The 239691-nt window shown below is 37.9% G+C and overlaps 1 protein-coding gene across 1 annotated transcript; it reads left to right on the top strand.

Moving 5' to 3' along the window:
* The first annotated feature begins 3170 nt into the window (after window positions 1–3170).
* On the top strand, window positions 3171–226986 carry clstn2a (calsyntenin 2a). Its single transcript, XM_084119337.1, has 17 exons — window positions 3171–3423; window positions 92110–92232; window positions 147805–148000; window positions 161525–161733; window positions 168752–168901; window positions 176982–177167; window positions 179956–180213; window positions 183338–183459; window positions 208235–208397; window positions 212428–212594; window positions 212850–212998; window positions 220192–220400; window positions 220844–221011; window positions 222784–222929; window positions 223526–223649; window positions 224741–224928; window positions 225920–226986. The coding sequence occupies exons 1-17, from the start codon at window positions 3351–3353 to the stop codon at window positions 226121–226123; spliced, it is 2835 nt and encodes a 944-aa protein (XP_083975463.1). The 5' UTR covers window positions 3171–3350; the 3' UTR covers window positions 226124–226986.
* Window positions 226987–239691: the final 12705 nt, after the last annotated feature.

The raw sequence follows: 239691 nt of genomic DNA, 5'->3' as shown, positions 1-239691 counted from the left end.
TATTACAGCTATATTATGAGACTGGAGAGAGATGTGGGAATAAGACACAAAGACTGAATATCAATAATAAAAACAGGTAGGCCTATTTAACCTTAGAGTCACGTGACTGTTGATATAAGTGTATGTACAACAACTAGTTCCTGTCTTTGCATCTGATTAGTCTAGCGCTAGCGGCACTAGAACTTTCACTGTATCATTTTGCTTGTCTGTGTTTGTGCATTCCAGACAAGTGTTGTTATTAGCTAAAACGAAAACTATTAAAATTATATATATTTTTTTAATTGAAATAAAGTAAAATAAATATAAATATTAGAAATAAATGGGTTTAAGCTGAATTAGCCAACTAAAATTACTAAAAGTAAAACGGATATAAAATTAAATTTGTATAGAATTAAAAAAAACTAAGAGAAATGAAAAAAGCACATAACAAAAATACTAAAACTTAAAATAAATTAAAATGTAAACTGTAAATGTAAAAATAAAAGCTGATTTAATATATTAATAAATAGCTTACTATAAAAGTAGGCTATATAAATAGTACTAAAATAACAGATGGTGTTCTCGAATTTTTAGTGACTCTGCAGGTTACATAGTAACGCCAGAAGGTGCCAGCAAGCGACTGTCTTTATAAGTGAATCATTGACTCATTCAGACAACCGATTCATGAAAAAACACATTTTTCAAAAGATTTGTTCATTCGTTTGCGCATTCAGAATAGAAACATCCCTACTGGGTGTTGCTTCGCGTTTCTTCTGCTGTGGCTTTGTTTGGATCAATTCACATTGACGTCGCAAGAAGGGACAAAATAACTGGCAATACTGTGTCTTCTATAAGTTACTCAGTATCAACTTTTTGTTTATTGCTGAGAATATTATGTAGGCCTACATAACGATCAACATTATACATTTAGAAAGACAGTTGAGTTCGAGTTGGGATTATTGGTAGTCTGAACACACAAGTGTATCCCTCACAGCCTCGCTTTCATAGTAGGCCTACATGTCATGGCGCTGCTCTGAATAAGGTCTATTGTCTCCAATTTTGTCATATAGCACAATCACCATGGCTCACCATTGGTGCGAACTTCTCGCTCTAAAGCTTTGAATGGAGAACAAGTGACCATACAATGTTGTTGCTTCTGTTGATGTATTAATATCCTGCTGGTGGAGTAATTAAAGATCGCAATCCGAAACCGAGGATATCGCTGCAAAACTTAAGCGAAACTGTGTACATCATCCATAATACACTGGCAGCTAACCTGCTTCAGGGATTCTTCCCGTATAGAGAACTCTCTTTCCTCTCATGTCTGCTCTGTGCGGGATGTTTAGACTTGCAGATGCGTTGATAAAAGAGTGAAGAAGCTTTCACCTAGAGCAAATTTACTCAACAGAATGCATCCCCTGAAATGCAACAAGCCAAACGATTGGAATGAATGAGCGCAAATGTTTTTTCCAATCTATCAGCTGTGCAGGTAAATTAGGTTTCAGGAAGACTGGGGAAATAATATGGCATTTTAAACCAGCTCATTTTTTTTTCAAGCAACTAAAACGATTATCAGAAATTCCCGCAGGCTTTGGCGAAATTGACATTTAACTAAGAAAATATTGGGAATGAAATGAGCGGAAGAATGCGTTGTGGGTTAGAATTTTAAATGGATTTCTGAAAGTTTTCTTTCTCAATTGTGAAGAAACCCTTTTTTTTAAAGCACTACAAGCATTTATAGTACCTCCTATTAAATGATTTCACTGTCTTGACCTGTCATATTTACATAACGCAGATCTTAATCTATTCATAATTGAGTGATTTTTTATAGCTCAGTATCTAAAGTCACATTATTTTCTATCACGTTTGTGTAGTATTTTGAATGTTTTAATTGCCTACAGGAAGGTGTTGTTTACTGTTTTTTTATATCTTTCATTGAACCAATAGCGCTCTCAAGAGAGTAGGTGGAAATGAGAAGACCTTCAGTTCATGGCTGAACACTCATTAAAAGCTTTTCCATTCAACCTGTGCACATGGGAAGTCCACATTACACTTGCTCTTTTTCACAGCAGCTGACAAACCTCACTTCACCTGAGGGGAAAACTTAGGTAGGCCATGAGTCACCGTGAGAATGAGAGTACAGAAAACTTGAGAATACACTCCGCATGTAAAGTGGTAGTTTTCACAGAAAAGAGGTTATGATTTAGTACACATATGGTTAATGCATGGGAGGACACGGAAATGTAATTTTCAAGGACAACCATGAAAAAATTGCATTTCAAATCAGTGTGACTTTTCAAAATGTAACATAATCATAAGAAATTCTGTTAAATTCCAAGTGTGAACAAACAGCGTGAAAATTGTACAACTTTGATTTCCAGCATTTGATGTACACTACGCTGTTAAACACCATATACAGGTGGTAAAATGCAAGGCTTTAAAAATTGAACATTAAACATAAAATATAACATAACATAAAACACTATAATGTACATAACTAATAAAAAAGTGAAGGACAACACACACAGTATACATATAATTAATACTTTTGACTTTTACTACAGTATTTTTGACAATATACATTATATTTGACAAGGTAACTTACAGTTAACCAAATCAATTGTTTAATAAAATGGCATCAAATAAATTGCATCTCAAGGACTTATAATATGCACACTCATGTGTGTTCGCCGCCTACTGAAAGTGTTTAATGTTGTATGATGATTTACAACCATGTTTTAGATACTTTTTACCATAGCCAATGAAATGCAAACACGATGATATAAGCCATCAAGAAAAATTCCCAGCACTGTTGTTTTTGTTATTGTTAGTCATTTTTAATGTGCCTGGGAGGCACAGGACAACAGCTACCCACCTTGGGAGAAGTCTTGTCATTGGATTAAGATAATGATCATATCAATAATAAATGAGAAGGATGTTTTGATGAAACATGCTGTGTGTTTACACTGTGCTGCCTCACATAAAATACAATATTGAAAACTCATTTTAAAACGACCAATAAGCACAAATGTAAGCCAGTTTCTAATATCACATTTAAAGCATCAACATATAAAATTCACCAGCATAGTATTCAAACAGGGCTTGAATAAATGCCTTATCATAGGTCAAGATTAATTGCTCGAGGAGTGACGTAGCAGCCTGATCCTTGGGGTTTAACTCGCGCAACGCGCAGACACACAGACCGCGTTACCTCGTGCGCTCGGACCGCGTCTCGCGCTGCTGGGAGTTCACTAGCGAGACTTCAGTTCACCGTCGCTCAAGGACAGATCAGGCGAGAGAGTTGTGTTTTTTTTTAGATTAACAGAGGAAGAATTAGGTCATCGCATTCTGTTCGAAGTGTTGGGCTCATCATGAAGATGTGCGTGATAACGGCGATGCTTTTCCTGGTGCTTTCCGGGCAGTGCGGCATCCTGGCTGGGAAAGGTAAGGCAGATCGGACAACTTGGAATGTCACCGCATAAAAAGAAACGCCTGGAGCAGTGTCTTAGATCATATGTGATCAATTACTATCAGTTTGTAGAATTCACAGCGTCAATAACAGACTGAGAGTGTTTTACATTAGGTTGGCAACGCATTATGTCCTTAGGTAGTACAAGTTTGTCTTTCTACTCCCCGCTTCTTAATGATGAACCTTCATTTATGGCACGGGATAATCATGTTTTCATTACTATAGGAAGATTTCTTACCACAATACAGACTGGGACTTATATATTTACGTTTTCTCAGCATGATCGATGTTACAGCTATTTTCCTTCATCAATATTTCATTGACCTTTAAGGCACATTTCTACAGATCTTATCTGTTCTGTTCAATGACTGCGTAGTGCTTAAGACTTCAAGAGCATAAAACATAAGCTTTTGCATTGCTCCCATGGAAAAAAAAAACTGTTAATGTGTTTTGGGAGCACAAACATTGAGATAAGAGATCTAATTGTGTCTCTGGGGCAGTGCTGAATATGGAGCAGCTCAGTTATTTGTTAGTGCACAAGTGCTTTAGATGATATGATAAATTACAGTTAGATTGGATCATGTGGACTGACAATGAAAGGCTGAGCGTTTCGTTTTAGGTTGGCAATGAATCTTTCCCTTTCGAGTAAACCTTATTCAAGAGTTGATAACTTGTTTTTCTATTTCCTGTTTTCTTTTCTTTTTCCATCAGCATGAGTTTAAAATGCACGATGACCCTTCTTGTAGGACACCTAAAAAAAATAATAAAAAAAATCAAGCGTCTGTTGAGCAAGGTGGTGTGTGATGCATCCATTTAAGTAGTGGTTATGAAATACATCTGAATGTTAGAATTATTTATACAACTAGATTTTCTTAATGTGCCTCTGTAAGGTGACATGAATCAATGAAACATCCCCATGTTTTTATGATATTTTGGTGTTGTGATATGGCAGGTGTCCCAAGTAGAGATTTTGTTAGGGAATATTGCTATTTGGTTGCTAAAATGTAAACTGACTGGTTTGTATGAAGTTGCTTGGGTGATTCTCTGGTCTGAGTCCCCTAAGTGTCTATGACATTTTGATATGGACATATAAACCCTCTGCCCTTATGTCTAAGGGAATTTTTCTGGCTGTTTTGTCACCAGCCAGGCATACATCGTACATCCAATCCTTGATAAAAGTCATAGATCACCTCTACTCAATAAGCTATCATTCATGTTCGTTGCACAAACAGTAGCACAATGAGTTATGCGCTTAGGTTTTGGGTGAAGGAATAATAAGTTTGACGAATAATAATAATAATAAAAGTGATGCTTTGCTGAAGCACTAACCAATAATAGAGCCTGCAAATTTTCCCAGCATGAGCCTTAATATAGCTATTTCCTATCATCAATATTTCATTGACCTTTATAGCACATTTCTAGTAATCTATCTGCGTGATCAGTTTAATTTACTGCGCTTGTTGTAGCTGCATTTCTTCTTAATCTTCTCCATTAGGTTCAATGAGGCGTTCAATAGCTGCATAGTCCTTAAGACTTCAAGAGTGTAAAGAGTGGATTTTTTTTATTTTTTTGTCGCTCCCATGGAAAAAAGGTGCTAATGTGTTTGTAGGAACACAAACATTGAGATAAGAGATCTAATTGTGTCTCTGGGGCAGTGATGAATATGGAACACCTCAATTATTCGTCAGCGCACACAAGTGGAATGTCTGTCAGTAGGCCTACCTGCATGCCCTGATTTACTTTCCTTAGAAGTATCTCCTTGCTTGAGATTGAGCTCTTTCAGTGAAACAGATTGGCAAATCAGGGAATCGGAACCTTGAATATTTGCATATCAATTTTCTGGATTCTAGCACTCCATAAAATTTTGAATGCAATGAATATGAGTTGAAAATTAATCTCCTTTATGCATGAAAAACTGCACAAGGTGAGCATGCCATTGGAAGAGAAGGAATAAAATAGAAATATTGCAAATATAAACCAATCATTAAATCCAAGCCATTCACATTATGACTCAATGCACTTTCATAGGTATGATATGCATTCCAAACCTTCTGATATGTCTGGCAGGTTGCCTTCAAAACTCTGCCTCACCAAAAAAAGGAGGATTTCATCAACATTACATCAGAGTGCTATTGTAATACTAAGTTCACTAGCAGCCTGTCTTATCTCTGAGTTAAAAAAGTTAACTGAATTTGAATCAGTACAGTTGAATTTATTGAATGTCTTGTTTTGTGAATCTTATTCTGCACACAAGGTTGTTTTGCCTTTACTTTTATGATTGTGCATTCAGAGTATACATTTTGTCATTATGCGTGTTTAAGAACCAAAGCAATGACCTTGGCGTAGTTGGTGCCATGTGCTACCAGATGATTTCGCAACATGCAGAGCTTGACCGCCTTATTTAACAATCGGCTCGTGTGTTATTGTGTCTGAGAATTGGAGAGCATTTCTAAAACACTGAGTCTCACAGAGAGAATCTGAGATTGGCTTCAGCACACTGGAGAACACAAGAAAGGGATAAAACAGAAAAGCAGTGACAAATAAGGGTAGGACTGTAAAAGCAGGCTGAGATTTATGCTGGCCTTTTCAGAGAAAGCACAGCGTTCTCCCAGAGCTAAATAAATTGGGTTGCTGATCTGGAATAGATGCATAACTTAGGATTTCGTGCTGCGACCTAAGTACATCAAACTTGTGGGAAAGCAAAGGCATTCTCCTTTCATTTTTGCCTCGCTGCCGTTGTTCGGGAAGTATTGAAAACACTCCGCTAAGTGGACCACAGCTGTTAGATCTGTCTTCGTCTTTTGTTTCGAGAGATCTTGCTTTCTTTTTTCTTTTTTCGGCACGATGTGGCTTCTCAAGGAGCGTGCCAATCTTCAAGCCAGAATGCCATGCAAATGCTCAACTTAATTTAAACTTTAATTACCCAGCATGTATCATTAGCGTCGATGTGATGAGCGGCAGGGAGGGATGAGGGAAAATGAAAGGGAGGGAACGGCAGGAAAGAGCATTTGATGGGAAGATGGGCCCTGTTAGTGGTGTTCTCTCGCCAGCTGGTCAGATGGCACCAGTCTGTCCCAGGGGTCAGCTCTGGCCAATCTGCACAGGAATAACACTGGATGTTCTTCCCCACACACATACACACACAACTGTTGTTCCACTCGGATGCATTTCCAAATCATGAAGATCAAAGCAAGTGTGCACACTATAAGGCAAGGGTTCTCAACTCTGGTCCTTAAGGTCCAAACTGCTGCAGAGTTTTGCTCAAACCATTGATCAAACTCACCTTGTAACTGTCTAGTATTTAGAGTAAAAGCGAATAATGGGAGATGGAAACGCATTTGCCGAATAAATTCTGATGTAGCGAACATTAAACCCACGTGACTAATCATCTGTTTCCGCTGCTAGGTTACCAATACCACTGTCATTCGATGATGTCATCTTGATGGAAACACACCTAATTTTTTTTTTTGCGAACTTTGAAAAGATTTGCTTTACATTTTGATGGAAACCCAGCTACTGATTAGTTTGTTTAGGCAGGAAAGAACCCCAGATATAAAGGGATAGTTCACCCAAAAATGTAAGAATTTTTCATTCACTCACCCTCATGTCATGTACGATTGTCTTTTTTCTCTGGGGCACAAGATTTTCTGAAAAATGTCAGTTTTTTGTCCATATTTAGGATAAAAACAGTCTTCAATATATTTTGTGATTCACAGGAGACAGAAATTCAAACAGGTTTGGAACAGCAGAGAAGGTGATTACAGTATTGTGAACTAGCACTTTAACTTATACTTGCAAAGTCATAGTTGCACAAACACACTCCCGCCCACAAATAGAATGTATTTTCTCTCCTCGCCGCGGCTGATTGCCTGGTGCTGGTGTTGGAGCGCTGGGACCCTGCTCGTATTTGCTGACCGTCTCTGAGAAGTGGGCTAGTCCCTGAGATTCAGTCTCAATTAAATTCCTCTAGCTCTAGCTCTAGAGGGATTCTGGGACGTTGTCCTCCAGCTTTCCTTCTAATTGCCTGCACTGGGTGCTGGTGAGCTAACAACTTGCTATTGGGTGAACAGGGAGCTCATAGTGATTGGGTACAAGCGTGTATAGGTGTTTGCATGGGCGTATGTTACCGAGCGATGGATCATGACCGTTTCCCTGTATGATGCATGTCTTTCCTTCGAAGTGAATGCGAATTAATGGATGTAATCACGGTGTCTACAATGGCGTGCTTCAAGATGGATTACTTCCAGTAGACCGCGAGATAGAACCCGCCTCTCTGTGTGAGAGATTGAATGTAGCGTAGTAGTCAGTGTTCGGATCTTGTCCTCCATTATATCGAACATTCTCAGCCAGAGTTTTGAAAACCCAGAGAGTTCTCTGAAACATCTATGCCATGTTTTTATTAAACAAGACTTATTGTCTAAGCCTTGCAGCACTGTCACTCACTGACCTCGGGTTTTGTGCTGGACTGAACGCGCTGTGCTGAAAAGAAGCTAACCGCATGGAAGCAGCAAACATAACTCATTCCTGTCCTCCTTTAGATACACCTTACCATAGCACCTTTTTAAGGACAACATCTCCCCAGTATATGTTGCTCTGACCTTTTGCCGTTGTAGGGAAGTGCTATACTCCATGTTTCATTAAAGTGGACTCTAAACCTTATCTCAGTCAGCTTGCCATTTGTACAACCTGGAGTAAAAGTATTGTCTGATGACCTGCAATGATTGGATCAAGCCTCAAGCTGCTGGCAGCTTCCTCTGCATCTTGGAAAAAACGGTATACATCTCATCTATCCAGCTCGATCTGTGGAAATACCCTCTCTGACCTTCCATGGTGACAGGACGGCAGAATGAGAGCGCAAATCATTGGTTTTAATAGAACTCTGAGCTGGGTACAGGGCACTCCACTTCGAAGGTCTAGATCATAGACCATGCTTAGATTAGCCTTGGAGAATCTGGCCTGGAGGACTGGAGTTGAAGAGCCCTGATCTGTTAGTTTTGTTATTATTTTTCTAGGTGGTAGTCTATGGCAAGCCTATTAACCGTACATGGGGAAAATGATAATTGGGGTTGGTCCCTTGACCAACTTTGGGGTCTTCAGAACAAATCCAATAGCACCACTACCAATTTAATAGTTTAATACTTAAAAATGTTCTAGTGTACAAAACCTTTTTGTCTAGAAACAAAGTGATTTTTCTTTCTTCTGATTATTGGCTGCCATTTTGGAACATGCTGTTATTATTATTATTTTTTTTTCTTCTTCACTGCTACACTACTTTTGTCCAATTCTCACTGAAAATTGGCTCAGATGATTGTTGGACTAGGCTGCACAAAAATGACTGAACAGATTTTTGATTTTTGCTACCATTACAGAGAAACACCCTACCAAATTAAATGTAACTTTTAGCATGCTAACCAATACTTTTCTCCTTGACATTCTCAGTTGGAAGTCAGTGGTGTAGCATGGAGATTTGGTCTTCCATAGGGATGGTCAAGCCCCACAAAACAACTTCTAAACCATTTTCTTTTTCCTTTTCAATTTGAAGTATGCATGCAACGTGTTCCTTCTGTAATTCCTTGTCTGAACCATTACACAATGCCTATATAATATGAACATGTGCCCTCATATGGCCACCTTGCAGTTGTATTATTTAATTGCCGCTAAACCTGCAACAATTTTGAGAGGTTTCCATGAAATCCTCTGAAGTTATGTTATGTTCGCGTGGTTAGGCTGCAGTTGAGGATATGGCTGAATATGATGCTTTTACAAATAGTGCATTTTCAATTTTTTTTTCCCAGCTGTCAGTAACTGTGGAAGAAAAACAGCCATTTCTACCCTGCAAACCTTACCTTACTCTCCTTACCTTACTCATTACTATGGTAATCCTTACCTTGCTTTCGGGCATTTGATCTACTTCGTCCATCTGGCTAGGATCGGACACTGTGCCGATCTGATACCAACAGAGCCTATTTTTAATTGAGCGGTTGGAGGATATTCTTGTAACACGCTGAGGGATTGCAAGACGCAGGTGCTGCTCTTTGTGTTGTTTGGATGCTTCGAAAAGGCTTGGAGTTTTATCTTCAACTCATAAATGAGTTAGGAGGATGTTAATGTTCTGCGGGTGCAGGAGACACCCGGGCTGTCAAACTGCAGGTGTTTGTTTTAGATAGGAGCAGCTGCGGTGCCGCCCACTCCTTCCTCCCAGGTGGAAAAGCGCAGCATCGGGGCGTGTGGCTCCTGATCTTTTCTCTCTCTTGCACAAACACACACGTGGTGACTGTTGGGACTCAAACAGAGATAATGTGAATTCACTTTGCTGGGTAGTTTTAATTACAGCCAGGATCTGCACACATCAGCGTAAAATATTAATGCAGGTGCGACGTCTCTCTGTGTTTCAGTGGATCGTTGTGAGTGAGTTGTTGGCTCTCGGAGAGGGAGAAAGAGAGAGTGCGCTGGCACAAAGAGAGATGAAAAAGAGACAGCCATGAGTGTTTTCATATATGTGGCGACTGTGCTGACTGAAGCTGAAATCAATAGTGCATGCCATGGCACTCTCGCCACCGCTGCAGGAATGAAAATGCTATGTCGTGCAACAAACGCACAAGCAGAGATCAAATGGTTTTGGTGTGTATTTGTAGGTTGTATATGATATGTCTCTCTCCTCAGTGCTTGATTTCCTGTGGAGTCGGAGGCTGTCCGCGAGCAGTCCCACATCAGTGGCAAGCGGTGCCGCCCTGCGAGAACAGAGGAAGTGGAAGCTTGTCCTCATGAAAGCAGTTATTAATTTTCACGGTGCGTCCTGGAGTCAAAGGCATTATCTTTCCTTCTCGCCTGCAGTGATGCACTTGATTCACTTTAAGTATGTCCGTTAAAATATGGTCTCCTCCGTTGGATTGAAGAAAATAAGAGGAAGATATTGGGATGGAGAAGATAAAAGGAAAAAATGGTGAAGGTTCTTAGCACCTGAGATGAAAATGGTGCTTTCAGTCACCTAAACTCATTCCCTCTCACCATCATGCTCTTTGTTCTTTTCTTTTTTTTGTGTGTGTGTGTTTTGATCTTGTGTGTTTACTGTGTGGCAGTTTTTGTAGGAGTTATAAAAGTGCTTTTTAGAAAGATCTCAGCCAGGGTTCAAAATAAACAAGCATCAAGTGCCAAATGCAAGTAAAATTGACTTGTAAAAGTCTTATTTGAGAAGTAAATAAGGTATTTTTTAGTTGAATCATGTTTTTAGTAATTGGATAGCTTTTGATTTAAATAGCAATGTGAGAATGCTTTACTCAATATGAGTGAATCAGAGACTCTACTTTCTGCTAAAAATGTGTTCTAATCAGTTTTACCTTGTTGTAACTCCAGAATTACATTATGAGGATTCAAATTGATAATTTTCGAAGTGGGTTGATGTTTTTGTGAGACGTGGGATTTCAAGACAAAGAGAGACTGGCTATATGATGCTGTGAGTGATAAATGACTTGGGTAACACTTTACTTGAAGGGGTGTGCATAAGACTGACATGACACCTTAATCATGACATGGCAGATGTCATAAATATGAAGGAGGTCTTATGCATGTTTATGACAACTGTCATTAAGTGTCATTTGCTCAATTATGACATTTTTAATGCAAATATGACATTGTTTGAGATGACAACTTGACATAAACCAATACATCATAACCTGTCAGTGTCTTTGTCATGACAACTTGACATTACCAAGACAACATAAATTGTCATAAATATGTCATAAACATGACATATCAGATTAATTATCAAACTTAAGAAACCACTTCGCTTTATGGGTTAACATTTCATTAAACTGTCAGGTGGTTGGTTTTGACATTGGCTGTCATGAGGCCATTATAACTGTGTCATGAATGTTTTTCTTGACCTCAACAAATAAACAAATTTAATTTGTCATTAAAATGTTATAATGGCTTCATGACAGCCAATATCAAAACCAACCCAAATGTTAACCCATAAAGCTAAGTGGTTTCTTAAGTTTGATAATTAATCTGCTATGTCATGTTTATGACATATTTATGACAGGTTGTGTTGTTTTAGTAATGTCAAGTTGCCATAACAAAGACATCTCACACAATGTCATATTTGCATTAAAAATGTCATAATTGAGCGAATGACACTTAATGACAGTTGTCATAAACATGCATAAAACCTCCTTCATATTCATGACATGTGTCATGTCATGATTATGACGGTGTCATGTCAGTCTTATGCACACCCCTTCAAGTAAAGTGTTACCATGACTTGTGCTGTTTGATGCACATAGGCAAGGGAGAAATGGCTACAATGAACGATTCCTTTGTCATTGCGATAAAAATATATAGGCTTCACAGTCTTTCCTGCACTGCTTTTTATACGTTACTGAATCACCAGCGCTAAAGTTTTGAATGTGATGACAGCATAAATGCAGTTTGCTGCAAAATAACGGTAGGGAAGCACGTCTCACAGGTTGCATGTTAAAAGGATCATTATGTGACTAGTGTAGGCCGATTTACAAACTAATAACTCTTATGAACTGATTGTTTTAATAAATCATTCCAAAAGACACTCAAGCTCATGTGTTAATGACAAATCCTGTGTTGTATTTGCAGCATCCACCTTTTACTAGCCAAAGACATGATTATTACAATAAAAGAAAACCATTGATGTCCATTGTACGAAGACAGTCAGCATTGCAACCAATCATGAATGCCATTGGTCATGAAATGCTGTACAAAAGTCAGCATTTTGAACCTGGTCTCAGAGTAGCTACTCTTTTCTGACCACTCCAACACATTATCAGTGTCCTTATGGAACACAGAAAGAAAGAAAAAGATATAAAGCATCGGAGTGAAGCCCAGGACTTGGCTGAAGGGTCGTAAGTCACTCATAATGACATCCCAACTGAAGCCAATGATCTGAAATATGGAGGAGCTATATGAATCCTCTGGACCCCTCACAGATGTCAGGCTAGAGTTATTGCTGAACTTACCGGAGGGGTTTTCACACCATGTCGAAGCGATACGCTGACCATTTATTTAGACTTATTACCAAATTGCACAAAAGGGACAGGTAGACATAAATTTTAATGTTGGGACATTAAATTTTTTTAATGAGCAACACTATTCTATTTACGACTCAACAACCCATGAGCGAATAACTTTGTAGTGTGAGATGCTCTTGTAAACAAATAAGACCAAATAAATAATATTTTTTTTAACAATATAGTGGAGAGAAAATAGAAGATGAGATGAGAAAATTCAAGGCCGATCGAACAATATGTGGCATTTTTAATTACTGGCATTGGCCGATAAGTGTCAGAATCAGGGCTTTTATTTTGACAGCACCTAAGTACATACACACTGAGAGAAAATGCGAACCCCATTGATTCATTTTGAAATTAGTTATTTACAATTTAGTAAATACGTTATTTACTATCTTTAAATATTGTGATCTCATATTGCCATTACAATTGGCCAATTAAAAAAAACATATAGGTTGATCACTAATTTAACTCCTGTTGTCTAATTGGGAAGCTCAATGTGATCTGCAAAAAAAACGATCTATCTCTGGACCTTCTGGATCCAAACATGCACTACCTTAGCTATGGCCTTTTAAAGGGCTTTGATAGGTGCCTGACTCGCTCTTTGCTCCTTCTCGCTCTCACTTTGTCTGTGTAAAAGCCAGAGTGATCCCAGCTTTTGTGCTGACCGAACTTAAAGCCAGCTGCTCCTCTTGGAGGCGTTGAAGAGGGTTTTCAGGGCTGCTAGACTTGAAGGTTGTCGGTGCTGACACAGAGCCTCTCTAACTCTCCTGTCTTTCTCCAGTCTGAGTCATTATCTCTCCAAAACCCCCTTTTCCTCCGCCTCCTCTCTACCCTCTCAGCGAGAGTGCGGCGCGCTAGACTCACGGGGAAAAGGAGCACAGGCCTAATTGGATTTGGGAGCAATCTGTCGCCTCGCCTTTTTCTTTCGGATCACACAGACAATCGCAGGTGCCCTTTATTTTCTCGCTGCTGTCCACAGGAGGGACCACAATGTTTTCATGTCGACTGGCTCATATGAATTTTTTTTTTGGGGGGGTTGACATTTACACTAAAAAAGAGCTGTGTAGGACAACCTTGCAAAAAGATGTGATTTACTATCATTTTCATGAATTTTTAAAAAATGATTTTCCTTGGTAATCTGACTGATTCCAGCTCAGTCTTGCTGTTTTGGTAAATATACACGGGCTGCTTTGTACCTGCAGGGATCTGCAGTGACTCTCGGCAGCACCGCACTGAGAGAAGAGAAGTATGAAAACAACACGTGTGTGTGTGTGTTGTGTACCTGCACACACTCCCCCTGAGTGCTCATTACTCATGTTTGGAGCTGAATTGTCCCTGTCTGAACACCTGTGCCAGTGCGCTCGAGGCTCCCAGATGAATGCAAGTGAGGCAGTCTCTCCTCTCCTCTCCTCTCCTCTCCTCTCCTCTCCTCTCCTCTCCTCTCCTCTCCTCTCCTCTCCTCTCCTCTCCTCTCCTCTCCTCTCCTCTCCTCTCCTCTCCTCTCCTCTCCTCTCCTCTCCTCTCCTCTCCTCTCCTCTCCTCTCCTCTCTTTCCTGTTCATCACTCACTCACTCACTCACTCACTCACTCACTCACTCACTCACTCACTCACTCACTCACTCAGGCAGGCCCTGTTTACACCTGGTATTAAGATGCATTTTGGTCGATCGGATCATAAGTGGACGATGCTAAATACAGGTGAAAACGGGGTCTAAAATGGAGGTAGTCGAAAACACCATTGCTTTTGTTGTGTAAACACTCATGTGTTCGAAGAGCCACAAAAGACCACCTGATTCCGTCGTCTCCGGGCGCATTCATTTGTAAATTGCATGAGCTTATTTCGTCCATTAGATCAAAAGACCCATACATTTACCCGCCCATAGACCCTCCCCATCGAAGAAATCTGGACAGAAGTGGTTGAAAGTGAACAAAAGAGATCGATTAAAATACCAGGTGTAAAAAGAAATGAGTCTCCCTCTTCTACTTGTGATCTGATTGACCAAAACGGATCTTAATACCAGGTGTAAAGAGGGCCGCACTCACTCTTTTTACTCACTCACTTACTTACTCACTTACTTATTTTCTCACTCTCTTTCTCCTTTGCTCTACCCACTCTCTTTCTCTCTCCGTCCATCTCTCCCCCCTCTTTCCCTCCTTTTCCTAATGCGACCTGGTTCCGGAGAGCAGGAACTATCTGACCTATTTTCGGCACAGTCCTTCTCTGGTGTATTCGTTTAAGACATAATTTGTTGCGGTTCTGTTACTCGTGTCTGCGTGTTTGTTTGAGAGTGGCTGACAGATAGGGTGAGAAATGGACAGTGAGATAATATGGTAGAAAATAGTGTTTAAATTAGAAGGAAACACGGTTTAATATCTCAGTTGTTTCTTTTTGAAACCAGTGAGATTTACCAAAGAGAAATTGGTTTAACTTTTACTTGTGTTTTGCTTTTTTGCTTTTTTTTGCCCCCTGAGAATTAAGCCCTATTCGCACGGGATAAGTACTGTATTACCTGGTGACCTCTAGTCATTTGTAATAATTGCGGAGGTTGTCTGTGATCTTAATCCCGTGCGAATCGGCCATGTCTGTAATTTTGTAAAGTAAGAATTCCCCCGCAAATGACCTACCATATTTCGCTGAACACCGAGTTCCTGTGATAATATTAGTAAAATACATGTAATTTCTAAATCACACGTGGTCCCCAGATCATACTAATCCAGTGCGAATAGGGCTTTAGACTACATGATCTCATGTCTCCTCTAGAGTTTCAAAGGTGATCTAATGTCTCAAACTGTGCTCATATTTATCAAGATGCCAGAGTCTGCCGTCTTAGTATTTAAATCTGGCCCTTAAAAACCCTCTGGGGTCGACAAACGTGGCGGCATGTTTTGCGTGTTTTTTCTTCTTTCACATAGCAGCAAAACCCAGCAAACAGAACGTTGGCACAGCGTACCCGACCTTCTAACAATGTTTTAACAACATGGCCAAAAGGTTGCAATAACTACGTTGTGTGGTGAAGGTTGTTACAGCGTTGTCACAGTGTTGACATTGAACCACCGTTCAGGGCCATTGCTTAAGGTTGTGCCTTATCAGCCTTTTAAATTTCAACTGACCGTTGGGCCGTCTCATTCTTCTTCATCAAGCAAGGATACGTTGTTACAATGTTGCGTGCGCGTAGACAGCGACGTTGCCATAGTAGAAATGCAACGTGCCATAGACGTTGCCACAACGTAAATGTGTTTGCTGGGAATAGACTTGAAATACTCCGTCATTTATGGTCATACAGACTGAAGAAATATGAAAAAAATAAACTGTTAAATGTCTACTTTTTCATGTGTCCACTTACAATCGAAACAAAACATTGTGCTTTTGTAAAATAAAGAAAATAAACAGGGTGTGCTTTTTGCCTCTCCGTCTCCGTGAACGTTTTTTCTGGAGCACGTTTTTAAACTTAAACAAAACTCAGCGAATACTAGTCACACAGGCAAGAGCAATATATATTTATAATCATTTAAGTTTCTACTTTTAAATGATCTAATTCAAAACGAAAATAAATATTCTCTGTTTATGTAATCTGTATGAAAAGAGAGAGATGTCAGTCGTTCTCATGGCAACTCATTATCTGCTAATGTGAACACGCCTACGGAGAGTGCGCTTTATTGAAAAGCAAATTATCTGAGGCAGTCCATGCAAACCTGTCAACGCCCACATCAGGTCGATAAAACACATCAAGTTTATTCAGATTCATGTACTTTACGTTGTCTTGCGACGCTGCGACGAATAATAATAGCCTTATAGTAATATAATCCTGGAAAAATGTACAGTGCTGGTTTCGGTTTCATTTCGAGGAGCAACGGATCCAGCTGAGGATTGTGAATGGTAGCCTAAGTTCTTGATTCTTAAGTGCTTTGTTTTAATCGTGATATAGTGTATGTAAACCGCAAAAAGACTGTTTAAATATGAATCTCGTGTCTATGTGTGAATGAACGGCACATATGCGCCTGTTGTTTACTACAGGCACTTACAACATGCTATTTTTACATGAACATGAACACATCTACTAGTTTAGCTTTTCCCAAACTATATTGCTATACTGAGATGAGTAAAAATCGATTGAAATATGTTGAAACAAAATGTCTTTGTATAAGCAACATATTAAACTGCAAATTAACATTTATATGCCCTATATTAATATATCATAAAACGATATGCTAGATGAAATATGTATGTTTAGACAAGATTTCGTTGACTAGTTTTGGATAGATACACAGATAGATGTACATTTTTTACAGTAAAATAGACTACTGCCACATCAAATAAGTTTTTGTTCGCCAATTTCTGCTAAATGTTAAATATATAGTATGGGATGTTTTGTCAAAAATAAAGTAGGTAGGCTATTGAATTATCAACTAAGGTGTTATTATAGTGTTTGTTCCAATTCAAAATAATGAATCTTTAACTTTGAAATGTGTATGATAAAATGTATGATTTTTACAAAGAAAGATCAGTTTTATGACACCTTTGCCATTAATATGTTTGTAAGCAACTGAAAAAAACACAAATGTCAGGGCATGTCAAAACATCTCAAGGACCCCAAAAACACTTTAGACCCCTACGGGTTAAGCTCCATACTCTTGCTTTTTCAACAACTGACAGAGTATGTAGTATCATTTGTTTCTATTAGTATTTATCCTAAGGAATTTAATGAGAAACATCAGAAACGGCGAATGACAATGAACTGGGTAAAAAAAAAAAAAACTTTTCCTTTGGGTTTATAAGTTGCAACTTGCGGTAGAAATCTCTCAGTATGTCTGACTCTGAAGTGACTGATGTGTGTTTGTTTTGTCTGAAAGAGAGCGACTCTATTGTAATGTGTATGCATATGTCCGTGTTATCTCTCTGCGGCAGTGGCGTTTGGACGTCCTCTCTAGCATATTTCAGTCTGTTTTGATGTCTTGCTGGGCTCTCCAGTGAGCGCTCCCTGCTGTGGGCCGCGCTCAAGCGTAACCACATTGCCACTGCAACCCAGCGTGTGGTTGAGGTGGCGTGGTGTTTCGAAGTTGACTTCCTCCCTCCTCCTCAGTCGTCCTGTTTCCATATCTCGCCGTCTTACCCCCTGCCTTTCCCACCGTATGCCTCTCTTCCTCGCCTCGCCACGGCAGTATATCTTTCCAACACAGAGAGTGTGTCCCCCCCCCACCATGGAAGAGCAACTTCATTTTTAATAAATTGTGTTTGCGGTTGTTTTACATGCGATGAGTAATTGATTGCATCAGATCTTTTGCATTCGGGTTCATTTTTGCCAACCTCCCCTACCAACTTACAAACAAATAAAACTGAGGCAGAAGGGAATCAGGAAAAAAAAATCAGTAGTCTCATAGACATTTAGTTTTTGCTAGCATTATTTTTACCCCCTATCAGCATAAAAGAGAATTCTGTGTGGTCAGCTCAATTTGTGTGTGTGTTTATTTTTGCTGTTTGTCTGGCTGCCCTGCTCACATCACTTTTAAAAACCGCTACTCTGGATTTGAGAACAGTGGATAAATGGCAGTTTGAGACATGCTTCACTGACAGCTGCTCTGCTGAGCTGAGTTTTGTTTGAGGACTGTGTGTGCTTGTGCAGTGCGGCTCTTTGCAAAGCATTACAGTGGTTTCCTCTAGACAGCAAGAGATAAAATGGAGACCAAACCGAGACTTTCGCTCAAGTCTCTAGCTTTGCCTGAGGAAAAAAATCCCTCCTTTTCTCTTGAGTTTTTCCTCTAGATTTCAGTATATTAGGCCACTTTCACACTGTTTTTGATTGAAAAGGCTCTGATTTTGCTATATGTTTATGCCTTTAAGTTTTCCACTACCAAGAATAAACACTGTAAAACGATCTCTAGTAAAAATGATGTTAGCAATGTAATTGCTTCTTGTTGATCACATGATACTGATTTATCATCATGACATAGACATCAGCACAGCAAGCAATTGACCGATTGATCCTAAATGACGGATTGTCCTGTTCTTAGTATGTGAAATTTAGATAGTCATTGCTGGTAACAAATGATGTAAAAGTTTCTGGAGAGTTTTAGGTGTTTTGACCAAGATTTTAGCACCTCCGGTAAACAGTCAACAGTCAAAGAACACAAGGTTCCTGAGTTTTGTAGCAGTTCACAAGGCATTTTCTCAGCCTGCTATCAGGTAGCTACATGGGCAGACTTTCAAAGCGGGCACTCCGTGCTTAAGGACTTTTTTCAGGATGGAGAATGATAAGGACTTCCTTTGGCAGAATAAGACCCAGTGAAATACAAATCTGAGGAAAAACCCAAAACAAGTGCTGACAGCCAGACCACATCCTATGTCCCAATCCTATTTTATTCTTTCTCCCCCTTCTCTCTCTGTCTTCTGTTTTTCTTAAATTCTATTTCTACAGACAAGTACTATAGTGCTACCAAGGTAGATTTATGGTATTGGATGATAATACCATGTTACTTTGAGATATACCATAAATAATAATGATTATCATATTCATATACCCTATTTTTATTATAGGACTGATGGTGGTCATTTGATAAATTCATCTACTGAATTCATCTAATGAATATGAATGAGAAACAATTTAAGGATAAGAATATAATCATATAGGTGTTTATAAAGGTTTGAGTCAAAATTCATTCTTTCTTTCTTTCTTTCTTTCTTTCTTTCTTTCTTTCTTTCTTTTTCTTTCTTTCTTTCTTTCTTTCTTTCTTTCTTTCTTTCTTTCTTTCTTTCTTTCTTTCTTTCTTTCTTTCTTTCTTTCTTTCTTTCTTTCTTTCTTTCTTTCTTTCTCTCTCTCTCTCTCTCTCTCTCTCTCTCTCTCTCTCTCTCTCTCTCTCTCTCTCTCTCTCTCTCTCTCTCTCTCTCTCTCTCTCTCTCTCTCTCTCTCTCTCTCTCTCTCTCTCCCCCTGCCCATTCAGACTTTGAAGTGATCTCTCCACTGTTAGTTCTGGCTCTTAGCACCCTGCATCTTTTGTGCTGTGCCCTCACTGTTGTTAGAGATAACTCGTAATGCAAGGCCACTGACAACACGGAAGAGAATTTGAAATATCAATATCCATCCTCTTCATGGGGAATCTCAAGACTGATAGCTCGCAGCAGTGGCCTCAGATGAGCCCGTCTGCTGGTAAGCGAGATGCATGGCTCATGGCACATAGCTTTGAATCTCTAGTCATTTAGCATGCCAGCTTTATCCCAAGCCGAGTCCTGTCTGCAGCCCAGTCTTTCAGATGCGCTCAATGACCTTGAGCCGATGCCAGTCGGAGCCAGCAGCACTGCGGTGGCATACAAGCAGAGAAGTGGGCAGGATAAAGAGAGAAAGAGAGAGAGCGAGAGAGAGAATGGTACTGTACAAGTACTGGATCCCTGCCTGTTGTAACATTTATTGTTTTTATTGTTGTTTTTTTTAAATCAAATAATTTGGCTTGGTGTGCATAAGACTTCAAAAGCATTAAATTAGAGACCCTACATTTTTTAACTGTTGTGTATATTATGAATATATAAAAATACATTAAATATATATTAATATTAAATTATACAATGATTTATTTAAAAAGCCACCACTGGATTTATTAAATCAATTTATAATTGCATCATATTTTTTATATATTTTTTGGATTGCAGTTTCAAACAGATGACATGGTTTAAAAAATAATCTTTCTGATTTTTAAATTAATTTCCATTACTTTTTTCCCAGATTTACAGTAATCATGAATGACTGTAAAAGTCAGGGAAATGGATCCAAAAGGTGTGTGAATCACTGGTTGCTGTCACTTGTGTGCATCCGACTTTGCAATTACTTTGCTGCTTTTGTGGCAACACAGTTACAATAAACTATAAACAAGCCCCTATTTTATGAAAAAATACCAGCAAAATTGGATTCAGTAAAAGTTTCAGATCTAGGAGTCAATAAACAATAGTACTGGCTTTAATAATGGAGTGAGTCAGAAACTCAGGCGGAGTAACCCAATGCGATGTTCCTGTTCAACCAACGCTCAGACGCCTTTCAGAAGCGCATTCATTTTTTGTTATCACCCAGCCTGAGGAGGATGATTCATATTCTTTGAAATGCCACCGCTGCCAATTCCTTCACAACCTCAGGCGTTCACTGGCCTGCTTCATTGTTTTTTTTCTCAATATTAGATGCTCACATTGTCAATAATAAACCCTGACAATTACTAACAAATAATTTTTTCTAACAAATTTCTTGCACGTCTTAAAATCTTCAAACATGTCCGATTTATTCATGTCACTGCCTGTTAGCTGGTCATGTAGGTTAAATACAAACAGAACAGGTCTAATATTCAAAATCGGACCTGGTAACTTGTAGGGATGAATCGTTAAAATATCACGATCTCGTTTCAAACATCCTAAATGGCAACGTTTCGGGTATGTCTATTAAACCTTTGACAAGTTCGATCACAGCGAACATTCATTTCATTTCTACAGTTTATAGTTCAGATATAAACACTGATAGCGAGCAAAATAGAATAAATCACCTTTTGAAAGTAAATAGAAGCTTCAAAAAAAGATTGTGTCGATTACATCATTATGCAAAATGTATTTGTCATTGAATCATTCATTCAAGAGATTTGTTCAAAAACTTTGATTCATCCAGTAATGAAACAAGTGCAGTCTTAATGACCCTGTCCCAAAGGGCACACTTCATGTGCACTTGTGGACTTAACATTGGCCGCCCCATACATCTAGTGTGTCCCATTTATCATTTTAGGATTCAGAAGGGTGCTTGTGAAGGTCCCCTTTGCGGCCAATTCAATTCAAGTCAAAGCGGCATTACGTCAAGAAAGTGTGGACTCGGAGGAAAACTTTGAGAGCTTAGGTCTCCATTTGGGATAGGGCCTACAAGTGAGTCATTGAATCGTCCATTCATTTGCTATTCACTATTCAAACTGCTAAAAAAAATATTCAAATTTATTAGATATTTTTTAAATAAACTGCAGCAATTAACATTGCATCAGATTCCTAGTAGATTACATGTTATTTTGTTTAGTTGTTAAGTTGTCTGTTCAGAATCATGATTCTCAATTTCTCCACAATTGTGCAGCTCTAGTGACTCAACCAACCAACCAATCAATAATGAATGATGTATGATATGTACCGGCTTGGTGTAAAATTAGCAGGGTAAACTGTTTTACAACTGTGTTTACAAGGTACTAAGGTAGGAAATAACCTCATTCTACCGCATAACATAGCATAATGCAATATAAATGTTTTGCACATTGTTGTTTACGAGCTTAGCGGCCGCAGTATGTTTGTAAAGATCCGAACCAATTTGTCCCTGCGTTCCTCACTTAAGCATGGAAATAAATGCGTGTATGAAAACAGCCTCCTTATTCTTTACACTTATTAAGTTATAAATTCTCATATGCTGCATTGATAGGATGGGGTCTGATGATGTGTCGGCAGAGCTCATCACTCACAGGTAGTGCATAAAACGGTGAGCGATGTACCTCGCCGAGCCTGCGCGGACACAATTATGTCATGCACAAGAATATACTGCTTTGATTTGGAGTGTAATGTTTGAATAATAGTCAATGGAAATTTCATAACTTCCTTCAAGGCCTTTTTCCTAGTGCTTTTAATGCGTCCCACTGCTTTTTCTCATAAGCTGGTAGATCTTCAGGTTCCTCTCTCTCTTATGCAGTGGTGAAGAGAGAGGTGATCAGATGCCTTGCACTTCACAGACATCCCAGGTGCTTTTAAACTGTTAGCCACTGTCACTTATTACTCCAATTATCGGTCCACAAAGGAAACGCATGCATCATAATAGCCGTGCAGCGCTCTGCGGCGGGCTTCAGTTGTGGTCCCCCGTTAAGGCGTAATTGGACATGATCTGGTCTCTGTCTTATGCCATAATCTATTGCGGCCCCACTGCCCTTGTTAGTGCACCATGGCTTTTTTTTCTTAAACGGATATGCTTTCTAAAATGTCATTACCTTTGTGTGTGTGTGTGGTTTTGTGTGTATTTTATTTCATTAACTGTTTTGAAGAATTGCCAAAAGGGCTTCCTGGAAAATGAGACCTGATGGTTCCTAAATCTCCATCTGTTTATATTGTGCTCTCCCTCTGGGCATCTAGAGGCTGATGGGACCCGGAGCACCGCAAATGGTAATGGCCCACGGCTGTAGCCCAGCAGCCGACCCCGAGACTATAAGAAAAGATGGGCCTAACAGGGGGGCCAATATAAGCAACACGTATTGATTTGTGTCTCTCTTTGCATTGATCCCAGAGCTCAGCTTTTCGTTGGGAAGCCCACTGCTTCTTTTAGTGAACTTTTAAGTGGTAGTTTATCCAAACATTCATACTGCCCCAAATTTGTTTTATATTCTTTATTTGTGCAATGCAAAATTAGATATTTTGCAGATTCTCCGGGCGTATCTTTTCCATACAATACAAATGGATGCGATTCAGGTCTGTTCCTCACACAACACTATTGCATGACTTCAGAAGAAATATGTTGCTTTTGAAAGTCAAATGGGCTCTGAATGGCTGAGGGTGACTACGTGTTGGCAAAACTCTAAGTTTAAAGGGATAGTTCACCCTTAAATTAAAGCATTGCATTAGCAGCTGCTAGTCTCATCATCATCAATCGGCTGCGAACAGGGTAGGTTGACAGTCGGTCACTAATTTTGTCCATTCCTTGCGATTGCTGGCAACTTCTCGTAGTTCGCTCGCTGTTGCTGGTACGTCCTTATTGATGAGTTCGCCGATATATTGATGGTATAGCTTTCGCACTCTGCCTCGACTTCTTTTGCCATGCCGCTGTTGTGGTGCGTACAAAACATACTTGTTGATCAGGTCACTCTCATGTCTTCTTAGGCAGTGTCCTACAAATCTTAGCTGCCTCTGTTGTACTTGAAGAACGAGTTGGTTGCGGCCGACTCTTTCATAAAGCTCTTTATTGCTTTTCTTGTCCAGACACTTTATGCCAAGCATAATTCTGTAGCAGTTGGTGGCAAAACTGTTGAGTTGGTCTCTGAGTTTGCTGCTAAGGATCCAGCTCTCGCAACCATAGAGCAGGATTGAGACACACGCAGATTCGAATATGTTGATCTTGAGTGTAATTGGAAGACTTCTTGACTGAAATACGTTCTTCTTCTGAAGGCCCCCCATGCTTGGCCTTTTCGTATTTTGACGTCGGATTCGCTAGAGGTGATGTGGGAGCCAAGATATTTGAAGTTCTTGGTCCATTCGATGGTCTGTCCATCTAGCTCTATGTGCTGATGATTGTGTGTTGCCATGTCCAGACCGGCATATTCTTGGTTACTCAGTGCTTCTGTTTTACCTATATTGACTTGAAGGCCTACTCTCCTGGCCCACTTTGCTGTTGTTGTGAGTTGTTCCTGTGCTCTGTCCAGGGTGTTTTCAAATAGGGCGACATCGTCAGCGAAATCCAGGTCAAATAGTGATACTTCTGGATTTCTGCTGGATTCTTTTAAATGTGTTACGATTCCGTGCGATGATGTGTTCTTTGCATGCTCTTCTTCGGCTCGAGTTAAAGACTAGTCTATGACGATTATGAATAGGAAGGGAGCTAGGGTATCGCCTTGTAGGACGCCTGTTGTAATGTCGAAGTGGTCTGACAGCTTCCCTTCTACTAGTACGTGACTCTTTGACTTGTTGTAGATTGTGCGGATCGCTCTTACTGTTTTGTCTGGGATTCCATAATGTCTTAGTATGTCGAACATGGTTGATCTCTTGATGGAATCAAATGCCTTCTTGATCTACAAAGGTGATATAATAATCGAGTTTCTTGTCTTGGAAGCCTTCGATTATTCTACGCAGGATGTGGACTTGTTCTGTACATCCTCTCCCTCTTCTAAAGCCAGCTTGATTGGCGCGTACATCAAGCTGATCCCTCTGTAGGTACTATCAGATTCGTGATGAACTGTTCTGGTGCTTTTTCTTGACCGTATACATCGTTGCAGATGTTGCAGATGAGATCGGAAACATAGTCTCCTCCGTATTTCAGTGCCTCTGGTGTGATTGCATAATCGCAGCCAGGTGATTTGCCATTCTTCAGTTCTTCAATTGCGCACTTTATCTCTATGATAGTGAATGGACTTGTGTTGATGTCAAGATCCTGGGCAGCTGGTTCGATTGGCAAATCGTCAGTGATTATGTTGTTGTTTAACAAGGTTTTAAAGTATTGTTGCCACTCCTTTAGCAGTTCTTCTGACGCTGCTAGTCTAACTAAGATCAGAAACTAGAACTAACTAACATTTACTCTTGATGGAGTCTCTTATCAGTCATTCAGAAATGTTACAAAAGCATGTTTTTGAGAACTTCATGCAAAATAGTAAACCAAATTTGACCTTTCTGAATAAGTTGGCCTTTTAGACAAACATAATTGACAACCAGTATTCCTCCTATATAGTGTCTGGATCTTTCCCCAAAAGGTGTCAACAGTAAGTGTACTTGTGTAAGATTTTAGGTCAAGTACTTTTCCCTGAGAGGCACAACTGCACTTATGCCACACTGCATCAGAATTTACTACTTTCCACTGCCTCTTGATAAAAGGGGGTCACCCGCTTCATAAAATACGACCAAATCTCTCTGTAAAACAGCATTCTGTAGTCAGGCAGTCTGCCACAATACCAGTGAGATTGGTTAATTGAGTCTGTGACTGTCGTGTCTTGCTTCAGGATAAACACAATGCCATAATCACAAAATGACAAGGTAGTTGTCTTGTGAAAACACTGTGATTTTGATTTACAGGGTTGCACAATTACGATAAGAATCATAACTTTTGTAGTTTTCACTTGGGTTCTAAATGTGTGTGTGTGTGTGTGTGTGTGTGTGTATAGCTGACCTAAATTAAATGTTGTCAACATTTTCATTATTAGATGCTTGCAGCAACTGTAATAATAATCTCTTTTTAAAAAATATGCAGTCCTATTGTATCATTGTCTCTGTTCTCCGGTTAGATGGGAGTTTAAAGCTCTTTGCTGTTTTTACATGATTATCCTTTCAGTTATTTTTCTACAGTATATTTTGATTCCAGTGTATTGATTGTCCGTTTAATTGGAGGCTGTGGCCACTTCATTGGTAAGGAGTCAGAAACTGTTTATTGAAGGAAGCATTTATTGATTAGAAACATTCACTGATGTAAATTATGCCCACAAGCGACGCTTTAAATGGCCCATTTAAATAGAGCGTTGGTGAATTCTCTGAGGCAGGCCATGAGCTGTGGATGTGATTGTGTTTTTGCCTGTTTGGCCTGGGATGCAGGCAGAAATGAGTTTACCGCAGTGTTATCAGTCAGAGCCCACATCCATCAGCGCCTGCCAACATCCTGCCAACTCCTCTGAGTCTAGACCGACCCGATCCCCTACAAGACCCCGTGATGACACATCCGTGACCCTTTCACTTTGTACATTTCTCTCCTGCAACTCACAGTACCTTCCTTTTTTAAGCTCCGATCAGCCATCTTGCTGTCTCTTGCCTACTGTTTATATTTAGGCCGCAGCGCTATTTTAATATTATTTACATACTATTGTAGTATTTATTTTTATTTTATTTGAGTTTAAGTCTTAGTTGTTCTATGTATTTTTTTTTTTATTTTATTTTTTTTACATATTACCATACTTTTTCATTTATTTTTTTATTTCAGCTTTAGATTATTACTTTAACTTCAATTTATTTTTCATTTAGTTATATATATATATATATATATATATATATATATATATATATATATATATATATATATATATATATATATATATATATATATATATATATATATATTCGCTCTATACATGTATTCTATATACACTGAACAAAATTATAAACGCAACACTTTTGTTTTTGCCCCATTTTTCATGAGCTGAACTCAAAGATCTAAGGCTTTTTTTATGTACACAAAAGGCCTATTTCTCTCAAATATTGTTCACAAATCTGTCTAAATCTGTGTTAGTGAGCACTTCTCCTTTGCCGAGATAATCCATCCACCTCACAGGTGTGGCATATCAAGATGCTGATTAGACAGCATGAATATTGCACAGGTGTGCCTTAGGCTGGCCACAATAAAAGGCCACTCGAAAATGTGCAGTTTTATTGTACTGGGGGAGTCCGAGGGGGTCCGAAAACCAGCCAGTATCTGGTGTGACCACCATTTGTTATTGTTAGTTATTTATTTTGTCACTGTTATCAAAGTAATTATTGTTATAGTATTTATTAAAAATACTGTTAGATAATAATATGGTATCTGTGCTGTTTTAATATGAATTATTTGAAATTGTTATACAAAATAAATATTTTTATATCCAATTAAATTAATTAAAAATACATTTATTTTACATTTAATTAAAGTAATTAAAATAATTAAGTGCAAATCAAAATAAGATAACTTTTTTTTATCAATATTTTCAGTTTGAAAGAAATATGTGTATTTATCCAGATTTTTCTTGTCTTATCCACCATATTAGTATTATGTTTTTATAGAACTCTTCACAATGCATTCTCTGTGAAATGCAATGTTGCCTTAGACTAAAACGAGGCAGCATAATTAAGTACCCACCTTTTGGAAGAGCTTTTGCGTCAAAGCCTGCCTACAATGTCTTAAAACTCTGTTCCAAAACCTAAAAAGATGCCTAAGGAGGCAGAGCATTTGTCTCTCTTAGTCACAGTTTTTCGTCTTTTCTCTTGATGTAACGACAGAAGAAGAAAATGGGGGGGGGAGCTAAGGATGAAAGAGAAGTACAATTGGGTTGTGTTGTTGCTGCTCTTTGTTCCTTGGTGTGCATTTGCTCCAGAGCGATTCATCATGATTATCTTGTCGTAGGCAGGTAATGTCACAGGCTGGACCGGGGCTATTTATGGAGCCGCTACTGCAGCCGGTGCCCTGTGCTTGGCAGCAGCCATCCCTCTCCAGGCCAGGCACATATTCTGCATGGTGACAGCTTCAGGACAAAGGGATCAAGGGATGGATCAAAGAGAGGGAGAGACAAATAGATAGATGGAGAGAGATGGATGCAGAACGAGAGAACGAGATGGTTCTACCTGCAGGTGACGGTTACAGTTAAATGACCACATGATGCAAACAATGTCCCTGAAAATGAGCCCTGCCAGTGGAACAAGCTGCCCAGCGGAAACATCAGCCCGCTAGGGACAAAGTGAACTGGAGGAAGACAACTCATTCAATCACTGCTATCAGAAAGCTCTTGGGTTTCGGTATATTTCGGTATAGGGTTTTGTTTGTAAATGAGTTATGGTTGTACATGGGGTGGTTGTAGTTGTAGAAAATTCTAGTTGGTCAGAACTAAAGACCGATAGACAGATGGATTTATATATTTATTTATTGTTTCAGTATTTTATCTTCAAAGTTCAAGCTCAAGCTTCATTTAATAGCTTCAAACAATACTGCAAGACTGGCTAACAGTAACGTGCTTTGAAGCACAATATTCCATATCAGTTATCATAATTAAACTCATCAGTCAGCATAATTTATTTTTTAATTTGGATATTTAATTGTTCATACTCCATGCTCGTAGTTTTACATTTAAATTACTTTTGACATAATTTAACGCTCACTCTAATTTCACAGTTTAATCATCAAAAACACTAATTTAATATAACCATTAAAAATGTCAAACCTCATTATACTATAGTCTCAAAATGAAAATCATTTTTTAATTCTATTTTTTAATATAATTTGATATAAAACAGTATTTTTTATAGATGCGAAAATAACTTGTAGCGTTTAAATGATTGATCTTTAGTTTAATTTTTAATTTTATATATAGTGATTTGTTTTTCTAATATAGACCATTTATCGTTATTAAGCTATAAATCTATTTTCATATTATGGCTAATAAAATTTTTAACATTGCTACATCCCTATATTAAATGTATCTTTGCTGCTGTTTAACAAAACTAGCACTTACGTGGACTATTTTTTTTTTTTTTTTTAATGTCCATTCGTTGATGATTGCTTTAATGGAAGCAGGTTTGTGGAGTGCTGTCTTGGAATGTGTATTTTTACACATGTCGTTATTTGGACTTTTTTTTGTGTGTGCTTTCCATTACTCTTTGTAAGATGTGCAGAAGAATGTGGAATGTCTTTGAAAGTTTGATGAAGGTCTGGGTGCCCAAGTGTGCCCTGGATAAAACCTGCCCAGCATGCTAAATATTGCATACAAGATCCTATTCAAATCACAAATCTAGCTAGTCATTAACCAGAAAGGCAAAACAGGGCAGAGCCGGGCCAAGGATGATTGGGCCTTTAGTGCGCATGTACGTGTGCGTCTGCATATCATCGAGACGGAGATTGTGTTTCCACATGAATTTGTGAGAGTGTGGTGTGATTGTGCATTAATATACTATCTTTGTCTCTCCATATTTCCCATGTTTGTTCTGCATGGTTCATCATCCTCTGTGATTTTTGTGCCTTTTTGATGATGTGCTTTTACATTTGTAGACTTTCTACATGTCTGGCTCTCCAAGGGACGGCCAAGGGAAGGAACCTTGCCTTATAAATATGGATTGTGTCGGCTCGCGTGTTTTTCCTCCCCTCAGATTCCTGCTCTGATATTGTAACATATGACCACTTGAAAACCCTACACCTGCTATAAATCTGTCCTAGCCTTTGGCCCTGACAGGAACGGGGAATTAATTAATATTAATGTTTATGGCAGAGTGACAGTTACTTCCTCCTGGCGAGGATTCAGATCCGTTCCTCGGTGGCTCGTGAACGAAGCCCTGGCGATAAAGTCTGCTGTTCATTTGTCCCTGCCCGGGATTCTTTGCTCCGTCAGGGAAAGTCCTTTGCAAGCAGAGCAGGACATCATTATGGTGTGGTCCGTGTAACCACCCTCCTCCTCCCAATCTGTTTTGGCAGCTCCCCGCAACTGGACTGGAGCTGATCTGTGAATGTGTTTATCTCCGCTTGACCCTGCCTCTCCAGAAGATATTTGTCCTACGCTGGTCACACCTTCCCTTGACCTTGGCTGTTAGGCCCATTAATTACGTGGCCCATGCCGCAATCAACTTTCGCATCAGCACTTAGACAAAGGACACACACATGCTGAGATAAACAGAGACATTCGGTTCGCTCTCCTCGCTGGGTCAAATGCCCATTTAAATCATCTGAAGCAGCTCATTACCTACAAAGTGCTGTGCTTTGGGTAGGCATAGATACTTGCCACTTAACCCATAATTAATTGTTTTCAAATTATCTAAATTTATTGCTAAGCAGCATGTGGAGACAACTACATCATATTAAACTGTTTCTGGTGTTTAATAATTTGCTTGGATTATTATGTGCAGGTAGCAGAGGTTTTGTATCCAAAATTGTACTACTGACACGGTTCACATGACACCACGGCTGACAATTTCTGACATTTTGGATGCGTGAGATTCTCTAGTTTTGTTGTTGCCGGATTATCTGAAGCAGGAGCTGTAAAGGTTCCACCGTCTTCTGAAAAGGGGGCCTGGAGCAGCAGCTCATTTGCATTTAAAGGGACACACACACACAAACCGGAGTGTTTTTGCTCACACCCAAATAGGGGCAAATTTGACAAGCTATAATAAATTATTTGTGGGGTATTTTGAGTTGAAACTTCATGCATATTCTGGGGACACCAGAGACTTATATTACATATTGTGAAAAGGGGCATGTGATGAAGCAAGTGCCACTGCTCGCTTCGGAAGTGGAAAAACAAAACAGTAACTGGGGTCCGTGAGGATGTAAAAAAAATGATGGCTTACGTGCAGAGCACTCTCGTGCAAGGTGTAATTTATTTACAGTACCAAAAAGAAAGACCGTCCACAGTGAAGTGTATATACACAGGTGCACACAAAAACTTAAAAAAGTACCAAATAAATTAAAAAAATAAAGATGAAAAACTCTCTAAAACATATCCACAGTAGGCTACACAAAGGTTCGCTTGAGGCACCGCAGTTGCACTCTTGCTCCGACTTGGTTAACAAGTCCTTATTGTGAGTCTGGCCTCCCTTTTTATAGGCCAGACTCCGCCTTCTTTGTCAAACACCCATTGACAGGTAAATATATATTTAAGTTCTTACCCGTTACATTATACACACAAAAACGTTCATCAATCAACATTAAACAATAGTTCTCACTCACTGGTAATTATCAAATAAATATTTTCATCACTATTAACAACACAGAAATGTGTAAACACCAAACACATTATTCACATATAATCCCCCCTAATCACAAAACAATGGTTTCACCGGCTTTGGCGGCACCTCGCCGGCTCGACCCAACTATTACGTCATAAACACGCGCTCTTCGTCTGCTCTGTTTGGCTGATGCAGCTTTTATACATTTTGTACTAACTTAATTTGATTGTTCAATCTGCTTAAATGTATGTAAAATTTAAGTTTACTTAATCCGTTTGTGTTGGATTACATGAATGATTTGTGTTGCATTAACTGAAACTGGGTGGTGCTTGTTAGTTCCCAGCATGCTTTGCATATGGTTTAATTAAGAGAGAATAAATGTTAAAATTAAGTGTTATGCTATGTTTTTTTGAGAAAATGAGAAAAGGGGAAGACTTGATAGTGCGTAATTGTGTTTAATTTTCAATTACATTGGAATTATTCGATCCATTTAAATTACAGTGCGGGTTACCATTGTGGAGTGGAGCATTTAGACTGTGGACTGAGTCAGGTATTTTCAACTGCTTTGGCTCAAGAAGCATGTCAATCTTAGCATTTGAGATGCTAAGTGCTACTGCTTGCAAATAGCTAGCTATAGTCTATCAATTCAGTTGTGTGTCACTAAAATAAATGTAATCTTAATGGATGAATGAAGATATGAATACCTGAATCATGTCAGGGAGCCTTTAAAAGTTCACTTTGAGACTACTTAAATGGGTCGCTTAAAATGGCTTCATTCCATGATGTTGAAGTTACATGAACAAATTACGTTTGTAACCCAGTTATGTGGAACCTGTTGACATAAAAAAGTTAATTAAAGCCAACATTTCATTTTTTTTTAGTGTAGGGTAAGTGCCTTGCTCAAGGGCAACGCAGTGCACCGTTGATCCATGGATCAGCCGTCTGGCCTTTGAACCTACAACCTTTAGATTACCAGTGCAGATGTTTTACATTACCCTTATTAGTATCATAACTTTTAGCTTTTTGGCAAGGGTTAAATTGAACTGGAGTGATAATGGCATTGAGACGCATTTATTTCAAAATGTAAAATGAGTGGCAGTCTAACATGGTTTAATTGGCACGATGTGGGAAAAACACCGCAAATGAATAGTTTGTCCCTTTGAAGCATCATGGATCCTGCAATGCCAGAATGTCATTCGTATTCCTTATTTCTTTTCATATAATTGCAAACGCATTGACGCACGCGTTAAATGATATTTTTGTGTGACACTGGGACAGTTGCTTTATCGTAATGCACAATTCCTCAAACGCGCAACCTTTTTATCCTTCAAGCTTCAAAAGTGCGCTTGATCAAAATCTGCAGTTAACTGAAGCATCAAATAGAAATATAAACAGTGGCCTGTCATTCAATTTCCATTGGAAATGCAGCGTGAGAGGGGAAAAAAAAAATCAGGCGGGTGCTTAATGTTCTGGTGATGGAATGCAAAGTAAATAGCTAGAATGGTTTTTCATCACAGATTTTATCTCTTTTCTCTTCGTACTTACCTCCAGGCTTCAAAAAGGATGTACAAACTACATGCTAACATCAGAACTCTTAAAACAAGCCATAAAGTACAAATGAAGCATGATGCACTTTGCCAGCTTGCATTTCCATCCATCCATTTTTTTTTTCTTTTTTTTTTTTGTAATAATGTGAGAAAGCATAACCCGTAGATATAATAAACGTTATAGAGACAATCATTTCTCTCACATCATGTACCACATCATGCATTTTCTCCATGCATCCAGTGGATCATTTCACAGAAATTTACTAATAGTCAATATGCTGTGTGAGTTTTTGAACGCTAAAAGCCTGTGTGGATTGGATGGTGATTATTATGATAGCCATCATTTTCCCAACAATGTTTGTGTGGCAGAGCCATTAATGGAAACCTGTTTACTTTAAACTGAGGTGAAGGCAGGAGACAGCTTTCAGATAAATAGCTTGTTATCGCTTTCTCACTCACTCTATCGCTCTCTACCGTTTCCTCTCTCTCCCTTCGTTTTCCTCCTGTTCTACCTGCATCTGTATGGATAAGGAGCCTTGAAGAAAGATTGGTGATACTATAGATAGGCACTTAGCAGGAGGTTGGTGGTTGTTAATTTAAGAATGAGGGCCATTTGCTAATGTTGAGTCCCCCTCTGCGCTTCTATTCGCATCACAGGGTTCAAGCTCTTAGATGGATAGATGCTGAGAGCAATCTAGAGACGAGAAATTGTGCAATCAGTACATCAATATAACCGCATTCTTCCCTCCTCAGCGACTGTGGCAGATGGGACAAGAATGAGTCTTACACTGAAAAAGGTGAAGGAATAACTATCAAAAAGGCAACAAGCTACATTTTATAGGTGCTGTAATTGAAGTTGATGTAACGGAGTTTACCGACTGACAAATCTCTCCCTGTATTTATTAATTTATGGATTTGAAATGTTTTTTTGAGGAGAGATTGTTGCCAGGCTTTTTGAGGAAAAAAAAGAGAGAGAAGACCAAGGCTGGGGCTGCTGGATGCAGTGGAAGAAAGGATGTTATAGTTTAATTTTATTTTTCCATTTACTTTAGTCCCCAGAGCTCTACGGCCATCTTCAAAGCCATTGTTCCCCCTGTTTTTCTAGCGAGTGCCATATTCCTCTTGCTGACCCCAGGGAGAGCGCTTCCCACATTAACTTTGCAAACACAGTCGGGGATAGCCACCAGGGCCACGCGCAAATTGAATTCTTTTTTATCTCTTTAAAGGTGGGACGGGAGGGAAATAACTAAATAGCCCTCTGTTACAAGCCAGTGTCTGTGGCAGCATTAGTCCTTATAGCTGGAGCAAATTGAATTAAAACAGATCAAGGCCAATTTGGCGAAGGTCACACAGTGGTTCAGGAGCTACACCTGAAGGCATGGATCCACCTGGAATCATCTCTGCCAGTTTTATTATGTTTGAACGCTAAATTGCATGGTTTTTTTTGGTGGCCTCTCTTAATGCTTGCATAGAAAGATACTGAAAGTGTCGCTGAAGGCATGTTTCAGATGCTGTTTTAGTGCTGATAACTGAGCACGCTTTAAACATGAAGTGTGATTTTTGTCATATTTCATTGCCTCCAAAAGCTTCAGGGTTCATCTCAGAGCAGAGGGGATCTGGTGAGGTTGATTTGAGCATTGTAGCCTGAAGGCAGCGGTGTCAGAATCCATCTCACCCATCATTTCAGTTCCACGCACAACTATAAAATGCACCTGGGTTAGAATACAAGATCAGAAATGGCTGTCATCTTTCTGAGATGACACCGCTCAAGCACGAATCAATATATTTATTGCCACGTGTCGGTTTATTTTAAAGATCTTGGCAAGAGTTGGTGCATCTTCTCAAGAACTGCTTTTATTTGTGCTGTGATGTTTGTGGGAGCTTTTAGGAGACGCTGAAGGTATCAAGGTCATGTGCAAGACCAAAGGAGGGTGAGATGCGAGTGGCTTGACAGGTGACATGAAGGCCCTGTCCATGAAGGCTGTCATTTTGTCACAGATACAGAGAGGCTTCCCAAAACGCTGCTCTCGGCGTCCACCACGGACTTGTCAGCCTGTCTTTCTCCTTGACGTGGGCCAAACCAGCCGCACAGACGACAGGTGATTAAAGTGTCAACATTCCTGACAGGCAGACAGTACAGAGTGGGGGTCCTCAAACACTAACCGCATTAGCAATTGTGGACACACATACACATGTGCATACCTGTTGCATGTCACTTCTACCTCTCTAGTGCCACATGTACACAGCAAAAGTGTCAAAGAAGCTCTTCTGAAATGGCATTTAGGTGTCTTTTCACAGTTTAATTTTGCTCAGAGGTGGCATAAATTTACACAGACATTATAACTATATACTTTGATACTAGAGGCTGAAGTGGTTCAGAGAAGGCATAATTTAGTCAGCTTTTTATGCGGCATTACATTTTAAGATATAATTTTGAGCAGGCACAGAGCAGCCTTAAATCAGCAGTGTAAAGATGCTAGGACCATAGACCATTGTCTAAAGAAACATGTTCTATTAGCGTGTTAATACTAGGATTTATAACCAGTTGCTTTGTTATTTATAAATGGTTATTTTTTTTAAGTGAACCAATACAGTGCAAGTCAGATTCCAGAGCAAATTACTCTTATGAGCTGGTTCTTTTTAGTCAATCGCTTTTTAATCATTTGAAGTAGAAGAGCCACAAGTCATTCATTTCATAATGCCTGAATCTTGTGTAGTTACTGACTGATTATGACATTATACACATTGTGATGGTGGGCTCTTTGTAAAAACAAAATAAATAAATAAATTGCTACCACAAGATTTTTTTTGGTTTTGTTTTCCAAATAATTCTTTACATTCTAAAGACTTATTAAAACTTTACATTTGTTAATTACAGTAGTTGTTAACATGAACTAACAAGAAATCATAAAAAAAAATGTAATGTTTTTTTTTTATGTCTCTCATGCTCAGTAAGGCAAATTTATTTGATCAAAAGATACAACTCCCCCCCCCCCCCTGTAATTGTGAAATATTATTTACAATAACTGTTTTCTGTAACTGTAATCAACAGCAATTTAATATGCTGATTTGGTGCTTGAGTAACATTCTTTTTTCTCTTCTTCTCCTCCTCCTCCTCCTCCTCCTCATCCTTCTCCTCCACATCATTGTTGGGAATTATTGTGCTGCTTAACATTTATGTGGAAACAATCCTCCCCAACAGTATTCTTTAGTGAATATAAAGTTAGAAAGAACAACTTTTATTTGAAATGGATATATTTTGTAACCTTGTACATGTCACTTCTGATCAATTGAATGCATCCTTGCTGAATAATATTATTTTCTTTAAATAAATGACTTCACAACTTACAGTTGTGTATTAACGAACATTAACAAACATTAATAAATGCTTCAAAAATGCTCATTGTTAGTTCATGATAGCTAATGTATTGACAAATGTTAACAAATGGGACCAGAATTATTAAGAGGATTTTGAACCGGGTTCATTAAATTCCTTACGATTCCCACCCCATGCGTTAAGATGGGTGGCAAGGCCACTTGCAAATTGAGAAAGCTGACAAACAGCTGAACTCCATTTGGGAAATCGACTGCACCCGCCAGCCTTATTAAAGAGTCCATATAGCCCTCAGGGCCACAACCCTATATGTCACCGCGAGAAATTTGGGTTGTGCGCTGTAGATTCAACTCATCGATGTTCAGCCATAAATTACACAAAGTTGCCTTTGGAAATTGCAAAGGTTGGGAAGTGGCCCGGGGAGTATGTGAGGCTATCACAGGCACAATGTCCTGCGCCTTGAGACATCTTTTCACCAAAGTCATTACAAGCCTATGCTTGTTCTCAGAACCCAGAACACATTTTTTTAAATTGTATTATTTTTATATTATTTTGAAGCTGATTACCCCACACAAGTGTTTGTTGTCATTCTTTTCTTCTTTTCAGACTCATCACGTAACAAGCACATTGCAATGAGCCAAAATGATAATGTTATTACCAAAGCCGAATAATTTATATGCGTCCTATTACGCGCTGCTCGAGTGCCCATCGGCGCTCATCCATTCAGATGTTGACTGGCTTTGTTTTCAGACGAGATGCTGCACAACCTTCTTATCAGACCTCCATCTAAAAATCATCTTGCACAATAAAGGAAATGGAACAACACTATCTTTCACTTTGAAATGTTCTCTAGCTTTTCTTTGTTTAGCATTTGTATGCATAAGAAACGAAGACAGATGTAAGTGCATCTTTGTTTCTTAATGCACTTTGTTTGTTTTCCCTCTGTTTCACGCTTGTTTTTCATGGTCAAGTTGGAATATAAATCAAATATGAGAGAATTTGATTTTGAGCCACCTTTTTTAGGGTAATTCATTTCGTTTGTGGGGCAAGAGTGAGGACACAAATGTCTGCCATAACACACTATTGTGTAATTTTTACAATAAGGTTCATTATTTAAAATTAGTTACCTAGTTAACATGAATGAACAATACTTCTTCAGCATTTATTAATCTTAGTTAATATTAATTTCAACATTTAGTAATACGTTATTAAAATCAAAGGTTGTATTTGTTAACATTAGTTAATGCACTGTGAACTACCATGAACAAACAATGAACAGCTGTATTTTTATTAATTAACATTTAACAATGATTAATAAATACAGTAAGAACTGTATTGCTCATGGTTAGTTCATGTTAGTTAGCACATTAACTAATGTTAACTAATGAACCTTAGTGTAAAGTGTTACCAATTTTTATATATTTTGTACTTTTTTTTTTACTTTTACAAGTCTAAAATATTATCTAGTATGTACTAGATAATATTTTAGACTTGTAAAAGACTGTAAAAAAAAAATCAATACATAATGTTAAACAACTTTTTTTACACAGTGTGTATTTAAATACTCTGCTGTTCAAATATTACTGTTCAGAACTATTTTATATATAAAATATAATCAATTTAGATCCTGGTTTCCTCAAATGTTAAGCAGCATGACCGTTTTCAAGTCAAGTCAAGTCAAGTTTATTTATATAGCGCTTTTCACAATACAGATTGTATCAAAGCAGCTTCACAGTATTAAATTAAAATAATACATCAATGCTTGTTTCTAGTGGAAAACATCCACGTTTGGTAATGCTGATCAATAGTATTGTTGATTTGATTAATTAAATTAAATATCCCCAACTGAGCAAGCCAAAGGCAACAGTGGCAAGGAACCGAAAAACTCCATCAGGTGACCTAATGGAGAAAAAAAAAACCTTGGGAGAACCCAGGCTCAGTCGGGGGCCAGTTCTCCTCTGGCGTTTTTATGAACTAGAGGTCGGATTTAACTATAAGATTAAAAGTATTATATGAATGCCTGGCTGAAGAGATGCGTTTTTAATCTAGTTTTAAACTGGGAGAGCGAGTCTGAGCAACGAACAGTATCAGGAAGACTATTCCAGAGTTTTGGAGCTAAATGTGAAAATGCTCTCCCTCCTTTGGTGGATCTGGATATCCTAGGTATGACCAAAAGCCTTGAATTTATTGATCTTAAAGAGCGCGATGGATTATAGGGCGATAGAAGATCCGTTAAATAGACTGGAGCTAAGCCATTTAGGGCTTTATAAGTCAGTAGCAATACCTTGTAATTAATACGGAACTTTATAGGTAACCAATGTAGTGATGATAAAATTGGTGTTATATGATCATATTTTCTTGATCTAGTAAGAACTCTAGCGGCGGCATTTTGGACTAACTGTAGCTTGTTTATTGAGGATGCAGGACAACCGGTTAATAAAGCATTACAGTAATCTAGTCTCGAGGTCATGAATGCATGAACTAATTTTTCTGCATCAGAAACTTATAGCATGTTACGTAGCTTAGCAATGTTTCTAAGGTGGAAAAAGGCAATGTTTTCAACATTGATAATAGTAAGAAATGTTTCTTAACCATTAAACCAGCAGATTAAAATGATTTCTGAAAGATCACGTGACACTGAAGACTGGAGTAATGGCTGCTAAACATTCACAGGAATAATTAACATTTTAATATATATAAAAATTGAAAACTTCTTTAATAACTTTTTATAATATAACAGTGTTTACTGAATTTTTGTTTAAATCAATGCAGCTTTGGTGAGCATAAGAGACCTAAAACATTTCAAAAGTTTGATATTTTTCAGGGTATACAATTGTAGGTGTGTATATATTTATTTATATATATATGTATATATGTGTGTGTGTATATATATATATATATATATATATATATATATATATATATATATATATATTTCCCTAACAGTGGTTGCACTCTCTCTTCATAACATGCTGATCATGCAGGTAAGACCCAATTGGCTCCAGATTTGCCCTCTGGCCATATCTGCCATGGTTCTCGAGGAATGAGAAGTGAATTGATGAGCTGTTCTAATCCCATGCTGCATTAAAATAGGATTTTATGATGTGAGTGAAATTAAGTCCCACAGATGTCTTGTAGTTTGCTTCTGCAGCGCAGCAGGAAAATAAGGTAATAATCCCCGAACGGTGTAGATGGATAATGCTTCCCACAATTACCTGCCCTCCAAACCACCAGCATGTCTGAATCATCCATCAGAACATTTATTTTATTTTGTTATTTTGCACTCCGCGAGAAACCGAGAGCCAAAATCCATCTTTTGACAGGCTGAATGGCTTTTAATTTGATTTCCTCATTGCGAATCGAGTTAAGAAATAAGAACAGCGCAGGAGGGAAAGAAACATGGTAGGCGAGGCTTGTAAAAAGAAAGACATCAGATTAACATGTCATTTTCCAGTTTGACTAGAAGCATCTGCTTTTTAATACTCAAACATGTTCTCTATTACCTTTTCCATCACTTTGGAAATTGTTTTGGCATTATGCTGTCGGGAGGGGAAATGATCATTGATGAAATCCCATTAAAGAGCAGTCATTTGTCGGTCTGTTCGCGGTTTGTTTTCTTTTGCTTTGCTGTCAGGTTTGCAGGAACTATAAACCTCTTCACGATCCATGAGAGAATGACACTGTCATCCGGTTTAAATGGGCATCCAGTATTAAGAACCCCAATTAGTGATGGTTAGTGAAAAGTCTTCCAGCAATGGCCTGACAGTCATTTTCACAGCTGCATGTTTTATAATGGATTACATTCAGACAGGTGAGCCATGTGGTTTCTAACCTGTAGATTGATTCTTTTTGTGTTGAACCACACATGGATTTTGTTTTGACAATGCTGTAGCATTATAAAACTCCTAATTAATCCTCCCTAGGCAGAGGATTTGGGAGGAAGGAAGAGAGCAAATAATAATGAATCTAAAAAAAAGTGCAGTGAGCAAAAAATATGTATGGAAGAAAGATTTGGTTCTTGCCCATATTTCTAAGGAACCGCAGTGGCTGAATAATTGGACACAATGAGCTCTGTATGAACAGATGTGTTCATTTGGCCTCCTTTTTTTTCTTTTTTCTTCCTCTCAGTGCCCCGCTTTGGTCTAGACAATGTTCATCTTTCTGAAACTCGGCCATTCATTCACACTGATGGTAAACAAGTCCCTGCTGCAGATGATTGATGTCTGAAATGTCAGTGGAATTTAATGGAGATGGTTTCTCGAACTTGGAAAAAAGGCAGAGAAAAGGAAACATTAAGAAGATTACACCGAAGAAAGCCCATGTATCATTTTAGCCTTTTTTTCTAGAAGAGGAGAAAAAAAAACTGCATAAATAAATTATTTTTGGTGCCAAAAAAAAAAAAAAAAAAAAATTTGCAACATTTACAAAGATAATGTAATTGCTTGTCTTGAGATATGGGCCTCTCTACAAACTTGAATCAAACCCAAATGTTCTCTCTCTGTCTATTCTTCTTTCTTTCTCCATATGTTTTCTTTTAAACTACAAAAAAGTATTTTTTCCAAGTTGTTTTCTGAAAGAATTTCAGGCTTAATTACTGGCATTTAAAGACCCCATGAAATCAGCATCTGAGGTTTATGGATATTAGTCAATTTCTGTTAGTTTTGAAGCCATCTATGAGCTGGTCTTGCGTAGTCAGACCTTTGTCTAATGACATAATTGGCCAAGGACCGCCTCACTTAGTCAGGAAGAGGCCAACTGACTGACATGTTTTTTGTTGTCATTCAATGTCAAGTTCATATTGCAAGTATATGTTGCTACAATAATCAATAATTTTGCCTACATATGCCACAGATATTTCCTTCTCAGTAAAAGTATATATTTTAAAAAATATTATCAAATACAATTTATTTAACAGTACAATTTACAACAGTATGGAGCCCCTAAATGAACATGGTAATGGATAAAAATAAGAAATGCAATACTTGTGTTTTTCATGATAACGCAAATGCATTTAAATCATTTTTTCCTCCGATTTTATTGCTTTTTTTATTTGCTGCTTTTTTCCCCACATCTGTACAATTTATTACTGTGCAACAGTAATACATTTGAGTCTTCTTTTTATAATAAGAGTTAAATGTTTTATTTATGAGTGGTTCTGCTGACAAAAAAGTTTGGAAACCCCTGTTTTAGTGGAAATATATATACATGTAAAATGTGCAGTCTTACTTTTGCAGGAAAACAGATGAAAAACATTGTCTCATTCTGCACTAGATTTATTCTAGTTAAGCATTTGATTGGACACAAATCAGAGTTCCTCCACCTGCATCAGTTTAGCAAGTATAGGCCTAGTAAATGATAGTTCATGGCTGTGATAGAACTTTTGGAAAGTCTTTTGGCTATTTAAAAAAGAAAGAAACGAGCCCTTCAGTATGAAATATGTCAATTCACAAAAGAAAACGGATCTCGTCAATTGATTTCAAGTGGGATTTAAAGATGCTCAACATTCTGACCCCTAAATTTCAAGATTCGGCCTGGAATTACCAACTGTTTGACAAATATGCGATACACTTGTCTGGAAAGCCTCTACTTCTGCAATTATGTGTCCCTGCCCAGCCTTTTAGTGTGAGTGGAGGTATGTTTCTCTCAGTAATTTGAGGAAGCCAAATGGCATGTGAGGGGTATAATTTTCCCTCGTTGAGTGGATCATTTTGATTCCTGCACAGATGCATATCCTTCAAGAGGACTTGAATGTCCATGAATATCAAAAAGCTCTCTCTCCTCTAACTCTCTCTCTCTCTCCAGCCTAAGGAAGAATTGCATATTTATAGCAGCAAGGCTTTCTGTTCGTCCTTGAGAAGAAACAATCAAACATGCACAGTCAACAGCAGTTGGTGCCTGTGAGCTCTTGCTATTTTCTTCATTGTTTCCTATGAAGAGAAATGATAAAACGTTTCATCATCTCAGACTGATGAAAGAGCAGTTTTGTGTGCTGCAGATCTTGCATACAATTTACCACATGCAAAAATACAGTAATGAAGAGCATGTGATACGTTTTTTAGGGGTGGTTTTGTTAAAAGGGATATTCACCCCAAAAAATTTAAGTTCTGTCATTCTGTCTATCATTAACTCACTCTCATGTCATTCACAACCTCGTGTAGAACACAAAGGGAGAATTTGGGAATCTTCATGGAGTGGTTTTCTGTACAACAACAGTTCATTGTTTGTCAAGGTCCAAAAAGGACAAAAACAACACTTAAAAACAAAATCAAATTGGGACATGCTGACTCATTTAAAGCTTTTCAATTCATTGAAATTTTAATCTGTCACACAAAGCTATTGTAGAACATAAAATGACTTTAGTGCTGTGCCATAAAAAAAATATTAATGGCATTTTCCCATTGTTTCTGGAGCTGTAAAAGAGTAGGGGTGTAACCCCAGTGTCCTGGTCACATTCTCTTCATTGGCCCTTATCAATCATGGCCTCCTAATAATCCCCATCAACTGAATTCAGTTGATCACTCTTTCCTCTCCACCTAGCTAGTTATGTATTCACCCTCATGTTATTTTAAAGTCATATGCTGTTATTTATTACATATACATGCATGCATGCATACATGCTAGTAGCCTATACGCTGAGTTTCTATACATTTTTGTGATGCTCCACAAACTTCACGTATGGAAACTGGGATGGCAGAAAGCAGCATCCTGTTTGTTTTTCTTTATTTTACAGAAGCACAATGTTTTGTTTTTGTTGTGAGAAATAAAAATGGACCCTAACAGTTTCGAATGATGTCTTACTCTTATATGACCATAAATTTAAAGTTGGATCCCCTGTTATAATGAGACAAAATATTTTGGCATCATGCTGATTTGTTTCGTGGAAGTCTCACTACAGTCCAGTGATGAATCCGTGTCTTGGAAATGGGAAGACTCAGGTGTCGATTCACCCGCTGTCTCCTTGGGGAAAGGTGAATAGGCTCTTTTACTCATTCTCGCTCATCTTTCCGTGATTTCTTGAAAAAGCGTAATATTGATCTTTGTGCATGTGCCATTGTCACCGCATGTTAACTCTCATGTACGAAGAAAATGACATTGTAGGCCACGTTAATCAAACGACATCATCCAGATGTGCCAATCACCTGAGCTAGGCAGGAAAAAGACTACAGGAGTGCCAAAACTAATCTCTGCATAAGTTTTATTTTACATTCTTAGGGGTTCAAGCATGAAATGCTGAAACCCTATTGTAATTGTAAGGATTCGTAAAACGCATCGTGCAGGCCAAACCGTAAGGCCTAGAGACGTGAAACCTGGCCAGATGGTAGGCCTCAATTTGGGGACAACCTATCAGAGTATGACCCCGAATGGCCCATAGGTGGCGCTACAGCAACCAAAAGTTCAAAATTGCTCATAACTCTTAGACCGTTTGTCCCAGGATCAAGTGCCCCATATCGTTGGAATCCTTGGCTCAAGGCGGACAAAATGGCTATCTCCGATTTGGATGTAGGCTGGGAAAATTTTCTGCTATGTCGAATTTTGTCCAAAACCTACTTTTGCAAACTAGTCCCTGGTTTTTCACCCGATCGGAACCAAACCAGTCTAGGACAATTCTCTGGACTCTCTAGATCAATAATTATCGAAAAAAAGTTGAACTTTTGCATTTTTGCATGGGTATATTGGGTCATAAAGAAAATGGGCGTGGCAAAATGCACTCAAAAGCCTATAAATCCTAAACAAAAACTCAGAACTTTACAAAAATTGGTGAGCATATGTGCCATAACATTCTAAACAAGTATGCAAAATTTCATGTAGATCGGATGATAGGTGGCGCTATAACTGTTAAAAAGCTTTGAAAACCATTTATTTCCTATGGTAAATTACCTGTATTGGCTGTAAATGGACTTTTCCATCTATTATTTCAGTGGATAAAAGCTTTCTAAATAAATCTTAATGTCTTAAATGCTTATGTGCTTAAAGGCCTTAAATGCTTGAACCCCGCTAAATGCTGCTTGCAGCTTTAATTCTATTTATTTTTATTTTTTTGTACTTTTATAACACAAGAGATGCTTTTCAGATTTGTAGCTGATTTTGATCAGCCCTACAAAAAAAAGACCTCTGCAAGAGTGCATTCTGTTTACTGCTTAGTGCGTAATAGACTAAAAGAGGCTGTACTGTACCAACTACCTCAGGAGGACTAAATGCTGCTATTGGGAACAAACTGTGCAAAATAGGTGAAAAGAAACCTAGCTTTGGGGATTTGTTGCATTTGCTGTTGAACCAAACTCGTATCGAACCGTGCATATACTATATATTAGATTTGCAGGCAGGTTTCTTCAAGCATCTTGGAGGCGTTGCCACAGTTCTTCTGGATTTAGTTTGTCACAGTTTTTCTGTTTCTTCATGTAATCACGGATGCACTCGATGATGGTGAGATCTGATATTCGTGTGGAGCATACCATCATCTGGAATGCAGAATCCGTGACAACATTCAAAAGACAACTGAAAACTCATCTCTTCCGTGAGCACTTAACCTCATAAAAAAATTTATATCCTTTCCTTTAATCCTCCCTTATCTGGCTTATGCTACTCTGAGCAATGCCTGAACTTTGCATTTTGAGCACTTCTTGTGTTGTTTTTGCCTCTTCACGATGGCTTGCTTAATTTAGTCCTAATTTATAAGTCGCTTTGGACAAAAGCGTCTTCTAAATGACTAAATGTAAATGTAATGTAATCTTTAGCTTTTTTTGGTTCAAATACTAACTTGCCTTAGACTTTTCACAGTACTGTATATAAATAGTAAATGAAAAAATCTGATTATCTGCTGTATTGAGTATCCGGTTTGTAGAGCTAGCTTGTGATGGTGTTCAAAAGTACCCTACAGCAAGCCATTCCTGAATATTAATATACATATTCAAAATGAATAGACGTGGATACATTATCTTAGAGGGCTTTTATTTGGTTTTGTCCTCATATAATGGTGCTCAAGCAAATGAAACGGTGAATAGGCGATGGGCCCAATCGAACATCACAGCTCACAAACCATGAAGCTCCTTAGAGAAATTACTGGGAATCTGAGCATAGCCAAGAACAATGTGATTTCAGGAATACATTAACATACTGAATAAGAATAAAGTCTTTTTTTAGTTTTACAAGAATACATTTTGCTTTTCCTTGCATGTTTTTTAGGCTTGTGAAAAGCTATATTAGGCATTTGTTTGCCCTTCAATCCAGATTGTTCCTTGCTTTGCTTTTTCCCCTCAGCGTTTGTTTGTTTGTAGAGATTCTGGCAGGGTGCATCTGCATAGAGCCATTTTCAGATAAGATCACAACAGGAAGGCGCGCACAAACACAGGGCAGAATAACTTGATGGGGTCGGCTCAACAGTGGATGGACTTAGCTCCATGATTAACCTTGGAAGGCAAGAGCATACATGAAAATTATTTAACATCCGAGAGGGCCTCGTCCTTTCCAGAGAAAAAATAAAACATCCGTGTCCTTGGTAAACACTTGGCTTTTCTTTGAGATGAATGGCAGCCCATTCAGTCATATAGAGCATTCATTTGTCTGGCAAAGGGGTAGGCTTTGGCAGTTTCTCAAAGGGCTGATAGTTAAAGTAGTCATAGTGTATAATTAACTCTGCCTTATTTCTCAGGGTTTCAAAAAAAATGAATAGATAAAATAAAATAAAAAACTAGGCGGTGCTGCATGGATGTTCTGTCATTCTATAAAATAGGGTGGACTTTGAAAACGAGCTTGCAGCTTCAGGTTTGTTGTGCAGCTATCAGTAGCAAATTGCTTTATAGAATGTAGAGCTAGCTTTGAAATAATGTCAGATATCAGTCCCAATCATATGGTTATGTTGTCAGTATTTCAGGAAAATTAAAACGGGTGATTAGGAATGTGACAAAATTGCAAATGTTGCTATCTGTGTTAGTATACTTTGTTGTTTGCTAATAACATTAGATTTTTAATCTTGTACATTGTTAACTACACAAGAAAATATTACAGTAATGATGTATTACACAGCTGGAACTTTATTCACTTTAAAGCATTAGCAAGCCTCATCTACGCTAATTTCCGGTTTGGTGCCTACTTTAACAGTCATCAGCTGTTTCATACACTTGAGCAAGAAAATGTTCAGATAACCATCTGCACATAATGTGATTTAGATTTTATATTTACGCATTTGTCAGACACTTTCATCCAAATTTGGCAAACATATAACATGCTAGAAACATAATAATCGCTGCAATAATGACCCAATCATAGACTCTTAAGCATTTGCCTATTTATATCCAAATAGTGACTTTTCTTTGGCCGGGCAGTGTACTTTGTTGTTGAAAATGAAAGTAAAAGAGTGACGCATGTTTGTTGCGTTTCCCCGTGAAATAAGATTTCAGTGTCTTTATTAAAATCAACACATTAAGGATTTATCTGTCATCCATCCGCGACCAACCCGTTATTTTTTATTACTTGACCCACCCGACCTGGATTATCCGCAGCGTCTGTGGATATAAATGTAAAATTATTCAAAGAGGCCATCTTACCCCACTACTGGGGTAAAAAAAAACTTTTTTACTGAATTCTGTTAAACTTCTACAGAATGTATAAATGACTTTTGATTTAATTCTTATTAGTATTTATATATTTTTTAAAGTGTCATTAATATATCTACTAAATCAACTATTCTGTTTAAAATTTAATTTTGATAAATACTTGAATAATTGAATAACCAATGACAGACAAAGCAGAATCCCAGTAAAAGAGATTCATCTGAAAGATGACTTTGTACAGGCAAATTAATATTTACATATTTGATTGCCCATATTTTAATTGAAGATGTGTCTAAAATAGCAAAAGTATGAATGCAAATTGAATGATTTCACTCAACTAACCAATAGGTTTTAATGAAAGTGTGAAGATGTCTGAAATGTACATTTAATTCTTGGAAATACTGAAAAATAACCCCATTAATTATAATAATTATTACATTTAAAAATAATACCACAACAACATGGCACTTGGGGCCTTCTGTGCCAATTCTGGGGGGTCATCTTACCCCAAGGGTCTAATTTAATATTTTTACTTCAAAAAAAAAAAAAAAAAAGCCTTTTTGCTCCACAAATCTTAAAACATTAATGTGTCAACAAATCCCTCATTAACAGATGGACACAAACAACTCAACATAATACAGTGTCATAGATCATTATTTTTCAGAGACACAAAGTTAGATAAATTAACTTCAAAACTTGTTTCGGCTGAATAAATCTCGCAAATGTTGATATTCAGATGAAACGACAAAATTAAAAATAGCGTAGCCATTCATCAAAAGTGCTGAGATAAGATTTTGTGTCATCTATGGTCAGGATAAAAAATTATAAAAAATGATATATGTGTGTGTCTGTGTTTATAGAATTGTATTGTCAAGATGTCTTTATTAGTACCCAAGGGTAAATTTGTTGTGCAAATAGGAGATCCAGACAATCCAAAAAACAAACAATAAACATAGAACATTACAAAATATCCAAAGCATAAAAAACTTCTAAGATAAAGATCATGACAATGTGCCTCAACACACCACCCCCAAACCCCAAACAGGTTGTGGTTCACCTATAATCTTACTAGCCCACCTAACAATTTGGTTCAAAGAATTTTTGTTCTTCAAAGACAAATTACCAAACCAATGTGACAAACTCCTTAATAATAGGACCATGACCGGACTCATTGTCACTTAGCAGACTCACAGCCTATTGTGTAGCCTATAACGTACATCATGTATAGCAATGTATAATTCTGATCCCAAACATAAGACAAAGAAAGGAAAACTGAACTAACTGTGTTCACACCTTTGCGATACGGGTGGTACTTGTTTTAAAAGTTCAATGTCATTGTAATATTCAAATATATTTACTTCTAAGGACTTTTAAGCTGTCCTATAGGTTTAGGAGCTACTTTTAGCATTAAATGCTTTGTGAATTAACTAGTCCTAAAATTAAGAGCGACATGCTCCTAAATTTTAAGACTTGCTCCTAAATTTCCGCATTAGGATCAACTTTTAGCCTCAAGAAATATAATTTTTTATGTGTGTGAATATGGCCCCTGGTTTGTTTGCAGGCCTCCTACACTGGTTAGGTTGGTCTGGTATGCTGGTTTTAGAGGGGTTTTGCTTCTCCACTGGTCATTCTGGGAGATCAGATTAAACCAGCTAAGACCAGCAAACCATCTTAGGCTGGTTGAAGATGTCAGCACTGGCAGATTACAAATCCATCTAGGTTTCAGGAAGAAATGGTTATTGGTACATGGCTATTCCAAAGTCATCTGGTGTTTTTAGCTCTGGTCGCTTACATGGGCAATATGTTGATGAAATAGATTATATCGCAAAAGGAAGCAATTAAATAGCTGCTTCTTGTAATTTGCTTTATTCTTAGTAACTGTCTCTGCTGTCTTTGCCTATTAAGGCTTTAATTCAATACAGTGAGACAATTAGCCAGACCTTCAACATTAATCCACAACATCTGAAGTCTTGAAATGGGGTTATAATAATAAGCAAAACAAACAACACATTTTGCAGCAGAAATTGTGCAAATCTTGTATTTTGTAAGCAAGGATGAGCTCATGATTTTAGTTCCTTCTGTAACAGTAACAAATTCCACTGAATTGTGAACCACAATGCTCATTGTATTCTGTTTGCTGTCTTAATTTTTGTGCTAATTCTCTGATTCAAAGTGATGATCCTCTTGTTATGACCTGGATCTTTAACCACCCCAGTTTAGAAAATCCCACCCTGTAAACCACAGAAATATGACCCGGATTTTACTATTTAAAAAATCTGTGCAAATCCATACAAAATCTGTGTACCCTTCAGGCTTTAGTTAACCTCTTCAAGAAATATTATTATTATATAAAATATTTATTTTTATGACATAATACATTTATTTGTTTGTTTAATGGCAAGACTTCCTTTTTGGTTGATTAGTCTCACCAACTTTTTTCTTAGAACCACTAGGAAATTGATGCTGGTGTAAGCTGGTCTTTGCAGTAGGGCACCTAACTAGCAAACTGACCTAAAAAAGTCAGCAAGATAGAGGGAAGTGCAATGTGCATTAAGTGCTTGGAGCTCCCACTAATTCTGTGATAGTGTTTGTTGCAGTGTATATCTCATTGGCTGCCTTTCAATAGAATTACAACATGTTAGCTTCACAGAGAGAGCTACTGGCAGGCTAGCTTGTTTAATGCAGAGCATATGTTTTTATTTTCTTCGTTTGAAACTGAGTACTAGTTCGTTAGATGTCTGCTTGGCGTTACACCCCTTTTAAGCACATGCCTTTGGGCCCAAAAAAAATCAAACCAAAACTTATGAGTCAGACATTATAAATATCTCTCACTTGTGGAGATTATTTTATGGAGATTTTGTCTCCATGGGGAACATACTGTGGTATGACTAATCAAATGTAGGAGATGAGAGAATTTATCATGCCGATCGCTAATCAGAGCGATGTAACTGGAAATTTTTGTGACATGTCATTTTTTCGTTCTACATGCACTATGTTTTTGGATATCCTGCGTGTACACAATCTAGAAACCCATTCTCTGACCAGACTGAAACGGTACCAGATTAGATTGTGTTTCCTCCGTCTGTCTGGCTCCTCTTCCAGGAATAGCTCTGTTAGCATAAAGCACAGCAGATTTGTCCTCCTCCTCAGGTTCACTCCCCAAGGATGGCATTAACCTCCAGTTTCTCTTGTTCGTTAGCCTACAGCCGCAGTTCGGCTCATGACAGAGTATTACTGGTGGTTAGCTATGTCTATGGCCATGCCATGGCCTTAGGAGGTCTGTAACACCTGGAGAAACCCATCCATTAGCATTCCCATTCATCTCAATGGCAGCTGCTCGAATGGCGCAAGATCCCCCGGAAATATGCAATTTGAAATCTGCCATGTTTGCTTCACTCCTGAGCACAAGAGACTAAATCATGCTGTAATGACAGATATAGGATGTTGGATAGGATAGGATATTCGGTGTTGGGAAGTAAAAAGGTAAAAGCAGCTACACTATTAATTTTTCTACAGTTATCAGTAATCTTTGGGATTATTGCAGAAAATAATCTTTGTGACCAACAAAATGTATGATTCCTACACGTTTTGTTCATCAAGATAATCTTCCCAAATGAACACAACATTTATGCAATTTTTAGTCTTAACACAATCAGCAAAAGTAAAAAGCTAACATTAGGCTACGAACGTACTACACGACGGTAGCATGACTTCAACATCACCGCCAGTAAGCTTCCTAGACACTTTCAGGAGTTAAGCTCAAGTATAAACACAACAAAGCTATAAAAACGGACTATAGTGAGTAGATGGGTTTTCCTCTAAGGTTTCCTCTAAAGTTTAATGTCCCTCTATTTAGTCAAATTACATCATTAAACCAGTAGGTGGCGACAAGTGACTATTAAGAAAATGTATACCATTGAATTATTCATTCTAGAGATTCATTAAAAACACTGATTCATCCAGTAATGAAGCGAGTAAAGTCATTAAATTATTAATTCAAACCGATAAAAAACCCCAGCAGCAATTAATGTTTTGTGAGAACCTCTAATAAATTACATGTTACTTTGCTTAGTTGTCTATTCAGAATCGTGGGAGAATCGTGATAAAAAAAAAAAATGGATTCTTAAGTTATCCAGAATCGTGCAGCTCTAACCTGTAAGCAGCTTCATGGTTATCCTCTTTTTGTTAAAAGCTTGTAGGGTAACTATAACTATTTTTTCAAAAGGGTAGCTTGACTGTAGTTTAAATCTTTACATTGCAAAAACATTATTGTCTTCCTCAGTATTTGTCTTGTTTTACAAAACAGTCTTAAATCAAGATAAATCTACTTGGGTAGCAAAATGACAATTGATTTTAGGTCTTGTTTACTTCTGACCCCAGTGGGAACTTGCTTAATTTTGACACATTTACAAAAATAAAGTGAGTAACAAAAACAAAAATACTGAGTAAGAAAATAATTTTTGCAGTGTACATTATGAGTGAAACTGTATCAGGCTACAATAGCTTTCCCAACAGTGATAGACACAAAACCAAAGGGAATGAGCTTTAGAAGCTTTGTTTATGAAGAGCACAGCATTTAAAGGTGCTCTTGATCTCATTCAGTATTCCCCTTGAGATGTCATGATTTCAGCTTATCCTCATCACAATCTCATTGCTCTCCGACTTGTCATTGCTATGCATGAGTCCCCCTTTCACTGGGGTCCTTCAGGCCACTTTCAGATAAATGCTGTCCCCATATCAGCAAAGCCATTGTCAGGACCTCTACTTACCACAGCCGATGTTGTTAAATTAATGGAGAAGGGGGTGCTTCCTTCACACATGTTGGCGTACTGTATATTAAGTCTGTCATGTCTTGAAGCAAATATTTATCTGTGACCTCATCGTTTGTTCAATATTGTCCTGACATTAGGTGCCGAGTTGCTTGACAGCTCCGAATATGCTTTGGCCATAGTGTTGTGCTGATAAGGTAATGTTTAATGCAGAATAGAGAGCCTCGGAGAGATCAGACCTGTCAAGTGTCTTTATCTCTTTTTGTAAGCGTTTTTCGTGTCCAACGTGTATGGAATATTAAAGCAGGATATTAGAATAAACCACATGCAGGCCTAGTTGATAGCGTTCCATGACAATGAACATATGCAGGGTGTTAAATAAATATGTCTGAGCTGTGGATCGAAAGGGGAATTATTCATTGGATGATGGTGTTTAGCTACAAGATATAGCTGTTGGTGCACTTTGTGGATGCTACTACGTGTGTTGTCCTGCCACATTATGTACAAATACCACGTTTAGTTCCTTTTAAGGAAAGACAACAAAATCAAGTAAACAAATAAACTAGGCTATATATCTCTATGTAATGATACTGGACTGTTGACTTATCTTCATGTATATTTTACCATGTCTTTTTCTGCCATCTAGATTTGATTTCCATTTACACATTTGGCAGATGCTTTTATCCAAAGTGACTTATGTTGCATTCAATCGTATCCATTTTATCAGTTCATGCAATCACTGGGAATCGAACCCATGACATTGCCAACTCCATTCTCTACTGTTTTAGCTACAGGAATGCATTATCCATAAATTGATTAATGCATTATCCATGATAAACGAATTGTTCAATTGCTTGAGAAACATGCACTGCTACAGATTTTTTTGTTTGTATGAACATGTTGTGGATGTGATTAATTCTTACAAATCACAGAACCAAAAGAAAGAGTTTAAAATGCCAATTAAATATAAATGCTTAAAGGGACACTCCACCCATTTGCATTAAGCTTTGCATTGTTAGAAACCCAGTCATACTATTGAATGGTCGTGCAACACTCTCTCATTTTCCCCTGAGATGGGAGAAATCTGTTATTTACCTCTTACACTTCCTCCTACAATGACGCAAAAATCGTCATTTTGCGTCATTGTAGGAGGAAGAGTAAGAGGGGGGGATTTCTGTTGAGACTACAGACACTCGTTCCTCATCTTTCCCGGGGGCGGGACCCGCTCACGCTACAGACCTATCACAGATCAGTCGGTGGGACTTTACTCTCTGAAACTGAAAGCAATATCCTCCATCTTGTTTGAAGCAAAGCTAACAGGCGCTGTGGAGACAGATGTAAAGTTATGACAATAGCGGAGGAGAGTGCTCAATATGATATAGAAGAAGAGGATTTCGGAAGCTTGAATCAAGCTTGATGCTTGAATCAGGTGTTTGTGGCTACCTTTACACGCCGCATTATAGCGAAGAGCAGCCGAGGCAGAAGACCTGCCTGCCACGGACGAGGAGCCCGGACTGGCTTGAGTTAGGGCGGACTAGTGGTGGCGCCGGTGATCTCACTATGCAACTACGAACCGCTACGAACACAGAGATAGAGTCCGTCTGCGGCAAAGAATTTCAACGATGACCATTTCTCCTGGACGAAATCTCTGAATCAGACGAGGACACGGACGTTTGTGTTGTGAACTATCCTAGTTTCGCACCGCATATGTTCTGACTGAACATCCAGGTACCATGCAATAATTCACCTTTTCGAAAGAAATACAAACGAGGAGTAATGCACTAATGAGTTCGCCAACTAACTAGACATTTTGTGTGAAATGAATTTCAAGCTCTGGTGGTAGCTAGCCTTGTAGACGGAAGAGTGATTTCTCTTATAGGCAGATATGCGCTTTCTGGATTAGTGGGAGTGGCTTGCGGAGCTGTGCAATGTGGTGCATTGTGGGAGTTGTTGTCTTTCATACAAATGCGTCCTGAAGTTATTTTTTGTCTTTCCTCGGTCACGAAGGCATCAAATTCAAAATTAATTTTACATTTCGACTACATATATGACCCACTTTAAATAAAAAACAATGTTCAAATGGGTGGAATGCCCCTTTAATGCTGTTAATCTGTGTTAACTTTGACCTCCTAAAATACTGACAAATGCTGGGGAGACTGTATAAATCCATCCATTTTAACTTTTTATTACTAGCGCTGTAAAAAGATCATTTAAAGATATTACATTAATTTGGAAGAGAAAAACATTGAAGCGAAGTTGAATATGAATGAAAATAAGCCTATGACTGGCGCACTGCAAACCACTTTGCAAAATGAATGTCATTCTGTCCAAAAGGGCTTTTCACGCACAACACAGTCTCACATTCCAGATGTTCTGTTTTTTGTTGTTTTTTAACAATTACATGGAAAAATGTCCTGCTAACAATTACGGAGGTCTTTGTTGCAATATGAACTTTGCCGTTTTTAAGATGGTGTATCAAATTAAAATGTTAAAATGTAATAAAAATGTGAGACTGTCACTTTCCATGCTGTTGCTCTTCTTTAAATGCAAGAATATGTGATTTGGTGAGGCAAGTTGTGTGTGGCAGCATATAGGTCGGGACATTTTGTTCAAAATTGGTCAGTACATCATCAATCCTTCTTCCAAAACATGTTTTGTCTTACCCTGATTCCCTAAGGTAAGCCTATTATAAGTCTTTATATTTTAGACCTTTCAGGATGTTTTTAGTGTGAAATCGCATACATACGTCATTGCCCGTGCGTGTCTCGTCATATCCGTAAATGGAGAAACGTTTCTTCAGCTACTTTGACGTGTGTATGCTGTGGGATTGGCATATATTTGTCATGAGTGAGAAAGTTTGACATGAAGCACACTAAATCTCAAACCTCCGGGGAATCACCCATTTTAAATAAACAGCGAACAGAGGAGTCTCTTCTGGCAAAAAGAGAACGTGACAGAGCCGGTAATAAATGAGAATCAACATTGACTTGACTTTTCTGAGAACTGAGGGATTTGAAGTGTTATAAAAGCGATGCAGAGATGCCGTTTTTACTGCTCAACAGGTGAGTAAGGTATTTTATTGAACAGATAAATTGCCATGTAGCTCTCTAACAGAGTTCATTCTGAAGCATTATCTATTGGGAAGGGTCATTTTTATTATGGTTGTTGTAGAGCTATGCTGGAATTTATTTTCAAGGAAGTACCTTGCCTATTAATGGGAGCTAGTCAGCTTGAGATTTCCATGTAAACTGGTTATATCTCTTAAGCCTAGTAGTGAATATTTTATGGTCAGTAGGATAACCATATTAATCCGCACAGTCACATAGAGCCGAAGCACAACCATATCAATGTTCTTCCGCAAAATGCATGGTTTCATTTTTTTTTTTTTTTTACCTTTAAAACACATATTTTAATTTTTTATTTTAAGCAATCCACTAAATCAATGCATTGCATTTTGGTAACCCTAATATTTAAGTGTATGATTGTGATATATTTGTGTCTGTTTTTATATGGATGCTTACAGATGTGTAAGCTAATTTAAAATGCTGGAGTGCATGGCACTAATAAGGTAAGGCATACAGTAAATTCCTCTTTAAATGTTAACCTCTGCACATTTAGTAGAATATGTCCTACAGGACTCAACAAACACCAGCCGCTTCATTGAAATAATAAATGATCAAAGGAGAGCAGATGCACAGGGGCTGAGATGCCCTGCAGGATCTGACACGCGTGAAAGAGAAATTGCTTTTTTAAAATGAGTCGCACAACATTTGCCTTTATTAGATATTATAGCCATCCATCCATGCACACTCTGCACTCACTGAGACCTCAGCCATGGCTATAGATGAGGTAAGGAGTGAGATTTAGTTATTCCATCAGCTCTGCAGGCCTGCCATGCCACATGTGGTTGGCACTTAGCGCCCATGCTGCAATCTCCCAGTGGTCTGCTTTGCTTTATTGAGAGGGGGCGGCAGAGATCAGTGCAGACACCACTGCCGTGAGTGCAGCAAGGGGCTCAGAGCTCTGGGCACAGCTTGGGGTAGGATGTCACCAGCCTGGTCCAATTCATCATGCCCTCCAATAATGGAGGCAGAACGGGTACTGTGGTGAAATGGAGGCTCTAACTTATGTCAGTGCCAATGATAGAGCTAACTTATGTGCCATTGATTGGATCTTGTTTAAGAGGAATTACACTTGTTCCTGATGATGCTGTAAATCTCCCTGCTGCCACACATGATAAAGCAGCAACTGATAGTAGAAGAGGAGTTGTATTGTGTAGATTTTTGTGATATTTATCAGATCTCTATACACTATTTATTATTTTATTATTATTCTGTGAGAAGAAACTATTCACTGAAAAATATTAATGGTAATAAGTTTCTGGAGCACCAAATCAGCATATTAGAATTTTTTTTTTGAAGGATCATGTGACACTGAAAACTGCATTAAGAGCTGCTGATTTTTGATTTTTCTGATTTTTGATCAAATGAATACCGCCTTGGTGAGTATAGGAGACTTTTTTTTTTTTTTTTTACTTAAAAAAAAAATTATCTTACTGGCCTCAAATTTTTGAGTGGTAGTGTACATTTCTCTTTAACTTTTACTGTTTGTGTAATCTAAGATGGATACTTCTTGATCCTTCTGTTGAAGGACTTGTTCATATCTCACTGGATTATTACAATATGTACAAAAATGAATGTTTGGAAATCTAAATTGATATTTCTTCCTTGCACACTAAAGTAAAAGAATAAACATCCATTTTGAAAAATGTTTTGTGAAGTGTCTTGTGAAGACTTTTGCACAGTACTTTGTGTGTACAGGATATGAAGACCTACGATGCAAAAGCCTCTACACCTATGTCAAAAATGAGAGAATAATATTGAGTGAATGCTCTCCGCATATAGTATATGTTCATCAAATACTTTCACTTCAAACTCACTAGATCCCAGCCTCAGCCCATTCAGAAATGTCAGTACTTAGGTAGAAATACATAGGAGCCTGATAAAAATGTTAAAATTAAAGAGAAACGTTTGGCGGACTTAGAGGCTTTTGCATCTGAAGTCTTCATATGTTAAGTCCAATCTTTCAACTACTGTAAGACACTGTAAAGACTGTAGAGCCTGTATTTTTTGCTTTATGTGTACAAGGATACATCCAGAAACTGCAAATATACCCCCAGGAATTATATCGGTAATGCATAAAAATTAATCTGCCTAGTGGTTCCCCTGCTATTGGAACAATTCACTTTAGAGCTAAAATAACACTTTTTTTTTTTTTTTTTTTTTTTGCTTTAACAAAAATACAAACTGCACTTTTTGCTTTTTAATTGCTCTTTAATGCTTTTCAGATTAGACTTCTAATGTAAGCATTACGGTAAATGCGGTTTGTTCTTTTTTTGTCTCAAACTGATGAGGGAGGTGGTAAAACTGTCTGTGGCAATCGAACAGCATGCCACAGATACTGTCAACGGAGCTTAACTTGTTTTGAACCCAGCACATTAAGGATGTCAGTTGGAGGCTGTGCTGTTTTTTATACACATTCACATTCACACCATTAGCATGGGAAACCCTAAAGCGATTCAAAGAAGGTTGCCCATGATTGCTTCACCCATCTCGTTAGCAACCCAAATTGTGTTTCTGGCAATGTCAAAGTGTGTCTGGTATGATTTCAGTGGACTTAATGTATTAAACCACTGTATCGCCTTTTAGATAAAGTAGTAAGATCAGGCGTTTATAAAATGTCTAAATTAGATTACCTCAAAGGGATTATTATCTTAAATGTGGTTTGGAAATGCATGTATTAAAATTGAGCTGCCATTATCTTTTATGATGAAAAGTGGTGGGAACCTCAGAACTACAGTCAACTATAATCTGTTATTTTCACCCTGAAAGTGGTAAGTCTAGTTTCATGTAATACACAAAGGCAACCAAAGGGTTGTGCAATTAACATGATTTAAGGGTGCTACCATTTCCTTGCTAACAACTGAAGCTAGCTGCCAATGTGACCTGAAACTCGTAAAGCTCTGTAAAACTGTACCAAGCACATTGTCCAGCTGCTATTGAGAGCTATTCGTTTGTATGAAAGGATACAAAGAAGTGAAGTGCATTGCTAACTGTTACCATGGCTTTGGTATATACTAAAGAGAATCGTGGCTCCAGTGCCTTCAACAAAGAGCGTTCCAGCAGTGTCTGTTTTAAAGGAACACAATAGCCAATGGAGGCCAAACCAGAGGGAGGTTGTTGATTTGTGTTGACAGCCAATAGCGTGAACTGTCCAAGTAAAAAAAAACAATATAAAATATTAGGAAGGTTTTGGACCAAAGCGTTGAAAGAGAACCTTGCGGAAATATGGTAATGGCTGTGTCAAAACTGGTCATAGAATGAATTTGCATTTGTTAGCTCTTAGTTTAATGTGATTTCTTTTCTGAAGAGACACATTCGTTCGATGTGCAGGTTTTTTTATGTTGCAGGAGCAGTAGGCTCTTTCATATATGCTCCTTCAACTTTACTTTTTTTCAAACCACTCTAATGGTAAACGTCAAAATGTTAGCTATTTGATGCTGTTTAAATGTTAATTCTCATACTGCATTGGAAATTCTTCATAGAAATATGCATGTTTTGTTACTTGAAGAACGATAGTGAGCTGTCAGTTAATATGGTAACTCTTTTTATGGTAAAATCATTTTATTTCCATGCATTTGTTTGCTAAGCCACAAATATCTTATTCACTCACTAGATCTTGCAGATGGAATCAAGATTGAAGTTATGTGACTTTTAGTTCATTTCTGTTAGTGCTGAGACTAATTTGTATACTTGTGTACTCCTGAACATTGACACAATTCACTTTTAGTAAAAACGCAAATAAAGTGTACAGTGTTGCTCCATAAAAAGGGAGCAAAAATAGTGATGACTCATCCTGAACTACACAGAATGAATTGAATAGTGATTGAATAGTGTCAACACGAGAAAGGAAACTGCACAGTGATTTCATAGTTTAAAAGGGGCATTCAACTCTCTGAGAATTGCAGCAACATTTTAATCGCCGTTAGTGCAAACACACTTTTTGAGTTTTGTATTACCGATACCCTTTTCTCTCACCTTTTACATCTTGTGCTGATCTTTTGATTAATAGTGTAGCCACTAGGTTTTGCAAAAATCGCTTGCACTCATTCATCACCCCAAAAAACTGCTCAGACTGCATTCTGAAGGCAAGGATCATAAGGCCATATTTGTAGAAGAACGACCTGTCCTCCGGCATTTGGGCCAGTCAGTCGTGACCATTATTGTTTTTAATGAAATCTTCCCTCCACCAGTGCCTGACTTTTTTATTGCATTATTGCCTCTCTCAATTCTTTTTCCTGCCTTCCCCAGGCTGAGCTGGCATTTTCCTCTCTCTTTAATATCCACAATTATTTCAACATTAGACGAGACGTTACTTTGTGCTGTCTCAACAGACCATCCATCTTCGCATCTGCTTCCTTTGTTCTTGGAAGAGCAACAGAACCTTCCAAAGAAAGAGGAAGATTAAAATGAGAGGAAAATATTTTTTCCCCTCTCCAAGCTGAAGTGTAGAGGCCATGACGACATAGAAGAGGCATTTTCGTAACGTATCCTCCACTAGGAGGGACTCTGAATGATCTGAATGTTTGCAGCTCAGTTGTTGCTGGTCTTGCTTTTCACTCTTTTAAGAGCAAGTTTGGGCAAAATTAAGATTTTTTTTTTTTTAAATTGGATTCCTTTTGTTTCATAAGTTTTGATTTGGCCATGACCTACAGAAAATGTAATAAAGGAGGAGGAATTTAATCAATTACAATTCAGAGAAGTTCAACAGGATGCTGGGAGTGTTCATCCACCCAGGTCCATACATTCATTTAATATAAAGAACTATATGTAAATTGGCATAAATCGCATATGAACAAAAATAGAATTTGGGCCACTTTTGCTTACAGCCAAAAGAGCTATCTTCACAGGTAAGAAAACCAGTTTGATACTATTAATTAAATAGTGAATGCTAAAGACCTATATTTTTGTGAATTGGTGAATATTCAGGCGAATATTGTTTCGTGGCCACGAATTAATAATACCTCAGCACGTTATACTAATTTGTTCCCTCGTTTTACTATATTGTGACCACGTTGTAATTCGTTAAATCAAAATGAGGGAGGGAATTAGTTCAACGTGTCCACGATTTATTAAAACGAGGGAACAAATAAGTCGTCGTAACAACAAATTATTAGATCAGTGTACAGGGCGCATAAGAACAAGCAGAGAGAGAGAGAGAGAGAGCGCGAGAGAGAGAGAGAGAGAGAGCGAGAGAGAGAGAGAGAGAGAGAGAGAGAGAGAGAGCCCCAGTCGCGCGCGCGCACTCTCACCGCCTTCAAACAACACGAGCACTATTGCTCTCTCTCTCCCTCGCGCATATCAACATCAATTGACACAGTAGTAAAAGGTCGGAAGACCTTGTGTTTTATAGATTAGTTTGTTCATATAAAGTGTTTGATTAGCAAGTACATGTTCAGGAAATGCATAATACAAATTGTATACGGACTCTGCACGAAGCTCTTTTGAAGCTGTCAAATGGTGTCGCTATTGGACACTTAATTGTGATTATTGCTGCTCTTAGGTGTCTTATAGGGCAGGCTACTGTTGACTGTTTTATCGTTGTTTTTTGAAGAAGCAGCAGCATTACTCTTGCAACAACACGGGCATAGCGACAATTTTGCATATAAATTACTACTTATAGGGCTTGAATTACAACCTGTGGGCAGTTTTTCTACATCCTTTTGTGAACGTCGTTTTACACTTGTATGCTGCACAGCGGGTCATCTTAAAAGTGCCGTCGGAGCTACCAATCTCTGTATAACGGGCGTCGGAGCCCTCTGCTGGTAGGGAATCGTAAGATGGCCGCTCGAACACTTCCGGTGGCTTCACTGCCTGATGGCAGTTTAGAACGTGATGAGCTATCCAGTCATTATATTGATCAGTGATCACTACACATCACCCCTAGCAACCACTCTTAGCAACTCATTGATATTGTTCATTGAAGTATTGTGAGAGATCGAGTAAGTGAGTGTACCTGCATTTACAGTAGATATAGCATTTTCCTTCAGGCAGTCCTATATTCGTAATAAAAAATCTGTTTGAATGTCCGCAGCGATATATTGTCATTTTAACAGTTAAGGGGTTTTCCCGTGCCCTGACACACTAGTCATTTGTCAGTTGTGTCGGCCATCTTGTCAAATTCAGACTAGGGAACTGGACTCAGGAACAGGACAACCAACATTCAACATCAAGAACTCACAAAGACTGAACTAGACACAGGGCTTAAATACACAGGCAAACAAGCTTAACAAGATAACAAGGGAGCGTGGCTAATCAGAAACACCTGGGAAGTCTAATTAACAAGAAAAACTACAAAGGACTACACAACATGGCACAGGACAGGAAATTACAAAAGTCCATACAAGACAAGGGGAACACAAGTCAGGAATTATGACACATACTCACTTTTCTGCGTTTATCATTCTCTGAGCACACTCAACTAACTCTCTGCTCTTTTTCTATGCTTTACGTGGCCTCAAAGCCTGTCATACCTCAGCGTTGCCAGTCCAGGAAGTGGCATAGATCTTGTTCCAACGTCTTCAAGCTCTGAGATGTGTCATTCCATGTCCACATGCCTCTCTGTATTAGCCTCATTAACCACATTAGCATTCCTTCAGCTGCAAAGGAGAGAGCGTTCTGTGGCAAACATGTTTATAAAACACCAGCTCCGCTGTGAATGCACTTAATGACACGGTTTCTTCTAGAAGAAGTGTGGGTGCTTCCTTGATGCCCGCGGCCTTGTCATATCGCTCTCTCTCCACACATTGTTTTTGGCACCCATTTCACCACTCAGCGCTCATCATCTGTTTGCCACTCAGATTGGCATTGGGGCTTATAAAAAGGCAGGACTGCAGATGGCCGGGACACATGGTAAACGAGGCTACAGAGACACGGCGTTAGCTGCAGCGAACGATTAATGAGAAAGCATACCCATACTCTCTAGCCAGACTCTTTCATCTCTCTTCCTTTTTGTCTGTCTCACTTCTCTCCTTTTGGCTGTGCACTTTCAATGCAAAAAAAATCGGGTCTGTTGACAAGAGAAGGGCAGATTTCCTCTTGCGTTTGCAATCCTGGCCTGACTCTCTGCATTTCTCACCAACGTCTCCTTGATCAGCACTTCTCATCTTTATTCACTTCATTAGAGTCGTCTTTTCCCCCAGGACACTGTCTCTCTCTTTTAGAGAAGCTTTTCCGATAGCTCTAAGTTCCTTAATTAACCAGGCAATTAATACAGAGGAGAGAGGCCTTGATGGGAGAAAAACAGTGACAGCGATCGGGAAACGGGCCAGGAAAACGGGTCCGTTTGTTATGCGGTCTGTGGAGGATGCTAATCGCGTGCACAATTCACATGTACACACTGAACATATGTGTTGTCTGTGTATATAGAAAATTGGTTGTAATGTGCAGATGTTTTTCATTTAATCAGTGCACCTGATAAATGACTTGTTATATATAAATTAACTGGTTATTATTTTTATTTTTTTAAATACTCAAAAATAAACTATACAAATATTATATTGTATGATGAAGTTCATAATATTATCCACTGATTATATGCAATTACGTAATCAGATTCCTAAAATTGGCAGTAACATATTCATAATTCAATGATTCTCCCCAATTCTCCTAATTTTATCTTTTACATTCTCCATTCTAAAAAAGCTTATTGCTTATTTGTTCCAAAAATCTTCCAGTTTTGTGGAATTGCACACATAAGAACGCCCACCAGTTTAGTCAGCTATAATTACATGGAAAAGTATAATTATATACTTTTCTCTTTTAATGTAACATTTTTAAGATTTAACTAATCATTAGCTTAGTTGTACTTTATTTTACAGTATGTGCACTTACAATGCATATACAGTATATATATATATATATATATATAATATGTATGTGTGTGTGTGTGTGTGTGTGTGTATAGAAATAGAGATAGAAATATACTTACACCTATATTATATAAACAGAAACTTTGAATTGATTAATCGTGATTAATCAATTTGACAGCACTAGTCTATATATAATTATTTAAAAAACGAGTGCCTTGAGTGTATTTTAATTTCTTAAAATTATGAGCAGCTTAACAGGCTACAGTTTGAAACTGGCTTCCTCAACACTGCCACAAATACATTGTGTTGCATCGCTCCAGTAATTACAGAATGTGTCTATATATCACCTGAGCCAGTATATAAATGATCATGAGTATAAAATACATTTTATAAATAGATAAGTCATTAGATGAGTTGATCTGAATAATACGCCCATGGCAACAGAATTGCATGCCGTGCTCATTGGTTTTATTCATAATGGGAACATTAAGGCTCAAATGTCTTCTCTAGTAAAAAACTCGTTAGCCCCCCGTCGACGTGAGCATCTTTCCGTGGCAAATACGAAAAGCGGTGACTGCAAATGCTCCGAAGCTGGACTGGAAAAAGAGCTGTTATTAAAGCCTGTTGTTGTCAAAGCCGGTTGTGGTTAAAGATTTAAAAGGTCTTTCAATGTGAAAATCTCTCCTCCAAAACCCGTAAAATGGGTCATTGCAATGCAGCTCTCACTTGTCATGTTGACGCATTCCTGCGTACCGACAACAACCCGAGATTGATATCTCTCGACCTTGCCGTGTTAACGCTGTTCCAGGAGCTGGTTGCTGTTTTTAGTTTTTTCTTTTTTAAATGAATGAGAGTGGGAGGGAGGGGTATGGCAAGGCTTGCCTCCCAGTTCCCCGGCCTCCTAATTAGGGAGTAGAGTTCTGATAACCCTGATGGATTAGTGTGGATTGAGGGGAAAGAGAGAGCAGTTGGAAAGAGCCAGTCGCCCAGATTCACATTCAGCACAAGGTCACCTCATAACCCTACACATGAATGGACAGAGCTGGAGTGAGGGAGACTGGCACAAAACATGGAAAAACACACAGGATTTATGCTGGTACGCTGATCAGAAATGTGTGTGCTTGTTTTGAAGATGTCAAAAGTCAACTTGTGAACGCAGCAGCAGAATAGTTGTTAATATTAGTCAAACAGTATTGACAAAAAAAAAAAAACACTCACTGCTAATAATGAAATGTAATAATGTAATATGTAAATGTAATTTATTTTGTTCTTTTGTTACTAAATGTTCATTTAAATAATTACTTGGAGGGAAAAGTTAATTGAGGGGACATGTCAGTGTTTTAATTTGATTTGTTAATATTTAATTTCATAGAGGCATAATAGCTTTTGCTGATATTGACATTTTAGTATGGAGCATCACACAATTTCACTGGTGTCTGTTTCTGAACAAAGGATTTTTTTGTTTTCTCTATATATACTTTTTTTTCTTTATCTTGCTTTTTCCCTTGTGTTTGAGAATGACAGTATTATCTATAAGGATCTGCAACTTGATGCATCCGTGTGGTCCCTCTGGGCTGAGTGACTTTATTGTAAACCATTCTTGCTTGGGTTTAGGCAGGAATAGGCTCCATTATCTCAATCTGTCCTTACTGAAATGCCCTGAGAGCAGAAAAGCTCAAGAGCACAAGTGGTCAATCAGCGTTTGATAAGGGAGAAGATATTCTGTCAGGCGCTTATCAGAATTCCCAACGGATTCTGTTTAACAACTCACATAAGAATTACAGTATAAAAACTGTTGTTGATGTGCTTCATGGCAGGGTTAATATAGATTAGAACTTTGAATGTATTTTTAAATTTCTGTTTAACTTCTATCTAGCTTCACTTTTAGTTTTTATTTCTGGGATAGTTTTATTATTTTAGGGCTGCCAAAGTTAATGCACCCATTTGTTTGATGTCACAAAATTTCTCATCAAAGTCTTGCATCATTTGTTCCTAAAAGTATTTTATGTTTTATGCAGGTGGCTTGTCACAAATCAGAACTATAAATAATTTGTGGCCAATAATTTTAGTTTCAGTTGACTGTTGCAAGCAGGTTATTAGCATGGTTGACTAGCTTCCATATTTAAAAAACCTCCAGCTTGAATCCAGCTGCCATGCCATATTTGTGAGCACCTGCATGGGTGGGTGGGGGAAACTCAGCACTGTGGGATGAACAGGTAGGAGAGGTTGTCATGGTTCTCGGCGAATGCAGGGAAGAGACGAGGAAGGTCATTACCATCCAGCTTATCGACCCACCAACTTGCTTGTGCTTCACATATACTGTAGGCCTGTTTCTTGCACTCACATAAATCAGTGCTTATGAAATAGCCCTGTCATAAAGACACGTTTGTTGGGGGAGTTCTCATTAATCAGAGGAAGAGTCCACTGCAAAATCGGCATGGTGGATCAAAGGAAATTAGCAGTTATGCCGAAATTTACGAGCTGAAGGTAGCACACGCATGCTCATCTAAATTAAAAAGAAATTTAATAGAAAAAACGAACTGAAAGGCTGCAAACTGAGTTTTTAATTAAACGTAGTCATCCTGTCATGCTTCCATGCTGAGCCATCGCTTAAGCATTGCATCATTTAAAAGAAGAGAGCATGAAGGCCGTTCGTGACGATGCCGAACTTCTGTGCTGCTGTTTGTGACATCGCTCTCCCACAGAGGTGAATGACCCATGTCTAATTTCCACTGCCACCGGGACTCTGCAGTAGCGCTCCGAGGGGAGGAGAAACAAGCAGTCAGAGGAGTGCAAGAACAATTAAACGTGTGCCCTAGGGGTTCATGCATTTCTCTTTTGAAGTAATTTCTCATTTTCCCTCAATTACAGGGCTTGAAGTGGAGAATTTGAGCATGAACATTTGCGTGTTTACATGTAACAGTGATGGAGGCCAAATCGGATGAAAAGTTTTTGGAGAAACCACTTCCAAATAGGCCGCACCTGACAACTTGTTCTGTTTCACTGAGTGCTGAGAGAATAGAAAGCTGAAATTAACTGAAAAAAGGATTTGAGACTGAAGAGAGGCAAATCCAATTTGATGGCAATCAAAAAAACACAATTTTTGCTTAATTAGATTTTGATTTATCTTTGAGGTGTCCGTGTAGACACCAGATGACAAAAAGCATTTGTTTCTAATTAGCGAATCATTCTGGTGGGATCGTTTTTTTTGGCTTCTTACTAACAAGAGCTTAAAATATCAAATGAAAATATGTGGCATTTTTGCTCCTTGCTATTCTTATCTTTTTTTTGTTGCGCAGTACGAATTTGTTCTTGTAACTGCATCTTATAATTAATCTTCATGCGGACAGACCGTATTCAAAGTAAACTGCTCATCTCATTAACTCAAAATCCCATCTGAAGGAAAACGAGCCTTGTTTGCTAAACTGTGGCGCATACCAGCTCAACGCGTGTTTACTGTTTAGCTGTCCGTCCCTTTTCAGTTAGACATTCAGCGTTTAGATGTTGTGAGGGAAAGCTTTTTATTTGCTCTTATTCTGCCTTTAATGCTGTCAGTAGCGAACGGTACAGGGGCCTGTGAGCGAGATTATGCATTCAACGAGAAGACAGACATGTCTGAACCTTTTCTACTTCGCCTGTCAATGCTGCAGCCTGAGCAGTTCATCCTCGAACACACAAACCGCTCCATGCTGGCTTACTCCAGCTTGCTTCTCATTAACTAGGAATCATTTTTGGGACCCGAAGATGACTTCTTTTTTGCATGCTCCCTGTTTTCTCCATACATCTCTCGGTGCTGTATGAATGTGTGGAAATCTGGGTTTAGATATTTTATTATACATTGGAACTTTTTTAAATTACATCCCTTACCGAGCTCCCCACACCTGGTTCAGGGGGTAACATATTCATCGTTTCCAGTTCACTAGTCCACTTTTGCACAACTTTTCATTACAGTCTTGTAGTTGTGGTTCATAACATTATTATGACTGCTAGGCATGGATCTGAGCGTGATTTCTCTCCCCCTTGGATCCAAGGTAGTGGGACAAATCACCTGCTGAAAGTGCTTTTCCCTGAAAGTCCAAGTCTGTACCTCCCTACGGCCTGAGATGCTGGGATAGGCTCCAGCATCCACCTAGGGTAAGCGGTTTGGAAAATGGATGGATGAACCAAAATCTGTATTACTACAGTACTCCCTTCTACGGTGCTTTACTGCGAAACAAAAGAAAAGGTGGAAAAAGTTACTAAAACATCTATTAGGCTTTTCACTTTTCTTCTTTCTTTTCTTTTTTTTAACAATGAGTGAACATAATCCTGGATTTTTTTTTTTTTGGTTCCACACAGTTAGTATTTAATCTAGGGTATTCAGTTTTCATAACTTCTACATTTGGATTTATCCCTAAATTTGCATATTTATGAGGTCAGTGTATTGATTGGATGAATCAAATTTGCAACATGGCACTTGTTTTAACAAAACTGCAGTGGCAGTGAAATGTACATAAGCAAAATCAAGTAATGTTAATTGAACACCATAATTCTTTCATTTTAATTTGTCATACGGTGTCTTGATCAGTGGAGCCACTGAGTGGACTTGCTTTAATAAGGAATTTGATAGGATTACTAGAATTTGCTCAAATCCTTTCCATTTATTGTTTTAATTGCATATATAGCCGCTGCTTTAATCACAATTAACTGGGTAGTTAAGTCTCAGCCCCTCAATGGGTTGATCAATCGATGTAGGCATTGATCGACAGGCAGACTAATCGAATCACAGTGCATAAGACACGTTTGCTTGCCAGCACTTCTTAGTGCCTGGTTCTCTGCAGTATTATTAGTATTCTTCAGTCCTGCTGTTATGAAACTGCAAAACCCATGAAGCTGGGCAGACTCATGCCTTGCAGGACCTCAGTTGTGACCCTGTGAATGCTGAAAGTTTGTCCTGCAGCTTTGTCTGAGAGCAAGGCTGCAGAGCTCTGCGGGACTCCTGCTTCCCAATAACCCAATAACAGCCACATCAACACAGGGAACAAAAGTGGCAATGGCAAGTACACATTTTGCACTGTTGACTAGAGTCAGGGATTTTAGTTTAAAGGGATAAAGGCAGACAGACTTAGATGGGATGCACACACATATACAATGTACTGTTGTGTACCTAGGACAAAAGCTGTTTTAAACTCAAAGGGAAATGGAAGCTGATATTTCCTACTGACACACTACAGCAAAATATATAAATTACTGGCTTGTTGTTGGTGAAAATACTGAAAATACTTTTGCACAGTTCTTCAGTCAGAGGAAAAATCATTTTGACCCAGTAGCCACTATAGATCCCCCCCCCCCCCACAATTAAACTAATTATTTTGATCATTGATCTTTTTTATTTTTATTTATCGCATTTGCCCATTGAATTCAGCTGTCTTAAATTTTCACAAAACTTTTTAATTTAATAATTTAACAATTTTTTTTGTGTTTTTCACAATTTTCATTCCAGTAATATTTCACAAATTCCATCTTTCCTTCATCCCAGCTGCAAAAAGTCTATTAACACTGTCTAACACATTGCTGAATTCTTGCTGACATGCTGTTTCATAATGGCCTTATAGCATGTTGTGCGCAGAATATCAGAGAATGCTGACAGTCCGACTTACAAAAAAATAAAAATAAAGCTTTGCTCCAGGCAAAACCCTGTAACTCCATTTCCACTCACATATTCTGGTGTCACTGTATTCTCTGACTCTGTGTCACAATATTCCTCTGACAAGTTGATGAACTATGGCCTCAGCTGTACCAGTGTCACATTCTCCCATCAATGATCTAAACATAGCATGCTGGAACAGACAGATAGATATGCTTATTTTGGCACGTCTCTTTATATCAGATGGTGCTGATGCCTTCTAAACCTCTGGCAGCAGGTCTAAGTATGGTATTGAGTACAGATTTATTGACCTCCAGGTCATTGTGTTGGCAAAGTGTATGAGTGTTTGATCAGATGGATGGAGGGGACTGGTGTTCTGTTGGGAATCAGGATGTCTCTTTATCCCTCAGGACCTGTGCTTAATATCATCATCATCATCATCATCATCATCATCATCATCACAATTCACACTGTTTCTCTCTTTTTTTGCCACACTGCCTGGGGCTGCAGCTTTGGTCTAATCCCTGGTCCAATACCATTCTTTCAGTTCTTGTTTTGGATATCTCATCTGGTTTCTAAAAATATCTTGTCCAGCACAATCTAAAACTACAATCTGCCTTTTCGTCATCCTCTCCTCTCCATCAGTTCAAAAAAAAAAGTTGATTAAATTAATTTTAATTAATATAATTGAAATAATTAAATAATTAATACCTAAATTAAATAAATAATTTGTATTGGGGTTAATTCAGGTAAATTGAGACACTTTTTGCCATTGAGATGACTGGGACAATGTCCCAATTATCCTAAATTAACCCCATTTATATTTAATGTCTTTTTTTAACTAATATAATTATTTTTTAATATATATTTTTATAAATTTCATTCCATACATCATTCCCTGGGAATTGAATCCATGACATTGTCATGTTAAGTCAAGTCACCTTTATTTATATAGGGCTGAAAACAATACAGATTGTTTCAAAGCAGCTTTACAGTGATAAACAGGAAAATAATGATTCAGTGATGCAAACAGAATTCAATTCTGCTTTAAAGCAGCTATTAAAAGACAATAGTAAGAAGTCATTATTCAGTTGAAGTCAGTTCAGTGTTGATTCGGTTTGGTTCAACAATGTTGTCATTGCTAGCCTCTGTTTGAGCTACAGAAATGCTAACAGGTTGCATTCATCCACAAACCATGAACAAAATTCAAAGTAAAAAGTGCACTTCAGACCCATTAAATATCTACATTTTACGTATAATTTATATTATCAATAGGCCTATACGGTCCATTTTCATGAAAGAGAAATACTCGATAGGAGTTGTTGTTGTTGGGACTATGTTAGCATGTATAGCTTCAAAGCTAATGTTTAAAGTTAATCTCATGCAAAGCTAAGATCTAATTTAGATTTCAGGAGGTCTTTAAATTTCAGTACTTTTTTAGGAACTCAGTATGGTTCTTCGTGAAATGCAAACCAAGCAGAACAATTTTGAGATGGCATCAGTAGCAATGAAAATATGGGATGAACTCGACAAGGGCCATGTAATGGAGTATTTGTTCCTGTGACACTCTCTGTGTCTGAACGTGAACTACAGTCATTATTCAGGATACGTCAATAGTGTTTGATTTCTTTCATATTTAATAGGGAATCATGAAGAGTGACTTGAATGAGAACATTAGCCTGTTCAGGTTCTCTTGTTCTTATTTGCCCAAAGCACAGTCTATAACTAGTGGGTCAATAGTGAGACAATACCTCTCTCTTTGATGTATCCTGCCAGGTTTGAAGCATGTAGATAGCTGGAGTGCCTGAATATAATGACTAGCATAATGTGCTTGCATAAAAGAACATTTCAGTATTTGTTCTCTCTCGAACTCGTTCTCTTTGTACCCGCGCACATGCATACGGATATAAATGTGTGTTTTCAAATACAGTTTCATTATTGAAAGGCCTTTTATGTCTTTTTGATGCATGTTTCTTTCTCCGCGTAGAGGACGAGAGGGAAAGTATGAGTCATGTAAGCCTCAGCTCTCAGCACTTTTTTTGTCACTGGATGGGTTTGTGATTTTGTACGCTTTATCGGACTGTTGTTTATAGCAACATGTTTTATAAAATCTATAATTTGTGCCATCTTCAATCAAAACAACAGTTCTACAGTTGTTGATGGAAAAATTGCCTCTGGCTTAAGATAATATAATAATAATTTCAAATCAATATCTCATGTTCATTTTATTTAAGTAGCTGTGTAATAAGCAGGGTAATGTACAGTACTGCCAAATGGCCATTATCACAAAATAAACCATTTCAGGGTCACTTTGTGTCAGGGTACTGATCGTTCTAGGTTTATATTGTTATAATGACTGGCTGACTATACATTTTGCCCTACATGGTTCCTACAGCTTAACAATAAGAGGAGCTTAACAATAAGACAGCTTTCTACAGCTTAACAATAAGAGGAGTCCTGAACTGATTTGCGTGTGAGTATTTGTGTGTTTTAAAAAAGATGATGATCCAAAATGAATAGACACATTCTCAAACGTTGTAGTTCCAGTCAGTCCATCAGGACAATGTATTAATTTATCCTGCAACCAGAACTCAAGGACAGGGACACGCTTTCTTTCGTACCCTTTATCTTTTGCTCTATTGCTTTCTTTTGTCAGTCTTTTGCTTTGTCAGGCACAGGTCTCTAAAGAAAGTACCTTAACATCTTTGACCCAACCATACCAAAGACACAGGGAGGGAGACAGGGGGCATCATACACCTTTTTGAGGGGGCACCAGTGGCAGTCCTGTCTCACTTTGTGCCCTAGGCGAGATAAGACATGACCAAAGGGGGAAAAAAATATTTTTTTGGTAGTTCTGCTATTGAGTGCGAGAAAATGGCAGGAGCAGAGTTAAAATTTTATATACATTTTATATGTATTTAATATGTATTTTTATAACATATAATATTTAAAGAAAGAATTAATATTAATAAGGTTATTGTTGTTATCTATATATAAGTGTATATTACATTATATTAATTATAATTCTAAAAACAACAGTAACAACAATACTAATGATAATGTTATGTGCCCTCCACTAATATTAGCACCCTTGGTTAAATATAGCAAAGGGGGCTGTGAAAATAAATCTGCATTGTGTATCCTTTTGATCTTTCATGAAAAAAAAAAAAAAAAAATCACACATTTCTATCAATTTTGGATGTTGCATAAACTTGACCTAAAAATCTGAGGGGACATGTGTGAGAGAAAAGATAGAAATAAAGAGGATTACATGTCTGATGGATGGATAAGAACGTACAGAGACAAAATGAAATAGAAGGGAAGAAGACAAAAAAAGAGAAGGAGAATGATAACATGAAACACAAGGCGGACTGCTCATAGCCTGCAGCGAAACTCCTCTGCCTCCTACTAACCACCCTTCATCCAGCTCAGGACTCCGGGGCAGCAAAGATACGTGCCAGTGCCACATTCAAACACACTCTGGCCTGGGTTGCATCTCGCTGTTTTTCTCTGAGTGGATTAGCGTGGGTGACTAGTAACGTGTTTGTGTGTGCTTGACTGTGATATTGTGTGAGAAAGCAAGTCTGATTGATTCAAGCACAAAATAAGTTTCAGATTGCCAAAACTCGCACAAGGAGATTTCAAAAAGCTTTGTGAATGCAGTGCGTCAGAGGAGTGGAGAAAAGGAAAATCTTATCTCAGCCTGATAATACACACATGAGCACAGAGGGGAAACTGGCAAAGAAGAAGCAACGAAGACCACACTGGTTCTGCTTGAGTCACAGATGCAGGAATATAATCATGTGCAGACAGGTGGCAGGAAAGAATATTCGCTGAGATTCCAGGACTTTTAAACTGAGGAAATATATTTTATTTTGCCAATCATGAATGGAGCAGTGTAGAGATTTTTTTTGCAGTCAATTATAATGATTTTACTGTAGCAGAAGCAATTTTTCCATTTTTAATTTCTCATTATTTTATTTATGCTTGCTTGCCACAATAACTAACAATGCACATTGTGAAATATTATATTTTGTTCTCCTCTGCACTGACTTACATTACCAAGCTATCTGATTTTTAAACTCCTCCCCTTAATGTTCCAGGCAGTGAACTGCAAACAATTGCTTGTTTGAAGGCTGTAATTGTATCATCATTAAAATAACCATATTCCCCGGACTGTTCCGTGTGTCTCTGTACCCAACTCCCTGTTTTATTGCGCTAGTTCTATGGTGTTTATTTCATCACAGCTTGCAACCCTTATAAACACCTGGTCTCCTCAGAATCTCCTGCCAGTGGGATGCGGTCACGACCTTTAAACCCAAAGAGACCTCACACTGGAGTTCTCCCTTTGAGCACCTGTGTGTGTGTGTGTGTGTGTGCCTGCATGAGCTCACTGTGTTAACAAGCAGCTTGCCAGGTGTTAGGAAGCAGCGTGTGCTGTGATTCTGTGTGAATTTTGCCAGGTAATTAGGGAATGATTTTTAAAAAATCCTTTTTTTTCCTGTTAAACAAGGATGTTTGTGCCGTTTCTTTATTTTTTTTGAGGTGGTTGCATTAGCATTGTGTATGTGAGTACACAAATCCTCTTTTTCATCATCCCTCTGCTAAATCGAAACAGCCCAGAGGTACAGAGAGACAGTGAATCCCTCCCATTTCCAGTTTATTTTGAGGTTGATGGAATAAAAATGAAGTTATGAAGAAAAAAAAAGAGGCTTTTTTTAACTATTTCTCCAGTTTTCATTTAGTTTGTCATTCATTCATTGATTCCTGGAAACTGTACTATAATTTGAACTATTGATTTCTAGTTGTGATGCACACTAACAAGACTGACATTTGCACATTTTAAAGGTACAATTTATATTTTTCAAAATTATATAGTTTATTCAGCAGGTTGTATGACCTTTGTCTCATGCAAACATTTTGTGAGCTTGTTTTTTTTTTTTTTTGGCTTAGTGTTGGTTCAGTCCTGGCTCAGCCTCTTTGTTGACCTTCTCATGGTTGTTAACTAAGCAGGTCCACAGAGCAAGAGGGGAGACAGATAGTTTTCTAAAGTTCTGTTGGCAAAAGCGGCAAGAATGAATGAACAGAAATGCAAACAATGAGAGCCGCTGTCTTTGCATTTACAGAAATGTCGTTGCCATGGCTTTTTAGAACTGTAAACGGAACGTCTTTGTGTCAACATACTTTTTCTACTCTAGAAACAAAGGTTGGGGATGTTGCAAGTTAGAGCAAGATTAGATCAGTGTAAATGCAATACTGTATGTGCTCAGCAAATCAGCAGATATTAAATGCAAAATAATCCCATGCTTGGTCTCAATCTCTCGTACTGAAGACCTTGGAAACAATATTTTATCTCGCTGTACAAATGAAGAATTTTATAGTCAACAGGAGAATGTGTGTATGTTCTGATGTTATCCACAATTCTGATTGAAATAGGAAAATAAACAGATTTGTATAGAAATTAATCTTGTGTTCTTGAAGCATATGGCTGCATACGTTATTGGAACACAGTCTTCCTGTGCTTTATCACAACACTTATAACCATTATAGACACGACTGTAGCTCACTGCATAAGTTATGGTAGCACTTTATTTTACAGCCCTGTTCTGCATGTACATACTATGTACTTATAGCAATTACAATAACTGTACTAACCCTGAACCTACACCTAAACCTAACCTTAACCCATGTAGTTACCTTACTTTCCCAAGAAAGTACTGATAATATAAGTACACTGTAAGTACACGTACTGTAAAATAAAGTGTAACCTAAGTTATCTATGCAATAGTATTGTGTACAGAAGCCAAACAAATATAGTTTGATTTGTGCACAACCACCACAGAGGTTTTCTTGGGGCACAGCTTTAAATTCACCATGAAATCAAAATAAAATGTCAAAAAAATCTAAATCAAAACAAAATAAAAATGTTTATGGAATATTATAGTGTTTATTATAAATGATTTATTAGTGCACATTATTACTCTTCTTATTATTATTATTTTAATTAATGTGCCCTTAAATCAAAAACATTCCACTCCACCTCACAATGACGTCTCTTTTCTGACAATGTATGCACTGGCATGAGGGCGGAACAATAACCTGTCACTCAAATCCCAGCAATAGCAAGCAACAATCCAATCAGTTCCTAATGGGCAAAACTAAGTCCTGCTCTACTTGTTTTTTCATTTGAGAAGTCATTTAATAAATGTCACATTAGGGAAGAAAAGTCCTAACTTCCTTTTTTTTTTAGTAGAAAGAAAGTAGTAGAAAAAAAAAAAAATCAGATTTTTGTTCTTTTTGGCATTCCAACACATTGTATATAGGTGGCAATTTGATTTGCTCATAGAGTATTTTAAAGTGTTGTTCAGGCGTTTGCAGGCTTATGAGAAAAAAAGGTGCATGGCATCAAGCCTTAATAAAAGAGCAAAACATTTGCATACTCTTCAAGCACAGCATATTCTGCTTTCTTTGGGTACTTATTGCATCTGGATGGAGTCAACAATTTCCACCAACAATCATATTCTGTGTTGTCTACAGAACCGAACGCTGTGGAGTAATTTTAAACGAGCATTCATTCTGTGGCAGAAACACAACAATATGAACCAGATTTTATGCTAAATAGTCCAAAATGTTGTTTTCATCAAATAAATAGCGCAGAACTACAAATCGGAATGATTCAAAAACAGCTAAGCATGTGATAAAATAAATATCGTAAGCCCTCCACTCCTGTTGGTTTGACCATAACATGTTTAAAAATTAAATGTATGTTTGTGTGTGTGTGAATAAATAATAAATCCAATATGTTGGAGACCCATGTTTGTTTGCTCCAACAACAAAATGCAGCTCATCCTTCTATTTTTTTTGTGCATTGAAACTTCTCAAAGGTTATTGTGTGGTTGACTGTGGCCGTCAGGTTCAAACTAGTGGCGCTGATCAGGTTATTAATATGGCGCTGGTGGGCTATGTAGTGACGCTGACAGTCCATGCATCTTAGCTATGACCATCCATCTCTCTTTCTGTGTAACCTTTCTCTCTCTGCCACTCTTCCTCAGCAGGGAGCATTCCCTACAATTTATAGTCCATCAGGGCTGCTCTATCTCCAGCTTGCTTCCATGAGAGCGAGAGAGGTGCTAATGGAGCCTCGCTCTTATCACAGCCCGGGAGAGGGATGATGTGGAGGGGAAGACGAGAGAAAGGAGGATGGTGCCGTGGATTACTGCAACTTTGCCGATATGAGCGTTTGAATGGAAAAATCCCTCCAGATGCGACGGGGGCGGCTCATCAAGTCTCATTTTGGCTCGTGTGCCGAGCCGCACGCTTTCAGTCATTCATTCACGGGCTCGCATGAACCGCTCGCTCCCGCTACCCCCCACCGGTAAAGTTTTGTCACCGCACTTCCACGGTTATCAGCTTTGGACCTTGTAGCGGTGATATCAGTGTAATGCAGGAGTTTGGAGTTCACACACCTGTAATCTGTTTCAAAGCCGATCTTTTAGACTGAGGGAATCCCTATGTAAATAGCGCTCTGTTTATACAGTGTGTCCAAGCCTATTCCTTTGAAATTACTTCTGTGAAGCGGCCAGGCTGTTTTGGCAATGCAGTCAAAACAGAGAGCGGCCCTTCGCGATTCTCCCTACCCCCCTCCCCCTCCTCCTCTTCCTCGTCCTCGTCGTCGTTCTCCACCTTAATGCCTGTCTCCGCGCGGCCCCGCGGCTGTGTGACTAACACAGACAGAGTCTTTTTAAATCAAAATCAAAATAAACTCTCCTCTGAGGAGGGCGAGTGGCCTTTGCCTGTCTGTTTTTATTAGTTAGGCGAAAAATGAAGGCGAGCTTGACTGTGCTTTCCACGTGCTCTGGCTGCGGAGAGATTGTGCTGCTTTATTCACGCGCCGTATCGAGGAAGATGCCATGAAGTGTGAGGTTATCTAATCCCCGCTGTGCGTGTGGACGCACGTCTCTGCATGTTAATGAACTCCACCATAAGAGCAATAAAAAAGATATTAAACCGTATAAAAGACACGCTCAAGGGGAGAAAAGAAGCCTGCATGGCAGATATCACATCCACTGATGGTTGAACTTTTTACAGGTTTTGAGATCTGCGTTCTATGTTCTCTTTATTCGCTTTGTCAGAAGATTCTGTATAGATGCACACAAATTCATAATTATTTAATTATGAGCGTTGCTTTCCATTTTGTCCAGGTTTATATGTCCTTGGAGACCCATCTTTTTTAAGCCCGGATGTAGAGACAACTGAATGGATTCAAATACGTATTATAATTGGGAGACAAATTATATTGAGAAGTTGGCAGCTGCCAAGTTCGCCATCTTTTCAAGAATGGGTTACAGAATTGGGCAAAGTTTGAGCTTATGAAGGAATGGCATACAGATTACTTGATAAAAATGAGGTCTATAGGATAAAGTGGGGCAGATATCTGACATTTATTGAGGGTATAGGATGATGATGGGGAGACACAATATAAGAGTTGCTTTAATGTATCGGTGAATAACTCTTTGACATTGCTATTTTAATTTAAGTATTACTTTTTGCACATTTATGTATGTATTTTTTTTATTTATATATATTTGCTGTTTTTTTTTCTTGCAGCTGTATTGTAGCAATCTTCATGCAATTGTACTGACAAGGGGTATATGGGTGGGTAATTTGGGAGGGGGTGGGAGGATACAATTATGTTTGGAGAATAAATGTACTGTTTTGTCAATCCTAAAGATTGTGTGAATCATATATATTTTTTTTTCTTACAGTGTAGAGGCCTGCTCTTGTAGCTGTTAATTTAGATTAAATCTGTGTGAGTATCAGTGCTGCCATATAATGAAATATTTTGTTTTAATTAATTTTATTTTCTTATTTAAATAAAATAATCTGGTAATTGCATTGTGACTCCCAAAATCCATTTGAATGAGGTGCCTAAACATTCACACCTGAGTGGAATATGATCTCATCGGAAACAACATCGCAGCATTATTCAATGCTTTGTTCATTATTCAACGTAATTTCCACTGAAACAGGAAGACAGAGCTCTTAAAAAAAAAAAATCAATAGCCAATAGTGTTTTGCTTATACCACAGCTCGGCCAGAGCCGTTGAGCTCGGTAAAGCCGCAGTTTCCTCCTAGTCTCTTCCATATCGTTTTAAAATATAGCATTTTGTGGTATGCACCGACTCTAGCATATGATCTGCCAACATGATCTCACGACCAATTCGTACGAATTCGTACGAGTGATAAAAAGGTGGCTAATTCGTATGAATTCGTACGACCTCAATCTTACGAATTTGTACGATTTGTCTAAACCCACGGATGGGCAGGTTTAGGGGTGGGGTCAGGGGTAGGTCATTCATATGAATTCATACGAATTGGGCAATTCGTAAAATATGTACGATTTAGCAAAAATCTTACTAATTCGTACGAGTGAGGTCGTATGAATTCGTACGAATTAGCCACCTCGTAGAATTCGTACGAATTGCCGTGAGATCAGGCTGGACCTGCTCTGTCTATTTATAATGTAGGGGGTGGGACGTTTTAGATTCTAGAGAGCATTTGATTGGACAGAAAATCTAATTAGAAGCTGAAGTGCAGAGTGATGACATCAAAATCATTGATCCATATTGGCAGAAGGGAGGGACTCTTTTGAAGTTTTGATTATGTCTTCTAGATACAAATTTTGTCATTTCTTTGGAACACACTAGCTTATAGATAACAGTAAGACTAACATATTCATTTTCAAATTCTCTACCAATGCTCTTGGGCATAGCTAATGGGGATCCAAATAAATAAACACAAACATTCATATTCAAAGGCAAAAAAAAAAAAAAATTCAATTTTGATTTCATGGGGACTTTATAAAATTTTCTTTCTCAATTTTGGGTCCTACAGCGGGGTTTAAGAGCAAGCTGTCAGACTCATGCTGGAAATATCCTCTCCTCCTTTTCTCACAGGAAGGGCTTGTGATTTTGTGATGTTGCTGTGAGCACAGATGAGAAGACCTCCTTGAAAAAGGGGCCTGGGTGAATGTTACTGAACCTGAAGATTGTGTTCTCCAGCATGATTTGAGAAAGATCATCATACTACATATTCTTTGACATTTTTCAAAACCTAGATGTTCAATGTTCCCTCAGACTTTTGGCCCAATGGTGAGCCACACTGCTTTCTAGATACCAGCATTGGCCATTTAAAAACCCAAATTCAACCTTGCCTTCCTATTTTGTGCATCATAAGCATACATACTACCCACTGCGCTAAAAGAGAGTTATTTTTGAGGCCTTTTACGATATATACAGACATTTAGAAAATGAGTTGCTTTAAAGTGCCCTCGTAGTTCTCTTAGTGTTACCGTCTCAGCGAGGGGCTCTTTGCGAGTGATTTATTGGTCTAAAGTGCTCCTTCCTGATTCCATCCCCGTTCTGTTAACTCAAGTCATCTTCCTCTTGCTGCACTTTGGCTTTGTTCCTTCCCTCTATCTCCCTCATTTCTTTTAACTCCTATACTGGCTGGCTTCCATCCATCCTCACAATTTTTTTTTCAGAAATCATTTTTTCCCCTCTTCTTCTTCTCTGCCAGTCTCTCAAACTCTGTTACTCTGTGTGTATGTGTGTGTCTCTCACTACTGATTTGATTTGGTTGTGTGACGGTGTGTTTTGAAACCCCTCAGGGCCAGCTGTTTTGGGTCTGCAGTCGGTGTGGGTTTGATTCCTCTCGCAATCGTGTCCAGAGTCACTCTCCCTTAAGCAGACAAACCAGATTAGAGCCGGCTTCCCTTTTCTGCCAACGCTGTAAACTGACAGTGAATTATCCTCGTTAGTTTACACGCAAAACAGTCTTACTGGATTCCAGGAGCCGGGGATGTATTTTGTTTAGACAAGTTCTCAGCGGCGTGTGATAATCCCATCTACAATGCAGATGAAGTGTGTGGAAAGAAGATCAGTGTTAGAGGGAAAGCGGGCATGGCTGGGCATGAGGCTAGAGGATAACTCCGGACAGCTGCTCTTAGGATTAATGCCACACTTTGAACTGACACTGGGATGAGATGCCACATATCTGTGGGCTTCAGCTCATAGACCGCTCTTCTGAAAAGACCAGCTTAAATCAGCATGAGTCCAGGTCGGTTTGTGCTGGAAAATCTATGCATCACAAGAAGAGGGTTAATAAAAGCTCAAGTGATGAAAATGACATTCAGCATGAAAAAAATAAATATTTAGTGTATTTTGTTACTTCATGACTGAAATTATTTTGTGAAATTGTGCTAACTAACTTCAACACGGGTATTTTTAGGACATTGTTTAATTGCTTTCGTTTTAGGTTAGGGATGCACTACTAATCGAAATGAACCACACGTGATTTGGAGAAGGCTGCAATTATTTTATGTGCAGCTTGTCAGTGAAGCGCGGCTCTGTGATCAGTAGAAAATACTGCTCCATCTGAAAGCCAGAGGGCGCTCTTGTGCAGACACTCCAAATATACCCCGCAGAAGTAGATAATGCATGTCATTCCAGGAAATCCCTATGGGAATCATACTATTGCTGTAGCTGAATAAACAGAAGATTGAATTGCTTTGATTGATTTATTAAATGTTGTGTTTAGTTGGACAAGAGGTTTATAAGTTTGGAAAGATGTTTAATGCGTGTTGCTTTTTCAAATGCACCTTATAAGCAACTCAAACCCGCAGTGCTTTCAGATGGATTTCATAGTCGCAATAAGCCAAATCGGTTTATATGAAGGACTAAAAATGACAGAACGAAAAATAAATAAATAAATAAATAAAAGTAGAAATAAATAAATAAATGCAGAAATAATAGTGAAAATAACTACATTTTGGTAATATAAATGGCTATTTCTGTATTTTTACATTTATTTATTTATTTATGCATTTCTTTATGTATTTATACATTTATTTATATATTTATGTATTTCTATATTTATTTATTTATATATGTATTTATTTCTACATTTATTTATTCCTACATTTATTTATTTCTGTATTTCCACATTTCTACATTTATTTATTTCTGTATTTCCACATTTCTACATTTATTTTTCCCTGCGCATGTATGCTAATTGACCTATGGCTAAGCCACGCCCCCAAACGCGATCAGCCAATCACAGTACGCATAGCTAACCCAATACACTCGGACATTCCCATACATGCAGGGAAAAATAAATGTAGAAATGTGGAAATACAGAAATAAATAAATGTAGAAATACAGAAATAAATAAATGTAGGAATAAATAAATGTAGAAATAAATACATATATAAATATAGAAATACATAAATATATAAATAAATGTATAAATACATAAATAAATACATATAGAAATGCATAAATAAATAAATAAATACATGTAAAAATACAGAAATAGCTATTTATATTACCAAAATGTATTTATTTTCACTATTATTTCTGCATTTATTTATTTATTTCTACTTTTATTTATTTATTTATTTATTTATTTTTCGTTCTGTCATTTTTAGTCCTTCATAGGTTTAAGCGCGATTTAATGTTAATTGCGATTAATCGTACAACCCTATACTTTGGGTAAAATATATATATATTTAATTTATTTTAAATTAAATTAAATGAACCTCATTAAAACGGTTTTATATAAATTAAATAAATTGAACCAACTGAACATTTGGTTCTGTTAAAGTCACCATGACATCAAAATGGACAATTCTTATAATTGACAGTTAATTTTTTTTTTCTTGTTCAAGAAGCCATTTAAAAAAAAAGACTAATGCAACTTCCATTAAGTCATTTCTGAGAAAAGCTTTTGAAAGTGGATCGAACTGAGCACCACAACACACCAATCAGCAGTAGGGTGCATGTTCACTCATGATGGGAAAGAGGAGAGAGGGAGATTTGAAGAAAGAGTAGAAAGACTAGAGATGGCTGAGAGACATTACAAAAGAGAAAAGGTCAGAGGAATATCACTGGAAAAAGAAGGGTTGTCATCAGTCAAGATAGGACTTGGTGTTAAAATTAGAATAGCTTTACACTTCTGGAAAGACCTAAGTAGGAAGGCTTGAAGAAGGACACAGAGGTTGCATTGTTTCTGCTCCATACATGAGTGACATTGGTTTTGCTATATTTCACAGAACCAATATATGCTGTTGTTGTAATATTAGCTATAGTAACAGGAAAGTTTTGTTTGTCATTGTTTGTGTGGCTCTGGCCCAGACAGTTATATAGTGTCGGCCCAGATCCGGCCCACATCTGGTACACGTTGAATCCATCTGGGGGTGTGCTGCTGGCGATGAACAACAATCTCTTGCTTCTATATACTCTCCTGTACTGTGTTCATGTTTTGTTCTTGCTCGTCATCGTTGCTTAATTTTTCGTGAATCATTATTTTGCTTTGCTTCAGCTACAATAAAGAGACATTCACTCTTGTGTTTGTGTATTTTTGCATTTTGGGGGCGGAGCAATGAAGGGAGGGGTGTGTTTGTTTGGGTTGATTTCAAATAGCAAGTGCTTCTCAGAAATTGCTTAGTGCACCTTTAATGGTTCATGTACTGAAATACTCTGACAAGTGAAAAGACATCCATTGATGTTTGGTTACAAAAGTGTACTCAAAATGATCGAAAAACTGATAAAGTTAACGTTTGTTTCAATCAATTCACCCACTGATGTGCACAAGATGCATATGCATGCATGTATATGATTTCCCTCCTGAATATTTAACCAATCATAATCAGAGGTAACCATTCAAACCAATCAGCTTTCAGTCTTACATTAGTATGTCATCAATCTTTTTTCAAAATATTCATTCTTCAAAAGTACAAAAAAATTGTTAAAGGAACAGGAATTGCTACATTAATGATGATTCCCATACCTAGTTAGGAAGGCTCTTGGGTACACCAGCGTTCAATGCAGAAAAACAGCATTCAAAACACAACATATGCTGATCTTTTCAGGAGTAAGCACACATGCTCGCATGAAAACACGGGCAGTGCGATTCATTAACACGTCTATGGCTTTATTATCTTCCCTTCTACCGTTAACAATATGCTGTTAAGCAAACAAAAAGCTACTCATTGTGAAATGTGCGCTGTTTACATCTGCCCACATGCATGACTCAGTAACATAAAACGAAGGACTATTTTACAGCCTCCATATGTGGCTGAGATGTAATTTGTGTAGTTTTTGTGACAACAATGCCATGTTTACAAGTCCAGCATGCATCATTTGTCAAACATCATTTGTCAGGGATATGTCAGAGCTGAAATGCAGTAAATCTGTCCTTGTGTGAAGGAATCATGGCTTCAGGACATGGGCTAAACACCTGTCTAAAGGTTTCTCCTCCTGCTCTCTTTTTTTCCCTCCTTCTGGTGAGCTGTTACGAAGTTGTCAAGCGGGACTGCCACTGTCAATGAGGACTGTAAAGAGGATTTTGTGTCCTTCTGAGTGGACCAGCGCCTCTCTCCTTCTTTAGGCTGAGAAAATCCCCCCTGTATTCCAGTCCCTCTTGGAGGATGCGTAAGGAAATCCTTGCCATTTTCCCCACACCAAAAACCTCCCTCTGTGAGAGCTTAGCTTCGTTCCAATCCCACCAAGCAACAGCATTTGTCTAACAGTGATGGCTTAGGCTTGAATTCAGATGGGATGTGTGGGAGAACTCAATGCGATCAACAAATGTAGCAACTTAAGTGGTGGAAAATATAATCTGTTGTGTTTTATGAGTCATAAGTATACATTTCACATTCCGAATGTGTTGATTGTTGATTATAGGGCAGATATTCATTGTAAATTTGAATCAAAGGTTGTACCTTAACTGGGAGGTGGTGCAAATTGCCTGCAATAGATAATAATAGATTGTGTTGTTACTTGCACGTCGGTTTGGATAAAAATTTCACCTTAATGAATAGATGAAATGCAAATGTAGATGACACTCCACTTCATTTATGCCTATTCAGACACACACACATACTTGCACTTCTCTCTGACAAAGGAAGATGCAGGGCACATGCAACTTTCTTCACCATCAGAAACGCAGTGATAAACAATTAAATAACTTCAAAACTTTACACAGATTATAGTGTTTGTTTATATTAAAATTATATGATTTTACATATATAACATAAAGCAGTCATGTTCAACAACAGCTGTATAAATACATATATTGCAATATAAACAAGCATTCTTGCACTGTATTTAGTGTACCATCATACCATACACCCAATAATGTGCATCTACACTACCATTACAAAAGTTTGGGTTCATTAAGAGAAAAAAAATATATATATATACAGTATATGTATATAAATTTGAAAGTATCTAATACCAAGATTAATTTAATGCATTCTTGCTGAATGTATTTATTTCTTTCAAAACAAAAATCTTACTGACCCCAATCTTTTAAACTGTAGTTTGTCTTTCTTAACCTGTTCATAATACATATTTCACACATAGAGATGTGTAAGAAAACTTTCAGGCAAGATGAACTACAGTATAGATCTGTCTTAGCTTTACAGTCATTTTTCATCAGACACTTAAATAACTGAATAAAACAGTGAGTACTTTTATCTCAAGAGTTCCAGAAACGCTTTTTAGCTTTGCTCAGCCTCTTTTTTTCCCCCCAGAGCGTTTTTTTCCAACCCTAATAGGACGATTTTATGATAAAGTGTATTGACGGATAGACGCTTGAACATGTGAGTTTCCATGGTGATTTCACAGAGGCACGTTTAAGTTTGCATTGTGTTTCACAGCCTTGAAGTATGCCTTTCAGGTAGACTCTCACTGTTCGTTTCTGTCGTTCTCTGAGAGTTTCTATTTGTCTCTCTCTATATTTTATGCCTTCAGATTCAAACACTTGTTGTAGATGTAACTTGCTGCTATACAGGGATATTCAAGATGGTCAACTAGTCATTTGACTTCGGAAGTGAAGTCAACTAGTATATATATTTTTTTTAATTTAAAAAAAAAAAATTAAGATTAACTGTGATATTTTCCAGCAGTACTTTAAAACCCTCTCTAAGAGGCTGCATTCATGAAGATTCTAAATGAATCCCTTTTAGTGTGTTGTCGACTCGTTAAACTTTATCTGAGGAGTTGCAATTATTTTACAGCCATCAAAACACCACTTGTGTAACAAAGCACCCTCAATTATAAATTAGACAATTACAGACTTCAGATTGCCTGCTGTGAGCACTGAGCACAGGTCTTGCCTTTTTTATGAGGACTGTTCTAGCAGTGTTTTCCAAACTCGTGGAGGCACACCAACAGTACACATTTTGGATTGTCTCTCTTATCTGACTCATCTATTTCAGGTCTTGAGCTGCATTTAAAATCACACTGTCTATTAGGTTCTTGATTTGACTTGAAACTTACTTCACAACCATTAAAAAAGTTTATGCAATTTAGTATGAATATGAAGCAGAACTGCTAGTCCTATGTAGGGCTGGGGGATTCAGGAGCCTATTTCAGCATATCATATTGTGTATCCTAATTATACAGAACTAGCGTTCCTGTAGCTCACACAGTAACAGCATGGCGCTTGCAAGTCGTCAAGTCAAATTAATTTTTATAGCACTTTTGACAATATACATTGTTTCAAAGCAGCTTTGCAGAAAATCATGAATGTTATTGTTTATAATATCTTAATATTTTCATATCATGTCATATTTAGCAGATTAGAGCTGGGCCGTAATATAGTTTACATTTTGCGACTATACAAGCAATCAAATGGTTGAGATATGCTATATAGTGTATATTGCCCTCCGCGAGTATATTGTATTTATGCAAATATACTTTTAACTTTATATAAAGAGCTAGATGAAATATAGTATAGTTACAAAATATAGTTACATTATGCAAAAAAAGAAGAAAAAAAAAACAGCCAGTTGAGATTTAGTATTTATCGCTTTACGCAAGTGTACTGCATGTTTGCGGATAAAGTTGGATATAATATATATCAAACTTTATATATAGAGCACTGAGGTGATATAAACAAATCACGCTTCTGAGATTTGCTGTATAGTATATATTGCTTTGTGAGTATACTATATCCATTAGGATATAGGATCTATGTAAAGTAGGATGTATCCAACTTTTAATATATCTCTGGGAAATAATATATTTATATTTTTTGATGATGTAACAATCAAACTGTTGAGATTTGCTGCTATAAATGGTACATTCCTCTTAATGTGAATGTACTGTATGTATCTGAGTAAGGTTGGATATATTAGTTGTTATTTGGTACGATACGTTATTTTGTATTATGGTGGATATATATATATATATATATATATATATATATATATATATATATATATATATATATATATATATATATATATATATAATAAAAATGTATTTAAAGGGATAGTTCATCACTGTCATCATTTTACTTCCCCTCATGCTGTTTCAAACTGCATAGGCTAAGTTTATTTCTTCTGTGAAACACAAAAGAAGATAATTTGAGGAATTTCTTTTTGTCTAGACTGTACAACGAAAGTCAGTGCAGTCTAAAACAACATTTTGTATAGACAAAAACAGCTGAAATATTCATCAAAACTTTTGTGTTCAGCAGAAAGAAGGACATGCAGGTATGGAATGTCATGAGGTTGAGGAAATAAATACCCCCTGAATATGTCGGCTGAAATACTTTTTTAAGATTAGTTGTTAAGACAACTCATTGACTAGTCATTAAAATATGTAGTTTTTAACGCTAAGGTAGATAAAAGTCAACAGGTATGTGTGCACAGCAGAAGTCCTGTTAAGTGCTGGGAGGGAGGCATGGAGCTGTAGCCCCAGCATCAATTTTCATTTTCTTCTCCTCAAAAGGCCCAGAGATGCTGAGAACCACTCAGGCGTCAAGATCTCCCACAGACAGAAGATGAACTAGCAGGCCCTTTTAATTTTAATCCGGAGAAGATGGAGAGTTGAGCCCTGCCCTCTCTCTTTCTCAGCCTCTGGCACTCGTGTCAGTGAGGAGATCATTGTTCTTTTCTTTCCTTGCTTTCATTCGACTCCTTCTCAAGTCCCCCTAAAACCCTTCATCCCTCCACCTCAATCAGTTCTCTGTATTTCTAACAATGACTCGTGATTTAAGCGACTTCACACGATGTGTAATCAAACCGGCTCTTTTCGTAAAGGGTTGATTGTGTTCTCAGGAGGTATAGACACACATATGTCTGGCCAACAATATGGCTAATGAAAAGGCCATAAGGACCCGGATTCCGTGACAAGGAAACAAAGCCTCGTGAATGAATATGCCAGCTTTCTAATTACAGACAATTGACATTTCCGAGTCCTCTGGGGTATCGATGCCGGGCTGACAGTAGCAAATGCCAGTGCACAGAACTTCTCCATTACAAAAGATATTCGCTTCTGTGTTTGTTGAGAGTCTAATCAAACAAATTTATATTCATGGCTGGTGACCTAAGTAAGTTGATTCGCAGAATTTATGTACACAAGGGAACAAGTCGTTTATATTGGCGCGCTTGTAGTATCAAGGACATTTATAAACCTCTGTTGTCTCTCAGCCATTTGTGTCAGGGATTATTAATGCTTATTATAGATAAATTTAACTGTAAATTAGCCCAAATGCCTCCCACAGCGATGGCGGATTCAAGACACGTCACCTGCGTGGATTGTCTTCATCGTGAACATTTGTTTTTGCCAGTTTGGTTTATGAAGTTGTCCATGAAGGCCTATGAGGATTTTAAGAAAAGATGGAGGATTTGCAATGTGAAAAGTTAATAAAGTGGTCGTGTGTGAGAACAAGACCCTGTTTACAGATTTGGATTGAAGGATCAGAAGTTCAGTTTGTACATTTTAGTATTTCTGTGTTCCTCAGCTATTTTAGTGAAGTACTTCTTTTACCTGACTGTGTGTCACATGAGTTGTCTCTTTGTTTTTTATGCTCACCAAGGCTGCATTTATTTGATCAAAAAATACTTTAAAAACAATGAAATATGATCACAATTTAAACTATTTTTTATTTAAATATATTTTTAAACGTAATTTATTCCTGAGTGATGGCAAAGCTGAATTTTCAGCATCATTACTCCAGTCTTCAGTGTCACATGATCCTTCAAGAATCATTCTAATATGCTGATTTGCTGCTCAAGAAACATTTTATATTATTATCAATGTTGAAAACATTTGTTCTGCTTATTTATTTGTGTGAAAACCACAATACTTTTTTTTTCAGAATTCCTTGAATAGACAGTTCAAAAGATTTTTGATGACAGTTGATTTTTTTGTAACAATGTAGGTCTTTACTGTCACCCAATTTAGTGCATCCTTGCTGAATAAAAGCCAAAAAGTCTTACTGACCCAAAATCTTTGAACAGTAGTGCATGTTTATGCATTTTTCCAAATTTTTCGATTACACTCACTTATTTTGTATAATATAAAAATAACCAGCAAAATTAAAACCATTAGTTATCAGATATAGATATCAATATCAGTGATAAATAGAACCTAAAACCCTGTTTACGCCATTCATCTTTGATTCCATTTAACATATTTTTCCTTCAGAATGTTTGTTTTTAACAGCAATAAAAATGATTTGATCTCCACAGCATTGAATGACATCTTCTGATGTCGTTCATAAATGTTACTTGGCAACCAACAGTGAGAACACCCACTAGCATCCCAACTGTCAGGGACTAATGACATGCAACTAGCAGTGTGCACAGGGCTTAGCACATATTCCAAATCAGAAATCACATTTTTTATATCTATTTTTGGCCTTGTTCATCACTTTTATTGACAGTGATCATGTAGAGTTGACAGGAAACTTGGCAGATGACACAAGATGGTCTCAAACTCGAGCATCTTGGAGAATGTGCTACACATCACTATAGGCAACAGATGACATTTTAGCCACAGAAAATTGCAGAAGGACTTGCTGCCACTGCCATTTCTACATAATTTCACCTTGAATGGAGACCATGCAGGTTATCCAAAGCAACTGAAACCACCGCTGAATTTTGAGGCCTTAAAACCCATTAGACTCTTTCACCCCCTTTATAGAGGTCACAGTAAAATCGTCCATTCTGCTCCCACCGCAATACCATACACCCTTTTACGATGCTTTCCAGATGTCTAAGAATGGCGCCATACAGTCCTAACGATCTGTTCATTCATTAATTAACACAAGCAGCCCTCAATATGCAAACATTTCTCCTTTTTTAATGGCTGCGCTATAAAATGTAATTTTGTCAACTGGGGCCCCTGTATGAGAAATCTCTAAAGACCAACAAATCTTGAAAGATCGCCATAGAAAAGTAGAGATTATGACCTCATTAATAAGCATTAAAGGCAAGCAATGCAAGCTTAAGAAGTGTGTCTCTGTGGACGTGTGGGAAGCGGCTGCGTTGAGCTCAATGTATCTGAAAATTACCCTTCGGCCCCTACCAGCAAACTCCTTTCTGCTAGTATTGGATTATGCGAAGTCATTGTGGCTAATTACTCTCTTCCTGATGGTCATTTCTGTATTATTTTTTATTTTTTTCCAAAACAGAGGGCTATGTTCTTGTCATTTGCACAGTGCAAGGAACGTTAATTAACAGTTTTCTACTAATACCCCCATTGGCTATAACACATGATGCTAGCCAGTCTGGGCTTGATCTTTGACTTTGAGTTGAAGTCTTAGAACTTTGTCTCCAAACAACGGCCATCACAGACAGTGTTTTCCAGCCAATTTGGATAATGGCTTCTTTATCCCCTAGCATAGCGGATGCTTGTTATGAACAGGATGCTTTTATTGAAGAGCAATAAACTTGGGTGAATAAACTTTAAGAAGCCTTGTTTTTCCACTAAGGTCCATTAGCTGGCCTTAACTGCAATATTTGTTGTTTACACCATACATGCAAAAACACTACATGCGAAATAGTCACCGTAATGCAAGCTGCATTATATATTCCTGAACATCGTTGGTCTCCTCTCTCTCTCTCTGACTCTAGCACTTTTTTTTTCTGCTGGGTCCCGCATGCATGTTTCATTATTGTTTAATTCCAATGTTATGAGCTGAATGTAATGTTACGGTGTTGACCGGTCAGAAATTAATAGCTTGTTGCGTGACACTGGGAGAGCGGTAAAATTTACCATCAATTCCGCAGACTGTCCCCAAGTTTAATTACCGTTGGATTGCTGACTGGTATTTTCATTATAGCAGGTTGAAGAAGGGTCAAAGTAGATTTGCAAACGTTCACTTTCTCCCCCGGCAACATTTTATCAGGTGCTTGAAATGCTGGAATAATTATATATCAAGCTGAATAAATAATTGATTCTATAATAGCCCCTTTCTTGTCCTCTTGTGAGACCCGACCTGAATTTTCTCCCTCCCTCACTCTGGGCTCATCTGCTTTATTTTAATTGAGTTTATTTGGATAGCGCTCTGTCTTTCTGTCTGTCTCTCCATCTGTCATACCAAATACTGCATTAAAATGACATATTATAACAGAATTTTCACGTTTTTAAAAAATTGCTGTAGAAGAGTTGGAATCAGATAAGCTTAATATTCCAGTCAGGATTTTTAGCTGATCTTTATTATTGTTTATGGATTGAGGGATCTATGCAGAAGTAACCTATAGAAGATTTCTTAATAAACTCTCCAAGTTCATCAAAGTTTAATAGCTGTTTAGATGTGCTGTTTGGGGAATTAAGTCCAAAAGGTTACAAGAAGTTGCTTCACTAACACAATAAGAGTGTCTGTCTTGTTGTTTTTAACATAATTGTCAGGGGTTGTACTCCTTAATGGTGAATGCGAGGTAAATATGTGTGTGTGTGTGTCCACATGCATCTGCCATTATGTCTTGTGTTTAGCTGGCTGTGTGTGCGGCAGAGCATTCTAGAGCAGGGGGGCAGATGGAAGAGAAAAGTCCACATTGAATTAGCTTCCATCTCTGTGCTCTAATGCTGTATAATGGCTGCAGACATCTCATGGGTAATAGCTCAGGGATTACAGAGAAGGCATATTGCTCTTAGTGACACCACTAACCTTATTAGAGAGAGAGAGAAAGAGCGAGAACGAGAGAGTTCGATGTGAATTTGCAGTGACTGGAGCCTGAAGAGATGTATTATTATAATGGAAAGTACCTGATCCAAATAACAGTTATTTACTGTATCTTGTGTACATGATGACAGCCACGTTTTCTCCCAGTCTGTGACATTTCACACATGAAATGTTCAACTAAATAATTATGTATCTAATGAATTGGGCTTTTAATAGTGTATCGAGGTGTTGCGTAACCTAAACGAAAGCCTTTTTGCATGCGCTGTTATTCATTTCCTTTATTAACCTTTATTTCCTCAATTTCCCTAGCGGATGTTATTCATTTCCTTTATTAACCTTTATTTCCTGAATTTCCCTAGCGGATGAATAAAGTATATCTATCTATCTATCTATCTATCTATCTATCTATCTATCTATCTATCTATCTGTCTATCTGTCTATCTGTCTATCTGTCTGTCTGTCTGTCTATCTGTCTAACCACGCAAGTCACTTAAGAACAAGTTCTTGTTTTCAACAACAGCCTGGCAGGAAAGTTAAAATATCCTGAAAGTCATACACATACACATTCATTTAAAACATTTACAGGCTGTAATAAAAACACCCTAGTAGTTGTTTTTAAAATGCAGAGATTGAAATATATGTCTCTAATTTCAATTACTTTTGTAGCACATTCCAAACATTTGGAGCAGCAAAACCAAAAGTGGAACGACCATAAACAGTTTTCTTCCTAGGAGTCCAAAATTTGATTAGATGATCTGGTTCCTTTATAAATAGGAATAACAGACTGCATGCATGTCTGACCTCTTAGTCCATACATCTGCAGCACACACCTTGCTTGCCTCTCTAGAGCTTGTAGTACATGTCTTTGTATGTATAACACAGCTAGATAGAGACAACTCTGGCTATTTATCTGTGTCTGTTCAAATAGCCAAGTGAGGAAAAATACTCTGAGATGTTTTGTTTTTTAAAAAGTGGGTTTCTTTGGAAAAGCGTTGGTGTAAATGTGTGCCTGAGTTGAATAGAGAGTGAGAAAAAGAGATCTGAATGGCAAAAACTCATTGAAAGCAAGATTGTAGTTTTTGAAAACTGCATTGCTAGCTGGTTTAATCGTCTGGTCATCTGAATTGAATGAGTCCCTGCTTGAGATTGCTTATATGGGTTATTATGAGGATACTCTTACTCTTTCTTTTCGCTGAGACTTGTGTAGTATGCCCTTCACAAGTGTGAAATGGTTTAATTTACTCTTTCATTAATTGCTTTGGTGGATCTCGAACTGAGCCACACGAGGGGTTACTGAATAGCCAGTACTAATCTAAAACTCCATTAACTCATGCCGGGGGAGGATTTCTGATTACACGAGGGGCAAATCAAATAAAACACTTTTTTTCTGTTAAAGGTGCTCTAAGCGATGTTGGGTGACGTCACTTCTTGTTGACGTTCGAAGTATTGTCAAACAAAACGGAGGCTAGCTCGAACCTCCCTCCCCCTCATCCCGTCCCCTCCCCCTCCCTTCTGTGCTTCCTGAAACAGTCATGAATTCGGTACTTTGTGCGTTCCTTCTCCTTTTCCCTCTTCTTAGCTATTTGTTCATCGGAACGTCGTCTCTTTGGTCGTGTGTCGGCCATATCAAAATTCAAGAGAATATAATTCTAACGTTAGTCGTTGTCTAGGACATCTCTCCTCTAGCTAACTTCCCTCTTCATGCTTCTCTCTCCTCCACTCCCCACACCCCCCTTCATGTGCACGCAAACTAACCCCCCAACCCCCACCCCCAAATCATTCTTGTCGGTTATTGGCTGGAACACTGTTTGGCCCAGGCTGGGCCAGTTTGTTTTTCTTGCTGTTTGTGGAGCCTGGGCTGTCTACAGAGACTGGGGTTTTTTTTACAGCGTGTTCAGGGGACAGGCAGCTAGCGGATAGTGAAGAGATGTTTGCTGTATGTGACAAAAAAAGTTTTGGTCTAGAAAACGCGTGACATCGCTTAGAGCACCTTTAATGTATTGCTTTTCATCGCTCACATTTATGTTTTGTTTTTCTTTTTTTCCTCAGTGCAGCTTTTGTTCGGAAGATTTAAAACTAGATTACATTAAATTAACCTTTTTGAACTCTTTTCCCGCCATTGACTGGCAACTTAAAAACAAAACAAAAAAAACAACAACAACGCTGGTGGGCAATTAACTTCAGGTGCTGATTAACTAAATACTCATATTGTTTTGGCAAAATAAGCTCACTAAAAATCTGATTTTTTAATTTACATTAAAAATACAGTTATTTTACTTACTAAACACGGCATTAGATGTGTACGGGGGTTTGGTGAGCTAATATAATTTTCCAAGCAGTAAACACTGCTTAGGTACAAGCTGTTTAATGCACAAAGACTCTTGCAGGGATGTTTTCCTTTCACTGGTTAGAAAATTGCATTTGTGTCATCCATTGATTAGCATCTTGTTTTGGTATCACTTGTTATACAGCAGCCATGAAAACATAAAAAAAAAGGAGGAACAACAGGAGACGCTAGGACCAGATAAATGAGGGTGTTTCCCTGGATACAAGCTGTAGGAGACAAGGATGCAGCCATTTGGGGAATTGGACTTGTATCGATTGCCATTATTAGCCATTCTTTGCATGAACACACAATTTGTTGTGTTTTTTTGTACTTATTTAGGAGACGTTTGTTGAAATCTTGAACAGTCTGACTTGTTCAGAATTTAAATTCTCTTTTCTTTTTCTTTTTTTCTTTTCTCTCTCCATTGCAGTGAATAAGCACAAACCATGGATCGAGACGTCCTACCATGGTGTCATCACGGAGAACATGGACACAGTACTGCTAGACCCTCCCCTGGTCGCATTGGACAAAGATGCCCCTGTCCCTTATGCAGGTATACGACTTATCTAACTGACTACACAGCGCTCTGAAATACTCTATTATGATTGGTCAGTCGTGTCATTCGAGCCATACGGGCAAATGTTGCCGTTGTCCCTGACAACCAATGTCTTGCACTGAGCATGTCTCACATGTTTCATGTCTCTAGTTTTCTTTTTCTTGTCATGATCACATCAATTTAACTAGGATCAATATTTCATGTCCATTATATATTTATTAGTTAAGCTACATTGTAATAAGTGAAATTATGTACATTCAGATGGTCATTATATTAAAATAAAACCCCTTGACTTTAGTATTTATTTGGCCATTAATGACATTCTGACTGTATATTTTTCCCTTTCTAATAAAATAGTACTTTTTTTTTCCTATCGCTGCATTATTAACTTTGTCTAGTTTAGACGTGATTGGATAATAAAATTTTATTATTATTTGGAACACGGTCCTTTGGAATATTATAATTATAGTAATATAAAAATTATATTTCTTTTCAGATAATTATATATTTAAACAATAATTTATTCATAGCCATTTTTAAAACAATCCCCTTTTAAGTCTTTAATATGTCCCAACATTGTACTACCAATGCTTCATTTTGAAATATGCAGAACATGCAGAATATATATCTTTTTAATTAAATCGCAGCCTTTTGCAGTTTAATCGTGATTGTGATCCTTTTGATTAACTTTGCAGCTTGTTTTCCTCATATCTAATCCATTATAATGAGACATACAAGCTCACTCCAGAACATCCAGGATTATTCCAAAATGTATAGCATTGGATGGTAGCTTGGTTCTTCAGTGTAGTGTTCCTCTATTCCTTTGTGTGTAAGAGAGGCCGGTTGAGTGTGAGATTTTATGTGTATTGCAGCATAGTGCTCATATAAAAGAGATTTAGTCAACGCTTTCCTCACTGTTATGGAGACAGATCCGCCTGACCTTCCTGTTATTTCGGAGTGCATTTCCTGCCTCTATCTCCATTGTTGTGGTGACACACAGCCCTTGTATAAGTAGATCTTGTCTGCCTTTCCATGGCCGAGCGTTCAATAAACCGACCGGCCTTGAAAATCAACTGGTATAATGTGCGTTTTGGCTTTCGAGGAGAAGGAATCAACACTTAGAGTGTCAGTCACCTCTCATGGAGCAATGAATGACGGCACAGCTTTACGACTTGTGTGTTGTTTATGTTAGACAGATTCCGACTCGCTGGTTTTCAAGTGCAGGTTGTTCAGATGGGGTAGCAGGAGGTTGGGGAGGGTGGTGGCTGACTGATGCAAAGTAATTAAATAAAGTGATTTTTTTTCCCCAAAGAGGAATGTGTGGAAGTATTGTGACAGGTAACTCTCTACAGCTCATTAGATGACAATGCCTAGAATTAATCTCCTCTCTGACAGCCTTGGCAAAAATTACTTTTCTAGCTTTTATATATTGATTTTTGCAGCTTGCACTTGAAAAGCATGCTGTTAATGGTGAACTTGATGAAGACTTGTTGTTCATACCTTGGATAATCTTTAAGCTGACAACATGCCTCTTTTTTTTACAGCATTACAATCGGCTACTGGTGATGGCTGATCTTTGCAGTATGTTACTTCAGTGTGTTTTGTTGTAATATCACACTTTAAAGTCAGCATGAAATGAAAATCCATTCTACATGCAGGTTATTGATCTTTTAATGTGAATGATTCATCCATGCATATGTTTTTTTGTTTTTTTTTTTGTTTTTTTTACATTTATTGACCTTGGACTTTATCATTAAAATATCACAACTCGATCTTTTGGTAAAACAACATACTTCTCTCTAGTGACGTATGCCAGATTTCTCTTATCATTAAGTTACTATTTCTATTTCTTACTAATAGGCTGAATTGGTGCTCAATAATAATTTCTTATTATCAATATGGTGCTGCTTAATATTTTTTTTTCAGGATAAGATGAATAGAATGAATAGAAAATTTTAAAGAACAGCATTTATTTTAAATGGAGATCTTTTGTAACATTATGCATGTCTTTACTGTTCTTTTTGGTCAATTGAAATGCCCTTGCTGAAAAAAAAGCACTAAAGGCCAGGGGTCCTTTATTATGCTTTCACTTTTTCAAATTTAGTTGGTGTGTAATGTTGCTCTTTGAGCATAAAAAAGATCTGCAAGGTTACAAAGATTAATGCCCATTCTAAAGGGAGATGTTTTATTTAACAGAATTCACTTTCCAAGAACTAAAATGAATGACTCGTTTGGACTAAAAGGTTTTTTCCAGGCTTTGTGAAGTCATAAGGTTACTCATTTAATCCTCACCCACGGAAAACGCAAAACAAAGGGACGAGGCCTGGTTGAGCTGCATTAGAGAAGACAGTGTAGTTGTTGTGTCGTTTTTTATCAACAGTTCCAATTATAAGATTTATGTTGTTGCTATGATGTAAACAAAGGGCAAAGCTTTGCCTCTGCTTGCCTGCTAGCCAACATAGTGTTGATATAGTGTTTACTGTAGCTTTTGTAAGCTCTCGCTTTTGTAAGGCTGTAAGGCTGCCCCTTTAAGAAAATTAATCTTGGTTTTGTGATCGATTACCGTTTGTATTACCATAGTTTTCTGGCAAATATCATGATTAAATGGTGTATAACATCGTATCTAAAATGTATAAGAAAAAAAAAAACAAAAAAAAAAAACACATACCACTGCTGAAACGTCCTTTGAAATCCGTGCTTGCAAAGTATGTGCATGAAATCCGTTCTGCACGATCCCATTGTTTGTTAACATTCTTAAGTCTGAATCGGGCTTGAATTGGTTTGAAATTGATGCCATCCTTAATATTTACATCTGAGTAGAACTCCCTATTATGGTGAGGGACGTGACATTTGCAGAACACGCGCTAACTGGTCCCAATCACAACACACTGGGCCAGCTAACCAATCACAGCACATTTTTTATTTCGGAAGGAGGGGCTTCATCGAAACGGAACTAAACAGAGCATTCGGGCCAGACTGGGGAGTGAGGTGCTGTAATAATGTAAAATATTTGAAAAATAATGTGTTTTCAACAATCAAGCATGGAAGCATATTCTTGTACACCCCAAAAACAAAATCAAGACTTCGTAAAAGGGCATAATAGTTTTTTTAAATAGATCTTTAAAATGTTTTACTGACCCCAAACTTGACCACAAAGAGAATAACTTTAAAACTCAGGGCTTTTTTTCCCCTGCATAATTCAGATTTTTTTGTAAACTTGAGAAAGTCTTGTGCACTTATTACTTTGATTGATCAATGCCAGATTAATGGTGGACTGCAGCTGTTGTTAAAGCGTCACCGGGAAATGAGTGTTGCGCTCTAATTTGGTGACAGGTGATATTTCACTGCCTTTTCACGGGGAGCCAATGGATACACGCGTAAGATTGCTGCCAGGGAGACTCAGAGAAAAACGGGCCCTCCATCTCAATCCGTCATTCCCATAATTCTCTTCGCTCCCATTCTCTCCGTCTTTCTTTCTCCGTCCCCTTCTCCTCTTCCATGTCAGACCGTGAGTTATGCGCGGGAGCCTTTGTCATCAATCCTGTTTTCGTCTGTTTAGAGAATGGAATGCGGGCATCCTTCTGGCATCGCATTAATTGGGGTGTGGGAACACGACCCGGGATTGTTAAGTGCTTCGCCTCGCCCTCCTTCGTCTTTTTCTCCTGCCTCGCTCACTGTCTCCCATGTATCAGCTTGCTTTGATGTAAAATAACGATGATGAGCCTCAAGTCGATGATATATGCTGAGGCAGGGATCCTGAAGATGAATTGTTATTTCTGGGAACAAGACATTCCCCTGTAGAGCAGATAGCGTAGGTCTTGTAGTATGCACAGAGCATTCTCAATCAAATTACAGTGAAGGATAAGCCGGAGTCAGTAGAGAAAAAAAAAAAAGAAACGGCAGCTTCATTTGCTAATTCTTTATCTCGGTTGTGGCTTCAGCAGCCTCTTTCTCATTAATCTCTTCTCTCAGATGATGTACAATGCTGTATTGTTCCGCTAAACTTTGCCTTCCTCGCACCAGATTAGCTAACAAAACCCAAGCTAGGAAGCAGTCCAGGGAAACTATGGATGGATTGCAAAAACCACACATGAGAGTGAAAATAGAAGGATGTAGTGAAAGAGAATCGCAGCGCCTGCAGTTAAGATTCTTTGCAGTTGTATTGTGTTCCTTTTATAGAAGCAGGACCTGAATTGAATGATGAAAATGTTTTTTGGGGGATCACTTTGCATGTTTTCTGATTGTGTTTGAACCATGCTGTCTAAAAAAAATCAATAGACTTTGCAGTTGGATACGCTAGTGGATTTTGCTGTTAATTAAATTATTAAAAAAGAATGCCTCTCTTCTGTGTTAGAAACTATAAAAGAACTTTGGCAGTAATTTGATCTTGTTAGTCGATGAAGAGAGTGTTGATTCAATGTGCTGGTCACAATCCTCTCTAAGGTGTGACCAGCTGTCATTTAAAATTAAGAGTGTTGTATTTTATACATAAAATCACTTTTCAGCTCAGTCTTTTTCCCACAAGGTCGCTTGCTTGATGTGAATAAGAGCTGATTGGAGTGTCATGTATATCATATTTTGTGACAAACAATTTAAGAGATTCATAATAATCATGGTAGGTTATTATAAACATTATAAAGTACATCAAATGTCCCAAAGATATACATTACTGACAAAACTTTTACTTGTACATTTACTTGCTTCTGACCTACTATTCTACACACATTCATCAGTAAATAAATAATGAAAGATGACTAGTTTTTTTTTATTTTTTATGTGGGCTTTCTAAATGATAAATGCAATTAGTTGCTATGCTTTAGGTTAATTAATCTGAGATATCGATGCTTAGAGTACGCTTAATAAAGCAGATTAGTGGGCGGTTTAAACAGGCAGCATAAGAAAAAAAGCGAGCAGTGGAATGTTTAAACAAATGTGTTTCATATAAACAACCTTGCTGGGCGATCATATAATTGTCCTTAGACTTTCAGTAATAGTAATTCATTTGATGTTTTGTAGATCTAATTAGTTTTTACTCCTACTATTTGGTCAACTGTTTTTTTCAAATGTCTGATTTTCTCTGAAAATGTAACCATAGTAACTTGACCTCCTATGTTGTGGACTGTGAAATGGTTCATTCCAGCCCTGTTCACTCCGGGGTCAGCTGTGGATGAAAGTCTAGGAATTATTTAGAAGTGTGTCTGACTGAGTGAGTTTTTGTTATGATGTGCGCGAATGAGAGTGTGCCCTACATTTCGGCTACATGAAGTGAATAAACAATGTGCCCTATCCCTGTCCTCCTTTGGAATTACATTCAGTGATCCCTGAGGGTCGGGAACCATGCCTGAGGAATTATTTTACTAACTTATGATTCTCTTACTCATATAGTTTCATCATAGTTTATACACTTGGGGTGACAATTTCTGTAGTTCCCGCTGCAAAAAATCACATTCTGACTTCACATTTGTAGGCACTAATCAGTTTAGGAAGTTTTGTATTTTTGTGCGATGCTGTATATGCATTTTCATGTTTCTAATTTTTCCCTTTTGTTTTATTATTTTTAGTAAGGAACCAAACCGAAGCGGCTGAGCCAAGCATTTGTCATGATGTTTGTCATTTCCCATGATGCTTTGCGGATGCTGAAAATACAGTGCCTGTTATGAGCGTGAACTATTGTTTGGCACATACTCTGTGGCCCACTGGGATGCATCCCAAAGATGTCCCCAGATGTTTTTTTTTTTTTAAGAAATTCACAAGCAGCCTCCATTCTTCCCAGGTTGTCAGCGTTATATGTGGCGGAGAAGAAACCAAGAGAATCATACGAATGAGTGATAATTGAAAGAGTGAAAGCTGAGCGAGTTCTTGTTTTGAATCCATCCATACTACTGGTGAGGTGACGTGTTCAATTTCGCTGCCAATATCTCCCGTTTTGTTTTGAGGAGTGTGTGTGTTTGAAAATAAAAAGTGTTACCAGAGACTCGAGGTGAAAGTCAAATTAGAATTCTGAGAATGTGTTAGATCCACAGGGATCCGCACTGCCGAATCTCTTATGCCTTCTCTTTCTGAAGTGTAGTTTACTGCATATATCTCTTGCATGGTGTACCACCACTACCTCTGAGATATATTTTGTGATATAGATGTTGTTTCAATCAGCCTCGGGTCTTTGTTTATGCTACTTTCACAGAATTTAAGAAGCTGGCCTACCCTGCAGTATAGCTTGCTTTCTCAAAGCTATTAGCTATGCTATCAGTTGAGTTATTGAAATAATAAAAATAACTATTTTACAAGCTAATTAAATGGTTAAGTACGGAAATATTCCTGTGAGGTCTCTTTTAATAACTGAAGAAATTCATTACGAGGGTTCATATGCCACAATCTCAAATGATTATCTTTGACTTGCACCTAAGAGAACTGAAATGAGCTCTTCAAGAGGTAATTGGTAATCATAACGACACATGCTTATAATACTGAATTTTTAGACTTGCATTTGCAGCTGTGGTAGCCAAATGGAATAAGATTTGACAGCATTTTCTGATTAGTGCCAATGGCTCCTAAAAGCCCCTTCTAACTGGAAAATGTCCACCACCGTAGCCTTAGTGCTGATTAAAATGACACTTCCACCTCCGTGAGAGACTGGGAATTCAGCCAGACATCATTTGCGAGCTAATTTAATAACATCTTAAGGTGCGCGGATGAGAACGAACCAAACACGGCTTGTTTTAAGGCTTCTTTAGAGATCCCCCGGCTCGGTTTAATTAGCTTCTGATTGATGGTATGATTGTAAAGAGCCTGGCGTTACATTTCATTTAGCAATTTTTATGGTTTAATATTGTGCGTTTTCAGTTTGGTCCCTGATTCCCCAAAGTTTCCGCTGAAATGCATAACTTGTTATTGGCTGACCTGTTACTTTCGCAGAATTCATCTCGCAGGAGGGTTCCTTGAAGAAGCTCTTAGAAGCACATTAGCAGCAGACTTATTATGATGCCTGAAATAACAAAGAAGGTTTATTATACCTGGAGAAAGTGATCCGTTAGCATTCCCTCTCATCGCAATGGCAGTTGCTCAGCTGGTGCAGGCCTTTCCGTAATTATGCGACCTGCTTTCAGCCATCTGTTCTTATGAACACTATTTTTGGGCACAAACGTTTTCAAGCCAATCACCATTGATTTTTCTTTGTGTGCTCTTTGATGTTACAATACAATACAATACAAATTGTATTTCTATAACACATTTAAAACAACTGCCGTTGACCAAAGTGCTTACCAGCATAGATAATACAACAAAAGCAATTCACACAGTCACACACACACACAAACTTAAAACCTGTTCACTGATTTTATTATACTTTTTAAATGCACTCTTTTTGTTGGCTTGCTGTAATGAAAGTAACAGATTGCATGTGTCCCTGCATACAGTTTTGGAGTAAAAACACACTATGTTTAGGTATGCTACATAAATGCCTGATATGTTCTACTGAGGTAAAAGTTGACTAATGTGATGCATCTATCACTAGATATCACTCTTACATCAGGTATAAACAACAAGGCTCAGAATAGTTATTGCAGTTTAAACCATGCATTATGTAGCAGATTCTTATGAAATGCGCTTGGCTAGACTTAATTTTGGACCCTGGGAGTTTGGACAAACTTTTAGTTTACATAGACAGCAGAAATGTACTTGCAGTAACTTAGTCTTGAAAAAAAAAGCTTGAAAGTTGATTATTGATTCTCCTGCGCAGTTGACAGAAAACAAACAAACAAACAAAAAAGATATGCTCTGAATGTCAAGACAAAGCAAAAAGAAGTGTAGATTCTAAGTTAAGACTAAGGACAGAGGACAGTTCTGATGACAGATTCAACGGGAACTGTTATCACACAAGGAGCGATAACCTCCCAAAGATTTTTTGCATATCATATTGTCTATAACTTTGAATTACCAGGCCATATTCTGCAGACACTATGGAAATCCATATTGGCTCCTCACCCTTCTTCCAAAAATATGTCTGCTAAAAGTGCCTGGTGCCAAGTTCTGTGATGAGAAAACTAATTTTCCTCTAGTGAAAAATGATTTCTCAAGCACAGGAAAGAATCCGACTGGAGAGGGTCTCTTGGAGAGCAAGTGTTAGGGTGTTGATCAAACCTCTCAGGTTCTGGCACTGCTTCTGGTCTTGATGAAGGTACATGAGAAAGGGGGGAAAAGCCTCTTTTTTCCCCCTTCCTCCCTTTTCTTTTGTGCTTCATTTAATCTTTCTGCTGCTTTCTCTTTCTGTAAAGTGAGATGGGTCTGGACATAAAGGAAGGTAGTGCACATCAAAGCATGTTGTCCTCAGGGGCCACTAATATCCAGACACTGATCCATTCTCATGTGAGAGTGAGGAAGAGTGAGAGTCGATGAGTAAAGCATCTTTCCACTTCCTTTCTTGTCTCGGGCTCTTTAGAGATGATTTGGCCTGAAAGCAGCTGAGAAGAGGAAGGGAATGAGACAGTGTACTGGAGAGGGCCACTAGGGCTTTCTGATTGTTGGCAAAAATGAAGGAATGATTTGGGTTTGCTGTTCAGACATCGAGATTGCACAGAGCAGGAACCAAAAGTAAGATTGCGCATTCCCTTCCGCTCTCAGAGAGCGCCTTGTCAAACTTCCAAGTACTTACAGTATGGCAAACTCATCTCTGAGGGGGGATTTCATTACATTTTGCTGTCAATATTCAGTGCAAAACGTTATTCACTAACCACCCACAATCCAATTTAACTAGACACTATCTGTAGTGATGTAGGGCTGCGTTATGTGTATTTAAATGAAGTTGTTGTCATTCTTTTCCGCTGTTACATCATGGGGAAACCAGGCACATCCTGATTTTACTCAGAGTAAGGCATTCCTAGATCAAACTTATTTTGATGGTCCTGAAAATGTATTATCCAAAACCTAACCCTTAATCTAGGGAAATGAAAGGTTGATAGAAATGGTGTATACACCATTAAAACCCTAAAATTAGCACTGAACCTAACTCCAAAGTCTAATTGATTGTTAGAAATGTTGTTTCAAGACCAATATTTAAATTAGATGGAACTTATCTTTCATGCTAAGCTTTCCATGCTGGTTTATGATGGCTAGATAGTGTTTGGTGCTGGTTTAGCTGATGGAACTGCATAAGAATGCTGTTTTTAACACAGTACTACATTTTCTAATGATCAGTAATTATTAAATTATGGGGACGGACGGGTATTATAACCAGGTATATTCACACACATAGGCCTGGTTTCACAGGGCAGGGTTTATATTAGGCCAGGATTAGGCCTTAGTTCAATTAGGACATTTAAGTACCTTTTATAGATATGCCTTTAAAACATTACTGGTGTGCATCATGAGACAAAACAATGGCACTGGCATATTTAAAGATATGTCAGTGCAAGTTGCTTTGTTAAAACAGCTCTAAACATGCATTTTAGTCTGGGACTGGGCTTAAGCTTTGTCTGTGAAACCGGGGAACTTGTCGCACTTTCAGCTTTTTTATTTTTTCCACCAGCACTTTCAGCATCCTCCAAAACTAAACACTCAGAATCGGAAAGGGAAATTTGCAGTTTGCAAACAGCATTCAGCACAGATTTATTTTAGCAATGTTTATGCACTTAATCTGATTTGCATAATTCACGCATTCATTGTATAATGACGCAAGGCATAAAACTAAATAAACTGCGATGTCAATGGGCACAATCCATTCTTAGTTAACTAGTCTGCATGTTTCCATAGACCTGTGCATCTTTTTTCAAATTTATAAATGCATATAATATGCAAATACTTTCTATATTATGCCCTGGATATTCAGCACTTATTATTCGTAGGAATCCTCAGCTGGCAAGTTTTATCCTTGAATCTTCATTAACATTTTACTTTCATTAACTTTATATCCTCTACACATTTTTACATTCAGATACTTTCTAAAATCACATATCAGCTATTAGCTTAAATTTGTCTTTGAAAACATGGAGTGGTTTACTAAATTAGTATCATTTGGTTCCATTTACATAACACTAGAAACGAGCTATGAGTCATGGGCTAAAATTCAGCCATAAAAGCACTGCATTAATAAAAGTTTGTCTGTTGGAAATATGATCCAGATTACACTTGTGTGTGTGTGTGTGTGTGTGTGTGCGTGCGTGCGTATCTGGAATCATAAAACACATACTGTATATGACTGGCAGCACTCAAACTAAGCCGATTAGAAAGCCATAACCTCAAAATATCAGTAATATTGTTAACGGTTGCAAGCTTATCCAAGATAATTCTAGGTCTATATGATAAAGACCTGGGCCTTTGAAAAAATTAAATAAAAAAAGCTTATAATGAACAAGTAAAAAATGCATGTATAAAAGGTTAATGTGGCAGATCTAATGAGATTGAAAGGTTCTGTAGTTCCTGAAGGTTCGGAGTTCAAAGCACTCATAATAAAAACCGTGGTGTTGGCTGATGCAGGTAATCCGCTTCCACTGAGCTGATGCCATTGTTACAATTCTTCAATCACAGTGTTCTGTGGTTGGATTCATACAGCGAGCTGCCTTTCATCTCCTGTGGATGGAGAATAAAGGCAAAAATTGTGTATATTTTTTCCTATGTACTTTTTTTCCTGTTTTACATTATCTCTAGATTGTGTTTGTGAAATTAGCAGGTTGCTTTTGGGAGTTTTTTCTTTCTGTGGCAACAGATTGACATGAGCGTGTCATTTTAGCTGATTTACTGGTTTTTGGTTCCAGTCTAGTATTAGCATGATCAAGTAATTTGCATTTTGTTATTGAGATATTAGCTAGGCTTTGTGAGACTTGATTATTTATGCTTTTTTTTTCTCCTTCAGCAATTTATACACAATGAAGTTGGAAAATTATGGCAGAAAATGCAGCCATAAATTAATAACACAATTTGGGCTACAGCAGAAACAAACACTAAAAGTGATTTTCTGCTGCTTTCTCAATTTGCTTAATTACAAACTAATGCAAAACAATTCTTCAATATTTTGTCGCAACTTCATTTATTAAACTTAAACAACTTATATTAATTGATTGCAATCCATTTAAACTTTAAAAAATAGGGACAACATGAAAAAAGAAAAGAAAAGTACATACTTTTGAGAGTGCAAAGGAGTATAAGAAAGTTTTGGGACATACTTCTACAACATCATAAATGCATCTGCCACATAGTTACATGCATCCTGTCATTGTTACCTTGCCTGTCAATAATTGTGTCATAGTGAACGCCATTAATGTGTACTCTCCACATATCAGTTTAAATAAGCTACTCAACATTTCTTCCTACCATATTGGAGAGTAATAAATCTGCTAGTCATGAAATCTTTCACAGGGAGTACATTACTCATGTTTTTGCATAATGATGCATTTAAAGTTAAGTCAAGTCACCTTCATTTATATAGCGCTTTTAACAATATAGATTGTTTCAAAGCAGCTTTACAGTGATAATGGGAAATTACAGTAACAGAGATTGCTTTGGCTTTACAGCAGCTCTAGAATAATGTTATTGTCCAGCTAAAGATTGATTGATTCACTTCCGTTGCAAAGATCATTAGTTATTAACTTAGGGGCCGCTAACACGACACCGCTCTAACAGAAAACACTCAATGCGCACCGGCCTGCTCATCCACACAACAAAAGCGCCTGGTGGCTCGAGAACGCAAACCCTGAAATAGATTTCAAGGTGCAAGCCTTGACATAAAAAAAAAAAAAAAGTTATCTCTGCGGAAACCAGTGCAAACACTGGTAGATACGCGTGCATATGCGTATCACGTGTTTAGTTTATAGGTATCTGGCCTTAAAAATTTATAATAAAGAATTATTTACCGCTTCCGCATAGCCACGTGAACCGGAATTATCCCGACAACGTTTTATCTGTACAGAGGTAAAGAGAAGGGAAGGAGGCCTTCACAGGGGAGAGACTAGTTGACACTTCAGGACTGCGTTGTCGTCGTGTCCAGGCGCAGGTCCTTCATCAGAGCTGGATACGGCCTGGATACGGCAGACTGGGGTAAACCTCGGGATAAACAGAGAGACTAATATTAGCGTAGACGCCATCCTTCTTATGACGTAACGAGTACATCAGGATTTATGGGAAGTGTTCCCGGTTCCGGCTGACCTAATCTATGCAGCCTAACATTGAATTATAGAAGTCTATGTGTTATGTGTATGCTAGGTCAAAGAGATGTGTTTTTAGCGGTTCTCCCGTGAAGTATCCATGACCCGGGAAGATTCCAACAAATTTTTCCGTTCACATAACTGTGAATGTTTCTCCAGTAGCCCCTGTATTCGTGATTCTAAGGCCGAAAGTTCATCCTCAATTGAGCGTACCTCAAGATCTCTTTGATCGATTGAGCAAAACTCTGTTTCCGTTTCGCAATGCTGCCACGTCAATGCTGTCGCCATGATCGTCAGATGTCGCAAAGTTACAATATCTGCAAAGTTACAAAGCCCATAGTTTTGCTTGCTAACGTGCTATTGTGCTAGTAGTTAGATATTTTATTGGGCACATTGGCTTACCTGTGACATGCCAGATGTTATTGTTGTACTTAATTCATAATTCTGCTATGAATGAGTAAAGTTTATGGCTTAATGTAATCTTAAGAAAACTCAACTTAAATTTGTTGAACCAACTAAATCGAGTTCAGCCAAAGCATTATTTATTTATTTATTTATTATAATGTACATTGTATTTGAGCATTGATATATTTGCAAAGCTTTCAGTTAGTTGTTACAAATTAATTTAGTTTAATTATTTAAAATAAATTATAATGATCATTTTAATAACAAACCACTTTGCTCAAATAAATAAATAAATGTAATGCAATGTTAATATAATTAAACCAATAAGTCAGTTTTCAGGATTCTAAAATTCTGCTTTAATTCCACAACATCCTGTCAATCTGTGTGTGATTATAGAGCTGGGAGCTGATCACAGCAGAGGATAATCACACTCTAGCAGTCTGTCCGCCCGCAGCGGCATGACATGACATGCCACAGTTTCTTGCCAACATCTCTCGGTGAAGTTTAGATGCATCGTTAAATTCAGCCCTGACTCGACGTTTGACTTTCAAGATTGTAGACATGGAACATAAGAGTGTAAAGCAAATAACTGCACATGCATTCAGCCTTGAAATAGAATCAAAGGTGCGTCCATGTGATACACAAATGGAGAGTTGTCACTGTGAGAAAAGTCAAAAGAAAATTAATTGTACATACAGAGGAATACCGCTTAACCTTTCAGTCAGCCTTAAGTCTTAAGCCTTAAGTGCCACGATTCATCCTGGACGTTTGGTGTGGGTTTATGTGGATAATTCTGCCTTTTTCGCTGCCACAGGTGTTCCATCAACTGAATTCTGATGGAGCCACATTATAAATGCAGTATTGATTGTTGAATAACTTCTGCAGCTCTTTGTGAGCTGACTTTCTTCTGGTTCAAAAGTGTCTCCGTACTCAAATAATGTTCATTATCATTCTCATCGATCCTTCTCTTGAAAAGAACAGCCCATTTTTGGAAATGTACAGGCATACAAGCAATCCAGTTGATTTTGTTGTGTTTATAGCCAGTGTGGGCTGGAATAGGAACAAAAACTAGCGGCAGTAGTGGGTATCATCGAGGGCAAACTACCATCGAGGGTAGTTTGATATTCTTTTTCATTGCGACAATGGGTTAAGATGTTGATAATGTACCTGCTGCTATTGGATTAAAGCCTCTCTTTTTATTCATGACTGTGATTATTTCGATTGAGTTTTATTTTTAGAATAAATGAATGCTGCTATTTCCTGTATGTATTCTATTTGATGTGAGACCTGGAAGGATATGTTGTTGTTCTACAGCTATTTAGCAGGAAGAATGAAACGAATGATGTTAAAGGTATTCTGGTAAAACACAGTTAGTTACAAATATCAGCTTGTGTTTCTGTAAAACGTATCATTAAGAGTTTAAAATTGGATTATATATAAATGGAACATGGTTACATTGTGTTTTGACATCTTTGTAAAGGTGCAGCTCATTATAGAAGCAGTTCTCAGTGTTAGATAATATAAATAATGATTTACAGATGAGCCATGAACTGGTCACTGTGATTTTTCCATGTTCCTGGATCAACATATTTTGTCCAACAACATTTCTGTCCAAAAATGTATATAACCCTATCCCTATCACCACCCCTAAACCTATCCCTACCTTATCCCTATAATCTGAGGGAAATGATAGGTGATCAACACTGATGTAAAGCACATAAACCTGGTTGTACGCCTAGACATAAACTGTAAACTGTAAACTTGTCCCTTGAATCTGATTGGTTGATTGGAATGTTGTTCCAGTTGTACTTTGGTGAAATCACATTCACCCCATGATCTATCATTTTGCTCATAGATTGTTTGAAATGATATGTAGTAAGGCTAACAATATACAGGAATATTGTGCCTGGATATACAGGAAAATGAAACTAAACTGTTGGGCAGATAAGATGGTTTGCTCATATTACTTATTGCAATTACATAAATTGCACATACTCTACTTTATACATTTAAAAAATCCACAACCTAACAGTAAATGCTTTTTAAGGTTTTTTAAAGATATATAATAGATTACATATATGTAATCTATTATATATGAATTATAAAAATAAAAAAAGGTTTATATAATTTCATATGCATTTCGGCACCTGGCGAGTGTTACTTTTTTTTAAATCTCTGTGTATGCGATTAAAAAAAAAAGATTTTTTACTATGCTTTGATTGTTATTCTTACTGTGGGAAAAACCTGATGCTTATTGAAGCAACATTGGACTGTTTATGGAGAAGAGGGGGTTTACTTATGACCAACTTTACTCGTCTTGTACTTCACTGCTAAGCTACAATGTTATCATGGATCCGCAATGCTCTCAGGAGTTTGCCCTCTGATTTACCGTTCAATCTCTTTCACTCTCTCTCTCTGCTCCTCAGATAGTCTCCTTGTCTGCTTGATTCTCATTCCTAGAGTGATTATCATTCTTTCTGTCTTTTGTTCTTTAGCTTGCTAAGTCATCACCATCGATTTTCCTCCCTTCCATTGTTGCGTGGCCCCTTTGTGCAGGGAGTGATAGTCCACTAATGAAGGTGTGTGTTTTTTTCTAGATGCATCATTAATTGCTATGGAACATCTATGTCCAGTGCCACCTGCTCATTTCTAGCACATTATCCAAAACCCACGTTAGAGATTCTCATTTAAAGACAATATTCTGACTCCATCTTTTGTGCCGTCTCTGAAGCATCACACAACTAAACACAGAAGATTCTCCCTAGAGTCTGAATATTGATGATGATTTGTGCTGTCGCTTTGATACACTGGTACACCGCATATTTGGCCCATCTGTTGTTCAAAAGTGCCATTGATCACAATTAATAGGCACTGTGCCCAGTTACAATGGGTCAGTGAAGCTCTTTGGGGGATCTGGATTAGTGCATCTGTCCCAAAGAGATATAGAAATATAAAAAAATGGAGCATGTTGTGCTTTTAAAGTGACAGAGATAATCTCAGCGGTAATGAATGCTGAAAGACCTGTTCAAGGATAGTGCATTGACCCCAGGCATAATGCACACAGAATGACTTAATGAAATGTGTAAGGGTGGCAGCTGAATCCAATCTGCTTGTGCTCTCCCCTTCACTGTCACCTGTTTGACTGGGGGACCGTGGTCCTGACAGGCCAATTAGATTCATATTTGCATATCTCTTTCGCTCCGTTTGCCTTGTTCGCAGGAGCGTAAAATAGGCTAATAAGGCGGTAGAACCTGTGTTCAGCAAGATTCATTCAGAATGCTTTTAAAGTGTGACATTCATGTGCTTCCCCTCCACCTCTGACTGGGCCCGGGCACGGGTGGATTGCTGATGGAATCTGAATCCCACCAAAATAAATGAAAACGCATCCATTGCTTCTTCCTGAGTGTCTTTTTTTTTTGGTCCTTTGTTAACATTTTTAGTTGCTTTTCCATTCAAGGTCTGGGTGGCTCACTTTGTCACGCAATATTTCTCTCAAAGGCAAATCTCACATCCACTAATAATTGTGTACAAGTTGTGTACATATAGCTGTTTGTGAATGTAAAATGTCTGCAAAGTTTTAAAGATCAAAGTGGATGACAAATGAAGTCATATGCTGCGTCCCAATTCGCCTACTTATACTACGCCCTAAAAGTATGTCCTCTTTTTGTGAAGAAAAAGTAAATACTTTTGAGTGTGTAGCAAAAGAGTAGGCAAACTCTTGGACATACTACTTCGTCATCTTTAACGGACAGCTCTGTCGCTTAGTTACGTGCATCCTGTCACAGTAAACTGCCCTGTCAATCATCTTGTCACAGTTAAAATCCTCCATTCAATCTAATTTGATTTCCTACTGTTTTGGAGAGAAATGTTGTAGCACGTTGATCTGCCAGTCGTGGGTCTTTCATGCGGAGACTCTCCTCATGTATTTGCAATTTGAATATAATGATGCATTTAAACGTTAATGGCTAAACATATCTTTACAAAAGTTCACAATGCTGCTGCAGATGAAATATAACGTGGACAACATTGAATAAATACATTTTCGTCAGGTTAGATACTGATAATTAATCACTAAAACCCCTTTATCTAAACCTCTCTAGATAACCGCCAGGCTCACACATCCTCCATGTCTGTAGTTCTTTAACACTTTTTATTCGTGTTTGTAGTTATCATCGAATCTTTGTCCAACGCGCAATGGGTTGTGGGCAATATTAGCCGTTAGAGTGCGCATCGATCTGCACTTCGGATTCTGACCGGAAATAGTAGACTATCCGGGTATCTTTGGAATACTCATTTCAACACACTATGATTTGGGACGTACTAATTCTATTTTCGAATACTATTTAGGACGGATAGTATGTGAATTGGGACGCACCGATTGTCTCCTAAAAGAAAGAATCAATTCTGAACTGCCGAAATGTGTCGTCAGACATATCTACAGGTTTGTGACAAATTTGCATAATGCCAGCCTATGGTCTTCATTGGCTCCCCTGCAAACAATGTCTACTTGACCCGGCCTCAAACACTGCAGTTGTATCTGAGGCCTGGAAGAGTTTGGTTTGTGTTGTCGACAGACGCTGTTTTCTGCGCTGCAAATCTACTTTGCATGTAGTTCCAAAGGATGAGGACTCGTGCTGGAATTGATACGGTAAAACCAGGGGTGCAGGAAAATGTTTTAGTTTGGGGGTGCTGTGTATGTGTTGTGAACGGGGTTCCACAAGAAACAATATCAAGTCAAAATATGTCAAAACTCCATGAAGCACAACAAGCATATCGTTGAGAACACTCATTTAAGCGGCATACACTCCTGGACGTTTGACTGCACATCACATTTTTAACATTATCAATACTGTTTGCAGTCATAATGGACAGGTCTGCAGGAAACATCACATGTATAATTAATCCTGTTTAGAAAGAACATAGGTTTATAGCCATATGGAAGAAGAAGGCCGTTGTGTTTACAACTGTGACAATGAGCGCTTACCAGGATCGACTAAACGCTGCATTTTCAAAAGTATGCAAAGTTTGCGGCTTGCACAACGTTCTTAAATGAGTAATTTATTAGATGCACGCAGGTCTGTTATTATAGGTAAGGATGCACCTATACCACTTTTTCCAGAACGAGTCTGATTCTTTCATTTTTGGTACTTGCCAATACCAATGCCTGTATTTTCACTGCATTTGTAATTTTTTAATATATCGGGTAGAGAAACCAAAAGAATATGAATCATATTAGTAGGCTTAATTTGTCTTTAGGTATTTTCATGCTTTAAGCATGTTAAAATGTATTGTTTGAGCTTATGTTACTTTCACTGTTCATTCTATTGCTCTATCATATTTTATCTATCATTTAATTGCACAGCACATATTTAGAGCTGCTCTAGCAGGGCTTAGTGCAAAGGTTTGGTTCAGTGGTTGAAATGTTTAGACACCAGTGAAATATCACAATACTCTATTCCTATTTTGATCCTACAGCAAAAACTACTTAGCCTAATTAATGTAAATTTAAAACATTATTAAAGACTTCAGGCAGGTCTAACAGTAGTTTTCAAGTACATTAATCAGATTACTTCAGGACAAGTAATCACATGTGAAATAATACTGCATATTCATCACTGTATAAATTAAATATAGATTAATCTTTACAAAGTTACAAAAGTAATTCACATTACAGTGAGTGATTACTTTGTCTTTTGTAGTTTGATTAACAGTAAAAAAAAAAAAAAAAACACAACAGCAGGTTTATTAGGCTTCTGTCCCTTTAAGACCGAATGCACAGATCCAATATAGTCTGCCTTACTGTACATACGTTTTCTTTGTTTACGTTCATTAAGATATAACCAACTATGTTTACCAGGATACTGGCCAAGAATGACGTTTTACTAGCCTGACGTTGTCATACTCAGATTCTAGTCAGAATATGAGTCTGAAACTGCTCCATTGGGCTGTGATTATGGGGTGTGTTTTAACCAAACCAGAAAAAAAAATGCCTCTGCACTCAAATGGATAGACCTACAACCAATCAGAGCAACGGAGTAAGTGAACTATGTTCTTCATTCATCTTTCCAATCGACAAATGCCTTGATCACGGTTCTCTGTTCCTCTTTTAAAATTAATGCGCTGTCAATATCTTCTATAACAGACACGATGGTGGAATCTACACATGATGTTTCATAAACAAAGTTCGGGAGGAGCACGTTCAAATAATCAATCCAATCAACTTGTCATCAAACAATTACCATGTCTACCCTTATCAGCATGAAGGGAAGGATTTATTTATTCAGTCTGTCAACTCACCTAACATTCCTTGACAGTTTTCAGCATCCCTCCACTCACTCTCGGCTTGTTCTTCCACAGCCTGGAATACGGGGGGAGTACTTTGGGTTCGGGCCGAATACTGAGCCCGGAGCCTCTCCTCAGACAGCACGCCAAATATGCATTTATTCTATCTGACTTATTTGTAAGTGTGAAATCTCAATTCTCCAGCGGCAGTCATCTTTGTTGTAAACGAATTCAACCCAAGCACTCTTTGGTGACGTGGATGATTACGTTACAGTTGATCATCGTATAAAGCCTGCCCTAACAATATGATTGGTCCGAACAGCTCTGGTTCGGGCATAATAGCTCCTCAATGGATCATGTCCAGACCGAACTTCGTAGGGAATACATGATACATAAATGACAGTTCATGTTTTACTTGCAAATACGATTTAGTTTTAATCCAAATGATGCATGTCAGATCAGCAATTAAGAGCATTCAACAGAAGTGCTCTCTCTCTCTCTCTCTCTCTCTCTCGTGCATGCTGGGAGTTTGTGGACGGAGCATGAGTGTGTGTTGGAGTGAGCTCTATGGTGCGAGTGAGTTTTCTATCTTTTTATCTATCTCTTGTGGTTTTGTTGCGGGGTAAATAGAGGAAAGTTTGTAGGTGTCTGTAAGGAGCGTCGTCGGTCAGTGTGCACTGATCACTATTGGCGCTTTTCCACTGCATGGTACGGCTCGGTACGGTTCGACTCGGCGCGGAACGGTTCGGCTCGCTTCGCTTTTCCACTGCGTGGTACGACTCGACTCGGTACGGCACGGTTCGGTTCGCTTTAGCTCGGTTGCTTTTCCACTGCAGTTAGTACCGCTTCAAAGTGGGTGGGACTGATCGTTATAGTTGCCGTCTCTACTGCCATGATATCATCATATTAAATGCGAATTTTTCATTCCGTGTTTCCCCATCCACTCCTCGGCAACCAACGAGAGGAACGTCTGCACCTCATCCACTGACCACGATTCAGCCATTTCTTTTTTTGAAGTTTATACTCTTTTTTTTTTATTTTTTAAAGCAAATACTTTTAAAACAGGCGCTACAGCGTGGCTGTTGTCTACTGGCTATTTAAATCTAGCGGGTTTAGTGTCTCATGTCGTAAATACAATGACGCTGGTAGTGATGATTCTGTCTGACCAATCAGTGATCTGCAGTGTTTTCACGTCACGTCATTAAGGTAGTACCCGCGGAGCGTTGTTCAGTTGAGGACTGCGTCCTTGCTGTTGCTGCTGTTGTTGGTCATGATTGCATTCTTTCTGCATCAAGAATGAATAGCGCAATAGTGATGTTTTTGAACAATGTTGACAAAGTGAACGAAGTTGTAGAAACCGGGATTGTTGTGAATGATTCCCTCACTCCAGTCATGCCTTTAGTACAACCAGCGAAAAGAGTAATTTTATCAAATGTCCCGCCGTTTATTAAAAATGAAGTGATTGAAAGGGAATTGTCCAGACACGGAAAGTTTGTCTCAAAAATGAAGAAAATACCACTCGGTTGTAAATCGCCACAGTTGAAGCATGTGGTATCATTTCGGAGGCAGGTGCACATGATTTTAAATAACCAGAATGAAGAGCTTAATTTAGCCATGAAGTTTAAGATTGAGGATTTTCATTATGTTATTTTTGCTACCTCAGATTCGATGAAGTGTTTTGGTTGTGGACAAGAGGGTCACGTGATACGCGTGTGCCCTGAGAAGAGTGCAGACCAGAATCACAATACAGGCGAAACGCAAAATACAGATCATGCACAAACAAGTGATACAGTATCTTATGTTGACAAAAGTGGAAGTGACGATCGTGAAAGCAACAAAGATGAGAGTGTGGCCTCAAACGAAATTGTGCTTGAAGGTGGTGTTTCTGAGGTCAGTGAACAGGCCATATTAGAGTACGCTGTGGATGTTGACATGACAGAAGATCAGAGTATTTTTAAAACACCGACTTTAAAAAGGAAGACTAAGACCAAAGAAAACAGGGCTGGTAAAAAAGCCACTGGAGCAGCTGTTGTTGATGCAAGTGAGGTGGACTCAGAGTCAAGTAATGTTGAGGAGTCTGCTATGGATAGTGATTGTGAATCATCGGACTCTGTGAGCTCAGCTTCACAGAAGCGAACTGGCCGCAGTGCTTACGTATTGGACAAAATTAAAAAGTTTCTTCAGACCACGAAAGGCATGAAAGGTGTAAATGTAGAGGATTATGTTCCAGATCGTGAGCTGTTTATAGATTCTACCAGGGCTTTAATGAAGGAGGGTGGAGCTTTCACTGAACAAGAAGTCTTTAGGCTGAAGAAAATTGTCCAGAAGTTAAAACTAAATTTATTAAATGATGAATTCGAACCAGTCTAGCTTCCCTTCTTTTTTTTTTAGATGTTTGTTACTGGTGTGCTCATATTACCTTTTTATGAGTAGGATACGATTGGGCACACTTAACTTAAATGGTGCACGGGACAGCAAGAAAAGAGCAATGCTTTATGAACTGATTAAACAAAAGAAACTTGATGTAATGCTGGTTCAGGAAACTCATAGTGATGTTTTTAATGAGAATGAATGGTTAATGGAATGGGATGGGTCAATTATTTTAAGTCACAAAAGGCACTGTAGTGGTGGCTTAGCTGTACTTTTTAAGAAAAACTTTAAACCAATTTCATATGAGACAGAACATGTTGTTGAGGGACATCTAATGAAAATAACAGCAAAATTTGAAAAAATGTTTTTAGTTTTTATAAATGTGTATGCTCCTGTTGTTGGTCCTGAAAGGGTTGTGTTTTTTGATAAATTAAGTAATATTTTGTCAAGCTGTAAAGGGGAAGAGTTCATATTTGTTGGAGGAGACTTTAATTGTACGGCAAATGATGGAATGGATAGGAACCATAAAGAGCCACATCTAGCTTCTCAACATGCTATAAGAAAGCTTATAGAAGAGCATGATTTGTGTGATATATGGAGAACTTTATATAAAGAACAAAGGCAGTACACATGGGCGCAAACAAGAGAAAATTATATTTCTATGGCTAGATTGGATAGGTTCTATTGTTTTAAATACCATTTTAATGTTATTAAGAAATGTGAGATTTTGCCTAGTGGGTTTTCTGATCACAGCCTAGTAATTTGTAGTGTTTTCATTAATAATATAAGGTCTAAGAGTGCCTATTGGCACTTTAACACTTCTTTGTTACAAGATCATTTTTTTAAGGATGTTTTTAGTTATTTTTGGAAACAGTTCAGTTCCAGGAAAACAGAGTTTTCTTCCCTGCAACAATGGTGGGATCATGGGAAAAAAGAGATACAGCAACTGTGTCGTCAGTACACTCTCAACGTATCCAAGGACATTTCCCAATCAATGAAAGCCTTAGAGATTGAAATAGTGGAACTTCAGAATTTGGTAGAGTCCACAGGAGATCGAGGACATATTGAGCTCCTCAAAGTTAAAAAAAGAACTCTGGATAACCTGTTAGGCATCAGAGCACAGGGAGCTTTGATCCGCTCGCGTTTTCAGAGTGCAGTAGAGATGGATGGCCCAACTAAGTTCTTTTTCGGTCTGGAAAAAAAGAATGGTCAAAGCAGACTTATACATTCTTTATACTCTTTGGAGGGTGTAGAAATTGTGGAGCCTAAGGAGATTAGAAAAAGAGCTGTTTTATTTTATTCTGAGCTTTATAAAAGTAAACATACAGAGGAAGGTGAGCTGGACAGCTCTTTTTATATGGGTTTGCCTAAAGTTCCAGAGGAGACCAATTCTTGGCTTGAGAGGCCGCTTTCAGCATCTGAACTGCATGTTGCTCTGCGGAGCATGGATTGCGGTAAGGCCCCGGGAATTGATGGTCTACCAATTGAGTTTTATAAAACGTTTTGGTCAGTGCTGGGGGGTGATTTGCTGTCTGTGCTCAATGATAGTCTGGCCGGAGGGTTGCTACCTTTGAGCTGCAGGAGGGCGGTCATTACCCTGCTACCCAAAAAAGGTGACTTAAAAGAAATGAAGAACTGGCGCCCTGTTTCACTTTTGTGCTCTGATTTAAAGCTCTTTCCTAAAGCTTTGGCCATTAGGTTGAGGGAGGTAGTTGGGCATGTTATTCATCGTGATCAAACTTACTGTGTGCCTAACAGGTCTATTCATGATAATGTTTATCTAATTCGGGATATTTTGGATGTCTCTAGGCTATTGGACATAGACACTGGTCTCATTTCTCTAGACCAGGAAAAGGCATTTGACCGGGTTGAGCACAGCTATCTCTGGCGCACGCTAGAGGAGTTCGGGTTCAGCTCTGGTTTTATCGCCATGATTAGGGTTTTGTACCGGGATGTTGAGAGTGTACTTGTAATGATTTATGTCTGTGTTCCTCTGTCCTGTCCTGTGTTCATCAGTTCCCCGTTATGTTTAGTCTCCCCAGGTGTTTCGGATTAGCCACGCCCCCTTGTTATCTTGTTTAGCTTGTCTGTCTGTGTATTTAAGCCCTGTGTTTAGTTCAGTCTTTGTCAGTTCTTGTTTATTGTTGCACCATTGCGGTTGTTCTGTTCCCCGAGTCTTAGTCCTGAGTTTGTGCATGTATATGTTAAATTTTGAGGTTATTTAATAAAAGACTACTGCACGTGGATCCTGCTTCCTCCTCTGCTTCAACCAAAGATGTAACAGAAGAACTGACCACACAATGGATCCAGCAGTACGCCTCATTCGACTCCGTCAAGGTAATCGACCACTCAAGGACCACACCCGAGATTTTCTAGACCTTTCACACCTCATCGACTTTCCAGATTACGCACTCATTGATTTTTATTGTTATGGGCTCAATAAATATTACCAGTCAAAACTGGTTAGTGATGGTCCTCGAGGCTCGCTAGCAGGATTTATTAACTTTGCCCTTCTTTGGAGTGGTTCATCAGTTACTGTGGGCTTTACAAATGAGGAGCCACACAAGCTCACAGTATTACCAAACACTGAGTCAATTCACATCATGCCCACTTTAATATTGGCAACTCCAGTGCTCACATCGCTCGCCAGTGCATCCACGCCAGATCCTGTCATGGCCGCTGCCGAACCTGAGCCTCTTCACGTCAGCTCTGCCGAGCCTCAGCCTCTTCATGTCAGCCCTGCAGTGCCTGAGCTACTTCACATCAGTCCTGCCGAGCCAGAGCTTCACAACACTTCTGCCGATCCAGAGACGGTTCACAACACTTCTGCCGATCCAAAGACGGTTCACGTCATTTCTGCTGATCCAGAGACGGTTCACGCCAGTCCAGCCGAGCCTACACTTCACGCCAGTCCAGCCGAGCCTGCACTTCACGCCAGTCCAGCCGAGCCTGCACTTCACGCCAGTCTAGCCGAGCCTGCACTTCACGCCAGTCTAGCCGAGCCTGCACTTCACGCCAGTCCTGCCGAGCCAGAGCCAGAGCCAGAGCCAGAGCTTCACGTCAGTCCTGCCGAGCCAGAGCCAGAGCTTCACGTCAGTCCTGCCGAGCCAGAGCCAGAGCTTCACGTCAGTCCTGCCGAGCCAGAGCCAGAGCTTCACGTCAGTCCTGCCGAGCCAGAGCCAGAGCCAGAGCTTCACGTCAGTCCTGCCGAGCCAGAGCCAGAGCCAGAGCTTCACGTCAGTCCTGCCGAGCCAGAGCCAGAGCTTCACGTCAGTCCTGCCGAGCCAGAGCCAGAGCTTCACGTCAGTCCTGCCGAGCCAGAGCCAGAGCTTCAAGTCAGTCCTGCCGAGCCAGAGCTTCACGTCAGTCCTGCCGAGCCAGAGCCAGAGCTTCCTTCGCCGCTGGTTCCGTCCAGCCCAGAGTTTCCTTCGTCGCTGATCCCGTCCATCCCAGAGTTTCCTTCGTCGCTGATCCCGTCCATCCCAGAGTTTCCTTAGCCGCTGGTCCTGTCCCGCTCAGAGCCCTCTTCGCCGCTGGTCCTGCCTAGCTCAGAGCCCTCTTCGCCGCTGGTCCTGCCCAGCTCAGAGCCCTCTTCGCCGCTGGTCCTGTCCAGCTCAGAGCCCTCTTCGCCGCTGGTCCTGCCCAGCTCAGAGCCCTCTTCGCCGCTGGTCCTGCCCAGCTCAGAGCCCTCTTCGCCGCTGGTCCTGCCCAGCTCAAGGCCCTCTTCATCGCTGGTCCTGTCCAGTCCTGACCTGCCCTCGTCGCAGACCTCGTCCAGCCCTGACCTGCCTTCACTGCCTGTCTCATCCAGCCCTGACACGCCTTCGCCACTGGACTCCTCCTACCCGGAGCCTCCCGTTAACCTCCCCAAGAAAATTTTGGGGGGGGGGCAATAAGCCTTCACCGCCTTGGCCACCCGAAGGGTCCTCACCGCCTTGGCCACCCGAAGGGTCCTCACCGCCTTGGCCACCCGAAGGGTCTTCTCCGCCTTGGCCACCCGAAGGGTCTTCTCCGCCTTGGCCACCCGAAGGGTTGTCTTCTCCCTGGCCGCCTGAAGGGTCGTCTCCTCCCTGGCCGCCTGCACTGCCTGCTCCTCCCTGGTCGCCTGCACAGCCTGATCCGCCCTGGTCGCCTGCACGGCCTGCTCCGCCCTGGTCGCCTGCGCAGCCTGATCTGCTCTCGTCACCTGCGCTGCCTGATCCGCCCTGGTCTCCCGTCCTGCTACAGTCTCCAGGCCCTCTGCCGCTCCACGGGCCTGGCCCTCCATCCCGCCCCCGGGTCCGCCTCCTCTCCACCACCCTCCTGAACTATTGTTTTTGTTTTTAGGGGCGTCGGGAGCCGCCCATAGAGGGGGGGTTATGTAATGATTTATGTCTGTGTTCCTCTGTCCTGTCCTGTGTTCAGCAGTTCCCCGTTATGTTTAGTCTCCCCAGGTGTTTCGGATTAGCCACGCCCCCTTGTTATCTTGTTTAGCTTGTCTGTCTGTGTATTTAAGCCCTGTGTTTAGTTCAGTCTTTGTCAGTTCTTGTTTATTGTTGCACCATTGCGGTTGTTCTGTTCCCCGAGTCTTAGTCCTGAGTTTGTGCTTGTATATGTTAAATTTTGAGGTTATTTAATAAAAGACTACTGCACGTGGATCCTGCTTCCTCCTCTGCTTCAACCAAAGATGTAACAGTACTGAAAATTAATGGTGGTCTTAGTGCTCCTTTTCAAATTAACAGGGGTATTAGACAAGGTTGTGCACTTTCAGGAATGTTGTATGCTCTTGCCATTTAACCTTTATTGGTTAAGATCAGAGATAGCATTGAAGGTTGGACCATACCTTGCTCTGGAGCCAATTTTAAGGTATCTGCAAATGCAGACGACATTATTGTTTTGGTTAAAGGGCAAAATGATGTTGATCTTCTTAAAGACATTTTAAACAAGTTTGGTAAATTTTCCTCTGCCAAAGTTAATTGGTCCAAAAGTGAAGCCATAGTGAGTGGTAAATGGTCTCGTGGTCTTCCTAAATTACCAGGTGGTTTGTCCTGGAAAAGAGATGGGTTAAAATATTTGGGAGTATATGTTGGCAACGATTCAATGATAAGCAAAAATTGGGATGGAGTTTTAGAAAAACTAAAGGGTCGGTTGGAAAAATGGAAATGGCTTTTGCCAAAAATGTCTTTTAGAGGGCGGGTTATAATAATTAATAACCTGGTGGCTTCAGTTTTGTGGCATCGTTTGGCCTGCATTGACCCTCCAAATGGACTCTTGAGTAAAATTCAAGCCAGTATGGTGGACTTTTTTTGGAGTACTTTTCACTGGATTCCGCAGAGCATACTTTTTCTACCCAGAGATGAAGGAGGACAAGGACTTATTCATTTGCCCAGCAGGGGGGCAGCTTTTCGACTTCTGTTTATTCAAAGGTATCTCACAGGACCTAAGGATCTAGTCTGGAGAAAAGTGGCTGATGTTATCTTTAATCAAGCTGGCAGACTGGGATTGAACTCTGTTTTGTTTTTAATGGACTCGAGTAAGCTGCAGTGCAATGGACTGACTCCTTTTTACAAGGGACTTTTTAAAGTTTGGGACTTATTTGAAAAGAAGAGGTTTGGAGCCGACTTCCTCGTTGTACTGGCTTCTGGAGGAACCTCTTGTACATGGTGCCCGGTTTGATGTTACTTGTGAAGTTACACCTGGACTGATTCATTGTTTAATTACCACCAAGACTCTAAAACTGCATCAGTTGTTGGATGTTGCTGGTTCTGGCTTGAATAATGCTCAGTCCATGGCCTCACATCTAGGTATGCATTCGGTACGGTATGTAAGGAAAGAGTCTGGACTTTTTTAAACAGAAATTCACAGAGGTAGAAAATAATATGTTAATTGATTATTATAATGGGAAACTGGTTCCTAATTGTACAGATCCCTTTCCAAGTATTTCTCTTAGTCCCAATCTCAAAGGACTGTCTGGACCTTTTCTGAACCTAAGGGGGCTAGAAGGTTTAAGTTTGCAGGATGTTCAGAGTAAAGTTTTGTATAAATGTCTTGTAAAAGTTTTAAATAAAGCAAAATTAAAAGAGCGCAGTGATACAGTGTGGAGAGAGAAATTGGGAATAGATGATGGAGATAAACCTGTCTGGAGAGTTTTATATAAACCACCAATTGAAAAACGTACAGGTGATATTCAATGGAGAGTTTTACACGGCGCAGTTGCTGTAAAAGCATTTGTGAGCTTAATTAATCCCAATGTATCAAGTGATTGTCCTTTTTGTAAAATGAGGGAGACAATTTTTCATTGTTTTTCAGAATGTTCAAGACTGCATGATATGTTTTGTTTTCTGGATGTTCTTTTCATGAATTTTGGGGAGACTTTTTCTTCTAAAATTTGGATTCTTGGACCCAAATATAGTGTGGTGCAAAGAGTAAAAAGTCAATTGTTGAATTTTTAAATTGGGCAAGCCAAGCTTGCTGTTTATTTAACTAGGAAAAACAAAATAGAAGGTAGAGAAGGACAGCATGTGGTTACTGTATTTAAAAAAAAAAAACTCTCTCTCTCTCTCTCTCTCTCTCTCTCTCTCTCTCTCTCTCTCTCTCTCTCTCTCTCTCTCTCTCTCTATATATATATATATATATATATATATATATATCTCTTTGTTGATATCAGAGCATTTTTATGAGTACGAGTACACAAGCAGAGTATCAGTCCCGATACTGGTATCAATGCATCCCTAATTGTAGGGACATTGACTTTACATTTTCACGGCCCTAAACATGACGTGGAACAAAACAAACTGTGATTGGTTGTTACATGTCAGGGAAACATCCTCTTTGGCCAATGAAAGCTGCGATAGAGTCCAGACCTTCTGCCGTCAGTCTGAAGGTCTGGCTACGCAAGACTAGCAGTAGACCAATCACAATAGACGTGATCATTTGACCTATCAGAGCAGAATAAGCTCTTTGAAAGAAGGGGTTTAAAGAGACTGAATCCTTTACCAAGCAATTTCAGACACTGTGAGAAAATAGGTGATTTATATTATGAGAAAATAAAAGTTTTTTGTTGTTTTTTTTACCTTTAAGGCATGCATGCCTACTGAAGGAGACCTTTAAAACAATTAGGAACCTTTATAATAGAATAGTGGCACTTTAATAATAAGTAGTTTTGGATGAACAAATTTCATATTTCTAAGCCCAATTTAATTTTATTTTTTTTTATTTTTTTTTCTTAATTAAAGATATATAAGGGATGTTTCACCCAGAAATAACAATTATTCTAATGTTGTTCCATTCCATTGCTAACATTTTTACAATGTGTGCAGTATTTTTAGTAGTTAACCAACTGAAAAACTTGACTTCTTAGAGTTGCTTTTTACATTACATTATGTTTATATGATTTTTTTTACTCATAGACAAATCAATTAACCAATACAATTTCAAATCATTGCAATTGATTCATTTATTTTCAGTTAGCACGATGTCCAAGGCATGTTGTGTTCATTTTAAGAAAGGAAACACTTGCTTGCATCAGTGAACAAATTTTATTATACATTTCATATATATGTATGCAAATGACAGATATACTGTATGTGAATGATGTCTCATATCATTGATTAAATTACAATAATTGGGAGCGGAACATGAAAGAGTTATGTAGCTAAATATTCAAGTTGCTTTTCCATAAATATTGAAAATTCCTAAACTCCTAATTCTAAATTCCTCCTAAATTCCTAAACAGTTTGTTTTGATTTGAGTATTTGGGTTTGTCAAGATATATAAAGTTCTATTAAAACCATTTGGGGGATCTAGATTTGTGTCTCTGTCCCAAAGAGATATTAACACATAGAAAATGGATTATATTATGCTTTAAAAGTGACAGAGATCATATCAGGGGTTGTGCACAATATTATGTGACTTTTAAGGCCAAACAGATTTGTGTGAGGAAAAGACTTTCAGGAAGCCAATTTTGAGTGAACTGGTCCTTATTATACAATGGCTTGGTTAAGTTTGGTGGGAAGAAATACCATGGGACAGAATTCAAGGTGAGCTCTCGGATTGCTTTCTCTGTAGCGGGAACCTCGTTTTCCCTCATCTCAGATGACACTCAGGACAAATAATAATGGTAAATTGTCAAGGACTAGGTCAGAGAAACACTCTTTGCGACTTTGCTGTATGAGTTATGTTGGTGGGGAGATACCAGTATGCTCTTCCATTCCCCAGGCTTTTCAAATATTCATGACCTTTCTTGTAGCACTACAGAGGGCGCAAAAGCAGTTCGTGGCCTCATACATAATGAAAGGGTAATGGACATTCATCATACCTTTTTTGAGACATAGTACTTTAACGGCTTTAAGTGAAATCGAGTGCCTTGGGCACCAGGCACTGTGATTTCTTTCTTTTTTTTATCCTCCCCTCCCCACCTGTCATTTGAGCAACATGACATACCGATGAGCACTCAGGCCTGACATTTCTCAATAGCCGAGCTTAAAGAGTCACAATGACTTATCAAACACTAGCAGCATGCTAAAGAGATTGGTGGTAGTTGACACATTGGTCAAGAACTGTCATATTTAATGTCATGTTTTAGGTGCACTGTGTTTCCTGGTGACTAACTCTATAAACACACACAGTGTTTGATATTTTTCATACACAGCAAGCTTGATTTTACCCACAACCAATACTATTCTCACTCTGATCTCCTTTGCATTCTTCGTGCAACCTGTTCTAGGATGTCCATCTCCAATTTGTATGCAATAAATCTAAATACTTATAAAAGTAAAATGTGCCATAAATACACTACCGTTCAAAAGTTTGGGATATTTAAGATTTATGTTTTTGATAGAAGCCTCTTATGCTCACCCTGTCACATAATCCTTCTGAAATCATTCTAATATGCTGATTTGCTTGTGCATTATGCTGCTATTTTTATGTAAATCATTTTTATCCGTGTAAACCGTTTTTTTTTCTCTCTCTCCAGAATTCCTTGTTAAATAGACCCAAAACCTTTAAATGGTAGTTTACACTACTGTTCAAAAGTGTGTTTGATTTTTTTTAAAGAAATTAATATTTTATTCAGTAAGGATGCATTAAATTAATTAACAGTTTGATTTAATCAGCATATTGATTTCTGATATTTCGTATGATTTCTGAAGGATCATGTGACACCGAAGACTGGAGTAATGATGCTGACAATTCAGCTTTGCCATCCCATGCAGGAATACATTATATTTTTAAATATATAAAAATGGAAAACAGTTATTTTAAATTGTAATAATGTTTCACAATATTACAGTTTTTAAATGCAGTCTAAGAGACTAACATAACATTTTTTACCTACCCCAAACTTTTGAATGGTTGTGTGTGTGTGTGTGTGTGTGTGTGTGTGTGTGTGTGTGTGTGTGTGTGTGTGTGTGTGTGTGTGTGTGTGTGTGTGTGTGTGTGTGTGTGTGTTTATGGATATGCGTGTGTGTGTGTTTGAGATAAATAAGTGATTATTTTCATTTTGACATCAAACCAATAATAGCTACATTTAAATAAGTTTAAAACAAGATAGAGTATGCATATTTAAATTTAAACAAACTGTATTGGTTTGATTCATTTGTTTCAAAATTTGAAAAGCCAATAAGTGTCCATTCAGCCAGGAACATTTAAAAGAGGACAGGGAATCAGTCTTAAAATAAGATACGTCTACATGGTTTAATACAGGGACTAATTAATGCCTTTGTGTCTTCTTCCTCCACCTATTTAACGTTTGCACATGTGGACAGACAAGGTTTAGGGTCAATTACAGTGGTGTAATTATTGTAATTGGCTTATTTCCAGCCCATTACCCTTCTTTATGTCGCTCTTAACATTTTGTAATTTGATGTGCAAATGATCACGGAATCACATTGATGAATGATGCAGCAAGTCTGAGAAAGTTCACATCCATTAATACTGCAGGAAGACATGCTGTCTAAAGCAAGGTATGAGGAAAAACTCACCTGCTGCAATTGGTGCAAGGCATCGGGACACTTGACATATCATGTTGAGGTGCATATTGAATGCATTTTTAGTTCATCCAAAAATGATAATTCTGTTATCACTTACTCATCATCATGTCATCTCAGACTTGTAAGACTTTCTTTCTTCTGCAGAAAACAAAAGATATTTTGAAAAATGTATTTTTTTGTTCACACAATGAAAGTGGGGTCCTATTGTGTTCTGCTGAAGAAAGAAAGGCATGATTTGTTTTAACACCTGTATAATTTTAGCTGGTTTCAAGTTCATATAAGTGAAGAAGGTGGTCTAGTTGGCTTCAAACATTTGAGAACCTCCAACATAGACGAAGAGCTCTGTTATGGGTGATTATGAGAGTTTATTGGAAGAATCATAATACTACATTGCCTATTAACCACAGGTTCATGTGCAAGACTGTATGTGATATGCTCTATACAATCAGAAATATACTAAGGTTTTTTTTTGACTGTGGATATTTCTATTATCCAGGGCAATGTAGTTTATAGACAGATCTAGTACAGAAAGATCAGAGTTTATTGGTACATTTTCCTCCTGCCCTCAAGAGTACTGCGATTTATGAGAAAAGTTAGACCAGACTATGATCTTCTTGATGTACAGATAGCAAAAACTCTTTCATCATATCAGAATATGCCTTTATAGAGTCATGTGTATAACTTTATAGAGTTATATTCCTCATTTGTATCTTTGATTGAAATCACTTAATACAGGGATTTTTCAACTGTTTTTGAAACATGTCCATCAGCAAACTTAACTGTCAAAGTGGTGATCTCTGAAAAGGTCTTGTTTTTGTGTCACATGTCCTTGACTGCTCTTTAGCTGTCTTCTTTTTTTAGGAGGAAGTGAAAGGCGAGGAGAGTGAATTTGGCAAAGTGGTGCTCTGGAAAGGCATTGTGAACGACTGACGGAGCAATGGATGAGGATGTGGGGAGCCATCAATCAGAGCTCCAGAAAATGAAGTTAGAATCAAAGCAAACGTATACTTACGGGCACTTTTTGCCTTTGAAACTCTCAATGGGTTGATTCCCTCTCAACAATACATTGTGACAAGAAAAGGCTATTTTTTGCCCCAAAAGCTTGTCTGGGGGGAATTTTTTTTTTTTTTTTTCTGTGATTCCGTTGACATTTTGACAGCACAAGAAAGTGCTTTTGTCAACAGTGGTTCTTTGACTCTGATTGTTCATTCTCTTAGACGCTGGTAAATGCAGAGCACCTTCCTTATGTCGCTCTGTGGGGTTGTGCAGGTTTTTTTGGTCCTGTTGTACAGCAGTACCCCCTGCACTGACTGTTATGAGTCAAATGACCTTTCACTGCCATCTCAATAAAAAGCTTCATGATTAAGAAAGGTCAAGCCATGCAGGATCAGGGATCAGACACTGTCCATCTCAGCTTTACTCAGTCCCCGTAATTTCGTCACCTCTGGCTCTTGGATCGACTGTGATTAGTGTTGAAACGCCTTTATCATAGAGATCTTTGTAGAGTGCTGTACTTCTTGCTTGTACCTCTAATATCCCTCAAAATAGCAAAACGCTCTTCAAAATTTAAAAGGGCAAATGAAAGTGAAGTACTAGCAAACTACTATTACTTTACTATGCTTGAACCTTTATTACGCAAAAAGACATTTCAGAGAACGTTTAAGATTCCCTCATTTGAAAGCATTGAATGTGTCTGTCATTAAAGTAGAAGGACGATTCTAAAGGCCTTCCAGCCCCATTTAAGATACTTTAAGACTTTTTTTCCCAGGTTTAAAACCTAAGATATATCCTGGAACAGTCAGGTTGCTGAGAGGCGCCGTCCATTTATCTTGCCGTGCTGTTAAGTGTCCGGGAAAGTAGACTTTAGCTCCGAAGAGGCTTGCAGAATCACTCTCTGGCCTCTCATCGCTATGCAGAGAAATGAGGCAAAGCAAAGAGCGATAGAGTCATAACTCAGGACACTAGGTGTGATTATTCCCGTTAAGAATCGTAATTCAGACTTATTCTGCTGTTTTCGCCTGACGTACCATTGCATTGAAACAACGGTTGCCCTGGAGACAAAGAAATTGCCTTCAAATGCCCAGCCTCTGGACATACAAGCTATACCTTTCAGACTCTCTCTCCCTCTATCTTTTATCTAGTCTTGGAGCCAGTTCTTTCACATTACAGCTGGCACATTCTTGGCTTCTGCAATTCATGGGCTAAGCACAAAGGTTTTTATTGGTAATCAAGACCGACAGTTGCTCATTAGTAGTCGTCTCACCGAAGGCTAGTGTGGGATTCATGCCTTTAGTCTTAAACATCACTGTGTACCTTAACTGTAGCTGTTTACAGTGACCCTCAAGGCCTTAAACATTGCTGGTGCGAAAGTCTTCAAATACTTGTTATCGACGTTCATTTGAAAAAGCCCTGTGCAACACTTCTCACTGAATACTCTAGTTTCTAGTACAAAGATTCAAGTCTACATTCATTGATCATTGATTGTTTTCCTAGATTTCCAAGCGGAATTACACAGCCGTATGCAATGCAATCAGAGGATTTTAAAATGTGTTCTATGCATGCCACGGTTACATGTGTATGTATATGTATATGTATATGTATATGTATATGTATATGTATATGTATGTATGTATGTGTGTATGTATTATATATATATATGTATGTATATATATATGTATGTATATATATATGTATGTATATATGTATATATGTATATGTGTATATGTGTATGTGTATGTATATGTATATGTTATGTTATCTCAAAGGGATACATACATACATACATACATGCATACATACATACATACATACATATATTATGTAAGATAATAAATAATTGTTTATTGTGTGTGTGTGTGTGTGTGTGTGTGTGTGTGTGTGTGTGTGTGTGCGTGTGCGTATAATTCTTTACACAAGTGTATATAATATAACATGGCATATTCATATTCTTTTTTCCTGTTTTTGAAGTTTATCAGTGTAATGGCCAGGCAGCATGTAAAGACGATAACACATTCGTATAGAATCTCAACGCTGGATTTACCACAGCCCCACAAACAGAAGTGCATTTCTTGAACTTAATCCAAGAATGCATCAACACTCCCACAGAAGCAGATAAAATTGTTACCATGGTAAAGTTTTCACGCTTAGTGGCTGTGATGTTGTCATGCCTCCTTGTTCTGCACATTCTCATTAGCTGTGCCATTTATTTTTCAAATAAATGCATATATAGGCCTATTTGACGATAAATATAAACGATGCATATACTGTACATTCAAATACCTGGAATTCGAAATACCTGGAATTGTTTGGCTAGTTTTAAGTTAATTTACATTTGAAATTTGCCTCTCTCATGAACTTTCCCTGTTACTATTTCTTTCCCTTTTGTTCTCATAAGCAAATGATCAGATTTATCTTTTTGTACATTAGGAGCTAACAGCCATGCTTTCAGCATAGCAATTTTGATGTAGAGTTTAATTATGAAATTAGCATATTTCTTTTTTTTACTTGAGTTTTTTTCAAAAGCGTAACACTTTATTTCCAGGTTTTAATTACATTATGTTGTCTTGGATTCATGCAAGTACTGTATACTGAGGATGCAAAAAAGCGGCCAAACTGCTACTGTAAACCTGTTGAAGTGAACAGCATTGGCTTGGAAAAGAAGTTATGCACAAAACAGTTTTTAAAACAAGACAGGGATGCTTCCCCAACAGTCTGTCTTTCCTGACTCCTCCTACTTCTTCCCCTGTGCTTCACTCAGTGCCGCATCCTCCTCAGGGGAGACAGGGAGTTCTATTTTAGGCCATGATGTTTTGCTCTCTCATGTCCCCCCATGGCTCAATTTCCTTACTCTCTGCATTTTGAAAAGCACTAGTGCTCTGTGAGCCCCACTGTATTATTGATACGCAAGCAGAGGTTTGCTGTAAAAAGCCATCTTCACCAGCCTTGGCAAAGGGAGTTAGAGTGTCTGTGTGTGTGTTTATGAGTGCAGGGCTGCCAACTCTCACGCAATTGACACTTTTCACACGCTCTCACGCCACACATCCATTTTCTCACGCACAGAAAAATTGTGGAGCAAAGAGGTACTTTTAATATTAAACTAATTCTCAGCTCTTAGATTCCGTCAATTTTATTACGAAATTCAGACAAAAATACGTTTGGCGCTTGTAAATGTGACGTGACAGATCGCTGAGCTCCTCAGTTCAAGTGCACGTGAACCGATCACCTGTTACTTTTTTTTAAAGATGCAGTACAACTTACCGAAAGTATACATAATATCGACCAATTAGTGTTTTTCAACCACGGAAAGAGGTCAATATAACAGCAGGAGAACAATTATGTCACATAACGTTACATTTACCTCAGGAAAGCCATTTAACGACCATAGCATGTTAATTGAATAGAAAAAATAGCTAGAGAGGAGATTTTGCTGAGCACTATATTATATTTATTATATTTTTACTTATGTCATTAAATAATTGTTATTATAACAAAAACTGCATTATATTTAATTTAATGTTATTTTTAATAATACCAGCAGATCGGGCCCTCTATGTTTACAGCATTAGGTGAGATTATTTTTTTAAATAAAATTTAAAATAAACATGTATCCAAATTAATCAATATTGAATCAAAATCAGAATCAAATCACAAGAATGGAATTGAAATCTTGAAATTTTTGTCAAGCAATTATAAAAACTGTATCCTATACCAGTCACTGTACAATGTAAACATTGTAACATGTTGTCACTAAACTTCATAAAATTCTATTTAGTTACCAAATGTTTTGACAATTACACTTATTGTGATGCAATATTTGTTTTTACATACCCAACCCCCCACCCACCCCCCTCGCCAAAAAAAAAAAAAATCTCACTCCAAGCTAAACTCAAAAGTTGGCAGCCCTGGAGTGTGAGAGAGGAAGAACAACTGTGCAAACTATTTTCTGACTGACAAAATGGACCATTGGAATCATACAGCTGCAAATAAACGTTAAAGCTGAATACATAATATCCTATTATTATTCTTTCATCATTTCTTGCTACAGAGCAGGAAATGAGAAAGTGTTCATTTTTATAACGGTATCATTATTTTTCCACGCTTAATTAAAAGGTCTAACTGAAGACCACAGTGATGCGTAGGAAATGTATGATGGTCTGCCATGCAATTTCTTTTTTCTCTAATTTGATTTTATGGACAGTGCAACTAGCAAAAGGTCTAGATAGAAGGTGCAGATTTTTATTCTATTTTTTTTTTTTTTCCAGCAGTGAGTAGAAGCTGATGGAATGAGAAGCAAAAAGTGGGGCACAGGGGAAAAAAATACAAACTTTCAAATTTGGCTTGTTCAGAAAGAGCCAGAGGGCTGAGACACACTGCCTGGCTCCATGTTCGGTCAGGTTTAGTCTTTTAGTCTTTAAATCTTATTATTGTAGGAAACCTCCGACTAGACTCTGTGTATGTGTGTGTTTGTGTGTGTGTGTGTGTATGTGTGAAAAAACATAATATATCACCCCAAAATCATAGCATTGTGAGCAATCATGAGTGTGGTCTGTAATCCTTTTTTATGTTTTTGAAAAGTCTCTTATTCTCACCACTGCTGCATTTATTTGATCATTTTAACAGTTGAAAACAGTTGTGCTGATTAATATTTTTGTGCGAAAAACATGATATTTTTTTCACCATTTTTCTTTTTTTAAAGAACAGCATTTATTTGATTTTTTTTTGTAACAATGTAACATTGTAACAAAAAAAACGATTCTGGATAAATTGAGAATCACCAATTTTTTTTTTTTTCTTTTTTTATTTTTTTTTTAAAATGCAGATCACGATTCTCCCACGATTCTGAACAGACAACTAAACAAAATAACATGTAATTTACCAGAGGTTCTGACAAAAAGTTTAATTAACTGGAATGAATTGTTTAAAAATAATGGTTTGAATGAATGATCCAATGATTCACTTATAAATACTTCACTTGTTTAATTACTGGATGAATCAGAGTTTTGAACAAATCTTTTGAATGAGTGATTCAACATATGATATAAACATGATATCAATATTTATTTTCTAATGAAAAATAATGCAAATACATCGGGCTAGTTCACCCAAATATGACACTTCTATTTATTACCTTTTTGACTGATATAGCTTCAGGTCAGAGGTCACTCTTTACGTAAATCAATGCGTATGGCCGTCTGTCGGTTTATAATGTTTTAAATATGGATATATTTCTTACTCAAACGCATCACTTTACTTTAGAAGGCCTTTATAACCCCCTGGAGTCGTATGGATTAATTCTATGATGGTTAGATGCACTTTTTTGGACTTCAAAATCAAGACTGCCATTCACTGCCATTATGCCATTACATTTTCTTGACAGGTTACTTGAGATGCATGCAGACAGTAAACTACTTTAGGCCTGTTGCGATTATTAATTGTTGCCTGATCGTGATTATTTGATCTAATTGCATTTATCATAGCTAACCGCAATTATTGTGCAGTTTGAATTTCACTCATATTTTACCATCCAAATAATAAAATTTGAAACGCTTAAAGAAATGCCATCAAATGCGCTATATCGTGCCACCTTTTCCGGTGTTGTAGGGAGAAGCAGGAGAGTCATTATATTTTATTATATTACATTGCATTATAATAAACAATTATTTAAATATTACAGATTGTATTATAATCTTTATTTTATATTATATAATATTCAAGTTAAAAAAATAATGTATTAGACTTACACTGTAAGTGACATGAACGAAAGAGAATTAAATTATTTGCAATTATTTGTATGAAACTTAAGCATCAACACACAATTCATGATCGTGACGGGCCTGATGTAAACTATGGGTCTCACCATGCACTCCCACAGGGAGTGTTGGTACTGACCATTCATTGTTTTCCTCCCTCTAAAGAGCAGTGAGGAGAAGGTAGAGGTAAAAGGCAATATTCCTATGCGGCTCCCTCAGGACTTGACATTAAAAAGTATTTGCTGGGGAAAACTAGATAAGAGAGACAAAAGAAAATCACAGCACCAATACCAAGGCAGAGAAAGAACACAGACCTGCTTTCTTCTTTTCATTTATTATCGCCGTCATTAATATGCTGCCATTTGGACATGTCCTGATAATCTCCCATGGTTCCTTCCTCAACACTGCGTGGGAAGGATGCTGTTGTTCACAAGTCACCGGCCCAGGTGACCTTTAGGTGCCCTTTACCAGCCCCTTGTGTGCATTGATGAGAGGGCCGCACAATGGAACCGTTATCTGTAGTCAAACAGGAAGCGGGCAGTCTACATGCTGATACACTTTACTAACTTGTACAGATTACACCAGAGGGATGGTGGGGACTTGCAATCTCAATTTATACACACAGAACTACATTTTGCTGCATGTTTAATACAGGAACAAAAGCAGTGACATCCAGGAACATAATTATTCTAGCCTAGAAATCTAGACGCACCCTTAGCGGCAGCAAATGTAATTTGCAGCCAGGGTCGTCTAGCAACTCTCCGTTGGTTTGCGAGCTGGAAAAACCAAACTCTAGTCAGGCCAATCACATCGTGTATAGAGTCGGTGGGCGGGCTTAACATAATGGCGGCAGAGTTGCGACGGTTCCGTGTGAATTCCCTGCTACTTGAAAACAAAGAAGATGAGCCTTTCGAAACGGCTTTGCCCGCGACTCTGGAAGACTTGGAGTTAAGCTTTTCTTTGAGAAAAGAACAAAGAATGGCACTGAAGTCATTCTTAATAAAGGAAGATGTGATCGGAGTTTTGCTGACTGGATACGGAAAAGTTAGCTCCGCTGGTGGGAAAACGCTCTGGTTGGTTGTAGCACTATCCTATTGCGTGCAGAGGGAATTTGAAAGACAACCGTTTATCCCGCCCCTCGGATTGAGTCTTGCCAATGGTGTGTTCCCAGACCCAACATCTTGATGTGGGTCTGGCTTGTCAGGCAATAATTATTCTGCTTTTGTGTTGCAATAAACAAAAAGTCCTCCTAATATAACAAATGAATTGTCCAATTAAACAAGGTGCAGATAAGCCCTTGATATTCTGGGTTTTGTTGAATAGCATTGGTGTGGAGTGTTGTTGTTATTGGTCATTTAATAATTATGTTGTTCATTAGTAGAGCCTGGATCAAAACTATTGTAAAGTACTGCAAAAGTCTTCACACATTATCTACACACATCTGTTTACTTAGGCTACGTTCACACTACAGGCTGAAACGACCAAATTCCGATTTTTTTGCCCCTATGCGACCTGTATCGGATCTTTTCATGACAGTCTGAACGACACAGATCCGATCTTTTCAAATGCGACCCAGGCCACTTGGGTATGTGGTCCAAATCCGATACGTATCCGATCTTTTGAAATGCGACTTCAGTCTGAACGGCCAGGTCGCATGTATCCGACCCGCACGTCATTGATATGCGACAAACGTCATAATTCTGCGTTGAAGTAGTCGTCGGTTTGAAAACGGACTGCATATTCGTCGAGCTGAGGTAAATCTGCCGAACGGGTCAACCCCGACGAGCCCGTTAATTAAAAAAAATAAATAAAAGCCCACGGCCACCATCATTATATATCCAATGTGAATAAGAGTAGACTAACGTTATGTTAACTTATTTGTGCTGATATAAGATAGGTCAGCGGCTGCTGTCTGGCTCTTGTGTAACGGTCGCTGCGTGCGCTCGTGTGTTGTGTGTGTGTGTGTGTGTGTGTGTGTGTGTGTGTGAGTGAATCACAGTTAGTTGAAGTTTAGCTACTTCTGCAAACAACAAGTGACGTCGTTGACCGTTGAGTACTCTTCTGCGCATGCGGGTCACTTCTGGGTCATTTCACGTTCACACAGGAGATCACAAAAGGTCGCATTTAATTGGAAATGTGAACGGCCTTGCAAAAAAATCGAATTGAGCATTAAGCCCTGCAGTGTGAACGCAGCCTTAGATGGACTGTAATTGTGCACCTTCTGCTTTAACTTCTGCTTTGATTGATGAATGTGACTTTGTCTTCATTGTCTTTAATTATGTCAAAATTCTACCCCTTGCTGGTGACTCTCACAGCGCTGTATATCAACCCGACTGGGAACGGAGAAGAAATTATGCTGTTAATGATTTTGTAACTGTCAGGTTTATATTGTGGACAGATTTGCTAAGTGGAAATGGAAACAGTGGTCACACTGTTGCCAGTGTGTCTCTTAGGTGAGGCTCTTCTCTTCCTGCGGGACACTGGGCTGCCATCTGCTTCCAGCCTGGAACTTCATCCTCTATTAATTTCTTAATAACAAGCCAATTTAAAATTTACAGCCACTGGGTGTTTAATATGTAAACATCAAATTAACTACTTTTAAAATCAAATTAAGGGGTACTGTAAAGGTATAAATTAAGTTGTTTTCGCAGAAAAAAATACTGTTGTAACTTAAGTGTGTGTGTGTGTGTGTGTGTGTGTGTATGTGTGTGTGTTTATTTATTTCATTTTTATTTCCAGTTTTTATCATGTGTGCTAAGGGCTAGGCTTTAAGTGATTTTTTTTTTCTTTTTTTTTTTTTTTTCTTTATTGGTGTTTCTTTGCTTCTTAAATCTTTATGTATATCTTAAGTGGCAGTCACGCAGGCACAAGCATATACAATTATGAACAATTGACCATACAGTAGTCTTATCTTCTAGACAATTTTTTTTTAATTATTCTGTGAATAATATGTTTATGCTAAACCACCAAAATGAGATGTGTGAAATTCAAATCCTTCTATGGGCAAACATCTTTTTGTGATTTTAAATTTTACAGGTCAGTATTTACCAAAATGATGATCAAGTTAAGATAAAGTCTATCTGACCACAACTTTAGTCATAATTTTGTAATTAACTTTCAAACAAGTAGGCCCTCCCATCTTCTCATAAACAGTGATTTGTTTGTTTTAATGTTCACAATACAACTCCATTCATTAAGGAAATTTGTATCAGTTGACCTTGCATTTATGACTTCTGATGGGTGAAACAATGGCCTTACAAGCCGCTGCACAGTTACAGCCTTCAAGACTCTGTAACATCGAGATAGCGATGTGTATTTTTGTGCATGTGTGTGTTGGGTGTTGTAGCAGACCAACAACCGTAGGCCATAATTACATGGTAAAATCCATCATGAAAAATGGCTCCACCGCTATTGTTTCATTTTAATTGCTACAGTGCTTTGAATTGTTCTATTAAGCGACGACCCTGGCACGGTGGAAATAACGGTTTAATCAGGGGCCATTTTCACCTCATCAGGAGAAATAAACTGCTGGCAGCAGTCCAGTGATGTAGTCACAGAATTGCAATTGCTTAAGGCTTATCTGAGTGTGTGATGTGAAAGGTGAAGAGAGATGGATAGAAAAAATGGTCAGATATGGAGCGGAAGGAGCATCTGATCTCTGAGGTGGAATCTGTGTCTGTGATCTTGTGTGTTTTTATCTCTGAAAGTATCGTGTTTCATTTGACATTCAGAAGTTGTCACTTCTGAAGCTACTATGTGGTTGGTCTGGCTTAATCAGTTTCCTAATAGCTAGTTTCTTGTCCTTTTCTCATCTCTTTGCTGTGACCTCTTCTCTCACCATTTTGAAACTCTTTCTATCTCTGAAATGTTTGAATGGATCAGTTCATTCACAAATGAAACGACTGGTTAGTTCAGTTGGGTTTTTAACTCAAAGGCAATACTAAATTGAAGGTCACCTTTTTGAATAGGTTAAGTGTCTCTTTTTAAAGGTACACTCTCAGGGAAAAAGGGAATCAAATGTACAGAAGCTGTCACTTGGGTGGTACCCTTCAACTGTTGTAAGCTTTATGGTCTATTAGCAAGATATTGAATTATTTTATGGTGTGCCTTTGAGCGGATCTCAGAAATGTGTTGCTGTGGTGACTGTGGCTATGTCAGTTGTATAGATGGTTGCAGTGTGCTGAAATCATTTACAACCAGCACTGTGTGTGTGTGTGTGTGTGTGTGTGTGTGTGTGTGTTTGAGAGGGTCTGATTATAATTTAACCAACAGTAATTCTGGATTGCGTCCACCAACAAGTAAATAGGAAATAAGCGAATCAGAACACTGCGCGCCAAACCAGCAGTATGTGCGCAAGCGTGAACCACTAGTGTTTCTGTCTCACTCTGGATCTGCCACTGCATCACATCTCTGCGTGGCGTGGAGTGTCCGTTTTTATGTCGGCTCTCATGTTAACTGGTTAGAGCTTGTGTTAGAGCACAATGCCTGCGTGACACACACACTTCTCGAGCCGCGCCGAAACCGTGTGCTAGAAATAGAACCGCAACTGATGCCTATTTTTCACGCGACACGCACGAGTGTTGGCAGTTTTCAGACAAAATAGAAGGCGCAAATACATATTATAAATTACATTTTGATGCTTGAAAGTCTCTCGGTTTTGACAAATGCATATATAATTGTAATTTAAAAAATAGGCCTAATTATCGATTTTCAAATATTGCCCCTGTCAATAGGCCTACAGAACGAAATATTCAGAGTAGCCTATTTTGCCGTCAATACTGCCGACGTTGTCTTTGCTGTATCAGGCTATATATATTATGTTTTAACATCCAAATGTAGATGGTCTGTCGGCGCACAGAGCCACGCAGTCGCAGACAGCACGTGAAGTTCGTGAACACCCTTTTCTTTCTTATCTATTTGTGTTTGAACAGACATGTGCACGAAAAAATAAGCCAGTGTCCGTCTCAACGAGTTTCCCCGTAAACGCAGTCAAAATAAAAGGGATGCGTGTCATTCCCGGTATTATATGTGCATTCGTCTTAAAGGGACAGCACCCAATATACCTGCAGCTGTTTGTGTCACCAAAGTTAATCAAACAACAAAAGAGAAAGAGAAAAATCACGTTTTGTCAAAAGATAAATTGTATTAATACTTAATACAGTTAATTTACCTGAAAAACATAAAGCGCTGCTTTATTTCTTGTGTATTTGTGTTTTATTGTATTTATATTTGTATTTTGTTTATTAGTTTCTATGCAGATGCACTAGGCCTACCCTACACAATTACCCCAATCATCCTAGAATTATTAATTCTTTACAAAAAGAGCTATTCAAATCATCAGGTGAAATTGTTTTCAGGAAGTAGCAGTAAAGCAAGAAGTAGTGCAAGATAGTTTTTCTAAATTTCATTTGACTCTATGTGCCTATAGGGGTGGGTTGGGGATGGTGGCAATGTAGTATCTGGATATTTGCCGCGGGACGAGGGCTTCGATTACCTCTCTCTTTTTTGACCATACATGTGTTTGCACCCCTGTATTAGATACATTCTGATGTCAAAAGGACCATGACTAGCATTACTAGAACATAACCAGCACTGCCTAACATGAACCAGCTTGAACCAGCATGTAAATGTCTTTTAAGTAAGGTAAGTATGAAATATGTCTAGACAATTCAACAATTGCAAACATAGGGATGAGTGTGTCACAGTGTGAGATACAAAACACTTGCTAGGACAAATCATGTCAGCAAGTGTAATATTAGTATTTTAGTACTGACAGCAAGCTATGTGCAAATACAATTGAAATCCAAAGTGTGGAAGTAGAACATTATTAATTAAGTAGCAAAGGTCAGGGATGATGATGGTGAGTCTGAACCCTGGAGGAGATCATCAGCTTTGAAGCAATGAATAGCAGTGAAGCAGTGAAACCATTTCAACGAGGTTCAGCTGAATGGAAAATCAGAGTTCGTTCCATTGCTGATAGATTAAGGATGGTTCGTGGCGTGCACAGATATGGGGGAGCTATCAGAAGTTGCTAGTCGTTTGCTGAGTTTATGGTTTGAAAATGGAATGAAGGTCGCAGGGAGCTGGAAATTTTTGCTAACATGTTGGAGCACTGTGACCAAATCTGTGCTTCTCAACATGGATTTAACCTTTACAAAGTCTCTCATGATGCTCACTGGAAGGTAGACATAATTTCCTAACATGTTAGAGCTCCAAATCCATCTTGTCATTGAATGAAAGGGGTAGTTGGCTCAAAAATGAAAATTCGGTCATTATTTACTCACTGTCATGTTGTTCCAAACCTGACTTTCTCTCTGCTGCAGAACACAACAGGAGATAAATGAAAGAATATCCATTTGGATAAATTCAGCACAATGGCAGTACGTCATGACTGTACCCAAATAATTTTTTAGGGATGCACAATATATTCATGCCATATTATTTATTGTCTAATAATCGAGCTTATAGCTTCATATTAGATATTTTATTATGTATAATCATTTACCCTATTTTTACATTTAGATTGTCTTTGCTTTTTTGAAGCACAGTTCTAGATGCTCCAATTTAAAATCTTCTGCACTGACTGTCTGACTGTAAAATAATTGTCAATATTAGCCTTTATTATAAACATATAAACAAACTGAAGGACGTCCATTGTCAGCTGATCTACAAACCTGGATCAACTTGGTGGCCATGCTTGAAGAACATCCACCTCTATATTTTAGTTGCGAAAAAAAACAAAACAACAACACATACATAGTACATAGAAACAGATTAAATCCCAAATGTTTTGCATGGGTTTTAGCAGAGTGCACATGGCATGAAGAGAAAGTTGTGTTTTGGCTGAGATGAGGATGACTGGTTAAAATAGACTTGTTTCAATGGCTGGCAGGGCTCTCTTAGTTCTTGGCACACACCGATGGCTGTTTGATCTTTCGAGTGGAACAGATTGTCAGTGTATTGTCGCTGGGAAAGATAATGTCTAGGGAAGCCAGAATGGACAATGTGCCGACGTTTTAAATAGACTCACCCATTCCAAAATAAAAACACAAAGGTAAGCATGAGTCACCAAAGCAGAACATGTTTGTGATTATTGTGCAAATGCGCTTTTGTTTTTTTTCACGTTCAGAGTTTGATTTTCATTGCCAGCTTAACTGTTTATGTGCATCTCTTAGGAGTTTTTTGAGGTTTAATCTTAAAAAAAAAAAATTTACAGAGAGATTTATTGATGCTGCAGCGAGACATTTATCATATGACCGTGTTAAGACAAGCATTTAGCATAAACATCTGGGATAAAATGATATCGTAAACTCAGCATATGTGTGCGAGGCTTACACTCAGCCTTAATGCAGTTAATAGTGTGGCAAATCAGCTAGCATTCCATTTCCAATTACTTCAGAAAATAAGGAGTGGAATTTCCAGCTAGTCATTACATTTCAGTAAATGATGTTTTACTCGACGCAATTATTTTCCCTTAGGGGTCAATAAAGACCTATTTATCTGTCGTTCTCAAACCAGTTTAGCACAGAGTGGCGTAGGGATGAGCAAACAGCAAATGTTTATCATCTGTGGAAGTTAAACACTAAATTCTAAAATGATTACCTACCTTTCAGTCAGTGAGAGTTTCAAGGCTTATTGATTGATTGTATTATCTTCAATGGTCCTTCTGTTTAAGAAAATGTCAGACTTTATGATGTTGTTTCTGATGAGATATCCAAGAAACAGAGGCAAGTAATTCTACTTATCTCATAGTAACATGTACATCTCAAATGTGTTTGAATTACCATTCAAAAGTTCAGTGTCAGTAAGATTTTTTTGGCTCCACTATTTCTAGTCCACTTTTGACATTCTACTAACTAGAAGTAACTTTGTAACTACATGTCAACTAACTCTCATTAGATAATTAGTAGACTGTTAGGTTATGGTTATAGTTAGGGTTAGTAGAATACGTTGACATGTAGTTACTTATAGTCAGTAGAATGTATTTTGGGGGACCATCAAAATAAAGTGTTAGCAAATATTAAGTAGACATTCTACTAATACTCGAATGACTGGTAGTTGACATGTAGTTGCAAAGTTACTTATAGTTGGTAGAATGTCTAAAGTGGACTGTCAAAATAAAGTGTTACCTTTTTTACGAAATTAATACTTTTATTCAGCAAGGATGCATTCAACTGAACAAAAAATACTCAAAGACATTTACAATGTTACAACATATTTATATTTCAAATAAATACTGTTGCTTTGAAATTTCTATTAATCAAAAAATCCTGAACAATCACGGTTTCGACAAAGAACATTAAGCAGGACAACTTTGATAATAATAAGCACAAAATCAGCATATTAGAATTAGAACGATTCCCAAATTATCATGTGACACTGAAGACCGTAATGGTGACTGAGTAATGATGCTGAAAATTCAGCTTTGCCATCGTAGGAACAAATTACATTTTAAAATCTATTAAAATAGAAAACAGTTATATTAAATTGCAATAATGTTTCATATTATGTGCTTTTGGGCAAACAAATGCAACCTTCATGAGATTTTTTATAAAACATAAAATCATACCGACCTCAGACTTTTGGTATGTAATGGTATGTAAATACATTTTAAGTGCTAACATGAATATAACATGCTAGCATAATTTTTCATGTAAGGTGATTGGCCACAATATCAGCGTTTGCTGATGGATATCAACAAATATTACTTGAACAAAGCAGTGTAATAGTTTGACCTCATGCCAACCTTTGTAGATTGAATGCTCAAACTATCACGCACTTAAACTACCACATTAAATGCTTAAATTAGCCTTTACTTCCAGTCTATGTGGTGCACTCTTGATTGTGGTTCTCGCTTGAAAACATGCCTCCCAGTGTGAGTGTCAACTGCCATTCAAGCAACCCCAGGGTGTTTTAACCTGGGAGTGGGACCATGGTCTGCCAGGAGGAATGGCAGTGAACTGCATGCTGGTAGGTTCACATGTGGCCTTAAGGCTGGTGAAGCAGAGAATGAGAGGTGGGGTTCAGTCCACCTGGGCTACAGCTTTACTTATTGAATAATTAAATGGAGAGAACTGAGGTCATCTAGAATGGGAGGCGGAGAAGCAAACAGAACTGATGGCCCAAGGTAGGGCCTACAGCTCTATTTATAGTCTTTGCTCTCCTGCCTCCATTCTGCTCTTCACACACTGTAAATCAATGAGATAAGCACTCTGGACTCGGGCTGTACAATACTTCCTCCGCTGATACACTCTACTTCTTTCTAACTCAGTCTCAACACCTCTCTCACTTTCTCTCGCTTTCTGAGGGATGGGAGATCAGTGTCACATTGACTCTCTGCACGCTACTCTTTACTGTTTACTGAAAAGCTGGGAACTGTACATTCACCCATAAATGAAAATTCTGTTGTTTTCGACCCCGGTGCTTTTACAGAATATCTTCCATCGTGTTCTGCAGAAGAGAGAAATGCATACAATGTCATGAGGGTGAGTAAATAATGACAGAATTTCCATTATTGGATGAACCATAATTTAAGGCCTTCTCATTGTGCTCTGAATGTCAGTATAAATAGACAGTGTGGTGTAGGGGTTAAAACTCAGGGCTTGTGACCCAGATGGTTGCTGGTTTGATTCCCAATAAAGGAGTTAGCAATCAAGCATCCCATTTAGGAGTGTAAAGTGATTATGGATTTTAATTATTGATTATGATGACTATTATAATATTTATAAGTATGAAAACCATACTTGCTCCTTTGCAACAGACACAGAGCCTGCAAGATTGAGGAAGCAAATGTGGCCTTTAATGAAGAAAGTTCAATGTGTGCATATTTTTGGAAATAATTATGAATCATTCCAAATTAATCAAGTTGAATCATTGCATGAATGTTAGCCTACATTAATAAATTCCCACCTTGCTTTTTAACCCTTTGACATGTACGATTAGAACGTTCAGTACATCATACAGACTATACAAACTGACAATGCGTTTCATTCATATCAGATACACATTGTGTAGGTATTGGGCAATTATAAAATGTACTCTCTTCTTTTCCCACTTCACTGGCCACTTGCTTTCATGTATTTTGGGAGAAGTGGATGAATTGACGTGTTGTAAATCCGAGAGATACGATTCTCTGAATTGCGATGCAACTAACATTATAGATCAGCTAACATGATCATTATAAAGGTTTATAATAATAATAATAAGGTGATAAGTTCTAAAAAAAACTCAGCTAGATTGTTTTAAACTTGCATGTGAAAGGGTTAAATGTCACAGTCTTAGCAGTGTGAGTCGACCTGCCTCGCCATCTTAAGCCACCAACTAGAAGAGAACTAAACTAGCACTTAGGAAAGATAAGTAAAGATTCAATCCTATATAACTTAAAATTAACATAATCAATGGGTGTAAAACTTGTCCTTGGTTGGGCATCTGCAGGTCTGATCGATTCTGTGATCCCTTTTTAAGCTATAATGAAAATAAGGACAGCATTGGCAATTAGACATTGCATTTCCTAAGAGTCTTGCAAAAATCCCATGGAATCTGTATTATCCATTTAGTGCCTCTCTGAGCTTTGGTGTGATCTAGAGGCTGAGCAAAGGTTGTTTTACTTGTTTCTGAAAGCATAGTTTGCTATGTGATTATAATGGCGGAACTGTATGAGATCAATTAAGATAATTACATCTCTTCATTCCCAAAGCTTCAGGAAAATTATTATGAATTTTCTTCATATCACTCTGTTTTGTTCTCTTGATTATTGAGGCAGGAGTAAAAAAAAAAAAAAAGACCATAGAAAGACACCAGGGGCCCTATTTTAACGATCTGAAACGCAAGTGTCAAAGCGCAAAGCGCAAGTAACTTTGTGGGCGGGTCTTGGCGCTGTTGCTATTTTCCCGGCGGGATAAATGACTCTTGCGCCAGGCGCAAATCTAAAAGGGGTTGGTCTGAAGTAGCTTCATTATTCATAGGTGTGGTTTGGGCGTAACGTGAAATAAACCAATCAGAGCGTCATCTCACATTCCCTTTAAGAGCAGGCGCACTTGTTCTAAGCGGATTCCTATTATAACGGCGGATTTGCCAGGAGCGGTTCACAGCCGAGGAGAGCAACGCTCTCGTCAGGGACGTTGGGGATGGAGAAACCCACCCAAATTAACTTCGGTTAAAAAGGCGTATGATAATTTGGGTAAATGTGTAAGCTAGATGTATGCTTTTATAATAAATTATCTATCTATCTATCTATCTATCTATCTATCTATCTATCTATCTATCTATCGTAATAATGTATGATTTGCAAAAATGAAAACTGCTGCTTCTGTGTAGATGAGAGAATCAAAGTGCGCGTTGTGCACACGCTACATTGATTATGGCCAAGCATGCGCCCTTAAAATAGCATATGAATAACATGCGCAACGCGCCACTGACTTTAAACTATTTTTTCCTGGTTAGTGGCGCAATTGTTTTCTAAACCTGCAAAATAGCATGAAGGAACGTTTGCGCCGGAACACGCCTCCTTTTTTGCGCTGAACCGCCCAGGGAGCGCAAGTTCATTCCCTAGTTTAGCGACGTGCTTCTGTGGAGGGAAAAGCGCGCTTTGCGCGGGTGCAAAATAGGAATGAAACATGCGTCGCTGTACAAAGTCAATTGCGCTGAGTGCAAGATAGGGCCCCAGGAGTGGTTTATTAGCCAAAGGGTCAAACAGATGACTTTGCTATCTTCAAGAATACATTGATGTGTTCCACTAATGTAATGAAAAACCCTTTAGGTGTACACTGAATCCTCCAGTGTTGCTTTATAAAAGGCACCTTTGAGATTCGTTATGTGTCGTAAACATTAGGTCAGTACTTTACACCAAGACATTTCTTGTCAAAGAAAGATTTGTTTTGCCTGGACATTTCATTGGCTACTCTTCTCTGAATGTCAAAAGCAAGCACTCCTCCCAAATGTTCAGCCATATGCGCTCTATGACATGACATTCTCTGCTGAATGACCTTTGCTAGAGCTTACAGTAATACTGTATGAATTGGATTGAACAGTTAATGCAACAAAGGCTGCTTTTCTCTCAGTCCTTTTCATTAGGACCGAGGTTTGCAACTGGAGATACATGGACCTCTGAGGCTCCAAAATGTATTTGGATACTTGATCCACAATTAAAATTGGATAAATTCCTTTGCATTATATTAAAAATACCAAAACAAGTTGGGTCTGTTTTTAAAGAAATATGTTTTAAAGCACACTTTTCAATAAAAAATTCACAAATTGTAGCTATATGTGTAGAACTTATATTGTTATTGTGATTAAGTACAATTGTAATTATTCTGCTAAGACACTAGTGTGAACTAGTGAGGAACTGCCTTACATACATCCACGACAAATGGCCTCAAGACCAGTTAGTTAAAAATTATTGAAAATGCGAACTTAGTTCTTAATTTGTTGATTTATTGGATGTTTGTATCTAATGCAATGAATTCAGACATTTTAAGTGTGACTGAATTGTCCAGAAGTGTTTTCTGTGTTTTGTATTGATTGCAAAGCTGAATTTTCAGCAGCCATTACTCCAGTCTTCATTATCACATGATCATTCAGAAATCATTGTAATATGCTTATTTTGGGGCTTAGGTAACATTTATTATTATTATCAGTGTTGAAACAAACAGTTGTGCTGTTTTTTGTGGAAACCATGTTGTCTCAATCAACTCCCTAATTCAGTAGTAGTCAGGGGACTGACAGAGAGTCAGCCATTTTAAGGACTGTCTCAATCGCAAAATCGCTCCAGTGCACTGAAACGTTCGCTCTCTAAAAAGTCCTACAATTCACCGTGAAAACTAGGGAGCACTGATGCTCACTATGTTCCCTTAATGGAAGTTCTGAAGCACGAAACATAAATCATGTTAACGACAACATAACGACACACAATATATGTTTTTTTTGTTAGTTTTTTTATTCAAACCATTATTTAATTATATTTCATCATAAACATACATTGCTAGATATGTAATGAACATAATCTAGCTAACATTTAAAATGTATTTATGGCTGAAATAACTAAAATCATTTGGCAAAGTGATATGGAACTGTAATGCGGTCAAGATTCAAGTAGATTCAAGTATTCAACATCAGCCCCGTAGTATAATAACATTTATATAATATTATTACATGGCTTGGTTGAATTCCAATGTAGAATGCGGTCTGTTATTTCTTGATAACAGACCGCTGCGAAGTATAACACACCGTTGCCATGAAAAACAGAGCGTTGCTATGGATGCAGGATTCTAACCTTAGAGACGGAACGGACTATTTTCTTAAGCAGAAGCAATACAATCGTTTTTAAATCAATAAACTCAAATTATTGATTTATGTGGTGGGTAGCCATGTAATAAGTGGGATAATGTAGAGTGAGACGGTTGTTATAGCGAATACAACCCCTTCAGGCTGATTCGGGGTTGTATTCACTATAATAACCGCCTCGCTCTACATTATCCCTTACTTATTAAGGTACTATTATATATTGAATATTATTACAAAGCTCTTCACAGTTTAATAAAAATGTCTTATCTCACCATGCACACATCACGGATAGATGTTCGTTGTCTGGCTTTATTAAACCTAGAGCATACAGTATGAGAGTCTGTTCGTTTGTTTGTTTTTTTCACAGTTTTTAAGAAAGCCTCAATCATGTCAGGTCTGCCTAATGATACATATGTACTGTAGTACTTCAGACTTTCATTCTATGCACTTTAGCCTTCATCTTTCTGGGTGTGCATGTCAGTGGATTTTGATCAAAGAGCCTCGTGTGCTGTAAATCAATGTTAAACTACATGGATATGCCAGCGCTAAAAATGACTAATGATTTGATGTGCACTGGTCCATCCTCAGGCTCACTTCACACTCTTGATAGGACCATTACCCCATCCAGACACAGATATATGCACACTTAGAGCTTGGAGAGAGATGAAAGAGGCGGACGGTGTTGGAGAGGAGTGAAGGAGGGAAGAGTGGCTCTCAACAGCACCTCAACCTCCCACTGCATGGCGGGCATTATTGAGCCAGTGTCTGTATGTGTGTGTTTAATAGAAAGAGAGGACAGAGAATGAATGGGGGTTGGGGGTGGGATTGAGAAAGTCATTAGCGAAGAATGTAATCCAGAGAGTAATTAAAGAAAGGGAACATGGGGCCGGCCAAGTGTATCTCCGAAGGGTCGGATGAATCAAGGCTTTGCCTGGTGATGGTTTGTGTGAACAGGGTTTTAATCAACCCCGACCCACATCAGCTCAACCTAGAAATAGATGGAAAAAAATATCAAAGACGATTGTGCAATATGTTGGGAAAGTACAAGTCCAAGTGCTCCTGGAAGTTCCCTGTGGCTTGAACAAGGTTGTTCCAAAACCTGAGGTTTTTGTAACAGAATGAAAGTTTCTTATTACATATATATACAGTATATATTACATAATTAACCTCACATTAAGTTGACATTAATTGAATATGTGAGAAGAAAGGGATTGTAGATGTATAAATGAGAGCTTTATGTTAACCATAAGATAATCTTAAGGTTTCTGACCAGTATTTATAAAGCAGAAATTAAATGGTATAATGTCAAAACACTGAATTTTTGTTTTACTTTTTTTATTAAAATATAAAATAAACAAATGACAAATTCGCTGCATGTTTTAATGTCATGTTTACTGACACACAAATTACATTTTTGGAAATTATTGCAATGCAGTTTGTGTGCAAGTCCAGAACAGAGATCGACCAAAATACAATAAACAACAACAACAACAACAACAAAAAACATTTATTGCTGGTCAATAGGTGCATCGCTTATAATTCATATGTAGTTATTGTATATGTATATGCACTGACAATGATTTGACTCCTCAAGAGGCAAGGTCTTGTTTGACATTGAAGTTGATGAGCAAAGTTTTCAAATGCTGTTGTGAGTTGATATTGTTATCAGATGCCTGTTTTCACACACGCTAACAAGGCTAACTTTCAAAACAAGACTCACACAGAACTTACTGAGCGAATTTACTGTGGGTATTGATCTGAACTTCTCAAAGGTGAAGGTTTAGAAGTTGTCGGCAGTTCTGTCATGAAATGTTAAAAAGACAGTTTGAGCTCTTAATTAAGATTGTGATTAGGCCTGACAGCGTGTTTACATGATTAATAATGGAACATAATCAATCTTGATTTTTGACCTAGGGAATTTACTTTGCAACCACCTAAAAGTTTTGTTTTAGTTGCCTCATTGTGGTAAAAAACATCTCCAACAACAATGGGGAACTGCCGTCTGTTGCATGACTCAACCGTTATGATCTCCGAACTGTCTCTGGCTGCGTCCCATACAACACATCTAATTTGCACTCTTTCCAAAAACGAAACAGTAAAATGAATTGGTTTACGAGATGGAGGTCATCCAGGTCTCTGGAGTTTACCACTCATGTTCCTTGTAAACCACCCTACTATAAATGAATTTCTGCAGTAAGCAGTACAAATATTACATGGATGATTTCATTCATTAGTCTCAAATTGGCTTACCCAGAACTCCCTTCTTTACACTCCCAGAGCTGATGTGAGGTGGTATTAAAAACATGGCACATCTGTCGGCCCGATTTAATACTTCCTTCAACACTTTCAAAGAGGAACTCAAAAGAGTTTAGGCTCCGTGGAGCTCGCCGCATGATTACAGACCTCTGTGTTGGCAGAGCGTGAGGAGATGCTGCCATTTTCAAGCTGTCATTTGGAGACGTGATGGAAATTAGCTCACGGTTTCCCTCCATCATTACCCTGTACATATACATCCACATTGCCTGCGCTGCTGTATGGTTTGACCCTTTTGCCCTTTCTTCAATTGAATCTGGAAAATGCATTTGCAACAGCAGATGGAGCGGAAAATGGGTTTACCCGTGACTCCCAAGCACTAAGTGGAATTTTGTATATATATTTTTTTATCCAGGGAATGTTTTTATTTTTTGCGTATATGCATTGTGATCATTGTTATTCTTATATAATGTTCTTTCCCATTCGCGTTACAATTCTCATCAAAAAAGAGCGCAGAATCGCAAAATTGTGCGCGCTGCCTGGTGTGTTATGTTTTATTTCTGCAGCCACCCTGCTCCATTGTGCTACACGTTTAATTTGGATAAAGCATCGTGGGGCTAATAGAAAGGGTAAATTTAAACGGCAAGTCTCTACAGGAACAGGGACTGCGGAGTGTAAATTATTTCAGCACTGAGGGAGGAGGGAGATTTTCGAGCGGAGAATCAGATCTGCTTAAAAAGAAGAAAAAAGAAAAGAATGAAAAAAGAAATTGAGAGAGAATGGAATGGAAAGAGAAAGTTAGGCTTATCTGTCCGCAGCAGCAGGCATGAGCTCACAGCATAACCACACGTCCCTGTTTGCTCCAGAGACCTGCCGGGGTTTAAGTGATATCAGCTGTCTCAGGGTCAGAGTTCTGATGCTTTTTTTGTGGTCATTTTCCAAATCCCTAAAAGAGCCGGTATGGCCAGATAGAAGCGCTGCCAAGAAAGGACCCATGAACAGATACAGTGGCAAGACAATGTCCTTCCTTGTGGTCTCAGAGTTATTGTGGTGTCAACAGATTGTGTGTCAACATTATCTGTGATTGTATGGACAGAACTGCACTGTGGATGACTACAATGCAGTCTCTAGAAGAAATTGTTTCCAAGGCTACAGCAAAACTTAGAGTGAAGTGAACGCTGTCACCTGGGAAATGAAAGATACAAGTTAATGTCAATATTCAGCCCTCGCATTAGTCATATCACAATCAGTTGATACATAGACATTTAGCAAATGTCACAATTGAAATACCAATACCAAACAAACAATACCATAGTATTATCATAAAATAAAGACAACCATCCTTTAGTAAAACTGTGGTGGTGCCATGGTACAGTGATGTTTTGGTTATGTTATGTTATGTTTTATATGTCATGCAAATTGGAAAGAAAGTGATTGCTCCTAATTAGTATGACTACTAGACAATCATTCCTTATAAATAAGTACTGTAAGGGTACCATGGTACAGTGATGGTATCATACCATGGTCGTGAACTTCATGTACCATGGTGTTTTTTTATTTAATTTAATTTAATTTAATTTTAATTTAATTTTAATTTAAATGTTATACCTTGATTTCATATTAGCTTAGTTGAAAAATAATTACAATTTAAGTGTATATTACAGATAGCCAATATGAAATAAACTGATTGCTTGTAATTAGTACGGCTTGTTAAAAAGACATTTTTTCAAAATTATTCTCTGTCTATAGTGAATACATATTTTATTGCAATGATTTCTTCGCCAGTGGGATGGCTGCTTGAGAACGAGAATGAGGCTGTTGGTACACGCAGTCATTATCACTTTGAAAACACTGTACTTGAGCACAGTGCTTTCTTGCGCAATGTGATTCCAGCTCTGCAATGAGGCAATTACAAGAGCAGACAGTTATTCTTCCTCTCGCAGCACGAATAAAGTCAGTTTTAAAAGCACACCGTGTCCTTTATATTACTGCTGCGGGGTTGGGGGGCCCGACCTGCTGGGTGAAAGTTATAGCAATGATAGCTTGTTGAGATGCACGCAGGAAAAGAAAGTCGTTCACTTGTTCTCACAGCCACTCATTCTGCTTCCTGTGTCTTGTTGTTTCTTCCAGGAGAGATCTGTGCGTTTAAGATTCATGGGCAGGAGGCTCCATTTGAGGCAGAGGTGTTGAATAGGACATCAGGTGAAGGGGTGCTGAGGGCCCGGGGCCCCATAGACTGCGAGCAGCAGAAGGAGTACACCTTCATCATCCAGGCTTACGACTGTGGAGCCAGCCCAAGTGGAGCCAATTGGAAAAAGAGTCACAAGTAAGTAGAGAGACTCTCCAGTGTGGCATAATCTAGTTTGACTGTCTCAGGCTTTAGTCCACATTTATTTAATTTGACTTATTATGACATAACATTATTTAGTTTAATTAAGTCTAATTTAAATTAAATAGCTAAAAGTAGGAGTCTATTGAATTTCATTTAAAAATGTCTATGTATATTGTCCTAATGCTCAGTGATGAGGACCGTTTGAGTGGCCAAAGACTCTCCAAGGATCACAGATGGAGAATTCCAGATATTAGTTGACTCTTGGGGTCAGAAAGCCTAAAAAAAAAAAAATCAAACAGCACCTACATCACCACAAGTTGTTAGGGAGGGTTCCTGGAAAAATACTCCTCACTCATCCAAAAACAAACTCCAGCATATTCAGTTGAAAGACATAACTGGATCTTCAAAAGGGACCTGGTTCTTTGGCACCCGATGGGTTTGGTGCTCACAGGGATAAAAAAAATACCCCATGTCCACGGTTAAATACACTGCTGGATCTTTAATGTTGTGGGCCTGTTTTTTTTTTTTTCTGGAGGTCCTGGACATCTTGTTTAGATACATGGTCTCATGGATTCTAGCAAATACCAACAGATAAAAAATCTAAACCTGACCCCCTCTGCTAGAAATCTTATAATGGGCCGTGGTTGGATCTTCAATCAGGAAAACGATCCAAAACAAACATCAAAATCAACACAAAAATGTGTCACTGAGCACAAAATGAAGCTTCTGCCATGGCCGTCCCAGTTCCCTCTGAACCCTATAGAAAATGAGTGGGGTGAACTGAAGAGGAGAAGCACCAACATGGATCTGGGAATCTGAAGGATCTGGAGATGTTCTGTTTGAAGGAATGGTCTCTTATCTCTTGTCATGTGTTCTCCAAACTCATCAGGCATTATATTAGAAAACTCAGACCTGTTATCTTTGGAAAAGGACGTTGCAATAATTGGGTGCCAATAATTGTGAACTATAGAAAAACATTTATTTCATAATGAGATTTTCCTCCCACTTTCAATTGTTTTACTTCAATGTGCACTTTGTGAATTTTTTGAATGAAAGATTAAAGGATAAACAATGCAGATTTATTTTCACAGCCGCTTTTGCTCATTTACCAAGGGTGCTAATATTAGGAGGGCACTGGATGTAGTCCATAATTATTGTTTTACACTTGATGTGGCACATCACCTAGAAAAGTTTGGTCTAGTGGTTCAAGTACTGGTATTTAGCATTTTGGATTTTGGATAAAAGCTACAAAATACTTGTACAATCGACAAGAACAATCGTCTCTGTGATATGGACTTTGTGAATTAAGGGACTGGTGCTCTGCTGTGCGAATCATCCATTTGTTTAATTCATCTCATTGTCATAAGTTAAAAGCAGAATGAAGCTTAACCACATTTGTGGAAGCTTTTGAAGCAGAAGAACCATGAGGAAACCAACTGCTGTGCTGAGAGTTAACCAGCCTAGAACATTATCGGTTTCCTTTGGAGTTGTTTTTAATATTAACATGGTAGTATAAGGTACTTCATACAGCCCTACCACCACATTACCATTATGGTAGTGTTCAAAAACCATGTATTACCATGGTACCATGTCCAAAAAAATATTAATTCAGTTTTCACTTCACTTCAACAAAAATGCAGACCACCTTATACCCCAACTATGAGCCCGAAGCTGAATGCTATGATCGGAAAGGAAATGACACATTCTCCCTAAAGGGACATGGAGATGGGGGGGGAATGCGATGGGAGGAAAAATATAAAGACTTCAGATGCAAAAGCCTCAAAGTGCCATCTGAAATTTTCTTCTAAAATTAGCATTTTTATCAAGCTTGTATATTTAAGTTCAGTAATTTCACTTTTATGACAATTAATAGGTAATTTTCATTGGCATTAAAGTGAAATAACTGAACATAAACATACAAGCTTGACAAAAATGATCATTCTAGAAGAACATTTCATATGGCACTTAGAGGCTTTTGCATCTGAAGTCTTCAATATTTCAATGCTTTTGCATTCTCTCGCAATTATATAGTTGGGTTACTATATTGTATATAATTTGCGTGCATCAGGGAGCTGCTATCAATATGCAAGGTATTGAAATCGCTTTTGAATGCGTGTTCACATTTTGCTTTCACTTTCAAAATCACAATCACGCATACTGTGACTAGTGACCACACGTATTACAAGATATTTGTCAATACGCTCAGGATCTGTTGCGCACCAAATCCTCAGACATTGTCCTGTTATGCTGGGTACACACCAAATTATTTTTTATATCTTATAAGATTTTCAAAATGTGATAGACCACAAACATGAAGACAAAAAATATTATTATTTATTTTATTTTTTTTACCGTTTTGTTCCTATAGTGTGTGGTGTGCCATGATGTGACAATAGCCGCTTTCCGACCAGAGGAACCTTTTCACAGTTCCTAGAACTATTGGCTAAAGTACCTGTATGTTCCTGCGGTGCGAACACGCAGACTAGGAACGACTTTAGTTCTAGGAACTCCATTTGGAGGAACTAATTTAGCTCCTACTTCAGAGTAGGGTCTAAACTAGCACTATAGGAACTACCTGTGACGTTAGTGTACGCTGATGACCGAACGCACGCAAAACACCAGCACCTGCCATTTTTAAAACAGCTATATGTAAACACACAGATTACTCTAGAAACTAGATACAAACATGGAAAACAGTGATAGATGGGCCTCTAAACCTTTATGCTGAAGAGAAAATCCAACGCAACTTTGAGGGGACCAAGTCAAACATGATTATGTATTTCTGCTCAGCTACGAGCTAGCAACACTGGACATCAACCACACGGCATAGGCTAATAACTTTTTTTTCATATACTGTGTACTTTCTATAACAATTCTATCTAATAACATGTTAAACAGTACTGTTAGACAGATCGCTAACTAATGAACACAGAGAATGCGAGCATTGTTTGCTCTGGCGTTCTCAGCACCGTCAAAATAAAGGTCCGTCGCTCCATCAAAATAAAAGTCGCCGTGCTTGCATCACTCCCTTACCCCTCCTACCAGTTCCTATGGCCACTTGGCCAGTGCGAACGCAAACAGCAAAACCGAGTTTGGGGGAGATTAGTTCATAGAACTGTTTAGTAGTGGACAGTTCCTATAACTAAGTTCCTGTAACTACTTGGTCGGAAAGCGGCTAAAGACAGCACACCACACACAAACAGATTTTCAACCAGAGTCTTGACTGTGAACACAGGAAATCTCGCGAGACTTCAGAATAAGCATGCCGAACGATATGCAGGAAAAAATTGCGATGATAGTGTTTGGAATGATTTTGTTGTTGGAACAACAATACTTGTTGGAATTATCAACAAGCTGATCCTCCATTTCTGCTGTCCACATCAATTTCACTTTGTGCTGCGCCATGACTGCGTTTGTTATGCTTCCGTCTTCCATCATCTCGCTTTCTGATTGGATATTGTTTCGTTTCACGTGATAATCTCCAGAGCGTGTGCGCGTTTGTCCTCGGGGTTCCCCCCACACATCAGGATTTCTGATCGTGAATATTCAACATGTTGAATATTTACGATTCACGATCGGGGCGGCTCCGACGTTCTTCCGAGCAGGTTCGGACACTCTTAACACACCTCACACCAAGGGAAAATCTGATAAAATAATCTGTAGAACCATCAAGATAATCGGGACATAGCTAGGATTGTCGGATTATCTTTTGGTGTGTACCCAGCATAAGTCATCTCTCCTTACGATCTTCATGTTATAAGTGAAATCTGATGTACTGTAATGTAACCTACTACATGCCTAACCATTTGCCTTTAAGGACTCTGTAGAATGCGTTTTTCATTCGGATTTACGCTTTGGGCACATCCCTAACCCCAACCACCAATTACCCTTAACTAAGCTATTGAAATTTCTTTTTTTCAGTAGTGTACAAATTACCCTTAAGGCTGGAATACACTTCTCAACTTTTAAAATGTGATTTTTTTTTTTTTAAAACAACTTTGTAAATTAGGGAAAACCGTTTTAATTTGTCAGTTGTCTTCTAGCAAAGAGACACATTTCTGTGTGCGTTTGTTGTGTTTGTAACAACCTAAAAGTCTGGAAGTGTGTGTTTCCCAATGTTTAAGTGTATGATGCCTATAACCACTTAAAGTCGGAAAGGACATGATGCATAGTGTTTTAAAATGTGTTCAGGGGCGAGGTGAACATAGCCGAAAAGTTTTAGGGCTAACCAGTCTTTTTGGATTCAAATTAGACCAATCTACCTTTTTATGTAACTGACTTTTTCTTCTTGAAGAACAAAGTTAGATGACTAACTTGTAAGACTAGTCTAAGCAGTATATGCAACTGGCCACATTTTAAAAATCATGTAGTGTATGCCAGTCTTAAGGGTCATATACCACTAGACTTCCCAAGACGACTAAGTTGTTCTGAAAAACAAACACAAAAACCTGCTCATTGCTAGGAGGCACTTGACAAATAAAAATTATATGTTCTAAAATTGACGCAAACAAACATGTTTAGATGGAATCACTTACTTACACTGACTGATTGAAGTGAGACAAACACTTCATCACAGACTAATACGAGCACAATAAGTTAATGCATTGTTATGAGCTGATTAATCACTTGATTAATTCAGTGTTGGTGCTTTTTATGTATTATTATTTTGTTTATGCAGGTCTATATTATTATTAATATTTTGTTTATGCAGGTCTATATTATTATTATTATTATTATTATTATTAAATCAGCCAGTAAACTCTGTTCTAAAACAATTCAAGTTTAAAGGGGACGTATTATGCAAAATTCACTTTTATATTGTTTTTGAATATAGTTGTGTCCACAGTATGTGTACACAACCACCCTATTGTGATAATTGAAAATTGAAAAATCCATCCACTCCATTTTTTATTTTCCCCATAAATCTGAAACAGTATGTGTCTCAAAATGAGCCGTTCAAGAATATGCTCCAATGTGACATCACATCGGAACAGGCCTCGCCCACGACTGGCACGGAATCTGCCCTATTAGCATAGCTGTGTGTTTGTGAACTATGTGTGCTTTTGACATAACCTTCATCGGCTGGAAAAAAAAAGTGATTCCAATGATGTTGTTACTGATATAGCTGTGTTGTGGACTTCACTATCCTATAGATCTTAATGTAGCCCTGCCCATTCTGTTTGTATTTCCACAGCATGATGGGAAGGTCCACTCATTTTAAAATCTTCCTGGTCTGCTGACATTTGTTATGACATCCGCTTTAAACATTACAATGCTTATTATAACGTTCGTTAACTCTACAATAAGTAAATCCACTTCACCAGCTAATTACTTTTCGACAGCAATGCCATAGAAATATACAGAGCTACTGCAAAAACGGAAGTTCAAAGACAAAATTCTAAAAATGTCTGCGTGCTAAAAATGGCTTTTTCTCTGCCGCATAAGGTCTATAGAATTAGAATGATTATTAAAACTTTATATAGTTGGGGGCCTTAAGCACATAAATAGGTAATTTAGCGCAAATTCATCTAAAAGCACCAAATTTGGCACAGATGTAGCTCAGGTCATACTGAAATGATTTAGCTAGGGCACCGGAGCCAGCGACCCTCGGGGCCAAGATGGCGGCCAAATCCAATATGGCCGCTGCCCGAAAAGGGTTCCGGCTTTAACTTTTGAACCACATGAGTTACAAATGCAAACTTGATATGTTTTTCAGCTTAATTGATCATGAGAAACACATAGGAATGTTTATATTTATGACTCAGTAAATCTGGACCCCTTGATCCTCCAATTCCAATATGGCCGCTGTCCAAAAAAGCAGTTTGGGCTGTAGTATGGGGCCTTACACCCCATTGTTCATGCAAATTCATCTACAAACACCAAATTTGGCACAGATGTAGCTGAGGGGATACTGAAATGATTTAGCCAGGGCGCCCGAGCCAATAGTCCCTGAGACCAAGATGGCGGCCAAATCCAATATGGCCGCCTGAAAGGGATTTGGCTATAGCTTTTGAGCCAGATGAGATACAAATACAAACTTGATGTCTATTTTACCTTCTTTGACCATGGGAAACCCATAGGAATACTTACATTTATGATTGGGTATATCAGGACCCCCCCAAATTCCCTAAATTCAATATGGCCACTGTCCGAAAAACGGTTTTGGCTACAAATTTTGAACCAAATGCGCTACAAATGAGGATGTGGTGTCTATTTTATGTTTATTGACCACAGGAAGTCCACTGGCATATTTATATCTATGCTTGTGTAAGTCTGGGACCTGTATTCTTTTTTTTTTTACCACAACTTTGAAGGTTATTTCCTTATAAAAGTGAAATGGTTTTCAGTGTTCACATGAATTATCATTATCACTCACAATCACCGGATCTCTCATTGTCTCCACCATCATTGTTTGTACAAGCACCCTCACATGCACATATACAGTGGGGAGAACAAGTATTTGATTCACTGCCGATTTTGCAAGTTTTCCTACTTACAAAGCATGTAGAAGTCTGTAATTTTTATCATAGGTAATCTTCAACTTTGAGAGACGGAATCTAAAACAAAAATCCAGAAAATCACATTGTATGATTTTTGAATAATTAATTAGCATTTTATTGCATGACATAAGTATTTGATCACCTACCAACCAGTAAGAATTCCAGCTCTCACAGACCTGTTAGTTTTTCTTTAAGAAGCCCTCCTGTTCTCCACTCATTACCTGTATTAACTGCACCTGTTTGAACTTGTTACCTGTATAAAAGACACCTGTCTACACACTCAATCAAACAGATTCCACCCTCTCCACAATGGCCAAGACCAGAGAGCTGCGCAAGGACATCAGGGATAAAATTGTAGACCTGTACAAGTTTGGGATGGGCTACAGGACAATAGGCAAGCAGCTTGGTGAGAAGGCAACAACTGTTGGCACAATTATTAGAAAAAGGAAGGAGTTCAAGATGACTGTCAATCTCCCTCGGTCTGGGGCACCATGCAAGATCTCACCTCATGGGGCATCAATGATCATGAGGAAGGTAAGGAATCAGCCCAGAACTACACGGCAGGACCTGGTCAATGACCTGAATAGAGCTGGGACCACAGTCTCAAAGAAAACCATTAGTAACACACTACGCCGTCATGGATTAAAATCCTGCAGCGCACGCAAGGTCCCCCTGCTCAAGCCAGCGCATGTCCAGGCCCGCCTGAAGTTTGTCAATGACCATCTGGATGATCCAGAGGAGGAATGGGAGAAGATCATGTGGTCTGATGAGACAAAAATAGAGCTTTTTGGTCTAAACTCCACTCACCGTGTTTGGAGGAAGAAGAAGGATGAGTACAACCCCAAGAAAACCATCCCAACCGTGAAGCATGGAGGTGGAAACATCATTCTTTGGGGATGCTTTTCTGCAAAGGGGACAGGACGACTGCACCGTATTGAGGGAAGGATGGATGTGGCCATGTATTACGAGATCTTGGCCAACAACCTCCTTCCCTCAATAAGAGCATTGAAGATGGGTGGTGGCTGGGTCTTCCAGCATGACAACGACCCGAAACACTAGCCAGTCTCCAGACCTGAACCCAATAGAAAATCTTTGGAGGGAGCTGAAAGTCCGTATTGCTCAGCGATAGCCCCGAAAGGATCTGGAGAAAGTCTGTATGGAGGAGTGGGCCAAAATCCCTGCTGCAGTATGTGCAAACCTGGTCAAGAACTGCAGGAAACGTTTGATCTCTGTAATTGCAAACAAAGGTTTCTGGACCAGATATTAATTTCTGCTTTTCTGATGTATCAAATACTTATGTCATGCAATAAAATTCTAATTAATTGCTTAAAAATCATACAATGTGATTTTCTGGATTTTGGTTTTAGATTCCGTCATTCACAGTTGAAGAGTACCTATGATAAAAATGACAGACTTCTACATGCTTTGTAAGTGGGAAAACCTGCAAAATTGGCAGTGTATCAAATACTTGTTCTCCCCACTGTAGAAGTGCAACAAACTCCGGCATTACAGCACTTACAGTGCCCTCTACATGCTGTCTTGCAGCCACAGTGGAGGAGAATGGTGCAGGTTTTACTGGTGTTTCCGAGATTAGTCCAGTAAGGTTCCCAAGTCTTGCTCGTAGAGTCCCGATACCATCCCCATGCACTGAACTCTGGGATATCTTGCTGGACAGCAGTTGCCTGATTCCAGTAGAAGCTGGCCTGCAGCAGTGCTCTTTTGATGTGCTGAATCAGTGCAGCTTGGGTGGGTGGCAGGTTCTTGAGAGACTTGGTACCATTTGAGAAAAGGTGATGTCTAGCTTCATCTACACGGCTGGAACCACAGCTCTTGCTGTGCATGATGACGACCATACGCTCAAGTCTTTGGACATGGACGTCATTGTTGATCTGTTCAGGCTCCAAGGGATTCTGTGAGATCTGGTGTTGCCTCCCAAGCTGCCCATGCCCTCTTTTTCCCATGGCCCAGGAAGGCTGAGGTTGTGTCACAGCCTGTTAAAGCATGGAAGAGTGGTAAGGCTAGTGACTTCTGGGGACCAAGATCCTTGCTGATTTCATGAGCAGGAATGTCCCTATAGTTTTTTCCACCTGCAAAGCCGATCCAGAGCTCTGTGAGGCCGAGTGTGTTGAAGAAGCGGATGGCAAGGATGACAACATCGCTGTCGACAGTCCGGACAAATGCCTTTTTATGGCCATTGGCCCCAGCATGTGCAAGATGCAGGATTATTCTTGTATCTGCTTCTGGATGATTATAAGGCTGAAGGGCAGACATGTCATACCCTGGTCTGTTGGAGAGTACAGAATCTATCTTGGTGGAAAGGAGGAGTTTACCTGACATGCCATGCTTGGTTATCTCTTCACTGATATATCCAAATAGTTCATCCTTGTTGTCCTCATTTTTCAGGAAGTCACTGTTCCAGTTACGTTTTGGAATTGGAGTTCTCCCATGTACTTTAGTTCTTGATCCGGTTCCTCTGCGTTGGTGAGTTTGTGTTTTGAGGTTCTCCTCTGGATATGTATCAAACACAATATCCAATCGCGTGACAGTTTCATAGCTCATGTGTGACCTCACAAACCCGTTAACCGTTTTTCGGACAGCGGCCATATTGAATTTAAGGAATTTGGGGGGTCCTGATATACCCAATCATAAATGTAAGTATTCCTATGGGTTTCCCATGGTCAAAGAAGGTAAAATAGACAACAAGTTTGTATTTGTATCTCATCTGGCTCAAAAGCTAAAGCCGAATCCCTTTCAGGCGGCCATATTGGATTTGGCCGCCATCTTTGTCTCAGGGACCATTGGCTCGGGCGCCCTTGCTAAATCATTTCAGTATCCCCTCAGCTACATCTGTGCCAAATTTGGTGCTTGTAGATGAATTTGAGTGAAAAATGGGGTGAAAGGCCCCATACTACAGCCCAAACTGCTTTTTTGGACAGCGGCCATATTGGAATTGGAGGATCAAGGGGTCCAGATATACTGTGTCATAAATATAAACATTCCTATGCGTTTCTCATGATCAATTAAGCTGAAAAACATATCGAGTTTGCATTTGTAACTCATGTGGTTCAAAAGTTAAAGCCGGAACCCTTTTCGGGCAGCGGCCATATTGGATTTGGCCGCCATCTTGGCCCCGAGGGTCGCTGGCTCCGGCGCCCTAGCTAAATCATTTCAGTATGACCTGAGCTACATCTGTGCCAAATTTGGCGCTTTTAGATGAATTTGCGTGAAAATGTGTTTAAGGCCCCCAACTAATAGTTATTGTTTTAGTTATTGACCTGGGTGTGAAAGGGCCTTTAAAGTGTGCTCTCGTCACCTTAAATCTCAAATCAGAGTGAAGTTTAGTGTACCGTCCAGCCTTCACTCGCTCTCTCCTTCCATCATTCTTTTTTCTCTCCTTGTCCCTGGTGGCACTCCAGGAAATAAATTGGCTACAGGCACACATACACACACCCATACTTGCACACATTGCTACACACCCAGCCCCGGCTGGCCCTGCATTGATGACCCATCAAGATGTTTACAAAGTTGCCGGAAGCTCCGCATGTGCACGACAATCTCTCTTACAATAGCAACTCACTGCAGCTGGAACACAGCTCTGATGAAGTGCAGGAGAGAGCCATGCTTCAGGCACCTACTGCTGTGAGAGAGAGAGATGAAGAAGTGCTTTTGATTTCACAGCTTGGGCCGTTCTGATGAATGTCTCTTGACACCACGGTACAGAGGGGTGTGTGGGAACGTGTGCTCGCAAGAGAGATCGCAGAGTACAGGATATCAGCGGGATAATCTAAATGCAGGTCCCATTATCTTAATGTCTCCATTTAGGAAGACATACAAAAACACATGAATTTATGTTTCTGTCAAAGAAGCTCACAGCTGGTTTGACTTAAAGGAGAACTTCGGTCAATTTTAACATTGAGCTCATTTTTTTGTAAATTTGGAGTGCTGTCAATACAGAGAACAACGACAAAAATCGGTGTTGCCTACACCGTGTTATCCTCTTTTTAAAATTTGCACCCTGTTGACTTCAATGGGGCAAGTTTTAAACCTGCTTTTAGCCTCTTAACATCCTTGATGTGTCATTACAAGTGCCCAGCCATTTGAGTGATTCCTTCAGAGTGAACACGGGTGAATCTGACTGCAGTAGATGTGAAAGATATGAATAAAAATGAATTGTATTTACATCCTGTTTTCGGTCGAAGTCCACAGTAGTTGATTGTCGAGTTCACGCGCATAGGTTTAGTTACCTATGATCACGCGCGTGAACTCGACAATAAAAGAGGATAACACGGTGTAGGCAACACCGATTTTTGTCCTTGTTCTCTGTATTGACACCACTCCAAATTTACAAAAAAATTAGCTCAATGTTAAAATTGACCGGAGTTCTCCTTTAACAGCAGACACTGAGCTGGACTTCTTGAAGATTTAATGTGAGCTCTGTGTACCCCAATACAACTTTCTCTGGGTTTTTTGTACGTGTGTTGATGTAGGGTTGTCAAATGTACCGATACTACCGGTACCAGTCAGTAGGGGTGCACGATTCAGAAAATGTCACGATTCGATTCGATATCGATTTTTAGGCTCAAAATTCGATTCAAAATCGATTTTCGATTCAAAAACAATTCTCGATTCAAAAAACGATTCACAGTATGTAAATGTAGTTTACAATGTGATTGCAGTAGACATACAATTTAAAAGAAAAGAAACACAACAAATTAAATTTAGTTTGATATTACTTTATATGTCTTCATACAAAAATAAAAACTTTTGCAACTAAAAAGTGCAAAGTGCCAAGCTTTGGCCAGCTTTCAAATACATTTATTTCAAGTTTAAAATAAAACTTAAATAAAAAAAGGTTTTACTTTTAGCTTTAAAGTGCTGTAGTCAGTTCAAACAAACAATACTGCTAAATGTGGTTACTTCAGCTACCAGGTTGACTGTTGAAATGTGAACTCGACTGGGCACATTGAACTTCCTAAAATTAGACCCTTTCTTTTTAGAACTGTGGCAACTACAGTCCATTCAACAGAACTTTTGTGATGTGTCAGAATCACATAATGGATCAACATTTAGGTGTATGTGTGTGTGTGTAACCAGTTCATAGTCCACCACTGGCTGGCATACCACTGGCTATGGATTGAGTTATTTTCTTTGTCCGTTCAGAGTTTGGTGGGAGTTTAGAGCATTGAAAGAGAGTGGTTGGTTGACTGGCAAGTTTAATTTTAACTTTTACTTTTACTTTACTTTAACTTCAGGTTGTTTTTCGTCCATGTCTTTAATGTTAATCTCTGGGTGATGGCGTAACATGTGATTTCTCATGTTTGTGGTGTTTCCAAAATACTTAACTTTCGCTTTGCAAAGCCTGCATATAGCATGATTCCTATCAAGTTCCGTCTTTCCCTCGAGGTTATAAAAGCCGAAATGTGCCCAAACTCTCGCCTTCAATGAGGATGGAGCAGGTTGAATAATTCTTTCTGTCAGGTTTGCCATTGTTTGCGGCGACTTGCTTCTGCTGCACTTCTTCTTTTGGTTATGACAAGAGTGTGCAGACGTCAGTGTGAATTTGACGCAGCGCCATCTATGGGAATGGCAAGCTAAACTCATTTCAGGACAATAGTATACACACCATTACAAAATGAAAAAAATAAATAAATATATGAATCGATTTTTGGAATTCTATGAATCGATTTTGAATCGGTAAAGCTTGAATCGCGATACAAATGTGAATCGATTTTTTTGCACACCCCTACCAGTCAGTACTAAAAAAGAAAGTTGACGGTACCAACATTTCTACCGGTATACCAAGTATATTTGGTACCCCACTGATAGAGGCTGCTTTCATGCTCTCGTTCTTGTTTGTCAAAGGTTTCTATTTACAGCATACTTTTACAAGCGTTGAGCATTGTAGCCAATCACAATCATATGACGATGAACGCAATGGCCTATCAGAGGTGCTAATCCGCTCAACACCGTTGAAAATGCACAAGGTTTTCCCATTATAACCAATGAAGTGTAAACACGATGTAAATAAAAGATTCATTGTACAATTAAAACAGCATTTTTCGCAAACAGGAGTTTTCGTGAGAGTGCAGAATTCAGTGAGCTTGCACTTTAGAGATTAACAGCCTTTAGTGATTATTAAAGGAGGGCTCTTCTCTTGCTTCTTTCTGTTTATAACCCATTCACAATCTGAATACAAGCTTAGTTTTTCATGCTGCCAAGTACACCGCAAAGTTTCTGGATTAACAACCATATTTAAATGGACAGTTGAATTGGAAGCTGCAATGACTGACAGTGATAACCAACGGACGACACAAAACGGGACACAATTTAAGTACTTGATTCAACAGTTTTTGCTCTGGTACCAAAATTGGTACAGAGAGAAAAATGTTAGTGGTATTGGTACAGACTACTGAAACTTTGGTGCCGTGACAGCCCTATGTATACTGTATACTGTACATAATTGCAGTGCAACTGTATTTAACATTTCCCCAGTTAAAACTAAACCTACACCCTCAGCCCATGTTTTCAGATATCCAGATAATTGTGAACGTTCAGATTCATTCATAATGAAATGCAATACTTAGCAATGATTGTATTTGCAGACATACTGCAGGCATAGCTTCATCTGCGTTCATGTCGGTGTGCAGAATGCAGTTTGATAAACAACATGTTTGATGAGTAATTTTGTTTTGGTGAAACTGCTAATCAAGCCATCTATTCTACCTACTGCACGACACAGTACTATTGTTATCAAGTAAACATGTTTAAAATACTTAAAATTAGATTATATTAACCAAGGACATGCACATATTCAATTTAAATAACCAGTCTGGCCATGTCTGGTCTCAGTACAGGTTTTAGAGAATAATTTAAATCTGTCTTTGTTCATTTCTTTAACGCGTAAAGTTATTCACAATTCACTTGGTGTTATATCAGTCTCAGTTCTATACAATTAACATCTCTTCTGTTCCTCACCCTGATTAGTTGTTCTCTGTCCCTCCCCCTGTTTCTATTGCAGGGCTGTGGTTCATATCCAGGTGGATGATGTAAATGAGTTCTCCCCAGTGTTCAGGGAGCCGTTGTATCGTGCCACTGTAACCGAGGGCAAGATCTGTGACAGCATCCTGCAGGTGGAGGCCTGGGATCAGGACTGCTCTCCACAGTACAGCCAAATCTGCAACTATGAGATTGTTACACAGGAGACACCTTTTGCTATTGATCGAAATGGTAAGTCTTAGATATGGAAACGTGTAAAAAGTACACAGAAATCATACTGTAAAGTATGCATACTGTGTAAAGCAGAAGTATTCTGCCAGAAATACTTGAAATTTGCCCTTAATTAAACCTTTTAAAGAAATTGAATATTACTGCTCACCTCACTAAATGCTTTGGTAGAATTTGGTAGAGGCCTTTTATTATTTTCACTTATCTTATGCAAGTTTTTTTTTTTAAAGGAATTAATACTTTTCAATAAAGGATTTATTTTGAACTTTCTATTTCAAAAGCATACTAAGCAATACTAAGAATGCTGAAGAAAATGTATCATTTTCCACAAAAATATTTAAATAATTAAGTTTTCAACATTGGTAATAATAAGTAGTGTTTATTGAGCTCCAAATCCACATATTAAAATGATTTCTGAAGGATCATGTGACTGGAGTAATGGCTTAAAATAAAAAAAAATCTTAAAATATATTCAAATAGAAAACAATTATTTTAAATTGTAATAATTTTGGACAACATTTACTGTATTTGTGATCATATAAATGCAGCCTTGGTGAGAATAAGAGACTTATTTTAAAAACATTTAAAAAAAAATCATACTTTTCTTTTGCATTGTGAGTGTTGATAAAATTTCCCCATCATCAACAGTGGTTATTACATTATTGCTTTATTTTAATAGTTTAACCAAACTTTAGGTCTAGGAATATACCGTATATAATTTTTTTCCTTCTAAGTAAAGACTAAGAAGTAAAACGTATGTTTGTTTTTGTTCCTTTAGAATGCTATCGAGGAAGAGTACATATATTCACAAAATCCCAAAATATTACTCGATAACTAAGTACTATTTACACCCCACTTCTGTTGTGGCTGGGCTGGCTATTTTCTACTTGTCTTTCTCACTGTTTTGCTATTACATGAAGATTATAAAAGTGATAAAGACATTCAAATAATTTTCTCACTTCCATACTTCACCTGTGATTTCTCTCTTAGATGAAGATGATTGAATTTGATTTGTTTTAGCTTTCATTTTCTGTATTTGTCTTTCACGGGTGCAGAATTGATGTCTTATTTGCTTATCTCCGAATGCATGAGTGAATTAAACGGCTCAGTGGCCAGCTGGACCCTCAGAGCTCCAATCTTTGACACATCCGGGCACGTCAGAAACGACTCTAAGGTGCAGGAGTGACGTTAGCCCACAGATCACATAGCCGTCTCCATGCTTTGGCTGTCTGCCTCCTTCTCATGTTCTCTTGTGGGGTGTCAGCTGTCGCAAAAGAGATGCGGTCTCTTTCATGGGCTCAAGTCGAACTCAGAGCTCCTGTCTCATCCACTTCCTCTTGCCGCCTTGGGCCCTGCCAGCGTCTGTAGTGCGACTGGCATTGACAGGGCTTGGTTAGTGCCAGGCGAGAGCTGAGTGATGCATGGGCCGCCTGAGTGGATTTTGTTCTGAGGGCTTTTGGCTCCATTATTTACTGTGGATCAGAGGGCAGAGAGAGTTATTAAATACAACAGGCCCACTGGCATTGTGTTCTCCAGTCCAGAGAGAGAAGGAGGAAGAGCAGGGAGAGAATCAAAGAAAATGAGATCAGGAGAAAGAGAGAAAGATTAATAGTTTGAGTATAGAAACATGCACTAATGATGTTAGTTAGAATGGATTTAAGGTTGTTGGTATGTGTTGGTGGCAGTATGAATCTTGTGGTAATTCACTAAAGATCTTCTGTGAGATTTTGAAACCCTTGTTTTTGTGCACCCAAGAACTATCAGTGGAAAATATTCCTAACATTGACACAGAGACATAGAGACAGTGCGAATTAAACGAGATGCAAAGAGGCACAGACATTTTAATTTGATACTCACTTTTGAATGGAATTCGATGAGAGAAAAGGAGAACGATAGCAAGAGAAAGACAGAAATAAAAAAATATATAAAAAAAAATAGAAAAAGAGAGAAGGTGGGAATAAAATAAATAAATGTAAAAGAAAAAGGGAAATCGGATATGGTAATTTATACCATCAACAGCACTAAAATTCTGCTTGAAGCCATTCAATTAGTGTTCTTTGTTCTTTATGCTTTTATTCTGTTAGAACAGAAATTAAAACACACGCTGAGGCGCATGCTTTAAGTTTCAATCACAAGTGTCATGCCTATTCAAACTGAGGCACACGCCCCCTCAGATTTTGAATGCAACTTTCACAAAAAAAAAGTGTCTGATAATTATGGTGCGTGATTTATTGTAGATAAAGAAAAGTGTGGAACATTCTGGCAGAATTCACTTGTCAAAATTGTCTTAATCAGTCCAATTTAATTGTACATGCAGCATATTATTTGCTTTTAACTGGAAATTCTGTCATCTACCCACATTACATTACTAATATCATCTTTTTTTGTTCCACAGAAGAAAGTCAGTATACTGACCTTTCATCTATGCTGCTCTTTTTTTTTATTCAACAAAATGTTCATGTGTATCCTACTTTATAAATGTAGGGTGTGTAAATGTATCCTACTGTATCCATTTATTCTGCTCTTTTTCATTCAACAAAATGTATAATGAGTTACGTGTCTACCAAGTTCAGCAGCAATTTAGCATGTTTTATGATTTTTATCTTATTTCATACATTAATTAAAAGAGTCATTAACATATACAAATTTTACTTTTAATGGCAATCAGTGAATGACAATTTCCTGCCCACTCTCCACCAAGTGAGCAAGGACAGCCAATGGTGCCCCTTAAAAAAAGGTGCACGATGCCCCTGGCTTGAGCTACACTTGCAGAAACATAGGCAAGTTGAGGATCTCACATGTTTGCTCGCCCTCTTTGTCTTATTTTCTGTTTTCATACTCCAGGTTTTATCTGCACAGCACAGACAGAGGCCCATTGATAACTCACTGGAGGAGAACTGTTCCTTTTAAAACTCCCCTGCTCTTAATCATGCCACCTGACATTAGCTGCTGTAATCAGCTCTATCAACTGAGCACACACACACACACACCTCCCGCTTCCTCCCACATACCTGTGTTTGTTGAAGTATAAGGCTTTGAGGGGTTTTCAAGACACACTTTAGCTTTGTGGCTCTGAGGATTGGTGCAGACTTGGTCTGGGAGCCCAGAACGACTGACCTCTATTCCTCATTGCTGTCTCCTTGACAGCACGGCTGGTCTCATTGAAATGCAGCCAGCAGGTAAAAATAACCACAGGCCCACGGACGTGTGAGAGCATCAAATCACTAGCTGCTAGTTCAGCCTCATCTGAACTCTGTCACCACGGAGTGCATTCGGACTCGCCGCCATGCACCAAACAGCAACCCTGCTGATGCCTATAGCAACTATGGGAGCTAAATGCTAAATTATACACATCAGACCTGTTACATAAAGCACTCATTACTCAAATGACAAGAACCAGGTAGAGGATCCATGTCATTATGGTTATTTAACCTGGAGCTCTGCAAGTGTACTGTCTGTGGTTTGCTGACTTTTTTTTTGGCACCTCTTGAGCTGTTAACCAGGAAGAATACTCATCACTAAAAAAGCTTTTAGAGCATAGCCTGGCTTCCCGCCAGAGGTTAGAAAGTCAGAATGTACCTTTAGCTCTTAGCTGATAAAGAATGACTCATACAACAATGTCAGATCTGTACATTGTTTCTGTACAGAGGTCCGGGTCAGTAATGATTGATTATGTTTCATATGTCTTGATTGAATGAAAGTGCATCTTACTTAGTAGAAGCAGAACCAGTTTCCAGTAGGCTTATAAATAACTGTTTGTTGTTTACTGTACAGCAGCGCTATAGTTTGTGCGTGTCTCTCTTGCTAAATGCCTCATTTGAAACATAACTGAAAGATTTAAATCTGATTAAGAGCTTTTTTTAACTAGTTAGCACTATAAGCTAATTAAAAACACAAAGAAAATATAGTTAATTTTACCATTTGTATCTTCAGTAAAATTATGTGATATGATATTTTTAAAAACATTCATATTGGATTAAGAATAAATACTTAAAGTTTGGGGTCAGTGTGATTTAAAAAAATAATAATAATACTTTTATTCAGCAAGGATGCATTAAATTGTTAAAGTGACAGTGAAGACAAAAAGATTTATATTTCAGTTAAATGCTGTTCTTTTGAACTTTGTATACATCAAATAAACCCTTCTTTCTGGCCAAAGAAACCATTACGGTTTTAACAAAAATATTTAGCAGCACAGTCTTTTTCAACATTGTTGATCATAAGGAATGTTTCTTGAGCCTTAGAATGATTTCTGAATTATCATGTGACACTGAAGACTGGACTAATTCAGCTTTGCATCACAGAAATAAATTACATATTAAAATATATTAATATAGAAAACCGTTGTTATGGGCCAAGCACCTAAGTTGCTCATGCACCTATTGGATCTGTTAGTGTTTTTATTATTATTCTTCCTCCTCTTTCCATTCTTGAGTCTATGGCAGGTTATAGAACGGCTTGTGGGAAAATGATGAAATTTAACACGGTGATAGAGGACAGTCTTATCATTAACCACAGCATATTTGGAGTTGCACTCGTGTTTATGCTAAAAATGTTTGTACCATAAGGGCTACAAATTTCTTTTTCCCTTTGATTCCTTGGATCAAGCCGATTTGAATGCATGTGACTTTCTGTCACGCCGATTTTCACCAAAATTCGCTTAGATCATCTTTAGACCATGCTGGCAAAAAGTTATTAAAAGATTTTTGATAAACCAAACTGTTCTTGAATAACAAAGCAAACAAATTTGACGAAGAGCATGTCACAGTGGATGCGAGGCTGGTACTTCATCACAAGAATTGACCTGAGGCAACTTGCAGTGGGTTGGCACAGTGCCACCTACTGGTCAGGAGATATGAAAATGGATATTTTTGCTTATAACTTCTGAAAGGTTTGCCCGAAATTCATAAAACTCTTTTGAGTCAGTGCAGCATACTAAGTCGAATGATACCAAATTTTCCCATATCAGCCATTTTGAATTTTGTTGTAAAATGATATATTTTACAAACACATTAGCGTATCGCTACGAAACTCAGCATGGGTCATCAAGACCATGCCCTGAAGCAGAGGTGGACAGTAACAAAGTACATTTACTTGAGTACTGTACTTAAGTACACTTTTTGAGTATCTGTACTTTACTTGAGTATTATTTTTTCTGCAAACTTTTTACTTTAACTTCACTACATTTGAAAGACAAATATCATACTTTTTACTCCAATACAATTGTGTCAAGGTCCTTGAGTAGAAAGTAGTAACGTCAGTCGGGATGATTTTGGTTGCAGGGGTTGCATTTTGGTTGGAAATGAAAGTCGGATTGACGTCAGAAACCGACTGATGTTGGTACTACAATACAACTACAATACAAAGTCTGTCCAACGTTGGAGATTAATGTCAATCCGGCGTTGGATTCTGACATCAACCTGATTTTCATTTTCAATGTTGGGTTTGGTCTTCTAAATGTGAATTTTGTCATTGTTTTGGAGCACACTAGCTTATAGATAACAGTAAGGCTAAGATATTCATACTAAAAGCCAAAAAACTTTAAATAGGGCAATATTTGAGGGAACAGCCATTTGGGTTCCATTGTGGACGTTATTGAGTGACTTATTCAATCCCACTACTGGAACTGTGTTCTAGAAATAAATGTGATATTGATATGAGGGAAGGCAGGCATAGATTCAGAGGCATAAGGTACTGTAAGTATTACACACAACAATGCAACAATAATAAAACAATGCATTGACAATTACTTTTGATACTTAAGTACTTTTAAAAACGAGTACTTCTGTACTTTTACTTAAGTCAGAATCGGTCTTTACAACTTTTACTTGTAACAGAGTAATATTTGACCAGTAGTATCTGTACTTTCACTCAAGTAAGGAAGTTGTGTACTTTGTCCACCTCTGCCCTGAAGGTACTCAAAACGTTTTGATACAAAAAATTGTAATGACATTTAAAAAAATGCTAATAACTTTTGATTAAGTTTGCCTATTTTAATGAGACTAGTCTTGATATATTCCTTGAGTCATACCAAGAACAACAATAGCAATAATGCTACATTTGGTCAAAATTGTTGTACACCATTTGGAATTACATTGAAATCCTACTTTTTCAAACTCCTCCTAGACCGTTGGTTCAATTTTAACCAAAATCGGCTCTGACCATCCTCAAACCATGCCGGCAAAAAGTAATTAATTCGATTTTTGATTGACCAAACCGTTCTTTAACAGCACCACCTAATGTTTAACAGTGATATACAATTGAATCATATTACTGGTATTTATCATTTTGCTGCTTGCAGCTATATTGTTAAATTGCAATAATATTTAACAACCTTACTGTTTTACTTGTATTTTTGATCAAATAAAGTCAGCCTTGGTGAGACTTCACACTGAACTCAAACTTTTGAGTGGTGGTGTACACTGTAAATCGATTTGTAGTTGCTTCTAATCAGGCACTGAATAGAGTATCCATTAAAACAAAGTTAGAAGGATTTTGTTGAGAATGGGGATAACATTTTGAAATGCATCCATTAATTTGTTTTCTCCATGGAAGAATGGAAGGTGGTTACTGCTGAGCTCTGTGTTCGGAGTAAATATATATTCAAAGTATGAAGTCATCATTTGTTATTTTGTTAACCATATATCCCACTTACGTTATTTTATTTGCCATGAATGCAGATAATAAACCATTATTAAGCCTTGTGAAATGCAAAATATGGAAATTAGATGTAATTGTCTTTATTCTAATTAGCAGCACTGGAAACAGTCTTGCAGATATAATCCATAATTGCTGCAACATGGACACTTACACTGTTGAAATTACTTTTGTGATTGAAAACATTTGGCCAGAGTCATTGTATGGGAGCTTAATTACTGTTTAAAATCATATGATGTTGTAGTGTCTCTGTCTGGTGGCTGCAACAATTACAAATTGCTCTCTTAAGTTTTATTTATCTCACATATCATGAGCTTGTTTTTCTCTCTTTCGTTTTTTTTTTTCTTCTTTTGTCTCTCTCCAGGCAACATCAGGAACACGGAGCGACTGAGCTACGACAAACAGCAGCACTACAAAATCATGGTGACTGCTTACGATTGTGGTCAGAAGAGGGCGATGGAAAGCGTTCCGGTTCACATTGACGTCAAACCAGTGTGCAAGCCTGGTTGGCAAGGTCAGTAGATACTACTAACCAAACACTGTTGCCCTATTCCTTACGCCATTCAAATTAGCTGTGTATCCTGATCAGTTTTTTTCATGAACAGCTAATATTTTGGTGTTGACACTGCTAATGACTCATGCAACTGGCTCAAAAAGTTCTATGGGTCCATTATTATTATTAATAATATTATTATTTTTAATAAAATAAAATTGTCTGGAATTGTCTGGACGTTCAAAATATCCCCTTTTGCGTTCTGTAGATGAATAACATACAGGTTTGGAATGACATGAGGTTGAATAAATGATGATAGCATTTAAATGTTTGGGTGAACATTAAGTCAAATAAAAAAAAGGAGTTGTGAATCGACAGGGACTAAAAATTAGAGTGCATTTGAGATATTTGCGACTAAAGATAAAGACTTACCTTAGATGTTGCCTTTAAAGACCAAATAATAAGAATGTCAATAATACCTGGTGAAAGCTATTTTTCTAGAATTCCCATTCATCTCAATGGTAGTTAGTCAACTCATGCAACTGGCTCAAAAAGGTATGTGGGTCCATTATTATTATTATCATTATTATTATTTTTATTATTTTTATTATTTTTATTATTTTTATTATTTTTATTATTTTTGAGATTTCAAATTGTCATGTGGCAGTTGACTAACTACCATTGAGATGAATGGGAATTCTAGAAAAATAGCTTTCACCAGGTATTTCTCTTGGTCTTTCAAGGCCACATCTAAGTAAAGTCTTTATCTTTTGTCGCAAATATCTCAAATGCCCTTTAGAAATAGTTTTCGATATGCTGAAGGTCTTTTGGAAATCAAATAATTGCATTTATATTTTTAAGAAAAAGTGTCACTTGTGGAATACAGGAGTGAATGGCTACAAATTATTGCAGGAAGAAAGAGTAATAGAGTGCCTAAATAGTCATTTTAATTTAAATAGTGTCTTGATATTAAGATAAAAACTCTCTCTAATTTTGAGTCCCTGTCGATTCACAACTCTGCCTTTTTTATTTAGTGATTTTGACTTAAAGTTCACCCAAACATTTCAATTCTATCATCATTTATTCACCCTCATGTCATTCCAAACCTGTATGTTCTTCATCTACAGAACGCAAAAGGGGATATTTTGAATGTCCAGACAATAACAGTCAATGGGGTCCAAAATATCGGACCCCACTGAATTTAAGTTGTGAGTGAACTATCCTTTAAAGTCACAATAAAATTGATTTTAAAGAGAGTTGACCTGAGTCATGTAAAATATCTGACAAACGATTTGTTCAAATATCAGACATCACTACTTCTCTCATGAACATGCTAAAAAGAATTTAGGTGGATGTTAAGATTTTCTGTGAGGTAATGACTTAAATTGCAGACTCGACTTTCTGTCTCTGCCTTATATCCTCCCTCATCCTCCATCCACAAAATGGTCAGTTTTGTGACTCAGCGGAGTAGTCTGTTCTCACTGACCTCTGTGATCCCTTGTTCTGTTCTCCTCTCGTCTGTGGCATACACTGTTAGTGGTCTTAACTAGACAGATCGATATCCGCGGAGTCCTTCTTCCCAAAGGGACTGCACAGCAGCTTCAGCCTACAGTTTGTCCACAGACACTCACACTGACCTCTCGGAAAGAACCCATTATTGCTTTAATATCTAATGCCTACACGACAAAGAAGACAATACTTTTGCATATGCTGTGGTAATGGATTTGTTCTAAACAGTCAGTGGGCAGAGAATTCAACATTTGCATTTTTCACAGTTTACCTTCTTTCACGCATCGATTGAGGTCTGGAAAATGTCTGCAGATGAATTCAATTCGCAGGCATCAGTTGAGCCATTAGCCATTAAGAAGCGGGTGTCAGGGGCTCGAGAGACAGACGCCTAATCACTGTCATCTAAAATTGTGTTTCGAGCATAAAAAAAGATGGGGGATTTCTTTCTCTCTTCTGCCAGGAGGAGTTAGTCAAAGTCCTTCTGATAAAGGAAACAATGTAACTAATTCAGTCCAGACAAAAGTCAAACTTTGTCAAACATTCAGCAGCTACAGTGTCAGATGTTAAATAATTCAAGACGTTTCATTAAAGGGATATTTTAAAATACAATTTTTTTTTTTTTTTACTCATTATTTACCCAATAATGTCATTCCAAACCTGTATGACTATTTTTATCCTACAAAACACAAACGAAGAAATTTTAAGGAATTTTGACTCTGCCCTATGCACAGTATGTAGTGTGTGTGTGTGTGTGTGTGTGTGTGTGTGTGTGTGTGTGTGTGTGTGTGTGTGTGTGTGAGTTTGTATATGTGTTTATGTATGTAAATTTATTTAAATGTATTTAAATGTATTCATTATTTATCATTGTATGGAAAAAGCAGCATGAATAATATTATTTTCCCATTTTGTTCCATCACATGGAAATCAGGGTTTGAGGGTGAGAAAATGATCCTAGAATTATATATATATATATATATATATATATATATATATATATTTTTTTTTTTTTTTTTTTTTTTTTTTTTCTAGTGGACTATCCCTTTAAGACACAGATCGGTCTCTCTTACAAAATTCTCAAGTTTTTTAATTGGAGACAATTTTGCCATTCAAACTTTAATCCCAGCTGCTGTCACACATCTCGTCACATCTTCTTTTCCTCACACTTGTCAGGGTGACAGCACAGAAAGTGGGAAACTGTTCTGAGAACAGTATCCTGATTGAACCAATTAGAGGAAGTGTGTTTGTTATCTGTTTGTAAAGAGAATTTGGTGTGAGGTGACATGGATTTAGATGAGCTATTACCTGGAGAGAGGAACGCCGCTCTCTATGCCAAGAACAGACTTATTCCATGAAAGGGCAGCTTCTAGTCTAAAGCAAGCCAAAATGTCAGACTTGAGCGTATTAGCAACAAATCTTGTAAATCCTCAACCCTTTGCAATACAGTTTTCATGTTGGGGTTTTGGCAGTGATACAGTTCACCAAGCATGTCTGTTTGACTCGGGGTAATTCGGTTTTCTTGTGCACAAAGCCACAAAGTTTGTGTTCACAAGAACTTTCAAATCATTCCTGTCATACCTACTCAGTTTTTAGAGTCAGCAATGCTTTATTGCCATGATTATTCACATTTGCAATATTGACAAAGCTTTTTCAAAAGTAGTTCTGTCATGTATATAGAAAATAAACAAAGAGATGTAATTGGAATTCCTACAATTAGCATACTTAGTATTGTTATTTAAGGTAATCTGACTTTAGTAACACTGACACTAAATACTTCTTCTCAATTAATATTCAACAATTTTTTTTAATTCAATATATCCTTTTTTTAATTTTTAATTTTACACTGTTTTTACTGTATTTTGATCAACAACCAAAAAATCCAGCCTTGGTGAGCAGAAGAGATTTCTTTCAAAAACATTTGTTTCTTACCGACCTCAAACTTTTGAACGGTAAGAACACTTCTCAGATTAAAGTAGTTTGATTGGCATGGTAAAGCATTTTTCTCTTTTTCTCTCTCCTCAAGCACTCCTCGTTTGTCCCAGGGTCAGTACTGTTTCTCAGGTGAAGGCATCATCTAAAGCATGATAGGGCCTTAAGATGTGTTGACAGTCGCTGGGCTCCTACGCCCAGAGAATAAGCAGTCATTGGCTGAGAGATTGCATGGCTTGTGTTCTCCGTTTGATTCATAATATGTGAGGTGGAAGTGAGGACTCAGTGACGATCATGACAGGCACCGCAGAGGTGAAGGGCGAGGATTTCTAGTTGTAACGCTTCCCGCTTGCATAAGCGTGTAATTGGGAAGCCACTCTTTGTCTCTGGTCAAATCCCGTCTGTCAACACTGATCTCTCCATATCTCCGTCCATCTTGCTGAGCCATCCACTGAGAGTGACAGATCTCTCATTTAGTGCCGAAGCCATAGAAAACTCGCACTGCCAATCAGGTCTACACTTGTACACGCAGTGTACATGACGTTTTATGAGGGAAAAATTTTATGGATCGACATGGACATTTCGACATTTTATCGACATTTTATCCACTAGGAATATAAGGTGAATACTGACTGAATGAGAGTAAAATAGATACTAAATATTTGTAGGTCTGGACCACCTCCACACATATGCCTTCGATGAACACAGGCTGCAGGTTTGGCCTTGGTCTCCGGAAGTCGACCACCATCTCTTTAATAGTGTTGAGCTGTAATGCCTAAATTGCCAAAGTAATGCCTAAATTGGTTACCATAATATGATAGGCTGTGCAGTTTAAGTGACGGAGGAAGTGCAAGTTGCTAAGATGAAAGATGATCTAGATTGTGAAGTCTACCAGGGGTGGGTTCTAGATTTGTATAGTTGCTTTTTGCTTTGTATTTTTGTTTTTCTTGACTTTAAAAAAGAAAACTCAATAAACAGTTGTTAACAAAAAAAAAGAAAGAAATATGATAGTGTTGTGTGCCGGAGAAAGCAGGCGGAAGCAAGGATCTATTAGCAGGGTTTTAATGAAGAAACACGTAGTACAAATAATAAAGAACACGAAGGACAAAGAAACAAAACCACGAGAAGGACTGAACTAGAAGCACCCATACATGTACAACAACTGACCAGGGGTGCGTTTCCCGAAAGCATCGTTAGCCAACTATGGTCGCAAGTTCCCTCGTTACCAATAGAGTTCAATGGACATTGCGATGAACTTGCGACCATAGTTGGCCAACGATGCTTTCGGGAAACGCACCCCAGGTAACCAGTGAAACACAAGGGCTATAAATACACAGAGACAAACAAGCTTAACTAAGTAACAAGGGGGCGTGGTTAATAAGAAACACCTGGGGAGACTAGTAAACAAGAACGACTACAAAGGACTACAAAACATGGCACAGAACAGGAAATAACAAAAGTGCACACCAGACAAGGGAAACACAGGACAGGAATCATGACAGATAGATTGTGATAAGTATTTTATTTCATTTCATTTAATTTCATAATTTTGTGTTGTGCTATTTTGAATAACCTTCATGTTCACTTTTAAATTTTGTCAATATTTTGTCATGTCATATTCATTGATTTTAGTATGATTTTAGTATAAAATTTTATATTTTTGCCATTATCAGCATAAATCCTTATAATTTCTTGGCATAAATGCATTAAATAAACTTGCATTTAATCAGAATTAAATATTAATGACTATATAAATGTAACGGGTTTAGTCATTTTTCCTCAGTTCCTAGTCATCCTTAGTTTCCTTGGTTGTTAATTAATTTGTACGTGCGTAAATTAACAACCAAGGAAACCTGTTACATTAGTCATTAATATTTAATCACAAATAAATGTGTGTGTGTGTGTGTGTGTGTGTGTGTGTGTGTGTGTGTATTATGTGTATTTAATGAGTTTGAAGTGAAAGTATTTGATGAGCGTATACTATGTGCGGAGAGCATTCACTCAATATCAATATTATCTAATTTTTGACACAGGTGGCTTTTAGAGGCTTTTGCATCGAAGGTCTTCATATATATTACAGCTTTTTTGTTCCTTATCAGTACAAAGTCGTCACAAAATGATGATGATTTATGCTGATAATGTCCAAAGCCTCACTTTGCCTAGAACGTTTCCAAGCTTTTGAAGGGCAATTTAATTTACTGATGAAAATGTGGAAAATAGCAAAACAAAAATGTCAATATGTAACATATTTTCATCAACAGCATGTTTTAATTAAAATTGTTTAATTAATCATTTAACACATTCTGAAATGGTCAAAAACAGAGCTTTGGTTCAAATGCAGACCAAATGCAAAACTAACACATGTCACTGTCAGTGAAACTACCATTTTAACTTGGTTAGTAAAAGGTTGAGTAATGTCTATTTAGTTGAAGTTTCCTTTGCAATACATTTCACTCAACCAATATAACATTGAATTAAACCACACTTTTAAAGTATATGCTTTACTTAGAAACATCTAGGTAATTAATACAATAGTTATTCTAGATATAAAGAGTTACAGTAGTTATTCTAGATACAGGGAAAATAGACAATGACGGTAACATTTGATGGATCGTTTTTGTGTTTGAATGTGTCATTTTGAGTGGAAAATAAACTCCAAATGTCACAAAATGGCAAGTTACTAATCCTAACAACAAAAGCAATGATGAAACAGTGTAAATACAACTGGAAAACAGTGAAAAATCAACCTCATTAATTATTCACGGCCCAGTGCATGATGGGAACACCAGTATCAGAAAATTTGTAACGTTGATATTTACGCTTTCATTTCTACACGCTTGAATTGAGTACTAATATAGAATTTACTTAGTTTTTTAAATTCTTGCCTGAACTAACTTTTTCATGTAAATTACATTGATTTTTTCTGTAGTATTTACTTGACCACAAAAATCATTTTTATCAGTGAGAAGGGTTTGAATCTGACCGGCATCATATCCTGATCTTTTCCCACTTTTCCGCTCTCTTATAGTTTCCTGTGACACTCCACTACACTCTCCAATTAGATAAAAAAAAAAACACAAACATAAAATTAAAAGAACCCCATAAATTTACAAATGCAACACTTTCAGTCACATAATTAGCATTACAGTCATCCGTGAACATCTCAAGGCAGTTTAATGGTGAAAGCACTGTGATAGAAATTAGGTGAGCCCCCCCAACCCTATTCTTTTTCCACGCTTCGCTGGGAATCCCAGTCTTTTTTCTTTTTTTTAATCCAGCAATTCCGTTGGTAATATTAGTCCCTCCGCTGTTCTGCCACGACTTTTTGGTGTCTGTGGCATTTGTGAATAAGCAATGAATGTTTAATGCTGCAGTTAATGTTAATCCTCACCCCGAGGTCCTGAAATGGTCTTTCTATTGAACAGAATGAGTCTGGCCTCTGGCTTTGGTGTGTTTGGATAATCAAGGGAATTATTCACTCTCCAGGGAGTAGATGAGTCATTACGCAGCGCGCACACACACGTTGTTTTGATTCCGTGCTTCAGAAAGCGCTGTATTCCGTAGTCCTGTTGCACATACTTCCCTTGAGATGTTGGATTAAAAGCACACCCAGTGTTTTAGGTTGTCTTTAGGTGTTTTCACAAAACTTTTCAGAAAAGTTTGTTTGGTTGAGCTATAAAGCCTTTCTGCTCAGCTTATCTGGGGCAGAACGGCTGCCTCAGATATTCATGAGGAACTTTTTTAAGACCTTTTTTCTCAAAAGGAGGTAGAGACTGAGACCTGTGGTACTGTACTGTCGCTCCATTTTATCCACAGTAATGCCAATGAATAATGTAATAAGATATTCAGTTAGGGAAACGGGCTGAGGGAATATCTCTCAGCTGAGGTGAATACAAAGCACTTGGTTCTCTGAATTATACAGAGAGAGTCCATAAAGGCCAGCTAAGAAGAGTGAGATGTTTTATCTTTTTGGCTATTCTTACTCTTGAGCTTCATGTTTTATAAAAAGCTCAAAAGTAATGTAACATGCATGAACACATATTAAAGCACATAGTGACGTGTTAGCCTTGACCAGGAGGAAAACATGTCAAAGAAAGAAAATAATTCATCTTGGATTCCTTTTTTTTTCCTTTGACCTTACTGTTTGCTTTTAACCATTGCTTTCATCACAATTGGTTTTACCTCTCCATGTTTGTACTGAAAGATAAAAAGGATTCAGCTCAGATGTACAAATCTGATATGCGACGACCACAGATGCTGTAGCGACGGTAGCAAATAGATTGTGTGTCACAGTGGTTTTAACTTAAATGGTGTTGAAACATGATGTGAATTGATGAGATGTTAATTACATTGTGTAATGAATAATAAATGTGGGAACAGAAAACACCAAGTTCAATACTGAGTATTTTAAATTATTTGTGTTGTTTTTTGTACTACTACTACTAATTGTTATTATTGTTATTATTACTAAGCAATAAATAATGAACCAAATAATGTAGTTTAAAAATGCATAAATAAACTATATAATATTATTTATTAGCCTAATTGTGGGCTGTTTGAATCAAGGAGGTCTATAGTACCTGTAGAAAACCACCCATTAGCATTTGCATATAATATTTATATTTGTAGTTACACAGATTTTGTCTAACATGTGTTTTCCTTGCAGGTTGGAACAAGCGTGTGGATTATGAACCTGGAACAGGCAGCAGGCAGCTCTTTCCCAAGATGCACCTGGAGACCTGTGAGGGCCCTTTATCTTCAGTGAGAGCCATGGTGGAGCTACAGACCAGCCATATTGGAAAGGGCTGTGACAGAGAGACCTATTCTGAGAAGTCTCTTCAGAAGCTCTGTGGTACGGTCAACTTCAGCACAAATCATATACCAGTCAGTCCAGAACTGTTTCGACTTGGGTTGATGAGCTTAATGAGTTAAATACAATTCACAAACTTTAACATTTGCTACAGGAATGCTCAAAACAATTCACTAGGAAATAGGGATGCACAGTATTATAGGTTGTATAATTTGTTTCATATTGAACATATAACAGTGGATAATGAATATTTAATTGTGCATGCACATTTCCCTTATTTTTACATTTTTAACTACCATTGCCATCAACTAAATTAATCTTTGAAAGCATTAATAATTTAATAACACTGTTAAGTTTAATTTGAGCAAATCACAGCATGAATATGGTCATACTGTAGATTGCGATTTTTGATGCCCAAATTCATTTGTAGCTTTCAAAACAATTGATTTGATTTTAGTTTTTAATGTTTTATTGTTAACTCTTTCCCCGCCAGCGTTTTTGAAATAAGTTTGAGAAAAGCTTCTTTGATAATTTTCACAAAAGTTTAATGGCCCCCAGAATATTTTGTTGTTTGAATATGATTGATTGCTTGAAGTTTATTTCGAGAAAAAAAAAAAATATAGATATAGATATCTATACATATACATTACAAATAATTACTATACACATACACATATATACACACATATATGTACATATAAAATACACATACACACATACACATTACAATTATGATACACATATCCACACACATCTGAACACACATCTCAATATCTGAACATGCAATATATCAAGAAATATATCAGACAGAACAGACCCTCTGCTTTTAAACAAATAAAAGCGTCTTATTCCGTCAACATTTTCTGCAAAAAGCTGAGAAAATCGTGTTTTTGTCAAAGACTAAGTCTGGATTAGATTCAGAATGACGATCAAAACATAGATAGAGTAGATCAAGTTCATCAAAACCCCACAGTCCTATATAGCTCGTTGTGGGTCGACATTTCATTTGGAAACATTAGGCAGTTTTGATTTTATATGCTGTTTAATGTTGATGATCGCATTTTTTCGTGTTGATGATTCACTTGTTTCTGCTTTTTCTTCACATGTCTTTTGATCTGGACATTCTGTACTCTTTCATAATATGCCTAATAGCTAACAGTGAAAACACAGAAAGCCAAATTCCATCAATGACGGGGAAGCATCTTATAAATGACAGAAAATTCTGTCAGTGGCGGGGAAAGAGTTCATTTATTTAGACAGAACAGAGTAGAATTTTAATATTGGTCATTTATCAGTTATGAGTCATAAAACGAAAATAATAAGCATATTATTAGTATGGGGAGAATTTTATCCCTGTTTATCCCTACAATTCACCTAACCATATCTCAAGATTTTATTCCTTATATTGCATGTCCAACACACTTGTAAATGGGTCATAAAACAATTTTCACGTACCTCAGTAAATCAGTCATTTTAATCTGATGAAAGACACTTTGAGGCTGATACATGTCAAAACCGTTCTGGCACTGATTTGTGAAGCGTTAAGTGTGTTGATCTTTTTACTGTCTTGGCTCTCTCTCAGTAATAATCATTTCCCCTGTTGGTGGCAGTTGCTTTTGCACAAGCACTCTGTACAGTTAACGGAAATAAGTGTTTATTGTTTGAAAATAGGCATACTTTTGAAGTGTTTCTGAAATAGACAACAAAGCTGCCAACCCAATATAATATATATATTTTTTTTAAAAAGCACATCCAAATCATTTAGATAAATATATGCATTATGGGAATTACAAAGTCCCAATGTGTAATCATTAGTGCAACCTTGAAACACAGACATTTTCTGTTTATTCTTGACTGGACATTTGATAACATGAGCTGCCACTGAGACTCACGTAGTGCTAGACATTGCTTGCGTAATGAAATCTCATTGACTTGTACCTTTACGGTATTTCTGGAAATGGATCCTCTCAGAAGAGCTCAGATGCTCACTCGGAGACTGGCGGTGAATTTATCGTCCAATATCGATTGGCTGAAATAAATACTGCATAGCTTAAAAGCTGCGGCGCTGCCATATTCTCTCTCGTTTCTGTCTCACTTTGGGCCTGTGGCAAAGTGAGTGATGTGGAGCTGTGGAATGAGAACACGCTGCTCTGACATCGGCGAGGCTCATCGCTCATTCTGTCCCTCTGTGCTGGCCGTCCTGTCACCCCTGAGTGAGGAAAAAAGATTCAATATCCTCCTGTACTCCCAAATAAAACACGCAGAGAGAGGCATGAGTGAGCGTGGGCAGGAGGGAGGAAGACAGGAGGCTAATCAAAGATTGATAGGTGGCACTGCTCTTGCATATTTAGGGCATCTGTACTAGACTTGTCCTCAAAGCGAGTGTGCCTACAATTAGTTATATCTCAGAAGTTTCTTATATTGCATGTTTTTAAAGGGAGAGTTCACTCAAAAATGTAAATTCTCTCATTATTGGCACATATTTATGACATCTTCCCAAGTGATGATGAAGCCAAACTCGAACTCTTTTAACCCGCATTAGCACCCTTAGCTTAACGTGTCAGAGTGTTGCTAGGCCACGAGCAATGACTTTTATAATGAGACGATTGCTTTCAGAAATGACATTTCAGTCAGGGTTGAATATGCGTCTCGGAACCAAATGTTATTTGCTTTTCATCTCTAATTTGATTTGAAGTGTGCTGTATGCACAGTATATTTGAATGCCAGGGCAACTAACATGATTTTAACTCTTTGTGACAGACAGCTTGTAATTTTTCATCGCTGCCTCTCGCAGTAACCTAAACTAACCTTTGTGCTTTTATCTCCACAGGAGCAGCCTCGGGCAGCACAGACCTTCTCCCGGCCCCCAGCGCATCCACAAATTGGACGGCTTCTTTGCTGACAGACAGCGGCCGAGACAGCGACCTCATCTTCAGGTTTGATGGGCGACAGGCGGCCAATATCCCAGAGTGGGTTGTGCCACAGAACTTGACAGATCAGTTTACCATAGCAACATGGATGAAGCACGGGCCAAGTCCTGGACTGAGAGCCGAGAAGGAGACATTGCTCTGTAATTCAGATAAAACTGGTGAGCTTTTTGTTGTGTTGACTCAATAGGCATGTGTGAAACACTTATGAGGGGCAGGGTCTTTGATTGAGACGGGTATACATGTAGGGCACTTGCGTTTTCTCTGTGCTTTCTCTCTCTTTATAAATATTTTTAAAAAATTAAACTATATATATTTGTATTATTATTACTGTTCAAAAGTTTAGGGTCAGTAAGATTTTTATTTTTTTTTTAACAATGTTTTTGAATGAAGATTCTTATGCTTGACAAAGCTACATTTATTTGATCAAAAATATAGTAAAATTATAGTAATATTGTGAAATATTATTACCATTTAAAACAACTGTTATCTATTTCTTTAGATATATTTGAAAATGTAATTTATTCAAGTGATGGCACATTTTCAGCATCATTACTCCAGTCTTCAGTGTTGATCCAGTGTTGACTCACATTATCCTTCAGAAATCATTGTAATATATTGATTTGGTGCACATTAGACATTTCTTATTATTATAAACGTTGAAATTTGTAGTTTTGCGTGATGTTTTGGTGGAAACGTTTTTTTTCCAGTATTCTTTGATGAATAGAAATTTCAAAAGATTTTATTGTTACCAATGTTAATGTATTTACTGTCAGTTTTGATCAATTTAATGCGTCCTTAGTGAATAAAAGTGTTAATATATTTTGTTAAAATATTACTGACCCCAAACCCTTGAATGTTAGTATATAGAGGTGTGAATTTACTAAACGGTTGCAAAACACCTACAAAATGCATAATTGCTTTAGTGAATCAGTCGTTAAAATAAACCTAATGAACAGTGGCATTAGCATGCAATAACTCCCTGTGTGTAGGCCCCCTATAGTGCTAAAATATTTTAGATTACGTCTACAGTTCCCAGGTCTGGTGGCCAAGACAAGATGATCAGTTTGGTAGAACTGAAGAGATCAGTGGTACAGATGTGTCAGACTAACCCGAGAAAAGTTTGATCAGTACCATACGATTCCCAGCAGTATTAGGGAGAGAGATTAAGACTATGGATTAGATCTGGATTAAAGAGTGGTTAAGAACACAATTCTCTGGAGGTTAAAGGGAAACTCTAGCCAGGAAGAAATGCAGTGTGACTGTCAGTGGCCAGTTCTCCGAGACCGAGTGGCCCTGATCGGGGCCGGCTGCTTGGCAGGACTCTTTCGAGTTCATTGATCCCAGGCGTCATGTTGAGTGGGTGTGAGACTTAATCAATTTAACACGCACTAAAAGCAGTCACACGAGAGACATCGGGCAGCGTTGAGGTGAGTAGAGAGGGGCGCCATGTGGAGGAGACGTGGCAGCCACCTTGATCAATGAGAGGTTTCTGAGAAAGAGCATGAAAGCAGTCCAGACATGCTTTGAGCGGAGACACGTGATGGACAGTGGAACATGTCAATATCAGTGGGAGAAGAGAAAGTCTCAGATTGAATGGCAGCTCTTTCATGCCCTTCCTTTTAGGATTAACTTTATAACAAATTGACATTTGGTTTGGATCAAGCTGGAAAAAACAGGTAATACCAGTTTAAGGTGGTCAAAACAGTTTTTTTGCAGGTAGCTAGTTGTCACCTCTTTAACCACGGTGGATTGAATTCTGGCTTATAGCATTAAAGGGATAGTTCACCCAAAAATTTAAATTCCAAACCTGTGTGAATGTCTTTCTTTTGCTAAACACAAAATAAGAAATTTTTGAAGAATATGGTTAACCAAACAGTTGCTGGGCCCCATTGACTTCCATAGTATTTTTTTTTTCTTCCATATTCTTGTGTTCAGCAGAATAAAATAAATTCATACAGGTTTGGAACAACTTGAGGATGAGTAAATGATGACAGAATTTTCATTTTTGGGTAAACTATCCCTTTAAGCTGATAATTATTTTCATGTTATGGCCGATGACTGATAAATGGCTGAGTAGAATTTTCTAATATTTGATAAAAAAAATTAAAAAAATTAAAATAAAACACTAAATCTAAAATTATTTAAAATGCTACAAGTGAATTTAGGCTGCTACAAATGGATTTAAGCATCACAATATTATAATGTACTATACAATATGAAAAATTGATATTCATTTTGAGATTTGCTAAAGATTATCATTAACGGTGTTATTCATTTATTACTGGTATAAAGTTCAACTTCAAGTGTTAAATGATGGCAAAGGTGAACTAAATATAAAAATAGGGGAAATATGCATTATGAATTTTCAGCAGCCATAACTGCAGTCTTCAGTATCACATGATCCTTCAGAAATCATTCTGATATGCATTTTATTATTTCATTTAATTTCATTAAAGTGATGTGATCATTTCTGCTATTAATATTTTCTGTTTAATGCATTAAAAATATTTAATGCAATTATCTCAGCATTCGTTCGGTCCGCATGTAGAGAGAGTGATGTTTTCTGTAGGGCTATCCTATGATCACCCAGTCTTTAATTTAAGTGCTTTAAAACCATTCAAGCGTGATAAATATGCAAAAGAGAACTCAAATATGTACTGGCACACTGTCTGTGAAGCAGCTCTCTGTGAACGCATACATAGAAAGCCACTTCTCAGACAGCGTGCCAGTAACAATTTGAGATCTCTTTTGAGATCTACTCAAAATTATGTCAAAATCACTGTTTTTGTTGAGTATCCTCATAAGCACAGTCTAAAATGAGTTGAAGAGTCTTAAATGAACATAAACGTTTGGACGAAGATCGGATGTGTGTCAGATCTGTGTGTATATAGCAATTTATTTGAGTATGATTTGTCAAATGTACTATTCATTCATTAGTCAGTTCATCCCTAGTCTATTCCCTTTACAGTTTCTGCAGAACTACAATTTCTTTTCATTTCTCTCTATGTCAAGACTTTTCTCCTCATCTGAAGTCTAATCTAATGCAACAGTCTGAACTGGAGTTTTTCGAACATGACTATGCAGTTTTAGACAAGCTCTCGGAGCTAGACGTGGAAATTTATAAAAGTAAATCTTTAATCAACATGAAGTTTTTACTTTGACAACCATTGTGAGTTATTTCCTGAGAGTGATGTTTAAAAAAAAGAAGAAGTATTTGTCCTGTGTCACAGTGATATGTAATGCATATACAGTAAGCCTTCGCTGTGTTTTGCTTTTTTGCAGAGATGAACAGGCATCATTACTCCCTGTACGTGCACAACTGCCGTCTGGTGTTTCTGCTGAGGCGAGACTTTATTCAGCTGGACTCCTTCAGGCCAGCAGAGTTCCACTGGAGACTGGAGCAGGTGAGGGGCCCCCGGGTGCCTGTCACACATGCCCTTCAACATCACAACCAGCATTCTGATAAACAGGATGGGAAAAATGCCACACTGAGCGGGCGCCATTTATAGTAATCACTTGTGAAGTGAAGTTCGCTCTGTATAATTTTCAATTACCTGTTTTTGAATTATTCATTATCCGTATGACTGATCTTTCCATTGCGACGATAGTCTGTCACTGGTAAAATGATTATTATCAGAAGGACAAATTGGAAAGCTGACGCAAAGATAGCACTCGCATTTTCTCTCCCACTGCTTACAGTAGTTGGCTCGGATGTGGCTTGTTTGTGTTTGGAAACACACTTGATTTTCTCAGATTTCCAACATTTCCCTTGGCTAATGTTGAGTGCGGACTAATCTTTTGATTGAGAGCACTGTGTGTGTGTCACCATGCCTCTCAACGTCTGCCAAGGTGAGCAGAGAGCCGAGGTGAGACACGTGTAATCAGTATGAAAAGCTCTCCACAGCAATGACCTCTCGCAGTGAACATAATGATAGCCCTTCGCCCACGCCAGTCCTTAACCGCAAATTACATGCACATACACATTCTCACATCCAGACGTGCACTGGAACACACACAACTTCTCAAACCTTTCTGAGCTGCTGTAAATGGACAAAAAGTTAGATGCATATCTAGAAATGCTTTTTTTGTTCTTTTCAAATACACAAAACAGGTCGATGTCTGAGAGGCCTTTGATCAATAGTCCAGATCAATTACTGTAAGTAGAACTCTGGAGTGCACCAGCAAAGCAGGTTTTGGTCATAGTCCAAATTCATGTGAGTGCTACAATGTTTCGCAGTTGTTTTGATCGGCCGAACTACGATGCGAAGAATTTGGCCTCATGAGTTGCATTTGTTTCCTCTCTGTGGCAGTTGTGGTTAAAGATCTGGGCTGGGTGCCGAAAGCTCATACATTTAAATCCCTCATAGGACAAGACATGAGCTTTCGCTTTTGTGCCCTTGAGCGAGGCACTTAACCTCAGGTCGCTCCAGGAGAACTGACCCTGAAAAAGGGGCGTTCACACTGACAGCGATTTGCAGTGACAAAGCTATTGGAAGGCACTCACTTTCAGTTGCCGATTGGAGGCTACATAAACAACAGAGACTGTTAGCAATACTGACATTCAGTGTTATCCAAATATGTTGCAATGTGATTTGCCTCATGATACAGTTTAGCCGTTACTAGCTTCTAGCAACCAACAGAACAGCTACTTGGCAAATCTTATTTAAAATCTTTAAGTGTGAGCAACCCTTAATAAGTAAATTGTAAGTCATTTTGGATAAAAGCGAGATTGGTGGCATCGGAGATTTGTCTGAAACTCTTATTAGCAGGTGAACTAGAAATGTATGAGCAGAACTGTATATTGTGTCACAAATTATCAATACTTTCTAATTCTGAGTTCTACACAGATTTTATGCTACTTTCACTGGCATTTATTGTAGGATAATGTTTTTTTTTGTTGTTGTTGTTTTTTGGATAACCCAGCCCTTAAAAAGGTATATAAAAAAGAAATGTGATTGGTCACTTTATATGTCAGTTAGGCAGTATCTTCCTGTCTAAGTTGGTGGTTCTCAGGTTTGGCTACGCAGGACAACGTGCAACAAACTTAATTGGGCATAAAAAGTAGATAAGATAAATAACTGTTTAGAAATATTGATATTTATTGCACCTATTTATTGATATTATTTGCTTCCAATATCGGTTTGATACCGATATACATAAAAGTTAAAGGTTGGGGTCAGTAAAGACATTTATAATGTAACAAAATATTTCTATTTCAAATAAATGCTGTTCTTTTAAAAATTTCTATTCGTCAAACAAAAATATTAAGCAGCACAACTGTTTTTAACATTGAAATCAATAAGAAATGTTATTTGAGCACCAAATCAGCATATTAGAATGATTTCTTTAGGATCATGTGACAATGAAGACTAGTGTAATGATGCTGAAAATTCAGATTTGCCATCAAAGGAATAAATGATATCTAAATATATATATATATATATATATATATATATATATATATATATATATATATATATATATAAAGATAAGTTATGTTAAATTAAGATATTTCACAATATAATTTTTTGATAATATTTGATTAAATGCATGCCTTGGTGACACTTCTTTCAAAAACATTTTTTTAAATAGAATAATATAAGACAACATGACATCCAATCCCAGTTTTTATATATATGGAGCTATATAAACCATAATAATCCTTTTTTTTTTTTTTTTTTTTTACCAGCATATGATTATTCTATGGAGGCGTAAAGTCAATGTTCACTGCAGTTATAATGATAATAAACAAAACAGCTCAGACAGACGACTGGTTCTGCCTTAGTGTTCTTGACGGCTGTACTATATATATATAAAGATAAGTTATGTTAAATTAAGATATTTCACAATATAATTTTTTGATAATATTTGATTAAATGCATGCCTTGGTGACACTTCTTTCAAAATTTTTTTTTTTAAATAGAATAATATAAGACAACATGACATCCAATCCCAGTTTTTATATATATGGAGCTATATAAACCATAATAATCCTTCTTTTTTTTTTTTTAACCAGCATATGATTATTCTATGGAGGCGTAAAGTCAATGTTCACTGCAGTTATAATGACAATAAACAAACAGCTCAGACAGACGACTGATTCTGCCTCAGTGTTCTTGACGGCTGTACTTAGTTTGTTACAGGTCAGAGAAAATGTGCTCCTTTCAAAGCTTCGGCTCCTTTCCCAGGGCCAGGCAGAGCTCAGCAGGTGATGAGGAACACAAGTAAACAATATTGGGTCAGTAGACAGGCTGCCATAAAACAATGTCAGCTGCAGAAGGAGCTGCGCTATACCTACAATCCTGTCAACATCCACCACATAAAACACTCCACACAGCTGTTGGTTTGCTTCTCACATATATGCTGTGATATTCTCTGTATATCTTTTTTGTACATTTATCTTTCATGGCCACTTTGTTGATTTGTGTAGGGAGGAGTATTTCTTCCCATCTGATATCTGCTTGTAAATGAAAGCGCGTGAAAAGGCGAGAGCGAGAAAAGGTGTGAAAGAGCTTGTTTACACTTCAGTGCATTTTCTCTCTTCCTGTTTTTCCTGCCATGTACCTCTTCTCTAGCATGGTTTGATAATGGTGTCTCTCCAGCTCTGAGGCGGTAAACAGAATATGCTCGCCTTGATCTCGGAGCACAGCACAGCTCTGTTCCCAACATGAGACACATCTATTTTTCTTTCTTTTCTCTCTGCCCTACCTCTGACTACTTGCCATTGATACCTAAACAACAGATTATCCTGTTGTAAATGTCATGGTAGTTAGTTTGGCTTTTTCTTTAATCCCATCAAACAAACTTTTGACTCTTGGCATAACGTCTGGTCCACTTTGCAGTTTATTCTGACCAAGAACAGTCTTTTACAGAAAGGGTAAAGTGACCAGTTTGTTGTTTTATGTGACATTTGGGGTGGGTTATACTAAAATCAGTGGAACATATTTTATTGTACTGTACAGACTTTTATGTCATCAGACATTAAAACACACAATTAAGAGACACCGTTCTCTTAAGGATGTTTAGTAAATGTAAACAAACAAAAAACTTCTACAATGTTTATCTCAAGTGCACCTAAAATCTTAGATTACACTACCATTCAAAAGTTTGGGGTTAGTAAGATTTTGTTACGATTGTAATACCTTTACTTTTGCATTAAGTACATTAATAATGTTACAAAATATTTCTATTTCAAATAAGTGCTGTTCTTTTTAATGTTCTATTCATTAAAGAATCCTGAAAACAAAACAAAACTGTATGATAGCACACACACACACACACACACACACACACACATACACACACACACACACTGGAGTAATGGCTGCTGAAAATTAAGCATTACTGTGTCAGAAATAAATTACATTAAAAAATATTTTAATAAATGCAGCCTTGGTAATAAGCATAATAGATTTCAAAAAAAAAAAAAAACATTAAAAGATTCTTACAGACCCCAAACTTTAGAGTGGTTGTGTAAATTATTTATCTTATTTTAAACTTTTTTTAATTAATTTGTTTATTTATCTATTTTAACTGTTTTTTATCCTGTACCTGCCATGAAAATAGGGATTGATGTAAATACTACATTTGGTTGTTCTCAACATCTAATTAATAAAAAGTAATAGGTAATTATTACTCAGAAAACAAAGATAAATATTCAGGTTTTCCTATTTTACTTGATACCAAGTGCTTCTAATGCCACTGACCAAATTATGGCAAATCCAGTGACTAATTCTTCCACTAAAGCACTGTATCAACCCAGATCTTTGACACAATTTTACTAGATTCAATGCCACAAACTTCAATATTCAGTGATTAGCCCATCCTCACCAGAGCTCTTTAAAAGCAGGAACGCAAAGTTGCTGCTTGTGATTTTGACTAGATTTTTGCCATTATTATGCGTGATATAATTCAGATGATCAGTGAATGGTCCATAAGAGGCCGTGTTATAGGCTAAGATTATGTGAACATGCACATTTTTGATGTTGTGTCAGGTTTTTTTGTGTGCAATGAGACCCACAGACGCACAGCTTGCTAATACCGTAATGTGAGAAAGTCACATTGCACAAGATGCTTGTCGGCTGAGTGAAAGGACATGAATGTGTTTGTTGTCGTGAAGTGAGGGAGGGGCCGCAGGTGCTGTGGTATTTCTGTCACTATGGCAGAGAGCTGATCTAAGGCACCTGCAGACCATTTGATTGACGCTGCGGTCTCCACCCCAGCCTAGCGGCCTGCGGCAACGTGAGCGTCGTGTTCTATTAAGGACCGGACATTGATGTAGTCAAATAGCTTTGCGGTGATAGTGCAGAAGACACACTTTAAGTTGGAGAGAGAGGAAGAGGGAAAAAACACACTGAGTGTTGGCTGTTGGGCATCTCATCCAAATGCTGCTCTTTGCAGTCTCATCAGCAACTCTGAGAGGACACTCAATGGCTTCCGCTGCAACTCCATTTAGCCCTATTGATTTTGCAATCTTCCTCACACCTGCCTCTTTAGCTCATCCCCCCCCCCCCCCCCCCCCTTTTCATGAGAGGAAAAGAATGATGGAGAGGGAGGGAGTGATGCCAAGTGAGAGGAGGGAAATACTTGATGGGGTTTATTCTGTACTATTTGTCATTTTTATTGCTCACTTACTAACTTTGTTTCTCTTTGTCTCTCCTTCTATAACCAGATAAAATAACAAAAAGATAAAATCAAAAATGAAGAGATGATTCAGTGGCATGGTTGTGATATGGTATGGCAGGCAAAACCAAAGGTCATCCCCTCCCCTCAGTGTCAGTGCGCATAGTTCATCTGGTATTTTCGGACAGGCAAGACTTTTTCTATTAAAATGAGCAATGCATCTTGAACAGTTGCATTGAATTAGAGCAATAAAAATAAGCCATCATTTTTTTTTTTTTTTCACAATGGCCATTAAACAGAGACTTATGGACGCCATCCATGATTTCTCAGCAGATCTATGAAAACATTGTTCAAGACGCAAGGCAAATCATCTGTTAATGGCTCTTCCAACGCTGGCCTAAATCAATAGTCAAAGATTTGTTTGCATCGACACTTCTGCTCATTGATCGGAGATGTGTGTGTGTGTGCATGGCCCACCTCGACCAATCGGTACGGACACAGAAAAGCCTAAGCAGGTGTGTCATTTATCTCTGTCTCGCTCAGATCATCGACCCGCACTGCTGCGGCAGAAAATGACACCCCGTCCTGTCAATATGACATTCATTGCACGCTTATCTACTCACAATTACATGCACCACATCTGTGGCTTCCTTCGGCGATGCATTTAAGAACCTGTATTGTTTTGTGTTAGATGGATTGCGCTTCATGCATGACCGCTTACTTGCTTTAATGAATACATGAAGACTTATAATGAGATCTCACAGAGGAAAGCGTGCAGCTTATCGAATGCTGTAAAACCTGAACTATAGACAAACAGATGAGTCCCACTGGTGCTTAAAGCTAATTTAAATCTGTGGAGGAACTCGTGTTGTTTGATTTTCCAGGTGCTTATATTTACAGCAAATACACTTAACTCTTGTCTGCTGCTTGCCAAGAATGTGAAAAAAGTCAATGTATAATCACAATTATTTTATTATAATGTCTGCATTGTTGCTTCCAAAGGCTGTAGGCAAAATGCAGGATTTTGAATGCTACATTATGTTATGACATATCACAAATTATTGTCTATATCATTGAAAGTTCTGCTTTTGAATCATTGTTATTTGTTTGCCAAGTCCAGCCTGTTTGACAGTTCTTCTGATCATTTTAAACAGAAGCAAGACTTCCAGGTGTGGAAGATCACATTGATTGAAAGCCCAAAAATAAACAATCAGATACTTTTTCAAATGCAAATGATGCTCAGAATGCTTTCTCAGACACAGTGAAGGATGCCATTCAGATGGGAACCAATCAGATTGTCCAATGAAAATTAATATTTGCTTCATTAAATTCTATTCTATTCTATTCTATTCTATTCTATTCTATTCTATTCTATTCTATTCTATTCTATTCTATTCTATTCTATTATTTATAAGGCCACAGTTTTTTTTTTTTTTATATCTTTACTTATATGGCCACAAAAACACAATGGAGAGATAAATGAAACTCGAAATGTGAAATACTTTCCATTAGAATTTAAATGAATTGAAACGTCATGCACTCCTTAACATGTTCTTATTATGCATATAAAGAATAGGGGAAGGAATGTGGTAAGTCAGAAAAGTTGCAAAACTATTGTGTTTTGTATTAGCTCTAAGCCTGAATTTGTATTCTTTTTCTTTTCATGCCTTGCGTCTTGCCATAATCAAAGCCTATTGTGATGTACCTGAAGGCGGCTTTTCACTGTGAAATAATCATGAGCCTCTGAATAATGCATCTCTACAGCTCTGTTTCCACATTAGCTGAACAAATTTTGCTCATCTATCAGCACCAGGCACCACCGCCTCTTCTTACGACAATACACTCTTCCATAACTTTCACCAAAAGCTGGTCATGAGAGAGGTAGAGAAAGTGAGGGAAAGTGTAAAAATCACATCACCTGACTTTAATCTACACCATTTCTTCTTTTGCTTCTTTTTTATTTTTGACATTCCAAATATAGCAGCACCAAAATATTCAGTCTGATGTTCTTTTTTGGGGTGGAGGGAGGTGGTGTTTACGTTCTCTCTCCCTCCTACCATGTTTTGCTTCAAAGTAAATTTTGTTCTCCACTCCACCAGGAATACTTTGCCTAGAGCTCTGGAGACACAAAAAGAATACCAATTCTCTTTTCGTAAGAACTATCTGATCGCAATTTCAGTGGCTTCTGATGCACATATGTTGAATATTTTCACACGTTGCGTTAAAGGGGTCATGAATTGAGAAATCAAAATTTCCTTGAGCTTCTGACATAGTTCATCATACTATAAGAATATCCTGTAAGATATTAATAAAACAGCTTTTATTGTAACCAAGCCCAGAGAAGGACTCGTTGTGGAATGTGCCTATATATATCATAGAGAGGTGAAAGACCACCTCTGCAGAAGAAAAACAACTTCTTGTTCATCTTTGCAAGAAGAGCGAAGAAGAGAAGAGCGATACAGGATCACTGGACTAAAAATGACATTACCTTCCAAAGTATCCTAATGCTTGGAATGTGGTCTGTCTCAGTTGAGCATTATTTATTTGTATCCGGTACATTTCACTGTGGATTTTTTGGTAAATCAGTCACAATTTCGGTGCAGGCTTTGCAATCAGACTTTTGAGATATGGTAATGTGACAACATGTAAGTAAAACTGCGTTAATTCTAATGACTGATCTGTGACCAGTGTTTTCTGATATGTAATGATTCATGTTGCTACAGTCAGATGTTTTTTGTCTGTGTCAGTAAATCAAACCTGTGACTAAACAGTCAACTTCAAATTGTTTTTCTGTGTAGGATGAAAATAATCTGTTATTTTAACTGATTAAATTATATAAAGAAAGCAATCAAAGAACGCTCCCTTTACAATTGCTGGAGCTGTCAATCAAACAGCGTGAGTTTATCAGTGACTTAAAGGGGTCGCACACCGGATGAGAAGCGCAGCGCCGTGCCGCGTCGCGTCTAGGACAACTCGAGGTATCGCACACCGGACGTGCATTTTCTCAGTTTATGGCCAGCAATATTGTTATGTTTAAGGATATCATGGAATTAAGATAATGTCTGTACTATGTTGTGATTGTACTGTACAATTAAATACAATCGTTGCTAAGTCTGCAGTCTGAACACTTTACCTCAGAGCGTCCGTTAACTGAATGAATTGAGAATATCACCTGAAAATCCGATAACATCAGCAATTTGTCATCTACGCAGCTGATTTCTGTAAATGAATGTAAAACTTAATGTATACTGCAGCACAGGGTGAAGTCAGTATATACATTAATGACGATTTGAGACAAATAAATGTAAATTTAATATGAAACTATGTAAATGGCGCACTGTGGCGCGGCAGGATTTTGAACAAGGTCCTGAGCCGTAGCTGGGCGCCGCGGACAGACGCCGAATGGCGCCGCCGAATGGCGCCGCCGGTGTGTGTACACTGATAGAGAATAATGTGTTCGAATTTTAAAAAGTCCGGTGTGCGACCCCCTTTACTCTCACCAAAACTCCCGTTATAATCAACGAATCTCTTATTTGCATTGTGTTTGCACTGTTAGTTATGATGAAAGCATTCATGAGAGTGCAGAAATCGAGCTACAATGAGGAGATCACTTCATTCATGCGCTCAACATGTCTGTGATCAGCTACAAAGCTCATCACTGCAATCTTTCATGCCACGGTCTAAATATAATGCTACAGATCTAAATATAATGCTATAATCAACAATTTTCAGGATTAGTTAACCTTGATAGCTGTAATAGTAAAAATGTGGTAAGTTTACACTGAAGTTGCACAGCGGACTTCAAACAGAGCGTTCAAATCTAGGACTAAATCTAAAATCAGGTTAGGAAAAATGCCTCTTATTTCTTAATTTATTTTTATTTTTATTTACAATTTTTGATGTAAAAATCATACTAACATTATAAAACAATGCAGTTCACGATCCCTTTAACTTAAAGGTAAAGTGGTTGCTGAGTGCTGCTGCATGTCCTCATCCAGGAACAAGGCTGCTTCCCTGCATCTGAACCTCTTTTGGCCCACCTCGGTCCCAGTGCCATGCCAGTGTAATGGATTTGCATTAATAATGCAGGGACGGGAGGGAAAAAGCCATGCTGAAAGAGTGCGTGTACATGTTTGAGGGAAGATAGGGAGTGATAGATGTAGTGTGCATAGATTTGCGTATCGCTTTAGAGAGCATGGCGGAGGAACCGGGTTTTGAATCGGCACATATGTGGATATGAAAGTGTGCATGCCTTGATGAACTGAAGCTGAACTTAGTGGCCCCCATCAGTCTCGGACTGAGTGGCTGGAGAGATTCGCTGCTCTATTCCTCTGATGACTTCCAGTGAGTTATTTTCCCAGCTTTCGCCCCCACACTTTCGATTACCCCCATCCATTCCCAGCCTCCTCCTTGCTCTATGCTAGCCTTTTACTCTCTCTCCACTCAAAAGCATGTGGAGCACGTCAAATCTGGAGGTGTCAAACCAGCATCTTTGATAAAGCAGCCAGTGTCTGAGGTCAACAGCACCATTTCTGGCAAGCGCCACATCGGAAATAAAAGCTAAATTGGCAAAGGGTTCGGAAAAAAACATTTTTCTGTCCTTTAAAATGGTATGTGATGGTATCAGCAACAGGCTTATGTGTTTTATGCACATCAACACTCTTAGATTTCTCTTTTTGCTTTTGAAAAACTGCGCAGGAGAACAACAACAGCTCATCATCGCATTCGATAATTGAAAACTGGAGTTTGAATTTGTGCTTTCACCAATGAACAAGCTTGAATTTTCCTTCAGAGACCATTGTGTGTGTCTCTGTGTTCAACAGTGTTGCATTCTAAACAGGCATGTGCCTTAGAGACGGTCCAAGGCTCATTAGCTGAGTATTTTATTGTCTCATTACATTGTTTACGAGATGAAAAAACACACAGAAGTGCGTACACAAACACACACATATGCACGTATTGTCACAGTGATGCACCGTGAAATATCAACTCGCTCAAAGTTTCTCCCTCACTCACTCCCCCTGGGGAAACAGAGGAGACACACAGACCCCAGTGTGTCATTATTGACATACTAATGAGTTAGCAGCCGTGTGGCAAACTGCAGGACTGCCGTTGCTCACCACTGTGTGGGGAGAATATTAGCTTTTTTATTAAACAGCCCAGTGGGAGACTCACTACTTTCACACCCACAGCGAACATCCTAACCTGACTGCCTTTGGATGTCAACATGTCTAAATGTGCGTGCAAGTGAGATGAAATAGTTTTTCTTTAAAATCTCTCTGCATGTGTCATTTACATAAAGCACAATATTAATGTGCTTTTTTAAAGGATACAATGTTAATAGTGTATTCTTGTTTTTACATGCACCATGTCAGTAACACATAAATGAACATGCAATTTTATATTTTTGAGTAATTTGAATACAATTTTATTTAAGCAAATTACTCGCACATATAAAATTGCATGTTCATATATGTGTTACTGTGGTATTATAATACTGTGGTATTGCTGTTATTTGTATATGTCCCCTGATAATTCCATGGTATTCTTTGAAGTGCCATGTAATTCCATTGTAAATTCCAGTGTCAACTAGTCTCTCCCCTGTGAAGGCCTCCTTCCCTTTCCTTTACAGATAAAATGTTGTCGGGATAATTCCGGTTCACATGGCTACGCGGAAGAGATAAATCATTCTTTATTATACATTTTTATGGCCAGACAAGTAGTTTGTTGAGGGTTGGTTCGTAAAGAAGGACTACACGCCTGCGCACATATTCAAACGCGGATACCTATAGACTAAACACGTGATGTGCATGTGCACGCCGTCTGCATTTTCGTGGGTTTGCGTTTTTGAAGTTTGCACAGAGATAAGCGTTTTTTTCCCAAAAAAATTTTTTTGAAAGGGTTTGCATTCTTGAGTTTGTGCGGATGAGCGGGCCAGAGCATGTTGTGTTTTCTGTTAGAACGGTGTCGTTTTAATAACTAATGATCTTTGCAACGGAAGTGAATCAGGGTGCTTTCACACCTGCCTCGTTTAGTTCGGTTGAATCGCACTAGAGTTCGTTTTCCCCGTTGGTGCGGTTCGTTTGGGCAGGTGTGAATGCGGCAATCGCACTCGGGTGCGCACCAAACGCGGACCAAACAAGTGTACCGAGACCTCCTGGAAGAGGTGGTCTCGGTACACTTTCAAACGAACTCTGGAGCGGTTCATTTGTGGTGAGAACGTGATCCGACCTCGAACAGAACCAACTGGCAAAAAACTGCACATTTTTGGACTAAGCCAGTTGCCGTAGTCAGCTGCGCTGTGCATTATAGGATGAGGAGAAATGTTTGTTGACAGTTTGCAGCTCGCGGACAAATTTGGAGTTTTTAGGAGGTGCGGAGCCTGATAGAAATTATTTGTAACAATATTTTCGAGCCGCATCCTCGGTTCATTCTCAAATATTATTGTTTGTCTAAAGTGGTGTAGACAAACTAATAAAATATGACCAAGGATACAATCAGCCCACGCAGTCGTCTCTCCATAGTAAACAGCGGCGTGTTGTTGTCTGCACGTTAATTCTGACCAAACGAAGTGCAGTTATGGAAATGCGTTCCGAGTGATGTGGATGTTGTCACGTGACTGCATTTTGGTTCGTTTTCTCAACTCATAAACTGATTCGGACCAGAGCGATCAGTGTGTTGTGAAAAGGAACCAAAACACCTTAAAAATGCTACAAAGTATCATTTTTCGCCCTTGGTCCGGACCAAATGAACCGGACTACAGATGTGAAAGCACCCTCAATCAATCAAAACTAACTTCAGCTGGACAAAAACTTTATTCTAGAGCTGCTGTAAAGCCAAAACAATCTCTGTTACTGTAATTTCCTATTATCACTGTAAAGCTGCTTTGAAACAATCTATATTGTTAAAAGCGCTATGTAGAATTCTTTGAAGGTGACTTGACTTGACTAAATGTATAGGGGGATCATTCAATTACATAAGTACCATGGTGACTTAGTATTGCCATGACACTTGTCCAAGAAAGCAGTGTTTTGCACATTTCCTATGGTAATAATTAAAATAGAAAAAACATAACAACATAAACTTATTAATACCATGGTAGGCTACATACATTTCAGTACCATGGTATGTTTACCAGTATAATACTATTACCGTCTAATGTGTACTTTTTTATAATGTAATCTTTGAAGTACTATCATAAAACCATGGTATACACAACATAGTACCAAAAAGAACCATGGTATTATCATGGTATTTTGGACATAGACCATGGTAGTACAAGAGTGTTCTAAATACTATGAATCATCATTTTCAGTACCGTAATATATATATATATGTGTGTGTGTACCATGGTAATACCATTTTTTTTTTTTGCACATTGATAATTCTGTAGCATTCTTTGAATTACTTTGTACTAAATACCATGAATATGGTAAAAAAAAAAAAAAAAAAAAACATTTGTTTTTTTTTCTATATCAAAGTACCATGGTATAATCATTTGGTACTATCACTTTACCATTCTAACACCACATTGCTGTTTTGTAAGGGGTGTTTAGGGGTTTTATCCTGCATGCTTATGTTTGTGTGCATGCTTGTACTAGTGTGTGAACCCTCATTACCATTGTCCAATTTCCACATATCTCTTACTGTAAAAACAATTTGCTCCTTCCCTGGGCTGCAGATAGATTAATTTACACAGCGTAGGCTCCAAATTGGGAAGCTTGGGAGAGGTCACTCTTTAGTTGACTTTTGTCCCCGGAGGGCACGGTCTAATTCCTGCTATAATTACTCACTCTGTCAGCCTGTAATTTATAGTCACCTTCCAGAGTACCGCAGGCCCATCGCCACCTCTGTTAGCATGCCTGCCGCTGAACAAACAACACCCGCTAAAAACATCCGCTGCTGCACACAGCAAGATGTGTCAGATTTCAGTCACAACACTTTTGCGTCTTAATCATGACCTAATGCCGCCACGCTGGTCGCCATATTTTCCATGATCGACGTGTTTTGGGTCTTTGGCTCATTAGGTCTGTGTTTATGGTGCTTGGTTGTTTTCACTGTTGAATTGTGACCTCTGCGTGAACTAAATTACCTTGATAAACAAGGTTTAAGAGTAGAATTGCAATCTTGCTCCAAACAACCTGATGAATACTGAGAAAGTCATAGAGTCCCAAAGAAATCTATCAGGGATTTCCAGCTGTGGTGGAGTATCAGAAACTCTGAAATGGTAGATCAGTTAATGGCATAAATGAACACCCAAACTACTGGGATGATGCCCTAGCACTTTTTGAGTGGGTTATGGATTTATTTATGTGCAAAATAGTATATTGAGATTTTCTGTAGCACAGTTGATAAAACAGCCCGTTTCAAGTGGAATATTTCCCATTTTCAGTTTCAGTTCAGGGGTGTGATATTTCCAAAATTGCATTCTTCACTATGAAACGTGAACACATTTATGCACTCTCAGTACTCTCAGATATAACCAAGCTACTTGAGTTGTTCTGCAATTATAATAAATTTAACTGGCTTATGCTTTTATATAATTTCTGGTTACATTTTCTAAAGCATATAAATTAAACCTTTTTTTTTATTTAAACTTTTTACTATTTTATTTCATTTTGTTTTATTGTTAATAGGTATAATTACGTTATAATTCATAACTATAATTTTAACCCAAAGTAATTTAATTGACATTAATTGTTTGCCTTATCCAAGGTACTTACTATTATTATTATTAGTAGTAGTAGTAGTAGTAATGAATATTATACAACATACTGGAAAATATTGTCAGTAGTAGACTAGTACATGTGATTTGCTATTGTCCTTTCACTCTTTTTGTATGTGTGTATAGTGTGTATTTTAGGTGGCACTGGAGAGGAGGGGAAATTGAATTGTCACTCTTCATTGTGTCTTGGGTTTATATCTCATTTGAGGTTTGATTCTGACATGAGAAGTTGTCTCAAGTTGTGGTTATGTGGCAAAAAGTAAAATCTCATTAGGAGACTCTAGTAATTCTCTTTGAAGTATTACTCTAGTTACCTGTGTTGAGAAGTAACTACTGTAATTAAAATTAGTAAAACTACTAACTTAACTATAGTGTTTATTAGTCTTAAGTTGCATGAGGTCAAGTTAGAGCAATTTCGTTGATAAAAAGATCCATTGTCTATTGTCAATAGTGTAGCAATGTATGAAGCACCACTTCAACACTTTCTGTTGGTCAACCCGGTGAATCCATGTGACCAACTTGAACCCATTACAAATTCTGCATGGGGAAATTTTTAGCACTCACACAGTTCCTGTTCACCTGGATTCCTATTGAAATTATTCCAAAATTGCCCACTGACAAGGATATAAAGTTTAAAGATAAAGTCAGTTAAAACAAATCAAACACACAGCATTGTCCACTTTCTTTGTCTGTCTTTCTCTCTTACCCTTACTGAACGTTCCCTGCTGCGACTAAAGCCACATTCAGACCCTCCATCCACATATACATCAGGAGCCACTTAGATAGCACAACCAATATCACGGCCCACTGCAGATCTTAAACCTGCTCTGCTGGATTAGTCACCAATCTCTCTCGTTTCATCTCGGCCAAAGAACTTTCATGTGTGTGGTTGCAATCAGCAAATTGCAGTGTTTGTCTTCTACTTGTCACAGCCTATAGGCCACCGAGGCTAGACCTTCATTTGAAAGTGGGTGGTTAAAAGTGTCTCTTTCATTGACTTTCTCAGTTAGAGGTACAGCGTCTAATTCAGTAGGGATGTCCCAGTCATGTATGAGCGTCTGGCTGAGCTCCATCTGTCGTGGTGAATAACGGCTGTAAGAGAGTATCATTGCACAGGTGTCTCGAAGATCTCCTTATGGTTCCAATGGTAGCATTCCTGGTTGATGAGGAGGCAGGTGTGTGGATAACAGAGCCAAGCATGTGCTACTTGGCACAGCAACAAACTTCCCTAATCAATTACCCAGAATGCCCTTAACTGACTTGCATGAGGGCAATGGGAACAGCAATACTGCTATCCGAAGATCTTTCCCCACGCGACACTCTATGAGCTTTATCTCTGTCTACCGATTTGCAAAGGTTTCTTACTAGTAATCAATTATGAGATGTATATCTACACCTCCAAAAAAGAAAGGAGAGAAAAAGCACTTCTTCACTTTAATTTTTGCCATTCCATATATAGAACAAATCGTCCCCCCCACAAGGCCATTTGAGGGAGCAGATGATGGAACAGATAATGCAGCACCTAAAATTAGCCTAATCTTCTGTTCAATCAAAGAAATAATTAAACCTTGAATTGCACCTCCCTAGTCAGCTCACAGTTAGAGTCCCTGGACTCCATGATTAAATGCCAACGCTGGAAAGTTTTTTTGCGGTAGCCATTTATTCTTTAAAAATTTCTTGGCACCTCTCTCCCTTTGAAGAAGGACATGGCGGCATTCCAGGAGCTGTGAGAGAGCGTTATTATACACTGTGCGACTGTTAGTTATAGGTAGACATGGGTGAAATAACAAAGGCGTGATAATATGTAATATTTTACATCCTTGTGACAACATACAAGGTGTCTTGATATTTATTTTCCCTGAAATGAGTGCAGTGTTTCTTTTTTCCCCAGTGTTGACGGGATGACCTATGGAAACAAGAAATCAGGATGTGACATATTGAAGGGCCATAATTTGCTTTGCTATGTGATTTCAGGGGAGGGAATTTCTATAGAGCATTTTATTGTACAAATACTGGAAATTACGGGCAGTGCTGGGTGATTCATTTATATACAGTGCTGCTTGAAAGTTTGTGAACCCCTTGCAGAATTTATGAATAATTTTAACAAAACAAGAGGGATCATACAAAATGCATGTTATTTTTTATTTAGTACTGTCCTGAATAAGATATTTTACATAAAAGATGTTTACATATAGTCCACAAGGCAAAAAAAAAAAAAAATAGCTGAATGTATAAAAATGACCCAGTTCAAAAGTTTATGTACCCTTGATTCTTAAAGGGGTCATATAATGGTACATGCACTTTTACAAGTTGATTGTACTGAAATGTGTGTTGGCAGTGCCTGTACACAACCATCATAAAATGATAAAAATCCATCCAGTGTTTTTTTTTAATCTTCTTATATGTTTTCCCCCATCTCAAATCAAGCCGTTCGATTGTGACGTCACAAAATCGACGCCCCTCCCACGATTGTTGATTGACAGCAGCGTTTCAACACAGACCCGCCCTCGCTCGTGAGCGAGCTGTCAATCATAGTCCGCGCGGACCGGCGCGGTCATTGTTGATACGCTGGAGCACTGTCTATGAGCAGAATGGCGTCTAATCGATTGTGGTGTTCTGTTCTTGGGTGTAATAAGGAACACAGCAGTCATTTTGATGTTCCTAAATCCGAACCGCTGAAGACGCAGTGGCTGAATTTGTTTTCGAAGGGAATATTCCCCACAGTCAATGCTTTCATGTTTGCGCGAATCATTTCACACACCAGTTTACAAACGAGGGTCAGTAACGTTATAAAGCTGGTTTTGCTAAGAAGCTGCTTCTGAAAAAAGGATCGGTACCAACTATTCATGTTCCTCCAGAATAACTGAAGTGAGTGTAACGTTTTATTAACCTTTATATTAATATTTATATTAATCTTTGCAAATCGCTTGCTGCACGCTTCACAATGAATGTGGCTGTTTACACTCAGGGTACATTACGGCATGTTTTCTATGTATGACGTTCTCAATATAATTCATAATCCCACGTTTATAATGAACAACGCGTTATGGTTATTGTGTTATTGTGTTACAAACGGTGTACGCACAGAACAGAGGGGCGGGGTGAGCAAAGCTCATTATCATTTAAAGACACATGCACTTAAACTGTGTGCTGAAAACAGAGCTGTTTTTGACCAGGTAAAATGAGTGTTTTCTTACAATACTAATGAGAATTTTTAATTAAAGTATATTACAAGCTTTTAATTAAGACCCTAAACAATCAAATTAGCTTGTACAAAAATGGCATTATATGACCACTTTAATATGTTTGTCGTTACCTGAATGATCCACAAGTTTTTTTTTGTTTGTTTCTTGATGGATGTCCCTTGTTTGTCCCGAGCAGTTAATCTGCCCAATGTTCTTCAGAAGAATCCTCCCGGTCCCGAAAAGTCTTCAGTTTTCCAGCATCTTCTGCATATTTGAACCCTTTCCAGCACAAACTTTAAAGTAGCCCTGTGTTATATGTATATGTAAGACTTAAAACTTTTTCAAATATGAAAATATTAAACTTAAGTTTTTTCGAATATATTTTATTATATAAAAATTGCCACATGGAGACTTCCGTAATAATTTTTTTAATATGACGACACAAACGGGTCTTTTAATCAAAGAACTGATTCATTAAATGAATTAACTATGTTTTTGCTACTGATGTTTAAATCAGAGATAATACTACATCTGTCCTTATGCTTTCATTCCATTATTACTAAATCAAAAGCATTACAACTTTCACAATATTCATATGTTGTTCATCATGTTGTTGCTTTTTTGTAAAAAAAAAGAAGTAAATTTTAAAAAATGTTTAAAATGAAATGAAGGCTCCATGTAACATAAAATGCTTGCATAATTATTTATAAATATATATATATATATATATATATATATATATATATATATATATATATATATATATATATATCTCAGATATTCAAGAAATAAAATGAAAACGTATTAAATAAATTGTGCAGGGCAGTCGTCTTGTACATCAATGTACATCAATATATATCAACCTTTGTTAGAGACCAGCGTCTCATGCAGTGTATTGCGAACGTTATCTGAGGCAACAGCACAAGCCTGCGAATACAATGCATTAATGTTGAATGAGGAACAGGCCTGTACCGCCGCAGCCTGCGAGGCATTTCTCTCCTGCAGCCAACATGACACAATGACGCCTGTGCATGTAGAGAGACGTAAAGTTCTAGGTGTGATTTGTGTTCCAGCTCTCGCTTATTGTCACACTCTCATTTATTTGTTTGCTCTGAAGGTCGTGGATGCAATTTGTTGACAAGGGAACAGATTAAAAAATTGTGCAGCAAAATAAAAAATACAAAATTGTGAAGAGCGAGCGAGTGGTGGGGGTGGAGGAGGCCAAATGTAAGCATGTTTTAATCCTTGGCGGCGTGTGCCTTTGTGTGCTGAAACAGCCAAAATCATCTCCTGTCAGGCAAAGATTAATGCTTCATGTGTGTTTTTCATTAGCAGCAAAGCATGCACACTCTCACACAGAGCCGTGTTCTGTATGTTCCTCGACGGACATGTAATGAGGACGAGACCGGATAGAGTCTGCAGAGGTTGACATGCCATCAACGCTGTTGTAAATGGCAGTCGAAAGCAATATCAATCTGATTAAAATACATATGGGTAAAGTGGTCAACCAATAAGTTAGTGATGATAATTAGTTTTAGACTTATTTGTTAGTTATTCCTTAGTTGTTGTTTTTTTGTTTTTTTACAGCGGTGCTTTAAAACTCATGTCAGAGACAACTCATATAAAAAATATGAATTAATGCAATTACTTTTCACATGCAGAGACTGTTAAAAACCGCATCGTCTCGACATGCTGAAAACACGAACCAAGCTCTCGCAGGCCTCAGCTACTGTACAACTAGTGTTTGAGAGTGGGTCAAAACAGATGTTGTTCACAGACAGCCAATGAAGACCAAAGGTGGGCATTATGCAAATGTGTTACATAAAGTAAGACTGGAATAACTGACAAATTATTTCAGGCAGTTCAGAATTGGTTCTTTCTTTTGGGTGACAACAATTAAGTTAAACTCTTATATAACTCTTACTCTCATACATATATATATATATATATATATATATATATATATATATATATATGTATGTATGCAGGGCCTGAAGTTAACTTTTCTGACCACCAGCCACTGTGGCAGGTGGATTTAAAAATCCACCCGCCACAGTGCCTTTTTACCAGCCAGTTTTTTTTTTTTTTTTTTGGCCTCATGAAAGGTGAAAAAAAAAGGAATTGCACAAACATTTGTTCTTTAACTTGTAAGAATACACATTTAAGTGCTGTCAAGTTATTAACGAGATCCTTACAAGTAATAATGACTCTTAGAATACAGATAAAGACCTAGTGCAGCTCGTATGTAAACAAATCACACGCGGCTGTGTTGATGGCTGGGCAGCTGTTAGTTACAGCGTTCAGGAACCGTTAAGCAGAACTAAATTAATATTGTTATTACTGGTAAAGTTACCGGGTAGGCATTTTCTCACCGGTTCCCAACTCCCAACATCTGTGCAACTGTCATTGTAATGTAGCTTATGTCAGCGTTGCATTATCTCATCTCATCTCACCAACAGTTTAATACTTAACTCACATATTATTCAAACGTGGTCAGAGAAGGGCCTCATCGTTCTCTCCGATCACATATACGTTCCGAAACACTCAAACTGCGCTGCTTTCACAGATGCTTTCTGTACTCCAGTAATGTGCCGCCACATTTTTAGCTAAAATCCAACGAAATGGCTGACTTCGTTTAAATGTCAAAGAACAACAGTTGCAAAAAAAAACAAAAAAACAACGCAAAGACCCGGCCCCTTTAGTTACTGTTGCTATGTCCGGCAAGCTACACCGCGCTCACGCCAAACCATGATCTCATGCAATGAAAAACACATCGCGCAGCAGAGACACTGACAACACACTGACAGACAAGACAGTCCAGGTTACTTTTGATATTAAACAAAGTCTCAACGTTAAAATTTGGTCATTTTTAAAGAAATTTAGACAATACCGTTTTTTGGCTCTGTAATGTGTCTTGACAGATCGCTGTGGTGCCTCAGTTAAAGCTGCTCGTGAACCGATCATCTCTTCCTTCTAGTTAATTTATAGCATCAAATAAACATGAATGAACATAAGAAGGAATGTAGTTTTAACTGCGGAAAGATGTCAGTAGGCCTACTTAGTACACTCCGTTTTTTCAAGTTCAAATCATCCAACGTTGAACTCTCCTGACTGCTTTGTCGGTCAAAAAAAGGCGGATTCGGCGGATTATGATTGGCCAGATCGCCGTCAATCAAACTCCCCGCGAAGGGTCGATTCTCATTGGCTACCTGCCAATGTGGCAGGTAGATTGACAGTGTTACCCGCCAATTGCAGAATTCACCCGCATTTGGCGTGTGGTCGGGTGTTAATTTCAGGCCCTGTATGTATGTATGTATGTATGTATGTATGTATGTATATGTATATACATGTATATGTATATACATACATATATATACATATATGTATATATACACTCACCTAAAGGATTATTAGGAACACCATACTAATACTGTGTTTGACCCCCTTTAGCCTTCAGAACTGCCTTAATTCTATGTGGCATTGATTCAACAAGGTGCTGAAAGCATTCTTTAGAAATGTTGGCCCATATTGATAGGATAGCATCTTGCAGTTGATGGAGATTTGTGGGATGCACATCCAGGGCACGAAGCTCCCGTTCCACCACATCCCAAAGATGCTCTATTGGGTTGAGATCTGGTGACTGTGGGGGCCATTTTAGTACAGTGAACTCATTGTCATGTTCAAGAAACCAATTTGAAATGATTCAAGCTTTGTGACATGGTGCATTATCCTGCTGGAAGTAGCCATCAGAGGATGGGTACATGGTGGTCATAAAGGGATGGACATGGTCAGAAACAATGCTCAGGTAGGCCGTGGCATTTAAACGATGCCCAATTGGCACTAAGGGGCCTAAAGTGTGCCAAGAAAACATCCCCCACACCATTACACCACCACCACCAGCCTGCACAGTGGTAACAAGGCATGATGGATCCATGTTCTCATTCTGTTTACGCCAAATTCTGACTCTACCATCTGAATGTCTCAACAGAAATCGAGACTCATCAGACCAGGCAACATTTTTCCAGTCTTCAACTGTCCAATTTTGGTGAGCTCGTGCAAATTGTAGCCTCTTTTTCCTATTTGTAGTGGAGATGAGTGGTACCCGGTGGGGTCTTCTGCTGTTGTAGCCCATCCGCCTCAAGGTTGTGCGTGTTGTGGCTTCACAAATGCTTTGCTGCATACCTCGGTTGTAACGAGTGGTTATTTCAGTCAAAGTTGCTCTTCTAACAGCTTGAATCAGTCGGCCCATTCTCCTCTGACCTCTAGCATCAACAAGGCATTTTCGCCCACAGGACTGCCGCATACTGGATGTTTTTCCCTTTTCACACCATTCTTTGTAAACCCTCGAAATGGTTGTGCGTGAAAATCCCAGTAACTGAGCAGATTGTGAAATACTCAGACCGGCCCGTCTGGCACCAACAACCATGCCACGCTCAAAATTGCTTAAATCATCTTTCTTTCCCATTCTGACATTCAGTTTGGAGTTCAGGAGATTGTCTTGACCAGGACCACACCCCTAAATGCATTGAAGCAACTGCCATGTGATTGGTTGATTAGATAATTGCATTAATGAGAAATTGAACAGGTGTTCCTAATAATCCTTTAGGTGAGTGTGTGTATATATATATATATATATATATATATATATATGTGTGTGTATAGATAGATAGATAGATAGATAGATAGATAGATAGATAGATAGATAGATAGATAGATAGATAGATGTTTCTGTTGTGCTTTATCTAGTTTTAAAAGTTGTAAATGGCCCCTAAGAAACACACGTCTGTTATGTAGTTTTGCACATTCTTAGTTTAGATGCAGTAAGGAAATTCACTATTAACTGATAAATTAACTGATTAATAGTGGAAATGCCTGTCTCATTGATGAATTTGATGAACTCTTCTGCCTATTTGCACAGAATTACGTTGCAATTAACACACTTTGAGTGTTGTCCACATGTTCACACACTGCAGACTATTCGTTTTCATACTCTGAACAGAAGACCCGTTTTTGAGAGACGTTGCATGAGCTGTTAAATTAACCAGCGCTAATGCTGTTGTTTTCATGCCTCACTGACACACTGGACGTTGCAGAAATCGAAATTGCATGAGCTTATTTTCACAGTTTTATTTCTGGAGACTTTTTGAAGAGTCTTTTTTTCTTTAATAGCTTAGCTACACATAATTATAATTTCTGCTCTCTTTTTATAATACAGGTATTCCATCCCAATTACAACCTAAATCTTTAGATAAAACAGTCAATCGCATTGTAAAAACGGGTGCTGCGTACAACGAGGGTTAAATATTACATTGTGTTTATATATTATATTATATTATATTATATTATGTTATATTATGTTATGTTATATTATATTATATTATATTATATTATATTATATTATATTATATTATATTATATTATATTATATTATATTATATTATATTTTTAGTATACCTAGGTCAGATATAGACCTGAATTGTAAGTGCAAGGGGTTTAAATCCTAGCCTATTTTTTTAAGCCAACTGACAATGACAGCCAGTAATGACGAAGAAATTTCATTTAATTGACAGTTTTAGTTTCTTAATTCCCAAGAATTAAGGGTCTGGATCTGGATCTTTTGGTCCTGGATCTCAAATCAAGTGCCCAAACGAGAAAATATGGCACTGAATGGCACTTTGTGTTGAGTATGTGAGTATGTGTGTGTGTCTGTTGTGTGCATGTGTGTGACATTGGAAAGGGCAGAAAAAGGTTAGGCTGATAGAGTAAGATTGCTTCCAAAAGAATGGACAAATAGAGAGCTTTTTGAAGAGTCTAGTGAGATGGAGATAAAGAGAATATCTATTCTAGAAAAGGAGAGATAAGAGAAAGAGGGGAATAGAGGTGTGGAGTGAGATCTGTCCCCAGAGGCAGCGGTGAGAGAGTTAGAGAGAGAGCGAGAGAGAGAGGGAGAGCGCTTCTCTCTGGAGACCTGGCTCATCTCTCCATTAACTCCCCTCTGCAGTAGCTCAGCAACATCCACCCAGGCATCTTCAGTTCTATATGGTGCTCTCCTTGACAGCACACAAGCGTGTGGAGTATGCATAAACATGTTTACTGCACGATACTAGAAAATTATCATTATGAAATTATGTCTGCACTGATAATCACCATTCATTGCCTGTAGGTGGCAGATTTAATCTTAATGAAATTAAGATTTCATTGATTTTTCGAAGTGTCACTCATTTTTATTTCTTAGGGGCCGCTCACATGTACACATGGGTGTATTCTTAGACAACAAAATGGAATAAAATGTCTCAAGAAAAAGTTAATTTTGGGATCTTAATGTGGTGCTGATGCAAAAAAAAGTAAGACATTGTCCGTTAATAATGCCTAAAGGTGTTAACTGTGTAAATGCTAGAAAATAAATCAATAATGAAGTGTAGAGGAACTTTAAATGGCTCTGATTGGTTTGCATTGATAAGTAAAGTGATCTGATGTTTCTCGTACTAAAATCTTTGGCAGCGTTTACACTTGGCATTAACATGCGATCACCGTGATCCGATCAAGCAGATCGAATCATAAGCCAATCAGGACATGGTGTGTTTACACCTGTCCACATCAAGTGGCTTCTGTATCTGGATCACAGATCGGATCTCGCTTTCCGATGGTTCTGCAACTTTAGGGTGCGAAAGCAAACATTTCAGTATATTTGCGATGTACTTCGCACTCGACTGTATCGCAAAACCACACGGCTCTCAGTTCCGGAGAGAGGAGGGGGAATAATGACAGTGGGTGGGGTTTTGTGTGAAGTCCACCTGTGAATGCAGACACGATGGCTGGATTGCGTTTACATTACACTGAGATCCGATCACAATGCGTCCTCGACTACCTCCGAACCTGGACACGCTGATACGGACACGGATAACATTCCGATCAGACGCGCGTTTACACTTGTCTTTTCCATGCGTATGTGGACAACATCCGGATACAGGTCGCATGTTAATGCCAAGTGTAAACGCAGCCTAAGTTCCTATAATTAGCGTCTGCTCATAATTATATCCAATTAATTTGGTAGGACATATGACAAATGATGAATAGTATAGCTAATGAAGGCAAATTAAGTTAAATTTCAGTGTCATTAAGGACATGTAAACGTGAACGTTGATTAACTATAGATTAAGCTATAGAATCACAGATATCGTTCAGATAAGAACACAAACCGATGGTCTCACTGTAAATGTTCCTTCTATATAGAACAGTGTGTCCTATTTCTAGTTTGGAGTTTGGAGTGACCCAGACAGGATTCTGGGAAAGTTTTAATTTGAATTTTAACTAGAATGGATAAGTCATGATGGATCAATCAAGTAGCTGATAAGAGATTAGATAAGACATTTATTCATTTTATTATTTTAAAATGATTTTAGATCATGTTTCAGATGACCTTCAAGACGATGACGTGTTAATTTAATGAAAATGTAACTTTATACAACATGTTTAGAATCCTGTTTTATTTTTCCATTTTGTATGTACACAAAAACATGTCTCTAAGAAGTGAATCCTATTGGGTCAGGTTTAACCCAATTATAGGTCGACCAATTGGTCAGGTAGTGATTATGAACATTGTACCATGAACAAACATACTAAATTTGTTCTATTTCTCGTCTCCAGATCTGTGACAAAGAGTGGCATTACTACGTCATAAATGTGGAGTTTCCTTCAGTGACGCTCTTCGTGGACGGAGTGACGTACGAACCCTACCTTGTGACAGACGACTGGCCCATCCACCCTTCTGAGATCGATGTCCAGCTAACCGTAGGTGCCTGCTGGCAAGGTGAGACTATGAAAGAGCTGTTGTTTTGATTACCATTTGAAAAGGAGGATAAATTGAAATGGTGGCATAACTGTGGTTTGTACTGCCCTGACGCAGGAATTGATGAATCGGCATCTACCAATTTTGAGATGTGATCAGATAGTCTCATGCATGAGAGTGAGACTGAGAGGATGTGACTAAGAGATATCTACATTATTGATATGACAGTGTGAACACAGCAGTGGTGGTTCGAATACCAAGAGAGAGGCGATGTGTTTGGCCCCAGGCTACCCTGATTCCTCATTTAATCAAAGAGACTCAGGCGTGAAAACATCAAAAAAGAAACACGGCCTGTCAGTTTCAGCCTTTTGAAATGGAGCTAATGATCGCATTTGAATGGAGAGACTGTCCTTAACATCGCTTTCATGAGCTAAATAATTGAACAAGGCTCGGAGGGAATGAAGTCACGGCTAAATCATTGTTTTAGGCGGCGAGGTCCTAAAGTTATGACTTTCAGCACCATTTTACATTTCTTTTCATCCGTGCTGATTGGGGATTATTTTCTCTTCTTTTCTGGCTTTGAATCTTTTTTTGAATTGTGAATCTTTTTTTCTGTTTCTTTTTTTCTGTTTCTTTTTTTTTTTTTTTACAAGAGACCCATAGTTAGGATTAAGAGACCCTGAATTGAGGACAAGTTCACTTGCTATTACATCCCACTGAAGCTGGTCTAAGCTCCACTAAACCGCAACTGATAACTTTTCAAGCTATTAGCGGTCCAGATTGCTTCTCGCACCCTGTCCATTTTCACTCTGTGCAATCAACAATGTAACGACAAGCCACCTCATAATGGAAAGCGAGGATAGTATTTGTTCAGGCCAAATTGAGATCCTTGTCTTCTTCGAGGTAGAAATGGGGTTTGGTGGCCATTGTCTTCACAAGACATCAAATAGGATTTTCTTCGTTTTTTCTAGAGCTTCGTTAGGACATTGACTGATGCCTCGTGTAATTTATGTGTTTAATGTAATAATGCTCTAAACATACTTTTTCGGCAATAGGAGTGAAGTTATACACTACTGTTTGAAACTTGGAGATTAGTACGATTTTTTTAAAAGAAGCATCTTATGTTTACAATTCTGCATTTTAATTGATCAAAAATAGATTTACATTTGCATTTTAAAATATAGTAGCATTTTATTTTTAAAGCAGCCATTACTTCAGGAGTCACACAATCCTTAATAAATAATTCTAAAATGCTCAAGAAATGTATTATTATTATTATTATTATTATTATTATTATTATTATCATCATCATTTAAGTTAAAAATGGTTGTGCTGCTAATGAAGCGTGAAAACTGTGATGGTGTCTTTTTCAGGATTCTTTGATAGATAAAAAACTGTATTTGTTTGAAAATGAAATCTTAAGTATCATGATAATGTCTTCGCTTTCATTTTTGATCAATTTAATGCATGCTTGCTGAATAAAAATATCACTTTCTTTAAAAAAATAAATAAATTAAAATTCCTAAGATTTTAAACGGTAGTTTTAAGAAAGAAAAAAGAAAAATATTTCTTCCATAAATGTAAATTCTTCTTTTTTGTAAAAGTTGCGTTCAAAAGCACCATAAAAGTATGATCAAAAAGTAATCCAGTATTTTGTGTTTAAAGTGAGATAAATAAGGTCATTACTGAGCTGCACCGTCTCAGTAGCATATGATTACAGTATTTTGGGTTGTAAGAGATCAGATGTGCTTATCTAAATGTAAGGTCATGACCGTGTCTTTTAAACTGCGCTTAGGATGCGTTCTGCTTGTTATTGTCTGTTATGCCACTGCTGATCGATACAGATGTGACGGTGACAGCTCTTATATGCCATGGGATGACTGCAGTCTCATTAGCGCTTTTGTCCTTTAGGGGGAGCACGAACGAGAATGCAAATGTTCCTCTGCTGTTTCATCTGTGGAATAACATTTAATTGATAACATCTGTCAACTAAATAATTTAAAACGGAAGCAATTAAGCATCAGAAGCACAGACCCTCATTGTGAGGCTTTACGAGTGACAGAATTTACTGCATCTGGAGCTATTAGACTCTCCAAATCTGCCAGCTCATCAGTGAGGAATATATGGGAGGGAAAACAGCATGTGTTAAATGCCCTCTCATTTTATTCGAGGAACCTATTAAGTCGGTCAGTGTGACCAGTTATTTATTTTATATATATATATATATAAATAAAAGATGTTGTCATTTAGGAAAGAAAGAAAAGAAAAGACAGATCACCATTTGTAATGCAAATAAATGCAAGACAAGTAGCAATTCACTATGAAAATATTACATGTATTTATCAGTTAGATGAATGAAGAACATTCTAATAGGACAAGGCGTGACTGTCAAGCTGTAGTTTAAAAACTCTTTAAGTTGCGATGTAATGGAAGGTAGCAACAGATCTTTTCATCTATATTGTGACGTAGATTCAAATGAAACAGAATATCGAAGAAAAAAAATTTAGGTTGGGGGGGTGGGGACTTGGTTCTACCTGTTGTTTGTTGATTGGATGGAGGCAGATCTGAATGGAGCTTGCAGTCTTTGAAGTGAACTGTCAACTGCAGGGTTGAAGTGAAATAAATGTATTGCACCAGAAGTCTGGTGTTTCACTGGAAGAATGAGTTATGACATTTTATAACATTAAAAATTAAGGTAAAAGTTAAAACATTGAGATCAATTACATGCATTTAGAACAGTGAATTTTTATTTCATGCTGATTTTAAATAATGTGAAGTGATTAACAACCAACAACACTTAAGGCTGAAATTATCTTAATTTAAGTGTTTTGAGCTGAATTACTTGCTGAACAAAATCAATATAGCACTAGCTTGCAGGAACTATAAAAATATTGAAAACCCTGTAACACCTTTGATTTCCCGGTCAAAAATGACCTGCCTTTTAAAAAATGCCTGTTATGCTATATTATCACCATATTGGATTCAATCTTTTTGTCAACTTGCTTTCTTTCAATTAGGACAGATTTTGCATTTCTTTTTGGAACTGACTAATCATAGGCGTCATTGATATGAGCTTATGCACCTCAGTTTTGAGTGAACAAAGCATTATTTGTGGATCATTTTGGCAATATTCAACAAAATATGTAAAACAACGTGTTTTTCACACTAGTGTGCTTTAATGTTTAACCGGGAAGTTTGCTTTGAAATACTTTTTTATTTTGTACAAAATGAAACAAAGTCTCATGCTTGTGGTGTTACCGGTCGAAAATGACCAGCCTGCAAACAAACAAAAAAGTATAAATCTCTTGTTATGCTATGGTATTACCAAATATTGAATTTAATCTTTTTTGTCAACTTGTTTTCTTTATATTAGTACAGGTTTTGTATTTATTTTTGAAACGGATTGATTGTAACAAGCTAAAAAAAAAAAAAAAAAAAATCCCCAAAAAGTACAGAAATTATCCAAACAATTTTGGGAAGTTGTTATACCTTGTAATGTTAGACCAATATGACAACATTAACTAATATTTTTGGGAAAATGAAAATCGTATCCGGGTCAAAATGGCCCGAACAAAAGATTATATATATATATATATATATATATATATATATATATATATATATATATATATATATATATATATATATATATACACATATATAAATATATACATACATATACACACACACACATTTATATAGAGACTTTATAAATGAACTGACTTCATGCAACTGGTCCATCAGATCTAATTTTGTTCTTTTGATAAACTGCTGAATCACATTCACACATGATTGTGGGTTACCATTTACAGCAAAGAATACAAAAAAAACACTTCTTTTTAAAATCGAGCAGATGGAGGCATTTCAGTAGACAGGCTTGTCTTTGTACCTCTGGAGTCAGTATTGTGCCAGATGAGGTGTTTTTGACATTTTGACACATGCAAACACAGTGTCACTTAGCTTCCAGATGTCTTTTGCTTTTGTACACTATATTTTTTTGCCAGCAACCATGAGTATGTGTGTGCCTAAATTTTAGTGTGTTTGTTTACAGGAGGAGAGGTGACCACTCCACGGTTCACACAGTATTTCCGAGGAAGCCTCTCAGGCTTGACTATCCGACCTGGGAAGATCGCAACTCAAAAGGTGATCTCCTGCCTGCAGGCTTGCAAGGAGGGCCTGGACATCAGCTCGCTTGAAAGTCTGGGCAAAGGCATAAAGGTACATGCACACACACACATACGCATACAAATACGCAAAGCCTTGGATGGAAAGATTATAGGCATTCCATTCTTTGTCCATCTCTATAATATCATCTGAATATATTTGAGAATCCTTTGACACCAGTCATTCCCAGCCCTCATTTATTCGTCTATATGTAAATGTGTTGACTTGTTCAGTCGCTCCTTTGCTTTAAGGTTTTTTTTTTCTCTCTCTTGATTATGAAAATTCTCACACTCTCTTGATCCCTCTCAGTTCCACTTCAACCCGGCTCAGTCAGTGCTGGTCATGGAGGCAGATGACTTGGAGAACATCAACACAGCCATGACAAAAGTTTCCTACATCAACTCTCGGCAGTTTCCCACTCCCGGTCTGCGCAAACTCCACATAACCACCACAGTCCAGTGAGTACCGCTCTAAAGGTCAAAAACATTACAACTTCAGCTCATAAAGTCTTTAATAGATTGATTATGCTGCAAGTGTGGGAGTAAATATTCAAGCGAATGAATACTTGTAAGTATAGCTTGCATAAGGGTACTTTTTAAGAGTTGTCGAGTGCTATAAAAGTGTGATGATCATTTTATTTTGTTTAATCTCAAAAGAAAGTGGTGTTAATAAAAGCAAGGCTAGGTGTTTGAGAGAAGGATGAACAGTAGCAGAAGGCTGTCTCTCTGATCAATACTACAGAGCTAAGGGATGAGTCTGCAGGGTTGTCTTGGCTACTGATAACATCTGTCTTGCACTGCATGACTCTCGAGTGCCTGGATTCAATCTGGATCTAACATTAACTCATTTCCACATATCCAGCAGAAACTTACCCAAACAACTTTGAGAAAAGAAAAGTGTCAAAAGTGTTGCCCTGATAAAAAAAAAAAGTACAGTTTAAACTAGGGCTGCACGATTAATAGTGTTGTAACAGTGATCACGATTTTTGCTTATCTTGATTAAGCATAATTGTCTGCAATATTGTCCCGCAGGTTATTTATCCTGAAAAAGGTATTTTTTTCTTCTTCTTTCTGTTGACTTTTCTGATGTCTTGGAATTGTAACAAGCCTTCACAAGCTTTCATGCTTTGGGTTGCCAGATGTCAAGAGTTTAAATATCCCAATCAGAACTTTTCTCTTAAATGGATACATGCTTTCTCTTCACTGAAAAAAAAAAAGAAAAAAAAAAAAGATCTGAAAACACAACACATGTTGGACTTCTGCTCATAATGAAAGTGCAATACAGCCAGTCTGTTTTCTTGCATGCGTCAATATCTGCAAGCAAACCTTCTCAGTGACGAATTGTAATAAATTTAAACAAGAATCTCAACTTTATTGTTTGCGATTGTGGTTGCTGAATAAATGCATATATGCAATCTCTCTGCTACAATAAAAAAAATGTATAGAAAAACATTAACATAATTTGGAAGTATTTTACTTAATGTTAGAATTGGACTATATTCAAGGCGACTGCCTATGTATTTCTACTAAAAAGAGCTGGTAAGCTTCAGGTATAGTATTCTCATATCAATTTGTGGTAGTAGCAAACCCTGTCATATTTCTAATAACTGTCGATCACAAATAATTAAATTATATTATAATATAGTGTATTATTTATTATTATATCATAATATAGTTTATTATATATTATTAGGTTACACATTATTTTGATGGTTCCCTTTAACACATTCTGTTGACTGTAAGTAATGTTGCACCTACATGTCAAATAACTCTCAGTAGAATATTAGTATACCGTTAGGGATGGTAGAATAAGTTGACATGTACTTGCAAAGTTACTTAGTCATGAGAATGTCTGATAAAATATTATTAAAATAAAGTGTTAGCAGATATTAAGCAGACAGTCTTCTAATAGTCTACTGATACTCTAATGAGAATTAGTTGGCATGTTGGTGTAACATTACTTATAGTCAACAGAATGTCTAAAGGATGCCATCAAATTAAAGTGTTATTATTATAGTAAATATAATATTTTACTATATTATATTAAACAATAACATTTTAGTAATAAATTCCAGAAGCTTTAAAGACCTTTAGTGTGAAAGTGGATCGTACTGATATTGCTTTGTCCTGTCATGTAACACTTCCTTAAGATTTCATTTTCTCACAATATCCATGCACTGCACCGGAAGTTGTGGTGGTCACTGAGGCTAAATGCGGAGGCAATCATGCACAGAGTCCATTTCACTGTTCTAGCTTTTGAGGGAAGCGTGTGTTCATGTATATAATTAATATAATAAATCAGGAAACCAGATGATGTCAAATCAACCTTGCATATGAGATGAGGTTCTCTTGATTTGTGCCTATGTGAAAGTCCAATAATTGATTAAATGTAAAAAGAAATTTCTCAGCTCAGAACAATTGTGGTTAATATTCATGATTATCAGTTTAATCATAATCCTATATATGTTTTTCTGGTCTTGGCTGCTCTCCTAGCCTACTCAAATTGGTCTGCTTTGCAAGTTTCAGAGAGGTTTTGGGCACTTGAAAGTCTTCTTAAACCAGATTACAACCATTATGCATTTGGCGGAAGATTTTACATTACATTACATGTAACGCATACATTTTATCAGTTCATGCATTCCCTAGGAATTGAACCCATGTGTTGCAAATGCCATATACTGTTTGAGCTACAGAGATGATATCGAAGCAGCTTGTGCTGAAGCTGTTATTTTCAGCAGGGAGTGTTCATGTAGTGTTCTGGTTGTGCGTCTCTGGATAATGGACATGCCTGCTGGTGATGACTGCAGTGAGATGAGCTGATGAGCACATGAAAGGCCATGATAAAAGAGATTCTGTTGTGTCAGAGAGCCATCCTCTGCAGTACAGCAAAACACAATTACAGATGCCGTCAAACAGCATGACACAGCACAGGTCAGAGAGTGACAACACAGCTCTGCACAACACTGCAAAACATGACTTAAAGGAACAGTTCACACACACACACACACACACACACACACACAAATGCCATTGTTGTCTATACCTGTATGACTTTCTTTCTTGAGTGGAAAAAGAGTTACCTAGCACAACATTCAAGCTAGGAAAGGTGACCACGGTGGATCCACTCTCATTGTATTGAAAAGAGCAGCTTGGAAATCTGGTGTAAACATCTGGTTTTGTGTTTCACGCAAGAAAAAAGCCATACAGGTTTGTGACAACATGAGGGTGAGTAAATAACAACATAACTTTTGTTTTTGGGTGAGCTATCACTTTAACACAGGGTATATTGTAGAAAAACAGAGTAATATAATGAGAAATGGACTTCCTGCTGTTAATCTACAGCACTGTAATAATTTACAAAGACTTTTACAGGAGTTACTTCCTGTCTTATTTTAACTGTGATATTGCGTTCTTTTTTTCTCTTTATCTCTTTTCTCTCACTATATCTCTCCCATCTTATTGCCACCATCCTCCCGCACATGGTTCTTGTTTATTGATCACTACCCCCGACTGTCTTTCATGTCTAGCATTTTAGTATCGCTCCAATAAAGAAAGAATTGATTTGTTTTATAGATTTCCCCCTCCTCTAATAAATAATTGTGATTAAAGCTGCATATTTGAATATGGTTACCAGTAACTTGATTACATTTTTTAGTAGCATGACAATAGCTTAGTTGTTGAAATGAGTAGTTTTCCATGACAAACATTTTTCTTTTTGTCTTTTTTTTTAAATCTTAAAAAACTGTTGTTGTATTTCAGACACAGCTTCCAGAAGACTGAACTAAACTGATAATTAGACTCCATTTTGTCTCTTAAGACATCTTTTAAATAAACTGATGAAAAAAATGTTTATATATACATATGAATATGACATTAAATTCATCAGAGAATCCTGAAAAGAAATGTATCACAGTTTCCACAAAAATATTCAAATGTAATTTATTCCTAGGATTGCAGAGCTGAATTTTCAGCACCTTTTACAGTGTCACACGATCCTTCAGAAATCATTCTAAAATGCTGATTTAATGCTCATGGAACATTTCTTATTAGTATCAGTTGAAAACAGTTTTGCTGCTTGAAATATATTAAAATAAAAAACAGTGGTCCCATATAACACATGATAACAGAGGTCTAGGGGCTATGAAACTACCATATAGGTTTCAAAACAGTCAATCCACAGACAAATGCACACAGCCTGCATAAAGTAGCGGTGCCTTTTCACGAGCCGTTGTGACTTCCGTAAATGTGATGTCAGAACTATTCAGTCACCGCCTTCAGTCACAAAAAGCACTGCCCACCGTCACGAAACTACATCATTGTACAGGTTTCTGAACAACATTAATATAAGAGAACAGTGGCTAATGTTTATTTATTCAGAAAACGCCACAGCAGTTTAGTTCGACCTTAACCGTCTGTTCTGCATAGGCTATTTCACGAATGACTGCTTCGTCAGTCAGACACAGTTCAATGCCGGTTTTTCAAAGAAGCTTCTCCTCAAAGATGCTGCAGTCCCTACAGTTCATAGTTTTACAAGTTTACCTTGAGCGTCAATTGCAGCATGTTCTCACATTCTGTGAGCATCCTTGCACATTTACCACAAGTACCTTCTACAGAAAAAGTTACATTGTAAAAGAAATTGTAGCCCGTCAACTTACTGTATCAGTAGGAAAGCAATAGTTAGCTTACTGCATTCGGTGTCTGTCTGCTAACGTTACATATTATAAAGCAGTTAAGTGTTTCAAAATCAGTGTATAACTAGCTATTAACGTACATATTTTGGAGATTTAAATCGAATTTGACAAAAAAAGTCTGAGTTTGTTTACAGACAGTTCAAATTAGTTAACGTTAAATCTGCGTGCAGCATTGATGTAATGGTAATTATAATACTCTTACAATAACGCCGAAAGTAAGGAGGTGGTTGTTTGTCTCCTGTCGTCACTGATTCGTGGTCTGAGTCTGGCTCGAACATATAAGGCCGGATAACATTTTCCTCAGCAATGTCCATCATTACAGGTGTTTTATTTACCTTACTTGTGAGCATCACCAAGCCACCGCAGGCTACCTATAGCATACATGACCCTAGTTATATGTGGTTGGCCTGGCCGTGTGTCACTCAGAAAACAACAGGCCAATCAGAAGAGAGGCTCATGAATATTAATTAGACAGGCCAAAATCGACCTGTTCTTAAAGGGATGGTTCGGAGTAAAATCAACCTAGGGTCCTTTGCACCATGACCTCAAGCCAAACACCCCCCCAGAAGCCTTTTTTCCCTTGGTCGAACATTTTTAAAGTTAGAGCTTAAAAATATATATCAGCCGAATGGCTTAGTGCAGGCGCTAATGGATCCAAATTTGTATCTCGTAATTACCCCACTAATAATGCCCAGAATGGTACCAAACTTCTACAGTAGTACAAATAGGTTCTGTACTCATAAAATGAGGCATTGGAAAGTTTGTAAGTACATCAGGAGTTTATTTAAATAACACTTGCCTGACGGCTCATGCTACCGCTAACCCAGACTGTTAGTCTGTTGAGAAAAGCACGTAAAGGTCCTGACAGAAAGCGCCTGTAGTTGGAGAATCACCCATATATTCTTAAGGACATCACAACCTAAAATAAAACTTCAGAAAGGTGTACAATGTGAGACCTTTAATTATGCAGCCTTGGTGAGCATGTGAGACTTCTTTCAAAAACGATAAAAAAATCTTGCCAACCCCAAACTTTTGAAACACCTCCAGTTACATTCAGAGTGTTTTTGTGGGTGTCCTTTTCCCTTTAAAGATACTCATTTAATTGTCAAGAGTGGAAGGAATCGTGTCATCTGACACAGTCTAATGAAACCTATTGGATCCAATTGCACCCGGCTGATATGTGCCCAAATGAAACTTTACCGTGGAGAAAGTGAGAGCAGGAGAGAATGAAAAGAAGACAGAGGCTTCTGCACTTGTCTGGTGTGCATTGGTGAAGAGGATTGCCTAAATGAGAACAGACTTCCCTGGTCGATAGTGGAGTGAGCCGTAGCTCTTGTAATAGCCAGAGTCCGGCTTAGACCAGCTCCCAATATCCTTAAATCAGCCCTGTAAATAAAGCAAGATTGTTGCCCTTTTTCACAAAGCCTTTTTAATGAGTGAGCATGCTTTCGACTATTTTACTTTAGTGCGTCTACCGAAGGGAGCCACTTTTACACATCACAAACTTTCCACCGTCATTTTTACTGCAGTCATTAGATGTAATTGTTTTGTTGGTTCCACACAATTTTGCGCTTCCTTCCTTCTCATTCAAGGCTATTCTCCGTGGCCGTTTGAGAGAGATCGTTTAGGAGGTGATCCGTACAGAGGAATTACCTCAGGGAGATAGCGCTCCATCGCTCGAGCGCGTCTAAGCGTCTCTCCACCCGCGACGGTGGCAGAAAGCGGGTTGTTGTTTCGAACAAACAGATAGTTCTTAATTAGTGGGCGAATATATAAATGAATTAGTAAACCAACGAGTGCTCTTTAGGGCTCACCCTTGAAAAATAGTAATTACTGGGTGCATCGTGAGAAAGGGAGGCCTGTTAATCCTAAGACACTTTATTTCCCCCCTTTCTCCTCGCATACTAGCTGTAATGAAGCTGGAGGGACTCCAATTTCCTCGGCAGGTCGGTGTGCGAGTCTGTTTCAGTCCACGCTTCAGCGCCTCTGTCTTAATCAACACTGCTTCTGACTGCCATATCAACTTCTTCAGCAGGCATCAGGAGGAGGTGGCACCACTGCTCGCGTTCTCGCAAATATGTTTGTCGACTCGCTGCTTTAAAACTAACTGTATTGCGGCATCATTAATTGGTCCTGAGGTGGATTTCACCTGTGAAGTACGACTGTGCTGAAGTTGATGGTGACAGACAGTCAAAAACAACAGTTAGACTGTCAAACACATTTGCTTGAAAAAGAGTTTGTGAGTGCCAGTGCATGTTAATGGGCTCTTACTCAAAGTGAGATACAGACTTTATTTTGGGAAGCAAGTGTGTTTAGGCAATTCCAATGTTTAATACAGTGTGTTTAAATGCATAAAAAGGATGATTTTTCTTTGATTACTCAAATGACCTGTATGTATTTCCTTGATTTTCATTTTTATTCATTGCTTTAATTTAAAATATTTTAATTTTAATTTGTCATGTATTACTGAAAATGTTGGTTTATAATATGAATTTCATATTTTGTTTACTACTGGTATTTACTACAGGATTTAGTTTTTTTTGTTTTTATCATTTTCAGATTTTTTATAAATAAATATATATATATATTTATTATTATTATTATTATTATTATTATTATTATTATTATTATTATTATTATTTATTTTTTTATTTTTATTTTTTTGTCTTTCATGCAAACTACGAGTCAAAAGTTTGGACACACCTGAATGAATGTTTCTAATGATGCAAAATACCATGACCAATAGGCGTATCCAAACATTTTACTAGTTGTGGTCTCATTGCTTTAAAGCGGTGTAAAATCTGCTGAAAATCAGTGTACAGAAAGGTATAGACAATACAAATATTTTGAACATGGCTAATCCCATCAGATCTAAAACTCTGTTTTCATGTTACTCTGTGGTCTTTTACACCTCCCGTGTTAAGTCTCTTGTTTCCCTCCTCTCCGTTTTGAAACTTGTAGGTGTTTCGGTGAAGATACGTGCATCTCCATTCCAGACATCAAGGCGATGGTGATGGTAATGCCGCCCAGCGAACCTCGGATCACCATTGCTGGAGTGGAGCGGCTGGTTTGGCCCGCAGCTCAGCTCCGAGCACCTGTCGGGGTGGCCCTTTTCAAGGACATACACATCATTAGTACCGTCACCAAGACCGACACCACCCTCAGCATAGGTGATAGATGACTCACTTTCACAGCTCATATATTAACATAATCTCACTCCTTTGCATTCATCCATTTCACAGGTGCCACAGTTGCACTGTTTGCCTGCAATGTAACCGTACAAACGTTTTAGTATTTCTACTGAAGTTTCTTCCCACGGATGTGTTTTTTATATAATGGTTTAGTCTATTATTATCAAGATTATAAACACTGCCTTCTGGTTATTACACTGACCTTAAGTCAATTGTTTTTTTGTTAGTGTCTTTTTTCATTTAAAGTTCAACAAAAGCGTCCGGCTTCTTTTATCGAATGTAGTGCCAGGGGTAGTGAAACAATAAATCATCGAAATTAAATTCATACACAATCAATGGTTGTTTGTGGATACAGCGCAAGGTCATATATTAGCCACTGCATATCTCTGCCTGTGTAACTGTGTGTGTATTTGTGTGTGTAGCCCGGAGGCCTGGCATTCTGGAGTTGATGCATAACCTGGATTATTGTGATGTGCTGGTGATCGGAGAAGAGCTGGACCCGGAGCGGGAGAGTCTGGAGATCCACCACAGCTCTCTCTTGGGCAAACATCTGGACGCCACCAACTCTACCTCTGGCATCTCCATCTACGGTATGGTCGACCACATGTCTCGAATCTATACAACCATCTGCTGCCAGAATGTTTCTCATAATCTCTTTTTTACTTTGCATTACAGTGACTTCATTTATTGCTAATTTATTGCATCTTCCATTTGCTTCATTTAGCATGAGTTAGAACGTAATTAAATCTAGATCAGTATATATGTACAGTATCTGTAGATGTTCAACTGATTGTACTTCAGGACAATCAGTTTAACATCTACAGTCTCATTGAACAATCACTTAAACATCTATAGATACATGCATACAGATCTAGATTTAATTAGGTTCTAACTCATTCTAAATGAAGCAACTAGAAAAATGTAAAGCCTCAAGTTGTGGATAAGCAATAAATGTGTTAAAGGAAAAAGCCCAAAAATGGGAAATCGGTCATTATTTACTCACGCTCATGTCATCCGAACCTGTTTCTTTCCTCTATGGTACAAAAATTGGAGACATGTTGAAGCACATTCTGGACACTCTTTTGCATATAATGACAGTGAATGGAGATCAAGCTCCAAAATGACAAAAACAAAACCATGAAAGCATCATAAAAGAGCTCCATTTGACTTGTGTGCTATATTCAAAGTCTTCCTAAGCCAAAAGTATCCATTTATATGTCGCCTTTAGATGCAAAATGGCAGGTTACATCAATGTGACATATATGTTGGAATAATTCAATAAAGTATGGAGGCTACAGCAGAGGGGAATTTTAAGTGAATTACAACTTTTTTAGGGGAATACAATTTCAGTCTGTTTGCACAAAGCCCATTGTATGTGGAATATATTACCTTTCAAAGGTTTGGGCTCTGTACTATTTTTAAATGTTTTTATCTCTTATGGCTACAATAAAAAAAAAAAAAGATTATTTCAATATATTTAAAAATGTAATTTGTTCCTGTGATGGCAAAGCTGAAATTTCAGCAGCCATTTCAGCCATTACAGCCATTGACTAGTCTTCGGTGTCACATGATCCTTCAGATATCATTCTAAAATGCCAATTTGGTGCTCAAAATCATTTCCTATTATTATCAACTGTTGTGCTGCTTAATATTTTTGTTGACACCGTGATACACTTTTTCAGGAATCTTTGATGAATAGAAATATGAATCTTTCGTACATTATAAATTTATTTACTGTAACTTTTGATCAATTTAATGTATCATTGCTGAATAAAAGAATATTAATTTCTTTAAAAAAAAATTACTGACCCCAAATTTTTGAACGGTAGTGTATATATTAAATTATTTTATTTTTTCATTTTTTTTCATTTTGAGAACCTAGAATTCAAAAGAGTGAACAGAATATACAGAAAAATATATGTATTTGATTTAATCAGTAAATGATGACACACCCAGTTTTGGGTGAACCCCTTTAAAAAGAATGAATATGAGAAAAATATTCAGCATGTATTTTTGCAGCTGATATCAGTATCTGGTGGGTCAAATTTAAATGCTTTTATGCTTTTCAAAAAAGTTTTGATCTTTAAAAGTCACTCTCGATTGTGCTCAAAATCCTTTAACCCAGACCCTGCTCAGACTCTTGAACAGATCTCTGCCTCTATCATACTGTATACATTTGGCTTTTCGCAAGCAAATTCAAATCACCTTGACATTTTGTGAAGTGGTTTGAGTGTCGGGTACATTTATTAGAGAAGGACTAAGACCTACTTGTTCAGGGGCTCCACGTTGAGGATCTCTCATGGCTCTAGAGCTCTTTTATCTGATTAGACCGAGTTCCTGACACCGGTCTTTCTTGTCTCAGGTGTTGACTCCATGGCGCATTATGAACAGGCCATCAGGCAGGTGAGGTACCGTAACTGGAAGCCTGGCGGTCTGTCTGAGAGAAGGTTCCGGCTCAGTTGCTCTGAACTGAATGGACGCTACACAAGCAATGAGTTCAACTTCGAGGTCAGAGACTGCCTTCATACTGGGCATGGCTTTTTTATTATTTGTATCATCCATTTACTTTATCCCCTCTTTCAATTCCTGCTTTTCTTTCAGCTTTTTGCACTTTTTGACTTTTGGTGCTTAAAAGTTACCAAAAACTGTACTTGCAGAGCCAGGCTCTTGACTTTTAACTCTTAATTTCTGACTAAGACAGAAAGAGACCGACCCTCTGACTAAATTGACCAACCATGTTTTTTGTTTTTGTTTTTTACTTTTTCTTTTAGTTTAAATCTGAAATGTATTATTATTATTATTATTATTTTGTGAGGAAACCCATTTTTATTTAGCTATTTTGAGTTTATGATGTTTGTTCTGGTATAGGAGACATGATGTGATTGAGACTTCAGTATGATTTTCATTATGATTGTTATGAACCTAATTTCATTATAAAACGGTCTCAGTAAAATCAGATTTTTTATTATTTTAATTTTTTTATTATGACATAACGAAGCTTCATTTGCTGAAATAACTTGACCTGGCCAAGATGTTATGGATTCAAAACAGAACAAGCAAGCTTTTGTCTCTCTAAACTATTTTCTGTTTGGCCCTCCCCTCAGATTGGAGTAGTGCACAGCTCAGAGTCTGTGGAGCATGCCAATCACATGGCCGTCCAATCCCAGTACATGAGACCTGTGCATCATCCACTGGTGGTTCATACGGCAGACTCTGATCACATCTCAGGTAAAGTCAGCCCTCATGCCTCTTAATGATGTTTGTCTAAACCTAATCATGCAGTCATTTTACCCTGGGTGATATTATTGTGAAAAATATGTTAGTTTGCCTTGTGATTAATTAAAAATGTGTTAAACCATCTCATTAAATTGTAAACAAGTGGCTTTAAGGAGAACAGTAAATGTGTCACAAAAACTATTCATGGGAGAATTCAGCTTCTAAAAAAGCAGATATGCACACACACACACACGCACATACAAACCCCTGCACGCTGGTCTAAGCGGATGACGGGCTCTTGAGACCGTATTGTTGGTTTGAAGGAGTTTGGAAAATTACACTTACTCTACCAGCTCACGCACACACCAGGGGCACCAGTGATCTCCCCAAGGGCGCACAGAGCACAGCTGACTGCAGCGAGATGGAGCACTCTGCTCTCTGGACTGAAGAGAGAAAGAGGGGGAGCGAGAGATGACAGGATACGAGACATGCTGCTTTAGGAGAGACATGGAAAAACAGCAGGTGGCACTGTGACCCCATGCTCCCAATCATTCTCTTGCTGACTGCAAGGTCTTAGTTAGCGACACTATTCTTTAAGTGTACTGTGCCAAACTGTCTTACTCTGTCAACACGGCCAAATAAGCTTCCCCTCAGCTACCTAGTAGCGACCTCCATTAGAAAAAACACTAATCCAGGATTCTATTGATTTTTGTATGGCTGAGTGAGTCATAATTCTTATGAATGAATAAACATAATTGCAGAATAGAGAGAGTAAAGCAATAAGCCTCTAAGACTTTCAGATGGCAGATGGGGCACAGGTGTGGGTTTGACAACAAGTCAGAGGTGAAGCTAGGTATGACAGGAGCTAGTGAACCTTAGAATGGGCATCTCAATGTGCTGATGGTGAAAAAGACTGGAAAATAGATGCCTCTAACATGGAAAGGATGTTGGGCTTCTTGGAAAGGCTGACAAGTGCAATATATGACAATGTTCAGTAAATAATTAAATTATCACAACAGACAATGTATGCAGTTTTAACCATTTGAATGGTTTGTAGCAACATAATGTAGAATTCATAGATGTCTTTACCTATGTGCCATTAGGTACTCCTCCTGCGGCCACAGTGGTGATTGTAATGTGCATCGCTGCCCTGGTGGTCATTGTAGTCTTGGGCATCTACCGCATCCACACCACCCACCAGGACGGTTCAAAAGAGGACGAAGAGGGAAGAAAAGACCCGGAGATGGACTGGGATGACTCAAATCTTAACATCACTGTTAATCCCATGGAGGTCAGTATGTGCCTCATTGGTAAAGACAATTTTGACACTGAAGGTTGTTAATCTTATCATAGTTTGAAGTAGTTAAACTACAGTCAAGCTATAGTAAAACTAATGAAATTGTAATAAATAATTGGGTACATTACAAGTTACAAACAAAAAGTAGCTTGAACTGTCTTGAAGTTACTTAAGAGGACAATATGTTTTATATATTATATATATATATATATATATATATAAATGAAAAAACCTTCTAATGGTAGGCCTATCATTTAAATGTAATCAGATCCATCAGATTCATTGGAATGAATCAAACTTTCTAAATTGACATATGAGAGAGAGGACAGTTTATGATGAACCAATTCACTTGAATTAATCACACTTTTCTACATTTAGGTAAGCAGGTCAAATTTATTCATTTACTATTATGCTATTTAATATTTTGAATTAGCTTTTATTGTTTATTTTTAATTTGAGTTATTTTGTTACAGTATGTGCTTATGTGACTATTTACACTTTAAACTTATTTGATTTCAGTTAGTTACCAAGGCAACATTTCTAATTTTCATTCATGTAATTAACTTTTTTTAGGTTTAAGTTTTCATCTAATATTTATATTTTATATTAGCTTTATTTAAATTAATTAATATTTTGGTAACACTTTATTTTAAGGTAATGTAGTTACACATTACTTCATATACTTACTATATTAATAACAGTAAATTATGCATAAATACAAGTAACCAACCCTAAACCAAACCCTAACCGTGACTCTATAGTAAGTACATGTAGTTTATTATTATAACTCAGTACTTATTTGAGAACTTATTTGAACTTATTTGTACTTATTTGTACTTTGTACTTATTTGTAAATCACCTTAAAATAAAGTGCAACCAATATTTTTAGTTAACAATAACAACAAGGCTCTGTAGCATGAGGAGTTTTACTGTTTTTATCCTGAAGATGGTCTAAATACAATTAGCATAATTCTTTTGGTTCTAGAGCATTGATGGGACTCAGATTGCTGAGGAGGTTAGGGAGGAGGAGCCAGAGGAAGAGGAGGATGAAGACGAAGAGGATGATGAACTGTCAGGAGATCTCTCTAGTGCTGATTCCGAGGACAGTGATGAAGAGGGAGAGACTAGCATTCAGAAGGGAAAAGTGAAAGGAAAGCTGGAGTGGGACCCATCTACGTTACCCTATTAAAACACAAACAAACACAGTCTCTCACACACACACACACGCACACACATACATACACCTTCACACAAGCACGATTCACACGCAGACATAGACTTGTGGACACACACGTACACATATATACATAAAACACTCGCATTTAATGATCTATCACACTTACAGAAGCCAGAATTTATTGCCTGAAAAGCTGTCGCACATCAACCTGATTTTGACTCTTTCCAACAGCCACAAAAAGCATCCTGTACCGCCATCTGCTGGTCAATATTGGGACGCGCACCCTTCAGTCCAAACGCTGCAAAGCCTGTGTGTACTTCTGTAGTGTATAAGCTGCAGTGTCTCAGTAGATCCACGAAAATGAAAGATAAATTAACACAATGGAATAAATTGTGAATCAACATCTCTGGGATGTTTTTTGTTTTTTATGTTTACAGTTTTTTGTTTATTTTGTGTAGATTAATCAGATTGTAGTCTAACATCATGATGCGTTCTCCCTTTTTGAAACACTAAACTGTAATATTTGACAGTACGGCTATGCCTTCACCATTTGTTGTCTTCAGAGTAACATTTAATATTGCATTGATGTGCAATAGTAAATACCCAAAAGTTGTTTTTTCAATGAAAGTATATAATAATGATATTTTCTTCATTTGAAATTAAGCAAATAGGTTTATTTTAGATTCTCAGAAAGATTTTGATTGAGACGGTTCTCTTTAAACAAAAGTTAGTAATTTATGGAAGCTTGTTTCCGCCACGAAATAAAAAAATATATAAAAAAGGTAATTGTGACTTTCTATTGCACAGTTCTGACTTTTTTCCTCACAATTGCAAGTTTATATCTCGCAAATCTGACTTTTTTTCTCAGTTGAGAGAAAAAAATACAAAAAATTATTTAAAAAAATATATAAACTATAAAAAAATATAAACTTGAGTTATAAACTCACAATTGTGAGAAATAAACTTGTAATTGCAAGAAAAAAGTCAGAATTGTGAGTTTCTATCTCGCAATTCTTTATCAGAATTGAGACTTTATTTTCGGTTTTGTTTTTTTTCGCAATTGCAAATTTCCTAGAATTAATCTTAGAAAAATAATTCATCACAAACAACTCACAATTGCAAATTTTTAAGTCTCAATTTCAAAATATAAAACTCACAATTCTGAGGAAGAAAAATCTGCGGATTTGACCGGATCAATTGCGGAAAACGTCAGAATTGGGAAATCTAAACTCAAAATTGCATGATAAAAGTCAGAATTTCGACTTTATTTCGCAGAATTTCGACTTTGCAAGTTTATTTTGCAATTCAGACTTTATAATTTGCAATTGTGAGTTTGAAATTGCGAGAGAAAAGAACGAATTGTGGGATATACACTTGCAGTTGTGAGGAAAAAAGTCAGAGCTGAGAGATGTAAACTCAATTGTGAGAAAAAAGTAAGAATTGTGAAAAAAAAAAAAAGTTGCAATTACAGTTTTTTTATTTGGTGGTGGAAACGAGCTTCAATCGTAATGAGGCGAAAAAAGGAAAATTTAAACTTCCTATTTTTCTTTTTTTTGGGGGGGGGGTGGGGGTCTCGGTGGGAAGATAGAAGGAAGCATATCTGTTCATTTTTATATGCCTGTCTTCTGTAAATAGAGAACTTTAGAGTAGTTGAATGGTGACTCAGACTCCTCACATCCTCCTGCATCCCTCAAATGGCCTGTTTGTGTCCACACTTGCTTGCTGAAGAGGAAGATTCCTCCTCCTCCTCTCTCTGTCTGTGTTGATCTCTTTTATCGTTCATGGTGTCCTCCTCACCCCAAACGAGGATCGGTTCTCCCTCACTCCACCTCAAATAGATTTGTCTGAGCCTCTGTAGACAAAGGCACTTTTAAACTATTAAAGGAAAGAAATAGAAGAAAATTGTTCAATGATTTTATCCTGGGGCAACTTTGGTATATTCTGAAGATCTTTACTAACCTCCCTGAAGTGTACAGCTCAATTAAATCTTCCAGGAAAAGAAATAAAAAAAATGAATGCAAGAAAATTACAAACAAAAGCAAAGTCTTTGTGAAAAGTGAGGCTTTTGACAGAGTAAAAGCATTTAGCAGTGTCACAGAGATTTTTTTGTTTTCCTATTTAGGAGAGTCTAAGTAATACTTGAGCAACTTTAGATGACACTTATGTTTTCCCCCCTGAACATGTGCGTTTATGAATATGTGCATTGGGTTTCATGTAATGTCTGTTGCAGTGGTTAGGATTTCTCATCCCATCTGCCAAAACGTGCTTGTGATGTCAGCCTTGTGAGACATCCCGTTCCCCCTCCGTCCACCTTCCACACCTTTCGTTCCTATATTTCGCTAGTCCGTTTTTACCATGTGTTATAGAACAGGAACAAAAAAAGAAACTTTTAAAAAGATCAACCCTGTAAAATCATGTAAGACTTCTTTTGTATGTTTTGTTTAACTTTGATGGTCACTGCAGCACTTTCTGTACATTGACCAATAAAGACTTTCTTTAGAATGAGTGAAAGTGTTTATTTCCCATTCAAATGCTAATTATTCTACTTTGTGTACATGCTTAGTTTGAGGACAAAACCGTATAGCTAAATCTATTTGAGCAGTTTCTGTTGGAAAATGATCCATGAAGTGATATACACACATTCGTATACAGTACCATGGTCTGTCTAAATACTTGACTGGCTGCAAGGTGTACATTAAAACCGTGTAATGCATATAGGAGGAGACCTGGGAGTGTTGTAACTGTCAGTTTGACAAGTCAGAAAAGAGCTGTGGGGAGCTGTCATTTAATATCATACACTCCCATCTCCTTTTTGAGCTCACATGAGAAGTGGTATGTGACTCTACGCAACATTGTAGATTTTATTACCAAAAAACAGATATGAAAGGGGTCTTATTATGCTTTTTCCCTTTTTAACTTTAGTTAGTGTGTAATGTTGCATTTAAAAAAGCTCAAAATTCACTCTAAAGGGGAATATTTTCAAGAACTACATACAGTGCACTTCTTCCAGATCTTGTGAAGACACAATGTCACTCATTTAAATAACTTTCTCTAAAACCCTCTTCACAGAGCTTTTTCACATACAAATTATTCCACACTGAATAATTGGGAACCGAATGTGTCACGTTTATTGAGAAAGATAATAAAAACAATTGAATTCTGTGTGTAAAAAGTTTATATACAGTAGGGATATTTAACAAAGTTGTGCACATATTTACACATACAAATTGGATATTGTACACCAAAATGAAACTGCTCGTGTTGTAAAATGTATACACAGGGCTGTGCTAATCATGTTATCATAACATTCATGTTTCACATAGTAAAAATATGAAGGACACTGGCCAGTACAGACAATAATTAAGTATATTGTCAGAGTCAATTAAAGCTAAAAGCACAAATTAAGTTTCTAAAAAAAGTGTACTTCATTTTATTAAAGCTATCAAAGTGGTAAAATCAACAAACATTAAGGATTTAGCCTCACAAGAACATGTTCTGTAATGCATTTATTTTACTTTTAAGTGAATCCGGGATATTCTTTTAAGTCTTTTTTAGCAGTTACGACTTCCTGACAAGTATGAACTTCATGAATTTGACAAGACCATCAAAGAGGAAAAAGTAAATGGCCAACAAATGAAGTGTGGTCATTTTCATTATCAAAGACCCATGTATTTTGCCGGAGACGCACATAGACATGATCTCCTTCTTCTAGAGTCAAAGAGATTGAATTAGTTCCTGTATCATAGCGGTCACCTAGAGGATGATTGTAAATAGTTACTATCTGTTGTCCATTTTTAAAGAGTCTTAGGCCCATAGCTTTAGATGAGCGGTTATGTCCAGACAAAGTGAAGAAATAGACGCCTTTTACAGGTGCTGTGAAGATACCTGTAATGGTATATGCAACAATTAATAATTTATCAAGGATTTCTATGATCATATAAATACACTGTTTATCTGATATGTAGCTTTCAAAATTCTATAACACACAGATACAGATTCAGTATAAGAACACATACCAGTGGCTGGGTTGTAAGCTCTTCCCACATTCACAAAGACATCTTTGTAAGCCAGAGTGATCTCAGTGTTGAAAGGTCCATAGTTACCAACGGATCCAAGTGTGGCAGCAAATGCCACTTTATAATCTGTGTGAATCAAAGATCAAATTTTGTTTAAAAAATAATCATGCAAACCTCTGTATAACACATCTCAGATCACAAACTATATTTCCTATCTTTCTGTTGGGTATGTATACTGTCTGTATATAATTTGTGTATGTAATTTATATAATGTATATAATTTGTTATTACTTTGGACTGATCTGACAAGCTTATTGAGCAACAAAGATACTCATACAGCTTAATTTTTTTAATTCATCCATATGATTTTTTTTATTTTTTTTACTGATTTTCCATCTGTAAGCATGACAAGTGAAATAACAGCTGGGAGGGTTACCTTTTCTCCTAAGATTTTCCTCTGTGACCTCCAGTCTGTTCTTCAAAGACCTCACAGTAGATCTCAGCTCTGCCAGCTCAGACTGAATCCCTGTGAGAAAGTGTTGCTGAAACTCACCAGAAGTCGAACCAGCACTGCTTTCCTCCACATTCAAATGCTCAGTCCTGTCAGTCTGCAATCCCTTCTCTTCCTGCTGGACCTCAGACATACAGGGACAGATGATCACCAGAAGCAGCAGCGGATACAGAATAGCGTAGGACATCTTTACCTTAAGATAATACAAGTGGAAGACTGCAACTGTCAGTGAAGAAATTAATATTATTGGGCTTGGGCTTCTCGTCCCCTACAGCCCTGAGCAAGACCCAGACGTTTTAGTTGCAGAAGTTCCTGCAGCTCTTGATATATCCCTGCTGGATTTATGTTTAACTCATGACACATTTTATGAGGAAAGTAAATGTAATTTTTTTATTGCAGATAATCATGTGTACAACGTCCATTTATCAACAAAACACAAACACATACCCTGGGTCACAAAACCAGTCACATGTATTGCCAAACAATACATTGTATGGGTCAAAATTATCGATTTTTCTTTTATGCCAAAAATCATTAGGATATTAAGTAAAGATCATGTTCCATGAAGATATTTTGTACATTTCCAAACTACCGTAAATATATAAAACATTTATTTTTGTGAGTGAATGCAGCAGAATCGCAAACATAAATGGACAACTTTGAAGGCGATTTTCTCAATGTTTTGACTGTTTTGCACCCTCAGATTCCAGATTGTCAAATAGTTATATCTCGACCAAATATTGTCCTATCCTAACAAACCATAAATCAATGGAAAGCTTATTTATTCCAGCTTTCAGATGATGTATAAATCTCAATTTAAAAAAATTGACCCATATGGTTTTGTGGTCCAGTGTCACATACTTTGATAAAAAAAATAAAATAAAAAAAAAAAACCTTTAAAATATATATTTTTATCAAGTAGGTATTGTGTAAAACATGACACACGTGTGGAAAAATAACAAAAGACCAAAGGTCAGATTGGTTTACAGAAGTATAAACACTATATAGCAGAGGTTTATTATTTAAAGCCATTGTTAACTTTGCCTTATTGTTAATCTGCTTCTGCTGCAACTCTTGATATAAAACACGTGCATTGATGTTTAACTCATGACTCATGCGGAAAGAGGAAAGAAAATATGAATAGCTGTTTTGGTTAATTTCTCAGTCACATGTCTATGGAACGGGGATCACATTTGTCCGCGCATAGGGCATTGAGGTTGCCTCATTTTAGAAAAGTAACCACTACATTACATTACATAAGAAAAATGATTGTGTCCTTTCAGAAAACTTGGATTAAACCGCTCAGTTCATTGCACTTACAATATTTTTATGTATTTAATCAAAGTTTTGGTTACATGGACTTTTAATGGAGAGGCCTAGAATCAGGCCTAGAATTAAAAGAAAGAAAGAAAGAAAGAAAGAAAGAAAGAAAGAAAGAAAGAAAGAAAGAAAGAAAGAAAGAAAGAAAGAAAGGAAGGAAGGAAGGAAGGAAGGAAGGAAGGAAGGAAGGAAGGAAGGAAGGAAGAAAGAAAGAAAGAAAGAAAGAAAGAAAGAAAGAAAGAAAGAAAGAAAGAAAGAAAGAAAGAAAGAAAGAAAGAAAGAAAGAAAGAAAGAAAGAAAGAAAGAAAGAAAGAAAGAAAGAAAGAAAGAAAGAAAGAAAATGTTTATTTGAAGTGAAAATATGATGATAATAATAAAACATCTCATATCAGATTATATAAAAACATAAAGCTCTCATATCAGATTATAACATAAAACTCTCATATTACCTAGCCTAGCCGCCAATAGCTGCCAAGAACAGGGCCTGCTGGAGGTGTGTTGATTTAACAATCCCAGACATCTCCAAAGAGTGTCTTAAGAAGAAACCTATAAAACAGGGCCACTCAACTTATGTCACAGAACTAGTATATATCATACATTTATATTTAGCTGGAAATTCAAAAATGTACACGTAACCCTGTAGGTCTAATGCCTATTTTTGCATAATACAGTGAATTAAACAAATTACAAATTAAAGTAGAAATTTGAACAGGAAGAATGGTGTAAATTAATAGTTTGTCATTTGGTAAACATGTAAATCTTATGTAGCTTCTGAAGGGCATATTAAATTAAAGTAAAAAAGACCTTTAAACAAAATAAGAACAATGGGGGTTATGAGCAATAAACTTCTGTATTGCATTGCATTGCATCCGCATTGCATCTCGCCCGGGTCTTTTATATGTGCTTTGTTAAATACAGAGCTTTTTACTCGAGCATCCTTCAAAGGAGCAAGCAAAGATGAGCATAACAAATATCCATTGCATATGCAGATTGATTTCTATTTTTTTCTTCTTCTCACTAATATTTTTATATTTAAAACGAATAAAATGGCAACAATAAAAATAACTAGCTAGGTTCCTCAATACTTAAAAAGTCCATAGATATTGCTGTCAGTCCATACTGCCGTTAACTCTTTCTCTGACAAGATGATGCAATGAGACCTGCCCAGCGGGCAATTGATGTTGAAAAGACATGTTTTTGAAAACACTGACGTCAAAAAACAGGTCAAATATGCAAATCAAACTGATGTCAAAAACTTGACGTCCTTTTCACATCCACACACTGATGTTCTTTCGACCACCAAAATAACAACACAAAAGCAATGCAATGAAAGAAAAGTTTTATTCAGCAAACTTGAAATCATAATACAAATGTAAATTAAAAAAGAAATGCTATTCTGAATATGAACAAAAGATCATTCCGGCGCTCTTGGCGTCCCATATGTTTTGGGAGCAGACCGGAGATAGTTCATTATGTGTTTCTTGATGTCAGCCTCAGAAGAAGCATGAAGATGAAGCAACTTGTGGCTCGTTTTAAACTACAGCATAAATTACAAGATTTTCAGTGTTTTTGAACCTCACTATAGTAGGCTATGCATTAAAGTATGTATTTACAGTACTCCAGTTTAACAATTTACTACTTGTTTTATACCACAGAACACTGCAATGTAGGCTACTAGTAAATACTACAGTAAGTATATTACAGTATTGTTTGGTCTACTCTATGTCTTCAAGTTAACCAGACTTTTATTTTGGCGAGACGATTGCCTTTTCCCAAATAAATCAGTGGAATGCTCGTGAAATAAACGAGGTTCATACGTTCACGTCCTCACAGTGAGAAGCAGATGCTGACAAATCCACGAACGTTTGTACATGAAACCAAGCTACTCATTCATTCAGAGATACGCAGAACAAGCAGACGACTTACTTAAACAACATATGCATTGCGTTAGTCCATATTACGATCTGAATTTGATTAGCTATGCATCGCAACTTGTTTAATTCAAAATTGGCCAAATTCCGTGACATTCCACATTATACAGCGAATTCTGGATGTATGCCTGGATTGGCCTGGCCTGGTTCCTTCTGTGTTGTCCGCATCACGGAAATCATAATGGAGCTCTAAATATATGGACAGTGGAGCCTAGACAAAGTTAAAGTCCCCGTGAACCGGAAGTTGCAAACGACTTTTCTCCAGTGTTGTGACGTGTTTCCCAGTGAAACGGAATATTGAACAGAGGGCAGGGTTTTACTCTAGCGCTCCTCCTCTCCATCTCTCGCTCATAACAGACTAACGGTTTGAGGGGAGTGGTTAAGTGTTTCCCAACCCAAGTCCTCAAACCTACGTCATCAGGGAAGGTCCTCCAACGCAGAGGGGAGGGGCATTTTCAGATTTTGATTAAAGATTACGAAGCCAAAAAATTTTTTTGTGTGGATTGACTTGCATGGATGAATTGTTCACCACAAAACGATCAATTTAGGCAAACAAAGTAAGTATGGTCAATTTTGATTTCATGGGGACTTTAACTGCAAAATGGAGTAGGCTACAACTACCAAATGAAATCGCGGTGAGCCATAGATTAACCTCACACAGAAAAAAGCGTGTCACATGCGAAACTGTGTCGTAAATGTAAACAAATCACAGAGCGATTTTTCTTACTAGCATAGGTTACAAGTATGTTTTTAAACTACTAGCATAGCGCCATCTACAGGTGTGGTGTGTTGAACAACAGAGAATAAGCTTTGTCATTGAATGGGCATTAGGACATGAGTGTGTGGATGTGATGGACATTACGTTTTTGACGTCAGTTTGATTTGGATATTTGACCTGTTTTTGACGTCATTGTTTGGTCAATTTGATGTCTTCTCAATATCAAGTTCCCACTGGGTTGGTGGTCTAAAGGACATTGTGTGTGGATGTCAAATGGACTTCAAGTTTCTGACATCACCCAGCAAGCAGTTTTGGGTTTAAAAGACGTCTAATAGCCATCCAATAGCCCAGATGTCTAAAACAAGGCAAAATTTGGACAGTCAGTGAAAATTTAATGGACGTCTAAACCATATCCCATGCAAGAATAGACTAGTTGTTTCATTTCATTTCTTTGTTATCTAATTGATAACTAGTCTATTCTTGGGCTATGGTTTAGACGTCTATAAAATTTTCACTGACAGCACAAATTTTGCCTTGTTTTAGATGTCTGGGCTGCAAGTTAACAGGTTAAGGTATTAGTTATGTTGTTAAAACTGTTCAATTTGACAGTATTTTCTCTCTCCTGGTAATTTCTTAGGCAATGTCAAAGAAGCCAGAGAAAGCCACTCTCAACCCAGATAGCAAATGACATCTGGCCCAGTTGTGGCCCACATCTCACACATTCTTCTGGCCCACCGCATGGAATGACTGCGATGACTCAACCTGATAGTGGTTGGCAATATGATATCCGGGCCTCATCTGGGCCAACTATGGCATATAAGGCTCAGTTCTGGCAGCGGCATACATCATATGGGCCACACACATCAAGTCGGTTTTAGTGTGAGTTGTGGCTTGCTTTGTGTGGCCCAGATGTGGGCCATGTGACCTCTGCCAGAACTGAGCCATATGTGCCATAGTTGGCCCAGATGAGGCACGGATATGTATGCTATCTGGGAACTGTTGTAATTGCTGCATGCAATGGTGTGATTCATTGGCTAAAAAAGAAAGCAAAACACAAAATAAACGAAGTAAAGATGAATTTGATGCCAGCATTGTTATTTTTTCAAGGTTTCTATAGATATCGACTTGTGATATATTGTTACAGAGAATTATTTTGTCCACGATAACCATATTGTGAAAAATCTGATATTGTGACAGCCCTAGTTGGAGCTAAACTTTGCAGGAGGGTAGAGCTCCCCAGCAACAGGATTGGGCACCCTGATCTACAGGGTTGTGACTCATCTGGATACAGCAGAACTTGAATGTGCTGAGCAGTCACAAATTTTTCCCACTCAGTCCGTGATGTAGCTACTGTAATGCAAATTATTTATGCTGCGGTATATTCACAACACTATTCAAAACATTTGACTCAAAGCTGAAAACTGAAGGCTACTAATCTTATGTTTTGCATGCATCAAGTTTTTAATAAAAGTCAATAATCAAATGAGAATAAGAAATTAGAGTATAAGAACTTTTAATTCATAATGCTTCAAATTCACTGTAATAAACACAATTAGGCATTACTACAGGTTTACAGTTTGTGATTTACAAACCAATGCAGATGAGCTGATCAGCCAGGCATATGTATAAGAGTGTATCTGCAATTATTCACTTTTGACTATACAAATTTTACCTCTATTAAAATGAATTTGAATCACCACCAATCAAAATACTATGTATGAGATGTAATTAATATTACTTTGAAATATTTAATCATTTGAATTTTGTTACTTGTCCATAAAACCAATTCACCATAACATTTACAGTATTTGCCTTTACCACAACAATTTTACTTAGCATAAATTACTAATGTGGCATTGCTAACAACTTTTCAACAGAAATCTCTTCATATTCACATTCAGATTTTTGCCATGTCCTTTTATTAAAACATCTAATAACCATTTAAATTCTTGTTAAATTCAAAGATATTTGAGTTCTTCAAAGTTCTATTGAAATATAAGATCTTAAACAAAATCAGAACAATTAATAAATCATTTAGGATGTGAATTTACAAGAACAGTAAGCTATAAAGTTCTGTATTGTATTTTTTTTACTGTATTTATTTATTGTATTTAAGTGAATAAGGATGAAAAAAAAAATTGTTGTCTTTAGGTAATATTTAGAAACCGCAGTTGTGACTTGTTAAGTTTATTGAACTTTGGGAATAAAATATTACAGGGGGAATAGTAAATGACCAACAAATGAACTGTGGTTATTTTCATTATCAAAGACCTGTAAATACTCATGGAGATGCACATAGACCAGGGCCCGTATCCCTAAAGAATTTTTGTGCAAAAAGTGGCTCCTAGCGGCCAAATTCTAAGAAAATTCTCAGAGTCATGACGTTTTCTTAGAATTTCCCCTAAAAGTGACACGAAAATCCCAGTTAATATAAAAGCTATTCCTCAAGATTCCTAGCGCTTAAAAGGGCTCCTAAGGCGAGATCTGCTAAGAGCAGGGAAGAGGACTTTTAGTGGCTTAGGAGTTCCCCTAAGCAGCTGCACAAAATGTGTTTGTAGGATATTTGTTAACAAGCCTTCATAAATAGACCAGCCAGCAATCACAGACATTGATAAAAGCTGAGCCGTGTTACCCTCGTTAAGACCACACTGAGTTGTAACGTTGCAATTTCTACTTCATTAAGGACAGCCCCTTGAGATAGGCCATCTTGTTTTCAATGGGGTCCATATGGGAGTGAAAGTACAAAATATGCCAGCTAGGATATTAATATGAGCAAATAAGACACGAATCATTATTTGAACAGGGTGTAATGAGCTTAAGTTTTCACATATTTTAGATTCTAATGTTAGGCTATAACCCCTACAGCTTACTATTCATTTTCCAGATATTTTCTTGAATGTGAAATATTATTTACAATTACAGTCTGCATAAGATTAGAGTGTATAATTATGTTTATTGATTTGAGGGTACATCCTTTGCTCATTATCACCAAAAGTTTATTTTCATCAAACTTGTAGGATCAACCAATCACGGCTTTTGAAATGATGACTCATACCTAGCAACGGGGTCAACCACACCTCCTCACTAAGATAGGATTTTCCATCCATTCCTTGCTCAGAGTTCACTGAAAATGTTCTGGAATCACTTCTAAGCTAAAACTCCTGGCAAGGAATTTTTAGGTTAAGTTAGGAGCTCTCTGAGAGGATTCTCAGAATCTTTAGGGATACGGGCCCTGACCTCCTTCCTCTAGAATCAAAGATATTGAATTAGATGGTGATTCATAGCAGTGACCTAGAGGTTCACTGTAAAGAGTCACGATCTGTTGATCATTTTTAAAGAGTCTCAGATCCATTAACATAGTTGAGTGGTGAAGTGCAGAGACCATGAAGAAATAGACGCCTTTAACAGGTGCTGTGAAGATACCTGTAAAACATACACCGCAAAAATTAAGAGTGTTGCTTTTTATGCTCATATAATTAGGCCGATTGTTTTGACAAAATTTTGAGACTGTGATAAAAACATTGATTCAGGTTCAGTAAGAAAGAACACATACCAGTGGTTGGGTTATAAGCTCTTCTCACATTTACAAAGACATATGGTAAACCACTATGACTGGTTCGTGGAAGGGTCCAAAGACATGTCCAAGTGTGGCAGCAAATGCCACTTTATATTCTGTGTGAAAGAAATCAAGCTTTGTTAAAATATATTATAATATCAAAATTGCACATTATACAAATCGTATAATCACAAAATGTATTTAATATCTATCCATTAGTTATAATGTATGCAATCTGTCAGGTTAAATAGGTCCTTCTGCCGGCTACTTATTGTAAAACCTTGAGAAACTATGGCCTCGTTTACACTGCAGGGCCCGTATTCATAAAGATTCTAAGAATCCTCTCAGAAAACTCTTAATTTAGCTTAAAAACTTTTACGTAGGAGTCTTAGCTTAAAGACCCACTCCGATGAAAATCATGTTTTTCTAGGTGTTAACATGTTCTTGTGGCATTTTTCTGATGTTAGAGGACATATCTTGAGAAAAATAAGCTCAAAGTTGTATTTCTGAGTATTTCTGCATTCAAATGGCTGTGAATCAGTAGCAGACGCTAAAATGCTGGCTAAAATAGACTGGAGTTGTGACGTAGTAACTCCACTGGGCGGTGCCACAAGCTCATACTCCCCTCCGCCCCCGCCCGCGTGGCTCAGGTTCTGAGGAGTAGAGAAGACGATGGCGGATCAACACCTATGTGCGGTAGCGGGTTGCAATGCTAACTGTACGTTCACACCGCCGCCGACTTGAGCGGCAAAGAAGCTCTGGCCGCCCTGTCAAGGACGCTTGTCAAAAAGTACGAGGAAGCTTGTTGACGCTTTGGCCGCTCTGACGTAGCAGCATTCTATGTTCGACCATGGGAGAAGAGAAGTGTCACACCATGAAAAGTAAACAAAATAAACAAGCAATACATTGACACTAGAAACCTTTTATAATGACAGCATTTGTATAACCGTTTTGGTCACATTATTATTTATTATTATTAATAGTGAGTGCGCGCGCGCGGCCGGGGATCGATCTCTCTCTCTGCTATCTCTCTGCGTTCTTATATGCCCTGTCAAGCGCGCCCTGTTAAACTGGCAGGACTTAAAAACACATGCAAATGATAAACTTTCACTCTGATGGTTAAACTGCAATTAATCCGATAATGATAGGAAACCCAGCAACGGCGATGATCAGCTTCTCCTCCGTTTTCTCGGAAGCTCAAGTCGGCGGCGGTGTGAACGAGGGGGAGGGTCGTCTCCGTGCCAACGGCTCCGCCCACAACGCAGAGGCGAATTGCTAATGAGCTACTGCCGCTCTGCTGAAGCAAAGTCCCAGAAAACGGCACAGGTTTTGTGATTTTGGCTAAAAACGGCATAATCATCATTTAAAAACCACTGAGAATGTTTAAAAATAGCTCAAAATATGATCGGAGTGGGACTTTAAGAGCAATTCGGGACCGATCTGAGAGCAACTTTGAGTAAGGAAAAGACAAAAACTTTTATCTTAGTAAGGAGGCGGGGTTGACCCCGTTGCTATGTATGACACTATC

Source organism: Abramis brama, assembly GCF_963993115.1.
Source record: "Abramis brama genome assembly, chromosome: 7".
NCBI classification, from domain to species: Eukaryota; Metazoa; Chordata; class Actinopteri; order Cypriniformes; family Leuciscidae; genus Abramis; species Abramis brama.
This window is presented reverse-complemented; position numbering and strand designations above follow the sequence as displayed.

What these genes read in the sequence shown, in the direction of transcription:
- clstn2a (XM_084119337.1), top strand. Translation starts at nt 3,351, where the DNA reads ATGAAGATGTGCGTGATAACGGCGATGCTTTTCCTGGTGCTTTCCGGG. An exon ending in TTTTGCTATTGATCGAAATG is followed by an intron (nt 161,734 to 168,751) that starts GTAAGTCTTAGA and finishes GTCTCTCTCCAG; the next exon opens with GCAACATCAGGAACACGGAG. An exon ending in AGACTCTGATCACATCTCAG is followed by an intron (nt 223,650 to 224,740) that starts GTAAAGTCAGCC and finishes ATGTGCCATTAG; the next exon opens with GTACTCCTCCTGCGGCCACA.